The sequence below is a fragment of the Colletotrichum chrysophilum genome (genome assembly GCF_026319265.1).
Source record: "Colletotrichum chrysophilum strain AFK26 chromosome Unknown scaffold_34, whole genome shotgun sequence".
Classification (NCBI taxonomy): domain Eukaryota; kingdom Fungi; phylum Ascomycota; class Sordariomycetes; order Glomerellales; family Glomerellaceae; genus Colletotrichum; species Colletotrichum chrysophilum.
The window spans coordinates 40,673-312,381 of record NW_026517321.1 but is presented as its reverse complement, the minus strand read 5'-3'; the positions used below and the strand labels follow the sequence as shown (position 1 = coordinate 312,381).

The window sequence follows — 271,709 nt, the reverse complement described above, 5'->3', positions numbered from 1 at the left end:
GTGCATGGGCGGTGTTAGGTTTGGGACGGTTTTTGCGATGATGCCAATAGGGACGGCTAGCTAGTCCACGTCCATAGCTACATTATATCACATACCTCCTCTGTCCACAATGGCGGGCTATTTCGTTAGGAATATAGCTGCCATGATGACTTGACAGAGATAATGACAGCACAATTCCACGTCAATATCATATCATGTTTGATTTAATTCTTCAGTGCGGCTAAATCACTATGTCCGATGTTTCAGTATTTTAGATTGTCAAGCTGCATAACAAACAACCAAAACATGTTTCAACCAGTCAACGAACGACTCGCTCCCATAACCTTCCGGCCCATCCCAACTATGACGCCGCAGGGTCTCTGTCGTCCAAACTCCTGGAAATCCCTCAACCAAAAAAGCTGTTTGCGCCTCCAAGGTTCTCAATGTGAACTCCGGGACTGAGGTGCGGAGTCATCGCGTGCCCCACCCATTAGAACCTGCTGGACGGCTTTCAGTTTCTGCCAGCCTTCTAATTTCGGCGAATGAAGAAAAACAGACCTTCTAGAAGAAATGAAAGTTTCGCGTACGTTCCACCGCCGGCTTGAAAATTCCCTCACTGCGGAATAATGAGACTATCTGGAGCGGCTCTCTAAAACGGCCACTTCTCTGCCGCTGTCTAAGACTGTCTCGGACGAGTCGTTCACCCTGGTCAATCTTGAGATGCGGCCGGCCAACGGTGCGTGGGTGCCCTGTCACCCCTCCATCACCCGCCTCTTCAACTGCGGGCATACCCCCCCCACTCGCACGCACATCATGCGCTAGCTTCTTAAATCTCTTATTCGCCCACCCCTCCAATAATTAGATCCTCAGGATCATCATACGGAAGGGTGGCCGAGTTGGTTATGGCGCCAGGTTAAGGTCAGCTTAACATCTGTTTCCTGGTGGGGCAACCCGCGCGAGTTCGAGTCTCGTCCCTTTCATTTTGCATTTTTTGATCCTGAATCCGTATGTGTGAACTGTTTATGCTGTTGCAGACCGTCTCCTTTTGCTGTTTTGCTCTGAAACACTCTTTCTTCTCTGTGTAAGCATAAGTGCGCCGGTTTCCCAGGCATGTATTCTAGATGTGCTTCTCTAGAGAACAAAGAAAACATATCGTCTCCTGAGGCCACATGCGCTCACAATTTCAATGGAACGCATATACACATAGACTTCACTCTTTGCGTAAATCGCCACTTCCAGATCATGACCGTTATTGCGTTGAAACTAGTGTCAGAACTCATCATTACCCCGTTTTTGGTTTCTTAAATCTTGGAGGCTCCCTGCGGTGACGGCCACGTGTGTCACCCGCAGGGAGAAGAGATATCATCCCACCAGTCTTTCTGTTTCGCGGACTGCCCTAGGTTTTACAAAACCAATCTAACCATCCCCCGAAGATTTCCCAAACGCCGTACTATGCAAGCCGCGAAGAAGACGAGAAAAAGGCCCCTTTTTTGTGTGAAACCAAGTCTAGTTCTCCTGTCTGTTCTTCCGTTCCCGCTCGACCTCGTACATGAAGTCGAAGTAGCCCTTATCGAACTGGTGGACACGGACGTAACCGTCTTCTCCTCCACTTGCGTAGCCCTTGCCGGTAGGGTCTGCGGCGACAGTGTTCTGAGAAACAGTCAGTAGCTGTACCTTGCCTTTTGTTGCGACATCGACTTACCAGAGGACCGAAGTGACCGCGGACTCTGCCAACCTCATCCTCGAAGATCTTGTGGTAGAATCTCGCCTCGAACTTTCCTTGTCTCGCCGAGGTACGGGTGACATCCATAGCGGCCTGACCACCACCGAGGATGACAAAGTCCTTCTTGGGAGTGATAGTTGCGCTGTTCAGGGGGGTATCGGCGACGTAAGTCTTGAGAACCTCAAGGTCCTTGGCGGTAATAAGCTGACATGGGTTAGCATACAGGCTTCGCCTCGGAACAGTAGATTCGCACATACCTTGGAGGTCTTGTCCTTGCAGGCAGTAATGAAGTAGGTGCGGTCCTGCGACCACTGAAGGTCCATGATGGGAGTGTTAAGCTCATGCACGGGCTCGTTGTAGAGCAGGTCACCAGTCTGTAGGCCAGTCAGCGGCACATCCCTCTCAGTATCCATATTGCAATTCCCACCTTCGCGTCGTACTGGGATACGGAACCGTCCTCGTGACCGGCGATAATGTACTTGGTGAGGTAGCTGAAGCCAGCGACGGTGGCCTTGGACTCGTCGCAAACGATGGTAAGGACGCGCTCGTCGCTCTGCTCGGCCTCGGGATCGGGGTTGATGTCGACGACGATGATGTTGGAGAGGTAACCCATACGCTTCTCGGTGACACCAAGCAGCTTGGTTCCGTCCTCGCTGAACTCGACGCGCTTCACGGCAGTGGGGAACTCCCAGGTCTTGAGGTTCTTGCCCGACTTGATATCCCAAAGGCGCATGGTGTTGTCGGCGGAACCGGAGGCGATCATGGTGCAGGTGGGGTCGACGTCGACAGTCCAGATGGCACCAACGTGGCCGTGGTAAGTGCCGAGACGCTCGCCATTGTGCGCGTACCAAACGCAAATCTGCTGATCCTTGGAGACGGAGAAGATGAGGTCACCGTCGTTGTTGTATCTGTATTTGCGGGAAGCGCGACGTGGTTAGCAGCTGTAAATGCAGCCCCTCTTTGCCGAGAGGAATGAGGAAAAAGCCCTCCCCCCTCCTCCAAATCTGATGCCGCCGCGCAACATACCTAATCTGGGTGAGCGCACGCTCGTGGCCTGCCAAAAGAATGGGCCTCATGTTGACTGATTTCGGGAGTATGCGATTCTCGGTCTCGGGGCAGCTGTACGGGGGGCGTTTGTGCGGCAGGGGACGTCGGTCTTTAAAGGCTTGCGATGTCGTCGGGGATCGTGGAATTTTTGCCCTTCAACGACATTGTGGGTTTCGGTGCACTGTGGGGCACATTTTTCCCTCCCCGCGACGAATTCTGCCACCACTGGCAAGCATTCACCGCTTTCTCCTTCGCCTGAGGCACGGGCCATGTGCCCTGAAGCTTTCGGGCCCAACGTTTGGTCGTCCACGGGTTGACTCACTGTAAGCTTGAGGCTCTACCTGCTGGGTTTAGCGCCGCCGCCACAGGGAGCTTCTGGAGTCATCCAAGCTTCCCAAGCTCCCGTCTGTTCTGTGCCTTTTGTTGATGGTGGTGCATCATCATCTCATTCATCGCCTATCGCAGGAATACCGACAGGTCCGGTTTGACGATTCGACTCATCGTTGACTCACACTCTTCTCACAGCGTTTCAGTCCGCCACTAGGATTGCCAAACGCCAACTCGAACTTCGAGCCCGTCTGCTCTAGTCGTCGAGTCGCGATGATGTGAAATTTTCACCGAATCAGGCCACAACCTGTCAACGCCTTTTCTGTGGCTCTTGTACAACATTGTTTCTTGCCCTTAACCACAGACCTTGACAATCCTAATAACATCGCCACTTTGTACACTACTCGACTCTGTATACCAGTCAATTGCCTCTTTAGAGGCCTGTACAATATTTGAGTCTCGTTACGACGGACGGACGAGGCAGCCTGTGTCATTGGGTCGTCTAATATTTGGAGCGCGCTTATCAGGTCTCAGCGGGACTCGGATAACAGTCCGAGTTTTCGACCTGCCCAACGTGCTGATCCCGATTCCCATGTGTGCTGGGACAAAGTCTGCAGAGAGCCAGGATCAGGGAGCTGACTGCCAGGCTCGCACGACTCATCGCAGCACACGATCTAAGAGTCAGAGACTGGCTAAGGCCCTGTGGAGGAGGTCTGGCTCGAGTGAGCTTGCGGCACAGGGATACGAGGGGGCATCGGGGGCCTAAGTAGGAGTTGAGTATCGCAGCCTCGGATACAGAGCCGAGATGTCCTCACTCTTTCGGCTGAAGGGCAGGCGATGGCCGCAGTGCCCAAGTCGTCCTTATCGGCTCCTGCAGGGACGATCGTCCAATCTGAACGTCGCCAGGCTGCATGCTGGAGCTGAAGCAGCACCAGTGCCAGCATCAACGGGAGCCTTATCCGCAGCAAACTCACTTGCACAGGCTTCCGCAACACCCCGGCTGAAGCTGTCCCTCGGGGTAGATACCGGCCTCCAGGCATATCCATCAGGCCGTCGACCCTGCAGGGCGCTAAATCCCGAGCTTGGCCGCCATCCCTCGCCCCTCCTTCTCAGTGCTTCCGCTTACACTCAAACTGCCCGCTTGGCCGCGGTGAACATTTCAACTCCCACACTTTCTTCCCAACACCCCTCAGACTTTGCGTTCAGACAGTCGAGAAAACGAGCCACTACTCTGGTTTCTAGGCATTCCTTTCGCCCATCTACCGCAAGGACCCTGGGTTCCGTGGACAGAAGCTGTCGCATTCGGTCTTTCGCAACCTCCACGCCCGCAATGGTCGCTACCAAGATTGATGGCACTGCCATCGCCAAGAAGATCCGGGAGACGTTGGGGAACGACATTCTCGAGAAGCAGAAGCTGAACCCTAGATTCCAGCCTACTCTTACGATCATTCAGGGTAAGTTGGCTTCGCTGCTTGTTCCACGCGAACGTTCGTTTGGCTAATCAAGGTTCATCCGCAGTCGGCGATAGATCGGACTCTGGTATGTTGCGACATCATGTCTGCCCCACCATGAAATTTGTCGCGATGCTCACAACCCCGCAGCCACCTATGTTCGCATGAAGGACAAGGCCGCCAAGGAGGTACGCACCCATCATTGAGCCTGTTTTGGCTTGCAAAATAACTCACACTTCTAATCAGGCAAACATTGGATGTGAACTGGTTCACTTTCCCGAGTCCATCTCTGAGCCCGAGCTCCTTGACCGCATCTACCGCCTCAACGACGACCCCGCCGTCCACGGTATCTTGGTGCAATTGCCTCTTCCCAAGCACCTCGATGAGTACACTATCACTTCTGCTGTTGCAGACGAGAAGGATGTCGATGGCTTCGGCACCAGGAATATTGGCGAGCTTGCGAAGCGGGGTGGTCGTCCTCCCTTCGTTCCCTGCACTCCCAAGGGCGTTATGGTCCTGCTTCAGGAGGCTGGCGTCGACTTGAAGGGCAAGAACGCTGTTGTTCTTGGTCGCAGCGACATCGTCGGCAGCCCTGTAAGCTACCTTCTTCGCAATGCGGACGCCACTGTCACTGTATGCCACTCCAAGAGTCAGGGCCTGCAGGAGCACCTCAAGGCAGCCGATGTTGTCGTCGCTGCCATTGGCCAGCCCGGCTTCGTGAAGGGCGAGTGGCTCAAGCCCGGCGTCGTTGTCATCGACGTCGGTACCAACTACATCCCCGATTCTACCAAGAAGTCTGGTCAGCGTCTCGTTGGAGATGTCGACTACGAGTCGGCTTCCCAGGTCGCTTCTCACATTACCCCGGTTCCTGGCGGTGTCGGGCCCATGACCGTCGCAATGCTCATGCACAACGTTGTCGACTCGGCCGTGCAGGCTTTTGAGCGTGAGAAGCAGAGGAAGATTGTTCCTCTGCCTCTTCACCTCAAGGAGCCTGTCCCATCTGACATTGAGGTCTCCAGGGCCCAAAACCCCAAGCAGATCACTCGTCTGGCTAAGGAGGTTGGTATTGCTTCTCACGAGCTTGAGCCTTACGGTGCCTACAAGGCGAAGGTCGATCTTAGCGTTCTGAAGCGTCTCGACCACCGCCGCAATGGCAAGTACGTTGTCGTCACCGGCATCACCCCTACTCCTCTCGGCGAGGGCAAGTCAACAACCACCATGGGTCTCGCTCAGGCCTTGGGCGCCCACCTTGGTCGTGTCACCTTCGCAAACGTTCGTCAGCCCAGTCAAGGCCCTACCTTTGGCATCAAGGGTGGTGCTGCTGGTGGCGGCTACAGCCAGGTTATCCCCATGGACGAGTTCAACCTCCACTTGACCGGTGATATCCACGCCATTACTGCGGCAAACAACCTCCTCGCAGCGGCCATCGAGACGCGCATGTTCCACGAGGATACCCAGAAGGACGGACCTCTCTACAGACGTCTTGTTCCCGCAAAGAACGGCAAGCGGGAGTTTGCGCCCGTCATGTTCCGTCGTCTCAAGAAGCTGGGCATTGAGAAGACCAACCCCGATGAGCTCACGGAGGAGGAGGTCCGCCGCTTCGCCCGTCTGGACATTGACCCTGAGACCATTACGTGGAGACGTGTGCTGGATGTCAACGACAGGCACCTTCGCGGTATCACCGTTGGTGTTGCGCCCACGGAGAAGGGACACAAGCGTGAGACCGGCTTCGATATCTCCGTTGCCAGCGAGTGTATGGCCATCCTGGCCCTCAGCACCAGCTTGGCTGACATGCGTGAGCGTCTTGGCCGCATGGTTGTTGCCAGCTCCAGAAGCGGCGAGCCTGTTACTTGCGACGACCTCGGCGCTGGCGGTGCTCTCACCGCTCTCATGAAGGACGCCATCAAGCCCAACCTGATGCAAACTCTTGAGGGAACTCCCGTCTTCGTGCACGCTGGACCCTTCGCCAACATCAGTGTCGGCAACAGCTCCATCCTGGCTGACAAGATGGCCCTGAAGATTGTTGGCACCGAGGCTGACGAGAACCCCGCCGAGAAGGCCGGTTTCGTTGTTACTGAGGCTGGTTTCGACTTCACCATGGGCGGTGAGCGTTTCTTCAACATCAAGTGCCGTGCCTCCGGTCTTGTTCCGGATGTTGTCGTCGTTGTTGCCACTGTCCGTGCTCTGAAGGTCCACGGTGGTGGTCCTCCCATCGCCCCCGGCGCTGCCCTCGATGCCGTCTACAAGCAGGAGAATGTCGACATTCTTCGTGCTGGTTGCGTCAACCTCCGCAAGCACATCAAGAACGCCAAGGCCTACGGCATCCCCGTCGTGGTCGCCATCAACAAGTTCATCACCGACACCGACGCTGAAATTGCAGTCATCCGCGAAGAGGCCATTGCCGCCGGTGCCGAGGACGCCATCCTCTCCAACCACTGGGCTGAGGGTGGTAAGGGCGCTGTTGAGTTGGGCAAGGGCGTTATCGCCGCCAGCGAGAAGCCCAAGGACTTCAAGCTCCTCTACGATCTCGAGGGATCCGTCCAGCAGCGCATCGAGGCCATTGGCCAGAAGATGTACGGTGCTGCGGCCGTCGAGTTCAGCGAGCTGGCTCAGAAGAAGGTCGACACCTACACAAAGCAGGGCTTCGGCAACTTGCCTATTTGCGTTGCCAAGACCCAGTACTCCCTTTCCCACGACCCCAACCTGAAGGGCGCCCCGACCGGCTTCACAGTTCCTGTTAGGGACGTGAGAATGGCCGCCGGTGCTGGTTACCTGTAAGCAAACCATCCTTCTTACTCTCAGTGACATTGCTAACAACATAACAGGTATGCGCTCGCCGCCGACATCCAGACCATCCCTGGTCTGCCCACAGCTCCGGGTTACCTGAACGTCGATGTCGACACCGAGACTGGTGAGATTGACGGCCTGTTCTAACCGGAAAGTAAAGCATGGATAACCTGCAACCATCTGGTTGCTTGAGGCGCCTCGGGGTTGACTTATAGAGGGAATTGGTTTAAAACGTGGGAAAGGAAAGCAACATTCCGGTGGCATTTATTCAACAAATGGCGCTGGGGATAAGGAAAGAAGACTAGCATCTGTTCAACATATGATACCTGCTCTCGGCTTGTAGAGTACCCAACTGGAATAGAAGGGACTATTTATGATATTACTACAAAAACTTCCCGCCTTTTGGCTTGTCTCATCGTGCATTGATATGATATGGAAGATCTTCAACAAGCTTTGAGTGCGAAGACGATGAAGTCTATAGATCTGCCTTACGTCCGCATTTCTGTATTGAGTGGAGAGAACTGTGATTTTCATTCCAGACAGACCTGCGCTGTCTCATTCGGACTTCTAGACCCCGTTCTCCAACCAGGGACATCTCACAATGCCAGTTGTTGAACCGCTTCTCGGCACCGCGGCAGATGACGTTGCAACCAATGTCCAAGACACGGCATACCACGGCGCAACACCCTCCGCATCCACCTTCTGTGCTTCCATTACATTCAACCGCCAACCCGAACCCATCACTCGTCGCCAATATAATTATATTGATGCTTGGCCCGCTGATCAGGCCCCATGATGCCTGAGATGCTTGCAAACTCTTGAGTCACAACCAAGGTCTGGGTCGACACCACCATCATCTCATTTCCCCGGATTTCGGCAGCAAATACCGACGGCGATTCACAACATCCCACAAACTACCATGCCCAACCTCCCCGAATTCTATGAATGCTATATGACAGGCCTGCTTTACTCCGGAAGTTGCCGCCGGGAGAGGGGGGCGTGAGAGCTGTCAAAGACCACATGGTGCTGCGATGACTTTCTTGGCCTTGTCAGCAGTGTCGCAGAAAACGGTGAGGTGCATGCTGTGTGTCACAAGCGGTATGTGAACGGCTTCGGAATATATGAAATACTTATGTTCCAAAACCAAGCCCCCTGCTGCTGCTACTGATATAGTTTGCTGGCGACAACACGGTTACCCAGTCGGGAAAGCAGCTTCGCAAACTTTCGCATGGTTTTGGCCCCCGTTTCGTGGGTTGGGCAACGGGGTCGTTCCCGGGTGCGTGCGGCTTGGCGATGGTGCGCGGAGATCTAACGGTCATGCGATGTGCTTTGTACATAGTATGTGTATGACGGGCGAGCGGCGAACGACTGGTCATTGCGTCGATCGTCGCAGGCCGGCGAGAAGGAGGTTATCCTCAAGACTCCGTCTTTGTTTGGTCTTGTGTGGCTCGGAAACATTGTCAGCGGCGTGATTGGGCGGCCCGAAAGATACGAGGCCGGATTTTCACTTTGGGATTTTCACTTTGGGCTGGCAGATTTCACAAATGTCATGGCGAAGGCAGTGTTTACGAAGATTCATCAAAGTTGTTCTCTGTAAGCAACAAAGTACAGGCGGCCACGGGGCCAAGCTTCTGTACGGGTATGAACGTATCGCATGACCAGCTCTCTCTCCAATCGTTGAAGGCGTATCCATCCTTTCAAAGCTGCAGAAAAATGCAAGGGAAACCAAATGCCGTGCCCGTATTTACTCCAACAACGCCAGAAAAGGTTTTCAAATATGCACAAGAATGACTTTGATCGCGTAGACATTACCTGGCAATGGCCAAGTCACGTCCGCAGTTGCCGACGTCGTCCCCAACACCAGTATGTTCACCATCCAAATTGCTCGCAGTGCAGCTCTACGGCAGGACCGGAGGTGCGAATGTGGGAGGCGGTGGTGTTGCGGACCTGAGTCATCAAAGTCGCTGGGCCACAGCCCATGACGAGCACGCGCTGGTTCGCAGGGGCCTCTTCGATGGCTTTGGTGATGATCTTGGAGACGTCGGGCCGGCCGTAGTGGATGGGGATATTGTTGATATGAGAGCCGACGGTGGCTTGCTGAATCGGAGAAGTCGGTGTTGTGAGGTCCGACTCGTTGCCGGATTTCTCGGGGTCTGAAACGGTACGAGTAAGAACCTTCGATGGCTGTCGGGGAGCGTGTGCGGCCTCGTCGAACTTCTCGGTCGCAGGCGTGAAGGGTGTGGAAGCGTCAGAGGAGATAGTGCCGGACCGCGATCTGTCAGTTTGAACCATGTCCTCTTGCGACGAGCCATGGGAACCGGGGCTGCGGGTGACGTAAAGCTGGATGGAAGAGTTGAGCGCGCGGTTAATGGTGGCAAGGGACTCCGAAAACCATTCGAAACGGGCTGGATGATATTAGCTTTTTCCACTTTGAGTAAGAGATGGCGAGAGACGTACCAGGATCCTTCACCATCCAGACGAACACAATGCTCTTCTGGGCTCCATCACCGATTCTTTTGAGGAGGTTCAGAGCCATTCCGAAGGTGAAGCTCGCGCCACTGCCACCAGCAACCAAGACAATCTTGTCGTATTCGGCCGGGTTGGGGAATCTTCCATAGGAGCCTTCGACTGATGCCTTGACTGTTGCACCAGGGTTGCTCGTCGCATACCTGTGGAGATCACGAGTGAAACCATCGTAGGAGTTGATAACGAACTCGAGGGGATCCATGTTGGCGATAGTAAACGGGTGCATCTCGAACGCGCGAATCTTGGGAATCCACAGGAAGCAGTGCTCGCCGGAGTTTGCCATGATAGGTGCCTTATTCAGGACGACGCGGGTGCCGCCATGAGGCAGAGGGTAGACGGTGGCAGTGTTGTTGATGCTGTAATAAGCAACTCGGAAAAATCGCAAGATGCGGTCGCTAAGCCAGAGCGCCGAGCCAAGTGCCGTGGCGATGATGATCTTCTTTGTCATCTCGGGCTGGTGAAGGCCCACGAGCACCATCGAAATGGCGAAGAAGGAAACGTGGATGACGTAGAACAGTTCGTACGACCAGAAGCGGACAACCGCGCCAGCCACGACAAGAGTGAGGAAGGTGAAGCCGGAGGCGATACCGTAGATCTCCTCGTGGACACGGAGACGGGCAGCGTTGTTTGCTTCAATAAAGTACGAAGAATAGGTAGCGCCGTGTACGATGATGAGGGCCATCGTGACGTATCCGGCAATCTGGTGGAGGACATTGAGACGCTCGTAAGACCAGGCCGTCAGATATCCGAGAGGAGTGTTCTTGAGGCTCAGGAAAATGACGAAGACGATGTTCGCAATGGCAAGCCTGCTTGTAGTCAGTCTCTAGCAGCTGATCGGGAATTCCGTAGGAAACATACCATCCGGCGCGAGCAGCAACAACAGTGATGTAGGGAAGAAGCGAATCGTCGAGGTACGTTAGGAGAAGGACGACGTTGACCACGATGTAGAGAAGAGCGATGACAGCGTGGCCGGTGGAAGGGAGGGCAGGGAACTTGAGCACAGAGTATCTGCGGACAATTCTGGATTCCGATTAGCTCCCGTCCCAGTGCTACAGTCCGTGAGATGGAGAATATCTCGAGTCTTACCTGGACACAAAGACAAAAGGCTTTGTGGCACCTGAGAGCTTGGAGGCCAGGCCAGTCTTTTGGGCGAAGAGGCGGCTCAGATGAAAGACGATGAAGACTCCCATGAGTGAGCTCAGAATGATGGCAAACCAGGTGACAACATCCTGATTCATGCGCGTCCGCTTTGCAAAGAGCAGCGGGTAGGCTGAAGGACCGCTAACCATTATGAAGAGAGGCCGTGTGAGTCTGTAAGGTTGCTGAGATGTCGTCGGCGGCGGGTTAACAATGAGACAGATACAACACCCTGTGCTCAAGCGACAAACAGTATACACTGAAGTCTTCTGAAGAATTTGAAGCTGTTGGCGGAAGGCGTGAAGAGACGGGTCAAAGTGAAGAAACAGGCGTGGAGGGCCCTGGGATTTTAAGATTGAGAAGTAAGGACGACGTGAGTGTGGTCTGCAGAGGGAGAGGCAGGACCGGGAAAGACAGTGTGGGTGTAAGTGAAGAAGGCGTGAACATGGACAGGGTGTGTGGTTGGGCAAGTGGAGGAGGGGCGGTAGTGTAGATACCTAGAGCAGAAGCCCCCAGGAAAGGAAAGGTGCAGCATGTGGTAGCTGCTCACAATGTGAAGGAAGGTGCCTTCCTCAACTCACAGCATATAGGAAGGAAGGCATTGCAGGGTTTGGCAAGAGCAACTGGGGTCAGGGAAGGAGCCCCCAGAGCCACAGCTGGGTCCCACAAAGCGTTTCTTCCTTGGCCCAGGTAGACCAGAGACCCCAGGCTTGCCTTTTTCAGACGAACTGAGGCGTCTGCTGAAGAAGGGGTGTACACAAGGGAAAGAAAACAGGGAAAGGAAGAAGGCGTTGCTAGCCTACTGCGAAAGAGAATATCAGGAGCACAGCAAAACCCTGAAAGAGTGACATGTCTCTTTTTGCTTTTCTCCTCTGCCTTGCTAAGCTTTTACACTTTTCCCCTGCAAGCTCCCTCCTCCAACTTACACGCTCCGGGTGTGGGCATGGATGAAAGCGGTTGACTTACTGTTCGTGGCTTGCCCCTGGTGGCGCACCTTTTGTCTGGCCCTTTTTTTTCACGGCCTCCCAAACAGCAACCTCATGATAAGCGGAGGAGGGTATCACAGACATCGAGGATCCCGTCAGCTGAAGAAAAAGTTGAATGTCGCAATGGGCCCGTAATGGCGTATCCTGAGGGTCTATCTCAGACCTTCCCATCGTGGGACTGGCCACCCGCCTGGCCATGCACCACCACCACCATCTTGCTTTTTCTGAAGAAGTTCCTGCGCGCCGCTTATCACGCACTTACACAGCAATCTTCCGAAACCGCCTTTCCTGCCAGGGGCGAGTTGTCAAGTCCATGGCATGTGAGACAAGCGTCACGTTCCCCAGCTGGATGGGTTCCTGTGCCGGTGTAAGTAAACGAGGTTGCGTCCTCGACGGCATGGTCTTGCCCTGGGCAAACTGAGCCTTGGTCACCATCCATGGCTGGCCCCCTCTGGGTAGCTGCCTGGAAGAGAGTCACTTGTCGCCCCAAACGACATTCTTTGATACGTGGACATGTCTGGACGGAGGCCCAATGACAGGTTGACAGCCCAAGCCCTCGACGGGGTAGTTGGTGCAAGTAGCCGGTGTAACGTACACGCCAACAGCTCCCCACAAAAGGGAGCTAGGGCAGCGGGAAGGACGAAGCGAAAGAACCGGGGAGCATGTTTGCTTGGATGGCCACAGGAGGATCCCACGGGAGCGAAACAAAAGAAAATCTAGATTGTAGCAAAATTGTGAGATATGGTGGCTGCCCTACAGGAACCAGGAACTCCATCTCGGCCGGCTGGCTGCCTTATTTTGTCAGCTTGACAAAGCTTTTTGCTCGGTTGGCAGGAAGATATTAAAGTGAGCGCACAGCAGCAGCAGGCCGATGATGTTGATTGAGGTTGAAGTAGAGTGGTTTTGTGGCGCGGGATGCTGGGCGGGGGGGCAAGATGATAGGGTACCCCGGGCGTCGACGTCTGAGGTGTTGCGTGCCGTGAACCGTAGTCCCGTCGACAACGGGGCCGTACCAGGACTCGGACGGCCTCCCTCGCTTCGCACCCAGAAGACGGAAGCCCAGGGGGGTGTTGACATAATTTGGGTAAATTAAGCCAACCACGAAAAGAGAACAATACGCAGCCGAGAATTCCAGCACTCCGTGAGAGTCAGAGAAGAGAGACATATGCGTACACATTTACCCCACAAACCAGACACTGTCATGGTCTGTTGTTGGGCTGCGACTGTGAGTCGAAATCCCAAATACCATTCTTCGGGATCAATCTGCCTCCAGATTGTGGCATTCAAGGTGGAGCTCCCGGTATCACGGTGCCTATCTGCATCTTGCAGACAGATTTGACTTGCCTAGATTGGACAGAAGCAAGGTTGTAAACGCCGTCGTACGGCCCGAGTTTCTCGGTGCGAGCTCGAGTCCATTCCATGGATGCCTGCTATCCGTAGGCTGTGGCTGTCCCGTCAGAAGCATCGCACCCGCCGCCGCCTGGTCTGGTCTTTTAGTCTCTCCGTGGTCATAGTCACCTACTGGATGAGTGACCCTGGCTTGGCCCGGCTTTGCTCGATCGAGCCATATCCCGCCCTTTCGTGATCTCCGCCGCAGAACCAAACCGCCCGCGCCTTTTCCCCGAGAGGGTAGGTCGCGCCAAACGCTTGGCATTTGACAACACCTCGCGTGCGCCCGATGGTTTGTAGCTGCCGTGCCAGTGGGGGTTTCTCTCCCCCCTTGCGCTGCGCTGTGGTGGACGCCGGAGCCGGGAAAGGGAAGGGGATGGGGCTAGACAGGATCGGGGTGACGGGAGAGCGGGAGCGCGGGACACGGAGTGTGTTGTGGCGTGGGCCCTGTCCAGGCCAGGCCAGGCGTCATCCGTCCTTGGTTTGAGATAATGATGCGTCAGGAACGCAAAATGTGATATGATGCGATGCAGACGCGGCTGGCTAGACGCTTGGAAGCTTGGTGCCTCTGCTCACCGGTCCAAATTCGTCACCAAAAGCAAGAAAAGCACTGCCATACCGTTTCTCGTTGCCGCCCCCATCGCCGGAAGCAGCCGCTGTTGGTCAAAGGAGGAGAAGCGAACAATGTGCGTGCAGTGTAAACGGACGCGGGAAGCCAAACGACAAGGACCGGCCAATGGGATAGGGCCAGGTCAATCGATCTAATCAATCTGGAGGAGAAGGCGGCGGCGAGTGGCATGAGGTAGACTTTTCGCGGTCGGTGACACTGAAGCCGCTGCGGTTGGGTTGGTCGGGGTGGCCATGTGATTGTGAGAGAAGGGGCGGACAAATAGCTGCTCCGAGCCAGGATGCGGTTGTATTGATCCAGAGATTTGCGTAGCATCGCGTTCCAGACTTTTGTTTAACGAGCTGCCCGTTTCTCTCGCTTCTGCGTCGAAGGGTTCAGTGGCTTGGGACCTTTTGCGATGGTCAGCGGGCTGTTGAGGGTCGTCTGTCTTGGTGCAGCGGCCGCTGAGTCGTGGTCCACAATCATCATGCCCGTCTAAGAGACCTCGAGGCCGGATTCGGTGCAATAGCAATGGAAGAGATCGTCGTCTGGCAGGCTCGCAGATTAGGGCCACGCCGCATCACCAGGCGTCATCCCTGGGTAGGGTAGGCTATGTCTGTCCGGCTCCTGGCCTGTCAAGAAAGTTCTGATGGGTCCAACTTCAACGCCAACTCCTGGATCTTGAGCATGTTTCTTGCGTCCCACGTGTGTTAGGGCCATCGAGGGAAGCGACAGATTGTGAAGCACGCCAGACGCAAGTTTGTTTTCGTAAGGCGCCCGCCCCTCGACCATGCGAAAGTCAATGTAATGTGACAGAGGTGCAAGTTCGGCCTTCTGCTTTCTTCCTAGGCTGGCGTTTGGTTTGTGTTAGCTGCCGGGATGCCAGATGCCACCCACATCACATCGCATCTCGAATCACACACATACACACACCCCTTTCGCCTATCCATTCCCAGGCCCACGTTTGGCTGAGACAGTTGACGTGCGCACTGGCGACGCAGATGAGGCTCGAGGAAATGCCGCTCCCGAGACAAGGTTTAGATATTGAACCTGGCCGGGAGGCAGGTTGGGGGTGGACAAGACGAAATGGAGTCCAGGGGCCCTATCGCCAGGCACAGCAAGCGGATGAGGCGCGGGCGGCCGAGCGAATGGGGAGGTGTCATGTTGTAGATGGGCGTTGAGAAGAGTTTTAGGAATGCATTGGCGTGGTAAGCAATCAAGCTCACCCGCGCGGGTGAGTGAGTGCGCTAGGAGTCGGACGACTTGGCATGTGGTGATAGGGAGGACTTCGTCTCCCATGTCATCTGGGCGGAAGTTGATGTACCCGCTAGCAGCTTAATTCCCCGGCCCCACCACTGCTTCTCGCTATCAATTTGACTTCTCGTCCCTACCGGCTCCAACCTCCACACCAACACCTCACCCACTCACCTTCCGCCAGCCGAATCGGTCATTGGCGGATTCCACTCTCTCGTTCCAACGTCCATCCTGCACTCATCCATCAAGGAGGCCGCCTCATCAACATGCTTCGCCTTCGCCGCCCTGGTCAACGGGGAAACACATGAATCAGCTCGCCGCGCGGAAGACCGGAGACTTGAGCCAAACGCCACTGAACTCCCCGACTCCAACTTACACACGTCTGAGTGCTTTGGTATTATCACGAGCAGAGGCGAGAACGAAGGTTGGCGATAGCACCAAGCTACTATCCCGGAGATTACGAATCCTCATGAAAACAACAACAAACACTTTCTTGGCATTTACTCTCATTTGTCATATTCAAACTCCCCGAGACCTAAACCGTAACGCCGATCAACTGCATCGATCTCCCGTCCTCGAATCTATCCTTAGCTGAACCCACTGCACACCCATGTCTATCTGCCTGCCTATCCTGCAAGCCCCCAAGTCGTTACACAAGTCAGTCTAGGCGGTTCATCCGTGCCTTCTTGGATCCATCGTGTAGTTGCTTGCAGAGCGGCCGTACGGCTCCAGCGTGTTCTGCACAGATCGTGGCAACTCCATCTCGGCCTGGTCGTCAGGCGCTTGCATGAAGTCATAGTACGCCGCTGAGCCATCGCGGCTATGCTGTAGGCAAGGTCTTGTCTTGTACTTGCAGTCACACTGTTGAAGCTCCTCCACAGATCTCTGCGTCTGGATTTGCAGATACCTCCCCATGGCTTGCCATGCTCCGCCTGCGCCTGGTCGTTCTTTCAACTTGGCCACGTAAGTCTCTGCTTTCAGGAACTCACCCCGAGCAGTCGCCATCGACTCCCGCGCAATCATCGAATAGTTTTCGCCCATACTCACTTGAATCGTGGTCAATGCCACATTGACGTACGCCTGGAGATAGTGCATCGATCGAAAGGCCTCGTATTCATGTTGCTTGTCAGGCCAATAGTCCGTATAGTGCTCAATAGAACGCACCAGTTCGCCGAGCCTGTCCTTGGCTTGCTGGATCCTGCTGCTTCTGATCAACGACACAACTTCTGCCCTTCTCCTCTGGAAATCAACCATTCTCCAGAAAGCCTCGATGTTTTTCTCCGTTTCGTGGATCGAGCTGGTCGTGCTGGTCTCGTCCGCCTTCTTCTTATCCAGCTTGCGAACCGTCGACTCAAAAAACTTGGTGAATTTTGCGGACGCAGATCTGGAGCTCTTGCTCGTATTCTTCTCTGCCTCGTTCATGCCCTTTGCAATTGCTGTAACGAGGTCCCTTTGCAGCTTGTTGATATTGGCTTGTCGCCGATAGTCGGGATCGTCGTTTCCTGTGACTTCGATTTCGGTGCCGTCCCACAAAGACCACCGGTCGGTTTCGTTTCGTTCCTCCAGGTGAATCTGCAAAGCCCAGACTTTTCCCTCCAAGTCTTCGTTGAGCTCTTCGATTTCACCGTAAGCTGCCTTGAGTTTGTCAAGTTCGGCCTGCAATGTTCTCGCAGTCCCCTCGATGCGTCGGCACTCTTCCTCCCTTTCTTCGAGCTCCGCATCCTTCGCGAATAGCTGGGACGTGCTCCGCTGATCCCGGAAAACAGTAGAATCCAGGTCTGCTTGAATCCCCTTTCGCTGCTGCTGGAGATCTTCCTTGTACCTTGCAACGCGATCTTGGAGATCCGAAATCTTGCGTTCCATGTCTTGACGCACCTTATCCACAACCTTGAGGTTCTCATGTGCCTTCTTCTCCGACATCTTCCGAATTCTTCGCGTGAGTTCGTCAACCTGGCTTTTCAAAGTCGTGACCAGACCGTCTCTGGCGATCTGGTCCTGTTCATCTGGTTCAGCGGCTTGATCCAAATGAGTCGCTCGGTTGGAAACCATACGATCAAGCTGCTGACCAAAGCTTCGTTGTGTAGCCTCAGTGGTATCAGCCAGTCGCTGGACCGAGTTATGCATGTCTTCGAGCTCCTGCAGAACGGGGTTCGACGGGTCTTTGTCGCGGAGGGAGTCGACAGTGCCTTGAAACAAGTCCGCTTGCTCCTTGGTCCGACCAACTTGGGCATGCAGCAACCGGTTGAGATAGTCCATCTCCCACTCCATTTCGTCGATGACGAGGGTCCTGTAACTGCCAATGGTGTTCAACGCATCCTGAACCCTGTTGCTATAGACCTGTTCGAGGGCTTCTTTAAGCTTGTCCCTCTGATTTTCTGCGGCACTTTGTTTATAGACGCCAAGCTTCAAGAGCTTCGTCCTCTCCTTCAGCATTCTGTCCTTCTCCCGAAGCTGGTCGTCGCGTGAGCGGCATCCGCTGCATGGATGTGCCGCGGGCTCCACATGCTGGATGTCTTCTGGTTGACTGCCGTCGGTGCTCACCTGTGGGAGGGTCGGTTGTCGTGAATCGGCGGTAGCGTCGACCATCGATCTGGCTTGCACCTCACGTGCCTCGCGCTGGAAGTCGGCGATGCGCTTCAGTCTGCCCATGTCAGTGTTCAGCAACGCGACCTCTATGTGCAGCCCCCTGTGGATGTCTCGCAACTTTGCAACACTGCCGTCTATATCATCCTCTCCAATGGGCTTAATCCAGTCGATCAACATATTGGTCCTGTACTCCAGCCAGGTGCCAAAGTCCCTGCGCATGTGCTGTAGTTGGTCGTCGACGTCCTTTAGCCGGCCCAGATCCTCGACGAGGTACCCGTTTCTGCTTGCAATGAGCTCTTCGAGATGCTGGCGCTCGTCCCAAAGAGATCTGAACCGTTCGTCCAAGGCGCGCCATTCCCGAAAGCTGGCGTCGTTTCGCCGCAGTGTTTCCTCGCGGTTCCTCCACTTATGGTTGTGATCTCGGATGCAATCTTCTTCTTTGTCCATGACGCCGTCCATGCGGTCCCACATCTCCTTTATAAGTCTCAGCGTCTTCTCCCTGTCGCCGCTCGTGTCGAGGCTGACAGGCTTGGTCTTGCCACCACACCTTTTCTCGCAGTCCTCAAGCCTGCGTTTCAACAAGTCGCACTCCCGCTTTCTCCTGTCTCTGAGCCGACTCTCCTCTCGGGCGGATTGGTACATCATCTTCAAGAGCTGGTGGATGATGCGGTTGACGTAGGGTGCTTTCACGTACTCCCGCCCCTCCATGAACTCCATGAGCGAGGAAATCATGCCATCCGTGGCTGTCGTCTGGTCAAAGAGGGAGTAGTAGTCTGCGTCGGACATGGTCTCGCCCGTCTGCCGTTCGAATTCGGCCTTGCGCCGGGCAGCTTCTTCGTCGCGGCCGTAATCGGGATAGCGATGCGTACGAGAAAGAAGGGTCAAGCGGGTTTCTTGGTTGAGACTGAACGATTTCTTGTAGGTCTCTATAGTTTCCTGAGACTCGTCAACAGGCAGACGTTGCGGGCGTATCCAAACATGGGGGCGGTTTGAAGCGTCGGGATTTGGCTCAGGAGTAGGCCGGCCATGGAAGCCGGGTCCATCGCGGGGGGGTTCTGTTTTGAATGCTTTCAGTGTCGGCGAATTCGGATCTGGGAAGACCGGCCTCTGCGGTTGCTGGGTTGCGGGTGTCTTCTCGCTGTCGCCCGAGGTTTCGAACGGTCCATTGAAATCTATCAATGAGTTGGCCGACTTCTTCTGCTCAAGAGTTGGTCCACTCCATGGAATGGATGTTTTTGGGTCCACAGACGTAGTTCTGGACGCAGGCATAGGGGTTGCCTCAGATGACCGGGATGCGGTGGCAGAAGACTGCTGGCCCTCGACATTTTGCTTCCACAGACGCAGTACAGATTTACTCGAAGGCTTCTCCGATGAAGGCTTCAGAGGACTCATATTAAAGTCCAACTTCCGCTTCTGGTCAGATGCTTGGCCGGAATCTCTCGGTAAAGGGCCGGGGCTAGCAGAAATGTCAATCAGAGGGGGGGTTGCAGTTGACGACTGACGGTCCAGATTCCTGGTGGAAGAGCCATAGCCGGTAGACCTGGGGGCGATGGCAGGTCCTGGAGGATTTTCAGGAGGGGTGGAGTTGAAAATGGAGGGCGAATCATTCCTTAGAGAAGCATCCTTAATCGGTGTCTGATTTGATTCCACAGGACGAGCAGGCAATGGTTTGTTCTGTGGGTGGTGGCCGCTGCTCTCTCGTGATGAAGGACCGGGCGAACGGGCTGGCGACTCATCCGGACGAGGAGGCAACGGCTTGTTTTGCGGGTGTTGCCCATTGCTCCCCCGTCTGGAGGGAACCGAAGGCGAAGGCAGCGGTCCAACGGGCGGATGCCCCCTGCTGCTGTCCCGGCCGGATGATCCAACTTCTTTGCGGATTATAGTCTGACTACTGGTTCTTCGGAATTGAGGAGGAGGTATTTGATCGTCGACATGACTGCTCGTGACTGCTTCGGAAATGCTCCTACGAGGCTCTCCCGACTCTGCGCCGGATATGCTTCTTCGACTCTCCCTCGGCTGCCCCTGAGCTGCCTCCTGAGATTCACTAGGAGCTGTGTTTGATGGACCTGACGGATTCGCATCAGACATTGCCCGTCTGTGGGTAAAACGTCTTGGTCTAGACGATGGGCGTGGCCAGTGGAATCTGCCGGCGCCGGTGTCGTCGGGGCTGACCGTCTCAGATGCTGGCACCTCTTTCCGAGAAATCGGAGCTCTTGACGAACGAGCAACTGCGCTACTTTCCTGGACCATTTCGGACCGCGCAGCTTGGCGAGACGTTCTTCCATTGGAAGTTGCGTTCACAGCGACATCATTGGTGTTGTTGGCAGGGGCGTTGGTTCGTATGGTCAAATGATTGTCGTTAGGGAAAGCCTCCGTATTGTCTGATGCTGGCCGAACATTGCGCCCGCGGTTGTCCTCTGAGCTTCTCCGCCTCTTAGAATCGCCCATATCGGTTTTTCTACACGATACTGAAAGTAAGAATAATGAATGGAAAGCGCGGTCACGGAGAGACCTTAATGAGAAAGAGTATTTGTCTGGGGAAAGTAACTCTCCGCGTATTCCTCCCAGTCTCGGGCGTTTATGATCATTATCAACTTCAGTAGCTCCCAGACTCTCATTCATCTTAATTCAAGCTTTCCACATTATCTTGTGGTGATACTGGCCATACAGACGCTTTCGGTGGAAAACTTTCTCGAAGGGAGACCCGACCTTCAAAGAGTTCGATGCCCTTGCTGCAGATACAAAGAAGCATTACCGAGTATTGGCCTGGCAAGACCTGGGATAGCGTCAACAAAGGCTGGCGACATGAAAATGGACATAAGTGACCGTCCATGACTCTGAATGCTTGATATTTCCCACCTAAATAGAAGGCATAATGATAGCCTCTCATTCCCCATAGCGAAATACCCCACCACCTCATGGTCTGAATATGGCGTCATGTTGGTGTCGGTGATCGATGGACAGAACCTCTGCCCCGTACAGATCTAAGATCAGGCAAGCTCTCACGGCTTCCAATGACCTCGCCGCTTCCATTCAGGAGCAGGTACATCCCATCAGTACTCTCGTCGGACTGGGTTCCATCAACTTCGTCGATTCTGCTAGGAGTCCTCTCGTCCAACTCGAAGCGCACCATCCTCGCGCCTTTCCTCTCCATCATGCTCTTCTTCCTCTCGGGATCGCACTCGTCTTCTATCCTCATCATTTCAAGACACTCTCGCGTGAGGCCCTTGATGTCCGTCCCCGAGAACCCGATGCCCCTTACGCTTGCCGCGCGGATGTACGCCTGCCAGGCAGCGCGCCAACGACCCCATGCTCGCAATACATGTCCACGGTAGAGCTGGGCGCGGGGTTCAAGGTCGAAGCGTCCAAAATTTGTCGCAATCGCAAGGGCTTTGTCAGCGGCTTCAAGCGCCAGGCGCAGGGTCGCGCCCGTCAGGGGCGTCTGCAGAAGGGCGTAGGTGCGAAGGAGGAGGGTGTTGACTGTTTGTGTAACCGGGGCGATGTCTGTTTTCAAGCAAGGATTCATTGGCGGCTGGGTATGATTTGTTTGCTGAAGGGCGCCTGTTTGGCTCCAGAGGAATGCTTTTCGCTTCCGATCTTGGATGAAAACGGTCGTGGTGGTGTTGAGGTGAGTATGCACTGCCTCGAAGTTTGTGGCGTTGAGAGGGAGTGTTCTCCCTTTGGAGGAAACTTCTGGCAGGAACGTCCGATTTCAGACCCTAGGGAGTCCTGAAAACTAGCTTCTCAATGATGGAATCTGTCGTTACAAAGTCCAGGGCTTTTCGTCGCAATTCACAGCGACAAAGGGCGTTACTGTAAGAGGCAGAAACGTTGAGGTAGGAGCCCTGGTCTGAAGTCAGCTCCACGTGAACAAAGAAAGAGCTATCACGTCCTTCTTTCCTCCCCGGCCTCCCTCAGCTCACGGTTGTCATTTGGGCGCAAAACAAAACGGTTACGGAGCCAAGGCTTCAATGGAATGAGAAAAGGCTTCTATTCAGCATTCGAGAAGGTCTTACAGTTGTCGGTGGCAGATAGAGTGACGCAAGGATTTGGAATCGGAAGGGAAAGTACCGATATGGATCAACTACATCCGCATCCGTCAAGGGATATGGAATGCCAAGACCGCCGAATGAAGCTTTCTCTGTGATGAGAGAATGGAAAAGTATGTGGGATACCGGTGACTTTTGGGAGGTGGCTGAAGTATCCAAGATGTTTGGCCGCACCTAGCTGAGGCTTTTGTCTGCCGTATGGTTCGATGAGTCCAGACCGTGTGTTTTTTTCTGATGTTGCAAAGACCGTTGGATGTCAAAATAAGGTCTCGGCAAATGGCAGCTGTCAGATCAAGAACTTCCCGTCTGAATAGATTAAGAGACGAAGCTGAGGGAAACGATGAACTTATGCCGCCCCTTCAGCGCTATCTGAGGAAGCAGTTGTCGCACTTGACGTATGTAAATGCATCAATACGGATGTTTCAAAGCTTTGATCATCATACCGTCCATCGTGCCGTCGTTCGTACAGATGCAGTGACATGCATTCCTCGGTGACATCCGTTGCAAGCTTTGGGGCTGTGCTCGAAAAGCGTCAAGGCGTCTGCGTCTCGACACCGAAATTTACACCTAGACGAAAGCATCCTTTTCAATTTAGGGTCCAGGCCAAGATTTAACCGTAAGCACGAGGTTCTATCGGTTGCCAAGACGTCCGTTACTGTAAATTAGCAGGCCAGTGGCCAAAAATGCTCATGGCGCTCGGGTAAGCAGAGCTCCTGGAATGAGACATGCCGAGAGCAGCTGGTGTCGCCAACGGACTGGCGATAATAATAATACGACATAGACAAGTTGAGATCGAGGACTTGGTTCTTATTGTGGGAGGTGACTCAGTGGCGGTACCGTAGAAGTCATAGAAGCCCCAAGTGTTCGATGCATTGCCCTCAACGACAGCGACATATGCTTACGGAGACTTCACGTGGCAACTCACATCGAGGCATGTATTTCTGCATTTGGCATACCATGCCAGTAGGCACCTGTGTTCGGGGTCGGCGGTGTAAGTGGCGTTCGGCGGTTGTCGGCGAGGTATCCGGCTGGCCACCAAGGTTTTCCACGTTCTGGATCTCATCTTTCCTAGCCAAAGAGGAAAATTCCCGTCACTTTGTGCCTTACCATCCGTCGCATTCAAAGTGGCTTGGCATGTCTCTGCTCTTCAAGAAATCACAATGATCTCTTGCCGTTTCCATGCTCCACGTGATGTAAGCTGGCTGAACGTTGGTCTCTGCAGAATCTTTCAAAAACAGGCGCCCCCCGGATAACCGGCACAGGGTCTTGGTGTTGCGAGTGTTGAGTGGGTTAGATCACCTCGAAGCTGTAGACAACATGGTTCACAAGTGGGTCGAAGGAGGCCAAAACGACATGGTCATCCCCAGTGACTCCATGTTATGGCACCCTAACTCGAAAGGGCACCATATCTATAACCTGAATTTGGCCTTGATCATTTTCTCAACGGTTTTCATATCGTTGCGGTTGTATGTTCGAAAGGCTATCGTCAAGGCTTTGGGATGGGATGACTTCCTCGCGGTTCTAGCATGGGTATGTTCACAAACTCGTACGAGATATCACCGACTAATCCTCCATGTAGGCGCTCTGCGTGACTCTTTCCGCCTTGGAGATGGACACCACCCATTACGGAACCGGCGCTCAAATCGAAGATGTACCCAAAGATACATTGCTACAGTTCCAGAAGGTGGGCTGGTGATTGTTGCAGTTGGGGGTGACAGAAAGCTGACGGAGCGTGACAGAGACTCACCATCATGGAGCTAGTGTACCTTATTGCATCAGGAGTTGTTCGGCTGTCAATTCTAGCATTTTTGCCACGACTGTGCAAAGCCAGTACGCTTGCTCTACCGTTGCTTGGTCAATTCGATGCTGATCATCGTGATAGAGATTTACACCTGGAGCATATGGGGACTTAGGCTCATCGTCATCATCATCAGCTTGACGGGGTTCTTCTTCATTCTGACAGAATGCCAGCAAATACCGTGAGCACCTCCTTTCCAAAGCATTCCGATCCCGACTAAACATGAGACTGCAGCGAGGTATTCAACTATGCAAGTACATGGCGAGAATGCAAGGACAAGCGAGAAGAGCGGGATCTAATGATGGCTCATGCGATTGTTTGCATTTTTGTCGACTGCATGCTGGTTGCCCTCCCCCTTTGGGTGGTGACAAATTACTTTAAGATGGGAGTAAAGTCGGTTCAGATCCTTCTTATCTTCTCGCTAGGCATATTCGGTGTTGCCACCGGCATTGTCAGGTTTGCCATAATCACGACGACAGACTTTACCGTGAACACGTACGTATTGGCACTGCAATCAGATTGTATTGATATTCATGATGAGGGTAATCTCTGACTTCCTCCAGAACTTACAAAATGCTGTCTGTCGCTGCATGGACAGACGCTGAGCTCCATGTTGGTCTCTGGGTAGGATGCTTTCCAGCGCTGCAGCCCTTGTTGCGGCATGCATCATTCAAGCTGGGCTTGCGCAGTCAACTTGACTCGACCAAGCCCAGCGGGAAGAGTGTCACGGGGATATCTACGGATGAATCGAAGAGAACAAGTGTTTTAAATCGCTGGGCAAGGATTACAGGACACCCTCCGAAGGAAGGTGTAGAATCCGGGACGCCTGCCGTCAATGGTCAACACGAAAGCGTTGAACTGGTTGACTTGGAAAAGGGAAGTGAGACTATCACTGGACGGACAGAAGGTCCGGTTAATAAGGTGCCGGGGCAGGCTGATGGGAGAATTGAGGAAGGAGATACTGGGGCTGTTAGAGCGAGGCAGGAGCGTTGAGCCACGTATTGTACTAATTTGAAACCGAGGATCGCTGTTTCCATACTAGGAATCTGAAAGTATCAACGTGAGATGAGGGATGAAAAGGGCTGAACCCGGCGCCTTCCTTTCCACTCCATTTTTGGCTCGCGCCTTCCCTCTCGGGGTCTTTCCCAAGACCACGACTAGGCCGCCAACCGTCACTCTCGCCAGTTCTGTTTTCCGGCTGCTTGAACAAACGAGAGGTCCCGTCTTTCTCCCTCTCCCCCACACAGCCCCCTGCGAAGCCAAGTTACCACTGCCAGCATGAGTGACCGGCTCACTGCTAAGAAAGAAGGAGGCTTACGACGAGCACTTCCTCCTGAGGTTTTTATCCTCATCATGGAAGCCTTTCTCGACGAAGTCGAATCCAGTACCGCGTCACAATCATGGCTGATCGGCATGATGGACTCTCTGGGTGATCCATTCTTCTACCTCGGATACCACGAGCCGGCAGGCGATAACTCCAACGAAATTCAGCGAAGCCGCTTCCTCAAAATTCGATCCGTCTCCCAGGTCAATCAAATGACTCAAACCATGGTCCGCAACAGATTCTCGCCGCTGCCTTGTTACCCCCTTCGACCGACCTTCGCCGCACACATTCTTGTCTTTCCCAAGATCGACTCCATGGTTCCCAACTTTCAGCATCCTCTGGGGTTCATCGAATCGGTCCTGCGCAGCCAATCGCACCATACTTCGAGGTTTCTCCAATCAATCGATAGAGCCATATTGCTCGGTGGCATATGGACACTGTGCGAGGAGCCCGAGGAAATCAAATGTCAGGTTTCGATGTTTCCTAAGCTCAAGGTCATGTTGCTACCTACACATTGGGAGAACCACTTCCCTTGGGCCGATCGCAACACTGGCCACGATCATGATGAGCTTTTACTCCTCAGCTCAGATGTGTTTCTCTACCCAACTGCCCTAGAAAAGTTGGAGTTTGGACCTGTATCAACTACACTGAAGCCGCTCTGGGAGAAACAAGTCCGGCTTGTCGGCACTGCGAATAAACGGCAGACAGAAGGTGAAGAAGCAATCTCACAAGAGCAACCGATTTTAGAACTGGTCCAAACCTCCCAAGGGCTGCGCACGCGGATATTGGATCCCGAGTGTTCCCATTGCAAAGTCTAAAGACAGTCACCACGACAGCTAGACCGCTTACCTTGCCGGGATCGGTACGTACAACTAAACAAGTAACGGGCCATTACGCTGACATGACAGATAGAAAATCCGTGGAAAGGGATATTGTGTGCATGGAAACCCAATCGAAACCCGATTTCTCATGGGCACTTGTTCCTGTGCGCTATGATCTGCCACGGTTGGTGGTCAAAAGAGGGAGCCGTCGGAAAGGAGTATGCACTGAGATGGGGGAGGGTGTAACAACGAGCTGCGATATTGCAGCAGGAGGTGCTCAGTAAAATACCAGTACTTAGATCGCGCACGGACCATTATCTCTTCCTTGTCGTTCCATGCTTGCTCCGCAATACTACCCAAATCAGAACACCACCTTCATTTGGTGATCGTCCATTTTTATTCGCTTCAACATTCTCAAATCTAGCAGTAGAGGCGCTCTACAAACGCGAGCTAAACCTGCTACTAGTCCATACATTCAGCATATATCCTCTTTTCGGTTTCAAGTTAGTAGTAATCAGCCAAAAAACCTACTTCAGAGCAACTTCAACCTCTTTTTCTCGCCAACGCCCGACCAGCGCTGTTCCTTCGCCACACACCAATACGAATCTAACGACTTAGCATTCAAAGTTCGCAATGGCGGCGTTCTCAAAAAGTCACTATTTGGCGCAGGCACGTGGCTTGGGGCCTGTCTGGACGGTGGTGTTCTACGGCGTTCCCCTAACTAACATCGCCATCCACATCGCCTGGTTGCTTGCGCTTCACCCTGCACTCGCCTCGATACCCTTGCCTTTCAGTCGACAGCGCCTGAGGGACTTCCTCAACAAGAACTTTATGCTCAGGCCCAGCAGCCTTCAGTCGGTCACCCTAATCACCTCAGCTTTCAGCCACATCCAGCCCCTTCACCTCTTCGTCAACATGTCTACGTATAACACGTATGTCAAACACCTCTATACCAGAGGAACGTCGCCGCTTCGGTTTGCTATACTTGCTCTAGTAAGCGGCATCGCCGCCAGCGCGGCTTTTGTGTGGAATTCGCAGCGCCAGCGCCCAAGGAAGACCGCAGAAGAAAGCACCGCTGTCGGAGCCAGCGGGGTACTGACGGGCCTCGGAATCGCCCTGGCCGCCATGTATCCGGCTATGAGAGTCCGTCTCTCCGGGACGAACATCGTGCTATCTCTGCGCGAAGTATCACTGGCAATGTTCGCCGTGGACATCTTCTGCCTTGGCACCCAAACCGAGACCGGCGTGGGGCATGCCGGTCACATTGGGGGCGCGCTCTTCGGCCTGCTGTATGCCTTGGGGAGGAAGTGGTTAGGTTACCGGAATCTGTGAGAAAGATTCGATGGGGTCACAGCACACGAGGGTATCACATTATCATCAGCGCCTCCTTTTCGTCAAGCAGTTCAAAGGATTGTAATTACCGAAACTGAGATCAACTCTGGCCACCCGATCCAAGCACAGGAATGGAGTTTTCCGGTATATAAAGCAACAAATATCCACCAATGTCAATAAACGCCACGCTACCGCAACGAGAGGATATCCCATTTAGACATGTCAACTCCCGCTTCCAAAAGAACAAAAAGCCGCCCCTGATATCGTCTCACCACAGAGACTCGCTATTCACCATCGGATTCTGACTCGAACGATTGCTGTTTCGCTTCGGCGACGGCTGTCCCGCCTGTTGAGCCCTCTGGAATGGCGGGCTGTGTTTGGGTGACGGTTGATTCGTCTGCTGAGGCCTTTGCAAAGGTGGGCTATGGTGAGGCGTCTCCAGCTTATAATGTTCAGCAATTGGGCTCGGATACGTCACCGACCTCTCGCCAGGGCTGCTGGCAATCTTTGTATATATCGCAGACCTTTCACCAGGACTACCAGCAACCTTGCTCGCCATCGTGGAGTCTCGCAAGGGAACTGGTCCAACGCCAACCGGGGACATCTTCTTCTCCGGAAATCTCGAAGCCGTGAAGCCAGGCTGACGGGGACCCTTGTGTCTGTCCCATGGGGCGGTCGGGGAATGAAGAGGCGATGGCCCCCCTTGTCTACGACGAGATCGAAGGGACTGGCGGCGGAGCCTCGGGGATGTGAGACCCCAAGCGCGGCCGAACGCCGCTCCAGGGTGGTAGATGCACAAGGCAATACACACAAGAAACGGCAGGGCGCCGCTGATAATGAGAGATGCCACCTCTGTCCTTGTGAGAGGGCCGCCGAGGCCCTCTCCATATTCGACGAGACGGTAGATGGTATGTGCGATCAAGACCACAGCGAGTGGCGGCATGACTAGGAATCGATCAGCTTGATATTTGCTTTCTTGAGAATCTGGTTGGCTCACTCTTCACAAAGTGCCTGAACCTCGGCTGTTGGTATACTGCAATGTGCTTTGGGTCGGGGATCTTCTGGGTGAACCAGAGGTACAAACCGATAAACAGCAAGAGCGCCGCGATCTGAACGCCCAGGCCTGCGAGGAGGATGGTAGTCGACTGTCACCCCTGATTAACATGGATCGGAACTTGAGCTTCACACGATGCACTCATACCTGAACACCACCAAGGCCAAATACGGCAGCAACAACACCGGCAATCTCCAGAGCAACGACGAGAAGAAGGGCAAAGACAAGCGATAATCCGGCTACTCTGGGGCGCGTGAAGCCGATACCGAGACCATATAGGGCGACGACGTGAGGTAGGACTTGACAGAGAGCTGCCGAGATCAAAGTCGGGCCGAGTATTGAACCCAGGAGCCATAACGTGAAGGATGTCTCGCTGGCGACGTTGTTCTTCAGCCTCAGCCTTCCGGCGAATCCCAACACCTCCAACAGAATACCCGTGGCCAAAGTCGAAGCGAAGAGAGGCGTCTTGAAGCGGTAGCCTTGGAAGAAGGTCAGCGGCACCAACAGCGCAAAAGCCGCCAAGAAGATGGCGCTGCCAACTGCCGAAGGCTCATAGTCGAGGAAGCCTCCTCGGAAGGGGCAGTTTTCGTTGCAGTCGCCTGTCATTGTGTCCGTATTCTCACTTGACAGGCGACAGTGGCGGTACCTTTACCATTGTTTGGTCGGGCATGCCTGGAGGAGAGAGGAGGGAGGCGGCAAGGAGAAGCGCGCCGGGCTGTTGGGATATATACACGGCAGGCTGGCCGTCGGGATTTGCACAACTGGCGGCCGAACCACCTCCAGCAAGCAGACACAACATTCAAGAAGGCACAGAGGTCAAGCATTTCATTCCAGCAGGCTGGATCTGCGGTGGCCGCTGCGGTTGAAGGATACGGTCGATTGTGGATGGCTCCGGACACGCGATGAAGGAGGCGGTCCGACGGGCAGAAGTGGTTCACGCAGGACAGGCCAGGGTCAATCCAAAGGGGCACACCATCAGCTTCCGCGGTTGCATCCGATATGGATTACATCCACTAAGGAAGAGACGTTGTACCAACAGCAGCTTTCTTCAGTCAAACTCGTCCCAACTGATGCCGTTCAGTGACTGGCACAACGATGACCAGGGGCTGCTTAGAAGAGCACTTTGACGCCACCGTCAGACGCCAATGTGCAGAAACAGCCAGCGAAAAGGTTTCCAACTGCCGTGAAGGAATTGAAACCACAAAACTTGGACGCCAGAGCAGCAAGCAAGCAGGCACGCATTCAAGCAAACAATGTGTGCGGGTGCGGTGGGCGAGGAGGGAGGCCAGGCGGCCGTCCCAGCGGAACGGTTCGACGGTGCAACGGTTGGAAATGTTTGCAGATCAAGACCCTCTCCAGAGCCAGGTCACGGGCCAATGGCCAGCGGACGGCTGGCGGTTGCGGGCTGTTTATCCAACGGGCAACGCTGGCGGGGAGGTTACATTGGCTGGTCATTCTGCGAGGCCCATGTTGGTCCATGTCGGCCGGTGAGGGTGAGCCAGGGGGCCTGAGGGAAACTCTCGTCCAATAGCGACGGCAACCGTCACTTTCTCACCTGGCCCTACCGACCAGCTCAGGGAGGTCCCAACGTTGTTGGCTCTCAGCCAGTGCTTGCTGTCGAAAGCTTTGCTACGCCGCACAATCTGGGTTGGGAAGGTGTAGGTTGGGGGCTGGAAAACAAGCAGCAGACCACGACGTGTCTCTGAAGCGGGGAAATTGGCCAACGGTGGACTTGATTTGCGAACGCAGAGCATCTTGCGGGCGGGGGTGGTGGTGTTGCGGTTGGGGAAGCCTGAATTTGTTTTTCCCTTTCCCTTCTCTTTCCCAGGTGCCCTTGCTGGTCTTGTGTAGCCTGGGGCGCGGACATTACCAGCCCATTACAATGAGATGAAGAGATGAAGAGATGAAGAGAGCACAAGATGGAGGGGGAGAAACAAGGAGATCAGGGACGCAAGAGGGATGACCCGAGATTTGCTCTCCCCCTCCAAGTCCGGTCATGGCAGGTGCAGTGCTACAGACTGTGTGCGCACGCACTGCAGGATGCATGATGCACCTATCCATCCATCCATCCATCCCTCCTCCAACAGCAATCTTATTACCTTTTACTCTTTTGAAGAGATGAACCGGGACACTGACCAGATGCTGCCCTGGGTGGCCTTGAAGGATGAGGCCCAACCAACAAGTGCCATGCAGTTGCTAATCATCCTTGGCCAGTTTTCCTGTCTAGGGAAGAAGCTCTGGCCTCTAGGTGGATAGTGCGGGAAGCCCATCCACTGAGCACCCTAGCGTCCGCTGTAGTCGGTGGGTCGTCGGCCGAGAGAACCAGAGACTCCCGCGATCGCGCTAAGCCTCTCTGGCCGCGGTCTGCATGACGTCAAATCCCGGGCGCTTAAACTCCTTGGCGAGAAACACTCCTCCTATCAACGCTGTTAGGACCTTCCAGTCGCATTCACTACCACCACGGATTTGTTCCTTCGTTTCCGCCGCCCGTCGCACCCAGCCCGCCCGCAATTCTTTCCTCCAGGAACGCACACAGTATTCATACACTGGTACTTTGCGCGGCACCTTACGTCTAGTCCAGCCTTCACACCCACTTGCCCGCTTAAAGCCCTGCCCCGCGAGCCGAGACTGAATCACATCTTGCCGACAACCAGTCACCCGCAACCTACACTCAGCACTGTACACCTCGTCCCATCGACTCGTCATCCTCCATGCCATGAGCGCATGTCTGGCGAGGGGCCTCTGCCGCCGCCGCCGCCCTCCTCGCGCGCTGCCCGCTCTTGTCCCCACCCGTGCGCCAGCCGCGTCTCTTCGCCCTCTAGCATGCCGGGGAACTCGGAACCTGTCCACCACCCCGGTCCTCACCAAAGACGACAGCGATCCAAGGTTGAGAGACCTGGGCAAACAGATATCGGACGAGTTTGCCGTCGTGAGAGAACACTATGGTACCACACCCCTCCGATCACTTTCCATTTTCTCTCTCTCCTCTGTCTTCCCCGTCTTCCTCCTGCCCCATTTCTGCCCCCAACGCACACACGCGCACTTACATGGCTCTCCACCCACCCATAACTAACACATTCTCCAGACACACCAAAGAACCCAATCGTCCTCGCACACGGACTGATGGGCTTCGCCGAGCTGCGCCTAGGCTCGTACGTCCCACCAATCCACTACTGGCACGGCATCTCAGACGCCCTCCGCGCCCTCGCCGGCAACCCGGCCGTCATCACAGCCGCCGTACCGCCCTCGGGCTCCATTGAGGAACGCGCCGCGAAGCTGGGCGCCGACATCGCCGCCAAAGCCCGCGGCCGCTCCGTCAATATCATTGCCCACTCCATGGGCGGGCTCGACGCGCGCTACATGATTTCTCATCTCAAGCCCGCCGACGTGGACGTGAAGAGCCTCGTGACCGTCGCCACGCCGCACCGCGGGAGCGCGTTTGCCGACTTCCTCATCAATGGCCAGGGCCCTATCAAGCTCGCCAACCTCTACGGCCTGATTGAGCGCGCCGGGCTGGGCACCAAGGCGTTTGGCCAGTTGACGCGGGAGTACATGGAGGGCGAGTTCAACCCCAAGACTCCGGACAGCGACAAGGTGAGGTACTTTAGCTACGGTGCATGCACGAGCACGCCCCCGCTCCTCAGTCCGTTCCGGCAGAGCCATCGCATCCTGGAAGAGGTCGAGGGCGCCAACGACGGGTTGGTTAGCGTTGCGAGCAGCCAGTGGGGCGACTACAAGGGCACGCTGGTCGACGTTAGCCATCTCGACCTGATCAATTGGTCCAACCGGGTGCGGTGGACGGTGAGGAAGGTCTTGATGGGACAGACGCGGACCTTTAACGCTGTTGCATTCTACCTAGATATTGCAGACATGTTGGCCAAGGAGGGGCTGTGAGGTGTCAAAAGTGTCACTAGGTGCAAGAAGAGGAATGCTTATTTTGTGATATTTATGCGATTTTTAGTTGAATATATGTAACTAAGAGAGCGCCAATAGCATCGAGCGTGGGTAGGTCATCCATCTGAATGATTAGCCATTGCCAAAATCCAAGCCCAGCGAAATGAGCTTTGCACCATTGGAACATCCCCGGATAGAATGCACCAATACAGGTGGATGTTGACCGAGAACCTCGCAAATTTATCACAGCCGAAGAACAACACCAACACCGCCATTCATTACCATTCACATTACCAGTCATTCCAGTCCGGTCGTAAAATCCAGACCAACCAAGGTAGGCTAACACACGCGCAACCCTGCCTGCATTCAACCCCGGTAGAAAAAAACATACGTCCAGGCAAGATTCCAACTCCAGCACAAAGCACAGCACACAGTGGGCTTCGAACCAACAACATACTGACCACCAACACGCCCGCCCAGCCTCCACTCTCGCTCAAACAATAATATGTTCGTTTGTCGAGCCCTGATTGGCCGCGCTGTGCCTCATTCACACACGACGGCCGGCGTCTATGCCGACGGGAAGCTTGATTGAGTCACCTTTTTCTCGTCCCTTGTGAATCTTCCCTCCGTGGGCAATATCCGTATACGGAATGCGTAAGACAGAGCATATGTGATCACATCTCAACATCTGTTGGTAGCAGGGGTGGCTTGCTTGTTTTCGTTGTCGTTGTCGTCGGTGTGGCCATGTAGGTGCGGTGCGTGCCTGGAAGATCTCGTAGATCTTTGGACCGGACAACGGGCGATCGCATCGCGAGCCCTGCCCTCCGCCTCTGATTTGATATCTCCTCTTGTATTGAATCACATCTCGGACTGGGCGGGCGAGGGTTGCCGTATTCAGACGGGGAGGGTCATCCTCCCGAGGCGGTCCGCTACGCCACCTGCGGCGGACTTTTGCGTGTTCCTGAAGCCCGTTGGGCGTGTGCGTGTTCTCACCGACGTGGACGGGAAGGAACCAAGTCTGCATGGCGCACATGAGCTGGTGTCGGTGCATGTTGGTCAGTTGGCATCACGGCACTCTCTTGGCGGGCTTGCAATGGTTGACCAGGGGTTTGCCCGCCTCGGCATGCTGTTAAGCTGACACCTCCAAGTTGTCTTGTCTCCATCATGGACTGTCAACTGCTGTTTAACTGCCCTATGCCAGACGTTCGACTTCATACTGGCTTCTTCAGGATGAAGAAAATTCAATCTATTCATGGACTAGGCGAGCCCACGGACTCATCTCAAGGTATAGTAAGGCTTAAACAACACAAAACCCCCTTCTGAACTCTTTCTGTGGTGGCGTCGCTGTCTTGTCTCGTCCATCCGGCACCGCTCTCCGGTCATTAATCATTAAACCCAACCCTCTGTCTAAACCTTCCCGCGCCCAATCTCTCAAGTCTCAATGCAACAAGCGTGGGCTAACTCTTCTCGGGGATCTGACTCGGCGCATTCTCGTTCGTAACGCCGCTGTACGCAGGTCTCTCCTCCGGTCCTGTTGCTCCTGCCGCCAGTGCCTCGTCGTAACTCGGCGGTGCGTCGTCGAACGCCGCAGCACCCGGTGTTCCCATCTGGGGAGGGTATAATGGGTCATACTGCGGTGCTGCCGCGGCCGGTGGGTGCGGTTGCTGAGGCGCTTGAGGCCTTTGCTGCTGGCCACGGCCCATGGTATGGGTGATGGGTGCAGACTGTGAAGTACGAGGCGGTAATCTCGGAGGCAGGCTCATTGTTGCTGCGGACGGCCGGTTGGCTTGTGCTGCTAGAGCCTCGAGCAACTGCGGCGGCGGCGCAATGCCAGAGTATACCTGAACCTTGGAGAAGTGCAACGGGAGGAAAATGGACTGCGCGGCGGGGTTTTCCTTGTTCGAGCCCAAGAACGTTCGCGTGGATGGCGGTTTGCCCCAGCAGAGACCCAGCTGGATGTCGAGTTCATAGTGTCGCTGGAGATTGCAGGCGACAAAGCTAGGTGCAACGGTGTTGGGTAGCGGGATGTTGCGCCAGAGGTCGTCTGGGATGATGGACTCGTGGGTGAGGTCGTCCGAGGTCGGGTCGTCCAGGAGGCGCACGCTGAGGCCTGTCTGGGTCACGACGACCCATCTGCTTACTTCCGTGTTAAAGAGGTCGTGGCACCGGACATGAGTCTTGCCGATCAGCTCGATTTGGATTGAGGTGAGAAAGACTTGTTCGTGTGAGGGTATGAGCTTCTTGGCGATGAGACGTAGCGGGAGAGGTTGGTTGCAGGTCAGAATCGAGGGATGGGGTAAACGCGCAGAGAGCTCAATGGACGGGGGAACAGCGTCACCGTTGCTAGGTGCGCTGTCGTCCCTGCCGGAGCCAAAAAGGGAGCTCTTCTTCTTCTGCAGACCCTGAGGTCGCGGCTTGAAGGTGAAAGGCCGACGTGCGTAGGCTTCTTGAGACGTCTTCGGAGGCCGGGGCGGCTCTATGGGCATGAACTTGAAGCCAATCTGGTACCGCCAGTTTTCCTTGAGAAAGCCTGGCCGTTGGATAGTGACCTTGAGGTAGTAGCGCACCTCTGCCTGCCGGGGGAAGCCGGTGAACGACGGAGGCAGGGTCTTCGTGACATGCTGGAGGAACAGCTGCTTACTGCCGTCCATAACCCTGGCACCTCCGAGTCCGAACGGACCGATGCCCGCACCGAAGCCCCCCATGCCGCCGATACCACCGATTTTGGACATGGCGACGGGGTCGCTGCAGGCATTGTTGATGGGGAGCTTGAATTTGAAGGGGAATTCATGCTGGCCGCCCTGGATGACGTAGCTCCCGCTCATAGAGGAGCTTCCGCCGCCGAGATCTTCCTCGTAGGTTGGAAAGACTTGCGCTACCCGGTAGAGAATCTTGTGGTTCTCGCTAGCGATACTTCCGGGGCCGCCTCCGGGCGGCAGGCGCGGGTGAGTGCGGTCATCGTAATTCTGAGGCAATCCGAGGGCCGTCTTGGACTCGCCCTCGAGCTTGACAATGATGCCACCAATCTGCTCGGGGCGGCTGAGATGCAACACAACGCGGCCAGCGAGGTTGTCGAGATTGGTGTAGAACTCGGGCTGGTTGTCGAGCGCTATGCGGATCGACATGGTGTCCGCTCAGTCCACTTTTTGAGTGGTCTGCGGTCGCCTAATTTCTATTCCGTCGCAGAATGATGTGGCTGGTGATCCCCCAAACGTCAATAGTATCAATGACGAACGACGGTGAGTGAAAATGGCCTCAAACAGGTCCTTTCACCTGGAATGAGCGCACCGCACCCGAGCGATAGCTTTTTGTTTGCGAGTCGGCAAGTAAGGTACCTAAGGTAAGGAGGGGCAGAGTGGGGTGGACCTTTTTTTAGGTATTTTTTTCGCGGTCGTTGAAGCGTGTCGAAAGTGAGGTCAGATAGCCAAGGCGCATAGAGTTAATTGTGTGGTGAGGGGAAGGGAGAAAAAAAAAAGTTGGGTTCGATTCAAAACGACGTCCCTGAAATTGGAATGAGGGTCGTCGGAACGGCAAACAAAGCCAAGATTTTTGACACCCTGCGTGAGGGCTTGAGAGGCGACGTAGACGCGTGGCTGAGCCTCTCTCACCAAGCCTCGTTGCCGGAGCTGATGGAAGGGCGTGAAACCCGTCGCAGTTGTATGGTTGCTTTGGCTGACCTGCCTCGGGGCCAGAGACTTCAGGGACTTAGGATGGGACGCTGTGAGGCGCAAGCTTCAAGCTGCTCGTCTGAAGCAGTGAAGCTAATGGATGTTTGGATGTTACGAGAGCAGGCACCCTAGATGTCAAACGTGCCTGGTATGTACGGGCCTCGGCAAAGTTGGGCAGTCGCAGCGCAGAGGAACGGACGACGCAACACTGTGACAATTGGCTCGATGAGTTGACAATTACAGATACTGCGTAGTTGTAGGCATGTATTCAATCCGAGGAAACATGGCAAGTGAAGTCTGGCAGGGCTGATGTCATGGGGATTTAGCCCAATCACTACCGTTTCTTGGATTGGAGCACTGCTGCACTGTCTGCCCGACCCGACCTAACTTAAGGGAGTCCCGGTCCTGCTCTTGCCGACGCTGCCGACCTCAGTCGCACCTTAAATAGACGCCGCTGCCAAATCTTGGGCGTTCCGTTGGTCATGAGACGTGCACCCAACCCAAACTAGTTTGCCTGGCTATCCCGAGCTTCCGGCTGATAACTTTCACAAAATGAAGAACATTCAAATACCGTCCACTTCGGATATGGCGCTGATCGGTCTATTCCTACTGTCGCTGTGATAACTGCCCATGTCCCCTCCGCTTCTGTCCCGAAGGAACATCGTCTGTGTCCCTCTAGAACGACCATCCCGGTGCACAGGGCGCCAAAACTAGTAACATGAATCTTTCAATCCTCATCGAGGCTCAATCACCTCTGCGTATTCCTACAACGCCCAGATGTTGTAGGTGGTATCATTTCGGCACCCCCGATGCCATAGCAAAAAGCAAACTCCATCCCGAGTGCCTCGTCTGAGGATGGGATTCATAAACGCCGTATCCCGTATGCCGCTAGTAATCCCGCGCCAAAATGGCCTCAAACTTATGCATATCCTCAATCCAGCTCAATGATCTCAATCGGCGGTGCCTCGGCGGGCGACGGCCCAGTCCTCGCGCGCTTTGCTGGCGGCCTTCCAGGTACACCCTCTGCATCGTCGCCCTCGTCATCTCCGGCCTCTTCCACTTTTGGCCTCCACGTCCCATCCGCTGCCACAAATATCGTTTTCGTATGGAGCTTCCCGTCAGCCTCTAGCTTTTTCCGCACCTCCGCCATGAAACTATCCATCATCAAGCTGTAAGGCCGAGCATCCCCGTCGCAAACAGGGCACTTCCATCTGTCCACCAGCGATGGCTCGGGGCCAAGTTCATTACCGCCACAGGGCCGGTTGCAGCTGTTACCGTGGGATGTGCACATGGGCTTGGACGGCCTGCTGTTCAGCCAATTGCCCAAATCGAAGCACTCCAAATGCGTGCATGCGGCGCCGCGCACTGGAATCTCATATATGGTAGAGCTGAATGGATCAGCTAGATCGATACTGAGGTCGCTGCCCACAACAGCCAGCTCATCATCCCCGTCGTTCTGTGGAGGCTTCAGACGGTCCTGAATGAGCTTTCTGGTTGAGTCAACAGGTATGACGCCTCTAAGCGTCACCATATTGAAGATGCTCTGGTGGTTGAGGGTTTCGACGACTTCGACAGCCATAAAGTAGGTCGTGTCTGCCGCCTTCCGCGCACAAGCTTGGGGGGCTATGCTGACAGATATAGCGTTGCTCCCTCTACAAAGATGTCTTGTCAATTCCACAGGCTGGTCTTGGCCGTTGTGCTGCTTGCGACGAATCTTCATGACCCTTTTGTTGACCACGACGGAGATGTGATCGGGCCAATACGTGGGGGCCACGGCCCAAGCGGCCTCTGGTACTGTTTCCTGGCCTTGCTTCAGACGTATGGCGCAGAGACGGAGACGATATCGAAGAGAGCCATTGAAGTATTGCGAAACAGGAATCTGCTGGCCGATCGGGAAACGATCTGTGCAGAGCCTGTCAAAGACACCATCTGGAACCATAAAATCAAATTTGTGCAACTCCCAGCGAGGGGTTGTTGCTACGGGGCCCAATGCCAGACTTTTGACAGATTGATAGTGTCTTTGCGGGGGCATCGGGTCATCTTTCATGGGGAGTTCTCGTGGCACTCGTCTAGGGCTTCGGACGTCGACCTGGTGTAGAGAATTGGCCAAAGCCTTCGGTTCGTGCGGAGTATGTGGTATCTGATCCAGAGGAACATGTTGTTGAGGCGGTCGAAAGATGGCGCCTTTGGGCCGCGGCGCTGGTGCCCTCCCCCGAATACTTGAAGGTATTGGACTCGGCAGACCTGTAGATTCACTGTGTACCGGCCTTGGTGTTATTTGATGAGTAGCACCCTGAAGCGGCCTTGGTGGAAGTTGTTGAGTAGCACCTTGAGGGGGCCATGGCTGTGGTATCTGATGAAACTGAGGCGTGGCCATGTTCATTGGCGATGCTGACCCCATGACTTGGCTGGGGAGTTGATAGTTGAAACGATTCGCCTGCCGCATCTGCTGTGCTTGCATCTGCTGGGCTTGCATTTGCTGAACTTGCATCTGCTGGGCTTGCATCTGCTGGGCTTGCAACTGTTGTGCTTGCATCTGCTGTTGCATCGTTTGTTGATATGGCACCCGCGGCCCTTGATAGCCATTGGGAGGTAAGAACCCAGAATGTGTGTTCACTGCTGGGCTATGGGGACCAGATGTCATCTGCGTGGGAGAAGACACAGTCGGCATCGACACAGAAAGCCCGCTAGGAGGTGCTTGCAGAACTGGCGACGTCTGTCCTCGGGTCTGCACTACCCTCCCCGTGTTCGGCAATTGCGTATTGGCATGAAGAGGAGAGCCTGCCGGAGTCAGGGGCTGGCTGAGCTGAGACCCTGTTGATGGCGCTCGCGCAATGTTTTGTGGCATGGGCATCTGCAATCCACGAACCTGGGCCACTCGACCTTGGTTGTGAAGGGTGTATTGCGGCGGAATAGGAGAGAAGTTACCCGGGGCTGCAGGAGATGGGTACATATCGAACCCTTCAGGAGCATTCAGATTTGGGGCAGTGAGCTGGGTGCCGGGATAACCAGCTGAAAGACGTCTTGCGTTGTTCATCATCTGCTGTTGTCTGACCATGGCCGGCGTCATTGCCACATTAGAAGGCATCGGGGTCGGCGCCGTTAGTGCTGGCATCGACTGTGCTGAAGACATGAAGGATGGTGCTTGGGGAGAAGATTGAGACTGCCGGTACTCGCGCACAAGTTGTTTGTAGCGCTTGATCAACGTGTCTCTCAGGTTGCTCTGATCCGATTCTGACATCCTAGAATAGTCGGTCTTCAGGTCCGTTTGGAACAGCTGTTGCATCTTGTCTGCAACAGGACCATCCGCAATACCCATGTGCCTCCGTGTGACGGTGAAGATCACAGGCTCGAGCACAGGAGACCGAAGCCTCAGTTGATAGTGCAGCTCAGTCGCGAGAATAGGATAGCCTCTGCCGTTGTCAGGTTTCATAGTCGGGATCAAGACCCGATTCCACTGGCTGTGAAGACAGCGGAGAAACACACCAACGTTGTCGATGTGCTGTCGATAGAAGGGCAGATTCCACAAGCCTGACCTGGGTGACTCCGGGAAGTTGGCGAACAAGAAGACAAATTCCTTTGCCATGTTGTCGTTTCTTCTGAGAGTGTTCTGCACAACCTTCATGCCGCCATCTGCCACTAAGGGGTCTATCTGAAGAGTGTGAATTACCCATTCCCTGCTGGAAGACCAAGAACAAAGAAGCTGATGCAACGCAATGTAGAAGTAATCGCCCACTTCAATAGCGTCTTTGAGGAGCTTGAGTCTAGGCCCCGTTGTGTTATCAGGAGTTGAATTCGCTTGACCAACACATGTTTGGACAATCTTCTCGAGCTGAAGAGACATTACATCAGGGCGTAAACAGTTTGCGATTCCTGCTTGGTTGATGTTCTGCGCTGCGGGCGGAAGCGGAGGGGCGGCCTGCTGAGAGACAGCATGCTGAGAAACAACTTGCTGTGGAACTGGTTGTTGAGTAACACTTGAAGCCGGGGAACTATTCTGCACGGCGGGATTCGAAGGTTGGCCTGGATAAGTTTGCGGTTCTGGCATTGATGCCGCGCTTGGCCTTCTTTCTTGTATTCCAGGGCTCTGGAGAGCGGGTATTTGGGTTGCAGATCGGTTTTGCAGCGATGGTGAAGCACCGCTAAGAGCAACCTCGACATCTCTGACATCACTCTCATTGAGTGCGAACATCGATCCTGAATAGTCGTCCGTATTCGACGCCTCTTGCCCAGAGGGCGCTCCTCCTCCGCCTAGGATCTCTGGGGGACGATTGGCAGCAGCTTGTTGCGCAAAGAATTCGGCAACGCCAGCCGCGATGTTGCTTGGCCTAAGAACAAAACCGGGGCTTTGACGGTCCTGATCTCGAGTCTGCTGCTGAAGCTGGTTCGACGCTGGAGTCGGCGGACTCGGTTGATCAGTCGGGGCTGGAGAGGGGAGAGCGGCCGCACTATCACTGCAAATGAACAGTCAGAAAAGAAAATCGTCTGTAGACAGAGGGGTGGTAGCGTACAGTGTCTGTTTGCCGAGCTCGGAGGTAGGCAAGAACTCAGGATCGGGTTGTGTGGTATTAGGGGGTCTAGCGGTTTGCGGCGAGACGTTGTCGTGAGTCGAGGGGGTCGGGTTCGTGGTATCTTGTGGTGGAGGATGCTGGGACCGAGAGGGTGGTCTTCCCAAGCGACCGGACTTTTCATGCTGGCAGGTCGAGGTTGACGGTGAAGCGCCCGGTTGTGAAGTCATCCACGATTTTTGTCGACGGCCCATCCAGGCGTTGAGGGTTGAGTTCGAGGCAGCGACGCGCGCGCCTGACATAAAACCGCCGACCGAATCTTGCTGGCCACCTTGCGGCGTCATTTCCCAAGTGTTGGCTCGTTCAGGAGGTTTGCGGCGACGACGCAGCGGGGTCGGATGAGAACCTTCGACGAGACTGGAGGGTCTTGGTCAACAGCTGCGATGAGATGAGGGGGGGTTGAATGCCCACCATGAGGACTAGGTCCCGATGCGTCGAAGAAACTTGAGCCTTTTAAGAGGCAATAGTGACGCGGGTTTCCTTAGATGTTGTCTGGAAGTAGCGAGGAGCAGAGCCAGTCCCTAGGTATGGATTCGGGGGAAGGCGAGGCTGGCGTCGTTGCCGTCACGGGTCGCACTGTGACAAAAATCGGTCCAGAGCGACTGCCTTTTCTGTCCCTTTTTTTCGTCCAGATTTGGATACCTCTGCAGACCGTGGGTGTATTTGCCAGGAGGGCAGGAGCAACGGGTGGTTGTACGTCTCGGAAAGGTGCTTCTCGAACGGGTTGTTTGATGGGTTTCGCGATCTGGAGCTCGGATTTGTCGCGTTCTGAGGTTTTCCAGGAGGCTACGACTGGCCGTGTCGCCTGCCCCCTGGTGATCGTGAAGTTTGAGGCGCCAAGGGAATTCGCAAATCACTCAACCGTCGATCTAGACGAAACGTGCACTCGGGGTCGATGGCAGGTGTTAGGGCGATGCGGCGTCGGATGACGGTCGTCGGTGAGGAGAGATGGTCGTCGGAAGGTATTCTGAACGCGGGTAAGGTAATGTCAGACAGCCGTACCTTATTGTCCAAATGTGAAGCGGTGGTGGTGGTGGCCGAAGGGTACGTGCACGGTGCACCCAAACGATGAGAGCCCAGCTTTCACACGGCGCTGAGAAAGCCACAGTCAAACAGCGTAAGATTTAGAGTGGGATGGAAGGTGAGGTGGTGTTTGCTGAGGTGGTAGGCTAAGGCTGCCCGCGACTGGGGGACCTTGGCAGGTGGTGGAGGTCCTCTAGTCCTATTGCGCACTAGCCGCACGCGGGCAGGACGGGTCGGGCTCTGATTGGGGCACAGCGCTGTCCCTTTTCAACATGGGATCACGAATTTCTGTCACTGACCTGCGCTGCCGCATTCGAATTCAAAGTCAATCTCATAGGGAAAATAAAAAGTAGTTTTTCTAGCTTTCCCACTGTGACCTGCACCAGCCTCTGTATCCATTCGGATATACGGCAAGCTTCCCCAACTCCGAGGGAGGGAGGCAGAGCTGGTAATGGAAGATTGCAGTATGGCTGTTTGCTGTGGTGTTCAGCAACTTGGCCTTCGGGCGACCACATGTTCCCACCTGCTGCAGCCCGTTAGCATGTTGCACGCAATAGGCCAATTTTGGGGGTTCTGACGAAGCGCGACGAGACACTTTCCTGATTGCGGACAAGACTAGGTAGGGAAAAAGAAAGCATCATGCTTAGGACGTCTCAATGGACATGTAAATATGGAGTCATGATAACGTCGAACCACCAGTCACAAACGCAGCCGCTTCATTACCTCCTTCCATCGTTGTAATCAGCACGTATGATGTGATTGACTTTCTGCATGTACGCATGTACAGATAGCCAGAATTCGACGGGATTCTCGCACCTTGAATCATGGCTTGCAGCTGGAAGCATATCGAGCACAATACAATGTTCCCTCTGCGCCCCAGATTCCCGCAACACAATCCGATTTCCGAGTTGTTTTCTCTCTCAAGGTATGGTCATCCCCTGATATCCCCCAATCACCTTACCCCCCTTGCGTCCACATCCCAGCTCTCGAGGCTTGGCTCATCATTGACAATGTGCAGTCATACATTTGTGAGGGATAAAGACGGTGCAAGTGTCAGGTGGCGACAAGAACGTTTCTTTGTGTGTCCTTTGTTTCGCTGGCCCTCGACTTGTCAAGGTGTTTGTTTCTATTGATGCCGCACCTTTAGCTTGACACCGCACACCACCAGTTCGGCGTTCGCGTGTCTATCATTAGTACCATACAGCTCTATTATAGGTCCATCAGGTAGTGCACGCCATTTTTGCACTTTCGCATACCCATCTCGGAGGGTGGTTGTTGTTGGGGTCGCGGATCATAGGGCCCTTATTATCTCATACGGATCACGGTGAAAGCTGGCCAGTTGGAGAAACGCCCCCGATGGTCCCCTTTTACTAGCCCCGATTGAGGTGCTTGCTTGGTTGCTTGACCTGGGGGTTTGGATGCATCTGGGCTCCAAGCGTCAAGAGTAGAGTCGAATCTCTGTTCAAGCTGCTCATTAGGTAAGCCAGCCACCCCATCCCCGTACCTAACCTTTACCTTTTACGAGTGAGTACGTGATGTGGCTGCATTATCAGACAGCTTGTGGACTGGAGGCTTTGCTCGGCCGCCGGCTTGTGGAACTTGAAGACTGGTCAACACGTGAGTTTGAACACCTTCCAGCGTGCCCTGGCTTGTCAATTTCGCGGGTCTGCCGTGATTACGGCGGGACGCGCTCATGACAGAAAAAATAAGTAGATGAAATGCAGCGACGAGGCCAGCATCACCTTGCAGACGAGGTGTTAACCGATGTGCTTGGGCGGAATGATTGGTTCATCTGGCAGAGGGCCCGGCTTTCGTGCTCTAGGTCACCCTTGCAGAGCCGGGGAACCAGCCCGCGGGAGATGCAATCCTTCGCAGTGCACCCGCGAGGAAAGTCCTGGTAGACCTGGGTCTTGTGGTGCGTGTTCGGTCTTGTCTTTGGCCATGGCGAAACCGGTGACGGCTCGAGGACGCCGATGGCTCGGAGCAAGGCGGGGGATCGTGGGCGGACATGAACACCAGTGTGCGTTCGGTCATCTACCTTACCTTACGCAAGGGATGGGCCGGGACATGCGTGTACCAGCAACGGCAGAAACGCAGGAGACGTAAGCACCGAGAGCGTCGAAATGAAGTGGTTCACGGGTATTGAAGTTGGCGGACGGACGACGACGCGGATTCATCATGGACAGGGAAACAAATGAAAGACGAAACAAAACCCAGAGGAGTCGGAATAGTGCCAGGCCGTGGTGAAGACCTGCCTGCCATCTGCAAATCTGCAAAGTCATTCGCCATCTGCGGCTTGCAGCAACGAACTCTATTTGTGATTCCCCAGCAGTTCCGGACGGCAAGAACAACATCCAAACACATTCATTGCACACTCCATCTCACCTCTCCCCATCATTATCACGGGTTTTAAGGGACCTGCCCAGGCGGGATAACACGAGAAACGGACAAGACCGAATTGCTTTAGTGACCCAGGTAGGACCAGGGCATCTACCGGTAGCTCACTGTCTACCTATCCTCCCCCACCCGGCGCCCGTTGACTTTAGCTTGAGGCGCCTCTGGCAGCCACATCCTCAACCAAAGGCTGTTCTTTATCCTCGCGTTCTCGTCCCCTTTACAGCCTCAAACTGGCTAATTAGTGGCATCTCCTTGCCTCGACCTCGCCTCCTGAATAAATAAGAAGAATAGCGCCTACACGTCTCCCCTCTCCGGGATCTCATCCGTCTACTCCAGGTCGCAAACCTCTAGGTCCGCATAACGTGCAGCAGATTATCGCCCTGACGACCTACAAGTCCGCTCGGCGTGCGGCACCAGTTCCTCTGCGCAGCTCTGAGCCCGGTCTGACCGCTCGGTATCCGTACGTCCAGCCAGCCAGTTAGGCAGGTTACCTACAGGGCCAGTCCACAGACGCACCCGTCCCCGTCGTCGTCCTCCGTCCTCCGTCCTCCCCGCCGTGCCTCGCGCACATTGCATCGCATCGCATAGCATCGTCAGCTTTCGTTACACGGGCCACCACCGACAACGACCCCTTCCTTCTTTGGGGGTCCTTCCATTCCTTCCTTCTGGGGCCCAATACCAAGACATTTCAGGTTGTCTCTGGTTTCCAAGGCCACGACACCGCATTGAAGCACAGGACTTCGAGCTTCTTACCTAGGTACACTTAGACCAACAGCCTGGCCAACGCCTGGTACGGTACCTGCAGACCTTCATCTGCTCCTGTGATTCAGTGCATTAAGATCTCGCACTCGCAGTCGCTGTCCATTCGGCCGACAGCTGCAATTAGACTTCTGTCTGGCAGTTCGTTCGCCAGGCGCAAGACACAGGAACTCCCAAAGTCCAAACCACACACGCAGCTCCACGACAGTCAATTCGACATCCAAGACATTGTCCAAGACATCCGCCTCGGAGAACGGGATTGTGACCACCTAATTACGAGGTGGCCCTGAGCCTGAGGAACCCCTGGACAAAAGACACTAAGGTGCGGCGGTACCCCCAGTCAACGGGACGGCCTCGGTGCACCTCTCAGCCAACAGCAGAATCTGCAGGACACTTGTGCAGGTTGCAGGCAGCGCGCAGCACCAGGACGGGACAGCGGCTCCTGGACCCAGACGTGGACCGTCACCCTTCGTCTGTCCTCCACCACATCCCCAGCACCGTCTATGCGCCTTACACTTGCGTTGCAATGATCCAATAGCGTCACTCCACGCCAAATCCAGTGTCCCCCAATCACATCTCACAGCGCCCGTCTTGAGCAACTCCAACCTCCAACTTCTTCTACCTCCCCGTCTGGTCTGGTCTGGTCTCGTCTGCCGTCAAGACCGGGACTTGATCTTACAGCGTGCCTTGCCGACCGACGACCCTTTTCTATTTGCATTCGTCGCCACTTTCTTGCCAGCTGCGTGTCCAATCTGTCAGCCCACCTTTCGGCTTCTTCAACCTCACTCACAAGCGAAAGGGAAAGAGCGCCGAGCCAAGGAAGGAAGGGAACGAAGAAAAAAACACACAAGGGCACCAGCGATTGAAGGAAGGGGGAAAAAGTGAAGACAGTGAAATTACCCCCCCCCCTCATCAGCATCCCAGAAAATAACAACAACAACAACACACACGCACACCTTTTGGGGGCCCATCGTCGCGGCATCGAATTCCTCTCCTTACACACCTCTCTGTCTCCCTCCTTCCCTTTCCTCCCTACCACCCTGGTCGCCATCAATCTCACCAGACCCTCATCGACTCCTCACCTTATCCGCTCTTGCGCGGTCACTACTGCGCACACTTACCATACCTGGTCCCAGCTGCCGAACAACTGACAATCCCTGGCTTCTGCCGCTTTTTTTTCGCTTCGCCAGCATTTCTCCGCCCCCCGGTCGTCGCACCCAAGTCATCTCGAGCCCAGGCCAGGCTGCCCAGCCAGCACTTCGTCTCCTATGTATTAATCCCGTCACAAACCATTCTCTTCAGCAAACGCCACCCGCATCTGTCGCGGCGCCTGGCATCGTCGGCAACATGGCTGCTCCAAGGCCTGAAGTTGGCGATATCCTTCTCGTCATACGTACGTCCATCCTCTCTATCCGCCCATACTGACTTGCTCCTCCTGAGCCCACCTGCCGCCCTCGTCCCGCCCGCCGCTGCATTCGCGTCATGCAGCTTCATCTTCTCCCCGCCTTCAGCACAACTCACCCCCCTGACCCGCGTTCTCTGAGCTGATGTGTTCTTGTCGCAGACGACTTCATTGCTCGTAGCTCCGACGAATTGAGCTTGGCCAAGGGCGACCGAGTCGAACTCATTGAGAGAGACGATGAATTTGGCGATGGATGGTTTCTTGGCAAGCATTTGGTGAACGGCAACAGCGGCCTGTTTCCCGAAGGTAGGCTCGACTGGCCCCCGCCGCAAACGACGCGCAACTGATTTGCCCTTCCTAGTCTACACCAGACCAGCCCCGAAGACGTCTCCTACGAATAATTTCTCGAAGCCGCTGGCCACGCTCCCTGAAGGAGCAAACGAACCCAAGCACCCATCCGTTGCATCCCCGATTGATAACCAGGCTGACACGCCCACCCCTCCGCCGGCTCCCGTGTCCCCTGCCGAATCGATCGCTCCAGTCACCCTTCCCTTGAACAGCATCAAGCAGGATGTCCCTCCGAGTGAGAGTGCGCCACCTGTGGCCCATCCGCCGTCAGCCTCCCTCGGCCGTTTGAATACGAACCAAGACCATGTTTTGAACGAGACGCTTAATGTCATCGAGGAGCACATCACCGATCTACGCTCCAAGCCCAGCAACGGTGGAATGCGCGCCCCTCCAACTGATTCTGGAAGCGAATACAGTGCCACTATCGACCACCGTTTATCATACATCCATGGTGAGGAGACCGACGAGGAGGAGGAGGGCATGCACAGCCGGTCGGAAGTTGAGGCTTGGTCGGCTGACGAGGTCGCCGAATACCTATTCACGGTCGGTGTCGAGAAGTCGCATTGCGAGGTGTTCCGAGACCAGGAGATCTCCGGCGAAGTCCTTTTGGGCATGGACCAGAGCTCCCTGTTCATCAAGGCCTTCGAGCTGGGTTCCGTCGGAAGGAGACTCAAGACGTGGCAGAAGATTAAGAGTCTTCAAGACGAGTGCAACAATATCGGGGTCGCGACTAGACGCACGACGCAGACTTACGGTAGCGAGATCGGTTCGGAAGATGCCAAGCGTTCGCGGAGTCGGGCGGATACCCTGACGAACTCCATGCCCAGGATGACACCGGTTGACGACAGGTCCATGTCACTGAGTAGCAAACGGTTGTCCTTCTCCCAAACGCCCAAGTTGGACACCTCTCTGGTATCACCGGTATCACCCATTGCTGATAGCCCTACGCGGCCTTCGCACATGAAACGACCTTCGGCTGCCTCCGTCAGGGATTTGCATCACTCCCGCCGACACTCATCATCGACCGACTTCCGTTTGACAGGAACGACAATGGGCAATGCCGTAACACCCAAGTTAGCCACGAGCGGGACGTTTCCTCAGGCAGCAGATGGGGCCCATAAGAAGCAGCCTTCATTCGACAGGAACTGGACCCTCGGCAGTGCTTCCCAGAGACCGCTTTCCTCCACTGGTTTCCAAGACGTTATGCAGCAGTCTGGTCTCCATGCCCCGTATTCTAATCTCGACACCGATCGCGGATACTTCAGCGGCACTGATGTTGACGGCCGACGCCGAAACGTACTTAAGAAGCGTGACAGCACGGCCAGCTACGCCGACGAGCAACGAGTCCGCAGCGCAACTGCCATCTCGAGACACTCTAGATTCGGCAGCATCGACTCAACCCGCGACTCCGTCGCTTCGCCAGCCGCCCAGAAGTATTACGGTTTGCAGTCCAACAGCCACAGGAGGACTGCCTCGACCAGCACCACTCAATCAGCCCGTCCTGCACCTCCGGTTAAGGACACAGGAGCCCCTAGCGTCACCAAGCTCGACGGCGCCACCTCGAAGACCCGCGAATCGCCAGCGCCAATGTCTCCAGCAGCACGCCAAGGCATTCATGCGGAATGGTTGTCTGCTGTGGTCAAGCCTTCCGTGAAGGTCACTGGCCTCCGTGCCATCTCCGATTCGGTTTCTGGAGACCGCAACAAAATGTCCTCCCCTTCACCTGTCATCACATCCTCTGTCGACTCTCCTCTGAAGGCGGACTCGCCTATGCACTCGCCCGCTAGAACCGGATCGAGTACTCCTTCAGCTGGGCCAAGCTTCGAGCTGGATTCGCCGGATGCTGCGAAGAGCCCGAGCACCGCTACCACCATCGCAAGCAAGGGCAGCAGGAAGAAGGGCAAGAAGGAGACCAGTGCCTACCAACGTGGTCTGCAAAAGGTCAGCCCTGCAGAGGCTGTGAAAGAAGCAGATTACAGTGGTTGGATGCGCAAGAAGAGTTCTAACCTCATGACGACCTGGAAACCCAGACTGTTCGTCCTCAAGGGACGTCGCCTGGCCTACTACTACTCAGAGAACGATGACCAGGAGAAGGGCCTCATCGACATCTCCTTCCACCGTGTACTCCCGGCTGACAACGAGCGACTGACTGGACTCCATGCCACACTCACTGGTGCTGGCGCTGCGGCACACAACGATTCCTCAGTGGAGAAGGGCGACGACGCCATGTTCATCTTCAAGCTTGTCCCACCGCGCGCAGGCCTCTCCCGTGCTGTCAACTTCACTAAGCCAACCGTCCACTACTTTGCTGTCCCCAACCTCAAGCAAGGCAGGCTGTGGATGGCTGCCCTCATGAAGGCCACGATCGACCGAGATGATACCCAGGCGATAACAACGACGTATCAACAAAAGACGATTTCCTTGGCCAAGGCTCAGCAACAGCGCCACCGTCCACCCGCACTGATGAATCTCAACGATGCGGAAGAGGAGAGGAAGCGACTGGAGGCGAAGAAGAATCCAGATGTCCTGGGCATCACATTTGGTGAGACTGATAGTGGAGTTTCAGGTCTGGAGAAGCCGACCTTCAAGGTTGAGCCGGCAAGTGCAAGGAAGTTGGCCTTTGACCAGGAGAATAACGGCGTGGCTGGAGCACCACCACAAAGTGCTTGAGGATGTTGATTGTGGTGAGGTCGTTCACAGCGCTTAATTGGGTTCCCTTTTCCTTCGTTTCTTGTACCATGCAACTTTCTATATATACCTTTGTCATGTATGAGGGACACGAATCCGCATAGGGGCGGCGTATTTGGGACTGCTTGAAGAGAGTCGAGAGAGATCCAGCAACGAGGGCCGTGGACACTGGACATACAAGCGGATAATTTTCACACACACAGGCTATTCCCTTTGTTTTTAGCTTTTCCTTGCCTTCCGGTCACTGAGTTCAGACCCCATCAGAGGTGGCGGGCTCAAGTGGCAGCACAGGATGGGGCTGTACATACGCAGGAGTAGGTAGGGATGGAGGGGGCTTTTTGGAAGTTTAGGAAGAGGAGTCTTGATGTGCCCTGAGGCAAAAAAGCCGACGACTGGAGTCGGCAAAAGGAGCCTCCTATACCCCAAGACGGCGGGTACGCATGCCATGAATAGTGGATGATAATCAACCAATTTCCTAAGCCTTGGCTGTCTGAATAAGTGATTCATTGTGTGCGCTGCAAGCTTGGTGCTGGGGGCACTCGTGGCCAGACCAGCCACAACTGAACTCTGAGCCCGCGAGGTGTATGGTACACTGTGCAAACCAGCTCACGGATGACAGATATGCCCTATTGATGCCCATGTTTATCTTCCGGGTGCGACATTATGTGAGTGCTGCACGGTCTTGCCGCACTCACTGATGGCTCACAAACCGCTCAGGGGCGAAGACGCATCACCATGTCGCTAAACCACAACACCGCATTGTAGAGTAGAGTATAGAGCTGTTGCTGCCTTTTTTACCGAACTACCTATTGCTTTTCCATAATCGTCCTCGCGTTACAAGCGCAAGCATATCAAAAAATGCCTGCCCAAACGAAAGGTCAATCCACAAAAGACCAATTATTTCGGTAACCCAACAACAAATGCAAGAGAAAAATTCCAAGGCCTTCCTTCCTATCGTTTCCTTTCCATCCCTGATCCATTCCAGGTGCAATTACTCGAAGGCTTCCATACCAAGTAGACTCGCGATCCTTATCGTCGTATAAGATTGCCATTCCAATCGGCCAAGACGAGGTGTGAGGGCCCAGACTAGGGTGCCTGCTGCTAAGACTGCAAAAGAGCAAGATGAGCGAGAATGCAGGGGGCATAGTCGAGTGATTTATCGAGTGATCTAGAACCAGTCGTCGTCGTAGCCGGGAGCAGGGCTCTTGGGAGCGGAGGTAGGAGCAGTCGCGGCACGCTGGAAGCGACGAGGGGCTCGACGGAGGCTCTGGACCTGCTCGGCGCTTCCTCTCTGGCGTCCTTGACCAGTGCCTCCACCGGTGCCAGTGCCAGTGCCAGGAGCAGGGACGGAAGGAGGGGGGCGGGTCGGGCAGGGAGGCGTGTTCTCGCCATCGGCAGGGCCAGCCGGAGTAGGGTAGCCGGCGGGAGGGACGGGGTAGTCGGCCTCGGCGATGCTGTTGGCGGCCAGGACCTGGCGGCGCTGATCACGGGTCAGAGGGACGGGCTCGAAGTTGTCGGGCAGAGGGGTGTGGTTGTTCTGCATGTAGGCGTAGCCGTACCGCAGAGCCTCCTCGTTGTAGGCAGGATCGTCCCAGGGCTCCTGCTGCTTAGAAGAGCCAGCGGTGGAAGTCGAGGCGCGGCCGGGCTTCTCGTACAGGTGATCGTTCTCCTCAGCGAAGAAGTCATCAAGCTCGCCCATCATCTCGTCCGTGGTCTTGGCGGCGGCAACGCGGGGCCGGTAGGCAGAAGCGGGGGTGGGCGGGAGCGCTGGTCCACCACCATGGTGACGAGCTCCGGCGAGCTGCTGAGTCTGGGGGTACTGGCCGTTGAAGTCGACGGTCTGAGAGACGACACGAGAGGTATCTCCCTGCGTGTGAGTAGCCTGCTTCTTCTCAGGAGACTCTCGGATCAGGTCATTGTAGTCATCCTGGATCAGGTCCTGGTAGTCGCCAGCAGTAAAGCTCTGGCGATCTGAGTTCTGAGCGACATGAGAAGTATGAGTAGTAGGCCGGGATACTTGAGCGGGTTGAGAAGCCTGCGAAGCCTTCGCAGCTTGCGCAGCCTTGGCGGCCGCGACAGCGGCCTCAACCTCCTTGCGCTTCTGACGATATGCAGCCTCCTTGAGCCAGGCATCAACCGGGCCAGGCTGGTTCTTCGTGCCGAAGAAGCTGTTGAGCTCATCTCTGGAAGGTACCTGGTAACCGCCGGGCTGTGTCTCCTTCTCTGAAGCGCTGGAGGCCGATTTCTTCCCGCGCTTGTCGCGGGCAGAAGCTTTGTTCTTCTTACCACCGGCAGGGGAAGAGGACTTGTTGGAAGGAGCGTCCGACTGCTTGTGGTTTTGACCATTCTTGTTCTGGGGCCGGCTGAAGTTGATGGAGCCAGTCTTCTGACGGGTGGAAGACGCAATTTGGTTGCGATTGTTCTGAATACCAGTCTCGCTAACATCAATTCCAGGAGCCTCAGAAAGCACATTTCCCACGCGATGCTTGCCCTTGTTTACCTTGAGCTCGCCGGGGAGCTGAGCAGCCGGCGTCCGAGGAGTGACCCTTTCCTTCTTCTCGGAGCCTTCGACGGAAGGCTGCTTCGTGCGCGACGGAATCCGAAGGGGAGCCGGCTTCAAGGTGTGGCAGGCAATGGAGTCAGCGCTGTAAGCCATTTCGTCAAAAGCAGGAGCAGGCTGAGCCTTATTTCCAAAGCCGGGCTTGATGTCGGACTTCTTCACATTAGTCGAGATCTGGTCGCGGATTGACTTGATATTCTCGAGATGAACAATGCGACCCGCGGCATGAGCAGCGTTGACGGCTTCATGAGCTTGGCGATCAGCGTCTCTCTTCTCCTTCTGCTTCGCGACGGCCTTTGTGACCTTCGCAGATTCACCGTCAGAGAGCTCGTCATCTGAGATGTGGAGGTAGTTGCGCACGCCGCCCTAGAACGCAGCAACTTCCTCCGGGTTTCTCTGGATGAACGGGAATGCCTCTCCACCTTTGCCGGCTTCGCTGTCTTTCTTCACCACGGCGCCGACCTTCTGAGTGAAGTGCTGGCTCATCGGCTTATTAGCACCCTGGGAAGACGGAATGGCTGCTTCATCGGACTCATTGATAGTCTGGGAGGTGTTGTCCTGATCGTAGTCGGTGCTATCGCTGTCGGACGAGTGACTGTCAGCAGGCGTGACCGAGATCGACTGGTTCTGCGAAGGGACCAAGGTGGCGGAGGATGAGGCAGAGCTGGCGAGGCTATCGTCGTGAGAAGCCGCGTGAGAAACTGCGCCGTAGCGAGGGGCCCGATCCTTGCTAGAGATAGACTGATTGACCAGGCCGGGCGTCTGGGTAGCAGAAGATGACTGCGGCGCATCGGGATCAGGTAGAGACCGCCAATAGTCGATCTTGGCGAACGTCTCGGGATACTGGCCTCGCAGCGTCCATTCTTTTTGGGGAGGCTGCGTGGTAGTCGAAGACGAAGGCTTCGGGTCGATGGGATCGATGCCCTCGCGCTTTGCCACCTTCTCTGCCTTCTTCTGGGCCTTCTGCAGAGCCTTCTTTTTGGCGCGACGAGAGGACTTGGTGCTAGCCTCAGATGGTGTGCTGCTCGAGACATTGTTCTTGGACGGCTCTCCCTTCTTGAATGCCTCAGCTGCCTCACGCTGTAGACGTTCCTCCTTGGCGGATGGGTGGCGCTCCTCGTAGGCCTCGTGAGACTTGGCGAGCGTGTTGTGCAGCTCGAGCTTAGCCGCCTTCAGCATCGAAGCACTTTCATCCTCCTCAATAAAAAGAACCTTCACCTTCTCCTTGTTTCGCTTGGGAGGAACATAGTTATCCAAGCAACGAGCGAGGGGCTCGGTTTTGTAGAACTCCTGCATCTTGAGCAGCTCCAATTCACCCTCTTCGATGGTCTGGGTCTTGGGAACGCCTGCGCGAGAGGTTGAGCTAGGAGCAAGCGTAGAGCTGACCGTATTGATTGAATCATCGACAGGTGCCTTTGTCTTGATGCTGTCAATGGGCGAGGATGGCGCGTCGTTCATCAAATCTGCCATTGTGTCGAATTTGTCAGGAGCGTCGTCGCAGCCACCGCCCTCAAACTTCGCTACCATGGCCTTGACTGAGGAGGCGGTAGAAACTTGTCGATTGCGTGAGGTGGGCAGAGGAGTTGTAGGAAGCGGAGGTGCTATGCCAGCGACAACGTCTCGCTTGCGATTGACGACACTCTGGCTCTCTGGGAGAGGAGAGGGAAGGGTGCGATGAGTTGCAGATGCAGATATTTCCTGGGGAGAGGAGGGCGAGGAAACATTGCGGCCCAGATTTGCAGAAAAGCTATCAGGAAATCGAGGAACTGGGCGCTTCCTATCGAGGACGCTGGTCTCTGCTTCAGCATCAGCTTCAGCCGGAAGCTTCTGCAGGGACGCTTCGTGGGGAGTCATCCAGTTCATCGCCACGGTGATAAGTATGCGGGTGCCAGGCGCGCTTATGGAATGAGTAACTGAGATGAGGCGCGTTAGTGAGATAACAAGATGAGTTCAGGGAGGATACTCACAGCAACGAGAGACTGTGTGAGTGATGCTGCAAAAATAGGAGCACGCTTGGTAATTGTAATAGCAATGATGAGGATGGGGAGAAGAGAGAAATGTGCGGAAAAGCAAGGGGCGTGAGGGGATCTTCACAACCCTTGGGAGAGATGGGTTTGTGAAAATCGAGAGTGGCTTTTTTTGTTGTGGTTTCTCTAAGGTGGGCGTGAGAAAATGTGAAAGCCAGAAGGAGTAGGCGCAAGAAGGAGCACCCTCCCATGCACCTTTCAACTTTGAAAGATTCTGCACTAGACCACTCAGCAGACGGATACTAAGGGGGCTCATGATTGGCAACCACTGGATCTATCTATGAAAACCAACAGGAGGGTAGGGAGGCATGCTATGATCTCAGCAAGGCAACCCTGATAGAAATCCTGGTTATGTGGACAACTGAAGATCAAGCCAAAGATCTTTTCAAATGGGTTTTTCCAAGTTGTAATGAGCTATTCAGCTTGGAAGACTGATCAGTAGGGATTATAAAACCCAGCCTTCAAGCTTCCTTCTACCAGGTGGTGAAAACTCCGTCCATAATGGCCCAAACCACAAGCATCAAATGTTGTTAATTGCGCCGTGGGTTTTCATAAAAAAAACAGATTTGATATGAGCAACAAATATTCATGGTCTTCAACATTAGGCCACTTGACCGAGTGACATTGCAAGCCCGAGATAGGAGGAGCATCAAATGGTAATGAGAGCGCAAGCATCACGAATCGCAATCTGGTGCTTGATTTGGGGGCACTGGATGAGATTCCAGCGTTGAGTTCCGGGAAAGGTCATGAACGGGAGTGTCATGCTGAAAGGCTGCAGAAAGATCGTGGGTCGAGGTGGTGTTTGAATCAATGGTGTTGCTGGCATCGCTCTTTCCTACCTAAGCTCAGCATTGCGGTGCACGGACCATACCAAAGACCCACCATCCCGGCAGCGGCATCCTCCGTGCCTTCTCAGGGTTCCACGTTGCTCGAAAGTCCCCCACATCAGTGAGCCAAGGGGAACACATCGCAGCTGTCTAGCATTTGGCGTTCGACATCAACGACGAGCATCCGACCTCAACACAACCGCCAACATGGACCCCTACTCTGCCGAAGGCGAATTGATCAACATCCACAACCACTTCCATCAGGGTCAATACCAAGAGGTCATCGATTACGACACCTCCGCCCTTTCTCCCGAGAATGAGCTTCCTGCCCGAGTCCTAGTCCTCCGCGCCCGCGTTGCTCTGGGCCAAGCCGAAGATGTCATCGCCGACGTCCAGGGAGAGAAGGAGCCCGAGCTGGTTGCAATTGGTGCTCTGGCCGAGAGTGCGTTGGGAAAGACGGAGTCTGCAGTGAAGACGATCGAGAAGCTCGCCGCGTCCGAGGGAGAGAATGTCACAGTCCAGATTGTTGGAGGTACCGTCTTGCAGGCGGCAGGAAAGTCAGAGGAGGCTCTTGCGCTGTTGTCGCAGCACCAGGGCAGCCGTAAGTTATGAATGCGTGGCTTAGATTGACTCCGGCTAACCTATGTTATGCAGTTGACGCCGTTGCTTTGATTGTCCAGATCCAACTCCAGCAGAACCGAAACGACCTCGCCCTGAAGGAGGTCACCGCCGCCAGGAGATGGGCCCAGGATAGCTTGCTGGTTAACCTGGCTGAGTCGTGGGTTGGTCTGCGACAGGTACGATATCCATACCTCCAACGGAGATACTGTGCTAAAATGTGATAGGGCGGAGACAAATACCAACAGGCTTTCTACGTGTTTGAGGAGCTTGCGCAGGCGCCAGCAACATCTTCGATCGCGACGCTGGTGTCCCAGGCTGTTGCTGAGCTGCACCTCGGACGTGCAGAGGAGGCACAGTCTGCCCTGGACCAGGCTGTCTCGAAGAACCCCAACTACGCCGAGGCCATTGCCAACCTGCTTGTGTTGACAGTGATCTCTGGCAAAGATCCCAAGGAGTTCACGGAGTAAGTGTCGCCCCTGTCCGAGGCAATGAGGCCGAGTTGCTAACCACTTGAACACAGGAAGCTCAAGGCAGCGGATCCCCAGCACCAGTTCCTTGTGGATTTGGAGGAAAAGAGCGCGTTGTTCGACAAGGCGGCAACCAAGTACAGCGCCAAGGTGTCAGCATAGGCTGTGGTGTGATGTACTGCTGATGAGGCATAATGTTAGGCGTACGGTTTAGAGGAACTCAAATGGATACATCGGCTCGGAAAAGCGCAACGAGACCACCCGAATTACTACTTTCCGCTTGAAGATACCCATCCCGTTCTACTCGGTATTCCAAAATTCGCTCTCGGCTAGAGGCGCGCGACCCGCCAGTGATCGGCAGGCCTCGAAGGGGCCGATGTTTGTCGTTCTGGTCTGGACAACTGTTGGCCACGGAGAGTGCATGGTCTGGCCCCGGGCATGGTAGCGCGGCCGGCTTGTGAAGGTCGGGTCTACCGAAGCCGCCCGAAGTGACGGCCCGGCGTCTTGTAGGAGGATGATTGACATCATGGCCTTCCATTTCCTCACTAGTACCAAGCGCTCTCTGCATGGCCTCTTCCTCCTGAGTCAGGGCAAGCAGGGCTTAGGCTTCTGGCAACCGTCAAGAGTTGTGAGAGTGGTTGGCTAAGTCTTACCTGCAGTGCTCTCAGACGGGGCTTTGTGGTCTAATGTTTTCCCCCGCGGAGTGGAATTTCCGGTGGGTGCGAGCTAGGGCGACAAAGGGAACTGTGAATTCGCCACTATCTTTTTGCATCGCACAATACGATATTCCGTCTGACTGGCTGGTTGTTAGTGCTGTGGAGAGACGTCCGAAGACACTCGGTGCCCGGTATCTCTTCTCGATGCCAAGAGCATAGTGAACGCAAGTCCAGCGATGAGTGATGATGCTCCGTCACATCGTGAGGAGATTGGATGATTTTCGGAACACTGTCGAGCACATGCTGATTTCGAAGAGGTTCAAGCAGCCTCTGTCGTCATCGCCCAGTGCAAGTTGCCATTGATAACCTAGACTGAACATGAAGCCAAATGAGGAGTGGACGCAGGTGAAGGTAACGATAAGGACCCCTCACGAGGGTGAGCGGAGGTGGCCAAGGCACCACGACACGACAGGCATGTTGTGCCTCACCGCCATGGCGGCACGGAATCTAACAGTTGGAGGGTGCTGCGCATGGAGTTGCAGTTGCAGTTGCATTTTCGAGACGGGCTCTCTGCAGAGCCGTAGGCAGGCCGGGTGAATTGGAAGCGCGGCCCACTGCAGATGGGATGGAGTCTAGGATTCGACGATTCGACAGAAGTTCTCCCTGCCGCCCCAGCATCCCCGACCTCGCTTGTTTCGATCTGGGCCTCAAGCCCCTTTGACAATGCATATGCAGGACTCCACGGACTATGTCTAGACAGGCTGGAGTGCAGAACGAAGATGCCGACAATGCAGTCTAGCCTGCAGAAGCGGAGCAACCTGGCTAGTGTTCTGCTTCGCGGAGGAGGAGGAGGTCGAGTACAGGCGAACTGCAGCACGATGCAGGCAAAGGTAGGAGTCAAAAAGCCCCACTAAAGACAGAATGACATCATAGCTTCGAGTCTTTGATTTCTGCGATTCCCCGCTGTCCAACAAATGGCACATGCTCAAAGCACCTTTCCGATGTGGGAAATCATGGGTAAATTTTCAAAGTGTTAGTGTCTTGACTGTTGTGCGCATCATGGACGACCAGGCTCCCGAGGGCTACACTGCATGCACATTGCTACCGGCATCAATGTTCGTTTGACTTTTGCAATCCAATCCTCCCTCTTGCTTTTTACTCACTCAGCCAACTCAAGCAGGGGGCTGGGAATACCTACCGCCCTTGGCAACATTGTGTCGTCAGCCCCATGTCGATGGTTCAGCGCAGTTTGGATGCGGCCGGGGCTTGGCTGTTCGCCGGGGCTGGAATGTTCTGTTCGCTCGACTTTCGGACGGATGTATCACCTCGCCTCCCGATCCCCTGTAGAGAGAGACGGAGGGGCCGCTGTCCGAAGCATCGAAATTCTGCACCAGCGAGTAGCTGCGTACCGGATCGGAAACAGTTTTGTCTTTTCGCTTGTCTCTGATGCTTATCTGTAGGAAAACAGGAGTTGGTCGAGAACACGTCCATTCCTGTTCCCGGGCGCGACATTGGAGGGAACGGCATGCCGATCAGCAGCGGCTCTGCGAAACTCGGCGAGTGGAAAGAGAGGCTGAGAAGGCTGGAGGCTCTCGTCCGAGTGGCAGTCTGCCACTTCATCAACCCGGCCGATTTGTCAGGAACACTGCCGGCCGCTTCCCGTGATGGTGGGAGCGTGGCTGCGCTCCCGTTCATCCACCGACAAAAGACCAGAGTCTTCCAGTCATCCCAGTCAGCCATCGCCGCGCTAGAGCCCCCGATTGGGCATGGTTTGGAAAAATCAAAAAGAAAGCCAGATGCTATGGGCCCTGTAAGACGCCGTCATCGTAGTAGCATGCCCAGTCTGCGGTACGCCCGTTACGCCGCCGTCCGCGACGGCGTGCCATTTCTCTTTAGCATCCCGGAAGCGGCTTCTGGCCTGGCTTTCTCTTCGCCAGGCCGCCCATGCTCATTGTCCTCATGCAGCATGGCGCGCCGTGACGTGCCCACCGTGTCCGCGGGGGAACACGATGGTGGAATCTACTCTTAGCCCGTCATCGTGGAGGATGGATGGGCTGTGCGCGCTTTATCGCCGCTACCGCTCGCGGATCGGTCGAGAGTTCGGCGACATCGTGTGGGCATTGACTTCTATAAAGTCGGACACCATCCCGTTGAAACCTGTTCGTGACAACTTTATTCGTTAGCATTCGACTTTTCTGAAAACACGAGACTATAAAGCCTGAAGACGAAAAATCACTGCCGACCTACACGCATCAAACCTGTCATACACAGATATACACCACCGCCAACATGCCTATCGCACTCACTCCCCCCGAAGCCATGGTCGTTGCCAACGGCGGTCTTCCTCTTACTGAGAACAAGAAGCGCAAGATCATCTGTTTCTCAGGTACGAACGATCGACAACCCCAACGTGGGTCTTCGCCACGCCGCTAACAGCGACCTAGACTTTGATGGAACCATCTTCATGCAGGACACTGGCCACATCCTCTTCGACAACCATGGCTGCGGCTCCAAGCAGCGCGAGGTCCTTGACGAGCAGATCAAGACCGGCGAACGGTCGTTTCGCGATGTCTCCGAAGAAATGTGGGGTTCTCTCAACGTCCCCTTCGACGATGGCTTCGAGGTGATGGAGAAGACCCTCGAGATCGACCCTGCCTTCCAAGAGTTCCACAAGTTCTGCATCAGCAACTCCATCCCCTTCAACGTCATCTCCGCCGGACTCAAGCCCATCCTGAGAAGGGTTCTTGATACATTCCTGGGCGAGGAGGAGTCCGCTCACATCGATATCGTCGCCAACGAGGCCGAGATTACTGAGGACGGTACCGCCTGGAAGCCAATTTGGCTTCACGACAACGAGCTCGGCCACGACAAGGCTCTCTCTATGGGAGTTGCCCGCAAGGAGGCCGAGATGGAGTGTGAAGACGGCAGCATCCCCCTCATCGTCTTCATCGGCGACGGTGTCTCAGACTTGCCCGCCGCGCGCCAGGCTGACGTCCTTTTCGCCCGCAAGGGTCTGAGATTGGAGGAGTACTGCGTCGAGAACGACATCTCCTACATTCCCTTTGACACCTTCGCCGACATCCAGAAAGAGATTGAGCGAATCAGGGAGGAGGACGAGAAGAAGACCGGCGGCAAGGGTATGCCTGCGGCCTTCAACCCCCGTGCCAACATGTGGCGCCGCATGTCCAGCAAGTCCGCCATCCCTCGCATGGTCGCCATGTCGCCTGCGGAGGAGAAGATGTTCCTGTGGCCCAACGTCTTCAGCGTCATGTCTCCCAGCATCGAGAAGACCATGGTCGCTCCCGTCTTGGCCTAGAATGGCAGTCTTCTTTCGGCTTTGGGAATTTAATAGGTGTTCATGTATACGAGGGAATGCATAGCGAGCGATTTGATGGGATTCGGTTGGGCTGGCGCTTGGTCGGGACAGGTTGGACATTAAATCAGAAGATATTACACCAGAAGATGGTTAAACAGATCTAGGTTAGAGGAAAGAAAAAATTGCTTACTGTTACACCTTACTTCAATACCACTGTGAATTGTGACTAGCAGGTGTATGAAATATCTAAGTTTTTACCCAGCCCCTGGGTTGCATGATTTCTACTCATGTCTTTACACTTTGCTATTTTCCAGGGAACCCCGTTCCTAAGGGCTGGCCGCAATGGCATCCGCGGAAGGAGAAAAGTCTTTGCCGCTCATCTACCTAGGCGCCGGTCTCGGGTTCGTATTCTGCCAGCCAAGAATCGGTTTACCTCACACAGATTAGATCGCGACCCGGGTACGCCGCCCGTACGGGCTCCCACGCTGCCCCTTTGTTTCAGCTCAATCTTGGGTGGGGAAATGTGGGAATGATCATCGTACCGCTCCACACCGAACAAGGTGTCGATGAGTTCGTCCCGTCTCTGACGTCTCTGACGTCTCTTCAAAAACGGAAAAAAAACCGCAGTTATGTTGGATGGCAATGCAGAGTCCCAGGTTTCAGGGGAAACAATATAAAAACGCAGGATCAGGACCAGGGACGGGGGTGTTGTAAAACTTCTTGGGATCTGGGCAGAGATCTAATCGGGAGCCACTCCCGAATTCCAAGATCCAATATCCCCGAATAGGTTTCCCAATGCGGTCGACTTGCATGGGCACTCTGCCCTCTCTTGTCCACCTCGGGGTTTACGCTTATGTGAAGAAGGCAGCTGCTGCCGGTGTTCTCAGCCTCAAGGGGGGCTCTGTCAAATCTAAAGGCGACAGAGGGCATCTGATGTACATTGAAACGTGGGGAATGACAGCGGTTAACAACGATATGCTTCAAACAACGCCAAGACCACCTGAATGCCTTCCCTTCTCCATTGGGGAAGCGCCCTGCTGGGAACGCCCTAACTAACCTACCTGTCAAGACAGGGATATACAGATCATCAACCTCCTACGAGATGTCAAAGTCAGATAGACTCACATTTAAAGCCACACGTATCGTTCATCCTGTCAGGCCTGTTTCGTCGTTAACTTTCTTTCACCATCCCATTCAAATTTAGCAACCTACGTCCGCTGGAGAGGAACGTAGTAGCTCTTTTCTACTTCTTCTTCTTCGCGGTCTTCACCTTCGTTGCTTGAACAAGACCCGTCACTCGTTACAACTTACCAAAGTCAAAGATGTACCACTCATCGACCCTCCTCCTCGCCGCCGCCGGCCTGGCGAGCGCCTTTACGAACACAAAGGTCGACTTCTTCATGCGCAAGAACATCGATCCCATCGTCATCCCGGGCCAGTACAAGAGCCACATGCACAGCTTCTTCGGTAGCGATGCCGTGAACGTCAACCTGAGCACCACGGCGGAACTCCAACAGGGCTGCGCCACTGCCCAGAACCCAAACGACCTGTCCGTTTACTGTAAGTGCCCCCTCCCCGTGGAATATGTTCAACGAGTTCGACATGAGAAGTTGGTCACTTACACCAGAAACAGGGATCCCGACTCTCTACCACGTCGAGGGCGACAAGCGCACCCCCATCGAGCCCGTCGCCTTCACGGCCTACTACAACTTCGACAAGGATCCGGCCGAGGTCGCGATCCCGCCCAACTTCAACGTCGTTGCCGGCAACGCCCAGGCCAAGACCGTGGACGACCTCGTCGAAGGCTCCGACGTCGCCTGGCTCTGCCAGAACCAGGACTTCGACGCCGGCGGCAAGAAGAACTCGGACTTCCCGCAGAGCACCTGCTCCACCTCGCTCCAGTCGGTCCTCTGGTTCCCGGACTGCGTCGACACGACCACGCTCAAGAGCGCGTACTCGAACAAGGGCACCTGCGCCGACGGCATGAAGCGCATGCCGCAGCTGCGCTTCAGCATCCGCTACGACACCAAGAAGGCCATCCCCGACGGCTGGAAGGGCGCGCCGCCCCTGGAGCTCGCGTGCGGGCCGAGCCACTGCTTCCACGGCGACTTCATCAACGGCTGGCTGGAGGAGGCGGCCCAGACGATGGTCACCGCGCTGACGGAGAAGAGGAAGTGGCAGGCCGTCGACGGGCCGAACGGCAAGGCTAAGGCGGGCTCCAAGTGCAAGGACAAGGCTACCGATGCGGACCCCAACAACGGCACGAACGATTATGCGGAGAGCGTCAAGCAGATGGCCAAGAGAAGGGTTGATATGAAGAACAGGATGGCCATGTAAGAGGGGATAAGAACCAAGTGGTGAAAGTTGAGGATTTTTCATGCGTATCTTGGAGACGCTTCTTGTACAAAGTTTTAGACAGTTGTCAGTATCTATGTTGTGTTGAACACATCAGTCGCGAGAATATTGAAGTGACTTTGACGGTCGATATTGTGAGGGTAGGTGCTTGCCAACGGACTTTTGAGCTGCGCTTGCCGGTGTCTCTTTCCTGTTGTTGGGCCTTGTGGTAGCCTCAGATGGCAGCCTATACAAGTATGCTCCTGCTCCTTTGCTCTCAACCGACGAGAAGAACAAAATGGCCCAGTAGTCAGGTCAGCGCAATCGCAGCGCCCTGGTGATCCATTATCTGATCGTTGGAGTTTAAGGGTTCAAGTGGATTCTCTTGACACTTGAACCCTTTTTGTTTTTTTGTGTAGCCTTTCCCTTTTCATTTATGTACTTTTTTGGGAAAGGTGTTTTTTTCTAATCATGATCTGAACCTCAGTGCAAAGATTCCTGGATTAATCGTTAGGATCACAGACCTTACGCTTTCCCCATAAGTATTCGTTCTTCTTTATTAGAAGTCTCGCTTAGTGATTTGAATGTCGACATTTTAGTGACGCCGACTTGCCAACTATATTGATCCAATGTCTGCGGACAAATCGTAGTCGCTGATAACTCCAAGAGAACACTCAAGGCAGAAGCAGTAAATGAGGATGGTCAAGACAACAATGGCGGCAGTGATGATAAAGGAGTCTAAAGCAGATATTATTGTTACGGTATGGTAAGCGTAGGTTATCTGCAACTGACGACCCAGGCAAAGCCAGGAAGCGAGGTGCTGGTCGAGAGCATTTCCGAAAAGGAGAACCATATCGAAAAAAGGGCTGTCCGAGCTCTACCTCCCCAGAACTCTAGATCCATGTATTTACCTGGGAAGCTGGAGCTGAAAGGCCCAGTGCCAGCAACTTTGCTATCGTGTTCACATGCTGATACAAATGCCAAGGGGCTGTCGTCGGGTCTCCAGTACCTACGTGCGACATATCTACCGCAGCTCCTCATCGGTGATATCTACTGCGATACTTGGTTAAGTTATGACTTATTCAATGCGGAGACAAATAGAAATAAAAACTGCATAGCGTATGGATTTCTACAAAACCTCCACTTCAATACTAGCTCCATCATCATCTGTGACTGGGTGTGATAGGCCCACGACACCCGGAAGTTGAGACGCGTGACGGTCCTAGCCATGCCACAAGAGAAGCCTCCAGAGCTCGACCTCGGCTGCGGCCATCTTTACGACGGTACTGGGCGAAGGGACGTTGGAAGACAGATCCAGGGAGTTGTTCAATTTACAACAGGATGATCGCGCAGACGGCACTGTGTACTCCGCGAGCTTTCGTTCGCTTGCCAATCAAAGAAGCCAGTGCGTTTTGACGTTTGTAACCAGCTAACTTTACGCAACAATCAGAACCGCCTTGGCATGACCCGAGGGGAGAGACATCAGTTGACACGGAAAAGTTCTGGCAAGTTCTGGTAGATACAAAAAGGCGATGGGAATAGAGTCAAGACGGAAGAAGGATGAAGTGCTTGGCATCTCAAGTCTGGGGAGACTTAAAGACGAGATCGGGTAAACTCACTCGAAAGAGAAACCCTACATCTCTTTTCCCTTGGACTCGCGCCTAACGGGGCGTCGATTTCGAATTTGGTCACTCAATGGTTGGGTGCACACGGTTATGCCTACATCCCTACAACCTCACTCCCAGCTAGACACACTTAGTGCCAGATTAGACGGCCGTGGGGTATCACGACTCGATCGTTGACTGTGTCGTGACGAGAGACAGTGTGTAGGGCACACAACTGTACTTAAAGAACACCTTGGTTGTCTCGTGTCAAGCTGTACACATGGCTGACCGAGTCTCCAGGTTGTTTCATCATGTATTCGCAGATATCATCCCAAAGAGTTGGAAATAGCCATATCAAAACCGGGACGAGCCGACGCGGCCGTTGTTTGACCCGTGGTATTGACAATGTTTCCCGCTGGTTTGACCGTTGGAGCGGGCGCCAGCAGGATAGTCATCGTATCAAGGAGCGTTTGGTACCGAGAACAGCACAGCCAAGACCGTCCACGAGACGTCATGTTTCGTGACCGGTTGCCAACACTGGTAGCCCTAGTATGAGTTCTGCGACTTAGATTAAGCGGCAAACTAGAGAAGTTTGACCTCATCAAAGCCATGCCAACGTGGGAGCGCTGAGCCAGAGGTGGTACAAGGGGCCTCGACCCACGCCAAGCGCGAAAGTTAGCAAAGCATCATACTTCAGACGAAATGGGATGGAGCAAGGCAATGAACCAATGCACGATGAGACTGTCGCAGCCCAGATAGTTCGGAGTCGGGGTGCTCGGGAGCGTCCATAGCTCCACGGGGCGGATATCCGGCCGAAGCTTGGAGGCTTGGCCCTTGCCCGTCGCAGCTGTGTGGTCTCGACAGCCGTGGTCCCCATCAAGTTTGGTGAGGTTTTGCGTCATAAATGGAGCCCTGGGCTGAACCGGCGACAGCCACAAGGACCACCAGACGGGGCCTGGGATGACTCTGGATCTGGTTGTCGCTGCCGCTGGCTGACACACCCCGTGGTGGTGGACGGGCAGGTATGTGCATTGGATAACAGGGCTCATGGTCTTGGATTACACGCAGAGTAGGAATGAATGACGGGTCTCGCTTTGCCTTGTAGGAGGCCTCGTGGAATGCTTGGCTTGATTAAGTTGGGGGTCTCGATTGTCTCGAAATGGCTGGCAATTCGGTAGCATGGAGCGGAGGCGGGTCGACCGTGGCTGTTTGGCGCCGTCGCGTACCGCGTACGGGAGGATGGATCGAAGTGAGCGCCAGACTCCAGAGCGGTAGGTCGACGGTGAGCGGCATTGCAGAATGCAGAAACAAGGCCGATCCTTCGTGATTCGGATGGACGTCGAGTTTGATGGTTTGTTTCATTTCGCTGCTCATCGGCATCAGCACCAGCCCGTCCGCCACGCCGTATTGGGCTGCGTTGGGTCCAATTGAATTGGATGATTTCGGGAGTGATTGTCGGATGGATTTGATTTGGGTTGGAATGGGAACAGTACCGCGAGGCAGCAGTCAGCAATCAGCATTTTAGCCATCAGGGAATGGATGCATCGAGGTAAGGTAGGCGCCAATAGTCGTAGCGGCGAAGCTTGGATCGCCGGGGCATCGCCGGCGGCCCGTGCCCCTTGGGAAGGTGACGGGAAGGTACCTGCTGTACGCGGTTCAACTTGCGCCTTCCCAAGGTTTCGTGTCCGATACGTCGAATTACCTCAGCTTTCTTTTGGATACCTACCTAAGGTAGACAGTGTTTGTGTGCAACCCCCACCAGTCTGTCTCAACTCTCAAAAGGATGCTGCTGATTGACCACCGCCGCGCCACGTCGTTTACATTCGCCCTGCGCTGCCCCGGGCAAACTTTGGGGCAACACCCGCAGATCAGAGGGAACGCGCACAAAGAACGTCAGGGAGCAGCAGGATGAGTCCACAAAGCTGCTCACGGGTCTGTACCGGGCGAGTTAGCAGAGAGCTGAGCCAGGATGGGGGTGTTTTGATGACGAGGCCCGCCCGTGCCAAGAAGGGAACCAATTGGCAGGACCAGACGTCGCATTTTATTCTCGACTGTCTGACTGGTCCCTGATGTGCCTGAAGGTGAGGTGAGGTGAGGTTCAGATGGCACGAGCCGCCTCTCTCGGCCCTTGCTGTTGTGAGATACCAGCTGTCCGCCTAGAGATCGACCAAGACTCTTGGGAGAAGGTTTGGAAGCATCCAAAGCCATCCGCGAGGGCTTGGCGAAAGGAGCCTCCAGTCGCAGTCCACCACCACATCCAGACCTCAGGATGTGGGATGTGGACGCTCCCTTGCTCAGTGGTACGGATAGGGCAGAGACGGATGCACGGCAAGCAGATGGGGAAGGCGTCTGTGGGATAAATATGTTGTGCGGCGCTGCAGGTGCAGTTGCAGCCGACGAGGGGCGTCGCCGGGGGACTGGATTCGTGGAGATGGAGGGGAGGAGAGGGGGGGAAGCCAAGTCCTCATCCGGGCCATGCCTCTTTTGAAATTGAGGGACTAAAGCCACAAGTAGGACGAAATTTTAACATGGAGAGAGAGAGGCCGAGGAAGGCGGGACTTTTGCAAGAGAACCCGTTACCGAGAGGCGGAGGGAGAGAGAGGGGGACGAATGAATATCGCCGGGTGGTTGAGTGATTTGATGAACGCATGTGAGGTTTGGATGCTGACCGTCCGGCCATGTTGGCAAGATGCAAGGGAGAATCGGGTGACAGCCGTTGATGGGGCAGGAACTCAGGGGATGGACGGCAATATGAGCGATCCATGTGAAGAGCAGGCGAAGATGAGGGGGAGCTGGGCTCTCAACCAGGTCTGCGACATCTGGACATGGGCTCTGACCTGGTCCTTGATCGAGGCCATTGACCTGTCTTGGTGCCGCCTGAAGACATGTGGATCAAGAAGTCGAGGACCCCCATCGAGATTCGGACAGTATTGACGCGGGATTCGGGGTTTAGTAAATGGTTGAAGCGATGCCAGGCCCAGGCCACGAGTGGTCAAGAACTATCTTTGTTGGGGGCACCGGGCCGACTAACTCGACTAAGGAGGTATTTTGTACAGAGTATTTCGAGATGCGCGATAACACGTCGAGAGATGAGCCACCAACCGGGAAGAGCCAACCAACAGAGGGGGCTGGCACGCGACCGAGAAGCGGGACGGCTACGGATACAGGGAAGAGCCCAAGAGGAAGGTCGACGAACGCGAGGGAAGAGTTGAAAAGGCAGAGAGACACGAGGAAATAGCGAAGGATTTCGGAAGGGGAATGGAAGCGTCGATGGGGCGTGATGGGGGCACAGGATGGGGCTGAACAGGGAGCAGCATCTAGTTAAGGACACGGTTTAATAGGACGGACAAATAAGCAGCTGGTCGATGGTCAGGACGGGCAGCCGAGGGCGGGCAGGGAGGTGCGGGTTGCGGTACTTTGATGCGCGTTTGAACAAGCAGCGGCGACAGACTTTGATCGGGCTTTTGCACGAGTCCGAGCAGCCATCTTCGCTCGATCTTAGGTGCTCATAGACATACAAGGACATGCTGGTAGACAGAGAGAACAGAATGGCGGTGGGAAAGACACTGATACTGATGCGCGTATAGACAGAAGACACCGACAGCAACACCACCCACCCACTGGCCAGGCCACCGATGCTGATGCAGTGAGTGAGTGAGTGAGTGGGTGGTGGTGCAAGTGTGAGAGACAGATTGAGGGTGCCTGGTCGAGGGACTCAAAGCAGCATTCTGCCGCAGTTTCTGGTTTCTGTTTCCAGCCGTTTCCAGCTTTCCTCGGGCTTCAGCTTCAGCTTCAGCTCCAGCTGCCTTCCCTGCTGCCCACTGCTCCCAAAACCTGGCGAATCCACCGCACGGCACCGTTGGGGATCGCAATCCGAAGCACCCGCGCGCAACCGCGACACTAACGGCCACCCGACCGGCAGACCATACGCATCTGGGACGAATACGCAGTAGGTCTGCCCGAATACTTCAGACGACCAGCTGCTATCCGTGAGGTACCTCGCTTTGCCGCCATAAGCACACCAAACCACAAGTTCCCATGTACAGCTACCACCTCAAGTTAGAAACAGAATACCCGCGGTGGTGGCTTCAACACACGCATCAGATATGTCCATTACTGTGTAAATCCAGACACCACAACACGCTATTTGCAGGTGTCTGAACAAAGTACCTTACTCTCCTTTGGCTGGCGGGATTTTCTGTCCATTGCTTGCCTGCCTGCCTGCTTGCTGTGCTTGCTTGCTGTCTGTGCCGGGGCGAGGCGGTCTGCGACACTGACGGCGTGCCATCTCTTATCCCACCCGCTGCTACTGCTGCTCCTGCTGCCACTGCTACTGCTGCAGCCATTCCCATTCCCCTCCGCTGCAAGCTCCATTCTCAGTATTCCTTGCCATCTCTCTCACCCGAGTCCCGACCTTTCCCTGGGCTGTCTGTCTCACGCGTCTTCCTCTCCTTTTTGCTTCTTGTTCACATTATCCGTACTACTCTTAGTTTGCTCCTACATTCCACCCGAGCATGGCGGTGGTGCCAAGTTGACGTGCATCCAAGCCACATAATTAATCCGTACACCTGCTCACCTCTTGTTGTCGTCCTCGGCCCTCTTATTACTCGGACAGCATCTCCCAGGGGCCTCTCGGAGCTTTGCCACCTCTCTCTGTTTCTTCAATTCATCCCCTTTTCCCTATCGAACATCCCTTTTGACTGCCTGGACTCTGTAACTGCCACTACGACTTCCCAGAGACGTTGGTGTTGCAGCATTCGAGATCCAATCCTATCCCGTACTCCCTACGGATACCCTTCTCCAACCGAGTCGAGTCGAGTCGAGTCGCCGTAATTTGCACGAGTACTTGTTCGTTCCATCCGCTAGACCCCCCGGACATCTTACACCCGCCGTCACGACCGTTTCGCGTTCCTGTCGTTCGCCGTCGCCAATCCGCCCAGAAGACCAACGGGCTATTCGATCTTGACTGGAAAACAGTGTTGCATTGGTGGAAGAGGACGAATCGTGTTGAGACGGAGCATCGCAGTCGCGGAGGCATATCCTGATCAGCAACCAACAACGAGACAGTACTTCAGAAACCCTGTCTTGTGCAGCTGGCTAGCAACCTTCTGGCTGTCTGCTCTGCATTGTCCCTTGCGGAATACGGCCACGTTCCATCGCCTCAGCTCCAACGCGCGCGCGCCTGTTTGCTGGTGATTTGCCGTACACCACCACACCATCACCGACGTACAGCTAGCTACAGCCTCCAGGTTACAGCTGCCCTGCCCTGCCCTGCCCTGCTCTGCCTAGGCGAAAAGGAGGCATTCAGGCAGACGTCAACAACAGCTGCTAGAGACCCACGTCGGAGGGTTGTCCTGTCGGATTGTGACAATTGGATGCTAGGCGCTGGAGCCAAAATACGCAAGGTACCGCAAGTACCTCTTTTTGGCTTCCCAATTGCGTACCTAGGCTTCCCAGCTTCGGTTCCCAGCGCGCTCCGCATTGTATCTCCTACGTCACCCCGCCCTCCAAACTGGCCGCCGCCCTGCCTGTGAGTGGTGTCTGGACCGTCACCGTCACACGTCGTGCGCTGCGCCCTCAAACGCTCTGCTTGGCAACCGCAACTCTTTTTAGGGGCCGCTCCCCGACCCGTCGCCCGCCATGGTCCGCATCATCCCTGGACGACTCAAGTCCAGCTCTTCCCTCCGCCATAGCCGCAGTAGTAGCCCAACTCGTAACAACAGCAATAGCAGCACCAGCAGTAACGGCAAGATGGGAGAGTTGAGCCCAAAAGACAATGGCTTGACCTTGAAGGTCGTCATTATGAAGGTAGGCAGTCCACCACTGCTGCCCCACCATCCCATCGCCTTCAGCCCGCTTGCGCACCCGGTGCCGCGGTCCTGTCAAACTAAGCAGCGCCCAAATGCTAACGATTGATCGCATTCCAGGCCCGAAATCTCGCTGCCAAGGACAGAAGCGGCACATCCGATCCGGTACGATCCCTCAATTGCCGTCCTGTGCCTTCTGAAGCAACTCCTCTGACATGTCTGCCTGCAGTTTCTCGTTGTCACCCTCGGTGACGCCAAAGTCACGACGCACGAAGTTCCCAAGACCCTGAACCCCGAGTGGAACGTCATCGAAGAGCTGCCCGTAAACACGACCCAGAGCCTCATTCTCGACGTAATATGCTGGGACAAGGATCGCTTCGGCAAGGACTACCTGGGCGAATTCGACCTCGCTCTGGAGGAGATCTTTGCCGATGAGCAGAACGAGCAGCCCCCGAGATGGTATCCTCTGAAGAGCAAGAAGCCCGGCAAAAAGACGAGCGTTGTGTCTGGTGAGGTCATGCTGCAGTTTACCCTTTTCGACCAGTCCAACACCGCCGCAACCCGCGAGCAAGTCTTCGAGAAGTTTTACTCCCTCGTCAGCCAAGTGCCTGCTGGTTCTAGACAAATCACGCCCACCATGACGCCACTGATTCAGCCGATCAAGAACATGCGCGTGCGCAGCGGCACCACACCCTCGCCCCCGTTATCGCGAAATGCCACCGACGACCAGGAAGAGGATGACGACGATGATCTCGACATCGAAGATGATACCCCCGAAGACGAAGATTCGAGCAAGCCTGAGGCCGCTGAGAAGCGCAAGCGCCGCCTCAGGATCAAGGGACTGAAGAAGAAGAGAAGAGACCACGCGTACGAATTCAATAACAGTGGAAGTGACGTAGTGGGCATAATCTACCTCGAAGTCCTGAACATCACCGATCTCCCTCCCGAGCCCAACTCCACGCGAACCACATTCGATATGGACCCGTTCGTTGTCGCGTCTCTCGGCAAGAAGACATATCGAACAAAACGAGTGCGACACAACCTGAACCCCGTCTTCAACGAAAAGATGATTTTCCAAGTCCAAGGCCACGAGCAGCAATACTCATTCGCCTTCACTGTTATGGACCACGACAAGTACTCCGGAAATGACTTCATCGCCGACTGCAACCTGGCCGTCAGAGAGCTGATCGACAAGGCCCCGAAAGCTGACCCGGAGACTGGCCTCTATGACGTACCCGAGCCTGCCGAATTCGTTGCCCCGCAGCAGCGTCGCTTCAAAAAGCTCGCAATGTCGCGCACATCTTCGTCTCAGAGCTTGAGCAAAGTGGTACGGCCGTCCCTGTCCAAGAACCCTAGTAGCACTTCCGGCGTGCCTGGAGGAAGCCAGTCTGGAACTGCGACGCCTACGCCTGCCGCTCAGCCTGGAGGTCTGAACCCCGAGTTCCTGTCGCCCGAACAAGCTCTCGCTGGCGCTGGAGCTCAGACTGCGGAAGCGCAGCAGTCTGAAGAAGTAGACTTCCATGACTTCAGCATTCCCTTGAAGATGAAGGACGCCAAGAAGTGGGAAGACAAGCATAACCCAGTCCTATACATCCGCGCGAAGTACGTTCCCTACCCTGCTCTTCGTCAGCAGTTCTGGCGATCCATGCTCAAGCAGTACGACACGGACGAGAGTGGTCGTATCAGCAAGATTGAGCTGACGACAATGCTCGACACTCTGGGTTCCACGCTGCATGAGTCGACAATCGATGGCTTCTTCAAGCGCTTTCCCCACAGGGAAGAAGGCGACGAGGTCGGAGATCTGACGATGGACGAGGCCGTGCTATGCTTGGAGGACCAATTGGAGGCCAAGAGCAAGCCCGTCACTGTGACGCAGAAGATGAAGGGCATGCTGCCAGATGCCGACAAGGTCAAAAATCTTCTTTCAGGGCCAGGGCACACCCAGCCTGGTCTTTCGACAGAGGCTTCAAGTTCCTCCGATGGTACTCTCAACGTGCCGGAACTGAGCACTCCGGGCGAGGAGGGCGACCTCCTTGACAAGGACGATCTGGCTGAGGATCGTTCTGGCGAAGAGCATGTGGTCGAGATCAGAGAATGTCCAATTTGCCACCAGCCGCGCTTGAACAAGCGCAAGGATACCGACATCATCACGCACATTGCCACATGCGCCAGCCAGGATTGGCGACAGGTGAACAACCTCGTCATGGGCGGTTTCGTCACCGCCAGCCAGGCCCAACGCAAGTGGTACTCCAAGGTTATCACCAAGATCTCTTACGGCGGATACAAGCTTGGAGCCAACTCGGCAAACATCTTGGTCCAGGACCGCATCACGGGCCAGATCAACGAGGAGAAGATGAGCGTTTACGTGAGACTTGGAATCCGTCTCCTGTACAAAGGACTCAAGTCTAGTAACATGGAAACCAAGAGGAGTAAGCAGGGCCCCATCGCCCTAACCGGATATTCTGCTAACGTCATCGTAGTTCGTAAGATGCTCAAGAGCATGAGTATCAAGCAAGGCAAGAAGTTTGACGATCCGGCCTCCAAGGCTGAGATTCCCAAGTTCATCGAATTCCACCGTCTCGACATGTCGGAGGTTCTTCTGCCGCTGGAAGAGTTCAAGAACTTTAACGAGTTCTTTTACCGAGCTCTGAAGCCCGATGCTCGCCCATGCTCTGGTGCCGAGCGTCCGGATGTCACCGTTTCTCCCGCCGATTGTCGCAGCGTCGTGTTTAATAGTGTGAACCAGGCCACCAACGTTTGGATCAAGGGTCGTGAGTTCTCGATCAAACGCCTTCTCGGCGACGCCTACCCTGAGGATGTCAAGCGCTTCGAGAACGGTGCGCTCGGCATTTTCCGACTGGCGCCGCAAGATTACCACCGTTTCCACATTCCTGTTGACGGTATCTTGGACAAGCCGAAGACCATTGCCGGAGAATACTACACCGTCAACCCGATGGCTATTCGCTCAGCCCTTGACGTGTACGGAGAGAATGTCAGAGTTCTTTGCCCGATCGACAGTCCTGTGCACGGCCGTGTGATGGTCATTTGTGTGGGCGCCATGATGGTTGGCAGCACCGTCATTACACGCAAGGAGGGCGAGCAGGTGAAGCGAGCTGAGGAGCTTGGCTACTTCAAGTTTGGCGGTAGCACTATCGTATTGTTGTTCGAGCCTGGCAAGATGGTCTTCGATGATGACCTGGTGGACAACTCGAACACTGCCCTTGAGACTTTGGTAAGTTGGCGGGATGGTATCTACCTGTGAAAATTTGACTGACAGCATTTCTAGGTTCGCGCTGGCATGTCTGTGGGACACGCGCCTGGCACACCGCAATGGGCGCCGGACATGCGCAAAGACGAGAAGGACATCACCGAGGCGGACAAGAAGGACGCCAAACGACGCATCGGTGGCAGCCTTACCGGAGAGGAGTCTTCAAGCGGCGACGAAACTCCTGGCAACGGCACCGACATCAACACGCATGCTGCGTCCGCCATGTAACGCGTCCGTTTCCTCGACCGTGCCGAACTTGCATAGGCCCCATTGGGCAGGATAGACGGATGCAACAACAGCTAGATAACAAAAACTCGGTGTTTGGGGGTTTGATGGTTTCTCAGCCATCGCGTTACCCGCGATGGGTCTTTATTTCTTTCATCTTCACGACGCCGGTGGCCTTCAACAGACACGCACATCATCGACAAAATACGACAGAAGCATAGCGACAGTATGGACCATTGTATAGGGCACGGGACGTGGGAGGTGTTTGTTGGGCCCCGAGAAATCAGGGGCGAGAGCTCGAAGCGTACAGAAAACAGGGGAGACGGAGAGTGGTGCGGGGAGGGCCTTGCTTGGCGAGGTGGGGGATCAGCAATGTAGCTCGCTCGCTTGGAATGAATGCAGCAACATATTAGTTTTCTGGTAAAGAAAAGGGCCCTAGTCGCTCTTGAGTCTTGGTGTGATGGTGACTTGTGTGTGCCCAATGGTTTGACGCGACCTGATTCAAAGAGGAAGGACAGCTGCAGCGAGGCTCTAAATGGGCTCATGTTCCCACTCGGTTAGGTGGGAAGATGTGATTGTGACAAGTGGGTGCATTTGAGAGGTTGGCCAAGTCGAGCCATGTGTCGTTATATCCGATTTGTGAATTCTCAGCTGAGATGCATAACGCGAAAGCGTTCTCACATTGAATTACTGGCAATTCATCGCGAATTGAGGGTCTCGGTGATTAGGGAGGGCTCAGAGATCAATCAACCCGCAAAAGGAGCACCAAAAGGACAGAACTATGCGGTATTCTATTCTTAGGGCCACTTCAGCGAGCAGCGAAGAATGAACCGATTAGGTCTAGAGACGCCCAAGGAGGATGATGCTGGTTTGGGGTGCATGGTGAGGTTGCCGCGAGCCGACATGGGGATGCTTGGCTTGGGCGGAGACGCGAGATCAGAGTCTGGTGAGTCTGGCATGCGCAGGTTGGACGGAGACGGACGAATTTGGGTGTGGACGGCGTGGACGGTGATGGCGAGGGTGGTGCAGGTGGAGGGGTCGGAGGGAATGGGGCCGGCGGGATGCACTTTCTCTCGTCTCGTTCTCCTGCGTGCCGCGAAGTTTTTGCTCTTACCTTTTGAGAATTCTAAAGGGGTTACTTTGAGAAAAAGGCAGAAAAAATCCGAACGCGTCACTTTTATGTTCAACCAGCTCCTCATTCATCGCTACATTGAACCCTAAAAAATTCTAGAAAAATCCCCCCTTTCGTCCTTTCGGGATCCCGTGTCAGGGGGTTTAATGGCATTTTCCGTCGTGAGCTGGGATACTCCCTCCCCACGTCTTCCGGACTTGGACGGCGGGGCGGGGACCTAAAGGGGGTGGATGAAGGGATCCATCGGAGGACGGCGGCGGTGACGGAGAGGGCGACGGCGACGGCGACCGGGGAGGTGGATGTCTCTGCGGCTGTGTGCATGCAGCATTTCGCCAGCCTGCTCAGGAAGCCTTGCTTCAAGGGTGGACGGTATCGGACCTGTTGCGCCTGTGTGGTGTTCAATCTGGGAGGAAGTTGCTCTTCATATGTGACGATCTTGCGTCACGGGTGGAGCTGATGGACAGCTTCCTGGATGTTTGGCTACACTAGGAGTCGAGAAGAAGAGTCGGTGGACTTGATGGAGAAACTTGGCACTTGTGGACCATTTACCGGACAGCATTCACGGCAGAGGAAACGGTAAATGGAGATTTGCTTTTTGAACATGAAAAAATCGTGTTGGGTATCCTATTCGTAGAGCGCCCTTGCTTAAATCTGCCAAAGGGGAAAATTGGAAAAAAAAAAACAATAAAAGTAGGTTCAACAAGCAAAAAGGATGATTCGATGGGCAGCAGTGGCTTCAGACGATGTCGTAGCCCTGCATGCCTCTCGAACGATTCACCCCCGCCAATGATACAATGGGAGGGGCAACCAGCAGCATCCCCTGCGTAAGGTTGGTTGTAAGTGAGAAGGAAAAGTGGACTCGATGCGATGATCATGCTTCGACCCTCATGGCGTGCTAAGGCCGCTCGCTGCCGTTCGATCCCCAAAAAGATTCCTCCCGTTTGCTTCCCGGAAAACCGATGATGATTTTTTTGATCTGAGTTGTGAATTTGTTGCGCCGCGACTCCGGTGACGTTCATTTCCTGTGTGCTCCTCCCTCCAATGCGGCTCGGGTCGTTGGGTGATTTTGTGGTTGTGTAACGTCGTTGCTGATCACGAGCGGGATGTGACTGAAACGGCGCGTGGCGGCTGGTCGCGTGACGGGTTGTGAAGTGTGTCGGGGTCAAGATGGTATCTCCATGCGCCGTGCCCGGTCCGATGCGTAAAGCCGTAAATGCGTATTGGTAATTCGAAGTGCCCATTGCTGGATTCCGTTGTTGTACGACGCTGGTTGCAATGTCACCGACGTGTGTTGTGGTAGTTTATATGTGTGTAGTTGATGAGGGTGACCTTGGCATGTCGCCTGTGACGAGGCGGAGCTCCCCTCGGCGCTGAAGAGCCTCACAGCTCATCTACTTGGGGCCGCGCCACGAGGAGTTCGAGGGAGATCTTGACATGGGCACGCCAGCGTCGCTGCGGTCGCTGTCCATGGAGCGCTTCTCCGGGGACGGGCTGCGGGGGAAGTAGGAGGTCATGTTGGGAGCCTGAACGCCGGGAGAGGGCATGTTGGAAGGCGAAGGACGGGTTTCGCGCCAGGAGGCGTAGATCTGCTTGCACAGGTGTGCGGACATGGTGTAGGTGGGCGACATTGTGAAGGTGTAGTTTGTAGTAGATTTGTCGGGGTGTTTGGTGGTTGTAGAGCAGGCTCTCAGAGATGGACGAGAGACGCCAGTCAGTCGTGGCTTTGTATAAGAGAGTCGAGTGAGGCTGAGCTTCAGAAGCAAGGTGGGATGAGCTTGGTTGTGGAGTATCAAACACGCGTCTTTGGGAGCAGTCGTGTTAATGGGCTGTTTATCTTTGAGACGTGAGTGATATTATTAGAATCCTTGGAGGTTCGAATGGGAAACAGAACGATGGCAGTCGAGTTATGAGGGGGGCAGACGTGCTGGTTATATTTGGGGGAGAAGACAATAAGGCCAGGCAACCAGACGAACAATACCAGGGGTATTTTTCTGCTGGTTCCCCCCCTTCGAGCACCCCCGGCCAGATCTACAGATACATTAGTACAACAGTGGCTGCACAGCTGTCAAATCGACCCAAATCAATGGTCGGGGGACCACGAAACATGCGAAAATGGCGTCAAAAGAGCTGGAAAACGGACGAGGTGCGGCATGGGGGAGATTGGGGCGGGCGTGCGTGTGTGACTCGCTCACTGTGCAGGCGTGTGAGCACCTCACGCCGTTCGGCTGGCCGCACCTCCGCCCCATCACACCTCCGCAGCCGGGAGGAGCCACGCCACAGGCCAGATACGCCAATGAGAAGGCCCAGAGAGCAAGATTGATGGCTGCTGGCGAATAGGGGCTCCCCCAAAGTAAGCAACGCAAAGGGAGGAAGGTGGGAGTGAAAACGTGCGATTTGAGGCCTGTGGCTGTGCTGAATGGCACCACGGACGGGTGGGCGTGGTGGTCCGGAAGGGTCTTCTCTGGGCTGACACTGTGAACACCATTTTCCATCAGATTGACGCTCACCTTTTTTTGGCGCGCGCGGGCGCCCACCCTCCACTTGCCCAGGCCCGGTGGACGCAGTTTGACAGCCAAGGTGGTGTTGTGCCCCAATCTAGGCCCGTTCGTTTACGGCGGGGAGTTCGCGTTGGGGGTGGGCATGGAATGTTTGTTAGCTGTTCCGGAGACGACGATGCCGTCGTATCTCACCAGATTGAGGGCCTGTTCAACTGCTCATGGCGGGTTTGCTCTCTCGCGATTATACGCAATACCTTGCATGGCTGCAAGCAGAGCAATATCATGGTCCCCCCAAATCTGCACACAGCGCGGCTGAGTTGACTGAGACGAGAGGGGCTGGCTGAACGAGATACGTCACTGCTTGCGTGCTTTGGACAGAGAATGAGGAAGCTGGACTGGGCTGTTGGGGTGCATCCACCAGCCACAACGTGTGATCTTCAGGGCCTTGTCGGCTCGTGGGCCAGGGTCGGAATCAAGACCAAGGCAACTTCTCCCAGATTCCCAACTCGTTCAAGGCCAAGTTCCTCTTGGGCAGGCTCCGCTTCGGGTCGGAGCCCCATCCGAAGCTGGCCCGACATCGACTCCCGAACGATTCTGAGGGAGAGGAGGAGCTGCCAACGACACCATATCTGTACGCATGTCTCTGTTGCTGCTGCACATGAGCTCCGACATGGGCCGGTGACTACCGTTCGGCACAGCTCAGAGGAGGACAAAATCGCCGTGGAGCTCCACATTCCGAGCCGTGAGGAACCGATGATGCGGATGGTGGTTCGACAAGACGACGCTGGCCATCCAAACTTGCTTGTCTTCACGTCTGCATTGTGCTCGCATGCTGCCGGTGCCGTTTGGAGCTGCCGACGGTCCCCTCATTCCCTCGTAAACCCCCCGAGACTGGGCACGCGGGGTCGCAACGATGCCAGATTTACGACAGATTGTCAAGTGGCCGCTGCATCTGCCTGTCTCTCGGTCTTCGGCTCTTGCGGAAGGCTTAACCGCGTGATTGAGCTGTCTGGGGTACTGATGCAGTAAGGCTTCTGCGGTGGACTCTATGTGGATTTCTTGTCGTTGTTGGTTCGTACCGAGAGTTCCAGGCCTGTCGTGTGCCCAAGGCTGATGATAAATGATGACTGTTGGCCGGGGGCTCGATCGTAAACTCCGCTGGCTGACGATGCTGCCTGGAAGAAGGATGAGTCTTGGAAATGTCAGCAGGGGCTTTGCCATCCAAGTTCGGCTGGACGGAAGTAGCCGCAATAAGCTGGTCTTTCCCTCGAAACTATGTTCACAGCAACTGCCCTTTCACGACATCATCAATCTAACATTTGACCCCGAGTTAAGGTATGAATCGAGGTGCGGTTGGCGGGGAGGAGCTCCTCCTGCCGAAAGGAGCCCCGCTGGTGTGGCGCAGTAGGGCTCCAAGCTTTGCTGCAGCCTTTGTAAATGCAAATTTTGAAATACCTTGCAACCCACTCCGATATGGTGTAGTGGCCAACATGATGCCCTCTCATGAACTTGAGAGGTTAGGCATAGCCCCGAGTTCGATTCTCGGTTTCGGAACACTGTTTTTTGCGCGGTGCTTCATTTTTTGTCTCTTTTGCTGTCTTCTATCGCTGCTTGGTATCCTGATGGCATTGGATCATGTCTTTTGCTTGATAGTGTGCCTCTTGGACTCTTGTCACGAATTTGATTCACTGCTGTATTTATTCATTACCTTCATAAGTTCACTGCCTTTTGACATTTAGATCGCGAAACTTGCACAATAATGAATAACTACGGTGGGGGGGCCCTATGAGCTCATTGAGCAGCCAATTTCAGGTAAGCCAAGCCCGTCACCAGCTGAAGGTGAAGGCCATCAACTATTATGACAGGGCTCATCTTAAATGAACCCGCGTTGCGCCGTTGGCGGTTCCGTCGTTTCAAAAGGCGGCCGCTAGTTCTCCAAGGCTTAGGCGACGGCAGCAGGCGGAAACATTTTGGATCTTGGCGGCGTTAATAGGGTCGTCTTCAGGAGCTGCTGCAACTGTGAGTCGTCGTCAGCTTTTCTGACGTCTTGACAGCCAAGTATAGCCACATCACGACGCGTGCTGTGTCTCTGGCGAAATCCCCAACATGCGAGGAGCGAAGGCCGAACGAGGTGCCCGAGATCCGGCGGCGGAGCTGCCCCGACGTTCCATCAAAAGGGGCCCTGAAGGTTAGGTTTTTAGTTTTTAGTTGCACTCTCCAAAACCCCCCGAGTCAACGATGCTGTGGATTTATGGCGGCAGCGGCGGAGACCAGAAGAGATTTGAGGGTTCGAAGGGAAGCCGTCCGACTCTATGCGATTACGACATGGCGCGAAAAGCGCGGGTTGCGGTATTGGCGTTCGCGACGCTCTTTAATTGAATTGGAGCTCTTGACGGGTCCAGCTCCGGATCTGCTGGAGTTGGAAGGGAACCCCCGATGTTGAGTTTAATGACCGTTCCCGCCCTCGACTCAATGCGTAGTTCAGCTGTGGGCATCCGGCCGAAAAGAGAAGCCTTTCAGAACAGTTCTGGCCGGGATGGGTGAGGCAGCAATCACATATAAGTGCCCAACATATGGTTCGACGGGTATTTTTCCTAATCTTCACAGCCTTTCGACCCCTGGCGGAGGTCGTGAAACAGGCAAACCCCGATCTCCTGGGATGGCGGTGCCGGCGCATGAAAGTGTGAGTGGTGCTCGCTCGCCTTCACATCCCCGGTTGAAGACCACGAGGTTGAAAGGGGGCGGGGTCGAGAGGGATGGACAGTAGGGATGACCGAATGGCTGAGGGCAGGGCTTCTGGTGATTCTAGGTCTTCGCATGAACGGTCGATGAGGTTTGCTTCGCAGTGCCAAGAGTGGTGGTGGTCATGCTTCAGGGCGGGCAAGGAGGCTTGAATCCGAGGGAAGGGGGCAGGGGAAGGAGCACCATCCCCGTCCCCCTTGTGTGTGTTGGTTGGCGTGCTTGATCGTCGTCTCGTCAGCAGTGGTCGATTGGCTTGGGGGCATTGCATGTTTGTGGGCGGATTCTAGGCAACAGAGATCATCATGAATGACATGGAGCTGCAAGGCTAGATGGACTGCAGAGGCATGTTGGATTCCGGAGGTGCAGGTTCCTGTAAGACGCCTCAGAGGTAGGTAGGCAAGGTTGGTGAGGTAAGTCTTGGGCTCGACTTCTAAAGATGGAAAATGCATAGTGGCATGGCCGCCTCTCATTGGCCCTGGCTGTAACAGGCTAGCCACCCACTGCAATTCGCCCTGGACAGTTGGGTGGACCCGGGCAGGCTCTTTAAACCCCTGTTCGACACTGGAGTGCGTTCCACCTGCAACTCCCACGTCCCATGTCGTTTTCACCCCTCCTCCCCCAGGACAGGACAGGACATGCCGGCACTCGAATCGTTCTATTCCTTTATGGAACACAAATCGCGAGTGTGATCTCACCTAGGCCCCCCGTCTGAAACTGCAGCACTGCAAGAAGAAAGCCGGCCTCGAGCCTCCCCATCGACGCTCACCAAGCCGCCAGCGCTGCAGTAGCTCCCGGATCGTCCCCTCTGCCACGCCACGGCTGGGTAACTACCATTCACCCATTGCCCGACCTGCTCTAGCCCTCATCTGGCAGATTGCGTCTCCGGAGAAGCAACGTCCAAGCGGACCGTCACCGAATTGTCATGGTCGGTGACAGAAGCCTCCTTCTCAACAACCGATCTTCGGATTCTGTTCTTCATGCGTTGGGCACTTGAGGCCATACGGATGGAATCCCTAAACGGAAGAACATGGACAGACATGTCAAAGATCTCAATGCCTTCCTCCTCCCATCATCCATGGCCCGTCCCTCCTCGTCCCCCAGTTATCTGATATTTGACTCGCCCTCGACTCAGAGGCTAGAAACTCTGACAAGAGCTCATCAAAGCTAAGCCACCCCTATGTTCCTGCACGGTCAACGATCGGGCACCGGCCCTCTTGTCATCCAATCCAACCGGCCGGAAAGGAAGCCTTTGGCTCGAGTCGTTCGCCGCGACCAGAATGCCATCTCATCTTGCATCTCCAAGCGTCTGCCGCCAACATCCTTGATTCCTCGTCATGTCCCGAACGTCGTCAGCCCCCTTCCTAATCCCCCTTGCTCACCCCTCCATCATCGTTCGCCTTGAAGCGGTCATCCTCGATGGCGCTGCGGCTCACCACCACCACCACACTCGGGCCCCTCTTGTCTGCACATCCGCTTGACCTTGCGAGTCTCAAGTCCCCCCAGTGACAAGGACCATTCCCTGTTCATGATCTGCCATGGGCTTTAGTCCAATAATCGGTGGCTCCCCATCCACCTGCGTTGTGCCCTTGTCAGGGCCGCCTCTCCCGCAATCGCACCAAGGCCCGCCGTATGAGAAAAGGTCGGACGGACGAGCCCTCCGACATATACAAGACGATCGCAAACCCTGGCGCTCGGCCATGGGTGCCTTTTTCTCCCTCTTCCGTCTCCTTCACCAAACGTGTCAGCTGCACGTCACTCTAAAACTCTATTCTGTTTTGTCTCTTTTCTAGACGAGACGAAAGCTGCAAGTGCCTTCACTCCTTCGGCTCTTGCTTCTGTCGTCTTGTACCGACCGCACTGATCGACCTGATCAGACAGTTTCCCCCCTCTTTACCCATATTCATATCCACCCTCAATTTTTCTTCTTTTTAATCCCTTCATGTCGAACTGCCGCGCACAACTATCTGCGCTGCGCTCCTCCGCGAGGTCATGGAGGTTGTAATTCCACCACGAGATCATGGGCCGTCCTACAGATATACTTGGGACGAGGAAGGGCAAGTCGAGAGAGTAGAAAGGTACAGTCTACTACTGACAGATGCGGCCTAAAACCTTGAATGCGGACTTACATGCAGCATAGAGTCCCACACCAAGAGATCAGAGAACTCACCGAACAGGAGCAACGGCAGAGCACAGTCAGCAGACAAACGGTGCAATGGCCTTTTCTCCGCCATCAGAGTTCCGCGTCCGACGTCGCCTCATCAAGGCCGTTCACCGGCTTCACAGGAAGCTTTCCAGGGCCGAGTCTAGGGCCAAGTTTTCCGTTGGAGCGGGAGCGGGAGCCACCGAGGAGGGCAACATGGGCTCCGGGCAAGCGTAGTTCCACAGCAACAATTCTCGAAAATATCGTTCCTGACTATATCGTCAACTACATCAGAGGAGAAACACCAGAGACCATGGCAAGGAAAAGGGAGGAGAAAAAGAGACAGACGGAAGGGGGCGAACTGGCAGCACAAGCGGCGGAACGCTATCAAGGAGAAGGATTCTACGATGAGGCGACAACACACAGCATGTCGACAGCGTCAGCGAGCGAAGATCTGGAGCGGATGATGCCTCCAGGAGGGAAGCGCGGCGGCCAGGGTACTTTCAGCAGAATGAAGTCGGGGTGGAGGGCCGGCATCGCAGTGAACATCGTCATTGGCTTCATCATCCTCATTGTCGCCATCGTCTGCCTGGTCCTGGCGCTGGTAGTTGTCGGAATGGTCCGGGGAGAGAGCAGAGTGTACGAAGGATCCTGCTCCAAGGCAGATGAGATCAAGATCGGACTCTCCGTGGCCATCAACGTCATCGTCATCATCCTTCTCGCGACAGCCAACTACGTCTTTCAAGTACTTAGCAGCCCGACATGCACCGAGGTCGAAATGGCTCACGAGGAGCATCGTTGGCTCCACATTGGCGTTCCTTCCTTTAGGAACCTGCGTTTCATTTCCAAACCCAGGGTTGTCATGGCGGTCATCATTATGATGGCGGCCGTCAGCACCCAAGTAATGTCCGTCATAACTATGGTTTACTTTCAAGTACGTGTGCTGACCGTCATTAGATATAATGCTGTAATCTTTACAACAATGCCGGGATTCGCCCACCAAATCCTTTTCGTCACCCCGAGCTTCCTTTCCTCCGGCCAGTTCAGCAATGCATCTGCGACGAACGCCGGCGGACTCTTGAGATCCGACATCCTGACCCTGCAGACCCAGGCATCCCAGAACAACCTGACGAATCTCACCATTGCCGACTGTCTGAACGAATTCGGAGGTGTGTACCAGGGCGACTTCAGCGCCGTATTGCTGGTCACGGATTCTGCCTCAACCAGCAACTCCCTCGTCCAGACGGCGAAATCAGGCTCCTCGCTCTCTCAATTCGTTGACCCGACGAACCCTTCCTCCATCAAGATCAACGACACAACCGCCGAGTACTGCCTCGCCCGGCCCGAGTCACGCGAATCTTGCTCAGTAATCCTCAACGGCTCCCTGCTTGGCGTCATTGCAATCCTCAACCTCGTCTCCGTCTCTGCCATTGGCGCGGTGTACTTCTTCACCGGCTTCGAGCCTCTCGTGACGCTCGGCGATGCCCTCGCATCCTTCATCACCCACCCAGACCACACCACCAAAGCCTCCTGTCTCCTCGACAAGAAGGACGTCACCCAAGGCCGCTGGGGCTACAATGAAGCCAAGTACTGGACTTCCAAGGAACATTTCTGGTTCCAGACCCCCAGCCTCTCCCTCTGGGCTGCCTGGTTCCTCACCTGGGCCGCGCCTACAGGCCTTGCCGCCGCGGCGCTGGCGATTTCATTGAGCCAAGATACATCAGCCAGTCTCAGCGCCTTCGGCCACGCTCCGGAACATCAGTTGTACATTCTCCCAAATGGAGCCGCCCGCGCAGGCTTCGCCCTCGTCGCGGCTCTTCCTCACCTCCTCCTCGCCGTCCTCTACCTCACCACCAACATCCTCCTGTCCTCCTACTTCCTCTCGCACGAGCTGAGCCAGTACGCCCTCCCCGGCCTGACCCTCCCCCTCCGCGTCAGCTCCGGCCGACCCCTCGGCGCGCAAACAACAAGCCTCTACCTCACCCTACCGCGCCCCTTCTCCTGGCTCCTCCTCGTCCTCTTCGCCGCCGCAGGCTTCGTCCTCAGCCAGTCGGTAGTGATGATCTCCGTCGACTCCCTCCCCGCCGCCAAGGACGCAGACTTCCCCGCCCCCATCAACGGCGTCGGTTTCAGCGGCGTCGGGCTCCTGGCCCTCCTCGCGCTCCTCGTCATCATCGCGGGCCTCGTCCTCGGTCTCGGTCTCCGCCGCGCGGATCCCACGCCCACGCGGGTCGACGGCGACCCGTCCGGCAACCCACTCGTCCTCAAGGGAGGGAGCTGCTCCGCCGTCATCAGCGCCAGGTGCCACCGCTCCCCCGGCGACGTTGGCGCCGCCTGCCGCGAGGTTGCCTGGGGTGTCGTCGCTGAGGGCGAGGGAACGAACGTCGGGCACGCGACGTTTTCGAGTTTGCCCGTCACTGTTCTCAATCCTGTCAGGAGCTATGCTTAACAGGACACACACACACGCTTGTTCATGATTTATTTCTCGTTTGCTTTTTTTCTGTTCTCCTTCCCCCTTTTTGGGGAGGCCGGCATCTATCATCATACATCATTGTCTATTGTTGTTTCTATTCGGCTGTACATATTTTTTCGGTTCCAGTGGGTTCATCTATTAGGATGACTGGACCACTCCTCTTTCTGCATCGCAAACCAAAAACACGGAGTGGCGAGTCGGTTTTTCAGGTGGGAAAAGTATGCATGCATTTTAATGGTGTTAATCGGGGATGGGGTTTCACGCATGAACGCGACGGTACGGCGACAACCACTTAAGAGAAGGAGTAGTTTGGTCGGAAATAGAGATGGGAAAAAAAGGAGATGTTTGTTACGTGCGGATTTGGGATGGGTCGGATCATTGTAGTAGCTTATACCCTAGTGTTTTGGTTTGGGAAACGGGAAACGACCAACGAAGGACGGGAAGGACAAACACGTACAGATGCCGCCGCTGGATGTGGCGATGAGAGTTTCAATCGGAGCTTCAATGTCAAAATGTGATTTCTACACCTTTTAAGCATCAAACCTATGTATGCATCTGATGCGTGCCGGCGGAGTGAATGCGGGAACGAGCGTTTCCTGGTTACACACTATAGCCGCCAAAAATGTGGCTGTATCTTGTGCGAAGACAAGAAGCCCAATTACTGCGACCTTCCTGGACGTTGTTCTTCAACCCCGTCTCTCAAACTTGAGAAGAAAATCCTGAGCACCCGTGTCAACGAGATGCAGGCAAGAGAAAAAACATCGAGAGAGAGAATACACGTCATATCACACAATCAGAACGATTTCGGCGCGTCATAACCCGGCGGCCTCCTCGCCCTCAAGAGGGCGAAAATGTGCGATGATTTCGCTAGGGAGGTACTAGTGTACAATACAGGAGTTCCAGTAGCGACTGTGTCCCGTCTCGTCATTTGTTTCCCTCGTCTGCCTAGATGCAACTTTTGTCACGGGGGGTTGGCAGATCTATCCACTGGTTCCCGAGCTATTGGTATCAGAAAAATGGACGTGTTGTGTCCGCAAAGTCTTCCGCGGGAAGAAGGGGAAAATGGTAGAAGGAAAAAAGAAAAAGTTCTGTGCGATGAAGTCCCTTCTCGCGGTACGCCTATGCTTGCTTCTTGCTGTTTCGAAAGTCCCCCATCCAACAATTCATGTAAAGCAAATTATTCGTACAAAATGCGTGAAATACCGCTCATAGTGTTGGGCGACGACGTCGCTTCAAGCTCAGTCCTCAACAGCAACCTCGTCGGCCGGCTTGACTGCATTCGATATGCTCGACTTGACGTTCCCCCTTGCTTTCTCCTGACTCTCGACGAAGCGATCCCAATGCAAAGGATCCAATGCCCGCAGTCCTTCACGGACTTGATCGCGGTCCTCGTGGAAAACGCGCATGATACCCTTCTGCTCAACCTTCTCAGTCAAATCCGCGTCATCAATCTCTTCGATCATCTGGTGAAGCATGGCGGTATGCTTGGGATCGAGGCCGACCTCAAGTACGCCGCTGAGCAAGCCATAGTATTCAGGCTTGATGATGCCGGAGCGAATCTTGTGACCAGTTCTGTGAATTCTGCCTTCTTCCTCAATGAGCGCCTTGGACGTATGCGACAACGTAGAGTTCGTGCGCGGCAGACCAGGTCGGACTTGCAAGCCAGTCTCATCTTCGGGATCTGAAGGAATAGTTCCTTGGTCAGGGTCTTCGGTAGAGGACAATGATGTGCCCAGCCGATCGCTTTGGCTGGGCATTGTGCTTTCCGAGGCTTCGTCGGTCGACACTCGAGTGTCGGGGAACTCATCCTCGAATCGCTTGATAATATTGGCCAGTGTGGTGTCGAGGAACATCAACTTGCGCAAGTTGTGTTCATCTTCTTCAGGGTTGACCCTAGCCTTTGACAAGGCAGGCTGCAATCGCTGGCGAATCTTGCGAGCGCTTGCAAGGAGATGCTTCGACATGTCTTTGGCCTTTCCAGGAGGAAGCTTCGGTCGAGGGCTTGCCGGCACTGGCACGCCATCTTCAAAGTCTCGGATGAACTCGCCAGACTGTCTTCTCGACTCATCTCCTCTGTTCTTCAGGCAGCACGTAAGGGCCTTGACAACTCCCGTTCCACCGATGACGTAGTCATCATCCGGGGCCGACTCGTTGTCTGAGGAATCGTCTCTCAGCACGTCGTGGCCAACCAAGTGTGCAAGCACATCGGGGTAAGGAGGAATTGGGCCACCAGGTTGAGGCCCTTGAGTCTCGGCCAGAACCGTGGATATAACATTGCTGATGTCTCCCATGGGGAAGCGATCCATGTTCCGCAAGCAATATGCCACAACCTGTTTGGCCAAAGCCTTGACAATCTCGCCAGAGTTGTCGCTAGGAGGATCAATGTCGACACACACGATCGACTTGGAGACTCGTGTGGCAGCCAAGAAGGATGCATACAAGGCGCATGCTTCTTCCTGAGTCTCCTCAGTCTTGGCATCCGTAAGCTTGACCAACTCTGGATTCTCAAGGAAACTAATGTGTGCTAGTAGCTTCGCCTCGGGAAGGATCTCTGTGAGAGCGATTGCCTGCTCAGAAGTCATGGCAACATCGGCTAGGTGGATGCGACGCAAGCCATTGAGCTTCGGTATGTATCTGGAGATTGTTAGTAATTATCAGCCATGGTTGAGTGGACACGACTTACTTGCGCAAGAGACCAATAGCACTGGGATCAGATTTGCACAGATCCCGATTGTGAGAAAGGTCGATAAAGCGAAAGTCCTTGAGCTGCGCAAGCGCGGGGAAGATTTTGCAAAGTGAACCGGGCTTCAGATTGCATTCAGCCAGACTGAGTGCCCACAAAGAATCCTTTTCTGAGATCGCGTTCGCAATCACGTCCATGTGACCTCGGAGATCATTGCCGCCAAGATCCAGGCCCTCGCAAAAGCTCTGGGAGAGGTATCTGGCAACGTGTTGCAGGCCCTTATCATCAATATTGTTGTGAGCAAGGCCCAGACGTTTGACGCCACACTGGTTGATACCATCGATTATCACTCCAAGGTCATCCGAATTCAGGTTGGTCTCTCCTAAATTGACGAGCTCAAGTGTGGACCCAGCCAATCTTTCACCAATAGCCTTGGAGAAGAGTGTTGCTGCGATGTTCTGGGGTCGCTCATCATTGGAATGCCGCAGCAAGTGATGACTGTGACCATTTCCGTTTTGAGTTGATGCCGGGGGTCGAGGAAAGGGGATGGTGGATACATCGAGAGATTTGAGCGTTCGGCAGAGGTAGATGAAGAGGCAAATATGCTTCCAGCCTTCGGGTCCGATCTTATTGTTCTTGAGAACAAGGCGTTCGACGAATCCTCCCTGGATTGTGAGGCCATCAGGTTGGGTGTGCTTCCGCCGCCTAGATTCGGGCTTCTTTGTAGCCAGCAGGCCGGCGAGGATGACTCTCAATCCCTCGTCTGAAAGGCCACAGTTCTCCAAAATGAGCTCCTTGACCGGGACGACGGCTAGATAGTCTCCCAAAGTGACGAGGTCTGGCAGCTGGAGCCAGTAGCCTGTGAGATCCAGCTTTTGCACCATGCCGATGTCGGATGAGCAATTTGAAGGGCTGCTCAGCTGCTCAGTGATCTTCTTAAGGATGGGCGTTTCTCTCAACTGGCAACAGCGCCGGTATATCCTAACCGGGTTTGTCGTGGGAGATGCTGTTGTCTTTGGTGTTGCAGCTGGCGTGCCTTCGCTGGAAGAGTCGCTGTCGTCGACATGAATCTCCATTGGGATCGTGCCATTGGCCTCGGCTTGTTTCCTCTTCTTCTCTTTCCTAGCTTTCCTCTCCTCTTCGCTCTTCTTTTTCTTCTCCTTCTTCTTGGTATCCTTCTCCTTGTTTTCCGTGGGTGGGTTTGCAGTGGTAACTTCGCCGCCCTTCTTTTCCTGGGCCGAGTCGGTTCCTTCCCTTTCTGGCTCCTTGGGTACGGGCTCGCCTGTTTCGTGGATGACTCCATCGCGCTCCTTTTGTTCCTCGAGCGACTTTGGGTTCTTGAGCGCCTCACCCTCACCCTTTTCTGTCACTTTCCGGGTCTTCGACCTCTCAAGGGGCTTCTTCGCCGGCGTATCCGTATCGACATACTTTGGCATTGGCGCAATTTCAACATCGACGCTGAATGCGACCCTTCGAAGTTTCGCCTGATGCAAGTCCGAAATCTGACAGCGCTCGCGATTGCGGTCAACATTCAGTACCTTTCGCTCGACCAAACCGTGGGTGCCCTTCGCGCCTGGTCCCAAAACACCGCCCGAGGAAGACAATCGGCGAAAGACTCCGAGGAAGCCAGCCTGGCCGCGGCCGGGAGGCGCTGGTGTGTATGGCTGGTCCCCATCGTACTTGGCAGCGTGCGGGAGCACTGCATTCTTCGCAGGAGTCACCTTCGGAGGCACCGGACCGGAGTCCTTTGGGGGAGTGTTCTGGGGCTGTTGGTTCGCTTGCGCGTTATTGTTGTTCGGAGAAGAGGAAAACTTGGAAGAAATGTTGGAAAACCACGAGTTGCGGCGGGTGGGCGGAGTGCCGTTGGGACCCGACTTCTCGTTCGACGGGCTTCTGCCTATGGGAGGACGTCCCACAGGAATAGGCTTCGCGCCTTCTGTTGAACCTTTTGTGGCGTCTGTCGTCGTGCCATTGGTGTTTCCGTCGCCGTTGACGGGAGGCTGGCCGGCGGTCGGAGAGGCAGGGGTTGGTATCTCTCGAGGGGTGGATGTCGAGGATCGCCGTGCTGTAGAAGGCTTCAGCGCCTTGTCTGTGAGTCGCATTGTGGATTAGTAACCGGAGGTTTGTATGTTTGGTTCAAAGACAAGATGAGCGAGAATGAGGAGCAGAAGTCGCGGGAAGTGACGGGTTCTTGGATATAAGCAGCGGGCGCCAGACCCAGAGATGCGGCATCCAGTGGCAAGCGGTCGTAGGCCGGGTGCTGCTTATCTGGGCCGACTGGGCTGCTGGGTGGGATGCGGATGCGGGCGCGGTAGGCTCTGGGCGGCTGGCCTGGCATAGGCGAGCAGCGAGCGACGAGTGTGACTGGGTGACTGGGCGGGCGATTTGCGACTGGGGGCAAGCACCAACTGCCCTGGAAAATGAGGTCAGATGGGACATGATTGCGTACCTTTTGGAGAGCCGTGGGTCATCCAGCTAACATCTACTCCATGAACCTGCTCCATATTGTATGTCGCAAAGATATCAAGACTAGGCGTAGAGGTGAACGGAGGGCCGCAACGGGCCAAGAAGACGAGGTCGTCCGGCTGGAGGCGAGGAGGATGTTCGCCGGAGGGAGGAAGCAGTGGAGGTTGACTTTCGGGGAGACAGAGGAAGGTGATGGAAGAGACGAGGTGCGTTCAGCCCCGGCGGGCGGGTGACTTTTTGCTGAATGCGAAAGAGGGCGGGAGGTGGAGGGTACTTCGTTATTCACTTGATCCCCGGACCCTGGGAACCGTGGGACGGGATGGGTGTGGTGGCTCTCTCCTCTCGGTACGTAGATGCGGGACGGCAGGAGTGCCAGCAGCAGCAGCAGCAAGAGGAGGAGGAGGAGTAGGTAGGATGAGGAGGGAAGCAAGGAAGGAAGGAGGCACTGGGATGGAGGAGGGAAGCACCACCGCGAGACGTGTTGTTGTCTGTGTCTGCGTCTGCGTATCGTTTCCCTTCAGCTCGTCTTCCCTGGCGTGGATTGATGGATTCCTTGCGGCGTCCGTCAGGTACTGCACTCCAACAAGGTACGAATAGGTACGCACCTCAGCAGTATTCCGGGCACTTCACTTCTTCTAATGCGTGGAAGGAAAGGCCGGACGTGGCAGCTTTAGCGGGGTTCATTAACCTTTTTAGAGGAGAGGCATCTCGTCATTGGCAGGAGATGGGCAGCGCCATGGCCCAGATTGGAGACAGCACGCCTTGGCTTTCACTCGTCCTGCGAGCCTTATTCTCGCACAATCACGGACGGCACTGAGACTTGCGAATAAGCTCTCGTCGGCACCGGGCATGCTCGCTCGCAAAACATAACATTTCACCGGATGCCTTGGGCTCCTTTAATTACTTATTACTCCGATTATGGTAATCAAAATCCTCATGTCAATCCGGCTGACAGATGCTGGTCCTGGCCCGGTGGGAAGTCCCGCGGCAACACCACCATCGGACGGACTTGATCATGCCATAACATCGGCCACTTTTTCTCCCTTCTTTTCTTCTTCTGCTTCTTCGCCCGTCCGGCACTCTCCATCCTTTCCCTGTCTACTTTGGGTACGCTCCTGAAGCTACTGGACGGGATTGACACAAAGCCGTCTTCACTCCCAGCTTTAGGAGCAACTGACGTGAGCCGCCCTCCGGCTGAGGCGACAAGCCAGATCGCCTCCCGCTTACAGTAGCAACGCATTGGATGTCTAATAGACCTAGATCGAGCTGGGCGCGATCCGGAGGTTGCAGCTAGCGCTCGCAGCACCGCCAACGCTACTGCCCCCCAAAGTCTCTAGCACACGGCGAGAAAACACCGGCGACAGCGAGAGCGACGGTTGGATGGCAGGCATTGGCTGGTGGTCCTTAGGTACTCCGGGCTCCTCCAGGTCCTAGCCTGTACCTACCTACCTACCTACCTGTAGGTGACCCGTGGACCCTCCGCTGAGCTGCCGTCAACAGGTGGCCAGTGGATTGCTTCCACCGTCTTCTGGTTGGACGACACTGCCGTTCGCCCCCACTGCCCAGCGGGGTTTGGCAACGTCAGAAAAGCCGTGGACCGTGGGTATGACCGCTCACCTGCTGCCGCCGCCAGTGCCAGTGCCAGTGCCAGTGCCAGTGCCAATGCTCAGTCAGTGGAGGGCAATCATTTCCAAGAAGCGGACGAACCCCTCCTCCAACTTGTGCTGTCTTGACGACTCGCATCCTCGCATCCTCGAGTCGAAGACAGCGACGCTGTGCTTCGTCTCACACTCACCAGAGGCACCGAATCGTACCCAAGGTCTGGGCTCATCCGCATCGGTCCCCGTCTCCGGCCGTCTTGCAGAATGCAACCTATCACTAGAACCGCACGCTACTGCACTGTCACCTTACAACACCTCAGGTCGCGAGACGTGGATGATCTCAAAGAAGCAAGGCTCTTATTAATCTATCCTCCTCGTCCAACCTACACTCGCCCTACATGTCTTAGCTTCCTCTGCCTTACAGCCCGCTACGCCTCTCCCAGCCTTGATCTCGTCTCACGCCGTCCTCGAGGCTCGCCTCTGGGTTCCAGTCCTGAGGCACGACACGCCGCCACGCTGCCAACAAGCATGCAACAAGCCTCCAACGAATTTCTGCTGTACAAACAGAGTTCGCACTTGCCCATTGCAGCTGTAGCTGAGCCCTCCGCTGGCCATGGCGGCGCCTTGCGGGCGAGGGCGATTCAGGGTCCAGATGCCTCTCCACGTTTGCATTAACTGACAAAGAACCGGTCCCTGGATAACGACTTGCTGTCTGCGACTAAGGTAACTCAATCCCGTACAAATGCACATGGGCCACTTTACATTCGACTCGGAGTCTCTGGTCGACTGACTGACCGCCCCCTGAGCATCGCGAGATCACGGGGGCCGCCTCGCTTCCTGAGAAGCGGACATCGCGGTTGGCCCTTGAGGGTCTCCCCTGCTCCCATCCAGCGGTGTCCCCCTCCCTTCTAAAAGAAGACGGCCGGACACCGCCAGAAAAAAAACAATTGGATCATCCACCATCAACCCTGCAAGTCGCCCGGGAAGGGTAGGGGACGGTGGGCTCTCTTCTCTCGGTGGGCTCTCTTCTCTCGTTCTGCAGCAATGCCAATGGCTCTTCGCACAATTGCCCCGAAGACAACCCAACAGACACAGACGCCTTTCCTCTTTTCGCTCCATGAGATGATGTGCTTCGGGGCTTGGTGGGAAAACCGTTTCCTGGGTCCCTCCACCCCGCCGCCGCCGTACCCTCCGTCCATCCCGTAATTCCCGCGCGCGAACTGACGAGATGTGCCTTGTTGTGCAACCATTTGGCCTCTCAATCCCTCAAATCGAGCAACTCACATGCCGCGGACCCTCTCTTTTACCTCATGTCGCCATCAACGCTTTTCGGACACTTTGTGGGCCTGGCCCTCTCAACCCCTTCGCATCACTCCTCTGCCTTGCAGTAGCAGCATCGCGTCCAAGGGGGTTAGGCGAGACACAAGCCTGAAGGCACTCGGTTTCAATCGTCCTTTAACTGGCCATTCCGACATCATCGACCGCCAGCCCCCGCCAGATCCATAAGGCTAAAAGCACGATATTGAACCATTGCCGCTGGTGCCATTCCGGTGCCCTCCGACCCCGGAAGTTGTGAGGCAGGGAACAGAGAGAAAAAAAAAAACCCCGCAGATGCCATCTCTTGATTCTCGACCTAGATCGTCATTTTTCACCATTTCCCTGGCGTGATCTGATATCATTGGTGCTCCTATGCGGGGTCTCGTGCCCTGGTCTTGGCCTCAGCACACGCCTAAACCTCGTCTCGGTGCAACCTCCTCGAAGCCCAGCCAGGTCCGATCAGACCAAGCTAGGCCGCCGGTCAACCACCATGCCTTGGGATGCCTTAGCGAGGATTCAAGCATTCGCCGTCGCACCGTCGTTGTGGCCGGCACACACACCACTACGGTAGCCAAGTCGGTTAGCCACGGTTCATGTCTCACGCTGTTGTTCGTTTTTATATCGACTTCAATGGTTGACGTATGGCATTTGGGATATTCTCATTGAATTGTGTTAGAGTTCCTTTCCCTTGACCCATCATAATCCCCTTCCGGATTTTGTTTGCCTCATAACTCCGAGAGACTTGAGAAAAAAGTCATGCCAAAACGTCAAAATGCCCTGATGTCCCCACGCGTGAATGGATTTTTAACCGCTAGATACAACAAGCTTACTCCTCACGGAGCTCGGCGATGCGCTGCTTGACGCGCTCCTCCTTCTCCTGCTTGGTCAGGCGCTGGACCTTGAACTTCTTGGACTCAGCCTTCCACTCCTCCTTGGTCTTCTTGGAGCCCTCGGGCTTCTTCCAGGGGTCGGCGCGGATGGCGGCGTGGGCCTCGGTGTAGAGGTCCTCAAGGCCGTCAGCCTCGACGTCGTCGTCAATGTACTGCTGGAACTGGGACTTGAAGCGCTCCTCGTCGTCGTCGGCGAGGGTCTCCATGTACTCGGCAACGTGGCCACCGAAGATGTAGTTCTTCAGGGTCTCGGCGTCGAGCTCCTTGGTCTCGATGTCGTAACCAGGGAAACGCTTCTCGGAGTGGGGGACGAAGATGCCACCGTCAGAGGCACCCTTCATGGCGCCGAAGACACGGGCACCGGTGGAGGTGCGGTGAAGACCGACGTCAAGGAAGGCCTTGAAGGGGCGGCGCTCACCATCGTCGGTCTCGACCGCCTCGGTGAGGGTGTACTCACCATCGGCCTCCTCGACACCAGTGAAGTCCTTGTCGATGCCGAGCTTGGAGAGGGCACGGCGGGCGATCAGGAGACCGGTGGCGTAGGCGGCAGCCCAGTTGGTAAGACCGTGGGTGATGCCGTAGGCGGGAAGCTCGTGGGCGTAGGCGGCGACGAAGACCTTGTCACCAGAGATCTCGGAGGTGACGATTTGCATGATGATGTCGCGGTTGGTGAAGCGGACCACAAGACGGTACTTGGGGGCACCGTACTTGTTCTTGGCCTGGGTGATCAGACGCTTACGGGCATAGTAGTCGGTCTTGCCCTGCTGTCTGCGCTTGTACTTGGTCTGGAAGCGGCTGTTGCGAGGTTCGGGTCAGTACATTGTGCGCACAATTTGTCGCGAATGCCAATTGAGAACTAACCTGTAGTACGCGCTGTTCTTCACCAACTTGTGGAAGGCCTGTCACGATTGAAAATCCCGAGTCAGCAATTTGCGCTTCAGATTTGGCCCTCGATCCGAAGCATCTTGCTTTGACTCCTTTCCCCAAGAGACATTTCTGCCTGCAGCTAGGGCCATGCCAAATTCATTTGATTTTCATCAAAATACATTGTGGCAAAGTGTAGTCGTAGTCGTCTTCGCTTCGATATCGAAGAAATGGTGTGAGTTGTCTCAACTTACCATCTTGACGGTATTGGCTGGCGGGCGGTTGGCTCAGCTAATTGTCGATTTTTGGTGTTGTCGTGGGTTGTCGATCGAAGGGAAACTTTCTAGACCTTCCTTCCGTGATAAATTTGTGTGGGCGATTTTTGGCAGCCCTAGCCAGTGCCCCACTACCAATCGCGCCTGCCGGTCGTCTGCGAAGCTGGTCGGGGACGAGTCACGGGACCGGCGGACTTTGGTCAGTCACGAGTCACGTGGAGAGACCCGCTAGCAGGGAGTCCGTAGTGGATTGTCAATTTGGTGCTACTGCCGAGGTCCACGGGAATTGTCACCGAGGTGGGGGTCGAGCTTCCCCCAGGTTTCGGCCCCGATCAACCGTCTCCGCCTCCAGAGCGACGCGCTGAGTCGTGGTACAAGTAGATAGTGCACATCTCGCTTTCTCAATAACATGGAGTCCTTCGAGGGATCAGGCACCTTCTTTGTTGATCATGTGCTTGAAGCCGTAGACAGCATGACTGGATCCAAGCAGCCCAAGGTCCTCCTCTTCGACATTGGCGGGGTGTGTGTAAGTGACCCTCTCATCTCTTCAGTCGTCGCACTCATCGGCGGTCTTGGAATTGCGACTGCATGGCGATGAGGTCAATTGGTTTACCTGACACTCACTAGGTGGTCTCGCCCTTCCAATCCATTCTCGACTACGAGCTCAGTCTCGGCATCCCGCCAGGATGGGTCAACTACTCCATCTCCAAGACGAGCCCGACCGGTTTCTGGCACCGTCTGGAAACGGGCTCAATCCCTATGGATAAGGCCTTCTTTGAAGGTTTCACCAAAGATCTTCACGATCAAGGTCGTTGGGTGGCATTTTACACTGCACAGCAAGTCAAGAACCCATCATTATCAAAGGAGGTCCCGACTGTGCCAGACATTGATGGAGAGTATTTATTCAACACCATGATGACCAACTCGATCCCCCCGGATCCATGGATGTACCCAGCGTTGAAGAATCTGAAAGCCAGCGGTAAATACATTCTTGCCGCTCTAAGCAACACCGTCGTCTTCCCGGAAGGGCACAAATTATGGACGAAGGACTTTCTCGATCACCCTGTCCGCAGTCTCTTTGACGTCTTCATTTCGTCAGCGCATGTCGGCCTTCGAAAACCTGACCCGAGGATATATCAACTTGCTGTGAAGACTGTCAATGAGTATGCGATCAAGAACGCAGACTCCGAGAGAGGCCGGGCCTTGGGCTGGGCCGATGGGGTCAAGCCAGACGATATTCTCTTCCTCGATGACATAGGCGAGAACCTCAAGGAGGCTAAGAAGCAGGGGTTTGGAACCATCAAGGTCCACCTTGGCAGGACATATGAGGCTGTTGAAGAGCTTGAGAAGGCTACGGGTCTGGCGTTAGAAGGAGATCACCCAAAGGTCCCTGTTAAACCAAACCTGAAAGGAAGCGGCAAGGCTAAGTTGTAAACATGTATTACATTACATCTCCATGTTTCGCATTAGACTAACAGAGCCTTACGACCTACATATTCCGGGCTACATAGACATACAGGGCATCGACGTTCTCAATTTTGCCATCGACAGCATCCTTTTCCCATTCTTCCCGAAACAGTGCTCTGGCTTTGTTCTTGAATTCGTCCCTCGCCATATTGATTGTCAACGGCGTGCTGATAATCCCGTCAAATTGCTCGTCAATTTGGTCCATGCCGTAGAACGTGCTACCCTGACCAGTTAGTTTGTCCATCAACTCGATCTTTTCCACCGTATAGCCGGCCTTCTCCAGGATCTTCTTGAATGAGTTCCTATCCTTTATCCACGTCCTGTTACTAGGGAATCTGGTTCCCAGTCTATTCGCCGCGCGCTCTAGCAAAAGCCCGATCTTGAGGTTGTTCTCGTGGGTGATGTCAACCTGCACCCGCCCACCAGGCTTCAGGTATTTCCTCCACGAAGCGACAACCTGCTCTTGATTGTCGAGCAGAACAAATGCGTTGGAGCACATGATGACGTCGAACTTCTTGTCCTTGAGTTCTATCAACCCGTCCAGGTCCGTTATGTCGTGGTTGAACAAGTGTATGTCCGCTTTTGGCTTGAGACGCTCTTTCTTCTCTTTTGCCTTGGCCAACATTGCGTCTGTGATATCAACGCCGACAATCTCGCCCTCTTCTCCCACTTGCTCCGCAGCAATGAATATTTCAAGCCCGGTACCGCAAGCCAGTATCAGAACTCGCTCGCCCGGCTGGACGTCGGCGAGCGCCATGAAGCGCTTGGTGTAGTCGGGATGAAATGAGTTTTCATAGTTGTCGGCCCGCGCAGTGTACATGCGCTTTGAAGAAGCGGCCTGTGTTTCGGATCCGAAGTCCATGCTGTGCGATAACACAAGGCATAAGTTTTCCTTGAATATTGTGGATTCCAAGTCGATGGCCAGTCCGAGAGTCGACTGTTTTGTAAATTCTCGAAACTGTTGAGCCGGTGCGGAGCAGTGATGTCAGTGGCCACTAGATCGATTTTATCTCCTTAAAGTCCGGATTACTGTTCAAACGCGCCTTACACCGGCGCACGATCTAACGATCTGCACACTTGCATCTGTGTGTACGCGTTCTTACTTCACCAGTTTACTCTCTCTCACCGGATGTGACATAAGTCAATCGGTACTCGGCCGGGATTTCCATCGCCTAGATTTTATCGATTTGGAGAAGAAGTTCATAGCCTGACATGAATGGTCGCACTGATCTGGCTGGGTCGCATCATTGATTGTATGAGTGTCAGTAATGAGTGCTGCTGCTTTTCAGTGTTGACTATTCGCGAGAACATTGAGCTAAGCAAGAAGAAATAGGGCCATTGAAACGCACGACAACATCGTCTACTGAAGGTTGAGGGATATCGGAGCACGCGAAAAGCACAATTATTACAATGCAAGACTTTGATTTGCCCACTTGAGTCTGCGCCATCCGTATCGATGCTCGCCACTTATCCGACACCAACGCTACCCAAGTTCGCATCACGCCAACAAGGCATTCCTGTTCTCTCTCGTGAAATTTGTGATCGACTCTTTCTTTCCAGATATGGATTGAGTTTCTGCGAAGGTTGACTGCTTTTTTATAGCTCAAGACCATTCATAATCTCGAGCGGATCGCTATCTGTCTATTAAAGGAGATGACATGATCAATCACCATTGCTGGCGGGAAGGCGCTACTTTTGGAAAACGATTTTCCATTTCTACTTGTCGGCAGCAGACTTTTGAGGGCGTAGAGTTTGAGTTATGGCGATGAATGAGTCCACAGCACAGCCTGGGCGGTGGCCGTTTCGTTGACCGGCTGGCAGACAGTACCAGAACCACATCCATGGATGTGCCAAGTCCAGCGCACACCTTCTCATTCGCTCCGCAACCGCCGACGACAAGTCTTCCGCACGCCATCACCCGCAAGACTTTTTCCACTTTCCTCCGTGGTTCTTCGCTTCATGCTTGCTGATATATACTGCTGCGCCATTTTCAGACCCGAGAGACTGGATCCGAGGGTTTCATCGTCGGCGTTGAGTCCTCTTTTCGGTGTTCATGCCGTCAACGGCCAACATGGCGAACAGGCCTGAACGTCCAACGACGTTAGCTGGGTCATTATCACCAGCACTTCAGTTCTTTCTCGGAATACATTCACACAGAAGTAAACGCTGTAAATCGAGGTCTCGCAGCATGTGCGGCGATGGACTTCTCGAACCTCGAAGTACCGTCACGGTATGAAGTCCGCTGTTCCGGCGAGTATTACTCACTACTTGAGCGATGAGAACAGATCAGACGACACCTAAGACTGTAGGAACAGGACGACGTAGATCACGACAGATACGGTTAAAAGGACCAGTTAATACATAAGTTGTTGGACATGAGAGTACGGAAGTATTGTCCAGGATTCCACCCAGTTGGCTGTCAATTTGCAGCGCACGACTTCTGCCATGACCTCTGCCATGTTGGAGTGTGGCGTGGCTATGGCCCAGGCCTGTAAGCCTTACCGAGGCCTCCTCAGAGGCTTTCCCGTCACTCAAACTCCTATAAATGACCTAGAATGCCTGATATTGGCCATGATAGCAATGCTGCGACATCAAGGAGCCTGCGACAAGAGCTAGTTCTCAACATCAAGCCTTGAATATTATTTGCAATGGAGGCCCTCATTCAGACATCATGGGTGAGGAATACCAACGAGCTCTATCGCTGTCTCGACACCCAATTCAATGCTTGTACCACCTGTCGAGGGTATTCAAAGAACAAGCCGACTTGTGGTAACCCAATAAGCAAAGTCTCCCGCTCTCAGATTACATCCGTCCTGCTCAATATCGTCGAAAGCGGAAGCATAACCTGCGCGATCAATCATTTAGAGACTCTCGCTTCTCTTGTTCTCTGCAGAAGATATCACCAGAACCAGATTGCCGAGAAAGTGACACAATGGAGAAGCCGTCTGGTCTCGTTCCTGACCCACGGTGCTGCGGTAACTCAAGAAGCGGATACTAGAAATCACCCGAAATCGACTAAAGCTTCAACTCAACTCAGCGGAACTCGAGTCAACATTTTCAAAACACCAGCTGCAGTTCAGCCATCAACGTTTTCTCATGCCGAAGCGAAACCAGGAATGTCGTTGATGAATACCGTGGTTAAAGAAGAACAACACGAACAACACGTCAAGACTGAAGATGTGCCTCTCGCTTTGGACCCGCTTGAAGACACAGTCAAGTGCAATGACACCATACACACCTTCGAGCCCTACTATCAACCCAAACATCTCAGTATGATCAATAAGGACATTGCCAATAAGCTCAACACGCCTTTCATGAAGAGAGAAAAAGAGGGCTTCGCCAAAGGCGAAGGATACATCTATGGCTATCAACTGCCTCAAGATCATAAAACGACAAGCCTTAAGGCCTGCCAGGTGGTTAAGATTGGCTATACGAACGATTACAAAAGACGTATGAAAGAGTGGCAGGAACAGTGCCATTACGAGCCACAGCTTGTCTTCGCATATAAAGTCACGCATCACGTCAAGATGGAAAAGATCATCCACCTACTTCTGCGCAATTATCAGAGAAAAGAGAAATGCCCGGGTTGTCCTGCGCAGCACCACGAATTCTTCGAAGTCGACGCGTCAACAGCTGAGGCAGTAGTGAGGATGTGGGCGGTATGGGCTCGACTTCGACCATTTGATGACGGAGGCAGTCTGTCGTCATATTGGTCTCAAAAGATCAAAGAAATGAACACGGAGGACCCTGATTGCTGGGAAAAGCTGATCTTTGACAAGGTCAAGTAGATCTGTGTACGGCCTTCAATGATGACTTTGGCGCATCGAATTTTCTTTTTCGTCATGAAAGTTTTGAGGAGTGCGGCCTTTGTATTCCTTATCATTTTAAGCTTTAGCTGAAACGCTTTAAAGGTTCGTTCTCGAATACCAATGGAACTCTCGAATACCAATGAAATTCACAATGTATTACTACGACTCTCAATCATGTTCTCAGAGACCATTCCTTTTACCCCTTGTTGTCAAGCACATATACCATGTCTTATTAAGGCAGACTTCTACAATATGTTGTGAACTAAGCACAAATTGATATTCGAACAAAATTCTAAGGAAAACACCCGCCTCGCTTTGTAGACTTTACAGCTGAAATATCGTCGTGAAATCTGTCATCATTTCCAAAACACTCTTTCCCTTCTCTTTAGTAACGTCGACTGGGAAGCTCAACAGGAGGCGCAGGCGCACTTGGCATTTCAACGGGAGCGGTCGGGTTCCTCCATGCCTCTGAGCCGTACACTTCCGCTGGCCCCCATCCGGCGTAGGTCTTGTTATTATCCGCGGTGTACTGCAAATTTTGATCAACTTGAGTAGCTTCGCTTTGATCATAGGTGGGAGGTTTCTGAGATGATTTTCTCCACGAAAAGAAGCGACTGCTCCTCCCTTCGTTGTTCTCCTTCCTGTTGCGACGGAGAAGGTAGACGGCCGTGACGACAGTAACGCACACTATGGCAATGCCGCCGATGACACCGCCGATAATGATGCCTGTGGTATTGGGTGTACTGGAAGAATCTCCATCACTGTTATCTCGTCCTGCTGGAGTGGCTGTCTCGCTGGCTGCAGCATTAGATTCCGTGGATGATTGTAGCGCACCCGTAGCCGTCGCTCCTGTCGAGGTTGATGACGTCGAGGCTTGCGAGGATTTCGCATCTGTTGATATGCTTGTGGTTTCGGTTTCAGAGGCTGTCGATGAATCGGGAGTTATAGTACCGCTGGGAACTGCCGCAACTGTTGGGGATTGGAAGAGGGTTTCTACGACAGCTTGAGCGCCGCACGCAATGTAGGAAAAGCCGCCTTCATAATCTCCCTTGAGAATGACAGTTGAGCAGTACTGATTTGTGCTTGAACTGATGATAATTAGGCTGTGCTTATCATACTTAGTCAGAGCTACTCACCAAGTAAACGTGGTGAGACCCTCGATGCCGGTCTTTCCACAGCCGTTTGTACACGCATGTTTATCTTCGCAAGCTCCCGCCAGCCCACAATCTTTTGGAGATATCACTGTAGTGGGACAAAATCCCCAGAGACCGTTGTTGATATCAAGGCGGCAGCCGTATCCGCCGTCAGCAGTCCGGAACTTTGTCGGGTCGCCGTCATAGTACCCGCAGGTTTTAGATCCGATGGAAGTGACCTGTCGCCGCCGGAGCTCTTCATCTGTACCTCGTGTGCTGTTCTTGGCTGGAGGTTGCGTAGGCTTTGGCGGCTGAACAGCGGCGTACTTGAGGTTAATGGCCCGCGGAGATGCCGCGATGGTGAATTGCCGTTCGAGGGCGAAGAGGAGGAGAAACAGGATGTTTACCCGAAGCATCCCGAAGTGGAGGGTCTTTGAACGCCGAAGAAGAGATAGACCAGACTTCTCGGGAGGATCTGCGTGTTTGTCGATTCCGCAAGTGTGCAAACAACTTGATAAACAGGGGCTTGGTATTCTCGATGGTCGTGTATTTTAGACATAGTGATGAAAAACCGGTTTCGAATATTAGTAATTATGGACTGGACGATCAAATCCAAAGCACTCTCAGTGAAACGAGAGATATCGTGAAGTCGTACAATGACAAGCGACGAGGGAAAGATGGACTCGGAACACGAGGAGACTCGGACGAGGACGGGTGGAATACGCAACTAAGTATGTAGCATCCCGTCAACCCGATCACCCAGACCTCTGGGCGAGAGGTCACATAACAGGAGGAGTCGGCCAACCTCGGAGGCCCGACGGCCAGCCGTGACAAAGGGCCTGACTTTGCTGCCTCTCAAGTTATCGCCATCTGCCTGTTTTCGTTTGCCTGCGACCCGACAGAGTGGTTGACCCCGGGTAGCTCATTTCCCTCGACGAATCATACTCAAAGCAGTCGAGTCTTGAGCGCCTCTAGCTGCGACATCCATGCAGCAAGAGGGGGCAAATTTCAGGGCACGTCGCAGCCTGCTCACAGCGTAGAGAGGAAAGGCGTTGGCATCGGGCAAAACCTGTGAGGCTGGAGGTAAACCAACAAGTTAAGCAAAGGGAACCAACACCAAAAGAAGATAATGCTGGTAGGAGAGTGGATGCACCAAGGCCTTGATTGCGGACCCAGAGGGATCATGGCCCAACCACGGCCGCCATTTTGATCGCGCGGTAAACGCCCTGAGCCTGCACCAACAAAAGACAACCGGGGCGGGATGTGAGCCTTTCTCGGGACCCCGGTCAACTCGACGGACAACGGCACCAACAGTTGTGTCTGAGTGGTCGGCGATGTCTTGGACGAACAGGGGCCTTTCGCTTCCAACATCCACCTGAGCTGTTGTTGGACCCCTCGAGAAATGGCCCCCGGCCTTCTTGTCCCCAGATGGGGGAGACGCGCTCTTCTCTCTCGGCCATATGTAATTTAATCGAACTTAACCTCTCTTCCCCCTTCTACTTCGCAGCTCATCATTGTCGCCTTTCACGGTGCGTGATGGTAGTTTGCGGCCCTTCATAACTGCCATGGCGAGACGGAAGCTCGTCCTCTTTGCGCAGGCCTGCTCCGTCGGCTTGCTGCTATTCAGCCTGTTGGTCGCATATGATCTCTTTTCCGGTCGCGAGTACTTCGACGTCGCGTACAAACCGTTCCGTGAGTACCAACTTTCTTTCGGGCGCTCATGATATCTGATTAGAGCCTGGAATCATTGTTACTTACAATTGAACCAGGGAAGCCTCAACCCGCCGAGCAAACGCACGGAGCGTCTCCACACCACGGAGACGATGGATCAAAACCCACGGTAGCATCGCCGGCCCACGTCCCGACGCACACGCCGGCGCCCACGGAAACGCCGATACAAGTGCCGACACCATCGCCGACTGCTGACGCCGTCAGCCCATCATTGCCGGACGGCAACCCGGATCACATCAAGAGCGCTCCCAAATACATCAATGCCATCCTCGACCCCGAGGACAAGAACTTTCCCAGGCTAGACTGCCCCCGGCCCAACATCGACCGCTATGAGTACCTCAAGCCCGCCTCGAAGCTGAAGAAGCCAAAATTCTTCCTTGCTCTCAATATCCGTCATAAGGCCGATCTGCTGCCGCGGCTCATGGGCTCCATCGTCGAAGCCCTTCGTTTCTTCGGTCCTGAGAACTGCGTTCTCTCGGTGGTGGAGGGAAACTCCAACGACGGCACGTACGAGATTCTCAAAGAAATCACCAGCGAGATCGAGAAGCTCGGCACCGAGTATCACTTCGCCCGCAGCGACCTCGATCCGGGCGCAGGCGACCGCATTAGAAAGCTTGCGGAGCTGCGAAACATGGCCATCGCGCCGCTGGTAAACAACCCGCTCAAATACGCCTCGGACACGACGGTTCTCTTCCTCAACGACGTCTCCATCTGTCTCGAGGACATCCTCGAGCTCGCCCACCAGCGGCTCTATCTCGGCGCCGACATGACCTGCGGTTTTGACTGGACGTACGTGGGCGCAGACCCGACCTTCTACGACGTCTGGATCAGCCGCACCATTGCCGGCGATTCCTTCTTTGAGATCCCGCCCGATGGCAACTGGAACTCGGCCTGGAACATCTTTTGGAACGAGGCGACGTCGAAGCGACGGTTCTTTGACCACAAGCCCATCCAAGTCTTTTCCTGCTGGAACGGCGCAGTGGCCATGACGGCGCGGCCCCTGCTGGACCAGCTCATCAGGTTCCGGGCGCCAGGCCAGGGGGAGTGCTTCCAGGGAGAGCCCCAGCTGTTTTGCAAGGACATGTGGAATATCGGGTTCGGGAAGATTGCGGTCGTCCCAAGCGTCAACTTGGAATACAGTGACGACGCAGGCAGGAAGATCAAGGCGGCCAAGGGCTACACCAGCCAGTGGGTTGGGGACGAAGACAAGAAGGAAGATTTCAAGCTGGATTGGAAAGCTGATCCTCCCGAGAAGGTGAAGTGCATGGGTAGTTATGACAAATAAACTTGGGAGCCCTGGAACCAGGGGCTGGAATAATGAAATGTTTTGTTAAGAATGAACCGTGTCTCAAAATCGAGTGTCCAAATTACTCAACTATGTACTGTGTTTTGGGCACATCCCCCATAAAAAGCATGTTATCTCAGTCGTAACAATTTCTGTGGCAACCAGTCACTCTGGCATAATGCGCAGTTTATAAGACAACATGAGTGTCCGCAATGAGCAGAGACTCGTAAAAGGCTTCGCTCATCGACGTATCTTCTCCGTTCCACAATCGATTCAGATGAAACCTGAATCACATGGCTGTCCTTAATTAGCACATGACCAGTTTTCTAGCAAGTTGAAGCTCTAGAATTACTCAAAACGGCTGCGTTGGGGTGTTCGTGGACGCATGGGCGTCAAAAACATCAGGTGTACTGGTTTCTCCCATAACCAACAGGGTAGCTATGCTGATCATGACCAGACTTAGATCTCTTGGCCGTGAAACGCGGCTCCAATTCTTCTTTCTTCAAGGTGGCGGCAAATCCATGGTATGTTTTGTTATGCGCCGAAAGCTCATCGGGCTTCTCGCACCCTCGCGTCAAGTCGGTCTTCCCCAGCCAATCTTACCGCTCAACCAACACGTTTGGCAGCCGGGCAGCGGGCCCGGAACGGCGAAAGAAGAGCCTCCAGAGCCAACGGTTGGTACTACAACCTATGGACTGACTACACGAGCGGGCGTGAAAGTGCTTCGGAAGACACGTCACTAATGGTCCCAGAGCCTGGCCACATCCCACAAAGCCCAAACCAGAAACCCTCAGTCCACGTTGAGAAAGTTTCGAGCCCACTCAGTAGGGAAAACCCTCAGTCCATACAGAGGAAGAAGAGGCTGCCTCGGATGTCTGGTGAGCCACACAGTATGTACGACTGAGTTAGACTATCAAATTTCAAAAGCCACAGCGGTTAGAGATGCAAGCCCCAGGGCGGCACAGTTGCTTAGGCGAGGCCATACGTGATAACATCCTGGGCCCCAATCCTAACCCCTTGTCATGGCCCCGTCAATCAGAGCCATCAGTTGGACAAACATCCGATGCCAGACTTGGACAGTGCTTCACCGCATCAAGCGAAGATGCTCGCGTAGACGCACGGCATTATGTCCAATTCTCAGTGAACTCACAACTTCCATAGTAGTAGAACATGTTGTAAAAACGATTCAAGATATTTTGTGCTAAACCCCAATCAACAATACCTAGCTACGCTATGAGTAGTCGTATTTCGCTATTTCATGATCATTCGCTTCCAGGAACAACGCAAAGGGCCCCCGGGCTGCCTAGGTGACCTTGCTGCGAAATCCTCTGTCCCCCTCTCTCGTGCTAGATTGATACTTATGTTCCATGCAACTTCTGATTTAGACCTAGCAGTAACTGCTTCACCGAGTTAATTAGGTGTGATTCGATCCCATCCAAGCCTGCAGCCGGCGAGCCAGACGCTGTAGCTTCCGCGGTTGGGGGCACGATACTTGCATCGGCTAGGCCGAGCACTCGGTCAATAGCGGACAGGGTGACTGCCTCAGCCTTGGCTTCTCCTATTCTAACCTTGAGGGCGTTGGACGAGACATTCTTAAACCCAAGCAAGGACTGGAAGACTTTGGGCTCGAAGACGCTGTTGGACCCACTTGGCTGTGGTGTGCCACCAGAGCCAGGCGTGCTGCTGCCTGGAGCTAAGAAGCCGTCGACAATTTTTTGCATGCCCTTCATGCAAATGTCCTCCATGGCTTGATTCTCTGTGGCAGCACTCTTGAGCCCCAGGACCCGATTGAGGGCAGACATGACGATTGTTTCGGCCTTCGGATTCTTCGCTTTCTTCAAATTGTCAATCAAACCGTTTTTGAGGCCATTGACTGCAGACAATAGGCGAGGTTGGATGACTGCACGAGGTTCGGCTGGTGCTGGTGGCGTTGGTGTGGGTCGGGTTTGCTGCGGTGTAGCAGCGGGTATCGGTGGTGGGTGAGCTCCAGGGGGGACGGCCGGAGCAGGCTGTGTGACTGGCGGTGCTGATGGTGTGGTGCCGTTTTCTGCTTTGACAGCAGTATGTGTCGGAGGAGGTCGCGAAGCATATGGTGAGCTGTAAGTCGGTTGCTTACCGGCGACGCCCTGAGGCCGGGCAATCGCGGCGGCAGCTCCATAACCGGGAAGCGTTGCAGGCGCAACAGGTTGAGATGCCGGGGGTTGCGCTGGTTGGCCAGGGGCTGGAGTCGTTGCTGGAGGCGAGTATTGAGGTGTCCGCGCAGCAGAAGCGGCAGCAGCAGCAGCAGCTTGAGCTTGTTGACCCGCATATGCCTGCGTATGGTAAGCATGAGGAAGATGTTGATACGCTGGGGGCATATGCGCCTGTTGCTGCTGCGGTTGAGGTTGTGGTTGCTGCGGTTGCGGCTGCTGAGGCTGCTGCTGCTGCTGATATTGCTGTTGCTGCTGCTGGGCGTATTGAGCGTACGTTGGGTGGTGGTTGTAATGACCATAACCGGCACTCATCGAGCGATCCGGCGATGAGGCCTTTCGCTTCTTGCCGGCATCAAGCTCCACACCAGGCACACGCGACCAGAGTCCGGTGGTGTCGTCCTTTTTGAATGCCTCGTTCCCGATGAGATTGTGCCGTACACTGGATTCCCAACCTTTTGTCTCTGTGTGGAAGTAGAACCAGGGGTATCTTTGCGTGATTCGCTTATAGATCTGCTTCAGTGTAAGACCGTCGGGTCCCGCCGCAGTCAGAGTTTCGTCAATGAGAACTCCGTAGTTTTTGTTGGGCTTCTGAAGCTGTTCCTCTGTGTAGTCTTCAATCTTGAGTTCCAAGGGAGGCGACTTCGGCCGGACCTTCTTCTCCTTCTTCTCTTTGGCCCGTCGCTCTGCGTCTGATCCCTCTGCGCCGTCTTCTCCCTTCGGCTTCCGGGGCTTGTATTTGCGCTTCTCTGGTCGGTGTCCCCCTTCTTCAGGGAGCGGATGCTTTCTTGGACGTCCGACCTTCCTCTTGATTGGAGGCTCGCCGGGAGGTGGTTGTGGTAGCGTCTTCTTGGCCATCTCTTGCTGTTGCTTCTTAAGCAACCGCTGCTCGCGCTTGGACATGAAACCGTTCTTTGGCGGTCTGCCAGGGCCCCTTTTCTTTGGAATAAGCAGTGGTAATGGCTGCTGTAATGAGTGGCCCAATTCGGGCTCCTCTGCCTTAACTTCTGTGCTAGGCTCAGCATCTTCCACTTCCTCCTCTTCCTCGTCAGCCTGAGCATCTGCTTCTGCGAGGGGTTCGTCTTCGGCCTCGGCCTCGGCTTCTGCATCTGCATCTGCTTCGGCTTCTGCATCGGCTTCAGCTTCTGCATCGACGTCCGCATCCTCTGCCTCGGCGTCGGCATCTGATTCTTCATCTTCGGACGGCGCTGGGGGACTGAGCGACGAGTCGCTAGAGTCATTCAGCTCGCCATTTCCATGTGAGGCTTCAAACTCGAAGCTCATCTCTTTGCCACCTTGGGCTCTGCCGCTCTTCTTCAGATTGTCCTTATCCTCTGCGAAGTCTTCCGCGCCAGTGCGGCCTTCAGGGACACCATTGATGACGAAGCGAAAGTCGACATCCTTGATCTGCAAGTGGGCGCCGCTCCGAAGCACGACTACTCCGTCTTTGTGGTGAACATCTTCGCAAAAGAAGCCATTCTTGTGTAATGGAATAGCCTCAAACACGCACTCAGCACGATTGAACTGGATCTTGAGATGTTCTCTTGAGATGGCCTTGGTCTTGGTCGCGATGTCGGGTCCGGGTGAATGGATGCCGACCAGCGGAACGTGGTGAGGAGAGGGCCGCAGAGATGCGAGGTCGACAGCAGCGGCGCCCGGTGTATGCGATACGTACTGTCTGTTGGATATGAGGTTCTCCTGTGCTTCTTCCTCTTCGGGTCTTTGCGACGATCCAGTACTAGTGGTCTTACGTCGCTTCGCTGGCCGTCCGGATTCCTCACTGTCGGACTCGGGTCCCAACATGCCTCCTTCTTCACTGACGTACGATTTGCTGAACTTGATGCGGTCATTCCTGACGGGAGAGGGGGGCGGCAGTCCCAGAGCCTCGTACTCCTCAACTCTTCTCCGATGTTCGGCATTGCGCTTCTCGTCCCGTCGCGCCTGGATCATGGCCTTCTGATCACGGCCGATGATGACGGCGTAAGTGGTCATCTGGAAGACACTGTCGGCGAATTCTATTCGCGCAAAGGACTCCAGGCCTTGTGTGGCGGCCGCGAGGTTCTGAGTGCTTGCGACGAGCGGGTCGTTGCCATTGCTCATGGTCGGGAGCGTGACCTGGGCTGGCGTGACAGTCGGAGGTGGCGACATCTGGTTGGGTATCTGGTTGTTTGCCATATGCGCGAGAGCCATCATCATGTAGGCGTGGTCCATGTTGGGCATTGGGGTATGGGGGAAGGAGGAGTTGAAGGGATCGGCATCCATCGGGGCGGCTGGAGCGGGCTGCGATGCTGCGGGGAGGGCGGTCGTGATCGCGGTGGTCGCGGCGTCGGCATCGGTCATGACGGTATCGACGGCGACGGGAGTGGTGTGACGGTTGGTAGACGTGTCGTTCTTGGTGTTCCCAGCGGTGGTGGATGCATCGGCGCGCGGCTGGTCGGGCTGGGTCGCGTTGTTGTCGTCGGAATTGTGTCGAGCGGAGGCTGGCGACGTCTTGTTCTTTGGGGGCGGCGTGGTCGGCACGGGCGCCTGGCCGTTCTGGCCGGCGTTGGACGAAGTCATCGCTGCTCTGCAAGCGGACAGACCAGCTCCTTCGTCTTCGGCAAGCCTCTGAAGGCGATTTGGTCTGTTGCGACAAGGTTGGACCTGAGGAGACTGCGGACAATGCGAGATCCCAAAAAAATCGGGCTGCGAGACTCCTTCCTGCCGATTGACAGGGTCGGTGGAGAAAGGGTACCTTTTTGATTGGCTGACTTCGGTGAATCTCCTGGCCTATTGGTCAACCCCGCGCTGGGAAAGCACGGGCCCACGCTCATTCCCTTGAAAGAGACAAGGCCAGACGCCAGTCACCGGTGCAGTCCCCCGTCGCTGCCTGCCTTCTCAGGACCAAACAATGACCGGAGGAAAGCGCAAAGGTGCTTGCGACTTCCCAAACGAAGCCATCCTCCCGAGGCAATTACCTAAAAACGATTGGGCAGTTCACTTTGGGACGATACAGGAAGGAACCTATCCATGGCCCAAATTGTTCATCTTTCCTGGCCCTTTCTTATTATTGAAGCTTGGCTGAGTCATCTTTTCAATGTTGCGGTGAAGGGACTGAATCTCACGATGCAATTCGGTCAAGGTCCGAATTGCCTCTCAGTACCTATCAGCAATGTCCACGCTCCCAAGAGACTGCTCACAGACAGACCTCGTGGCCATCACCCTGCGTAGATCCAACGTCGGTTTCCACTTCCCGGTCAGCGTCCAATGATAATCTACCCAACCGGCGAATACTTCCTCACCTTTGTGGACTCCCTGCTCTGGGTACTACATATGCAAACCGCTGCTTTGAGCAACAAATCTGCAGGCAAACATTCTTTGGGTATGGTATCTTGGTACTCTATGTGATGCATTTTGGATGGCTTTTTTTTCTTGAAGTGCATCAGTCTTGGTCTCTGCATGAGCCCGAAACCTGCGGCTTTCAGTACTCTCTCGTCCTCAGAAGTTTTGCTACCAGTGGAGGCAGTGATGGACATATCCATGGTTTGGTTATCAACCTGAATAGTAGCTTATCGCTGTTTAGAAGGTTTCCCAACAAGGTCCATTTTGAATCAAGTCTAGTGAATCTCAACAACCTGGAAGCGTGTGGCTGAAGTTAAATCCACGTTGGCAAGTTCGAGGATACCAGAAAACATGCCAAACCCGCAGTTGAGACGCACTTGCAAATGAGATGAACCGGATGGATTGATGGATGGCCCCTCTCCAGTCTCTGGTCAGGGATTCTTGCAATGATTCTAGGTCATAAATACATATACTTTGGTTTTCCAGGAACCAATACTCTAACCCGTCGAAGCAAAACGTACCAATATGGCCGTCTTAACGCAGAAGCGGCTCTCGCTCCCCGAAAATGGGTCGCTTAGACTGCCACCAGCGCGCAGTTCTCTCCGAAGCCCTGTAGGCCCAGAAACACAACATACCCGCGATGAATCCAATAGCATCATTCCTGAAGGCAAGAAGTCCTGCAGTGGTCATCAGCATGACGGTCCATCTTTCAGCCCTCTCATCGTCAGACAGCGAGCGGTGTTGTCTTAGAAGACCACCGTCGTTGTTGCCTGCAGAACTCTCCCACAGGTCAGAGGCACCGTGGTTCAAGCTATGGCCGACCTTGGCAAGCTCGAGACCGGCGGCGATGACCATGACACCAAGCAAGCTCTTGGGGTAATGCGACAGCAAGTCGAGAAGAGTTCCGCCAAAGACGACGCCTAAGATAATCTTGAACAGGCCCAGGATGATGACGCTGGCACCGCTGCGCGCGCCGAATCGGTACTGAGCGGCCAGGCCTCCGGCGCCGTGGCAGACTGGCATAGCACCAAACCAAGTACCCACCAAGTTCATGATTCCAACGCTGATGCCCATGCCGGTGACAGTCGGGGTAGGCATATCAGGGAGCAAGTCGGCAGCGAGGGCGCTGACAGCAATGACAGAGTTGAGTGTAGTAAGAGGCAGCTGGCCGATGGCCATCGTGATGGGCTTATACTTGAACCAGCTGAGGTTCCAGTGCAGCAACTGCGGAACCCAGACGTGGAACCACGGCAGGTTGTGCGGCTCGTGATGATCGGCGTTCAGGATGGAAATGAACGCAAAGACAAGCGACAAGAGGAAGATGTATAAGGCGTAGGGGAAGCGGGGAAGTCCCTGCGTGAAGATGAGCACCAAGAAAGCAGCCAGGGCCCAGAGCCTATTGTCCAGAACGGGATGAGTCCAGTGCAAGTCTCGAAGCAAGCCTGAACCGGCGGCCATTACGAGAGAGAGGCCAGCACCAAGCTGAATACCCTTGACAACCGGGACGGGAACATTTCGTGTAACCCAGCGAAGAAGACCAGTGAGACTCATGATCAAAACCGCCAGACTGACCCACTGACCAGCAGCCATGACGGTTCTGATGCCGCTGTCTTCGCTTCTAGAAATCGCAGCAGCTGCAATGGCCTGGGACATTAAGTTAGTTGTCGACGTTGAATCAGTTACGGGGTGTCAGACCTTCATCGGTTGTACAGGCAGCGGGATGCCAAAAGCAGCACCGGTCACGACATTGAAAATGCCAGTAAACACCAAGGTGCTGTCAAGATAGATAGATCGTTGCACGGCGAGTGCAATCATCAAGGGAAGCAAAGTTCCTAGGTCGCCCAGAGCGCCAGAAACTTCGGCGGCGGGTTGGCGGCGCAGAGTCGCAACATTGTGTTGATGGACTCGTTTCAAATGACTGAGGACCGTCATGATGCGGGGAAGTTGAACCGAAGTTCTGGACTTTGATGAAAATGAGTCGGCTCAGATCGCAGGCCCAGCCAAGACAGATGCTACGAGCGCAACAGGAGCAGTTACTCTGTGAATACCATGTATTGAGGAGTGAGAAGCGACTCCTCTAACAAGCTTCTTGTGATGACGAGGCCCCAGTGATGTCTTTGGTCGCCTGAGTGTGTCAGCACCCAGGCGCGTGAGCTCTGAAGCTCAGGCGGCCGCGTCCAACAATCCACTTGGATCGGAGCAAGCAACTCCTCGGCCGACACAGGCGCGAGGTGGTGATTGGTTCGTCTCAACCCATGCTGCGATTCCCCAACTTGGTGTTCCGCAGCGGTGATAAGGAGATAAGAATGGCCAGCGGTTACCTGAGCATGTCGTCATAGGCCTTCATCGGTGGATCCTTCCCGCCAGACAACGATGAATGATCTGATTCTCCGGCGTCTTATTAGCTTGAGATTACATAAGTCATAACGAGCAGGAGGAGGTCAAACCGTCAAAAGTTTGGAGTAATTGTGGTGGCTGGCCGCCGAAGAAGACGCCGAGACGGCACCGTTTTTTGTTTGTGCTAGGAACGGGCAAAGACCGGACATGAGAGCTACCTTAGCGTGCAGTCCCGGGTGCTCTAATAACGAAGCCGGGCTGAATCCGCAATGGCAACGACAAGGACTCAGAAGAAAAAAGAAGAAAAAACTTCAAACTGGGCCATCGGAACGGGCGGAGGGATTCGGTCTGCCACCCGCCCCAGTGTACCCGGCCTTACCTCACCTCACTTGGGGCTTACCATGCGGAAAGGGCCCCGGGGCGTGAAGCGGTGTATGGGGCTCCGAGCTGGACTCTGGTATGAGGTTTTTGTTATCAAATCAGCGCTTGGCTGTGGGACACAAGAGAGCGACGCTGTGACCCTGCGAGGCAACGGCGCGCGTTTGAAGAAAGAAAAGATGGACGGTCATCAGGTCAGGCCAGACGGTTGACCTTGACAGAGACAGGCCAACCATCGGTCCTGGGTGGGCGCGAACCCCGATCCGATGTGACGGGCTACGATGCGATGGAGACAGCAAGAAGCTGCGGGACCTCCACTCCCGGTGTGTTTGCTGTTGGTGGCCCCTACTTTGTTTTTGTGTTAAGTTATTGAATTTTTATTTTATTTTATTTTGTATTATTATTATCCAGTTATTCACAGCTGGATTTGCGCTCCCATTGCCCGGCTAGTATGACCCCGCTGGCTAACAGCTCTTGATGCTTGGCCGAGGTCTGGGCAATTGACTGAATCAAGCGATTCTTGGCAATGAGAGCGCATCTCAGCTACTCAGGTCTGCCAACGTTTTGCCAATCCATCCGCAGCAGCTTGGCCGGGCGCAGTTATTAAGAACCAAGGCCGACCAACCAGAATCGACATGATGCGGCATTTGCAGAGTTCCAGAGAGCTTCACATCAAGCTACTTGCCTCGTACAGGTGGCTGATGATTAGCCAAGCAAAGTCAGGGAATCGCCAAGCGTGTGGAAGGCCAGCTCGAGTCGGTGACGCTCTGGCCTGGCCTGGCCCGGCCTTGTAGGTACAGAGAAATAAACAACGCAAGGCGATGAGCGGGTGTGAAGAGGATAAGACGGGACTGTAGTTACTAAGGTAAGTGGGAGGTGTCGGCAGCGGGAGCAGGGCGTCCTACGAGCGGCAAATCGGTCGGTTAGGTACTTGTAAAGATATTGTCATCAGAAATGTCGCTTACAGAGGCAGACCAGGGCCGTCACAAAGAGCACAGAAAGATGGTGAGGAGACTGGGAGGTACGGTCACAAAGAAGCCGGGGCGTGTTGGAGGTGTCCCCGAGAAATCTCCCCTGCGGCATCGGGCAAAGCGAGGGATAATGGAACCAGCACCCTTCCAAGGTTCTTTTCTTTCCTCCCGTCGGGGCCATCCCGTTGCCAATCCCATTGGAGCCTATTCCGCCCTGTGTCGGCCAGGACTTGCAGAACATTTGTTGTTCCGGTGTAAGATGATCACTAACAGCAGACAAGCTAGCAAATAACGAGAGCGACTAACGACTAACACGGGCCTTGGGCGACAAGAGCCAGGACGGTCTGACAAGGAGTCGACAAGGACGCTAGCAGGCCACCGGTATCTATCGCCCTTAGCACCCGGGATTGTGATACTTGTCGAATGCAGCCGAATTCCCTACAACCACGAGGTAGAGCGGCGCTTTTCCCTTGCCTCCCCCAGGGCAAGACCCGGCGAGTTGAGTGTGAACCACAGTCCACTGACCTGCGAACCCACTGGAAAACTGAGGTCGGGTGTGCTGGGGCCCCATCGCGGTGCCGGCCCCATCAGAGGTGCCCATGTCATGCAATCGCCCAATCTCTGCAGTCTGCACCACCACACCAGGCAGGACCTGTTGGGCTCAAGCTGATCCCTCCACGACTCACGAGAGCAGCACCGGCGCGGTGGAAATTCGCGCGAGCGGGAAGAAGGAAAAGGTTGCTGCTACCTGTAATAAAATGTGCCTAGGAAGGAGGCACGGAGAGTTGGAGGTGCCGTTTGGTAGGTAGGTAGGCAAGGTAGACAGGTAAGGTAGATACCTAGGTAAGGTACGGATAGGAAGGCAGGAGGTACCTTGCCTGAGCAGGTAGGTACCTACCTACCCTGCCAGTGTGTTCTGTGCGCCTTGCCGTCCCTGGCGATGCCCCCACAGCGGTTGCCTTTCGCGACGACTGACCCTGCCGTCTTCCCGGCATCCTTGGAGACAAGCTTTCTGCTGCCCTTGGCGCCGCTTCCTGTGACATGACGCTACCACCGGATCCTACCTGCCTGCCTGATGGTCTAACCCTTTCACACTTACCGTAGGTGTACTGCGTAGTAACGAGTACCTCTTGTCCTCTGTCGTTCTCGCCATTGCGCCGCGGGAAAAGTATGTTGTCGCTGTATCCGGCCAGGTCGAATCACCGTTCGCGCCTGCCCATCCGGCCACTATTTGAGCAGCTATTTACTACCTCACCCGCCCTCAATTGACCTCTCCTTCTGCTCCCGTTCTTCTTTCCCTCCTCCAACTCACTCGACGATCAACCCCATCAATTGACACCGACTCTCTCGTGCGACGGTCAATTCCGGTTCCCCTCCTCGTCGCGTGTTGTTCGCCCAACGTGAGCATCGGATGCCAAGATTCACCCCAGTTTTTGTTTCCTTACCTTGCTGACAAAGTGCGCGCCCTGCGACGCATAGCTAGCCTCCCCCCAGTGACTGCGATCGAACCACCCCGCAGAACTCTCTGAATCAAAGGTAAAATTCCCCTTTTCGCGTCCCAATTAGCACGCCAAACACTTCTCCGGACCCCTCATCCAGAATCGGCGCCGCTCCTTGCCCGTCAAGGCTTGCTCCCGTGCTTTGCGCCCGGCGCGCTGGGCCAGATCATAGGAAACAAGACCGGACATTTGTCGGCCAGCCGAACGCCGGATACCCCGGTAATGACGATGGACACCGAGCTTCCAGGGTCCGCATTCTAAGACCTCGGACGGTCGTCTCCATAAAATACCTCAATGGGACAAGCTTTGCCGTCCCAATTGATGTGTTTTTTCGGCCTGATGCTACTCTAGCAGCTTGTAGTTGCATTCACCACGAGCAAGCTCACTCATACATATTTCACACGCTCAGCACCATTCGCCCTCTTTGTTTTGGTTGCCGTTGTTTCTCCTCTCCTCACTCTCCCGCTGACAAGTTTTCTCCTCTCCAGCCGACTCTACGCTCAAATTCAGTCACAATGCCCGCCATCAACTCCATTGTCGCCCGCGATGCTGTTCACCAGCTCGCCAAGCGCGAGAACTGGGCCTCTCAGGAGGCCGGTGTCATCGTCGTCTTCTGCATCGTCTTCATCGTCGCTTGCGGTATTGCCGGCCTCATGATCTCCCGCTGCATCTCCAGGCGCAAGGCCGCAAAGGCTGCCGCTTAAACGCCGTCACTACTACACCAAGGCAGGGAGCATGAGGTGCGGTGGAGGAAGTAATGGACGGCTTCAGCATGAACTATCGAAGTCGCGATGGGCGGCCCTCTAATGACAACAACCACGACTTACACATGAGGGCTGCTGCTGGAACGGGCGCGAAGGTCCCAGCACCATTCATCACTACACTCGCGGATCATCCACCATCCCATCTATCGACTTTGATTCTCGACCCGGTCAACGACGACAGGATTGGAGTCTCACGAGAGACGTGGTTACGAGGAAATGTCCAGAGGCCGTATATACCGGCATGAAGGGACGACTGGCCGGATAATACGTGGGAGCGGCCACATGTCAAATCAAGACGCCGCAAAGGATATTATGAGCCCTTTTTTGTTTTCTTAATGATACCTATTTCATCGTTGCGCAATCAAATTTGCTGCATTCCAAACCGCAATCGGGAAGCTGATGAGCAACGTGTGCCACTTCGCCGTCCGAGAACATGTGCGTTCCTGAGACAATGTCTCGCATTGAGAACCTTGCGCTTTTTCCTCCTTATCTCTTATCCACAGGGAAAAAAAAAAAAAACCGGACACAAAAGTGGCCCCATTTGTTTTGTTTTGCCAGCGCAAGCTGCAATCAAACTCGGACATCAGATGGCACGACTTTGGCATGAGCGAACCGGTTTGGCCCTGGCGAACAGACCCGTCCTCGGATTTCAGACTGAAAAATTTGGCACTGGCCACTGGATGTCTGTTGCATGAACTGCTCGTCTGAAAAGAACCCTCGACGTTCTGCGGCCACGACTTTGTTGCAGTTTGGGACTTTTGTACACATCCCCGGACTGGGGGCGCTTTTTTGGCCCGTCTCTCCCAAGCCACTCGGCCAAGAAAGACTGCTTACATCCCAGGTCGCCGGGATTGTAAAAGATAGTGCACCAGCGTGCCCGTCATGGAAATACTATCTCGCTTTATCCCTGGACACTTTGAGTTATCCCGCGCCATCCTGTTAACCCGTAATTCGTCCGACGAGAACCTCAACACAGCCAGGCTGACGCCGACAGAGTGTTCTCTTACGCGTTATGTTGTCGACGGGCTATTCCTATTAAATGCGGTTTAGGGACGTTCTCTCGCGCATAAGTTTGCTCGTCGACTTCTCACCTGTGATCCTCATCTTGCACTATTAACGAGGTGGGAAACCCGCAGCCCACACGATCACCACCCATCTTTCTCGAGGACATTCACCACAGTACTGAGAAACATTAAAATCAAAACACACGAGACAGAAAGTCAACAGACTGCTAGAACGGCTCCGTATTTCTTAATCAAAAGCAGCCCCGTCCGCCTCCATGGATCAACCCCCGAGACCCGGGAGTCCGCCCCGCCGGCTGCGGGCCTGCGTGCCGTGTACAAGGGCCAAGGCCCGCTGCAACTTCCGCGAGGAGAATGCCGGGAAGCACCTCTGTGACCGGTACGTCTTGTTGTAATCAGGCTCGCTGAGCAGGCCAGGCTAACTTGGAGCCATCGAAGATGTGATCGTCTCAAGATTGATTGTGCGGCAAAGACGACGCGGGGTGTGAGGCGGCCGAGACAGCTTAAGCCGTTGGTGAAGTGAGTTTTCTTCTCCAGGGATGACCTGTTGGTGAACATGGGCTTACTGATAACGCCTCAGTCGTGTCGCCTCTCTCGAGCAACAAATAGCTCCTCTCAGAACAACAGACAAGCCAGACAGCATATCGGCATCGTCTTCGGGCAGCTCAACATCCAACTCAAGCTCACCGCAAAGCAGCCTAAAAGGCCAAGGAGACCCTGATGCCACCGGCAGACAACACACCTCGGATGCCGGCTATCTCTACCCAGCCGCTCAAGACGGCCTCAAAGACCCGAACACGCCTCCGTTTGGCTTCACATGGGCCCAAGCAAGCTTCATCCTCAACGACTTCCGCGACAAGTTCACGCCAAACTTCCCGTTCGTCATCATAGACCGCCATACGAGCCCGCAAGACCTCCTCCGCGAGAAGCCATTTCTCTTCCGCGCCGTCATGCTGGCGGCCGCGCCGCTCCCGCGTCCCCGCATCGCCAACATACGGAGCGAGGTGCTAGCGTACCTCGGCCATCGCATGCTGCTCGAGAACGAAGAGAAGCTGGACCTTTTGCAGGGGATTCTAGTCATTGTGATGTGGTGAGTGAACCCCCTTCCTCCCCTCTTGTACATTCCAAGAGACCAACAAACAACAAAAAGGGCCGACATCAAATACTTCTACGACAAGCAAATCACCCGCCTGGTCTACCTGGCCCTCGGCTACGCCCACAGCATCGGCATCACCCGCATCCCCCTCTCCGTCCTGTCATCCACGGGGACCGCCGCCACCACGGCGCAGCCGGACGACTGCTTCGCGTCCCGGATGGCCGCCTCCATGATCCAGCACCACACCCCCGAGGAGCAGCGCGCCTTCCTCGGGCTCTTCTACGTCGTGACGGTCAACTCCAACCAGTTCGCCCGCCGCAACCCGCTGCTGCAGCAGAACGGCGGGGGCGGCGGCGGCGGCCTGTACGTGGACATCTGCTGCGAGCAGCTAGCGAGGTCGGGCTCGCCCGAGGACGCGCTGGGCGTGAGGATGGTGCGCTTCATGCAGATCTCCGGGCGCATCGCCGAGGTGTTTGGGTCGTTTGCGAACCGCGCCACGGGGGAGTCGTACGCGACGCTGTTCGAGGCGCAGGCCGTCGCCATCAGGAGGGAGGTGGACCGCATCGCGGACGAGATTGACCCCCGAGACCCCTACTTCGGTAAGTTCTTGATCTTTCTTTTGTGCTGCTGCGCAATGCTGACAAGTTTCCTTCGCTAGCATACCTGTGGATGCAGTACAACTGCGTTCTCGTGCAGCTGTACGAGCCGGCAATCAACGCCGCGACGTCGACCCCGCTGCACCGCACCACCTGCCTCCTGGACTGTCTGGCGGCCGCGAGGGCGTACTACGAGGCCCTCACGACGCTGCCCCCGGAGCAGTTCCTCTACCGCACATCGGCCAGCATCAGCCACGCGCAGACGGTGGTGACGGTCACGACGAGACTGCTGGTTCTCGAGGTCGAAGGGTGGGATCTGGAATCTGCCAGGGCATCACTCGACTTTCTCGACGTGACGGAGCGGATGGCCGTCTTGTTCAGGAGAACAGTGGACGCAGGTCGGGAGAGGATGGAGCAATTCTCTGTGGAGACTGGCGCGGCTTACCCATGGATAGAAGATGAGAACACGGAGAGCAGAGGAGGGATGTGCGAGGAGCTGGTTGAGAAGATGGGATGGATCAGTGACTGGTACAGGTCCAAGCTTGAGGTTGAGGAGGGAAAGATGGCATCAGACAAAGTCAACAGGGAGTTGCTGGAAGAGATTGCACGAATATGGCAATGGTCTCCGAATGCTCAGAGCTTGCCGTTTTTCGGCGGCTTGTTGAATCCTCTCGATGTTAGTTATGAGGGTATTTGAGAGGCCCCGTCTGGTCTAAGTAGTAAAAGTACAATAGGCAAATGTTGACCCATATATGTATGTCCCTTCTCGCTCAAACCGAACGCCCAAGAAAACGATCCTCTTCGCCAGGTCTCATTCTGTCGTAGCAAGCCTTCATTCCCGGTCCTGTCTCTTCGGTGCTGAGTCTACATCATCTCCATCCATGATGCTCGTATTACATACCACTGGATCAGTACCGACACTCCGATGTGGTGCCTCCATCAAACCACATCCCACGCGATCATTAGCGGTAATATGGCAAGCAAGAAGATGCAGGCCACTAGTGCAGGTACCACCGGTGGCACGGACTCTGCTACGTCTTCAGCTAGCACGAGCAGGTCCGCGAGAGGCACGATGATGATCCTTCGAATCAGAGCGAGAGGACTCCGGCCAGTCCGGCAGCAACGGCAGCGGGTCCAGAAGCTGTGCTGATACGTAACGTCATCGTGCTTTGGAGCTGAGAGGGCAGCGCGGACGTCGGCGCTGAGGTCTGGAAGTGAGCGCGATGAAAGGCGGCCATCTGAGCAGTGGGTTAGTTAAATCCATCTGTGATGAAGGGCAACCGGATGAAAAGATGAGAATGAGATGGCACGGAGAACGTGGAGAGGGTGGAGAAGAATGGATGACCGGGTCCGAGATGGGGGCGTTGAGTGGGTAAGCTAGGTAGATGAGATAGAGCTGACTTACTAACGGGTGTCCGAGGCGGAAGCGGTGACCGGGCGCCGGAGACCGGGAGGGGTGACCGGCTGCCGTCGGGTGGGATCTCTTGAGTCCGGCCCTTGGTCCTTGCGTAATAAGCTGGAGGAGTCAGTCAGAACAAGTGTCGGGATCCCTGGGGATGTCTTGTCGGGAAGGAAGAGCAGTGTTGGTGAGGATGAGTATGAACGTACGCATTGTGAATGTGAAGTGTTTGTCGTGACACACCTCGACGTGAGTCTGTACGTCTATGGCGGGTTTCCGTAGTAACTTGGACCGTTCGTGCTCGTACTGGGCAAATCACCTGTGGGGTGTTCTCAAATTCGAGGGCCAGCCGAGAGTGGGCGCATGTGGTGATTTGATAGCCGATATTCTTTGCATTCCTTAATTATGTGGTCGAAGGGAGGATTTGCCGAGAAGCGATGCGTGTGTTTTCCCCTCTTTCTCTCTCTGCCGTTTAACGGAAGGGAGCCAGCAATGGAATGCGGCTTGCGCGGGTGTTTGTATGACAGAGCAGGTGACAAAAATCGAACAAACCCCGTCTCCGGCCTCCCGTGATCAAGCTGGGCTGGCGGTTTGGGGGGCCTATTGATTGGAGGGTAGCGAGATTGGATGCCAATGCCAATGCCGACCGCCGATGCGAAGTGCCAAGACACGCAAGGCACAATTGTTGACAGATTCGAGTGTGGAGATGTTGGAGCGGAAGTGTTGGAAGTGAAGGGCGAGCGGTGCAACAAGAACCAGATGAGGGTGATCGACAGTCAGAGCCACCCTCTCGTCTCGTCAGTCGTCTTGGGTAATGTACCTCGCTCTGTGTCGGTAAGGTGGGTAGAATAGACGTAGCTGGGCGATGAGGCGGGAGCGAGGCTTGATGCCAAGAAATCAAAAAAAGAAGAAGTTTTGGCAAGAAGTGACCTCAGTGCGGACGAGACTGCAAAAGGTTGTTGCTGAAAACGTGAAGGGGGGATGGGTCGGCCGTGTTGAGTGACTTGTTCTTGGGAAGTCGAGTCGCAGTATGTGCTTCCCGCAATTTTGAGTTTGACCCCAAGGATCCAGTTAGCTTGGCGGGGAGATGAATTGCGGGATGCTGTGGCTTGTTCCCCAGGCGCTGCACTACGCCAATGCAAGCCTAGAGTGAGACAAAAATGCAGAGGTATGCAGCGCAGCAGCAGTAGTGTGTAAGTACTTTGATGGGCTAGGCGCGAGGTTGACGATGATGATCTAAGCCTACCAAAAAGGGGGGGTCATCTGGAGACATGGCAGTTGACCTACTAATACACCACGGTATGTATCGAGGCCAGCACATCTCGGGAACGGGGCGGAAGGGTGGGTGGGTGGATGCGGCTTTCGAGCCAGTTGGCCACATGGCCGGCCAGGTTGGGTGAATGATCGAGTTGGAGATTGCACTGCCTCACTCGTCGAACAGCTTTTCTCCTAGGTATCACCTTGTTGGAGAGCGGCGATTCATGCCGCCCTCGTTGTCTTCATGCACAACCTCGACTGCACAGGCCCGGCCAACGGTCGACGTCCCAAGAATAAATAACAAACGCCAAGAAAAGGAGGCGACGGTTGAATTACTGAGACTATGAGCACATATCATCTTCCCCTTCAAGCAATGCTGGTGGTGTGGGTGCTGCCGCACTGCGTGAACCAACTGGTATCTTTTGAAACTCCAAACAACAATACCAACGTCCGAGCCGCGCTGTCTATGTCTTATCAAAACACCACATCTCTCCTAGCCTTCTATGCGAAAAGGGCAGATAGCCATCAAAACCACGTGCGGCTTGTGCTGAGCCTCTTGTAACTGCTCCGCTCCCTAGCGCGCTGGTACTCCATGTCGGCCGAGGCGTCTTGCTTCTTACGCCGAGTCTGCCCGTTGGCTTCCTCGAAGAAGTAGTGGTTTGGGCCTTTGGCGTAAGCCACTTTCCAGGGTACCACGAAGTCGGCCTTGATGGGACCGCCGCCGCAGCTGCCCTTGAGCTGCTCGCTCGGCGGCGAGTTGACAGCCAGCGCGAAGAGATTCTGTGGTTCTGTGTAGTCGGTGACCAGACCCGAGCGTGAGAGAAAGTAGCCCAGACAGAAGATGTTGATGAGCAAAACAAGGACCAGAGCCAGGTAGAAGACGTTCTGCCATTCGTACTCGTGCGATGAGGTGTACTCCTGCGTGCGGATCGTGGCGTTAAACGTAGCGAGAGCACCTGGTTCTCCCAGCTGCATCGTTTCATAGTCCCAGTAATGGATGAAGGGCGTCCCTATACTGCCGATGACCAAGGTTGACGAGGCGAAGACGGCGAGCGCTTCGGCCATGGAGGGAAGCAGCGGGTTGAGCTTGCCCTGTTCTAGAATGAATTGCGTGAGTGTCCGGGCGTTGGAGGCGTTATTGTTCACCGTTCCGCCGTTGATATCCATCGAGAGTCGCCATTGATCTGCGATATTCTGGTAAAGTGAGTAATCAACCCAGAGAACCGCCATGTTGAGCATTACATACCTTCCAATCGCCATCAGGCTTTTCAGGTGTGACCTCAGGCACGGAACGGTCGTATCTGTCTGGGTCATCGGGATCTTCGCAGTGAGCCTGCATATGTGAACCAGCGGTGCCAGAGATGTTGAAATGAGTCGAGCAGTTGGGCGTGACCCAGGAACGCATCTCACAAAGCGTGTAATTAGTGATGGAAGCCGATTTGGCCAGGAGGTAAATGGCATCTCCTTGATACACCTAGTGCAAGTCAGCAAACGCTCTTACTCCCATTGGCAGCTCATCCATACTGTAGTGTTGGTAATCATGTTGAAATCTGCAGGATACTGTTCGACCTGTCAGCATTAAACTTTCGGATCAACAGCATAGACACGTACAAGCTGGAACACGGGCGGCCGACGCTCGTATGTTGGCCCCCAGCGGAAAATGTCATCGACTCTTGTTCGGTTGAGCCACTCATCTTCCTCGGGATGAGGCACCTCTCCCTCCCAACCAGCCCAACCGGTAGTCTGGTTGCCAACCCCGGTTGCATTTGTTTGGCTATTCTCCCACTTCGTATAGATGAGAGGTGCCAGTTCCTCCTCGTTCATATTGACGCACATCACATTGATGACAGGGGAGACAACGCTCGCTCTAATAGCATACTCTCCAACACCTGAAAGATCGTTCGGTTGGAGGATCTTATTCACGGGGTTTGTTGCGGCATCATACACACCTGAACGAGTTTTCTTAGCAAAGCCTTGAATACCTCAGACTTTTGCAGTACTTACCGGGATGGGGCATTGCAAGGGTTACATTGTGAATGATCCTCCCCTTCTCCTCGTACTGGCGAGTTACATTGCTGTATTCCGTTTTGACCCAGGTTGTAGTCAAGGTCGTATTGTCGTACAACAGCGTGGTTCCCACAGGCCGGTGAGACATGTCCAAAGAGGCGCCCGTACCATTATGGTTAATTTCGTCCCACACTGTCAAGAAAGATACCAAGTTCCGATAGGCTGCCTGTGGGTTAGCATCGAGTCTTCCTCCGGAAGGGACAAGCTCACATTGCCCGGCATACTGAATGTCCAAGCACGATCTGGCAGCAAACTCCGGTCCATTTGGATCTTCCTTGCGCAGGGGTGTCGGGCAGCTATCCTGCGTAGCAAAAGTGTTTGCGTAAGAAGACAGAACATAACCATTCAACGCCTTGCTCTCCCAGCCGCCGTATTTCAGCTTGGGTGAAACCATGACGTCAGAAGCGGTGGTGTAGAACGTCGACGCGATGGTCGCGATAAGGGAGATTGCTCCGAGGAATGTGACTGCGGCGTAGGGAAGGGTTTCCCAATGCGTCAACATGAACCCAGGTTGCTACGTCACGTTAGATGTGGCAGGAGAATACATATGGCTGAGGTACTCACAATGACCCAGTTTCTCATCGTCATCTCGGCCAAGGTCATCCCCTTGGACGACTTGACGAATGACCGACGTGTCAAAACCTGACCAATGAAGGCCACGAAGACCGTCACGAAAGATATTTCAATCGTCTTCGCGAACATTGCGCAGACCATGGTGGCCGTCGAAGGGGCGATGCCGCCGCTCGATGAGATTGTCGGTCCCCATCGTGGTTGCACCACGGCAACGACAAACCATAGACAGCTGAGGCCTGTTGAGTAAATTGAAAGCGCTATAATCGAGATGGAGAGCCAATTCGCTCTTCTTCTGTGAACGTCCTTCCGTGAGTCGCAATAATGTGGCACATGGCCTGCGTATCGTGTTAGTGGCTGTGAAAGTTGAGTTTAGGAGCCCATATTAGCCTTACTGTATCTCTTGTAAAAGGTCTCATCGTCGTCATGAGAATCGTTATTTTCTGCGTCGTGGTCGTTGCGCATTTGCGCGCTGTTGCCCCTGTCTGATCCCACCGATGTCGCATCTTGTCGATGACCGTCTTTGCTGGGGTTTACCCGCCCTAAATCAATTTCGTCCCGAGATGAGGGATCCCACGAACCGTCATCTCTCGGCGGATCGTCCCAAGGCATCGTCAACTTTCCCATGCGTGTAGCTGTTCTCAAAGAGTTTGGCGACGTGACTGGCGTTTCCTCCAGAGGCGAGACGAGGTCCTGATCTGGGTTCTGAGCAAGTGAAGCAGGTCCAGACTCTGCTCGAGGCGATGTAATTCCAGACTCTGGCGAGCCGGGAAATCCGTTGTTGAAACGAGGCGTAGCGGGTGAGCTGCTTTTAGAGCCAACAGGGACGCGTGTAAAAGACACACGTTTTGCGATCCCCTGTACTGAAATACCGAGAGGGTCGCTTTCTTGACTGTAGGAGGTGTCGGGTCGAGCCACGTGCTGGTTTTCAGTAACACCATCTAAAGGTGAAAGGTCAATGGAGCCAGAGGGCATTGGCCGATAGCTATCTCGGCGGAAGATGGTAGACGAAAGGAGACCTCCAGGTGGCGAGGGTCTGTCGTCGCGACTTGTTTGTGAGTTGAAAAGATGGCTTTCCTCGACCTCAGGGACTGGGTGCAGGGAGTAAGGGATGCGCCTGTGATCACTTTCGGCCATGGTGGGCTTGAATGAAACTCCGGTTTGTGTGCTGGGCCAAACTGATTATCTAACAAGACATTACTTTAGGCGTAAAAGGATAGCTGCAGGGCCGGCCGGATGTCAGAATCCTGCTTGGACCTTTTGGCGAGGGATGAACTCCTGGGCTGTTGTGCTTGCGAGCTGGCAAACGAGGGGACACAGGTGGCGCCAAACGGACGGGTTGGAATGTTCGTGGAGGCAAGGGGTGACGATCGTCGGGGAGCGCGCGGACACTAGTCTGCGATGAAGCCGTAGTGAGTGTCTCGCGTTGCGTGATCTCGGCGCCGGTGGTACAGATGCGACGGGAAGGGACAAAGCAGTAGCTCTATATGATACTCGGGAGGGCGCATACGTCTGAGATTCAACCAGGTTTTCGTCTGTTTGTCGTCGTCTGGTTGGCCCTTTGCGGTTTACGGGTTCGGAAACAAGGCACAGTTTCGTCCCAGGGAAGAAAGACAATCAGAGTATTAGGGAGAAAACTTGGCACGAGGAGTGAAACGGCTGGGAGGACATGCTGCCATGATAGAGGGTTCGTGGGACCAAGGTTGTAGAAAGAAGGGGAGTGGTATAAGAGGAAGCGAGAAACAGCCATGACAAGAGCATCGGCTAGCAGGGGCACGACGGAGGTTCTTCAGAGTTGATCCTTCGGGGCGGAGAACTGGTCAAACTGATCTAGTCGCCGGCGTCAACGCCGCAGCTGCGGGCTCGGCTGCCCATCGGCGACGGAAGACTTCTTTCGTCGCATGCGGCTGGCCCCCCACCCATCATGTTGGGGATCACTTCCTCATCCTGCCTAGAAACCTGCAGATGAGCAACCCTTCAAAGTGACTTAATCTGCGTGGGATTGATGGGGATCCTGGCCTCGTGCCTATAATCTTAGAGATCGGTGCTGTGGTGCTGGTGCTGGTGCTGATGTTGGTGCAAAGTAGGGATCTAGCAACAGGGCGCTGCGGGCGGCGTAGCTGAGAGCGAGAAGGGGTTGGTTTCCTGAAGCAATCATTGATCCTTGTCAGCGACGACGCAGGGAGAGGAGGCAGTGGAGTGATATCTGAAGACGGGTTTCCATTGCTGTTGGTTGCTAAAGCACACAGCCACAGAGCCATGTGCGTCTTGGAGCAACAAAACGCACAATACTACCAAGCAAGACCCGAGAGTCTGGCACCTGAACTTGACCGGGGTACGCTTCATGTACGCGAGCCTTGGTTCTGATCAATTCAAACGTGCCCTGGGCTGCATGCCCGCTCACCGCGACATGTTTGGCAGTTGCTGTATGCGTGTTGGGAGGTCATGCAGCCAACTCTCGCAAAGAAAGGAATTGCTAGGCGAATTGAGGCTGTGTACGTAGCTGGTCAACGAAATCGACACATCAAGTCACCAGCAGCGCAGGCAGCTCTTTAAACGTTTCTAAGTTTGTCCGTGCTAGCCTTCCATGCGGGACTAATCAATCCTCATCATCATCCCCACGTTAAGCTTACCTTAGCTTCCGCATAGAACCCTCCGTTTCGAGGCTGTTCGTCCGATCCTGTCATCAGACTCGGACTGCCGCTGTCATCGGATTTCGTCCAACGTTTGTCCATCATCATGCGCTTCCTTTGGCCAGCCCCTGGCGCAAGCAATTGTGACAAGAAAATCAGCCATTTTCACATTACCTAATGTCATCTATCAAACCTTGCCCGCCCCAGGCATGTGCTCTTCGCCTCTTCGCCAGTCGCCGCCAGCCTGATTTGCTGGGCATCTGAAAAGTTCCGCCCATCGCATCATAAATAAAGAATCATAACCCCAAAATAGTTCGCCTCCTCGTTCTTATGCTCGTACTGTGCCTGCTCTCCTTGATCCTTGGCTGGCAATTCCCGACTTCTTTTGCGAGTTTCCACCAGGTCTTGCCAAGGTGTACTTGGCGAAAGCCCGAGCCAGGGCCTTCTTGCAGCTAATCTTTTGACTGCCAACAAAACTATCCACCGTCACAGCGATTGCCCTGTCAATGTCCTGCGCTGAGCAGTACTCTGACAGTCTCATCCTGCAAAAAGCTTCGCTGATGCGGATGATGGCTTCGAGATGGCGCACCTGATCAACAATTAGCAGAGATTCTGGTCGCCCATCGTGGGATACTTACTGTAATTGGGTACGCGCCAGTAGCAAGAGACTCTCTTCTCATGTCGGCAAACAAACGTGCGACCTTGTCCTCGTCCATGTGGTACAACTTGGGACTGACACGCTCGCGTGCGTACAAGATGTACTTGCGGAGAAGTTCCTGAGGGATTTCGCCTTCCTTCTTCTGCGTCTCAGCTTGCGTGTCCTGCTTCTCGGATTCCTGCTCAACATCCATCGAGTCCGCAGCGGGCTGCGAGGATGCAGGGTGGCTGCGGCTGTGAGATCCGACAATGAAACGAGCGAGACGTTCGTCCTCCGCAGGCTCCACAGTGTCCCGAACCACACACAGAATGTCAAAACGAGAAAGAATTGGCTCAGTGAGCTCGACGTTGGCCGAGAAAGGGATGGTTGAGTTGTATCGCCCACCAATGGGGTTGGCTGCGGCAATGATGCCACATCGAGCTTGCAGAGTTGTGACAATACCGGCCTTTGAGATGGAGATGGTCTGTTGCTCCATGGCCTCGTGGATTGACGTACGGTCTTGGTCGTTCATCTTGTCAAACTCATCAATCAAGCAGGTGCCCTTGTCTGCCAATACAAGAGCACCGCCCTCGAGAGTCCACTCTGAAGTGATGGGATCCCGACGAACACTGGCTGTCAGACCGACGGCACTGGCTCCTTGGCCAGTCGCGAAAACTGCGCGATGTGCCGTCTTCTCAACATACTTGAGAACCTGGGACTTTGCGGTACCAGGGTCACCAAGAAGCAGAACGTTGATGTCGCCACGGACTTGATGGGCACCCTTTCCAACCTTAGCAACACCGCCAAACAGGGACAAGGCTACCGCTGTCTTGATATCCGTGTGACCGTAGATGCTAGGGGCGATAGAGTTGATGATCTTATCGATGATAGCGGGGTCGCGAGAAAGCTTGCGAATTTCCTGCTCGTCTTCTTCCGTCATGCGGAACCCAGCCAGCTGATCGTGAGATTTGACGACGTTATTTGCTTCCAAAATGGTGGCAAAAACAGGGAATCCGTTGCGGTTGTTCAGCTGGGCATCGTAGTTGTTTTGGTAAATTCCGGTGACCTCAATCTCCTCGCCAGGCTTGGCCTTGTCAATGAGATCCCACAGTAGGATGACCTCTCTATGACGAGGCAGACGGCCAGCTGGAACGGTGCCAGGAGACTCTTGGAGAGTGAGCTTCTGGTAGTTGCGGTAGACCGTCTTCTCCGAGTTGAGCGTGAAAGGACCGCGGGATTGGCAAGATTGGCAGTAGGAGATCTTGACCTCAACATTCGACTCCTGCTGGAATGGCCCAAGAGTAATACCGCACTTGGTGCAATCGAACTTGACATGCTTGAGCTGGGGGAAGACACCAGTTCGCTTGGTGACAACACCGCTGACCCTCACCAGGCAGTTCAAGTGCGATTGACGGAGCTGTCTCAGAGTGTAGTGAACAGGCAGGTCGAAGATGCGCACATGAATTTCGGAGTGGATGCGCTCGTAGTCGGGGTAATGCAGAAGAACGACATCCATGGCGACCTCGTCGAAGAGCTTCAGGACTTCTGCCGGAGCATTGGCCAAGTAGTAGGCGAGAAGTGCTTGAGAGGAGGAGAGATGGTCGTAAGAGACCTCAAGAGACTCGGCGTTGACCTCACCGAGGGTGCGAATGCGGTTTCCGTAGACCGAAGAGCCGTGTTCGTCGGTATATTCCGTCAAGAAAGCCTTGAATTCTCTCTTGATGGTCCTTTGGACGTTCGGTTGTGAAACCCATTCGGTCAGACTAGCAGCCTTCGCATCTTGCAAAGCCTCGAGAGAAAGCTCCTCCTCCAGAATGTCGGCGTCCATATCCTCATCAGGGTCTTCGTCGTAGTGGTGACGGCGACGGCGGGGCTGGGCCGAGAGATCTATGTCACCTTCATCGTCTTCACCGGGAAGGAACGCGGCGGGGATGCGTTGGCGGCGGGCAACTTCTCTGTCTCTGCGGTTGAGCTGAGATTCGAGTCGTCTCCTTGCACCCAAATCCATGTCATCAAAGTCGCCGTCGTCGTCGATGTCGAGACCCTCGTAACGATCGTCTTCTTTGGCCCTATAATCAAGCTCGAAACCCTCGCGGAACAGGTCTACGTCGTCTTCGGCCATCTCGTCCATGTCGTCGAGGTCATCGAGGATCTCGGGGTCGTCCTCGATGTCCTCGTCATCGTCACCGCCATGAGCAACGAAGGGGGCAGGAGGAGATGAGGCCAAGGGGCTGGAGGGCGCTGCGATTGAGGACGTGCCATCGTCACCATTTCCACGACCACGCTTGCGACTCGCCCGCTCTGGGACTCCTCTGTTGGCGGAGCTGTAGTTGCTTCGGAGGGGGGAACTGGATGTTGTGAGCCATGATTTTCTTCTTCCCCATGGCAACAGTGGAGCAACCACTCCCGGGGAGGCAACGGTGTCATAAAAAGCTCACCTCATATTTGCGATGTCACAGAACGCATTCGAATGTGCTGTTCTTCGCTGTAAAATGCGCAAAAAAGCGTTGCGACAAGAGGAAACTGGACAACGGTGAAGGAGAGGGGGGATTGCAGAGATGGGGAAGAGGGGGCAGGAGCACTTGGAGTGCGAAATTAGTTTGGACCCAGTCGCGCCCCTGGAAGAAACGCGATCAGGGGCGAGCGCGTAAAGTGGCACCTTTCCTCATTTGGACGACGCGTAAATGGGTTGACAGTGTGGGCAGCTGCAAGGGCTTGTCGCAGCGGACACCAGAAGCTGAGCTCAGGTCCCGGGGTACGTATCTGACGTACATAGTGCCTATCTTACAGTTACAGGTTACCTCAGACCAACGCGACTTGCCTTACTTTCGTCTTGACAACACCACACTCCGAACTATATCTCCCATCTTCAATCCGAAGGGAAAAGTCTGCCCACCATCCGTCAGTTTGATTCATTACACTTGATTCGGTTTCAAATTGGCCGACATGTCAATGGATCCGCCCCAGCCGCCAACCGCAGCATCATCCAGCGATGCTGCGGCCGTCGCTGATGCGCCTGCACATGCGCCCAAGGCTGCGCGCAGTGAGAGCTTCTCTTCGCAAAAGTCTAGCGACTCCCAGACCGCTGCTGAGTGCGTTCCTACCATCTAACTCGCGTATCAAAACATTGAAAACTGATCATAATTCATAGGTTCATCCGAGACCAAATGCAGCTGGAGGCTGATGCGCGCGAAGCGCTCCCATACGTATGTCACGTCACTCAACCCGTAGCCGGGAAGCAGCATGCCTAACTATATTTGCCTACAGAGCATCGAGAACTGCACCAAGATTTTGGGCTCGCTTCGACAGAGCGTTTTCGCCTGCCTTACTTGCAATCCTCCTCCGGCCAACCCGAAAGATCCCTATAATCCTGCTGGCGTCTGTTACGCCTGCTCTGTCCAATGCCACGGCGAACATACTCTCGTTGAAATCTTCACAAAGAGGGACTTCACTTGCGATTGCGGTACGACGCGATACCCTGCGACCAGCCCGTGTAGCCTGCGAGTCAACCCTACGACAAATACCAAAGGTGGAGTGCACTCTGAAGAGCCGGCCTCAAACAACAAGTACAACCAGAACTTTAGGAACAGATTCTGTGCATGCGAGTGCGACTACGATCCCTTTCAGCAGAAAGGCACCATGTTTCAGTGCCTAGGCCTGGGCACGGCTGAGACTGGTGGCTGTGGTGAAGACTGGTACCATCCCGGATGTCTAGTCGGTATGGGACCCGAATGGTTTGAGGGCATGAAGAAAGACACAAAGACCAAACTCGACGGAGGCGATCGTGAGAAGCCAGCATTGCCCACAATCTCCGAAGACGCGGAGCCTCAGCCAGCGACACAGGCAGCAGCAGCACCTGGTACTGGGGAGGAAGAAGAGGAAGACGACGACGACGATGTGCCGATGCCGCCCGGTTTCCCTGGAGAGGATGATTTCGAAGCTTTCCTCTGCTACAAATGCGTCAACGCCAACCCATGGATCAAGAAGTACGCTGGGGCCAAGGGCTTCCTGCCTGCCGTCTTCTCGCGCCAGAAGGCTCAAGAGAAGGTTCAAGAGGAGAAGGTTGAAGACGACAAAGTTCATGACGACAAGGCTCCAGATGCGGTAACGCAAGAGGCATCCAAGAAACGCAAGGCTGATGATGACGGCTCCGAATCTGATGCTAAGCGACTGAAGAGCGACCCTGAGGACACAGACGGCCAGCCCGACAATGTTAAGCCTGAAGTTAAGGAAGAGGCCAGCAAAACAACCACTGCTTGCAAGTGGGAAGCGTTGCCCTCGCCACCTGCAGAGGAGTTCTCACTCTTCCTGAAGGAGGATTTCCGTGACCATCTCTGCAAGTGTTCGTCGTGCTACCCCAAGCTGGACCCGCATCCTCAGCTTCTTGAGGAGGAAGAGACGTACGAGCCACCCCTCTCCGATGGTGGCAATTCAGATCACGGCGGTTCTACCAATGGCAGTGGAAGTCTTCTCGAGCGTGGCGAGAGCGCCCTGCGTAATGTAGATCGGGTTCGGGCCATTGAGGGCGTCATGGCCTACAACCACCTCAAGGATCAACTTAAGCCGTTCTTCCAGAAGTTTGCTGAGAGCGGTCAGGCCATCGGCGCGGAAGACATCAAGTCCTACTTCGCTAAACTCAGGGGCGATGAGCAGGCCATCAAAGACGCAGGGGAGGCCGCCAATGGATCGAAGGATGATGATGATGGCCACCGGCGTGAGCAAAGCGGTTACTGAACCGACAACTTCCTTCCTGGTAACAACACTATTGCATAGTCTTGAGCCCAGGCTTGTATAATGTGGAATTCAGGGGGGCATTTATCTGAACGAGAAGTTACTGCGAGGCATGACGCACATTAATTTGACGGTAGCTCTGGCGCGGGCTTTAGTTGAGGCTTGGGATCCTTCCGGCTCCTGGTACACAAGACAATGAACTGGAGATGTACTCAGATGACCAAGCGCGCCGCATCACCAGTCGTGGGACTCTGTGAACCTTGAACGTCTTGATGCTCGCGGCACTCCTTGACCACATGAATCACCAAATCACTCAGCTATCGACACCTGTATTTCACGGGCAACAATGTCTCATCAGGCCATGCTGGCTATCATACGAACAATGACGTGTTGACCAGAAGGTATCTATCCATTGAGTACATTGAACGTCTCATCCACAACTGCGCCATGCGCGCAAGCAGAAGTAAGGACCTTAAATTGAGTTCAGTCAAACTCATCCAGGTATTTGAAGGACCATGAACGCACAACCCAAATGAGCAAATGCTGATCACAAGACACTCTTGTTATCGCAAAGCCCCCAAGCTCAAGCCTATAAACCTTCGCAAGCCATGCGCCCCAAGATACCGAATGGAAGCTGCGACAGGATGATATGACGTTCATCATGACTTATGTATTATAATAAGAGGCAGATGAGTATTTGTCCTTTATCTCAGGGCACAAGAAATATAAAGGCAGCAAGCGTAGGATAGGCTTGCGTCTCTGGCTGCATATCGGTCAATAACATCAAGTGGCCACAACATGGTTGACGAAGCTGTGACTGGTAGTGGCCATCACGGTCTCGCTCCTTCCATATATTGTCTAGATAAGCCGTCCGCCTATCTTGACCAATACTGGGAAGAGGTTCTTTGAGGCCAGACCTGCCTTGCCGGAACCTTATGTGGCCCGCGTGAGTCCTCGACAAGTGCTGCCTTATCTGTGATTCGTTGGGCAAGGTAATCTACGACGCGATGAATGATCACGCGCACCTTCCTCTATCGGGATGCCCGCAGTTCCCCCAGATGTTCCCCTCAAAAGCCACGATGTTTGTAGCATTCAGGTCGTGTTTATAAACTCGGCCGACGTCCTTGTTGAACCTCTGTTCCCTTTATCTCTCTTTCACGTTTTCGATCGTTCATATCTCCGTTCTGGGCCCAACGATCATTCTTGAACCTCACAACAAAACGTCATTGTTTTATCCCACCGAGTCGCCGGGTTTCCTCCCATCGCTCGTCTCATCCACCATATCATCAGAAGAGCCATGTCCTTCAATGACCCAGTATCGCCCTTGAAAAAGACGGCCAGCAACCTCGATAATGTCACCCACGCCACTCGTACGCCAAGTGGAGATGCCACCAATGCGCCCATTACCGCGGAGGGCGAGAAGTTGGAACGAAACATCACCATTCGGCAGATGGTCTTCATAGCTCTTGGCGGCTCAATTGGAGCTGGTCTATTCGTGGGTTCCGGTGCTGCTCTAAGCTCTGGCGGTCCTCTGAACTTGGTTCTCAATTTTGCTCTTGTCGGCCTCGGCGTTGGCTGTACAATGGGCTGTCTCGGCGAGCTTGCAGGTGAGTTGAACGCTTCCCATTCTCCATCCTCTATACTGACGAGAAGCCACAGCTTCCTATCCTGTAGCTGGCGCATTCTACGACTACTCAAGGCGCATGATATCAGAGCCGTGGGGCTTTGCCATGGGGTGGAACTTCGTCTTCAACTGGCTCATTGTTTTCCCTTTTGAGCTCACTACGATCGCGGCTCAGATCAAGTACTGGGTTCCAGACTTGCAACCAGCCTATGTGATCACGCCGATTCTCTTTGCCCTGACGGGCTCGTCTTTTCTCGGATCTCGTTGGTTTGGCGAACTCGAGCATGCTTTCGGCATCGGTAAGGCACTCGCTATTGCCGTCTTTATCTTTGCAGCTATCTTCATCATTGCCGGCGCGGTGCCAACGGATCCTCGGTAGGCAGAAGTTTCCACGAGTTCAGGCCAACGGATGTTAACAAATTCTAGACACGGAACCGGAGCCGAGTATTGGGTCAACCCTGGTGCCGTGAAGAATGGCGTGGCTGGATTCTTCTTGGTCTTCCGCACTGCTGGCATGTCGTACGGAGGTACCGAACTTCTTGGACTGACGGCAGCCGAGTGCAAAAACCCGCAAAAGGCCTTACCTCTGGCGACCAAGATTGTGTTTGCAAGGATCTTCTTCTTCTATATTGTTGCTCTTCTTCTCCTTGGTTTCGTGGTCCCTTCCAACGACCCAAATTTAGCCTCCACCGGCCATGGTGCCAAGTACAGCTCGTTCACGTTGGCTGCCCAGCTCGCCAACATCAAGCATCTGCCCGACTTTTTCAATGTTCTCATCGTAGTTGCATTGATATCAATGGCGAATGCTAGCATATTCGCCGCCAGTCGAGCCTTCCAAGCTCTCTGCGAGAAGGGAATGGGCCCCAAATGGGGTGCCAAAGTCAAGTGGGGTGTGCCGGTGTATGCCTTCTTGGTAACATTCTTAGTCGGCCTGCTCGCCTTCGTCAACCTGGCCGAGGGCGGTGAAGCTATCTTCGACTGGCTGCTTAGTCTGTCGGGAGCCAGCAACTACTACACTTGGGCCTCAATTTGCTTCAGCCACATTCGCTTCCGCAGAGCATGGGCGGCCCAGGGCCACGACAAGGCCACCCTCTTGTGGCGAACACCTTTCGGTACCTGGGGGGCTTGGGTTGGCCTGCTTGTTTGCATCCTTGGTCTTCTGGCGAACGTCATTACCGCTGCGATGCCCGTCGGCGGCAAATACTCAGCCCAAGCCATTGTCCGCGACAACATTGGCACCGTCATTCCTCCGTTCCTTTACTTTGGATACCGCTTCTACCAGCGCTTTATCCAGAAGGCCAAGAAGCCATTGCTCATTCCTCTGGAGGAGGTAGATTTGCGATACGGCCTTCGCCTTACTGCTGATAGGTCTGGCGCGGATCTAGAGCAGCCGACGCGTGTCCAAGTAGTCGAGAAGTGACATTGTTTGCGAGTAGGATTTAGAAGACCATTTAGTTGTTCGCGATTGGGGTACCGGAGTTTGACAGTCTTAAGTGTTCCCGCAGGGAAATCAAACGGAGTTTTCGTTTTGTGTAGCAGTACTGGTATAAACAGACTTTGGTGCATAATTATCACAAAGACAGTTCATTCATTCCATAGTATTCGTGACAATGACCGCCAGGTGCATCGTAATGCATGACAAACGTGACTTGAGGTATAATGCGACCGCTCACCCTTGAGCGTTCCAGCTTCCCAGACCCAATCCCCAACGCCGTTTACTTTTTATTTGGAATAATTCATTGGCCCTGGTGTCGATAAAGCATTTCGAATAATTCACCAAACCTCCTCAGTCTCATTGACCAGAAGAGCCTGTGCTTGAAGTCGCACTCGAGGGCCGCGGCGGGGGCACTGGCATGCCCATGGGAATACCCAGATCTCTCTGCATCGGTACACCGCCAATCATGCTTGACTCGGGGGACTGGGGTCGTGAGTACTCGTCACCCATCTGCTGGCTTCCGGCGAGCTGTTCTTGGGCAGCCCTCTGCTCCAACTCCTTTAGACGCTCCTTCTCGGCGGAGTCAATGAGATCGTCGTCGTCACTCCAGCAAGGATCCTCATCGCCGACCTCAGGCATGGCCATCCGTTTCCAAAATCGTAGCTCCTGGCGCGCGGCAACATCCTCAACGCGCCGATCCCACCTAGTCTCGTCCTCATCGTACTTGCGGCGGAACGTGCGCAGCAGCTCGTTGGCCTTGCCGGCGCGCTCTTGCATCTCCCAGATCTGCTCCCGCAACCTGCTGTTTTCAGCGCGTGCTTCGGCGAGCTGGGAGCGGTAGGATCGGTGCCACGCGGCAACGTCGGTGACGTGCTTCGCCTTGTATTCGTGGAATTGCTTGAGCATCGCGGCGAGTACAGTGGCGTATTGTGCGAGGAGGGCGGCATTGGCGTCTCGGCTGTACTTGGCCTTTTCGAGTGATTCGGACAGGATAGATATCAGCGTATCGAGGTTCTGTTCTTGAGCTGCGAGCGTTCAAGTCAGCATCTTTGGGGAGCCCGTGGCCTGGGGAGAGCAAGCCCCTGGGTGTTCGTGCGTACCGTTGATGTCGTCGGCGGCATTGTGAATCAGATCATCGTTGTTTATGCCTTGAGTCCTTGCGCGGCTGCGTACCCTGCCGAGACCAGAGACAATATCCTCAGTCACGCGACGGTTCTCCGCGAGCTGCCGACTCAGCTCCTCGACCATGCCGTAGATGTAGTTCAGCTCGGCCTGCTGACCTGCCGGGGTGGGCACGCCGCCCATGCCGGCGGGCATGTTGCCGCCGTTCATTCCGTTCATGAGGACGAGCTGCTGGTATTGTGCGTGGGCGAGGGCTTGCTGGGCGGGTGTGAGGGGGCTCGGTGCGGCGTAAGATGGATTTGGCGGCGCCGGGTGGTACTGTGGTTGGGGCTGCTGTTGCTGTTGCTGGCGCGAGATAGCGATTTGGAGCTGCTGTTGCTGATGTTGCTGTTGCTGCTGGGTTTGGTACTGCTGCTGACTGAAATGTTGGGCAGCTGGACTAGACGCGTTGGAGATCGGGTTGAGGGGGAGATCGCCAGTGGTTGATGGAGGAGCGGGAAAGTTCATGGCCTTCAGTCTGGTGGTCGCAACTGGCAGGCAGCTGTGAGGTGTTCCGGACGTGAGCCGGGGACAAGAAGCGATGGACTGGCCTTTGGAGGTGGAGCTTGTCTGAGGTGGGTGAAGCGCTCGTTCGTGGAAGGTACCTTAATTACTCTACTGCGTAGAGATCCGTGCCGTTTTGGGTTTGGAGGTGTGGAGGGCGAAGGGGGTGTGTTGCTGCAGGACACGCTTTTTGGATGTGATATCGCTGTATCCGTGCGGGCGCTTAGGGAGGAGCGGCTAAACCAATGTGCAGCCGCATCTGTGCATAAATCCTGCTTTCGAGCTTGCATAAATTGGTTGATGCAACAACGACTGCACCTGTCGGCCAACAATAATACGGCATCTGGAAACAGTGGTGGACAAAGATAAAACCGGGAAGGAATCGATAACACAAACGAGATGATACTATAACAAGAGTTCGGCTTCTCCAATTCCCAGTCCTCATAGTCTTCCCTCCTTCACTCCATCTCTCCAATCTAACCGTAGCCAAGCTTCTGCCCGCCTTATTCACTTCTTCTGCAGGTGTCTGTTGAGGATTGACGCCTTGGGCGTTTCCTCGCCCATTTCGACATCTTCGTCCTCATCCTCGTCGTGGTTCTCTCCCAGGGCAGTCGCGACGGCATGCTGCGAAAGAATCTCCCGCTCACGAGCAACATCTCTTCCGTAGAGGGAGTTAGTTCTGTCAAACTCTCCTCGGCCTCTCTTGGTAGGCGTTTGAGGAAGCTCGGCGCCGTGTGCAAAGACGAAAGTGTCCATAGGGCGAACCCCAGCCTGCTCGGGTGGGCGCTGGGCGACTCTGAGGTTTCCCATTTGGCGACGGAGAGGGCGGAGGGAAGGCGAATCATCCTCCATTTCCATGGGATCATGAACGAACAGCTGATTTCCGGGGGCTGACATGGCAGGAGGAGCGGTCTTGACTGATTGGGGTCGGTCGGGAACACGCATCTCAAAACCACCTTCGATGGACTTTCCTGCCTTGCGCGGAGTGACGACCGGGGTGTCGGTTTGGCGCCATTCGGGGTTTGAGGGCATCTTGTTCTTCATGCCGAGAGCAAGATAGTGCTTCGGGCTCGGCTCGAAGTCGAGAATAAGACCAGCGCCTGGACTTCCTTCGTCGCCTTCCAAACCAGATCGAGTCATCTCAGGGTTGTGGAGTCGAAGGGCTTTCGAAGTCCGAGGGGTTTCGCTGCCCGGCTGAGTACGCGTAGCCTTGGGAGTCGACTGGTCACCAAAAGCACCACGCGTGGTAGGAGTGCCGAAGACGTCGGCGTCTTCATGAACGAATCTCTTAGGGACCCAGGTGTTGTTGTGGCTGCCTCGATGGAAAACTTCAGGGTTATTGTTGTTGGTGTTGCCGGCGCGGCCCTTGCGGGAGACAGGCTTGAGGATGCGGCGGCCAGTGACGGGGCAATTAGTGCTGCTCTGCGAATTGAAGTCTGCGGCAGAGTCGCTGTCCGAGAATGGCGACGAGACATACTGCTGACGAGTCTCTGCAGCAATTATATCCTCTACGTTGTCATCTTCCGCCGTCTTCGCCATCTGAGCGCCGGCGGGCCACAGATTCCGACGGACTCCATCGCCACCATCGGTGCCTTCGGTGCTCATCTTGGCAGAAATTTTTGCGAGCATCTGGGAAGCTCAACTGGGATTTAATTAGCATAGAGGGACCTCTCATCTTGAAGGTAGCTTACCTCTGGGGAAAAGGGGTTCCAAGGAGACGAAGGGCTTTGACACAAGTACAAGGCTCAACTTCAGGGGTTTCAAAAGCTGGCTGTGTGCTGGTGGCTTTTCTTGGCCAGATTGTGAACAAGAGGCAGAGAGATTGGTGAGATGAAGCACGCAGAGATTGTTCTTCAGCTATGTTTCGGAGGAGCTCCTGCTGTCCAAGATATTCTGATGCCATCTTGAGGTTGCGGGCGCTTCCCGGTCCAAGCTCACTGGCACCAAGACTTGATTATGTCGTCGGGTGAGTGCCTTCACGATCCATGGACATCGAGAAGGGTGGTGCTTGGTTCAGCACGGAACATTCTCTACTAAAGGCAGTGACTGGATTCTCAGTGAGACCCCATAGCGTCAAGTGAGTCTGGGGATCTAAGAAGCCCTCAACTCCAGCTAGATAGCTTCAAAAGGTGGTTACCTTGTGACGAGAATCATCAAGTGTTGCTGTCCAAGTCCTCATTTAAGGCTGCGAGTAACCTACCAAATCTACAATGAGGAGTGACCATAGGTTCAGAGAGCAACTACTACCACAGCGCTTTCATTGATGACTAGCATGTTGGAGTCAAAGTACTCTTTGACTTGGGAGGCACTTTCATTGGGCTTCTCGAATCATGGAATAGAATGGAATAGAGACAAGATGCTTCCAAAGGTTTCAGTAAACTATTTTTAACAATGGTATTCGTCTCGAAGGACTCAAAGCGAGCGTGAATCGAAGGTCATGAACTGCTATCTTGTCTCAGCAACTACCCAGCCGAGCACCCTCGGTGATGTCAATATGAATGTCTCTAGTAATTAACCAGGCTGGTCAGTCATTGACAGGCGCCAGATCCGTCTGCAGCTGGGTTTTCCATCCACTCTAACCCTTCTGAGCATCAACCAAATGTGGATGCAGATGATCCTCCCGACAATTTGGCCGGCGCGAACCCTCACTCGGCCGGTCACCGCATGGATGGTTGTCCGGGGTGTAGCTAGGACATGACCACAGTCACTAACACGTCTACGATCCAGAACTTTTGGAGGCCAAAATATAAGCTTGCGGAGTCTCCGCCCTCTGAGCCGGGGCGATTTGAGGGTCACCGGCTCTGTTGCGGATGCGGGGTGATGCGGGGCAGTCGAGCTGTTGTCGTCGTCTCAGTGGTGTCCCCCGCCATCCGGTCAAGCCACCAGTCGGGCCGTTGGCTGCACCCGAACCGGGCCCAGGATCCAGGCCCCCCGGGAAAGAAATAAACGAAACGAAACACTGCTTTTTCTCCGCTTGACATCACCAATGGCAGCTCATCTTGCCCCCTCCACCTCCCCCCTGCTGCATGGAACCACACTCAGTCTTCCCCGCCCCCAGCTATCCATCCCATCGGCCATTGCCATCTCCAACTTCTCCCGGTTTACGCATGCTACTTACGCGATGCACACTGCAGCTCATCGTCACGCTTGCTGATTTCTCCTAGGCTCGGAATTCGAGTGCGGGGAAAGATGCGAAAGCTGGCGGCCGGTCTTAAAATCTGACGGCACACGGCCCTACCTCGCTCCATTACTCGCTCACACCACTTGTCAATTAGACATTTTCACCAATTAACCTTAGTCCCCTGAATGCTAGCCCAACCTCCAGGGAGTCCTGGCCACCACAGATGAAGGTCCGGATGACGTTTTATGCGCCTGCCCCATGCTGCCGCAAGCTAATTGCGGCTTTCATTAGCGGGCATGTCCGTACGATGGTAAAGTGGTGAGGTAGCTTTGCGTCTACCCTGCAGTACGAGCTCTCGGGATGAACGGTTGGAAAGAGCTTTCTACCTCCCCAGCGGGGTTCACTTACCTTCCCTGCCGATGTAACTTCACCTAGAGCGATCTGCAAGCAACCACGAGTATAAAAGTTACCTTCCAGCCGGGTTCGCGTGTCCTCTCACTTCTCGAGCCAAGCTCGCCAGCACCTTCGGAGCCCGAGATTCACCATGGCGAGACACCTCTCCATCTTTGCGCTGCTGACGACGGCAGTCTCAGCGGCTGTGATCCGACGAGACTACCCGAGCGACGATGCACTTACGAAATGTCCCGGCTACCAGGCTTCGAATGTCCAGACATCTTCCAACGGCCTGACCGCCCAGCTTTCCCTCGCTGGAGAGCCGTGCGACGCCTACGGAACCGACCTGAAGGATCTGACACTGACTGTCGAATACCAGACTAGTAAGATAAAAGACAGCTCGTAACAGCCCCAGCCTTTGTCCGAGAGTGCCTAACAGACTTTCCAGATACCCGCCTGCACGTCAAGATTCAGGATGCCAACAACACGGTGTATCAGGTGCCCGAGTCGGTGTTTCCCCGTCCCAGTGGCCCTGGGGTTGATGCGGCGCAGTCCCAGCTGCACTTCAACTACACGGAGAACCCCTTCGCCTTTTCGGTCAGCAGAACCGACACTGGCGAGGTCCTGTTCGACACTTCTGGCGCCAACATCGTTTTCGAGAGTCAATACCTTCGTCTGAGAACAAAGCTGCCCGACAATCCCAACCTATATGGCCTGGGCGAGCACTCAGACCCTTTCCGGTTGAACACGACAGATTATATCCGCACTCTCTGGTCTCAAGACTCCTACGGCATTCCATCAGGCGCAAACCTGTACGGAAACCATCCCGTCTACTATGAGCATCGCAAGACTGGCACACACGGAGTCTTCTTCCTCAACTCCGATGGCATGGATGTCTTCATCAACAAGACGGAAGAGTCCGGACAATACCTTCAGTACAACACTCTCGGTGGAGTCCTCGACTTCTACTTCGTTGCCGGACCCTCTCCTGTCGAAGTGACACAGCAATACGCCCAAGTTGCTGGGCTCCCTGCTATGATGCCATACTGGGGTTTCGGATTCCACCAATGTCGTTATGGCTACCGGGATGTTTTTGATGTCGCCGAGGTTGTTCACAACTACAGTGTCGCCGAGATCCCCTTGGAGACAATGTGGACTGACATTGATTACATGGATCGACGCAGGTAAGTCACGCTTGAAAAGAGATTACCTCGGTGTTGCTGACTTTCGAACCAGGGTCTTCTCTCTGGACCCCGACCGTTACCCTCTCGAAAAGATGCGACAGCTTGTCGACAAGCTGCACGAGAATGATCAACACTATATTGTTATGGTAGATCCTGCCGTGGCCTACCAACAATATGAGCCGATGCTCCGAGGTATCGAGGACAACATCTGGCTGTTGCGCAGCAATGGTTCAGTCTGGATCGGCGTCGTCTGGCCCGGTGTATCTGTTTTCCCCGATTGGTTCTCCGAGAACATTACCAAGTACTGGAACAACGAGTTCGCCACATTCTTCTCAGTCGAGAGCGGCGTCGATATCGATGCTCTCTGGATCGACATGAATGAGCCGTCCAACTTCCCATGCTACTTCCCCTGCGACGACCCGTACGCATCTGCCGTTGGCTTCCCACCAGACCCGCCACCCGTCAGAGAAAACCCCCGTCCCTTGCCTGGCTGGCCGTGCGACTTCCAGCCCCCGGGAACCACCAACTGCTCGAGTCAATCCAAGCGCTCAGATTTGGCCCAGAATGTATCACCAAGAACCTCGCCCTTCAGCGAGAAGTTCGAAAACCTCATTCTTGCCGAGCGACAAGAATCAGGTGACCAGAAAGGTCTGCCAGGAAGAAATCTCTTGTTCCCCAAGTATGCCATTCACAACAAGGCGGCATGGGATACAGAGTCAAACGCGGCTGCCGGCGGCATTTCGAACAAGACGGTCAATACAGACGTGATTCACCAGAACGGTCTGACAATGTATGACACTCACAACCTTTATGGGTCTATGATGTCGTCAGCCTCTCGCGTCGCCATGGAGGCTCGTCGCCCCGGCCTCCGTCCCCTCATTATCACTCGTTCTACCTTTGCCGGTGCCGGTGCTCATGTTGGGCATTGGCTAGGCGACAACCTGTCCAATTGGTCTCTTTACCGCATCTCCATCTCCCAGCTCCTTCAGTTCGCCTCTGTTTACCAGGTACCCATGGTAGGCTCCGATGCTTGCGGATTCGGTGACAACACCAACGAGCAGCTATGCGCTCGTTGGGCTGCTCTGGCCGCTTTCTCAACCTTCTACCGCAACCACAATTCTCTTGACAGCATCTCTCAAGAATTCTACCTCTGGGACAGTGTCGCTGAGAGCGCCAGGAGAGCAATCTCTATCCGTTACCGCCTGCTCGACTACATCTACACGGCCGTTTACCAGCAGACAATCGATGGCACCCCGGTCATCAATCCTGTCTTTTATCTGTACCCTCAGGATGAGAAGTCGTTTGGACTGGATCTTCAGTACTTCTACGGCGATTCGATCCTGGTAGCACCCGTCACGGAGGAAAATTCCACGTCTGTTGATGTCTACTTCCCCGACGACGCATTCTACGACTGGTACACTCATGAGACCATCCAGGGCAAGGGCGAAGTCGTCTCTTTGACTGAGCAGAACTACACCACAATCCCGCTCTTCATCCGCGGCGGCTCCGTGCTGCCCCTGCGCGCCAATAGTGCCATGACGACCACTAAGCTCAGGGAAGAGAATTTCGAGCTTCTCATTGCCGTAAACAGGAATGGAACTGCCAAGGGCCAGCTGTATCTCGACGATGGCGTCAGCTTGGAGCAGTCTGGTATCACCCACGTCACATTCGATTACAAGGACGGCAAAGTTGCGGTTGATGGCGAGTTCGGCTACAGCACGCCGCTCAAGGTTTCCAAGATCACCTTCTTGGGTGGCGGACAGCAGAATGGAAAGAGGCGGGAGTCCATCATGACAATCGCAGTTGATAAGCCCTTGACCGGGCCGTTCGTGATTGAGATCAACTAGACCGATGTTCGGGTCTTAAATGGTGTACATCACCCTTTCCTAATGCATATACATAATTACGAAGAGGAGTTCTTTCGCCTTGTAACTTCCCACTGCTACCTGTGACAAAGACTAGTTGACTGGTACAAAGATTCGGTCAATGTCTGCAACCCAAGATGAGTCGGTGCTAGCGATGGTGATGGTGTTGCTCGATCCCGAGTTGAGATTGCAGAACAAGGAGCTGCTTCCAGGAGTGTTGCCATCAGCAGTCGGCAGAAACGCAATGGTCTGTGAGACGCCGTTGCAGGTCACCGTCGCCCATCGCTGACTAGAGTCGCCGTTGAGATGCTTGATCCTCACCGTGGTGCGACCGTTCGCCTGGGCGCTGACGCTCGAGAGCTGAACCGTACCGCCGGCCGACCCGCCAACGTATCCGGCCGCGGCGCTGCCGCTGCATCCCGTGCAGGAAATGCTCTTCGCGCCGCCCGATAGCGTGGCCGACTCGCCCTCATAGGAGGTCTCGGAAGGTCCGACTGCCCAGGTTCCCGCGGCGACGTTGGGCGTCCAGTTGACGCGGTCCGCGAGAGTGATGGTTGTGCCGGAGATGGTGAGCGGCAGCCAGATGTAGGTGCTGCGCATCAGGTTCGTGCTGACCCAGCGGTCGCCCATGTAGATGACCATGTCGCCGACGGACAAGATGTAGGACGTCTGGCTGGTGAAGGTGTTGGAGCCTACAGGGGCGAAAGTTGCCCACGAGGACCAGGGGCCCGAGAGGGACGTGGCGTAACTGTAGACCTGCAAAGAGTGAGACGAAGGACGATGTGTCAACGGAAAGGGGGAGAACAAACATTGTCGTTGGGGTTCCAGCCGGTGAGCTTGCTTCCGAACATGAAGTAGTAGCCATTACGCTTGAGAATGGCGGGGGACTCGATGTTGGTGGTCCAGAGGTAGACGTTGCTTGTGACATTGAGGTAGTCGGAGGTGAGGGCGTCGATGCGCAGACCATTGGGCCGCTGTACAGCTCGTCAGATTTTATTTAGAAAAGAACAAGCATAGGGAGCCAAAATCTTACATCCTCAGTCAACAGATACGCGGATCCGTTGTCGTCCTGGAACAAGCCAATGTCGCGGCTCTCGAACCCGAGAGGCCGCCAACTGCTGATGTACGTGTACTTGCCGCACACGGTGTCCGAGGTAGCCACGCCGACCTTGGCCTCGCCGTAGTTGCTGCTGTCAATGTGCAGGTACATGACGTACTTGCGCGTCGACGAGTTGTAGATGACCTTGGGCCGCTCGACGACGCGGTTGGGGCCCAGGTCGCCGCTGGCGGTGCGCGAGAGCAGGGCCCCGACGTAGGTCCATTCGACGAGATTGGTCGAGGAGTAGCAGTTTACGTTCTGGAACGCCGAGCCTTCGGTCTTGTCCTCGCCAATCATGTAGTAAGTCGAGCCGACCTTGGTGATGCCAGCGCCGTGGGCTTGAATGTGCCGGCCGGTGTTTGTCTAGTTTCCAACCACAGTCAGTTTATCATTGTGACCAAGGGTCCCGAATCAAGCTGGGCATCATTACCGCAGTCCAAGTGCCGCCGGGAATGATCTGGAGCGTGGCCTTTGCAAGACCAGCTCCCGCAAGGAGAGAGGTGAGGCTGTGGAGCAGACGCATGGTGTGGCCGTGTAAGTCGGTTTAGATCAATGCTCTCTCTCTCTCGCTGCAATGCTGTATCGATCGTGGACGAGGTAGCAGAATCGCAAACCCTAGCCAGAGAGGTTCCAATCGCCCAAACATCGCGCTACCTTGGGTTGTAGTTATAGTTTCCCATGCCTGGCAACACACAATTGATCAGTTCTGCGCCATCGTCAGCTGCGGCCCTCGGCTCCGGCATCCCCACCTCACAATCCAATTCGCAACGCTCCCAAAAACCTTTCGTTCGTGCGCTTTCAGCCTGTAGACTAGACGGACAACCGGCTCCCTCGGCCGGAGAATTAGTGGTTCCTTCAATTGGAAGCTTGCGTCCTGGTCTTCGCCCCGAACGGTGTGAGTGGCCCGCCAATATCCAGGTGGAGGTTGTGGGTGTAGTGCTCATGTGTTCACCATCAACAGCCTTTCTGGGATACCAAAGCCGCTCCGAGGTTGCAGCCATTGAAGCACTGTGTCATTAGCAAAAGGGTGGGCGAGTCGAGAGGCAGGCGCAGGCACACATGCGCTAACCACACTTCCCCGCAACCCGGTGCGACGCTGGCGTGTCGATGCTATGTTTGTCCAATGATTCTTCGGCCCTGGCGGGCGTCGGCTGATCTACCGGCGGAGCATCACCGGGGTGCAGTACCGAATCCGGACCGGGTCTCAAAAGCTTGGTTCACGCGCGACCCCACAGCGTGCACGATGATATTGCAGTGTTCCATGGCAACTTGTTTGATTCTTTCTTGACTTCCCTATTGTTTTTCTTTTAGTTATTTTCCTTATCCCTGTCCCTGAAGAGGGGTCTTTTTATTCCCTGCCATATTCCACTTGGTTTCCAAGTTGCTGCTCATGGCGAATCGAACCAGCTGTCTGGGGACCGACCAAGCGAGCCCCCAGCCAAGCAAGAAGCGAACAATTTTCGAGCAGAGTGTCGTTCATATCTCGTATCAGTCGTTCCCGGATAACTCCCGCCAATCGATGAAAATACGCCGTATAGTATAGGTCGACAAAAAGCCTTAGCGCCGCGCCAGCTTTCGTTCGCTCGTTCAGAAGAACCGCATCGTATGCTTCCCCGTTGTATGTTCTACGTGTCCACCTCCATTTTGTCATCGGCGTCTCCTGCGTCGGCTGCCTCCTCGACTTCCTGTTTCGGCTCTGGGAATGCTACCGAGATGGAATCCTTTGAGTCTCCCCCACTGACTGTGCCGCCGCCGCCGCCAACAGCTCCGTTGCCAGCGCAAAGACGATACTCGCCGTCTTCTTTACGCTCTATGATGCCCTCGTCAAGAGCCCACTTGGCCAATAACCGGTCAACCCCAAGCCGCTGGCCCTCGCCCTTCTCCATGTGTCTGCCAACATGCTCTGTCCACTCATCCCATGAACCAGGACCTTCGAAGACGCTTTGACAGTCAGGTTTGGGACATGCTGACTTTTGAGGCGGCGATCGACGTGTCACAAGACATGTTGTTTGCATCTCTTTGACATGGCCCTCCCACTCAACTTGAAGCTTACTGTCGCCTTTGGCGATCGCCTTTTTGATGGCAAAAGGTGCGTGCATGCGGCGGAGATGTTGGGTAAATAAATCCTTTCGGTTGAACTCGTTGCCCTTGCCCTCGATTGTGCTCTGCGGGCAGGATGAACAGCGGTAGTATTGGAGACACAGATGCTGGGAGGCAATATGTCGCTTCCACTCATTCTTCGATCCAAAAGTACTAGTGCAGCCTGCGAACGAGAAGGCGCAAGGGAATGGTCTGGTATGCGCTGCAGCGATGTGTTTGCGAAGTGATGAGGAGTCCTTGAAGGGTGCGTGGCTGCAAAGTGTGCACCTCGTCTCTTGCTTCGGTGTCGCTTTTTGGAGGGATCTCCTCTGCTTGGGCTTCGAGTTGGGAGTGTTCATGTCTATCGAATGCATCGTGTCGTCGGCGCCAGACTCGTGGGATGAACTGTCTTCATGATTTGCAGTCGTCACCCCATCAGGCAGGGTAGTCCGTTGTTGCCTCTCTACCGCAGGCGGTGCCTCGTCACTAAGATGGCGAACGTGGCTCAATGCCTTCAGTTGTTCTGCGGCCTCCTGCATCTCGGCCGAATCTTCGACATCATCTTTGCCATCAATGGCTGCAGCCGCCGCTGCAGTGGCGTATGAGATCCCTGACGGCGTGGTATCTAGACGACTGAGTGCCTCGTGATAGGCGGCGTCTTTACTGTCTAAAGAGCGTCGGTGCATGGCTGGTGTGCTTACTGCCATCTCCCTCGCTTCCAACAATATGCGGCCGTCCTCAACTTCTTTTGCAGTCGCTTTGATGCCTGATGATCCCTTCAATTTCTGATACAGGTGAATCATGTTATGCGATGTGATGTATCCTAAGAAACAGCAAACTTTGTCGTGCTGTACAACGTTCCAAATGGAGTGTGGCATTGATATCAGGAGCATCGTGGGCGGTCCAAGGAACATGCCCTCTACTTCGATCTTGGCAGCCAGAGAAGGAGTGTTGTGTAGCCAGCCGTTGAAAAAGGACATGTCTGGACTGGCGTCTCCTACGAAGGTGGTGCACACAAGCACTCTTGCCTCGTCGAACCGCAGATCGGTGACGGACGCAGGGTCGATCAGCTGATCCTCTTTTGACTTTGTATGGGATTCAGCGTCGCCGTTATGCGGCGATTGCTGTACAGCCCGTGGAGGCAAGGGGGCCAGGCTGAGGCTTTGGCCCTTCCCAGGGGTGAGAGTAAACAGAATGGGAAGTTGGGGTGGCGGGGATGGACTTTTGCTTGCGCCATTTGTGAGCTTAGCAGATTGAGCATGTTCTTGTTGCCGCAACAGCACAATCTCTTCATGCAATCGCGGCACGCTGAACGGCCTCCCAACTGTGCTGAGTTTGTGTAATGCTTCAATCAAGTGATATGTGAAGGATTTCCCCGTCGTTTCCCGGGCGGTCTGTTCGGAGCCGCACGCGGCAATGGCTTGCTTGAGTCCATGGCTGCCACTCATGGGTATGTCGCGAACTGTGCAGGTATCGAGCAGAAGCAAAATATCAGACTGCGCATCCTCGAACAGGCATCGAACGCCGTCCCATTTGAGCTTCGCGGCGTCTTCTCGGTTATTGCTAGGGAGAAGCGGTCAGAAGAAAGCGAAGAGATGATGGCGGCGGATGCCCGACTCACCAAGCCCAATAGAGCTGATTGTCCGCAACATAGCCGTAGCCAGCATAGTAGATGATCAACAAGTGGTTGTTGCGACCATGCTCGAGGAACGAGGCCATCTGCACGCCGAGCTTGATGCTGGGATTGGGCACCGTTGGGATGGTCCATCGATCGGTTCGATAGTTGTAGCGGTCTCTGAGGATGTTTTCCAGGGCTGTGAGATCAGCTTCGGCCGAAGTGTCTTCTTCCCATCGCAGGAGCAGGACCGAGACGCTATCATACGGGGGGCGCTCGGTCTGACGCTGGATCAGCATGGCAGCATCCTGAAGATGCCTCGCAAAGGACTCGAAATCATGGCGCTCGGCTGGAGGGGCCTCGGGGACCTGCTGTTGCTGAAGCTGTAAGAGATTATATTAGCGCCTTGGTCTAGAAAGTTCACGGGCAGCATGGGCGACAATGACGGGCAGGGCCAGGACATAGAGTCTCGTGAGGATGGATTGGGAGAATCGCGCGAGCTCACCGATTCGGGGAAAGGCGCAGGCTGGGCAGACTCTTTGGGCGCGGGCAAGAGTCGTCTTTTCTTGGCCGGTTGCTCCATCTACAGATCGAATCAATGGACGACAATTGGGTAGTCAGGGTGATGATTCGATGCGGTGCGTATAGATCATGAGAGGCGACAATGGTTGAGATTTTGGAAGGCAGGGCAGGGCAGGGTCGGCGATGAAGGAAGACCAGGTCCAGCCAGCCTAGGCTCGAGGCTTCGGCGAGGCTGTGTGCCTCAATCATGACCCACCCCATGTGCTTGTCTGATTGGCCACAGTACACCATGGATGCACCCGAATGTCGCCCGGCCGTTCTCCATTCAGTCCTTCCACGTCCTCACCACCAACCCCTCCACAAAGATTACCACCAAGGTACCTACCTACTAGTCTTCTTTTCCTTGCCCTGGAGACCTTACCGACCGGCCACCGCACCGCATCATCTTCCTCTCTCTCTCCCTCCACCCTCCCACCGACGCACATCATAGACTTGCTGGCTGTTTTCCTCACCTCTCACCTTTCTGGGATATCTTCCCCTCACCATTCAATTCCTTCGGGGCTAGGCTGGGCTGGCGTTGGCTAGCTACCCCTCCGCCTTGCCCCCCCTCTTGGGGTATCCGAAGCCCGATAAGTGGCCGTGTCCACTGCAGCCACGACCTGACTGCGGCCCTCGAATGGAGCCACATGTCTCTCGGTCATGCTGCAAGGCAGCTTAGCTTGCTAGCTTCATCGGACACGCCTTAGGAGTCGAGGCACGTTGCCCGTTGTCTGCCAGCCATGGTAGGTAAGAAGAAGAAGGAAGCAGTCGATCAGAGACAGGCGCACGGCATTAGCCTTGCTCGCTCACTGCCGTTGAATTCATCCAAGGTACGGTTCAATTGTACCGAGCCGTCCTGATCTGACCTGGCCTGGCCTGGCATGGCCTGACCGACACTTTTCCGTCTCCGTCTCTCTCTGTCTCTCTCGCAACAGCCCAGGTAGGTAGCTCACCGACATCCGACCTTTGGTTGTTGCAGTATTATGCCGTGCCATGCAGTACAGAGAGAGATACAGACGACACACCACGCCAGCCAGCCAGTCAATCTCACCGCAGACACGTCCAAGAAGGCAGACGGCGGACCACGGCACAAGACCCAATTCTGGTCTGACAATCAACCCGGGAGAAGTCGTCGCCGTCGCCGCCGAGGGAGAGATGCTCCTCATCCTCCTGCAAGGCCGATGACTTACACTTTCACAAGGCATGGCTGCAGGTGTCCAGCCCCACCCCTCCAACACTTCATCACTCCATTCCCTCGCTGCCGCCGGCCAATGGGCGTGCGTCCCTCCCCGTCTCGTCAGGTTCCAGTGCATCCGTGTTCCTGTTCTTCTTTGGCCCCGTTGCAGCCTTCCATCGGAGGGGCACCACGACGCGTTGCGCAAAGCTGGGCGGGACCTTCGCTTCGCAGATGGATGCACACCATCACTCGCGCTCTGTTGAGGTCCAGCCTAGCGCCCTACCACGTATGTATGTCTTTGTCAATCTTTGGGGGGGTGTAGGCCATTCGCACCACCAAATGTCTGTTCATGCCCTACCTGACATTACCTGTCCTACTTTGCGACAGGCTTGTTGTGGTTGTAATTAAGCTATCGCACACTTCGGCTGAGTTCCCCATCACCACTACGTAAAATAACAGAGCTCCAGTGCTTTGACCCAGACCCCTACAGAGCTTACTGAGCGCGCACTGCAGCCTTTCGTCTCTGCCCTCCAGCAGAGCAGTTTGGCTGCCACGGCTGGGGCACTGACGACCAAGACGATGAAGGGTCTTTCCTGGAAGCAGGGGACATAGCTCTGGGAGCTTGGGGATAAATAAGCTGCATCATCGCTGGATGGTGTGCCATGCACAGCCAGGTCTGGAATCATGCAACTCTTGCTTACTCGAGAACGTTCATCGTCTCAGGCAGTTCCATGGTCGACATGCAATTCCGTTGAAATGGCACTTTTGGATCCGACTTTATGCCCCTTTGCACTTGAACATTCATAGGTCGTGGCATTTTCCGCGCACTAGGTAAGCGGATGAGGCGCCATTGCTGCAGAGTCCCAATCACCAATCCAGCTGGAGCCATCAGGAGCATGCTGCGGCATTGAGACCACCAGCAGGCAAACTGCCGCCTTAGGTTGCTGTCGTGTTCCTCAGGGCGTTTTGCCAAATTCATCGCAGTACCAGGCAGAGGGGTTGGTCACGGAGACAATGTGAGAACCACTCTGGGCACAGCGGCTTCTGACTCCGAGTCGGGGAGTGGGTCTCCGGGTAGGGAGGCGCCCGGAGTCCGACCGTCCCGCCCGTCGCTCCCGGAGACTCGTCAGCGGTCGGGCTTCCACGGAAGCATGACCTCTCACTCGTTGGTCCGGTACCGAAAGCGATGGGACCAATACGAGAGTCCGCTAAGGCCAGAGACGCAGCTCGTGTGGATTCTATTACGCCTCCTCGGCCTGACTGCTCGGCTTTCGGCGATATGATGGAGCTGCAGGCGAAAAAGGGCCTCAACAATCGAGGATTTCAATATATCTGCCGTCCTAGTTAATTCGCAGAAACTTGCTTGACCGCCAAGTCGCTTGCTCGGCCAAGCTCATGGACCCAAAAATGCGAAAGAACCATCTTCTAGAAAACCGCTTGCCGAACGAGCCCAAGCGACAAGGAGATTCCATGGTGGCGGACACTGGTAGAGTAAAAACCTGTCTTGATGTGGCGGGGCCTCTGGGTCGGCCCCAAAGCCCCGTTGGGCACGATCGGGGGCCATTAACCATCTTCTAGTTCAGAGGCAGGTGACTTGAGCGGATTGAGACTGTATCGCCAAGAGAGACCATGAAAGACAATGCGAGCAATCAAGAGGAGCCAAGCGAACGTGCTCCTGTCACAAGAGCGCGTATGAGTGGCGATTTCGATAGCTGTAGCCATGCAGAGAGACGCGTGCGAATGACTGACTGGCTGTTGGGTGACCTGACACTCTTGACTCTGGGGTGAGTTCCTCGGAGGCGTCCATGCCAACAAGCCCAAGCCTTGCACAGCCACGCGGGCCACTGGTTTCGAACTTCTTGTTCGGTACGCAGCACGCTCCGTGACCAATCAAGGCGTCGGACTCGCGGCTCTTCTCAACGCAGAGGGTGGGAGCTAGCGCGGCCAGGCGGCACATGTTGAGCGGAAGAACAATTGTGTTGCTGACGTGCGGGCAGGGTCACGGGAAAGGGTCCCTTGCTTGCAGCTGTCAGGTTATGCGTTACCTTACCTTGGGAGAGAATGGCAGGATATCTGCTCAGCAGTGCAGCGCAGCGCAGCGCAAGCTCAGGAAACAGCTGCTTCTTTCGGGGGAGGCCGCAGAAGCGGTGGGTGTCAGCCAGCATCATCAGCTAGACATCGCAAAGACGCCAATTGAGGGAAATCTCTTGAAAATTGAATTGGCATAATGCTGATGCCAAGTAATGCGACGCCTTTGCTGTCCGTGAATTCGAGGCAGGCGGGGGAACTTGCTGAGCAGCTGAGGTCAGAAACAGGCCATGCCATCATGGTCATCACGGGCCTCGATGCCCTGGCCGAGGATCTGGTGGGGTATCCTTGCTGGTCCTGACGGTTCGCTTGTTCAGTATTCGGTACGGCTCTGATACTGTATTTCAGGCTACCTTATGTGAGTGTCCGGCGTTAAGTAGGAGACGCAGCTTGTTTCTCGGCCTCCGGAATCGACGAACGGGACGAGACTTGTTTGACTGACAATTGCGTGGCTGGTGAGTTAAACTCGGACTCGTTTATCAGACGTCAGTGTCGGGAACGAGATCCAGCGCCATCATCGGTGAAGGACTGAGGACCCCCGACACGCGGTGGGGCATTTGGCGATACCCCTGCTCCTAGAGATGGAAGAAGACGCAGCTTTGTCGAATGGCTGAATTGCGACCGGCGGCCTTGAGAGAGGAGTGGTTTCCAAAGAACAGGACGGTTCTAGTGCAGGTTCCCGGGATCCTACCTACAGCAAGAAACCACCTTATTTAGCCGTCCAGTCCAAGGGCCAGTCTCCCGCGCTGCAGGGAAACATGTTGAGGGGTTCGGCGCCATCTGGTCTCCAGTAGAGTAGTAGTAAGCGACCTTACTTTGAAGGAGCTTCGGGTAAGTCGCAGCCAGATTCCCGTGCGGTACCTTAGGCTGTTTGCTGCACTTGGATTTGCAGAACGTAAGCGGGTATCGTCTGTTCGTTCTGCCTTGCAGCGTGCCTTATGTCCGCTCGCGACATCTGAGCATTCTGAATGGATCGAAGACGACAGAGCGCGCGGGATGACCCAGTGTGTTGACCATAACATGCAGCATGATAACTCGTACAACCAACCACAAGTCTGTTTGTTTTTCGCGGGGCCTTGAACTGAGGCCTGGTCGATTGGATATAAGTGACAGGATAGCCGATGTGATGCAGTGTGCGTCGAATAAGGAAGCCTCTGGAGAGAGGCATCGTGGTCTTGGCAGCGTACGGCAGATAGAGTGCGTGAGAAGCTGAGCTGACCTCGCTTCATTCCATTACCTACCTACCTCAGGTAAGGTACTCAGCCGAGGGCCGTCGAACAAGGTAGACCGCTGAAGCCCGTGAGAGAAGAGCGGCCCGGCAGGTGCTGCGCGGCGGGCTGTCGGCAAGGATGGAAAGGACGTGCAATTTTTGAGTTCTTCCATCTGGCTCAAGTTGAGCCGTGTCAAAGGCGAGGCCGCGAGGTCGAGGTATTCCATTGTAGAAAGCCGGTATCCGTAGTAAGGTCCATTAAAGCAAGTAGGCAAGTAGCCAGTGTCTTGGCGGTGGTTGCTGACGTTTGGCTGAGCCCAAGGCCGCATCCCTCCGTGGGGAAGGGAAAAAAGGAAGTTCGCTTCCTCCGAGAAGGCGCATCCACTACGCAATCAAGTCAACACCGGGGACACATCCAACCAAGCCTCCCCCATCCCACTGCCTGCCCGACCCGATGCTGCCGGCCTCCGTTGCTTGTCATAAACCTCCGTCGGCGCCCTCTTTCATACCTTGCGAATACTCTGCCGTCTGCTTGCTCCTGAAGCGAATAAAGATCATCGTCGCCTTCGTCGTGCGCTAGACCTCTCTCTGCCGGAGCTTCGCTGCCACGCTACCCCCTCAACGCCTTCTAGTGGGGGGACGACCTGAAGATCCTCGCCGTGTTGGAAGCCGTTCCCGCCTCCCACTCGCTCCAGCAACACCAAAGAGGGAGCCAAGACGCCGGGTCTCGTGCAAAACACGACCTGCGATTCGCGCATTCTTTCATCGCCTAAAACCACCCCGGCCATTTCTAAATTAGCACAGTCGCTGCTGGCGTCACTGCCTGCCATTCACCTGCATTTCCACCTCTAGGCTCTGGCACTTGCTGTGGCCGTCGCTGTGTGTCACTGCTGCCGTCGCTGCCACTTCTTGCCGCCTCTTTTATTTTATTTTTTATTTTTCTTGTATCCTCGGCCTGGACTGGACAGTCTAGTCCGCAAGGGCCGCCACGACGACAGCCCTGATCACGATAGGAATCACACACTTCCACGCGCTGGGTGCTCACCGAGATTGGGGAACACTGCACTGGAAACAAAACGAAACAAAAAAAAAGGTGAGTCCTTCTTCACCAAGTGGGCAAGTGACAGGGCCAAGAGGACCCATCCTGTGAGTGGACAGGGTCCCTCCATCCAGGGCGCAAACCGTTCCTTGCGTCACTTGATCAACCTGTGTTGCCGCCTGCCGCACCCTTCCCTGACCCTGCCTTGCCTTGCCTTGCCTCCTCTTCCTCATTGCCTACCGTACTTACACACTTGCACCTGCTAGTCTCAATCTCTCCCAGCTGGCCAAATTTTCCATTTTGCAAAAACATCACTGCCTACTGCGACACGAACGTTTGGGACCGCCAGACGAACAAACTCGAGTGCAAAACCAAAGTAATACTTCCAACAGAGACCCCTGTCGATCATAATCAAGCTGGCGTTCTCACGGGAACCCGCGCAAGTCATGGACCTCAATGGGGTCAAGAGGAGGGACACCACCAAAGGACCTCCTCTTCGCATTCTATCTCTAGGTACGTTCACCTTCAGCCACAAAGCCATGCTTCGCCCGCCACGCGATCAGCAGCAGTGCGCGAAATACACCGGGAGGTTCACGTACTGACATGCTTTGCGACAGATGGTGGAGGGGTTCGCGGCTATTCCATGCTCATTATCATCCAAGAGCTTATGCACCGCACATACGTCGAGATTGAAGGAAGAGCACCACACCGAAACGAGATCCCTAAGCCATGCGACCACTTCGACCTTATCGTCGGAACAGGAACTGGCGGCCTCATCGCCCTGATGCTCGGCCGACTGCGCCTTGACTTGGAGACATGCAAGCAGTTGTACGTGAGGCTTACACGCATGGTGTTTGAGACGGACAAAACCATCGCCGGAATACCCTATCGATCAACACTTTTCAAGGCGTCGAAGCTGGAGGAAGCCATCAGGGAGGCTGTCAGAGAGCACACCGTCTACGAGAAGGAGGGTAACGATGGGACTGAGAGCGATATGATTAGCCCCCTCAACTCGGCTTACTCCAACTCATCTGGTCCTCGAAGACACACCAGCAACGCGAGCACTGTCAGTTTCAGCGCTCGCAGCCCCCAGGCTCAGATGGCCCGCCCCGCCTTCAACTCCCGTTACGGCAATCCCAATGCCAGGCTCTACGATGCTAGAGAAACTAGAACAAAAACGTGAGCCATACCCTTGGTAACAAAATATCCGGTCAAGCGTGCAATGACTGACACACAAGTAGGGCTGTATTAGCGATGTATAGAGGCTCGCGCAAGGGCAGCCCCCCAGCCATTCTGCGATCCTACGATTCGAGAAGAGAGCCCCCGCCCGAGTTCGACTGCAAGATTTGGCAAGCTGGCCGCGCAACGTGCGCCATCGGTCTCGCCTTCAAGCCTATCCGAATCGGTCAATCTGTTTTCCACGACGACGGCGCCGGCACCTTTAACCCCGCCCCGGAAGCCCTGGACGAAGCAGTACTGAATGAGTGGCCTGGCCGCGAGGTAGGCGTATTCGTCAGTGTCGGAACAGGTAGACGACCAAAGGGCAGCGACGCCAATCAGCATGTCTGGTACGAAGGTTTTATGGGAGACTTCGCCGAGGCACGCCGGAAGCTCATTTCTAAGATCGAGGGCTGTGAGGCGATTCACGAGCAAATGAGGAAAGAGCACCTTGCAAAGAGAAACGTCAGCGTCGACAACTACTATCGTCTGAACGTGGAGGTCGGTGTTGGCGAGTTTGGCATGAACGAGTGGCACCGCCTGGCCGACATCAGTACTGGCACACGCCAGTATCTCAGGCGGGAAGTTGAGCAGAGGATGGTGCAGGGCGCGTCTGCGAAGCTGGCCAAGATTCACAAGGCGAACATCCGCTTTAATCGCGCCTTGCCGGATGTGCCCGAGCTGGTCAAGTCCACGTCGGAGGCTAGTGAGCCATTTGCGGTAGAGCTGCCAGCCGATATTCCTTCGTCATGGCCGCCACACAATACACCGCCTAGCCGTCAGTCGTATGAATCTGGAATGGAAAACTTGCATGTCCCTTCGCCCATGAGCCCTTCCCCAAGAAGCTCTGGCGAGAGATTACAAGCACCACAATCTCTCAAGGTTGGGACACCACCTGTTGGGCAGCGGCCATACCCGCCGCCGCCAAGTGCGCACTCGGCGGATGATGACGACGAAGTCGATCGCTTAGTTGTCACGGCGCCTACACCAGCTCAGTACAGATACGCCGCCGGCGCCGACAAGATTGCTATCATGAGCCCAGATGAGCACCCTAGATGGCAGAGCCCGCCGCCTAACGGACATGTGCAGCAGTCGCAACTGCCACGTATCCCTCCGCCGCTACCCCCGAAAACACCACTCCCGGAACATCAAATGGCTGGAGGCCGTCGCCCCAATACCGCCAATCCTCTTCCTTATCCCGTTGACGACGAACCCCCACCAGTGAATATGGCAAGGAAGCCAGACTACCGTGGAAGATAGTCAAAATTGCTGGTTTCATATACGTCCGAGGCTCTTTCCCCGATCCTTCATGGAACAGCTTTCGATGTCTCCAAATATGAGACAACACAGAAATGGCACGTCAGTGGATACCTCCTCCCGGTGGCTTCAGATTTGATTGGAAAGCGACATGACATGAGGCGTTTTGGGAAGTTGATATCAAGGTCCTGGGATTTTAGTAAAGATACCATTCTAAGCACATGTGATTAGCTCGGGTGCTCAGCCGCGGCACTGAAGCTGGTCACCATAATGAGATAATGCTCTTTTTCCCTGCCATCCAAGTTCCGTGTCTTGAATTAGCCCTAGTCTGTGACTCCATCATCCGAAGGTCTCCCGCATGCCCGCCTCCCGGCCGGGTGGCAAATTTCCGATTATTCGGGTTCTAGTGGGGCACTACGTCACGGCACCGTGAACCTCTCTCTATCCGTACCTAAGGTAGCTTGTTGATCGAACCGGCCATAAGCTTAAACCGCGTATCCCCCGCTGTCCCGGAACTCTCTTCGTGCCCATCATATTTCCGGCCATCTCGTTTATGCACTCATATTTTTGTCCCTCGCCCGCCAATCATGCACCAAATCTTGCTATTTCTTTAAGTTTTATCCGCTTGGCTACCCCCAACTCGCTGCGCGCACGATGCCCTTCATGTGGGAACGATGTGATGTTCAAGACATTCAGCTGGCTATCGTGGCATATCATAGCGTCCCACCCCCTGACGCCACGAGACAGATTCGAAAGAAAAAAGAGTGTCCTCCCTCACCAGACAAAGTCTCAGAAGGGCTTTCTAGTTCTGTTCATGTCTTCGAGTCCTAAATAACGAGGGCAACGGGAATCTACCTCACGAAATTGGCCAACTGGAATGTGCTCTTCTACTAGCGCTGCGAGACAGTATGTGGTCGAACGACATTCTCATGGCACAATTTACGAACTCATTCTCAGGCCTTTCTTATTCTGGCGCCACGACAAGGGCTGACGAACTTGTAGGAAATGAAGGTGCCCACGTTTGAGTCCTGACGTGCCTTGCGATGGAAGGGCCTCGGCCATCTTGGCCCTGCTGGTTGTTGGAGATGTCGATCAATCTGCGAGCATCTCAAACGCAATGTCGAAAGACTACCATTTTTGCCAGCCTCATTTCTTTTTCGTCTAACTCCGCTTTTCTTTTCGTCGGCACTTCAAAATGAGCAAGAGTGCGGCTATCTGCCATCGCAAGTCACTGACAATCTACGGGAACATTTCCGGTGGAGTAGAGCCAAGCGGCTTGAACGGTGCCTTGTGGTTCATCGTTGTTCATTTTCCAACGGGCATTCATATTGTTTTTTGACATTTGCTCTCAAACAACATACGACGCGATGTCAGACGGCACTCACCGATTAGGGCACGTCAGCAGCTCTTGCCTACCTAGCCTGCTTGAGACACGCGTTGTTACCCCCGGATTGTGTGGCACGACGCCAGATCAAGAGATCGACCCGTCAGACCCGATATAGCTCTGTTAAGGAGTGAGAAGCTCGATATGAGCGTTCCCGTTCTGTCTTGAATAGGCATCGGTCATCTAACGTCGAGAAGCGGTGAGCTTCAGCTGCCATGATCAACAATGCTTTGTGGCTAGCCCCAGCCTGATGGCGTCGCCTCCTGAAAGAACTCTCATAAGCCGGAGGAGAACCAAGTGGTGGAGCGCCGCTTATGGCTGAATCCAAATGCAGCAAAGACGTTGCCTCGAAAAATGAAGCGCTTTCTCGAGACGTGATTTCAACGTGACCCCAACAACCGGTCTTCCAGCCCCTCCACCTCATGGAATCACCAAGATGGGACATGAACAGCAAATTCGGCCATAAGCTCCCTTTCTCCGTCACAATAGATGATGCGACTGGCTCTTATACGTTTCAACAACCTGCCATTAGTCCATTCAGGTGCCCCAGCACTAGCGAGCCAGGCTAATGCAGATCGATCAAACCACCGCGGAAGATGCCACTTGTGGCTTTTTCTCAGCCCGGCAAATACGACGCTAAGCCAAACGTGTCAAAATCCGACAAGCTGCATCCAAGCCTCCTTTTCTCACTCGGTGATCATATAGGTGCTGCTTACCTGGGGTGGTTCGCCATGACCCCCTTCGGCATCCCTATAAGTCAGCCTTACGGTCGAAAGACCCTCCCAACGTCATGGAAGCGGTTCCTCAAGGTGGAACAGGAACAGATCCCACATGGTTAGGGGGAAATCGCCGCATTCAGATCATGTCCGAAGGGCTGCAGCGTCGGCACTTACGGGCATCGCGTAACATGCGAGCCGAGAGGACTACAACGTCTTGCGGCGAGTGTAGGAGGCGAAAGCAGAAGGCATGTACACCGCTTAAGCCTCTACTCGTTGTCTGATAGGCCCCCTTCGTCTGTTGAGGCCATCAGCACAACTGGTTGTTACGGGATAAGACCGCCCGTCCCCCAATTTCATCCTATCCAGAAATAAGACGAATCGTAAGACTAACCGTCGACCCAGTGCGATCAACAACAACCGTGTGGCAACTGTCAACGTCGTTTCCCCCAGCCAGTATGCGAATATCGCTTGGGAAAGTAAGTAACACATCCCCTTATCAACTGTTTGTTGTTGTCTTGGATGTGGTTTGACACGGCTCGCTCCCAGCCGGATACCTGGAACCTCGACCTTCCCGACCCCAACAAGAGTCGGCGGGCGAGGGGCTACTCGCGATCTTCCTGGCGTTGAGAGTCCCTTGTCGTACGAGCCCTCATCATCTGGGACGCCGGCACATTTCCAAAGCAGATGGCCTGCAGCTGCCATTCCGGCTGCTCTCAGCGGCTCTGACACAACACCCACGTCAAGCAGTTTCTCACCTGGAAGTATACGACGACCAGAAATAAAATCAGAACCGCAAGAATATGCTAGACCATCCCTATCCACACGGCTTCAGCTAGTCATCGGTGACTCGGATTACACGCTTGACGTGGACCCCTCACAGGCATCGCAGCAAGTCTTGACGTTTCGTCGCGCGTTTCCCGACTATGTGCTGGGAGCCGAAAACGACTGCAGGAAGGACGAGTGGACTGCCGAAGACGAGGTAATACCTGTCGTATGGGCCCGTTCAGCACAAACAAAGATCCAGAGGTCTATAGGCGACATGGAGGACCAGTTCGGGCATCTCCCTGTTGCCCAGACGCCGCTGAATAAGAAGCTACTCAGAATATGTGAGCTCTGCCTCTCCGGAGCATGTGGTCTGTCATCATGAACCTAACATCAGTGGCAATCAACAGACTTTGACGTGCTTTCCCGCTTCAAGGCTTCCCTCACAGGCGATCCGGACCCCAGCAATCCGTTCATTAAGCACTACGCTCCGTTCTGTATCCAAGAACCTTTGGTCGTGCAAACAATCATGTACGCTTCGGCCTGCTACATCCACGAGACTGGGCACCTGCCCAGGACTGCTCTTATGGCCAGCAAAGGGCGTGCCATCCATATGCTCAACCAACGCATTAGTTCCGGGCGGAACTCCGCTGCGGCGAGCAATACCGGCCACGTCGGGGAAACAAGCGGCACGAACGACGCCGCCATCGCGAGCGTAATCCAGCTCGCCGCTGCCGAGTGGTACTGGGGCGATAACAACGAAGACGTCCAGCACCACTTCAAAGGTCTCCGGGACATGATCAGGTTGCGCGGCGGTTTCGACCGTCTCGGGATGAACGGGATCTTGGCGAAAAACGCGATATGGTACGTTGGTTGGGTTTATGACTCTGCTTTGCAGCATATTTGGGGGCTACCTTTCCCATTCTCCTGGGTATCCCGCCGTTCGGTTTATTGTTCGTCTCTATATTTTGCTCTTTCCCGGTCTCTCTTTCGCTCTGATATTTTTATCCGTTCGTCCGTCTGACCCTCTCTCGCTTTTTTTTCGTTTCCTTGACTCGTAAATGGGTCTCGATCCCAAGACACGATATGCCGGCGGACTTTTTCGCTGTCTTGGAGCCGCTTTGACTGACTCATTCGTAGTCACGATGTCTCCATAGCCCTCGCGCACGAAAACAGCCCACTGTTGCTGCTCCATCCCCAGGAAGACTGCAGCAATGGCAGCGGCGGCGGCGACCCAAGGACCCCGTGGACGGCCGACTACACCTTCGCCGACCCTATAAAAGACGTGCCCCTTCGCATGACACACTCCGCGCCCTTTGTCTGCAGCCTGTCATCTGTGGGAACGCTGCCGAGCTACGCGGAGTGCTCGCAGTCTCTCGGCATCCACCGGGCGACGGCTTCAATACTCGACAATGTGAGGTTCCTGTTTAAGGCGGTGGAGGCGGCGTACGTGGCGACGAACGAGACGACCGATCCATCGACCGAAACAGCGACAACGACATCGACGACAACGACGAGGGCACCGACGAAGGCGGCATCCAGAAAGGTACAGCTCATGGGGAGGTACATTCACGAACACATTCAGAGCCTGCATCCTACGATACCAGGACATCGGCAATCATCGCCGGGAGTTTCGACGAGGGGGAATTCTCCGGGTCTCGATTATTACGCCGGCGCGGATGGAGGATCGACACGGAGCGGGAGCATTTCGAGTATAGGCACAGCAGCCGGACCTAGCTCCGGGGGCCCGGGCCGCTCGCCACCGGAGCCGGGGTACGACCCCACCTCGACGCCGGAATGGGCTTCTGCGCCGGACGCTAGCGATCCTCCGACAAGCCCCAAGTCGACGGCAACAGCGCCTCATCACCACCATCATCATCGCCAGCAGCAGCAACAGCATAACTCGGACTACATGTACCAGGCTATCAGAGCGACGGCCATCGTGTACAGCCGGGCCATCATGAACCGAACCCCGCTGAGCGTGGCCTGCACGCAGCCCGAATTCCTGCAGATATGGGCAACGGTGTGGCGTGTACCCCTGTCGGCGTGGAATAGCTCAGTGGGCACCTTTCACTGGATCATGCTGGCCATTGCGCCAGCGTGCCACACGACACCGCATGGGCGTTTTGTCAAGAACATGCTCATGGTCAGCACTCTTGCGCTCGGGGTGGACAACTGGGCGGTGGCTATAGGCGCTGCGAAGGCCGGTCTCAAGCTGCAGCACTGGCTGAAAGGCCAAGACGCGGAAACGGAGAGCGAGGAGGGTGCGGAGGAGGACGATGGAGAGGGGCAGGGAGACGGCGGCGGACGAGGAGGAGGGAGGTGGCGCTCCGGGCGCGAAGAGCGGTGAATGGGAGGCGTGTACACGGCCAAGATCTCTTCCTCCTTCTTGTGCTTGTGTGTGTGTGTCTTTCTTCCACGTCCTGTAGGGACACGTCTCTGGGTGTATGCGGATGCGTGTTCGACGGCAGCGAATCATGGATATGGCTGAACGAAACGGACAACGGCCGCAACATGCAGGACAACGAAACTAAACCGACAACGAGACAGACAGAGATTTGCGAGGTGGAACAGTCCGCATCCACTCGCGAGCGGGTTACTCTCTACAGCATGACGTTTTCCGGCATAAGAGCCCTGGACATTCGTCTGCAGCCTATTTGCATTTGGAGGCACCTCTCTGGGATTCCCAGGCATTGCGACTTGCCACGAGGTGTTGAAGAAAAAAACCTACTTGATCTACTTTGCCGGCGGCAAAGCAAAGAGATGCGGTTTGTCCAGGGGCCCGCAAGCTGGCCAATGCAAATGAGGGGAATTCATTGCTGCATGAAGAGTGACATGAGCAAGAACAGCGAAGAATGAACAGGGCAGGGCAGCGGCAAGGTTCAGGGAAGTTTTATTTTATTTTTGTTCTTCTGTATTTCGGGAGGAGGGGGGCGTCACGATGCTATGGTTGCGTTGGAAGGCTGCTCACAACGTCGTCATTACTCCCCGTTGACCATCCCTACGATCCGACTTCCGAAATTACTCCTGGGGAAGCGCTTGCACCTTCCGCGGGCATAGCGACAGCATGATAGACGAGGATGGCTGGACTGCAACTGCTGAAGACGTTGCGAAAGAGACGGTGGTTGGAGGAAGACAGCACCAGCAGGGAGGGGAAGGGGTGAGGAGCCGGGGAGGAGGCTGCGTCTGGTCTGTTGTGTTGCTGCGGCTCTGAACTCTAAAGAGTGGGAAATGGTACAAGGCCTCATCCCCCCTCCCCTTTCTCTCTGCTCTGCGTTTTCGTACCACCCCTGTTGTGGGAGCTCCTCAAAGTTCCAGCGTGCGAGGAAAACCCAGGAGCGGGCGCCAACGGACGAGTTCTCTCCTGACAGTTCAGGCCGATACGACACTGTCCACGTTTTTGACGGCAACATGTAACTCGCCACGGCCGGGATGAGCAACGTTCGGGGCCCCGTGAAACGGGCGAGGAGGCCTGGCTCAGGACAGAACGAAGGGAGGTGTGCACCGCGGGCGTCGTCCGTTCGCCCTGCGGGAGCCACGTGGATGTGCCAGAAGCTGCACTGAAGAACCTAAACTGTTTGACACCGTTTCTGGCTAACAGGTACCGCTCCCACGGGGAGGGTAATGCCGCAGAGGAGCTTGTCGTCCGGTCCGGTTGTGGTCCGGTTGTGGCCATGTGTGTTCAGGTTTGTTTGTGGTGGCACTGGTGGATGCATCAACGGTCGTCGGTACGGTGGCTGTTGAGACGGCGGATGAGGGGCTGAGCAAGCAAGTGTCTCCATCTTCGTGTCTGACAATCGTTATGGCCTCACGTCGGAACGGTTGCAAGTGGAGGCGTACCCGTACCCGGATGCCTGCCCGCACGCCCGTCGTCTGCGCCGGTAGCGCACTGCACCTCCCTTCCGGCCGGCCGTTCTACTGGAGGCTCAGCGACGTGCGCATACTCCGCCGGTCCGGCCACTGGCGTCTCTCATCTCTCAACCGCCCGCAGCAACATGAAAGCTTGATGTCAAAGTTGCAAGGCTTTAAGGTATGGCGGCGTCGATCCCGAATGTCCGCTAGAAAACCTAGCCAGGGAGAACCCGTTCAACTGTACAGAGATCCGACGGGATCGGTCTTCCGGCAACGGTTTGGAGGGGTTGAAATGGAAGAAACAGAGATGATAGCAGCATGCAGCTATGCGGTATGGAAGTGCGGTGCCGCAAAGTGGTGTGATGGGCGAGAGTGAGTGTCAAGCACGCAGTGTAGCGTATCGTAGAGCAGGGAATAGCAACACAAGGAAGGACATTTGTGTTCCATGGTATAGGATGGCAGGGATGGCAGAGCGGTTGTACTCTACATAGCGACATTTTGCCCGACTCAAATAGCGATGATGAAATGGGTGGTGTTCGTCGAGGCCCAGTCCCGGGCAGTCGAGGATCCCCAGATATGCATTAGAGTTTAGAACCACGTTCCACAGCATGTTTCGAACGAATTCCTTTCCAATCAAAGAACCGAGCTACTACCACGCAGGGCGTCTGCAGCCTCTCACATCCTACCTCTGCAAAGATGTCAATAGACTTCAGTCAGCTTTGGTTTGTACCTTGCGTGAAAGGCAAGGAATCTACCTTGCGTTGCTACTATGCGGGCTGTGATGGGCGATCAGAATGGCATCTTTCTTGTCGCTCATCCACTGGGCAGGCGTTGAAGAGCGGGCAGGGTCCGTTCGCTTTGAATTTTGGCTTCTGCACTGCAGCTCTGGTTAGCTACCATACCCGCAAAACTCGACAATATGAGATCTGAATGACGATTCCATGCATGCCATGCCAGTGGTATGCTTTTTTTGCTTGCAGCAACTGGGCTTGCATTTTACCCGACTCGAGTCTCCAGTTGCCATGAAAGCCATCCATATTATGCCGCAGGTCAAAGGCAAACTGAGTTGAACTCAACTCAAGTAGCCTCGTGTCGCATTGGACTGAGCCGTTGTTCCTGGCATCTCCTCGCGAGTCACCCCGACTCATGAAAGACACAAAAGGGCACCTTTCGTTAGTCGTGTCGTCTCTATCTATTGGCCATCACCAAGTCGTTCAACATGTGTTGGATGCCACATCTAACCGGTGCCAGGACTAGTCGGGCTGTTTTCGAGAAGTTTCCGCAGCGAAACCTTCCATATCTTGGTTTAGCGAACTACTCGGCTCTCATGACTGGAGATGGCCATATTGGGTGTCCGTGGTCGCAGGCAAGTGGTGTGCCGCCGCAAGTGCAAATGTTGCCCTGCGTGTGCTTCCTGTAGATCTCACTTACTTCGAGAACCCGCCCCTCGCCGTTGCGCTTTGACACCCCGACCATGGCCTCTTTTTTGTCCTCTTTCGGTCAAGGTTCTTCTAGACTGGCTTCCAAGACGATTCCATTCGTTCTATTCGTTCCACCACGACTCTCGCGTCGATGCAAGCTGGAGACTTGTTTTCTTTCATGTGTCTGTCGTGGTCTTGCGTTTTTTTCTCGGTGATCGTCTTCAGATGAGCTCAGTGTGGGACCGGTACTTGAGCGCCGGGACCTGAACAAGTCTCTCAGTGGCGGACGGTACACGTCTCTGGAGTGCGGCTGCGATGCAGTACGTCTTGAAGAATTCAGAGCAATGCCACTGGCCGATAAGACGACACCCCCTCTCGTCTCGTCTCTCGCTCTCCACTCGGCCGGTGGGTTTGGCTCCAACACCGGTGTCGGCCATCGACCGCATGGTCACCGACCGCCTTGGCCGCCGGTGCCGCTGCTGAGGTTCGGTGCCAGGTGGGTGGTCCTGCTGCTGCCGCTGAAGTCTTGGCCCGTGGAAGAGATAACAGAACATCGGGTGAGATAAGAATTCTGCACCGAATGTCTGTTCTCTCCTTGTCTTGGTCTAGCGTAGCGAACCCCATAGCCCATAGATCCGAGATTGGCATTTCTGGGGCAAGCACTGCGGCTCTCTGACGCAACCGTTCTTCAATGTTAAATGTCGCCGCATTGCAATGAAAATTCGAAGCCAAAGGAAGCAGAGTCGCAGCAACTGCGCAGCGTGCCGACCGCCTGCTCGTTCAAGGCATCCAACTTCATGTATTGCGTCAGTTCGGATGGGCCGTTTGCCGTGCGCCACATGAAGCAGCCACTCAGAGCCATCGATCCGTTGTCTATCGTCTTTTCGCACGTGTAGACCCTCGCAAGCGTGGAAATAAAAACGTGTCGGCCGAAATGCACACTTATCACTGCCCAATCTCGAGCCGTCGTTTGAGGGGATCTCCCCGCGCAGAACCGGCCGGGCTTGCCTCGCCAGAGGCGTTGAAAGTCAATTCTTGGCCATTGAGCGGTCAAGTTGCTGCGTCGCAAGTGCCAATTGGCTCATGTCAGCTATCTCATACTTCACCTCAGGATTTGAGACGAGCTTGTGATGGAGGGGAACCCTTAGATGGAGTTTGGGGAAATGCCGTATACAATGCTAGGGCTTTTCTCGCCGTTTTTCCTCGTCGATATCTTGACCGTCTGAACCTTCGTTCCCTCCTATTCTTCTCAGAAACTCACGAGATTCGCCAGCTACTCATTGGTGCTGAGATAAACACATGCTTCGGTCTGTCTCATCCGTTTCGTGCGACGCTTCACTTGACTCGTGCTCTCGGCCGGTTTGGCGTGTTTCTGGAAAGGCTCGGTTTCTTGGGTATCTGGACAATTGCGAATCAACCTTCGGCTCCGGGGCCTCGACGAATACGACAATAGCCCACAGTCAGTGAGTGTCGATCAAATGCCGGACTCGTCGTCCTCCGAGACAATGGCAACAACACCGCCGCTCCCCTCCGAAACCACAGCTCTCCTCCGGAAGCCACCGGGCTCTGCCTCCGATGAACCTTCCCAAATCCGGCAATGGGTGGCCGAGATCTTGCTGCTGGCCAAGGCCGCAGTTCCGGTCATCTTGGCTTATACGCTGCAGAACAGTCTGCAGACTATCAGTGTGCTCATCGTGGGTAGATTAAGTCCAGAGGCTCTCGCGACCGCGGCCTTCAGCTACATGTTCGCTATGGCCACCGCATGGCTCATTGCCCTTGGTGGAACGACGGCGCTCGACACGCTTGCATCTAGTAGTTTTACCGGATCGACCAATAAGCACGATCTGGGCATTCTGCTGCAAAGGGGCATCATTGTCCTGTCGGCATTTTATGCAGTTGTAGCAGTGCTATGGTGGTTTTCCGAGCCAGTCTTCCGGGCGTTGGGTCAAGAAGAGTTCATTTGCGTGCAGAGCTCAAGATTCCTGCGGTGCCTGATCCCTGGCGGACTGGGGTATGTCTGGTTTGAGGCTATGAAGAAGTACTTGCAGGCGCAAGGTGAGTCGTTACCTCATCTCATGGAGAAAAGCGACGGTTGCTGATGTCTGAGTAATAAGAAATCTATCGGCCGGGAACATATGTGCTGTTCATCACGTCGCCGATGAATGCCGGGCTCAACTATCTCTTCATCCACACGCTAGGCCTTGGTTTGTACGGCGCGCCTCTCGCCACGGGCATCTCGTACTGGATCTCTTTCCTGCTTCTCGTGGCGTATGCGGCGTTCGTGCGTGGCAAAGAGTGCTGGGGCGGGTTGCAAGTGCGAAAGGCGCTGAAGAACGTAGGACCTTTTGCGAAGCTGGCAATCCTGGGGGTGGTGCACGTGGGAACGGAATGGTGGGCGTTTGAGATCGTGGCGTTGGCAGCGGGAAGGCTGGGTACGATTCCGCTGGCGGCGCAGTCAGTCATCATGACGGCGGACCAAATCATCAACACGATCCCGTTCGGGCTCGGGGTTGCGGCGTCGGCTCGACTCGGCAACCTGCTGGGGGCGCAGAAAGCTCGGGATGCAGCGCGGGCAGCACACGCTGCAGCAGTGTTGTCGGTGATACTTGGGACGTTGGTGCTAGTGGTGCTGATGGCGACGAAGGATGTTTTCGGGCGTATTTTCAACGACGACGAGAGAGTGATCCGGCTGGTGGGCGAGGTGATGCCGTTTGTGGCTCTGTTCCAAATCGCCGACGGGCTTAACGGGTCGTGTGGTGGTGCGCTTCGCGGGATGGGACGGCAGTGGGTTGGGGCTGTGGTGAACCTCGTCAGCTACTATGGCGGGGCACTACCGGCCGGGATTTACCTCGCGTTCCACGGCTGGGGACTCGCCGGTCTGTGGATTGGACAGTGCGTTGCCCTGTATCTCGTCGGCGCCCTCGAATGGGTTATTGTTGGATTCAGCAAGTGGGACAAGGAGTGCCAGCGAGCGTTGGATCGCCTTGATGATAGCAGTGACGGAGAAGGCGATGCTCCCGACGACGAGGCCGTCTAGGCAGAAGGTGTTGGTCAGGCATGGATGCGAATTGGATGTACATAGGGACAAATCGATTTGTCTGGGTGGCATTGGTGTTGTTGGTGTTGAACTGCTGGCAAGGTGTTTTTTCCACCGTCTCGAGTAAATAGTTGATTTTGGAATGACCCATGACAAAAGAAGCAATCCCCAAGGATTGGCTGAGAAGTAGAGTAAAAAGCACGAACAAACTAGATGATTACTGTGCAATTCGGCGAACTGATGGCGAATATTCACATCGTTTGCTAAAGAGTGAGGTATTGCTATCCAGCCAAGCAACCAACATACTGAGGTGGGTAGGTAGATGCCTGCGTGCCCGCGTGCCTTCCTCTCAGTCTGGGCATCCCAACTGCTAAACCTTCCTAGAGCAGTCTAGACTCCTCCGAGCTCCTGCGGGGCAGTTGTGTCACTGAACACCAGTTGCGCCTGGACCCCGCCATCAACCCCACTATCAACGCAGTGCTCTCCAGGCATTGGAGGGGACTGACGATGATGGCATTTGTCCGACAGTTCGAGCCACGGTAATGGAGACGAAGAGAGGCCCTTTCCATCCTTTTGCATCAGCCTAAATAAATAGGAAGCACATCGCGAATAAGACAAGTCCAATTTCTCCTCTTTTCACGCATTGCCCAAACATTTCCGTCTCGTCCACCACCAACTTCAAGCAAGGCAGACGTCTTCCCCTCCGAATACCTGCACCATCGCGTCAAACTCGTCATCATGGCACCCATCGGAATTGCGATTGTTGGGGGTGGGATTTTCGCCAAGGAACAGCATTTGGTGAGTCGTCCAAAGAGACTCTGGGCCTATCTTGCACGAAGAACCTTGCTCACTGACCTTACCAACAGCCCGCTGTGGAGGCGAGCGACCAACTGGAACTCAAGGCCATCTATTCGAGGTCTCTCAAGTCGGCCAAGGACACAGCAAGCCTGGCCAACAAGTCTGGAGCTGCGCCCGACCTGTACTCAGACGACTCGGGTGCTGGCAAGTCCTTCAAGGACCTCCTTGCCCGCGACGACATCAAGGCTGTCATCTTGGCCTTGCCCATCCCGAACCAGCCTGAGTACATTGAGCAGGCCTTGGCCGCTGGGAAGCATGTTCTTGCTGAAAAGCCCATCGCCGCCGACGTCGCTCGTGCCCAGAAGCTAATCGAGTACTACAAGAAAGTGTCTGCCGAGAACGGCGTTACCTTCGCCATCGCCGAAAACTATCGTTTCCAGCCGCGCTTCACCACTGCACGGGACGAGGTGCAGAAACTAGGCAAAGTTACTGGCTTCAATGCCAGAGTCTTCTTCTTCGTCAAGCTAGGTGGCAAGTACATTGAGACGGCATGGCGCAAGAAGCCTGATTACCAGGGTGGTTTCCTTCTGGACGGTGGCGTCCACTTCGCTGCTACCGTGCGTCTACTTCTCGGTACTGAGGCCGCCCCGGAGTCGGTCGCCGCATTCTCGGACTTGACCCGGCCGCACCTTCCGCCCATTGACACCATCAACGCCGTCATCAAGACTCGCTCAGGCGCCACCGGGTCTTTCGCCGTCAGTGTCGGCTCTTCACTCAGCGCCTTTGACTTCGAAGTGGCGTGTGAGAATGGCAGTGTCACAGTCTCTGGCCACGAGCTTATTGTCAAGCCCTTGGATGGCGAAGCACGGACAACCCAGTTTGAGCAAACGACAGGTGTGAAGGAGGAGGTCAAGGCATGGGCCGAGGTCCTGGTCTCGGGCAAGCCGAACCCGCTGCAGTCGACTGACGAGGCGCTGGCGGACCTGGAGTTCCTGGAGAAGATATTTAAGAGTGGTGAACAGGACGGAACGCGTTTGAAGTTGGAGTTGCAACTGTGAGAGGGGCCTAGCTAAGGCAGGTGGTGTGCGGGTGAGATAAGCTCTGTACGTTTGTGGGTGGGTGACAGAGTTCAATTTAGAGCTTGTTTTCCTTGGTTTCCACCACGAGAATTCGCTCCAAGCCTCTCCGCATTTCATCACTCATTCCAGATGCGGTTGGCCGGCCGGTAGATCTCTGGACAAAGACGTGAACAAATTCTCCGACGGCTCTCACCTCATCCAGGCCTTTCTCAAATACGGCGATTTCATAAGTCACGCTTGATTTACCCAGCTTGTTGACCCGAAGAGCTACTTCCGCAACCGCGGGGAAAGAGATGGACGCAAAGTAATCACTGTGTGAGTGTACCACGAGGCCGTGCTGCTCGGAGCCTGAGGGCGACAGGCCGCAATGCTCAATCAGGTATGTGTTGACGACGGAATCGTATCTGCAGCCTTTAGCTAGAGCGCCTCAAGGACACAAGTGTGTTGGGTTCGGAGCCATACAAGAAGTTGTAAATGCTGTTGTTCATGTGTTGATACATGTCATTATCGGCCCTAGGAAACCTTGTTATTGACTGCCCAGGCAGTGAGAATGATACTATTGCATTGTGTGAGAGATGAGATGTGACGATGGAAGGATGACGGGCGCACAAACACAGCCGTCGGCTTGAGGCAGACGCTTTGGTCCGGAGATATGGCGACGCGGCAAAGCGATGGTTCGTCGCAGTGGCGCCGGCGCCGGGGAACCTTTGCAAGGGACAGGCTCCCTCCATCCATGCCCACCAACTGGCTTGATGTCGGCAGAGAGGAGGGCGAATGATGTGGAGAGAAGCAGCAGCGCCAGGCATGAAAATCACTGCAAGGAAGCAACAAGCTCACCATCGTGTTCGATAGTCCAAAATATAGCGGTAATCCTCCCTTCGACGCCCCTTTAGCTTCTCGAAGCTGGCCATGTTTCGCTGCCTGATGGAACGGAAACGAGGAGATGGGTGCCCGGAGCTTGAGCTTTACGCAGTAAGGCAAGGCAGGTAGATGGGCGGGTATTGCTTGCCCGAGAGATGTGAGATAGAGGTCTTCAGGGCTGACGACGAAAGATGTGCCGGCCGTGAAGTAAGCGATGAAGTCTGCACCGGCTTAAATTGTGTAGCTTTGGTGATCATTGAGTTAAGATCATTGAGTTAAGGCCAAACGTGTTCGTTTTTAAGCCTTGAAGGAGGGGGAGCTCTTGTGGCTCTAAACTAATGTGTGCGGAGAAGCTGTCCGAGGATCTAGAATCGATCTCACTTCATACCGAGGCAGGCATGCAATGGCCGGTTGAATGCCACACTGCCCACACGAGGGCTAATTAGCACTGTTGGTTACATTGGCGGGCGGGCGGCGGCGGCGGCGACCTCGTAAGCCCATCTACATTGATTACATAAACAGACACGTCTCAAGCTTGACCTTGAGTCTGGCCAATCACGCTGTTGCCGATCCTCAAAGTCCAGAGGAGGATGAGAAAAAAAAAAGTACAGCAAAGTTCTGCCACGTCTGACCGCCAGCAATTTTGTGACTCTTAGATACATCTGGTCAACGTACACAGAGCGAAGTATACCTTCGGGATTCCGCGAGCTGTGCGGGGAGAACTAACAACAAGTTCTTTCTTCTCAAAGCTCGACATTCCTCGCCAACCAGTCGCCGACAGTTTCGAGGAAAAAAGACACACACCCTTCTCGCTCATACGCCCGCCACTCCGCCCCCTGCTGCATCTCCTCCTGGCAGTTGACCTCCCCCGGCCTATCAACACTGGCTACCATCAGGCAGTCTGTCCTTGTGCCCTTGGCGAGGCTATCTTCTCGACTGGGCTTCTTCTCTTCTTCTATGGCTTCCCAGCAGACGCAGGAGGAAGCGGCGGCGGCGGCGCCATCTGCAGCTCCCGTCGCTGTCCCTGCTGCCACCACCACTGCTATTGTCGTCCAGCCTCCAAAACCCAAGCCGGCTAAAGCTCCAGAGGCAGACGAGTTGCCTGATGTGATCACAACTCCTGTTGGCGACATGTGGCCGCGGCCTTACTTCTTTGAAGGCGGCTTTCGCCGAGTTGCTCCTTATCACTTCACCTACCGCACCAACGCCAAGCAACGTTGGCGTGGCCGGAAGCTAATCGACATTTACGAAGATGAATTCAGAGACCGCACGGTAGAGTACTATCGTTGGGCAATGGAGACCGGGCGAATTGTCGTCAATGGAAAAGCTGTCGGCCCGGATCACTTGGTTAAGAACGGCGACGTGGTGAACCACACCATTCATCGTCATGAACCCCCTGTCACAGCTGAGCCAATCCGTGTTATTCACGAAGATGATGACATGATTGTTGTCAACAAACCCTCTGGCGTGCCGGTGCACCCTGCTGGAAGATACATGTACAACTCGCTCATCGAGATCATGAAGTCTGAGAGAGGCGAGCACTTTGTGCCTTACCCGTGCCATCGCCTAGACCGCCTCACCAGTGGCCTCATGTTCATCGGGAAAAACCAGCCCGCTGCCGTCCGACTATCCGACCAGATTGTAGCCCGCACGGTACGCAAGGAATACCTGGCACGTGTAATTGGAAAGTTTCCCGATGGCGACGTTGTCTGCGACCAGCCTGTCCTTCAGATATCCCCGAGACTTGGACTCAACAGAGTTCGTGCCAATGGCAAGTCGGCACGGACCGTCTTCAAGCGTCTCGCATACTACTCGCCCGAAAACCCAAGTGCTACGACGACCACCGAGGATCGACCAAAAACGCCGGAAGAGCTCGAGGCAGAAAGGCATCGACCTTGGCTCAACAAGGAGGGCTATTCAATCGTTCGTTGTCTGCCACTGACAGGCAGGACACACCAGATCCGTGTGCACCTCCAACATCTGGGGCATCCAATCCAGAATGACCCTCTATACGCCAATCAGCGCGTCTGGGGCATCAATCTTGGACAGAACGACAGTGAAGCACTCGAGAACACTGACGAGGACATCATGGCGCGGCTGGAGAGGATGGGAAAGCAAGACGTAGCGGACGCAGTGGCCTATCACGATGAAATGGTGGACCTGTACCAAAAGCGAAGGGCGGAAAAGCTGTCGGGCAAGCTCTGCGAGATCTGTGACACTCCTCTGTACACCGACCCGGGCCAGCATGAGCTGTCCTTGTGGCTTCACAGTCTCCGGTACGAGGACGCCGGAGGAGCATGGAGCTATGTCAGCCCGATGCCGGACTGGGCCCTTCCTCCGGAGGGCACCAGCGGGCCTACGGAGGTCGGAGGAGTGGAGGAATTGGTGGAGGTGGTCAAAGATGAGCCTGAAATATGCTGAGCAGTATGCTGCGATGTGCGATTTGCGGTTGCAGCTTTCCATGGCACGAACGAACTCACTGCGGGACCGGACGGACCGATTGACCCCACCGAAATCTTGCATATGATTGACTTTGGACGGTGTGATCATGGAATTGATGGAAATACCCTGTGACTTTGAGTGGGATAGTCATTGAGAAATTGCGACATTCTTTGGTTCTTGCTGTACGATTGCGCGACTACCTACATGAGTTTATGCGCCGCTGGCTGGACATAAAGAGGTGGTCGTAGATACTTGTCTGATAGACTTACGTGCGTCTCGATAGAAATCGATGTTGTACAGGCATTCCGCAACTAAGGTACGGAAGTTCCGCACCATGGAATGGCCGCCTGGTGCCCCCAGTCTGCAGCGCCGAAGGATTCGTCTGGCAAGGGTGATTGGACTGCCCGTAAATGGGATCTGCCGCGGCGCCGACATCTCCGCTGACCGTAGGCTCGGAGATGCCAAGAAGCGGACCCTGTTAACCTTTATCTTTTCTTTTTTCACTGTTTGTTTTTTGACCCCTTCCTTTTCCCTCCCCCCATCTTCTCGGAGCGAGATCCGCAATGGCTGAGCAGACTGTTCATTGGTTAGTTGGTGAGAGAAAAGCGGCCATCGTTGGGCTGCTAGCGCCTTTCCTGAAGATGGAGACCCGAACCAGAAAAAAGACAAGGAAGTATTTTGCAGGCAACGGTACCTTGGAGAGGTACTTTTGCTCGTCGGCAGACTGCCGTCTCCCACAATCCATCCACTGGCCTGAGGGACCCGACCCGACCTGAGCTGAGCTGACCGCTCCCCGTTCTCCTCCTCCGTTCTCAGCTGCACCTGGCCTGGCACCCCCCACCATCTGTCCGTCCCCCCATCCTCCCCCCATCACTAAAACTCGAGATGCCCGGCAGAGACCTGGCATTGCGCCGGACCATGCAGCAGGCCCTGCTGGTGCCCCGAAGGTATGGGGCCTTGCCGTCCAGTCCCTCTTGGAGTCCCTGAACTTGAGGGGAACAATAGAGGAGGAAACGAAACATACAAAGACCAGCTTTCTGAGTCAGAAATGACAAAACAGAAATCCAAATGGGATAATGCGCCGAAGGCACGGCATCCAACGGGGGGGTACATAACCCCGGACCGGCAGTGCTCAGCCCTCCCCGAAATAACTAAAATGCTCGCTGATTCCGGATGCCCTCTTTGTCGACGCCTTTCGCAGCTCATCGCCGTGGCCGAAACCCTCGTCCTCCATCCAGAATGAACGCCTTATGACATAGCTCGAACCGATCGCCATCCCTGACAATATGTGTGCATCCACGGGGACCCGGGACGATGCGCATCGTACGACCAGAGCGTCGGTACGGATATTCACGATTACGATTACCTTCTGGATCATCCGCCGTGCCGTGGGGGAGACGACCAACAAGCGAACGAGGGACGGGAGCGACAAACAAATCGAGACAAGATTGGATTGGGCCGACCAGCCGAGCGAGCTGGCACAGGCACAGGATGGGATGCTTTATCCCCGCGTAATTGGAGACGGCGACACCCACTGACAGCTGGGAACACTCGCCGGGCAACGTGGTGCCTGGATACTAACACGAAGGAAGCGCAGATCGGAAATGCAAAAAACCTCGACGCAGCCCAAATATTCTTGACGTTGGACAAATTTACCGTGCCGCAGAGAGGGCGAAAGGGAGAGCGAGACACGAGCAGGGAGAAGGAGGGCGGCCCCGAACGCCACAATCCCGCCAGTTTGGAAGCGCAGTGAATCACTCTCAGCTCGGCCAAATGCCTGCCTCCTTTTCGCCTCGCCGCCGCTGCCTTCGTCGTCGCCTTATTGCCTCCTACACGCGGCTTCGAACATCACCGAAGAGAACTTGACCCAAAGCCGTGACACCCCCAAGACGATGACAGGCCGAATATGCAGGCGCCCGATGCAATGCAGAACGCACGGAAGCCATGGAACTTCGAGAAGCCCGCCACGTTGTCAGAGAACTGCCGGCGCACTGTCATCCATCACCTGTGCACGCCTCACCTCAGCCCCAAACGCCCAATCTCGAGGGAAACAGATGCCAAAAAAAAAAAAAAAAAACCGCCAGGAGGAGGGTAAAAAACAAGGGACGGAGGCGACATGGCACACGTGTGAAATTCGGCTCACTGCTAGTGTTGACAGCGGCGATCTCACTCTTCCCGCACTGCGCTTCGTTGCCGGGACAGGCATTCGAACACCATCTTGCTTGCATGCTCACCAAACAGGCACCTGCTTCCTTCAACCGAGCGAATGTTTCTGCGAGCGGCAGACCGCCCTCAAGAAATGACAGCTCGGGCAGAAGGACCTCCCGTGAAGCTGAAGTGAGACACGCCGCGGCCTGTGAATACTGCGACAGCATTAGACTCTCGGTCGGCGATCAAGGAGCCAACAGCTAATTACAACCCGCCTACCTGTCGACCGCAGATTTTGCCAAGTGTACGTTTACTGACAGCGGAAGAAGAGGGTGGGAGGCGGCACCAGACAGATAGGGCTAAGGGCGATGCATACCACCCGCCATGAACAAGCATTCAGACGGGCGGAAAAAGCAATCGGAGGGGGGAGAGAGAAAATGACATCGGCAGTTCACCGGGCGGCTTCACATAGGATTGGATAACCGGAACCAGGTCCGACCATTGGCACGAACTTGACGCCATTCGGCCACACTGACGGCACTATACTCTGGGCCTCATGCTCATCGCCATTCAAGACAGCTCGTTGAATGTCTTGGGAGGCTTTGAAATTTTTGCACGCTTTACGTACAACGGATTCCGAGGCTGCCGTTGAGTAGCCCGATTCGCAATGGATTGAAGCAGCGATTACTGAACGATGATGGGCTGGGGAGGTTGGAGGCCGGTCGCGAACTCTAGGCCAGACGTGGTTTGGAATGATAGCTCGGGCGTTCTAGGTGCGAAGACGGAGGCTCGGCCGTTGATGATGAATTGTCATCGCGGCGATGGAGGGAGCGGTAAGTTGTTCCTGGCAATGGCTCCGGTACTGGGCTCGTCGATTGGCATTTCCAATGTTTCTGGCGAGCGGCTAGAAGGCGTCTTGGTGGTTAGCCCGGCCGAGCATGCCATGGCATTGAAACCGCCGCGGCCGCCGTCTATTTCTCCAAGTGTCCCCCGTTGAGATGCTAGAAGGCCTCAGAAGGAAACGACGCACGGAGAGGCTTCCTACTACTCGATAGCCCCCCCAGCCATTCCTTCTTGTTGTCCTTGCATGCCTCGTTATGTCGACCGATGTGGTTGATGAGCTAAGGGCCCTTTGGGTAGGGTTCCCGAGAAGTCTAGTCAGCGGCGTACCGGCGGCGGCAGCGGAAATGTTCCACGTTGGCTTGCGACCGGTCTGACTATGGTTTAATCGGTGCATTTTATTCCATGACACCACCTTCCTTTGAGGCGGCGACGAGGGGGCTTTGCATTCTCACACCACATGGCCAGAAGAACAATCATCCAGCTAATCTCGAGGATGCGGAAAAAACGAATTGAGTCGGAGGAGGGCAGTTGAAGCGTGCCCTGCGTGTCTCTCACCCACCACCCCATCCGACACAGCAGGACGAGGTGGTGGTGGTGGTGGGTGTACTGAGGTGCACAGTAAGGTAAGGTAAGGTGAGGGAGGGTAGAGCGTTCGTAAGGTGGACTGAGGGAGAGTGAGGCCAGGCACGCTAAGTTCCAGTTCCATAGCACCAGTCGGGCTGGCCGCCGCCGGAGCAGCAGGTGGGAGCAGGTTTCCGTACAGGGGGGGCTAGGAAGATAGTTCACGGCAGTCGGGTACGTACCGCAGGGGAAAGATCCCAGAAGAGCTTACCTCCACTACCTACCTAGCTTTGCGCGCCTCCATCACCTCACCTCACCTCACCTCACCTCACCTCACCTCACTTCACAGGCTTACAATATCGAGCGGCCCAGTGGTTCAGCGACGGCGGACAGTGTGCTGCCGCTGCTGTGTGTGTACCGCGTATGTGTGTGTGTGGTGTGCCCAGTGTCCCCTGGCCGATACACGACCACTTTTTTTGCTGCTGGGCCGCGTATCGGCACCCACGACACTATGCCTCATTCGGCACTAGCGTAAAGTTTATTTTGCAACGGAAAGACGTACTGCCATGGGCTTCTCCACCTTTCCCCACCTCTCCCAAGGGAAGGGCCCAATCGTCTTCACCTCACTTGCGCTCCCCTCAACCAAATTTCTCCTCCAAGTCCTTCAACTTGGTGTGTGTGGGTGTGTGTATGTGCGCGCGAGCGTTCGTGTCTCTGAGCATCTCTTGCGAGAAATTGAGTGCGCAAGAAAGAGAGAGGGGAAGAGAGAGAGGGGAGAGAGAGAGACGACCACCTGGAAACCCCGAAAGTCTCTCTTGTTCCTGCACCGCGCATTCATCCCGCACGCCCGCCCGCACATGCGCATGCGCTGATGCCGATGCGTGTTTACAGCGGAAAGCCGCCCTCCTCGTGGCGTCCCGCCTGCGCTTGAATGGCTCAATCAATCGACAAGGGCGACACAATGGCCATTTCGTCATATCCCTGACGTCCCCGGTCATCGGAGGGTGTCCGAACATGCAGCTGCGAATGCAGTGCAGCAGGAAGCGCAGCTCAGCGCGGTGCCGTGCCGCGCTGAGAGCCAGAGCCAGAACCAGAACCAGAACCAGAAGCTGGAGCTGGAGCTGGACTGGAGCTCTGCCGATGAGCCATCCAGATTGAGGCTTTGCTGGGGGGGAGGAGCTACGCCTCATACACCAGCACAGCACTGCATCGCATGCCGCTCGCTACCAGACCATCTTCAGAGGTCCACGTAGAACAACAGACCGGCCCTCCGGCACCTTCATAACCACACCACAACTTGGACATGGTCTTTTTCCGCTCCGCAATCCGCATCCCGCAACCCTCGATGCAATACGGAGAGCATTTCACGGGGCATCGCCCTACCACCTCGTCTGGTCTGGGCGTTCCATGGGCGCGCAACGAGCCAGGAGCCCATGGGACTTTGGCACACAGGCCACTGTCATGGGTGTGGCTATTCCGAGCAAAAACCGGACCGCGCGCCCCCTGGTCTGGTCCAAGTCTCTCTGCTCTGTGCTCCGTTCCCAATTGCATTCCGTCAGATATGGTGGACGGAGGTGGGCTTTGGCCAATGTCCCAGCGATGGACGGTGGTGGGTATTCGCAGCCCTGACTCCTGGCCGGGAGGTTTTAGAGCTGGTGCTGGCTGGTGCTGGCTGGTGCTGTCTTGTCTGTTCATCCATCTCTTCTTCTTCAACGACTGCTCGTCCGTCCTCATCTCTCGTACACGCCCATGGATAAGGCGGGCATGGCATGGGAAGGCAAGGCAGGGTAATGCGAGGCCAGACCAGGCCACTCCAGGTCAAGCGCGGGAGCAGAGGAGTCGACGTTTGATTTGGTGGTGCGGTGCTGTTAGTTACACCGTACTTTTCAACGGACCACCACCAGACACGGCAAGGCGAGGCAGGCTACCCAGAGAGGCAAGGCCAGGCAAGGCAAAGCAGGCCAGAGCAGCTGGGTACCTTTTCCTGTGGAACAAACCTTGCTTTGCCTTGCCTTTTTGCCTTACGGTTTACGATACAGAGTACCTTACCAACCAGGAGCCGGTTTCCCTTGTCTTCACCATGCTCTTTTGCAACTCTGTTCCAACCCTCTTCGCATTCTCCTCGTCACTTTTCCTAGCCCATCCACTCTGGATTTGGGGTGAAGAGCGGGCATCTCGCGGATAAGCCACCCCACCGGTCGCTCATCTTCCAACTCGGACTCGAACAAGCACAAGGCCACATTCATGGGATAGGCCAGGCCGCGCCCACCCACCTACAGTACCACTGAGCTGTACGATAGCATCATCGAGCTCACTTATACGTGACAACAACGGCAAAAACGCCCGCAGCCTTCTTGTTTTGCTGTTGCGTGTTGCAGGCCTCAGTCCCATCTGAGCTTAAGCTCAGGGTCAGTCGGGTTCAGGTTCAGTCTCACAATATCCGTCTCTCTCCCTCTCTCTCTCGCGAATCGAACCGAACTCGATGTCCAGACTGATAGCTTACGCGCTACGATGCAATGCGATGGCAGAACGTGGTGTCCCATCTCGTTGTCGTTACATAATACCATTTTCATAATTTTCTTACACCCTCCATCTCTCACTTGTTCTTGCGCTTTCTCTCTCTCTCTTTCTTCCGATTCCCATGCCTTCCTTACCTTGGGTTTGCCTTAGTGGACGCAATACCTCACTCTCGCATCTCTTGCATTCTCACGCCCTATCTCGCGCCACGCCCCCCTACCCCCCTCTCTCCCCGAGTCCACTTCCAGACCTCACACCCATCACTAAGTTTCTCGGGTACGTACTGAGTACGTATCATCTGCGCTATTGTACCCCTGGCTTCGACGTCTTTGCCTGTCCTGGGAGTGCAGGGGACATGGCCCCCCTGACCGTCTTGTCCCCTTCTGTACAGACCCCTGTGCCCCCATCAAACCCCAGCTCATCCTAGATAGATCTGTAGGGTGTTCTCGAAGTGGGTTAGCAATTTGCGCCATGTCTGTGCCTAACATCAACTGTCATGTGCCAAGTTGCGTCTCTTCACCGATACTTGCCCCATCTCGCAGCCAAAAGTACTCGAGTACCGGTGTACTTGCTCTTATTTTCTCTGGCGGTACCGTGCCTAGCTGCCCTACCCTGCCTTACCTTAGGACTGGGCTGCTTTAGCCCGGATGCAGCAATCCCCTCGAACCCCTGCTGCAGACCAACCTACCTTGCCTAGCACACCTCTCTCTCTCTCTCACTCTCTGCTTCTCCGTCTCTATCTCTTTCTGTGGCCCTCACGCGGTATGTACACACTCTACCTGAGTACCTGGTCCCTAGTAGACACTCCTCCTCAGCACCAGCAGCCCTTCCCACCCCCCCATGTCCCTTCTCCCATGTACGTACCCCTCGTACTCTACTTACCCATCGCTCCCAGCTGCCCTGAAACCTTTGCCGGCGGCACTGGGGGCCCTGTTGTTGCGTCTGCTCTCTGTCGTCAACAGATCTTATAACTCAGATGCTGCTGCCATTTGATCCTCTGCGTTTGATCCCTGCCTCGTAACTCGAACAACTCACAACACTTCAACGCTCTCTCCTCTTCATATCTTCCAGAGTATGGCCCATACTGCCGTCGCCAACACTCGAGCAACACCTGTCACCACCACCGTTGTTACACAACACGACGACAAATCCCCCGCCGACATGACGCGATCAGCTTCCGCAGAGCCTTCGAAGCCGGCCAAGCGCAAGGGTACGCAATATCAACCGTCACCAACATCGCCGGCGACCTCGACATAGACGCACTTGTCTTGTGCTTCTGTTCATGACAATGCGCATCTACCGTCGTGGTTGCCGCCGCCGCCCTCCTCCCTCTCTCTCACTCTCCCGCACTTGCACCATTCTTCCTCCCTTCCCTCGGCGGGCCTCGCTTTCCTTCAATATCAAGAACCAACATGTTGACTTGACGTTCCTTACCCACAGGCACCAGAAGCGTCTCTACCTTGACGCCGTCTCAGCTGGCGCGAAAGCGTGCCAACGACAGAGAAGCTCAGCGGGCCATTAGAGCTAGGACAAAGGAGCACATCGAGAGACTCGAGCGAGAGCTTGAGGAACTCAAGAGCGAACGCAACCGCGACCAGAGCCAGACCGTTCAGGAGCTCTTGCGCAAGAACAAGGCCCTTGAAGAGGAACTGTTCAAGCTCCGTGAGAGCGTGGGCATTCCTAATGGGCAGTCTTACCCAAACTCAGGTACGGCTGCCGCAGCTGCCTCGTCCTCTGCGTGGGTGTCTCTTGTTCGTGCTGACTCGGCTCCAGTATACGACGACAACCTCAGTTCTATCAGCGGGGCTGTCCCGAGTCCCAGATCTTCACCATTCCCATCAAACGGTGATTACAACGTGATGCAAGAACTCGGCCCCTCGTATGTGCCCATGCCGGATGCGTCAGAGTCATGGGGCCCAGGCATTCCCGTTTCCGTTCCCTCGACCGTTTCTAGTCCGTCATCATCGGCCAACACGGACGAGTACGGCGCAGGCTACATCCCCACGAGCGTCCCCGCGCCGATGATGGACGCCCGTAGCATCCCGTCCAAGATGGAGTACGACGACGTCGACTCTGGTGGGTGTTCTTCCCGCATGCGGTGGTTGGGTCAACGCAATTCTGAGACGCTAACCACTCAGTTTCTAGACGCTGGCTACCCGCACAACCATCATCCCATGGGCCACCAACACGTTCCCATGGCTCATCATCATCAGTCATACCTCCCTCACCAGCAGTCGTGGAATTCGTATCCAACCCCGGTGTACTACCAACAACCGTCGGCCCATTGATCCGCCAGCCAGGCACCACACTCTGGGAGATTCCGACACTCATCGTCCCGCCCACTTGTCGAATCGACCAGCTGTTGGTTGGCTTCATCCAGGATTGCCGCCGACTGTCCCAGCTCAAACCCCTTGACTCGCTCCTCCGGCCTGCCAGGGTCAACATGAAGAATTTCCTCGAATACCATCCTGCTTCACCTACCAACTCACCCCCACGATGCCAGCTAGCCGACCTCGACCGTGCCGCTTCCAACTCTGCCGCGGCTTCCGGTGCCAACCATCCCATGGCCGAGCTCATTACCGCCCTCGTCAATAAGGCCGGCGTGACCAACGTCATTGAACGCCTCGCCGTCTTTGCGGTCATCCAGCGGGCTGTTGCTTGGCTGGTGCATCCGACGCGTGAGGCATACATGGCCATGCTGCAAGAGCTCACGCCCAAGCCGATCCAGACGGCCATCCCGCACCCGCAGTGGGTTGACCTGATCCTCTGGGCCCCCCTACGCACTGCCATCATCGAGCGGCAGGATGCATACGCAAACGAAGAATTTCAGGCCGTTTACTCGTCTAGTCTGAGGCTCATCAACTGGCCGTGCCGACCAATCGATGCCCTTGTCGTCGACCCGCAGTCTGGAGAGATGTGGCTGAGCGACACCTTCACAGCCCACGCCATGCGCGTCGAAAACTGGCGTCTCAATGAGAACTTCGTCAGACGCTACCCTGAACTCCGTGGCTGCGTTGCCGTCGAAGGGTCATAGACAAGGGCGGCCTTGGCGTTGCTCTGGTCATGGCACTACTACATCTACCTGTTCATACTTCCTCTTCCACCCCCCGTCAAACTTCTTGCTTCGTTTCTTGGCTCTCTTCGTTCTGATATCCACCTTGTTGCGGAGTCTCATTTTCAGCTGGAATGGGATGGGACACACTTTTTGCCGGAATGGTCTTTGTAGTAGATAAAAAAACAAAACGGGTTGGTTCATTGTCGAGGCATTTAAGGCGGCTGGGGAGCACGTCTGATTGGCTGGTTCTGTTTCCTCTCTTCACACTTTTACACAAAAAATACCGGTGTCACGGGGCTCAGGTTGGAGGACTCTTGCGACCGCAAGTTCTTGTTTCTTTTCTTGTTTCGAACTTTGACGACTTTGCTTGTTCGTTGGTTTTTTTACCCCCGGGAAATTAGGAGAAAGACGGCGCTTTACAGGATTTGGGAGGTCTGGTTTTTTTTTTTTCTTGACATTGTCGTCATCGCAACGGGATATATATCACAACCATTGGGCGGAACTAGACTTTGGGGAGGGGGCGAAAGTTTTACACACATTCTGGGCAGGGATTATAAGAATGTGATCACTGATTTTATTTTATTTTTTCTGATGTTTAACCATAGTCAGTGGATTAGGAAAACTCACCTTGCCACGAGATACGTATAAAAAACCACACAATGAGCAAAGACAAAAGTTGTTTTTTTCGCATCTGCCTATCCGTCCTTCAGTTGGCTCAAGGTTCAAAATTCAATCTGGTCCCGCTACAGTGGATGTGGTAATGATGACTACATGAGTTGACGGGTGCAGTCGAGAGAGAGTATGTAACACTAGAGGGTGGGTGGGCAAAGGTGAGAGAGAGCGAAGAATATGACAACATGGGACCGCCGATCAGTCAAGACATGCTGTCACGCACCCAGGAAGGGGGGTAATTGAGAGAGGACTTGGGAGAGACCAAGGCAACTTTGGCTCGATGATTTTCCTGTTACCAACCAACCTCAGACAAACACCCACCCACACATCCATCATCGTACATTGAGTTTTTATGAAGTCGGGTTTAGTTGACGAACCGATCCAGCCGAGAAATGTGCCCCGGTCCCTTCACTTTGGGGACCCTCCATGACATAGGTTACAAGATCCAAGATCCAAGACTTTCACAAGACCCCTTCTTACATGGGTACAGACACACATAGAGGGAGGCAAGAGACGGACGGGAAGCGCCTTTTCTGGGCCTGGGACCAATCAGAAGAGCTAGATTTGGTTTACTTTATCGTCCGTAGGCAGAGGGGAAGAGAGAGAGAGAGATAGAGCCGGGGGGGGGGGGAGGGAATGTGAGAGTGTGAGAGAAAGGTGAAAGAACCTGGCACACTCGGGTCGCACACAGCCTTGGCTTGGCGAACAGCAACACCAGACGAGAGAAGGGACCAGCATAGCATCGGCACAGCAGAAAGACAAGACCAGACGGGAAGGGAGCTGCCCGGCGGATCGCATTGATTTACCGCGAGGTATTGGATAGGGTAAAAAATAACGAAATGGCAGCACAGAGACGAGGACGCTCGCACACAACGAGAACGACAGGGACCAAGACAAACCGGGGGCCGGGATGAAGAGGCAGCGAGCCAGGCCAGGGGTGAGGCGCCCTTGCCGCATGGTAGACGCACATACCGCGCGCAGCAACAACATCCAAGCCGCCCGCCGCCGCCGCCGCCCAACTGTCCCGTTGCAATGAACATCCGCCTGCCTTGGCCATCAAACATCAATCTCTCTCCGTCTCCTCGCCCCTCTCTTCTCCCCTCCCCAAAGTCTCCCCATCCAGAAACGGGTAGAGATGAGGGCGTATCCACCCACACTCTGACATGCCTCTCACGCCTTTCTCCCCTCTCGCCAGTACGGAGTAGTTCACCCTCAACCGGGCGCTGCCCCTGCCTTGCCTGCCCGCTGACCTGTTCCCCCCCCCCCCCTCACTGTGATACTGGGAGCAGAAGGTGACAGCATCGTCGGTTTTCGCCCTTGTGCGGTGGTGTTGCTTTGACCTCTTCTCCTCAATCTCACCCAGAAGGGAGGTAGGTAGGTACACTACGGGGCCCAGGGTGCGAGAGAGTTGCCTGTCTGTCGTCCCACGCATTGCTGTGGAGAGGCACATTTCCCTCTGCTGCCCACAACAAGCACGCGCGCACACACAAAGGGTGATGTTCCTGGGAGAGGTACCCTCTTTTCCCGTTCGGTCAATCAACCACTCAATCAATTCTTCAATTCGGTAATCAATTCATCGGGTCCCGAGGACTGAGCAAATCCCGGAAACCCCCAGGGCTGCGGCCATCGCATGCCGTGTACTGTACTTGTTCCCTTTTTTTTTTTTTTTTTTTGCTTTGAGCCTTTAAACATGGTCGTAGTTGCGGGGGGCCCAAGTCTGTCTCTCTCAAAAACGGCGCCAAAAAGTCCCCAGCAGCTGGGTAGACCACCACATATACCTTGCCCCTCCAAAGAGCCTCAAATAGCGCGGGCGCGCGAGGCTGCCTGTCATTGTTGATTATGATGACATCTCGCTGTCGGAAATCCCTTAAGCGCATGCTGCTATCTTAAGCGATGGATTAGCCGATGGCAAAAGCAAGCAAGCGAGAAGGAATCCCTCCGACTTGGCAGCTGATTTGATGAGAGTATAAATAAAAATAAAAACAGGGCCCAACCAGCTTGTTGCCGTTCGCCGATGAATGGATTGGGAGGAGGAGGAGGGGAGGGGGGGGATCTGATTGATGGGGAGGGGATGAGGGGGAGCCACAGCTGCTGGAGACTGGGGTGGGTGTGGTTCTTTCTGCTACACTAGAGGTATTCTTATTGTAATTTGAGAGCGATTAAAACATGGGACCGTCAATAGCTGAAGAAAAAGAACGGATCGGACGGCGCGGCGGGTGGTCAGATTGATGGCCCTGCCTCTCTGCTTTGACGATGTTTGGGAACGAGATACCTATCGCACAAGGAGGGCCTCGTCGACGCCGATCTGAATATGGGTCATCCCACTGATGCCCCGTCTGTCTGCGCCCTGACTGCCTGCCTGTCACCCCTTGACCGTTGGAGGTGAGGGCGTTTTGGGCTTGGATGTTGAAGGAGGAGAGATGGGAAGGGGATTAAAAAAGAAAACGACATGGGATATGCCGTGACGTTGAGTGGGTTCTCTCTCCTCTGCCTTTCAAATGGAACGGCATCCACTTGGGTGGTAAGGACCCGAAGACTTGTTGGACGACTTAAGCCTCTTTCTCAACCCTCTCTCGAACCACATCTGGGCCCTTCCGTATCTGGGCCGGGCGTGTGCTCCTGGGCGCTCCAGTTCTTTTGCCTGTCTGTCTCCAATGCAGAATGTGGGTTTGTCCCAAGTAACAGGCCCGTCACCTGTGAAAGATGCAGCGGAGCCCTGGAGAGTGGGAGACAGACACATACAGTACATACACGCTCGGGGAAGAGAGAGAGAGAGAGAGAGAGGAGGATAGAGAAGGGCCAAGGTAACTTGGATTGAGTCCAATGTACAGAGCACTCAGTAAGGTGGTAACAGCGACAAATTGACCGCCATTTCTGGACTGGCGTGTTTCCGGCCGGGTCCTGTCTACGACCGTTCTGGACATCTGGGGCTGTCGAGGGAGCCACAGCTCTTCTCGTTTGACCTGGGAAAGGTATCATGTATCCTGGGACAGGATAATTGCAATGGTACGGGGAGAATGGGCGTGCGCGCGTGCAGGGGCGGGCGAGTGCGAGCGCTCGTCGTCGTGGGTCGCAGTGGAAGTGAAGGAAATGTAGAGTGGGAGACGAAGAGAGTGCGCGCCCGGAAAATGGGGTCACTGGCAATCAATACAAATTGCTTCAAAGGCCAGCCGTAAGGGGAGGGGAAATTGGGGGGGAATGGGTCCAGTTCGTTGGAGGTCTCGGTTTACCGACCTCTCTCTGCCCCATCCTCTAGGTCTGGGTCTCGTTGGTCTTTTCAAATGTGAAGAGCAGCCAGGTCGGGACTTCGAAAAAAACAGTCAAGCGTGAGTGCAAGTCACGACGCGTTCGAGTGTTTTGCTGGACTGGCCGCAGGTGTGGTGTGTGTATATGCGTCTTGTACCAGTTCCAGTTTGCGATCCACCTCTCTCCACAGGTTCTTCTGTCTTGGAGCGATCGTTTGGCCGTCCGACGCCTTGGCCGATCTCGAGCGGCGGACGGAGACGGATGTAGCGTAGCGCATCGGGCCAAGTGGACGGGATGCGATCTGGTGTCTTGGAAGGTCTCAAATTCCTTCGAGACAGGCGCTGGGCCTGGGCTAGACGGGCGGCTAGACGGTTTCTCAAGCGCATCGACACTGATCAGTGATTCGAGACCAGTGAGCCGAGTTCAAGCCGATGGTGTTGCGATCGCTAGCTATCGGAGGACGTCGCAACGCGCAAATGCGTGCAATATGCTTTCACCCCCTGCCTCCCTTAATCAGACTGTCGCGTTCGAAGATGCGTCAGAGCATGAGTACAAGCCCGATGGACTGTGTGATGGTATAGAGTTTGGAGCGTTCCAAGGCAAGAGTGTTTGAATACGTAAGTGATGTTCACAACGGCGCTAAACATGGATTAGAGGCACACAGTCTTAGGTCAAATGTAAAGTGGGTAGACGAATAGACGAGGAACCTTACTGCGCGCGTTGAGATACGTCTGAGACGACAATACGTACCGTCTCTACCCCAAGGGGCGTCGGCACTGCGCATGCGCTTCGAGGCTCGGCTGGCGGCTTTCCTCGATCGTCCACTCGGGGCCGGGAAAGCTAAGGCCGTCAGGAAGCAAGAGCCCCAAGCCAACGACAACACATGTAGATACTCGCCACAGGGCGAAGAACAGCATAGTCAGAGAGACATAGCAAGTGACGGGACAGGCCCGACAAGGACAGACAAGGCCAGGTTGGAACCGGGGACGCACCGATGCACTGAGTGAACGGCACCAGGACGCCCCGTGGGCTCGGGAAGAGTGGACGCGGACGGACCATTTGCCCGCCTGCTCTTCCCTACGAGGACGACAGGGTTGGCAGGGTCGACGATGACAGGGTGTGCAGGGTTTCGAGGCGTTTGGCGGTTCTTGTGTTGACAGGTGATTTATTTGGGTTTTCTCGTTTGGGTCTCTCCTCGTCGTCAGGGCGTTCTGGGCGTCTGGGCGTGACGAAGGTAGGTACGCGGGCTAACTAATCCAGGTGAGGATAGGATGGGATGGGATGGGATGGGATGCAGGAGGAGAGACAAACTTGAGGATATTGCCGGAGGGTTGATGCGTCGCCCACTTTGTCCCGCAGGAGACGGAGGGAAAATGCAACGTCGAGAACCGGGGGAAAGGTTGAGCTGACCCGACGATGGTGGAAGGTGGATGGTTGTGGTGGCTCTCTTCTGCGGTGGTTGGAAGTTGGAATGAGCTTTGCCCCGTTTTGGAGCTGCTGCTGGATATGGAGAATGGAGCTTGATTGATCCTGACCCCTGGTGCTGGGACCGACTAGCAGTCTGACCCTGGAAAGATGGACGAGAGAAGTGGACATGAGTGGGTGAGCACCGGAGGCTTTCAGGATCCGGACGTTTTTTCGATGATGTAAAACCACGGCGGACAATCCCCGAATGGCAAGACGCCGGACAAGGCCGGAAAGTGCCGAGCAACTGCCAGCACGGAGCACCTAGGCTGGCGATCCCGCCAGTTGTTTGGGTCAAGTCAACTGATGCGCAGTCAATGGAGATTCTTCAAGAAGGGGCAGAGCTCGAAGCTGGGGGAGAGACAGAGTCGCAGCTGGGGCTGGAGCAGCAGCAGCAGCAGCAGCAGCAGCAGCCGAAGACGGGATGATGGGCCTTCAGAGATGATTGATTGCCCGCCCATTTATCTCCACCAAATTGCAGGAGAAAGCCCACACACACGCACACTATACCTTCCACTTGCTCTTTCACACACACTCTCGGACTGGAGAGGCTAGACAGAGTGAAGGTAAGATTCAAGACGGCGGCGGTAAGTGACGATTGACAACAACGGACGGGGGTGGTGGAGGAAGGTTTGAGTGAATCTTGACCGGTCCGGCTATGCTTCTTACCCGAACGTTACCCGCACCCAACTTCCCGTGCCAAGCGTTTCTCTGCCATATTAGACGGGAATTTGAGTTTGAGGATGCCTCTGGGCCCTGCGACGGTGGCAGGGCCATCTTTTGTCTTATGTCCAACAGGCAGGGTTCTGCGCTTGCAGGCGTCTGTGACGCGTCCCAGGATGACGAGGACCTTTGGCGGTCGCCTATTAGGTAAGGCGCTCTTTCTTTAGACGCTACCCAAGGCGCAGGGTAGCTCAATGTTTTGGAGGAGACCAAGTGCGAGGAACAACCAGCGGTTTGCCTTGTTGTGGGCAGTGTAGGCGAAAAGCGAGATTGGTCGTGAGGTCGAGGTCCGTCCGGGGAGCGGGAGAGAGGAGAGAGTAGGCAGTAGGTACGAGGGTGTGGAGGGTGGCAGATGCGCGCGGGAGCAGGAGGCCAAGAAGACATGGTAGGTATCCGTAGCCAAAAGAGGGCAAACGGTATCCATAGTCGAGAGTGAGAGTCGATGGATGTCGGGTCCGTGTCTTGGAGAATCGGACTCGGGAGAACACTGGAGGCAGAGCAGCCGCACAGGCCACTCGGCATCCCGAGAGGTCGTTGCGTTGCGGCAGGTGCGGTGCGGTGGGTGGTGACCAGGTTTAGCAGAGCGAGCAGCAGTGTGAAATGAACATGGGAGCTGGTTCTGGTGCCGACGGCGTTGGCGATGATGATGGGTGATTGAGCCGATGAAGAACCGGCGGCCGACGCAGGGATCGCAGGTTTGATGCGGTAAGGTAGGTAAGGAAGGTAAGGTCCAAAGTATGGAGGAGTCCGGCCGGAGGATATCCATACGGAGGATGCAGTCTCCTGGGTAGGGCACTTGGCGTGCCTACCTTACCTTAGGTACCTTAGGTAGGTATGGTAGTAGGCCTGGACGTTGCAGCGCCGGTGCAGCACCGATGCAGGAGAAATGTTCTAGCGCCGAAGATGGAATTTTCTGTAAGGTGAGGCGTAAACTAAGCGTACGGCACAGCAGCAGGTGCGGTGTTGGAGGCTGGAGGCTGGACGACGGCCGATGCAATGGATGACGGGACGTGCAGAAGGGAAAGCTGGCTGGCTGGCTGGCTGGCTGGGATAGGTGGGCAGGGGTGGGGGTGGAGGCAGGCGGAGGCAGGCAGGCAGGCAGGCAGGCAGGCCATGGAAGCCCCAGGCAGGCACACACGAACCACCTCAGACAGGGCAGGACCAAAGTACCTCTTGCTTCAGGTACATCTGGGCGGCAGATGGGCAGGGGCGCCCAAAGTACCTGCCTTTCGGCGAGTACCTGACCCAAGCCAATGCCTGTTCTCTCCCACCTTACCTACCTTACCCAAATAAAGGAATTCCCAGGAATTGCCTGCCCAGGGTAAGAACCTCCATCCATTGTGCCTGCCTACCTCACCTACCGTTTGCTCCGAACCCAGCCGACCCGACCTCCCATGCCCCTGCCTTTCTTCTTCTTCATCCTCTTACCTTGAGGTACCTTACCTACCTAACCCTACCCTATCCTATCCTTCCCGTCGTCGGTCATCGTCTCCGTCTCTGGGTGGTCTACGTTCCCGTTCCCATTCACCTATTCCCATTCTACCCTTCTTCCCCGTCCCCAGGAGCACATCATTGCGTTACTCCGACAAGCCAGCGGTCAGTCTGCTACCCAGCGGACGCAGTGCATCATCATACCTGGCCAAGCCATCTACTGCATAGTACGTGCAGGGCAAGCTAAGATACCTTGCTGGTCAGCCCTCGACTGTCCCCATCATCCGTCATCCGCCTCTCCATCCGCTCTTGCGCTGCAGAATCACCGTGGGGGAGTCGGGGCAGTCGGGGCAGTCGGAGGGGCTTCGGATCTGCATCTGGTTAAGTCTGGCTCCAGAGTCAAAGATAGCAACGGAGTATCCGTAGGCTAGCAGAGATAGAACTTCCAAGTTAGCTGCTGCCAGTCAACCATGCAACAAATTGATTACAATCCTGCACACTGATACCCGTGTGCACCAACTGCTGCAAATGTCGACCTACTTTACAGGCTTACACACTACAGTATCTTATGCCTCACCGAGCTCATGTTGTCTGTCATTGGTCCTTACAACTACATACTGTCCTTGGCAGTGTGGTAGCTCGCTCACGCCATTTTCGACTTCTCTTTCTCTCCATCTCTGTCTCGTTTTCGCCTCAGCTTGCAGTGCCGTCCCCGCCGCCTCCTATCATAGTTGCAATGCGCACTTTGGAACGAGGCACACCCACCACATGCCATGGTCGCAAGGAACAACGGTCGTTTAATCACCTCACCACCTTCCACCTGAATCTTTCTGCTCAAGTCTTTGAGCCGACTCTCGCCCGAACGATCCCGGCACGGGGAGCCCGTCGTTCAACGATTTAGCCTTCGCCGCAGACTAACTTTTGCCCGTCTTGGATGAGGATGAGCTTGGTTTGTGGCAAGACGTTGCGAAGCCTGAGAGAAGCCCCGAGGAATCATGTCAAGAATGGGTGATGGAAAGCTTGTGCCAACAACCTACCCCCAGTACCACTTACTACTGGTGGTGGTGGAGGCTACCTTAAGGAAAGGTGCTCTGATTAACTGCCCGCTCGTTGGCTCGGCGTGTCAACATCCCGTCGTCATCCAAACGCTCACCGCGCTCGGAATTAACCCAAGTTGAGCTTAGTTTTGGGAGAAACGTGTGCTTGCGCCTGTAGTCGTGTAAAAGGGATGAAGCGCATGGAGATTCCATGGGGAGGGGCGGATGCAACACGTGTAAGGGCAACGTTCAGACTGGCAGACGAGAACCAACCGAGAGAGAAGGGATCTTCATGCCTTACGCCATAATAGGGTGAGGCATGCATCGGATGGTAAGTGCGAGGAGTCGGTATGGTGTTGAGTATGGAAATTCTCGCTGTTATTCAATGGAAGCATGTGTGTGCACCTCAGTAAGGTAAGGTAGGTAGGCAAGGAACAGTACCATAGCATGTATGCCTGGCATGCCTGACGAGGTGGTGCGTGCTCCGGTGCCTGGTGTCTGGTGTCTGGTGTCTGGTGTCTGTCTGATGGGAACAATATGCCTTGTAGAAAATGAGTTCTGAGGCGGGATCCAATCGCGAGGCGCGCGACGCCAAAACGGGGGGGAGGGGCACACGAGCGGGCAAACGGACAGGGGTCTCTGTCTCCATCCTGCCGTTTTCTGGGTGCCCTCATGCCTTTTCAAGAAGAGGATGTGAAGGGGTCGGGTGAAGGGGGGGTGGGTGCCCCTGTCCTTGGTGTCCCTGCACGGTCGATCACCACATGCTTGCAGGGATCCCGCCCCTCAGGGTCTTGGCTGACGGTTTGACCTAGGGCCAGCGGTATCCATACCTCAGCAGCAGCTAAGGCACTTGAAGGTCAGCCTACTGCGTAAGGTGCTCTGCCCACGATACCTCTGTTGTCTACCTTAGGTGGTGCCTTACCTCTTGGAGGGGTGGCCATAGGCAGGGCAGTCCCGAGACGACATACCTAGCTACGGATACTATGCAGCGCCATAAGGTAATACACTTGCCCTAAGGTACAGTGTACCCTGCCTGAGCAAGGTGGGGTAAGGTGCCTTGCCCAGGTACCTTCGTTCCGCCTCCACGTCCTGATCCCCTCCTCCCCTCTTCCCCCCTGTCGCACGTCCCAGGACTGAGGTACCTTTGGCTGACGGCTGCACCTGTTGCCAGGCGAAAGCCGGGGGATCCACCGACGCCAGCGTGAGCCGGCAGCGGAAAAGCGGGCCAATGCATTCGGGCGGGGTTTCTCGCTTCGCTGAGGGTCCCCGTTCCTGTCACCGTCTCCGTCATTGGTGAATCGCGCTCTGGCAGCAACGTGCAATACCGCAGTACACCTGGACCGTATCTAAGGCAGTCTGAGTGCTTTGCAGCACTCACAGGAAGACCTAGCATGCGCTGCAGCAGCGACAAGTTGTTGATATGCCTCATACGAATCATGCGCCGTTGGATGGTGGTTGTGGTAGGTACCTTGGCATCCATTCATCTTCTTCTTCTTCCATGAGGTAAAGTAAGTTGGGTAGGTGGTAGGAATGCAGGTAGACTTGAGTCGCCCGCATCGGGAGATCGAAACGCGGGTGCACTTGCTTGCGTCTTGGAGACGGTTGCCCCCCCCCCCCCCCCCTTGCCCCTTGGCACAATCTGCTAGTAGCGAGACTTCATCTCTTGAGCTCGAGAGGACCGCTTTGCGATATGCAAGAGATTGGAGCTCCCAGGAGAAGGAGGGGCATGCCGCTGACAGTTGGCGGTATCATCGTCTGTCTCTGCACGCACATCCATCTCCTGTTTGATCTCTCATGGTTATGAGGTAAATTCTGCATGCGCACCTCTCTGGCCCATCAGGATTTGCAATACGCCATCTGCAATTGCAAGGTACATCGCATTCAACTCAACACCGCCTCTGCAGGTGGAAAAGACGTTCCGCGCCCGCTCCAGTCTCCTCCTCCGTGCCTTACCAGCCCAGAGGTTCTCGGAAAACCTCTGTTGTGGACTATTGTGGATTGTCCCACTCTCTCCCACCTTCCACTGGCCGGCTACCTTACCTACTGGGTGGAGGTGTCGTCCGCACACGAGAGTCCAAGGTATCCAGTACCATTTCGTTCCGCTTCTGCTGTTGCAATGTACTTACAACGAATGCCTTGCCCTTCGTGTGAAGATGCCTCTTGCATCGCAGTGACCTTGGGGCGCCAGCAAGGAAACGCTTGTCCGGAAAGCGTGGGACGCGAGGAAGGTCCAGCCCACATTTCCCGTCCTGAGCCCGGCTCTCACCCCCGCCCAATCATCATTCCCCTTGAGCACATTCGACTTCCATTACCTACCTTTCCTTAGGCATCTTACCTTACTGTGTACCTACTGCATAGTACTCACCTAGCCAGACAGCGAATAGCATACCCAACCGTCCATTGATTGTTCTCTTTGCATCATTCTTTCTCTCTCACTCTCATTCTCTTGGCCCCAGTCCTGGCAGTGCACCATCGCATCGCGCCCGTACAAACCGAACCAGGATGACACCAGCGCCCTCCTCGTCTTTGGCCCCTGTCCCTGAATCTTGACCGCGCCCTGCGATGCTTCGTCCTGGGCCCAGCCTTGTATGATGGGCTGTGTTGGTTGCCCTATCCTTCGAGCCTGGTCCTTTCCTTTGGGGCAAAGTACTTTGTACTTCTGCCTGTTGAAGAAGTCTTCCCATCACGCTTGGATATTCCCTGTCCACAGCTTGCCCCCTCAGCTCACCTTACCTCATCTCACCTCACTTTTGGCCTCTAGCTGAGCTTGCACTGCAACTCCAAGGGACGGACGGAAGCTTCTTCTTCCACATGATGCCCCCTGGTTACTCCTCGCTGCCCTATTCCGCATCTCCCGTCCCGTCTGCCACTAAGGCATCCATCCGTTCCTTAGCAAAAAGACAACCGAGTCTTGGCACCCGTTCCGTCTTAACACGCCCATCTATTGCGGATAAACTTCTTCTTCTACGCGTCTCCCATCACTTAGTACCTCACTTTACTTTGCTTCGACGCACTTATTACATGTAATATTACGCAGTAGCCCATCTCCATAAACCAGTCGGTCGCCTTCGGCATCTCCTCCTCTCGACCCCTGGACGTTGCCACAAACGTTTTGTCAGAGCGTCAACCCCCAACCATCATCAATGTTTGATGAATTGCCAGCCGCGAGACCCAGACACGTGCCTTGAACGTTCGTTCATGCACCGAGACCCTGCCACTCCCAACAGGGTCCGTTTTAGCCTCTCTTTCCCAGCCTCCGTTGCAGTCCTGCAGTCGTACCTCTAACGCCTGGGCTTACCATAGGAAGCTACGCTAAGAAAGTCTTCAACTAGCTCCAGAACAACTCAACCTCGCACGCCTCGCGATGCATCTTGCTAGCGGCCGCTCGAACGACGTTCTTCTCAGCTACTCTAGCGCTAGACTGGCTGTCTCGAGTACTCCGTTTTAGAGTGCCTCAATTTCGCAACATCCTTTCAGCCCAAACCCCGCCGCCCAGCGCCTGCTCAAGGCACGATGCGCCTTCTTCAAGCCGCCACTCCACCCCGTGTTCGAGCAGGACCCTGTGACGGTTGACCAAAGCGCTGTCCGTCCAATGACAGTCGTAAAGGACAGCCATCATGCCTCTTCATCACGACGGACAGCCTTTGGGAAGCCTCGGTTTCCTTTCCTGCCGCTCCGCCCCCATCAATTCATCTACTCCCCCCAGCCACAGGGCAAATCTCAAATCACGAGCGTCTATGAAGGAGAGTCGCAGATGTCGATCACCGGAGAACATGATTGAGACTGTCTACTGCATGACAGCTTTGCGCGTTCATCCTCGAGTCCACGTGCTGACTATTGTAGTGTGCAGTAGGGGTGTTGCAGCACTACTTGCTTGCTTGATGCCTGCTTCGACCAACGCCAGAACTATGAACAGCCAAGGTACGGATAGTGTGAAGCATGGTTGCATGAGCACAATTTCCCACCGCCAATCTGCCTGCCACTGCTCTTCCTTGATGAAGATAGTCTAGATATCGGGGTTTGCGGGATATGCGCCCGCCTAGCTGTCGGCTGGTTCATGCTGCAAGTGTGTGTACTGTGTAGTACATGAAATTCTAAGACGCAGAAGGGGCCTATCGGATGTGTGGCATGCAAAGACGGTTGCACCCTTCCCTGCGAGTCAGCCTCCCGCAGAATCTGACGCATGGAAACTTCTGAGACAGGCGGCTCGGGTTCGTGTGATGGCCTCAATAGAGTTTTGACAGTTATCGCTGCCCGCAACACGTGGCTATGATGCACGTCTCATGTCATGGCGAAAGCGTATCTGAAGCCCTACAACGCTGCCACGCGCTGGGCCGCCTCTTTGCCCGCCTCGCCGGCTTCGTTTGGGGAACTAGAGAAGCACCAAGTAGGGTATCTTTGGGGGCGTTATAGTCTTTGCAAACAGCCCCTGTGTCTCTTGTTTGGCTAAAGCTGTACTTGTTGTTTCTGCGAACGCCGTTTGACGCCACGGACTCGCCATGTTAGCCATGCAACATTGTGCACATGGCACACACGTACACCACACACACACCGAAGCCAACCCGATTCATGACCGGACGTGCTCGCCTCCATCGTGTCGAGGTTTGGCTAGGCGTTGACTCTTCTGCTGCTACACCACGTACGCACATCATGCTCTACACACCGTCCACGTCTAGTACATACTTCGCCATGGCGTCTTGCTGTGAGATCCGATGCGAGGCGCTTCATCAACACCTGCGCACCCCTCCGACGCTATAAGGTGGTGGGTGTGAAGGCGCAGAGAAACGTGGCAATCCCGGCGCTTCCAACTGCTTTTCGCGGGTTCTGTATGCGACATAGCGGTGTGTTTCCTTTTCTGTGCATCCGAACTGCGCCATCGAAGCAATGGAAGCTTCATGGAAGGAATTACACTTTGCGCCGTTCGCTGCAAAGTCGGGTCTGTTCTGAGAGGGAAAGCGTCGACGACAAGACCCTCTCCCGTTTGTCAAGCAAGTTCAATTGTTGACCGCTCTGTTCCTCTTTCGCCCCTTTCCTTCCCCTACCCCCCGAGCGTCCGTGGGCTTTTCCGTCCCGATCGCGGACGTGCGGAACGTGGTGCAGCCAGATTAGTTCCTGCAAGTGCACGCTCGACCGCCAGCGTCCCCGATGGGAAAGCGCCCAATTCCCTAGCCTGCGAACGCTTTAGCATTGTTTCTAGTGCCCATTGGTTTCTGGCGGAAATCGCGATCGAAGTGAGGGACGAGTCCAATCGGGACTTTGGCGGTCGAGTCCGGGCCTAGTCGCACGTAGCTGGACTAACCCGTCCTTTCTAGAAGAATGAGGAACAAAGAATGGCAGCATCGGTGTGTATCTGTACTTTGTATATGCGGTACATTTGATCTGCAATGCATCCTTCCATCGCTTTGGCTAATTAGCCCAACCAGTGTCGTTTGTGTTTCCATGTACTCCTGCGTAGCACACGCCGGACTGACACCGCCGCTTCTGCCGCGCTCCATCGGGATGCCGTGTATCCCACACCGCGCTCGGCATTCTCCCCTTCCGTCCATCTCCTTTCGCTCGGTCATCTCCCCGGCCGAAACCTGCAACCCCCGCCCCTCCTTCCGGAACCCCTGGCACTGGCCTTCAGCCCTCAGGCCTTGGCTAAGCACTTCCATGGCAGAGAATGGTGCTTGCAACGGTCCTAGACCTGATTTGTCTCTTCGTCTTGGGGTCGGGGGATCAGATTTTCCCGCCTGGCGGGATTTGGGCGAAAGAGCGTCGTCGGCCGGTTTTCCTCGTTCGGGTAGCCCGACGTTATACCCAAATAGAGGCCCCCGCGTCCTTACCTGCTGTAGGGAGATGACATGGCGGAGAGCATGGTCAACGATTGAGCGATGCCAAACTTGTTTGGTATCCTAGCCACCGAGGAATGAAGTAATGCCCAATTACATAATGCTTCGGACGCCTGGCTTGCGCTCACCTGCGCCGGCCCTGATGACTTCAACGACGGTGTTGTTGGCGCTTCCGCCGCAGCATGGCTTGATAACGTAAGGAATATTCAGGGGCGGAGCGGAACGGCGGTGTGGAAGTGAGACGTCGCGCAACTCTTCCTCCATGAGCGCCATTGCGTGTTGTACATTGCATACGCCCCCCAAGCGGGCGATATCTACGTCTCCGTGAAGCCCTCAGGAGCTCTAAGAGCTTCAACGATGGCGCGCGAAAGCCTCTAGAGCCCCTGCAATGCTATCTAAGACTGGGAGTGAAGTTGTAAGCTGTGCATCCCTAGAAAGCCACCCCTGGTTCAGCATCATGAAGGCGCCCAAACCTGAGTCCGAGCAGGTGGCCCGTGAAATCCGGCATCTCAAATGCCTCAGAGGTTGCTCTGTTGCTCACGGATCAGCGTGGCGCCGGCTGAAAAATGAGCCGTCTGTACGTGGGTGGCACAGGCTTGTTAGAGAGGAAGAATCCCGCTTGTCCCTCTGTGCCTCATCACGCGAGAGACATCATCTACGCACTCTGAGGCAGCGAAGGAAATTGAGGGCATTTATGTGGCCGCCACCAGGACCAAGTGCGGTCTGATGAAGCTCGAGGTCGGTGATTTGCTTCGTCGATCCACCGCTTTTGTATAATAGCCCGATGCGAGCAGCAGAACCCTGTTGAGGATCAGTGCTGATCACCAGACGGTCGGTACTGCAGCACTCGCCCGAGCCACAGCCACGGTGTTCTCCAGCAGTAAGCTTGTATGACCTCTCAACCGGTCGTCTCAATCACCTCAAGTCACCATAGAAGTGGGTGGTGATGGTCAGCAAATGGGCATTTTGCCGAACACCATAGGTAGCCACACGCATGAGGCCGTCCAGAAACCTGTTACAATGCATGTGGTGAAAGGGGCTCCCCGCCATTGTAGCCAAGGAATGCGGCTTGCTGCTAATTGTTCATCGTCCCATATTGGCTATGTTCTCCCGGTCGAGATGCCCCTGAATGGAGGTCATGCCCGGTAAGACAATGGCAACGTCACAGCTGTGAAAGGGGCCTCGGCTTGTTGGGCCAGCACGTCGCCACTGCTGACCAAGATGGCTTCTATGGGTCCCGCGGGGTCTGGGGATTCTGGGGATGGCGGAGACTTCCGGCGAAATGTTGAAGGGATCGTCCGTGAATGGTCGGCGGTAGGGTTATGACAGTGCTGCCGTGTAGACAATCCGGGCCGCTCTCATGCCGCCCCGTGTCGGCATCCCATGTGGGTCAGTCGCAGTGTGGAACAGCCGTTGAGAGATTCTCCGTTTCATGGCGATGCCGTGGTCGACATGCTCTTCCGACGGTCACGATCCGCTACTCCCCGCGGTGCCTACTTGCTGCCGGGAAGTGGATGACGGGTATCGGACCGGATGCCGAAGATGGTACGGCGCTCAACACAACACACCCGTCAGCCATGTCTGTCACTGGAGGATGTTTTATTTTGAGGACCCAGAAAGACTCACTTCAATGCAATGGCTCGCATTGGCATCAGCGATAGTATCGTCGGTACCCGGATAGCCCTGGGGTGAGAAGCCTCATCCATAAGGTATGGATGTGAATGCTCCTCACCGAGGGAGGCAAGTGGGGCTTCCCGGGTGAACCTCGCGTCAATATCGCGCAAACTGCGGGTTGCGGAGGCAGGTGAGACGCAATCGGAGACGCTAGTGAGGGGCTATCCGAACTTCAGCCGGCCAAAACCCTGTCTGCGGAATCTCGGGACGGCGTCCAGCTCCATGATCCAGTTGAATTGGCCAATGCGGAGCCGACAGATGGGTCTCAAGACCGGAGTCTGACGCCAGAGGAGGCACAAAGCTCCAGCCGGGGTGAGGGGCAGCACCTCACTCAACGTGGGGTAGCTGGGAGATGCGCTGGACTGATGGACCGCCTGACCGCGTCTTGGAAACCGTAGTTATCCCGTCTGTCCCATCTGTCTTCCCCTCGAGGCCTTTCTCGACGCCTCGGCTGTGTGGTGGGAGAGAGGAGGGTCCGGCGACAGGAATCACCTTACGCTCGCTCCCTCTCTGCGCCTCGGCATACCTTGTCTGCCAGTCTTTCCCCGGGAACGAACAATACGTGGTTCTGTTTGCCCAACACAGATATTGGAAAACCACCTCCCACACCATGAGACTAGAGACTGGGGCTGCTGGCTGCTTGAACCGATACTCCGCCGCGGCGTCCGGAGATGGCCCGCTTTCGAGCTCGTAATAAATCTATTTAACACCTCTCAGCCTTCGAGAAACCGACTGATCCTGCCATTTCCAAATCATCCATCCAGCTTCTCCTAGCCACTGCCTATTGTTACGTCGCCTGCTTCCAATTTCAAGCGGCATCTTTTCTGTTCCAACGTAGAGATACCCAGCCAACTAAGGGTTTTATTTTCCGATTTGCCGGTTCAAAGCCCACGATGGCCGATTTCAATGTGGATGACCTGCTAAAGAAGCTCACCGTCTCCGAGAAGGTCGACCTTCTTGCGGGTAAGCCACCTCGTCCCAACTGGCGCTCTCTCCCCGCGATCGACGTCATCGACAGATGGGATCTTTGTGGGCTAACGCAATTGCTTCAGGTATCGACTTCTGGCACACCAAGGCTCTTCCCAAGCACAACGTCCCTTCCGTGCGACTATCTGATGGTCCCAATGGCGTTCGCGGCACCAAGTTCTTCAATGGCGTTAAGGCCGCCTGCTTCCCTTGCGGAACGGCCCTTGGCGCCACTTTCAACACCACCCTCCTAGAGGAGGCTGGAAAGAAGATGGGTGAAGAAGCCAAGCTCAAGGGAGCTCACTGCATTCTCGGCCCCACCATCAATATGCAAAGATCCCCCCTCGGTGGCAGGGGCTTCGAGTCTCTGGGTGAAGACCCTGTCTTGGCCGGCCTGGGCTCTGCCGCCATCGTGAACGGCATTCAGAGCACCGGCATCCAGGCGACGCCGAAGCACTTTGTTTGCAACGACCAGGAGCACAGGCGCAACGCTGTTCACAGCATCGTAACTGAGCGAGCCCTGCGCGAGATCTATGCCCTCCCTTTCCAGCTGACTTTCCGCGACTCGCAGCCCGGCGCTCTGATGACGGCCTACAACGGTGTCAACGGCAAGTTCTGCAGTGAGAACCAAGAGCTGCTTGAGGGACTTGTTCGCAAAGAGTGGGGTTGGGACGGCATGATCATGAGCGATTGGTACGGCACGTACAGCACAACGGAGGCGGCCAACGCCGGTCTCGATCTTGAGATGCCCGGTCCTCCGCGCTTCCGTGGAGAGCCCCTGAAGTTCAACGTTTCAACCGACAAGGTCCGCCAACACATTCTGGATGAGAGAGCTCGTGCTATGCTCAAGTTCATCAAGAAATGTGTGGCAACTGGCATCCCTGAAGGCGCCCCGGAGAAGACTGGCGACACTCCTGAGACCGCTGAGCTGCTGAGACGCATTGGCGGCGAGAGTCTCGTTCTTCTCAAGAATGAGAATAGCGTTCTTCCCCTCAAGAAGGACAAGAAGGTATGATCAAGAGCTTTCTCTCTTATACGACAACAGCAGCTGACTGGAACCGCAGACCGTCGTCATCGGCCCCAATGCCAAAATTTGCACCTACCACGGAGGCGGCTCCGCTTCTCTGGCTGCTTACTACTCCGTCACCCCCTTTGACGGAATCAGCAAGAAGCTGAGCTCTCCACCCGAGTACACCGAGGGTGCCTACTCCCACAAGCTTCTGCCTCTCCTTGGCAATGTTGTCAAGTCAAATGGCCAACCCGGCATGACCATGAAGGCTTACAACGAGCCGCCCACCGACCACAGCCGCGAGTGCCTCGACGAGCTTATCCTGACCAAGACCGAGCTCCTGCTTGTTGACTACTACAACCCCAAGTTCAAGTCCAACCTCTGGTACGCCGACTTTGAGGGCAGCTTTGTCGCCGAGGAGGATTGCACCTACGAGCTCGGCCTAATCGTCTGCGGCACCGCCAACCTGTTCGTCAACGACAAGCTTGTCATCGACAACACCACCAAGCAGCGCCAGGGAGACGCTTTCTTTGGCGCCGCAACCGTCGAGGAGAAGGGCCATGTCGAGCTCAAGAAGGGCGAGACTTATATCTTTAAGGTCGAGTTCGCCTCGGCCCCTTCGTCAAAGCTCCAGGGTGACAATGTCGTCTTCGGTGGTGGTGCCCTCCGCATCGGTGGTTGCAAGGTTATTGATGACAAGGCCGAGATCGCAAAGGCTGCTGCCCTCGCGAAGGACGCCGACCAGGTCATCATCTGCTCTGGCCTTAACGCTGACTGGGAGACTGAGGGCAATGACCGCGCCGACATGGAGCTTCCTGGCTACCTCAACGATCTCATCTCTGCCGTCGGCAAGGCCAACCCCAACACCGTTGTCGTTAACCAGTCAGGAACGCCTGTGCGCATGCCGTGGATCAATGACGTTGCCGCCCTTGTGCAGGCCTGGTATGGAGGCAACGAGACGGGTAACGCCATCGCCGATGTCCTGTTCGGCGATGTCAACCCTTCAGGAAAGCTGTCTCTCAGCTTCCCCGAACGCGTCCAAGACAACCCGGCTTACCTCAACTACCGCGCTGAAGCCAGCCGCACTCTGTACGGCGAAGATATCTACATTGGCTACCGCTACTACGAGTACATCGACCGCCCCGTCCTCTTCCCCTTTGGTCACGGTCTGTCTTACACGAGCTTCGCCTTTAGCGATCTCGTCGTCAACGACAAGGACGGCAAGCTTACCGTCGACGTCACAGTCAAGAACACAGGCTCTCTACAGGGTGCCGAGGTCGTCCAAGTTTACGTGGCGCCTAAGCAGAAGGCCAAGATCAACCGCCCACTCAAGGAACTCAAGGGCTTCGCCAAGGTGGCGCTGAAAGCGGGCGAGAGCAAGAAGGTGACGGTCAGCATCGAGACCAAGTACGCTGCCAGCTACTTCGACGAGGAACGCCATCAGTGGTGCGCAGAGAAGGGCGAATACGATGTTGTCGTCAGCGACAGCAGTGTTGTCGCCGACAAGGCCCTCAAGGGATCCTTCAGCGTTGGTGAGACGTTCTGGTGGTCGGGATTGTAGACTAATGGTTGATGTCCATGTGGATGGCAGGAAAAAAGGAGTAAAATATCTTTTCATAGCTGTCTTGGGTATGCAACGAATGAATGATGAATGCGCACATAAAATATAAATGTTCTCATTTGCTTCGTGGGCCACATCAGTAGAATCTTGAATACACGAACTTCCGCCCAAACATCTCAAATAGTCACGTCTATCATAACATGCATTCATAGGTCGTAGGAGTGCAGAAGACAGACTTCCAGAGCCGTACTGCCAAAGGTCCGTTACCCGAACGAAAGCTGCTGTTAAGGCGAGCTCACGCGCTTTTCTCTCATATCGCCATCAGAGCTTGGTGTGCTGTTATCTTCGATCCTTCGAAGTTCGTTCGGCGGTATCCACGGCTCCGCGTCGCCCAGTCGCTGTGCTGTCAAGCCAGCGCTGCCGGCATTCTTCATCCCCGCCTCGAGCTGGCGTTGGTACGATATGCGACGAAGGCGTTCCGCTTCTGCCGGGGTCAAGTGAAGCTTCAGAGTCTCGTCAGCATAGGTCTTAAAAATGCAGCTGCGCACACCTGGGGCGGTACATACGTAGAGTTCAACAAGAATGGCATGGATGGCTAGAGCCAGCCACGAGCCCGCACCGAATACGGCTGCAAATCCCGCCGCAATCTCGGCAGGCTGGTGGGCGTCCACGTTGGCGTGAACAAGAACGTTCAAGCCAGGATACTCGCCAGAGTAAAAGCCTCCACAGTCAGGGTAGAAGCCGAGGACCTTGGTCTGGTTGTGGCGGAAGATGAAGTCCAAGACCGCGCACTGCTTCACCTCGTAGTAGGTTGGGTCGGTATTGGCCACGACTCTAGCAGCCAAGAAACTGATGATGCGCATGGTGATGATGAAACCAGCCTGGGGCACCATGATCGTTAGTTTTGAGCCTTTGGAGACCTGGGATGTGTCCTTACATATACCCAAGCCCTGAGCATCCAGGCACGATGCTGTTCGATCTGGAGTTTCTTGACGTTGTAAATAGCAAGCCCCAACGCTCCAAGGAACATGACGCTGCCTCCGCCCACGGCCGTCTGCATACTGACACCACCACCAAAGGTACGCCGCGCTATCATGAAGACGCCAATGATGCCGACGATACTGAGGAGAAGGACGAGGTATCCGTTGAGGCGGTGGAACAGGATAGCCTTGTGGCGGATGACGGGAACGAACTGGAGGCAGGCCAAGAAACCACCGGGCAACACACCAGCTAGATGCATGATGATGCCAATCCTCCCCGTGCCGGATTGGTAGTAGTAGCACTCTCCCGGGAGGGCCCCTGATCTGTAATCTGGATTACAGAATATACCTTTGAAGTCGAAAAACATTAGGCGGGCGAGGATGAAGCCCACCATGGCACCGGCCGTGATAAAGAAGAGAGCAAAGTTATAACCCTTTTTGAAGCCGAGTGGGTTATAGATCTTACGCACAAAGGTAACAAAACCGTTGGCGGGAGGCCTTGGGGGAGGAGACATAGTGGCAGGCGGGCAGACTCAGCTAAACAAAAACCCATCGGCGTGCAACAATGGGCAAGCTGGAGTGAGACAAGCAGCCGCTCCTTGATACGTGCTTCTCGCTGAAGAATGGAGAGGAAGAAGAGTCGTACAATCACGGACAAGATTGCAAGATACAGCCAGTGGAAGAGACGAACGGCCTCTCATATACGTTGACAGAGACATCGTCAGACAATAGAAGCACCCGAGACCTCGGACATCGATCCTAAAGTGGTGTTCAGCCTTGGTAGAGGATGAGGAGGGGGATGAGCGATGAACATCGCTTGACAGGGTAAGGGCTGGGCTGGGCCAGGCTGGCTCCCATCCGGATCCCCCGCCAAAGATGCGTCGCTGCAGCTGGGCATACAGGATTAGCCGTTTGACAGCGCACCGGAGTCGTGTCTCACCAGATGCATGGCACCATGACATACAAGATAGAGGAGCTTGGCATCCTTGCTCCAACGATACAGGGCCAAGCTCGGCCGAGAGGGTGGGAATGGCACATCTGGACTCGAGCCGGGGGACAGCAGGTGTTTTCCGACCAGGCGGCTACCACGTCGTAGGCTTTCTCTCTCTCTGCAGTTTCCAAGCAGGTATCCGTCAGGAGAGGACGCTTAGGCAGGAGAAAGAGCAAGTGGTGACACTGGGAGGCGTTGCGGGACGGATCATGCATGCTCACCGGTCCTGTCACCGGCCGGCGTGGCGGCAAAGAAAGGAAAGAGGGCATAGCTAGCCAGTAAGAGGGCGAAGAGATGGGTGCCGGCCTCGCGAGGCTTCCTGCAAGTGGTTCACGAGAAAGAGGCTTCCCAGGTCGGTCCACTTAAGGCGAGGGAATTACCTGACGTGCAGATGGCGTGGGCGCCGAGGGCCACGAGATGCGGCCGTACGGGAGGGATCGAATACAAGCGGGCTGCATTAGTGTCGATTTGGGAGGCGGGGCGAGCAAGGAAGAGCGAAAGATGAGATGGTTGAGAAAGGCCATGAGGCAGGAGCCAGCCGATGGCGGTGTGCTTGTGTGTTTCTGCAGGTATGTGATGTGCGGTGTGCCTCCACCTTGCTCATGACATTGCACCGGTTATCGTCCAACGTCTGCCTCGAATTTGTCCGCTCCTCTGATGAGGCTCATTCTGATGTACTACGTCGCCTTTCGCAACCGTCTTATCCCATCAAGGCACCCACGCTCCGGTAAAGAGGTTGGAATTGTGCGGGGCGGGCGACGAGCCAAGACCGAGGTATTGCAGCACATCTGCCGCATACGTTGATGCCGGGCTAGTACCTTGGGCTAAGCCGCCTACGACGAGTCCGAATCATAGGGTCCTTTTGAGCAGACGGATGGGAAGTAGAGAGCAGGAAAGGAGGAAGAGGAGAAGGAGGCTAGGCGTGAGACACGAGAGCCCTGGTGGCTTCTTTAGCTTGGATTAACTGTGTTTATCATACACAGCCGCCGGCAACGTTGGAAGCCTGGACAAGTAGGAGGAGTTCTAGATGCTGCCGGTGATCTTTTTTTTTTTTTTTTTTTTTTTTTTTTTGACGTGGTGGTTGGAGGATGCTGACTGCAATGCAAGGGACCCGCGAGCTTCGCCATGGGAGCGAGCACATGGCTCGAGTAACAAATTGGGAAACGCGTGGTATCGATCGGTGGAGCAATCATTGGGTTAAGCTCCTATGTATCCGTATCCGTATGCAGGACACCGTTGATGGAACGTTGGAGGTGAATGTGGTGGACGCGAGCTTTGACCCCCTTTCGTCGTTGGCGTGGGCAGTTGCGAGTCGAAAAATCCCATCAAGACCTAGAAAAAAGAAATATCAATATGCCCATGGCCGAGGCTGGCCCCCATCGTCGTCACATGATTCGTCCGGCACGTATCCCGCGTAAAGAGGGCACCACAACAACACGCTCCACCTTCCCAAACCACCTCGGTGCACCTTTACCTCACTACTAGGTAAGGTACCTTCCGGTCGACACGGACCCCACACCAGTACCTTTTCTACCTTACGTCTACCTAAGGCAGGTCCTCCCGTCCCGCTACAATCGCCGTGCCGTGTCCGGCCGCGTTCCCGCCCCCTCCTCACCGTGTTCCTCTACCTACTCGATCACTCTTGCGCCTCGCCATGTCGTCAACCCAAGCAGCTCCGCCAACCGTGATAGCGCAGAAGCAATCCTTCCTCGCTACCCAAATCCGCCTACTTTCGCAGCCTATCCAACCGTCCCGCACATGGCTTGCCGCCAACGACTCCTCCGAATCACCACTAAGTGATGCCTTGATCGAGCACGTGGTTACTCGTCTGAACCACAACATCGCCCAGCACTCTCGGCGCGCCTACCCTCACCAGGCCAGCCGACACGTCGCCGAGCAGATTGACTCTCTTTACCTATCACATCCCACAACTGTACAAGAAGATGAGCCATCTGACGGTCTCTCGCTCTCTCTTGACCTGAGTAGCCCCCCCCCCCCCCCCAAATTGTTTATGCACCGCTCCATATACCTGCAGGTACGTAGGCTGACCGAACCGGAACAAAGCCGATGACGCTGCCGTCAAGTCACTGCCCGCAACATGGCCATCTGATGGCGATGTGACTACGTATCCCATGGAAGCCAGGCGCTATCACGACCAGTTTGAACGTCTTAAATCGCTTGCACAGCAGAGGCAGCAAGTGAGAGATCGTGTCGAGCGACTTGGGCGTATGAAAGCTGTATTGAATCCTTTCCACTCGGACGGGTCCGGCGTCGGGGTTCAGGAGAATCTTGTCACACGCGACGGCGAGGTCGAGAAAGAAATGGAACGCATGCGGGTTCTGCTAGCTCGTGTCGGCGGCCGTGTTAGCCTCCTACCCGACTCAACCGAGTCTGGGTCTCTTCTCAGGGAGGACGACTCTCTCGTCGTGGAGCCTGTGGCTACGGGCGAGAAACGGAAGCTTGATGACCTTTTGGGCAGTTTTTGAGAAGACGCTGTCAAGCCAGCCCAATGTACGCACAAAGGTGAAGGACTGTGTAATTCTTTCATGATTCGTGTTTCATTATTGGGCACGAAGAGTGTTACTAGGTTCTAGGTTTCAAAAAGGATACCCCGACGCAGTACAAGATACAAGATGTTACTTCGCTTTCCCACCGCAAGCACACTGCAATGCATGGCTGCGCAAGCCCTCTACTTGGAGTAAAAAAACCAGGCCTTCATGTTCTGCTCGGACCGGGCCGAAGTGGCAAGGATGCATCTCAAAGATCATCGCCGCTGGGTGCAATGCTCTTTTTCCTCTGCTGTATTTCACCCTCCAGCGTAGCATCCTTGGCACTGTCGTCAACGTCTAGCCCCTTTGGTTTCTTCTTGCTGGAGTCGGCATCCTTGGCTATCACCTCCTCTTCTGCAAATGGATTAGGTGGCACAACGCGTAACTTGACAATGACCTCGTTTTCATCGTCTTCAAGTACCTTGTGATACACTCGGAGTCCTACCACGGCAACGGCGTTCCACGGGTCTCTCTCAAATTCATCCTGGTCATCTAGGAGATTCGAAGGGTTCGATGGCGGCGGCAGGCGTCCAGGGCTGTTCTCCCGCGACTTGAAGTCTTCGATCCTGATGTCGAGCTCTCGCTCGGATAAGTCGGAAAGGGAGGAGATGCTCGACAAGTCGTCATCGGATTCACAAAGCATCACACCGAACGCGTCGGAATTTTCCGACGGGGCTGATGGATCGCTTTGGGTGTCTTCGCTTCTCTGGGGCGTGGCTTGCCGGCTTTCATTCGTTGTATTGGCGGCTTCTCGGCGGATGTCCACGATTGGAGTTTCCCTAGCTTTCGCGGGATGCAGCCCAGCCAGACCGCGGTTGTCCGAAGATCCCCCCAAGATCCCACTTGGAGTCGCCTCAAATGGTCGCGTAACATCTCCGACAGGTCCAGAGTCCGACAACGTCTTCGGTGAGGCTGCATGCTTATTGCTAGCACCGCTGCTTGCAGTTTGTTTGTCTCGTTCAGAGATGTTTAAGTCTTTGGTCTGAACTTCCAGTTCCTGAATCTGGACGTGCTTTTTGGGAGACGATTTGAATTTCTCGGGGGTCTGCGCTGATTTCTCGGGTCCAGGGCGATCGTTTGTGTCGTATCGGGTCTTTGCTTGTGTGGCCTTTCTCTTTTCTGCCCTGGCTTTATGTCTCGCGTGCCGCTTCGCCATCTGTTTCTTGTCCCGCTTTGCGGCCTTGACGCGCAGGTAATGCTCCTGCTCGCGCTCTTCTTGGATTTTGCTCCTGATCTCGGCGCGCTTCTTCTCCCGCTGCTTGTTCTCGTGGGCTTCTCGTGCTACCTTTAGCTCAGCTGACTCGACAACTCTCCCCTTGCTATGGGCAAGGTCGTAAGCCAGCCCAATGCGAGTCAACTTCTCGCGGCGACTTTTGGCATTGTTTCTGATGACCTGCTCAATCGACAAAATACTGTCATTCCGTACTGCGTCAATTCTGACGTAAACTTCGTAACTACCGGCTTCGAGGTCTAGCTCCACGTTGACGGATCGATTCATGCGGTAAGATGCTGGGCTCCGTACGACATAGTCCTCCTGGCCGGCTATGTGCAGACGGAATTGCAGGTCAAACCTATACTGGCCTTCCAGGCCTTTGAAGTATCGTTCGTCGAGATTTGCCAGAACCAGAACCACAGAAGTAGGCTTGGAAAGCTCAAAGGCGAAATGAGTATCGTGGTAGTCAAGGGTCCACGGTACTGAGAACGTCGTCCAAATGGACGTTACCTTCCACTCGGGTCCAAACAAACGTGTCACGTCGAAAATGTTGTACTTCTTGAGCAGGTCTTGGTACGAAATCCAGAAAGCTCCATCATCCCCAAACTTGTGATTGAGCTTCTGGAGCCACTCAGGCGTCCACTGTGAAGAGCCATCGCCTGATGATGTTAGCACATATAAGAGCACATGCTCATGGAAATAGGCCGCACTTACTCCAAGCACCCTTCCATTCCCCCTTTCCCCAAGGGTTCTTGAGTAGAACAAGTCGTTGGTTGTCCATCTCGACAGCTTTCATGACGCTATAAGCATGCATTTCAATGATGCCCTTGCGTTCGCCCCATCCTTTGGAAGCGAATCCAGTAGAGCATCCAAGCAACCAGGATTCGTTGACTCTGAGGAGTTTCTCTTTCCAGAAGTACTCCTTGTCTAGGATATCGGTGGTATAGATCTCTGAAGTTACACCGCCGGTAAGGTCCTCAATAGCCTCGCCGGTGAAACCCCCTTCGATGCAGGCATAATCTCCGTGTGCTTTAGCATATGCTTTCTCGAGAAGTGGCAGCCAAGTTTCGTTTGGGTTCTCGCACTGAGCAAAGTAAAGAGCCCCGCTGTTTGACTGGTAGATCCGTCGATAGGCCTCTTCTGAGTTGACACGTTCTCGATCCTCCCAGAGAATACGTTCAAGATAGCCTTCGTCGTAGTCGGGTTTTGTGAGATACAACTAATGCGAGCGGTGTCAGCCAAGGTCGATAACAGCGGGGCAAGGAGTCTCTCGGTACGCATTGCTCGCTGACACCGGAATCGTTCACACTCTTTCGTCGACTTACGTACCTTATCGTCAATGATTTCGCTGAACCACTCACCGTCCCTATGGAACACAAAGCCATAGACGCCGACGTCTTGGTCATGGGCAACACAAACTTTCTCGATCAGGCCAGATTTATTGCTAAGATTGCACAGCGCAGCCATTAGCCAGCAGTCTCCATCTCTACCTTGGCGCACGTCGTTAGCGGTAGGGCCATCGATGTAGAATTGAGGGCTGTCGAAGATGTCAACAACGCGCTTCACAGCCTTCGGTGCGAACGATGACGGGGAGGGCTCCTTGTTCTTGGTATTCCAGAGGGACTCCAGGCAATCCCGTCTGCCAAACTTAAGATCGAACTCGAGGTCGAAATGAGGATCCCGGTACTTCTGATTTACTCTCCGACACTCTTGGACGATCTTGTCAACCTTGGTTTTGCACACTGCCGCAGCCTCGTCATATGATGTCTGGGTGCATACTCCGGTAGCTGCAGCCGATCGTCGGGCGACTTTCTCGGCGTATTCGTTCTGAGGGATGACAGTGGTCGCTTTTCAAAGTTAGAACCAGCAGCAACACACCCTGGGTCATACAAGGACGAGAGAACATGGGGTTAAACACCACGAACCTTTACCAGGGGTCTTGGTGGTGAATTTCGTCCAAAACTCATCAATAATGTCTTGGGGAGGCTGTTGCTTCGCTTTTCGGGGTTTGCTGACGGTGACGGGCATCCTGGCTAAGTATGTTCGGCGTCGCGGGTGATCGAGGGCGGGCGGGCCGACGCAAGATGCGATTACTGAGTCTGAGCTGGAATCGGAGCTGTAATCCATGTTGATTGATGTTGCCCAGAAGTCGCGTTGATGGGGAAGGGGCCAATGGTCTTTACCGCCGATGCACTTGCCAACACATGCGGACGTTGGACACTTGCATGTGCGCCTGGACAAGGCAGGTGTGCAGTGGCAGGTATCTAGAAGTGGCAGGCATGAAATAGAAGCAAGCGAAAGAAGTCTGCCGAGCAGTAGGCAGGAACCCAAGTGAAGAAAAAAGAAAGAAGGAGCAATTTCATACGATGATGGTCACAGTGAACGGCAGAACACATCAAGGCTCCGGCTTGGGCTTCTGCTGTGGCATTCGCTGTGGCTGCGGCTGCGGTCCTGGGTATGTCGCGTTGGGGGCGGCGCCATTTATACCAGCTCATTCGGCGGCTGAAGTCCCATGATGATCAACGGCGGCTTTGTATTACCGCTAAGGCACGCCTGCTGACGCGACCGCTACACTGACATGCATAGCAGCCGCATGAAGACTCGGACGAGTGTGACTACCAAGTTGACTAGGCTGGCGCTTGTAGTTGGGCGGGTACGACACCCTTGGGACCGCAACGAATCCGCCTACATTTCTGACTTGGCCAGGCAGGTGAACAGGTAAATAGGCAAGCAGGCAGCAAGCGGACAAATGAATTGAAAAGGATCCCCATCCTGTTTGCTGTATTGATCTGGTATATTGACGCGTGTGTACGCACGCAGAGAGTGCTTTTGTTCACCTCATGTGTCCTGCATGCGAGAGCACTCACTTCCTACCTACATGACGTTACACACATCAGCCCCCAAAATCTTTAATTGTCTCGTTCAACTATCCCGCTTCAGGTGTTTGGCCGGCCGCCTGCAAAGTCATTTAAGTGTTCATGATCATCTCACTCACAAAATTGGCTGGTATCCCGCCATAAGAGGGAGTAAAGTGAAATCTTCCTGCTAGGGCAATGCTTGCAAGTTACAGTATGCCCGCGGGTATGGCCGGTGCTCTTAGCAAGAGACCCACTTAGGCCGTGCCGTTGCGGCTCCGTCCCGCTCCCGGGTGAGAGCTGGCCAAAGCTTCCAGTGTCCCGTTGATCGCCTTACGGACACTGAGCGACGCCGGAGTAGGTGGGCGAGACAAGACGGCCTACACTATTGTATGGTCTTCATCAGCCCTGGTCTATTTGGGCTGATTCAGACGCACGCGAGAAGAACGCGAACCATTCGTTTAAGCAAAAGCTTGGGTCCTTCTAGTGGAATCACATCACCTCATGCAGTACGCCTAGCCCATTCGAGGCCTAGCGACTCGATGCCCTTCTGCCGCATAACTCCCTGCAATCTCCTCGTGATTTCTCGCCCATGCAGGCGACTGATGATTCGGCACACCGTACGCAATCGTGTGCCATCGCCATGCCGACGCAGTGGCTGATTTAGCGCATCGCCGTACCACAATCCGATCTAACAAGCCCAACGTATTGTGGCGCGTCCTACCAGCCATGCCATCGACCGGTGCAAATCATCTCGGGGCGCCCATCACAACATCATCTTTCCTCCTCCAAGGACACTCAAACGACTCAATCAACTGCTTCTTTTTTTTGTGCGTCACGCCACAACAGCTTTGCCATGGTGTCCACCATGTCTCCCTTCGAAAGGGTCTTCTACTCAACAACCACTTCCACCGCCCCAAAACTCTTTTTCTTCATAAAAGACTCGGATCTCTCACCCCCCCCTCAGCCATATCTTTCATTCCAATGAAATCTCCTAGCCTGGCCTGCTCGGTAAGCGAAGGTCTACAGACAGTTTTGAACTGCCCGTGCAGACCGCAGCGTCCCATCGCCTGTCAGTGTTCAATTCCCTAGCCGCCAGCCGCCTTGACACCATATTGTCCTGTGGAACAATTTTGCCGCCGCCGTAGTTCAGATCCAATCTGGGGCTGCGCGCCGACTATGAACCATTCTGGATCACGCAATGGTGCGCGTAAACAGGGAGCTAAGTCGAACCAGAAGGAACCGTAGATAGCCATGAGGTCACGAACTTTCCTTTTCCAAATGCAGGAATGAAGATGCATATAAATACGTTGAGACCGTCCGTCGTGAGAGTCGTTGCAAGAACCAAGGGTAGTATGAAGAGAGGAAACCTTTCCCGTTTTGTTCCAGAAAATGAATCGTGTTGACGAAGGGGAATCCCAGTAGACGCCGTGTAAAGCAAAGGATGTCGATTGGCGACAAGCCGTTTTTATGCAGGAAGTAAAAGTAATAACCAGAATGAAATGGGCAAGGTGCAGGTGTTATGGTAGGTAGGTACGAGAGGCGTAAAGGGTCGTGCTGAAAACATAAGGAAACCAACAACGATGCGCTGGCGTGTGTAGAACTAGCGGAGCGGCTGCTTTTCACGCAGCCAACTTCTTCCCAGTCCGGAACCGTCTCATGGAGAGGACGACGCGGCCACGGATCATTGCTTAAGCAACGGGGGCGATGGGTGCAACAGCGGGCGCGGCGATGCCAGCGGCGGCATTCATGTCAACGTCGTTGGGAATCTCGCCATTCGCGTTCTTCTGGGGGCAATCGCGCGAGATGTGGCCAGCCTCGCCGCACTGGTAGCAAGTCTTGCCAGCAGTGTTCAAAGGACCGCCGTTGGGCGCGGTGCAGTCACGAGAGATGTGGCCGAGCTTGCCACAAGCGTAGCACTTCATGGCCTGAGCCTGGCAATCCCTCGCGAAGTGGTTAGGGCCTCCGCACTTGTAGCAGGTGGCGGGGCGGGGACCACCAGCGAAACCGCCACGTCCGTAGCCGCCGAAAGCACCACGAGGAACGGGGGCGCCACGTCCGATGCCGACGCCGGCAGGGTTGGGGCAGGCACGCTTTTTTAATTTTTATGTCAGCTTCTCATCGACGGCGATTACGCAAGATTGCTTACAGCGAGGTGACCGGGCTGGCCGCAGTTATAGCAGCGGCCACTGGTGCCAGCGCCGCTCAATCGCAGGGTAGGGCAGTCGGCCTGGACGTGACCGAGGCCCTGGCAATGGTAGCACTGCTTGGCCTCGGTGGTGCGCGGCAGCGGGCAGCCGTTGGACTCATGGCCGGGTTGCTTGCCTGACATTGAGAGTCAGAAATTCTTCCAATATTGACCGATCTTTGGGGATAGAACTCACAGTTGTAGCAAAGACGCTCAGCTGACGAGCAAACCTCGGCGTAGTGGCCAACATTGCCGCACTTGTAGCACGCGCGACGGGAGAGGGAAGACATCTTGCAGTCTGATGTAAAGCTATCAGAGAAGGAAGGTTAGTCGATTTACTCTTGGCTAGATTTGTGCTCGTTGTAGCGGTTTATTGAGGAAATCCAGCTTGTCGGATGGTGTTGCAGCGGAAGTATTCGTCTCCGAGGTCCCTGATGTGCAATCCTCTTCGGACGGAATATCCGGCAATAGGGTACACAGTTGCGCTGGGAGCTCAGATCTTGGGCAGTGATGACACGCGTTTCTGATGCCTCGGTCCGTCCATTTTCTTTCTAGATTTGCTTAAGTAGACCCATGCCAATCACCCGGGACTTGATTTGTGGTCGAAGCGCGCAAAGAGAGGGATCTTTGCCAATGCGAAGGATGCCGTTGGGAATGAACCTGCGAACGCAAGGGCGCAAATGACGCAGGCTTCGGTCTCATCGTGGTCTGGCGCTGTTTGTTGCCGGCTTGCGATTGAGGGATTATCGCAAGTGATCCACCGAGGGCTTTTCGGGAGGAGGCGCATCGGGGCGAGATCGAGTGTGGGGGACTGAGGTGGCGCGCAGGAGTAACGCAACAGTCGCAGCGCAACGATATGAATAGCCAATTGAGTCCGGTGGACTATCGGATCAATGTAGCATCAGGTAGGCTCCAGAGACCGCGATCTGTGAAGTTGGGATCGCAGCTTGACGTGCGAACCCGACAGAACGGGTGTCTTGGCAAGAAGACGAGGATTGCGGTCGTTAAAAGTAGTGGTGGGCCAGAGAGCAAAGCAACAGGCGGGGTTGGCGCATTTCCGCGGGTCGCATAGCGAGATGCGCAATGCGTGCGGGACCAAGGAAGAAGCGATCGCATCTTCAGTGTGGCAGTCTCCCAAGTTTCTTCGTGGGGGGGCAGAGAGATGGGATGCGGCAGGACTATCGTGATCGTTCCCGTTGCGTTGGGTGGGCGCATTCTGGTGAGGCTGATGGCGAATGCTGCTGTGGCAGGCTGGCCCTCGTCGACCGTGTCGCATTGGGTTGGCAGAAAGAGACGTTTGCGACGGCACGCTGGGCTGGCTGGGCAGGGAAGGCAAGATGAGGGGTAGATTGAGGGAAAAGGCACAGAGAGAGAGACAGAGAGAGACAAGGACAGAGAGGTGCTGGGGGCAATGCTGATGCGATGGATGCAGGTACAATCGAGGGCGAAACTCACCTTTTCGCGAAAAATTGCCTTTGGGAAAATTCGGGAACAGTTCGTTTCCACGAAGGTTGCTGTTGTTTAATGGGCAAAAAAAATAATAATGTGTGAGGAAAGAGGGGTCTGGTCCTTTCTAGTAGCGAAGAAAAAAGGACGGGACACGGCTGGGCTGGCTGGACCTGACCTGTGACTGCGGCTGTGACCCAACGGGGGACTAGACCAGACTGGACTGCTTAGGTAGGTAAGTAGGTAAGTAGCGAAGGCAGGTAGTATGGATGCAGGTAGGTTGTCCGCTGGTTTGATGGCGGATGACGGAATGTTGCTTCCGGGGTAGGAGGCCGAGGGACTAGGGACTCCCAGGACCGCTGGGCAGGACTGACTGACTGACTGACTGACTGGGGACTTGGACGGGGCTACCTCAGTGAGGGGGGGGGACCTAAAGTGGCTACGGATGCCTCGAGATAAAACTAAGGGTAAAAGGTATTTGTCTCAAGTCCTGCTGAAGGGGTGAGATGTTGCAGAGAATAAGCAAGCGCACTCGGTCAGTGCCTTACTTACCTACCTTAGGTACTTGCCTACGTGCCTGCCTAATTACCAACTACCTACGCCGTAGGCAAGCTGGACAACACGGAGGATGACGGGCGGGCTGGGAGGGCGAAGCGCGAGCTTTCTGTTTCTCTTCCTTCCCTTCTCGTCTCGCGGGTAAGGTGTCCAACAATCCCCAATACCAAGAGCAGTCATCACCCGGTTCTAAAGTCATCCAAAGTCACCACCAACCCCTCCATCGCCTCGCCCGCCATCGGTCAGTCAGTGACTGCAGTAGCGTGCGTTGGAGGGGGAAGCCTGGTCATGGATGTCGACCGGAAAGGAAAGGCGAGGCCAGGACAGGGCCAGGATGTGTACAGTTTGGGGTGAGAGCTGAACAGGCCGGGCTGGCTGGCTACCTGAGCCATCGGGATGGATGGCAGCGTTTGTAGCAGGGGGTTCGAGGCAAGGAAAAACTTCCTCGTCAGAGACCTGAAGACTTGTGAAGCAAGCTCCCACTGGCTTCTATTCGCCTCTGCTCTCCTCCTCTCCCCTCTCCTGCCCTTCTTCCAAGTTCTGCGAAGGCAAGGCATGCACCTGCGTCTGGTCTGCGCCTGCGCCTGCACCTGCACCTCACCTGCATCTGCACCTCTTGCACCTGCAGCAGCACATTACTGAGGTATGTCATCACTTTTTCCTACGAATACCCGCTCGGCCTCATGTCCCCCATGTCATGTGTGTGGCCGTGTCGTGTTGGAACTTTGACCCTCCTGCGTGTCTGTCTCAGTTCCCTCCTCCTAGTTTCTCTACTGTCAATGGCAGTACCGGGGCCCTTGAGTGCTTGTCGTGCCCTGGATACATGGAAGCGACCTTCGAGGAACGGATCGACTAGGTCGTTGACGACGTCAAAAGGTGGGAAGGCGGGGAAACATGGCGCCAGGGGCGGCGGGGCCAAGTATCGCAACGGTACCCCCGACTCTCCCGCTTTCCGCTTCCCGCTCACGCCCGGCCTCGGTCTTCAACCTACCTTACGGATACCTTACCTCTTTACTATGTACATTACTTACATATTCACAATTCACTACCAGCTCAGCTGTCACTCTTCTTTCAACACACTGCAGCCGCGATCCATCATCCCACCAAGTCCTCCAAACACCCCACGCGCTTACGCCCCTCTAAGCGAGCTAAATTAGTCCCTACCTTACGTAATATATACTCAAGGCACCTTCCATACCTGGTACTTGACATACGCTCCCGCTGTATGTTCGGCTCAGCAAACCTCACATCGCTTAGCCGCAATTCCTGAGCGCAGACAGATACTCATTCCCGCATCTCGCAGCACAAAACCTGAGCCGTTGAAAGTATTTATCCATGTAGCATGGCGTGCCGTGGCTCAGCGTGCCTGACCCAAACGCATGTCTGTGTGACTGGCGCTGCACCGTCGGGTGTCTCTCTTTTCTGGCCCCCAGGTTGCCTGCCCGTCTCTTTTCCCCGCGCCATTGGATGTTCATCATTTTCTGCTCCACTCCGCTCCCAAGCACGCGGCAGCTGGAGAGCAAAATGGGTGTCCAATAGGCCAGCCTATTCCTGTACATCCAACGCTAGCAATTAATAGATCTCTATCTACCTAGGGTGGACTGGTGGCCGTCTTGCTTATTTTTGCATACACACACACAGCTGTATTTACCCGTACAGCGGAGAACGAACACCTACTAGCAGTAGAACTACCTACGAATCGTTGGTGTAGCTCCTCATGCCTTTCTTCGACCGTAGCTCTGTTGTAATCACACGCTTTATCGCGGCAAAGCAGGGAGAGCCTCTTTTGTGCCAATGGTGCACATTCCGACGGTCCGGACACCCGCCAGCCCAACTAATGCTGTGGAACCAGCCATGCAAAGCGTGACCTTCCCTCATGGCCCCTCTCGTGACGCCTTCAGCTTGTGAAACACCCGCTTGTATTGGAAATGAGCTGCATCCCCTCGCTCGATTATTCTTGAAATGCCATGCGGAAGTACTACTAGTGCAGTCCCAGTCGACTCGCTCTGTCTCCCTGAGCAGCATATAATGACCGCAAGACACTTATGATGGCATGCTTCAGGTCCTCCCGTTCAGTGGCGTTTTCACGCACTGCCGAGACGTGCCTCTAACGAAACTCCCTTGACGCCGCTAGCCGCGCTCTCATTGTACAATAATATCACACGCAAGGTTTCTTATGTCTTTTCTGACCACGTAAATGGGATCACCATGGGCCTCGTCGTTCATTCATCCGCCCAACCTCAGAGGGGTGTGGTGGGAGTACTTCGGTCATTCCTGGCGCCATTGACCGGGGCCGAGCATCTACAACGTAGCTGACACCGTCTTCCGATGCATACGATGGTGGTCGTGGCCCGCTGCCAACCTCCCTAGAGTTCGACGGGCTGCCATTTGATGTCGCATTAGGATTGCGTTGCCAGTATATCCTATTGGGATCCACCCGCTGTATCCTCTTGTTAGTTGAAAATAATTAGAAGCATCCATGCTGCTGGCACGTACCACACTCTCTCTCCAGAGCCCGTAGGCTGGCGGCTTCGCTTTGGCTGCATCGCTTATTTCGCCCTCCTCCTCTTCGTCACGGGCCAACACCACTCTGATCGGTTCCCGTGGGACAGCGTACCCTCCTGGAGCAACAAGCTGCGGCATTGGCGGCCTAGCCTCGTCGTCTGATCGCGGTCGAATGACGAGCATGCATAGGCGAATCAAGCCGTGGCAGAAAAAAATCGTTGTAAAGAGAATGATGAGTATGAGAAGTACCGTGAACTCGCTACTGCGGATGTTCTGTGTGAGAGACAGGGCAAGGTCTACGGGGTCAGTTAGGCTTTCCCGACAGCAGCACTAGGCATCACTCACAAACGGCCAATAACAGGGCGAGAAATGTGCCTGAAATAAAGCACCGAAGGATTTGCGATCGCATGCGTCGCGACTTCACCCATGGCAGGCAAAGCAGGAACCTTTTCGGGTGTCCCTCGTTGTTGTCTTCTTGGTTTCGCTGCCTCCGTCGTCTGCGCCGCCTTCCCTCCTGTGCCATCTGTGCCAGATGCAATTCTGCAGGATCTGGCCCAGTAAACCTTCTTGTCAGTCTGTGGGAATGTGATCGAGCATGCTGGGCAACGGGAGATGGCATCGCTACAGGAATCTGCGTAGCTCCCGCCCTGCTCACATACGGTCCGGTAAGCGGATCGGTCGCCGCTCGACTTGGCAGTGGTTGTCCTGAGCTAGGCCGCGAGTTCGGGCCGTTGGAACCACTCGTCCATGTCCTCGCAAGATGCGGAAGATTCAGTCGAGTGCTTGGGAGTGTTGGGAGGCCTATATTGAAGCGCGGAGTCTTGGGACTGTCATCCTCGCCATCGTCAAGGCGCTGCATTCTGCCGCCGGGATGTCTTCTTGAGGACAGAGCAGGCCGTGTTCCAGGGAGTCGCCTCGGTCGAGGTCGCGAATCCTCCTGCATTTCAGGCTGTGTTGATGGTCCAGCCAAGGCCTGTTGCTCAATATCTGGTCCATTCGAGGGCCGTCCGCGTCGCAGAAAGTCCATACTGGAGGGTCGAAGCTGATATGCACCTCCCGATTGAACGTTGAGAGTTAACTTCGCAGTTATCGCCGTTCAAGGTTCGTCATGCTTCGGCGGGGAGGATAGCGAGAAGCGCGAGTCGGCGCTGTGTGTTTCGCACTTCTCGTGTGGAGGCTGTCGACGCTGCCACAGATAATACTGCGACGAGGGGGATCCTTTATTGTAGACGGAGCAAATTGCGAGTCAGCGTCTCTCAGAGGTACGATATTGATGGCCGTCTCGTTGAAGAATCTTTGTAGGTGCGGTCACGGCCGGCTTAAACAATGCCCAATAGTTAGGAGAAGAAAGTTGTGAAGGAAACAACGGATTGAGAGGGTGCTGTTGTGTCGGAAGTTCCAAGGGAGGACTGCCGGCGACTCAACGGCCTCGATCAAGGAATTCGACGGCTGAAGGGAGGGACATTCGCAACCGAGAAAGATGGGAAGCAGAGAAAGTGTCCAGGAGGACAACGCTGGCGGCGCAGTTTAGCTTCCAGAGCCTGCACAGTGATGGCCAGTTGAAATAAAAGATGGATTGGGAGGTAGATGAGAGAACGTAAACAAATGGTCAATGAAAAGAAAAGGATGAAAAGGAAGCCTGATGGGCGCCTGGCGCCGCCAACATGACGCTGAGTGAGGCAATTGATGAAGAGAAGACGGAAGAGCTGGAAAAGAAAGGGAGATTGAGACGAGGAATAAGGTGAGGTGAACAAGGGACTGCCAGTCAGGCGTTATTTCTCGGTGCGTCCGCAGCTGCCTGACTTTGTGTAAGTGGAGGTATGTAGGTACGCCAGCCGGACGGACAGCCAACAGTTCGGTTCGCTAGGGGAGTTCGAGGCAAGGCACAAGCCGGCAAGTATTGGTAGGGTCTTGTCGACTATTGGAACGGAGGAGAAGGTCGGCCAAGATCGCGAGTGTTACTGGACAGACCAGAAAAAGAAACTGCGGCGCAGACTCGGGGCACACAGACAGCTGTGACCAGTCTCATGGCAGGGCACCTGGGATTCTGCGACGTGGAAGGGCAGAAAAAAGAGGAAGAAGCGACCCTGGGTGACGAGGAGGTGCAAATACGGACGAAAAACAGGAGGAAACGTGCAGCTTCTGCGGCGTGGAGGACGGGAACATGTTGCAGCGCAATTGGACCCTTGCGCTGGCGAGGCTCAATTTCATCCGTGCCTCTCGCAGTGTCCCGGGCTCCCACTGGGCTCCTGCACAGCTCCTGCACAGAAGAAGAGATGGATTCGCCGTCACTTGTCGACTTCTGTGACAGCTCGAGTGTTGCATAATCGCCCAGGGGTAACCACCACAGGGGTCTTATTGGAGATGGAGAACACCAGATGTTTCGGATTGCACGGGTGCGAGGCGCTAAGCCGTTTCTGGTCTGCCACCGTCCACCACCTAACCCAATAGTCACACCCGACAATCGGTCCCGGGTTTAGGTAAAAGCGCAGGGTAACTTCCATTCATATTTTCGCAGGGTACTGGCCTGGGGACAGAGATTAGCCAACCAAAGGCCTTTAATTCGCTCGCGGGCCCCTTCTTACGGCGCTTACCTCAGTTATACAGGCAAGCGCAAGGCGTACAAGTTAGGCGCAACAGGCAAGCGCGAAAAAGCAGGCGCGAGTAAAAAGCAGACGCGAGTACTTATAGGCAGGCGCGAGCAGGCAGGCGTAGAGGGCAAGTGCAGCGTAGAGGGCAAGTGTAAGGTAGAGGGCAGTAATAGGAAGGGAGCGACTACGATTACAGGGCTCTGATTGGTTAGAAAAGCCGCGCCCTGCGCTTCTACCTGATCCCCCGCCATTTTGCCCACAAACTTTTTCGACTGATCGACCTACGTACTTTACCCCCACTAGATTTTTCAACCTCAGTAACCCCCGCCCTTCCAACCCATTGATTTCATCGGCCTTGAAAACGCAACGAACGCAACGAACGCCACTCACGATCATTTCCAACATGGCCGAGAAAAAGGCGGAAGCTGCGGCAGCTGGCATGCTCTGGGGGGGCAGGTTCACAGGTTCGAATGTTTCGGGAAACAAGCTTCGGATGCTGTATACTGACCTCACGGTGCCGCAGGTGCGATTGATCCTCTCATGCATAAGTACAATGCCTCCATCCATTACGACAAGGCTCTTTACAAAGAAGATATCCTTGGGTCGATTGCTTTTGCCAGAGCCAACTCAAAGGCCGGCATCATCAGCGACGACGAATTTCAGGCGATTGAGCGTGGTTTGCTTCAAGTGATGGAAGAATGGAAGCAGGGAACTTTCGCTATCATGCCGAATGACGAAGATGTAAGAGGACGCTCAATTCTACTCAACTTCTCGAGGCTAACACAAAGAACCAGATTCACACGGCAAACGAACGTCGCTTAGGAGAGGTCATCGGCAAGGACATCGCGGGTAAGCTGCACACAGGTCGCAGCCGCAACGAGCAAGTTGTCTGTGATATGCGCATGTGGTTACGCGATCGGATCCGCGAAATCGACAGCCAACTCGTTGCATTCCTCAAGGTCATTATCACACGTGCCGAGTCTGAAATGTAAGCCTAGCCCCATCTCTGGCCAAAAGCGGCTCCCTGCTGACTGACAACCTCAGCGACTACATCATGCCTGGATACACCCATCTCCAGCGTGCTCAGCCAGTTCGATTCTCTCAATGGATGATGTCATACGCCGCTGCGTTTAAGCAGGATCTCGAGCGGTTGCGCCAAGTTTTCGAAAGGGTCAATCTTAGTCCCCTTGGTTGTGGTGCTTTGGCCGGCAACCCATTTCGAATTGATCGAAACAAAATCGCTGAGGAGCTTGGTTTTAGCGGAATAACCTTGAACTCCATGAACACTTCGGCCGATCGCGATTTCCTAATCGACTTCCTGGTCTGGAACTCGATCTTCACCAACCACATTAGCAGGTGGGCTGAGGACCTCATCATATATTCGACATCTGAGTTCGGTTTCGTGCGGCTGGCCGACGCCTATTCTACGGGTAGCTCTTTGATGCCCAACAAATTCAACGCGGACTCGTTAGAGCTTCTGCGCGGCAAGTCAGGGCGTGCTTTCGGTCAAATGGCTGGGTTAATGATGGTGAGTCCTCATTTTGACATCTCAGCCAGTTGCCCTGGCTTTTGAGACGCGCATCGGGAGTAGCTACTGACTGTTCATTTAAAAGAGTGTGAAAGGCTTGCCATCTTGCTACAATAAAGATCTTCAGGAAGGGTGGGGGCCTATGCTGGATTCGGTTCAGACTGTGTCAGATAGTCTTGGCATAGCCAACGGGGTTATTTCTACCCTAAAGGTGCGGCCAGACCGGATGGAGGCTGCTCTGGACAAAACGATGCTAGCCACTGATGTTGCAGAGTGGCTGGTGAGGAAGGGATGTCCGTTCAGAGAGGCTCACCACATCTCTGGACGCGTTGTTGCAGAGTCTGAAAAGCTGGAAGTTGCGATGGATAAGTTAACCCTTGAGCAACTGCAAGCCATTGACTCTCGGTTCACAGCAGAAATTGCGGAGGCATTCGAATATGAGACGAGTGTCGAGGCGAAAACGGCTAAAGGCGGCACCAGTCGATCAAGCGTGCTGGAGCAGATCCAGGTTATCAGGGCTATGTTGGATTAGGGGTTTGATAGCATGGGAGGACTACTTAAGTAGTTTCTGTATGGGGCCAGGAACGTACGGCCCAATATCGACGAACCCGGGCGCCTGGGGGTGGTGGAAGCGTTGTGGCAGTTTGGCGTTGGCGTTGGCGTTGGCGTCCAGGGCCTGAAAAAGGTCAACCATGAATACCTGACCACCTTACCTAGGTACCGTTCAAGACAGAGTCACCTTGACAACATCCAAATTAGCAGACACGCGCGCTTCACTCGACGCCAAAGAATTCGGACCTGACCCAACTTGTCTCCTGCCACCCTCTCTGCTGCGCATCTAGCAAAGATACAGAAGGTACGATATGTTTTCAGGGAATCAAGCATGCCCATTGACGAAGCCCGGTTGCATACTGATCCTCGAGGCGGCCAACGTACGCTTACATAAGACAGGCGATTGCGAAAGCGTCGTGTTCCGTCATCAGGTAGACTTCGGGGTCTGTGTACGAACACCTCAGATTCGTTGATAGTCAGCAAGTGCGCTGCCATTTGTCTCATCGCCCAAAGCTGCGTCTGAACTACTTTTCTCTCACCCTACACAACTGTCGTCGTCACGCCCTGTTCCTGTCCATAAATAGCCCGGGTCGTCTTTTGTCCAGTTCGTGACTTCCGACAGCGTCCAAAAACCATTGCTGAATAGAGTTTTTTAAGATTTGCCTCTCCGAACACCAAGACCGGAAAGGGCAACCTGTAAGTTGAGTGGTTGACACCTTAGCGTACCCTTAGAGCAGGAACTCGGTAAAGTCGTGGGCCCGCAGACAATGGGTTAACGAATGACAGTAAACGACGTACACATACGATAAAACGGTCAGTGAGTCTCTGCTCTCCCGTTTCGTTGGCAAGTACTTCAGAAATTCGGGAACCCCAGAATCTGGGTTTCGTACCGCGGCAGCAGTCGTCAGATGCTAAAGGTTAGTCGGCGGGCCTCGCTTGTGCAAGCTGAAGTAACTGACGCACGCAATGAACCTTGCAATGTCTCAGGGTTGTTCCTGCAAGAATACCTGGACGGATACAGCGGACGATTCTCGAGGCCGTGACACTGGCCGAGAAATTTGCTTTTTCACGACTTCGTATGACAGCTCCGGCAATAGCGAGTTTAAATTGCCGAAATCGGCTCTTCCAAGGGTATCAAAGTAATCTCTCCCTGAGACGACCTGTGGTGTACAACCATGGATCGGTCTAGTTGCCGCCCGCTAACCTCCACGTCGACCTGCGGCTCATCTCCGCCGTATCATGTCCGAATCCGTGTTACAACGAATGATCAGGTTATCACTCATCGCAGAAAAGCCCACCCATCTTGTCCCGCCACCTCCGAATTTGTTGTCACTATTACAACTACATACTCCGAGATGCAAGGCATGTGGACATATAATTCCTTCAAATTTGGCGCTTCCACAATGAATTCATCTCTGCGCTGCATCTACCTTGGCATGTTGTAATGTTTGCTTAACGTTCGGCGTCTTGTTCACCGCAGTTCTCCGAGAAGCATGTTCCGATCAGATGATGCGGACAGTACTAGGAAAGGAAGTCAGCATTCGTCTCGTAACGCCAGAAAAAAAGAAGGCTGGAACGCATACTGATTGGCTCTGTGCCAGGCGCGAACTCAACACAATTGACTGTTCCCTTGTGACCTGGCAGCTTGTACATCAATTTGCCAGTCTCGCTAGACCATATCGTCGCAGTTCCATCTCCAGAACCAACGGCCACTTTCTTGCCCTCTGAATCCCAGCTGGCACGGATGAGGTTCTTTTCGAGACCCACAGACGCACCGTCAAACGTCCTGATGTGTCTCTCGGTTGGTGCGAAGGGCCGAATGTCCCACGTCCTTACAGTCGAGTCCATAGCAAACGAGAGGAGTGATTGAGAGTCTGGCGAAACCCTCAGAGAGGTTACCGTATCCTGGTGCCCAAGCATGGAGTAGATCACCGACTTCTTGCGCAAATCCCAGACCTTGATGTCGTTATCAATGCCTCCTGAATAGACTTCATTGCCGGCTTCTGACATGGCAATAGCTGTGATCGGAAACTCAGTCTGAATGTGATCAACCGCAGTCTTTGTCCTCGGGTCCCATAAGCCTATGGACCCGTCATCACTGCCGCTGACCAAGAGTTCTTCGCCTCTCTTGCTGATGTCCATAGCATTGACAATCTCTTCGTGACCAACGTATCTTCGTATTCTGGAGCCGTTCTCCAGGTCCCAGCTGGCCAGATGCGTATCCGCCGATGCTGAGTAGACAATCTTCGAATCCCGCGACCATTGAAGGTCCAGGATGGCGCCGCGGTGGCCGTTGAGGATTCCGTAATTTTCACAATCGCCATATGTGCGCCACAGGACTTATCAGTCAGCACCAAAACTTGGCTTTCCTTGCGGCAAGATGAACTCACGAATGCTTCTATCCATAGATCCTGAGGCGATAAAGTTGCCTGTAGGATCGAACTTGGCTGAAAAAATCTCCCCAGAGTGCCCAGTGAGCTCCATGACAGGGGCTTGTAGATTGCTCGTTCGTGGCGCCTGTTACGACAACGTTAGCCATGATCGAACGGTACACGAGTCGCATATCTTACGGTCTGCACCAAGGCGTTGCTCTTCCCGGAACCATTGAGCCTCGCCAGTGCTCCCGTGGATGATCCCACGTTTTGACGCTTCACGATCATCTGGCCCGAGCCTGGCTCGTCAGATGCCGGTCTTTTTTCGGACATGTTGAGGATGTGTGATATCTCTTCGATCTAAAGGAGGTGCCGTTATTTTCAGGTCGATTTCGCGTGGGCTAATGCGCGCGTTGAGTGTTGCGATAGTTGTTCAGTTGAATGAGCAGGAAAAGACAAAATACGCAACAACTGTGATCATTGGCCCGTGCAACAACCTACCTAAGTGCAGACGGACCTGATATCTGGACGCGACGCGGAACGGAGCTTGCTTCTGCCGATCACCGAGCTACCTATCTACGTAAGTCCTGCTGGAGTGTGGGTGTGCCGGGCTCAGTTCAGTGGAGCTCCCGTCCAATCCGATGGACCCGACCTGACCTGCGCAAGTCTACGGGTACAGTGCACCTCAAGGCTTAAGGTAGGTGGATGGCTGTTGTAGGTACGCGCTAAGGTACCTAATCAACTCTCCAAGCTTCTGATTGGCGCTTTCCTCATTTGACCCTGGTGTATCCATCTAAAATATCCACAGACGCCAGACGTAGACCATCTACCACCCACACTGTGAACATCAACCACCCCGATACCATTGACAGCAACGTCAGGGCGCCCCAACACTTGCGCCTCACGACCACGCGAACTCTACGACAAGGCGATCCGGTGACGAGGATACTAGACCGGGTAGAACCCAGCCCCCAATCAGACAGAGAGGCGTTGAAACGGCCAGATCATTGCCGACTTCCTTGATTGTCTGCCGCCCTCACGAGGCTCGCATCGCTAAGCAACCTTGAGCCGTCGCACACTGACTGCGCAGCATGGCAGCAAGCAAGGCAACTCGCCTAGGTGAAGAGTGAGTATTCGGCTACGTATGCGGTTGACAGAGGCTAACACGCTTTCTCACCAGGATCTGGAAGTACGTGAAGTCACGACGACGCCATTCGAACCAGAATTGACCCTTTTCTTACAGAACACGCATCGACAAGGTGAACGCTGAGCTGGTGACTTTGACATATGGAACAATCGTCGCCCAGCTATGCAAGGACTATGACAGCGACTATGTGGAGGTCAACAAGCAGCTGGATAAGATGGGATACAACATCGGCCTCCGTCTGATTGAAGACTACTTGGCCAAGTCAAATACAATGAAGCGGTGCTCGAATTTTCGCGAAACGGCAGATATGATTGCACGAGTATGTTCATTCCCATCAAGAAGAAGACTGTCTAAATGTTAATCACTGATGAACGCTAGGTTGGCTTCAAGATTTTCTTGAACGTTACGCCCCAAGTCACCAACTGGACGACAGATAACAAACAGTTCTCGTTGGTATTTGACGAGAACCCATTGGCAGACTTTGTGGAGCTGCCCGATGATGGGCGCGCGCAGGACGAGCTGTGGTACTCCAACATCTTCTGCGGTGTGTTGCGCGGAGCTTTGGAGATGGTGCAGATGCAGGTGGAGGCACACTTTATCAGCGATGTCCTGAGAGGCCATGACACAACAGAGATGAGGGTATCGTTGATACGATACATTGACGACGAATTGCCACCAGAAGACGACTGAGCGGTGCAAACCTTTCACATGACAACACCAACTGTCCGCAACTCCGGCTGCGATCACTGGGTCATGGCCTTCGCAGTCGTGGTCTCGCGGTATCTCTCAGCTGAATTACCTGTCTGGGACGAGGAAGAGCCTCAGAGGAGCAGTCGAGATGATCAACCTCAGTATCAACGTAATCCGACTGTGCATACGGTGGAATTTCCAATGACAACTCTGTCGGCTCTATTGAGACAGGCACCCTAGCATCTCAGGCTTTTGAGATAAATGTAGCAAATGCAATGGTGCTCTCGCAGCACTAGGAAGAGACAGTGGCTCGGCTCTCAACGACACAAAGTGTGCATTTACCGGGAACATATCTGAAGAGCGATGCGGGAGACATGTGACTGCAGGCAGGGAGTGATAATTGTGAGAATGGAAACAATCTTGGCGCTCACTTCAAGGCCGCACTTTGTATCCGTACCAACGCCGGGTTTGCGGTGGCCCTGGGCCTGTATCCACGTTGGCGGAATACAACGGGAGTTAATTTTGACGACATGGAGCAACGTCCAGCTACTGCTTTCAACAATCCCATTGCTACGACTTGGCGTTGACACGACACACTAATCAGGCAAATGGACAGACCGACGGCAGCTAAACTAGCGGGTGCATTGCTACTGAATCAATTCCAGGGAGGGCATATTGCGGAGTTAGGCGACGGACTTCGATAAGTGTATCGGCCGGTGTCGGCCGAAGTGGGGAGAGGTGCCCAGAGGTTCGGGATGCCGCCGTAGTTGGGTCTAGACAGCCTGAGGGAAACTTTGAAGGAGATGGATGATCGGGACGATGCGACAAGGCGACGAGAAAGTCACGGGCGGGATGGCGACATTGAGCGAAGAGGATCGGTCTGCCTCGCCTGCTCCGAGGAAGTCATTTCGCATAGTTGGCGACATCTCGAGGCTCCGACCAGTCACAGTGTCGCGTTGGCTCGGAGCTGGCTAATGCAATAAAGTGGAGGCCCGTGCTTTGCGCAACGACAATTTCAAGTAAAAAGCATCCAAGGCATCAAGGGAATCATAGGTTGAGAACGACAATTGTGCGCTGGGGTAAAGTCTTTTCATGAGTTTTCAAGTGCGCCCTGTGGTTGGGCCATCGCAGCGTGCACACGATTTTTCCGGTATTGAAATGTCCTCACAAATAGGTGTCTTATGGCCCTGAAGAGTCGCGGACGATGCAGGGTACGTAGGTTTTTCTCGAGACCGGTTGGCGTGTATGGGAGTGGCTGCAATGCGACGGCATGGAGCCCAAGATATGTAAGGTGATATAGCTGATCTTTAGTTTCTCGCAATTCAGTGGGAGGTCATCTTGGGTCGGGTGAAACCCTGCACTGCGGGTTTATTCCCAGCAGCCTGGCGCGTCGTCGCGTCTCGCTTCACTGAGACGGATAATGAAGCGGCTGGAGCTTCAACCGCGATGCGACGTCAAACAGTCAGTACGTGGGTCGATGAGGAGCCTGCGTGCTTTAGCGAGGTACCCTGTCATAAGCTTCCGTCAGTGTCGACATCTGGGACGTTACCTATCCGTACATCCAATGCCTTTAAGAACGAATACCGTCTGTGTAAGACGATGGGTAAAGTAGGTATTAGACAGTTACAGCTGCAGTGCAGTCGGCGGGCTTATCGACTAGGTAAATACACCGTGTATCTTGATATATCTCTAAATGTCCCCCCTTCTTTGAGGTCTTTGAAGCCTTTTTTTTGCCTATGACACAACGTGCTTTGTGCCTCAGGCCAGAACGTGCTCAGAAGTTCGCGCCTCATTCTCAGGTGTACCCGCGTCCTCCCGCCCCCGAACTGCTCTGACGACCACCCAGCTCCCAGTTCCAGGTCTCCAGACTCCCCCCAAATCTGCCCAAGCGTCCTGGGCGAAAATTAGGAAAATCCCAACCCCATCCTTTCCACCCGTCGCTCGTCCTGCGTCTCTCCCCTTCCATTGCCTTGCCTTGTCCATCTCGCGCCCCTCTCTTCCACCTTCCTCTACCCTCCTGTCCTCTCCCCTTCCTTCATCAACTGAATCCCCCCCTGGTGGCCTCGCATGCCGAACACTTGCAACTTGGCTTTAAACACGCGTCACTTGCTCAGTTGATGGTTTCGCCCTTTGCCCCGAACCATTTGTCAATTTCGCAGTTTTGATCTCGCCTTATCGGTCTAGCGCAGCGCTGCAGGAGAGGGACGACTGCGACTGCTTGTAGAGCAGCAAGCTGGTCTGGCAGGATCGACGACGCCAGAACAACCCCCCGGGGCCCAAACCAAGAGCCAAATCCCAAGACCCAGAGAAGACACTCAGCACCCCAAAGAAAGCCCCCGACAGAGCTTCTCTTCCGACATCCGTTCTCCTGTCTTTCCACTTCCCTTTACTTGCATCCCTCAACCTAATCCCACTCAATCCACACTTGCTCTTCTCCTGCAACTGACATCTCTCGCTCTCGCCCTCTCGCTCACTCTTCTACACAAATCCTCGACTTCCTATCGCCATACCGCATCGCCATCGACGGAGCCAGCAACGACCGCGCCTCTTCTCCTTTCCGACTGCTCTGCTCTTCTCTTCACTTCCTTTTGTATCTCCGATCGCGAGCCCTCGCCCTGCGTCGCGACCATTCAATCCGTTCACTCTCTCCATTAGAGGCCCCCCCCAAGTGGCCTACCGCTGAACCCGACACGTTCCTGCCGGTCGGCTTTTAGCGCACCGCGTGCCACGCATCCAGCGCCTCTGAGGTGGCTGACCGAAAGTTTTTCGACGACCGCGATTTCTCTGTCCACCGACCACCACCCCCGTCCTTCAACCAACCTTTCCTTTCATCATCTACCGCATCGACTTCTTCTCTTCCAGCCGGGCAGACAACTGTCTGCAGCCCGGCCCACCCTCGTCACCATGAACGTCAACGTTAACCCCAACATGGCCAACATGAACGCCATGGGCGGCCCTGTCGGTGCTCCCGTACCCATGATGAATAATGGCGCAGTCGCACCTCAGGTCGCTGGCCCCCGACAAATGCCCGTTCCCACCGAGAGCCAAAGAACATTGCTCAACACTTACATTTACGAATACTTTCTCCGCCATCAAATGTTTGACTGTGCGCGATCGCTCGTCAACGGAGACCATCAAATAAACGTCACTAAGGATGGTGCAAACCGACGGAGGGATGAAAATGGCAATCTGCTTGGGAATGGCTTGGGTGACGATCCTATGGATACCGACTCAAAGGATGACATTGACGCGAAGCTCCCTGATGATCTTCCCGCTCCCAAACTGCCCATGCCTGCTTCCGAATCCTCATTCTTGTACGAGTGGTTCTGCCTGTTCTGGGATATTTTCAACGCGCAACGTACCAAGGGCGGCAACGGCCCTGTAAATCAATACGTCAGCCACACCCAGGTACGTGTTTTCGAGCTCATGCGACCTCCAGTTTCCATGCCATCTATTTCCTGGCTTATGCTAACTTGGTTTGCAGCAACAATCCCGCATGCGCCAAAACCAGCAGCAGGAGCTTCTCCGTCAGATGCGCCCCGAGGGCCTGGCCGCTCAGCAGCAATATCACAACCAGATGATGCGCAACATGCAGAATGGTGGCATGGCCATGAACATGAAGCAGGGAAACCTCGCGCGCACAGCTATGGCAAACAATCAGAACAAGTGAGTATTCAGTTTGCAACGGCCCGTGATTCAACTCCGAAGATGTCGCTGACAGGTTGCCGTAATAGCCCCCAAGCCATGCAAATGCTTCAGCATAAGCAGACTCAAATGCAACGCGACCCGTCTGACATGGAGGGAAACCGACAGCGCCCCTCCTCGCCTGGTTCTGGCGAAAATGCTCCTTCACCCTCAAAGCGACCTCGCCTGGACGGAACGCCTTACAACCCGAGTCAGCCTGGGATGATGCCGAATGGGAGACCACAGCAGGGCATGCCAGGCCAGCAGGTGGGGACCGCCCCAAACGTAGCTCAAGCCCAGCAAATGCTCATCACCAACGGCATTAACCCGGCACAGCTGACCCAGCAGCAGTTCACGACATTCTCAAATCAACCACCTGCTGTACAAGCGAAGTCCATTGCCACATACGCTGCGAATCTGCAGCAACACCAGGCCAGCCAGATGCCGAACAAGCCTATGCCTAACGCGGCCGGTCCTCAGGGTCAAGGATCCCCTATGATGGCACAGGGCCCTGATCAAGCTGGGCTGGCCGCATACTATAACGCCGGCGAGATGCCTGCCGGCATTCGACCTGGCCCTGGCGGTGCCCAGGCCGGCGGTGGAAGTAACCACGCTCTGCAAGATTATCAAATGCAGCTAATGCTTCTGGAGCAGCAGAACAAAAAGAGACTTATGATGGCTCGACAGGAACAGGACAGCATGGGCGGTGCTATGCCAAGAGGAGACGGCCCTGCCGGTCCTGGCGGTCCCGGTGCTCCTCCAGGCCCCAACGGCCAGCCATTCCCTGAGACTTCCCCTCAAGGTGCTAGGACAGGAGCCTCGCCCAACCCGACAGAGCAGATGAAGCGTGGTACGCCCCAGATGAACAACGCGGGCATACCTTCACCCTTGCCGGAGGGCGCCCAGTCTCGGGGCTCCCCCAATCCCATGAACTTCATGGGCAACCAGATGGATCCCAACATGGCACCCCACTTCTTCAAGGGCATGGCGAATATGGACGGGAACATGGTGCCAAACCCTCAGATCAATGGCATGCGCCCGCCTAGCTCGCATCCAGGCCAGACCTTCAACGGCCAGATGAACCCTCAACAGATGATGGCTGCGAGACAGCAGCAACAACAGCAACAAGCGGCTCAGCAGCAGCAGCAGCAAGGCCAGCCTCCGCAACAACAGCAACAGCAGCCTCAACAAGGTGGTCAAGGCAATCAACCTGTGCAATGGCAAGGAGGTCCGAACGGCAACCAGATGGTACCTCAGGGCCCTCAGGGTCAAGTCCAGGGCACCCCTCAGCAGCGATCAATGCCACCACCGTCTGCGCCTGCCGCCGCGAACGCAAACCGTACAAACACCTCGTCCCCTCAGCAAGCAACTGCAGCGCCACCCACTCCTTCGCAAGCCAATAAGGCAGCGCCCAAGAAGAAGGATAACAAGAACGCAAAGGCCAAGGTAAGCACAACAAAAGCCTATGAGAACCATCTAACAAATTCACAGGCTGCCACACAAAAGAAGTCAAACCCCAATCTCAACAGCGGAGCCACGCCGGCGGCTGATGGCACTCAAGACCAGGAGCCGCCAACCCCGGCGACGCCCATCACTCCTGTCAACCCCGCAAGCTTCAAAGCTGGCCAGAACGCGCCGGTCTCTGCCGTTCCCAATGGACAGCCTCCAGCTCCCGCAGCCGCACCTGCGCCCCAGGTCGCTCCTCAAGCTCACTCGGATGCCAACCAGAACGGATCGTTTGGCATGGACAGCACGAATGGCATGGTCGATTTCGGAGCCATGGCATTTGCGGACCCTCTCGTCTCCGATAACGTCCTAAACGACTTCGATTTCGACTCGTTCTTGCACGAAGATGGTGACAATCAAGCCTTTGACTTCAATACCGGCTCTTTCGGCATGGAGGGTGCCAACGAGATCGGCGCAGACTAGGTGTCCAATTGAAACTGTCATTGCGCGCGTTTGTAGCCAAGGGTAGTTCGACGATACGGTGACGGTGCAGGCTGTCGCTTCGCGCCTCGCAATATCCGCCATTCATTCCTTGGATCCAGCTACGACTTCGACCGTTTTGTTTGTTCCAGCTGGGCAACATTTCGGTCGGAATACCAGCAATCAAGCCCCCTGGCTATGTGAACATTGAGTGGCATATACGCCAGTTGATTCATCCCCAAGGGCAGTCTATGGACCCCCTGCCCAACCCAAAAAGAAAAAAAAACCATTCCCAACACATGTGGTCTCTAGACCATTTACATCGTCGTCACTCAGCCTGACAGTTTTCCTTATTTGCTACTGTTCCTCCACCTACCACCTGTCGACAACATAGGCAGAAATGGTTCTGGTGTTTGTTATCTGGTGGAAGTGTGGTGGATGGACACATTCACCGTCCTCTAACGCCCTTCAAAACAAAGGCGGTCTTAATTCACGCGTGCATCTGCCTGGTGTGGCACGCATTCAACCTCAACAGGGGCCTTCGAGCTAGCTGTCACCACACGAGCTTCTCCTTGGCTGTCCTTGGATCATTGGTTCTGGAGTTCTACGGGCCGGTTTCGCTAGTTTTTTTCAGGTGCCTACTTCCTACCTCGAACAGTTGGGCGAAATCATTGATTACATGCGGCATACGAATTGAGATTGCGGAGCCCGGGTTTTACTTGGAGTGGGAAAGTTCGCTGGACCATGAGTTTCAACTTGTGCAAAAGAGGAGAGGAAGTCGAAAGGGGGCAGAGTTGCTGTCCGGGGTTGAGTATGAGAAGAGCATTGTATTTATTAGAAGGTTCAGGACAACATCATACCGTGTCCAGCCGTCGTCGTTTATCCTAGGTCTTGTCAGATTACTGTGGCGTGTGGAATGGTATTGGCTTACGAGGTTCAATCCATATTTTTTCAGTTGTTCGAATACTGCTATCAGGCTCAGCAGAGGCATCTTGTCAACGGTGAATAATGCTTGTCAAGCAATCCGGAGAACACGGGTGTACGCGAGGCACCATGCGAGTTGTATGTTCAAGGTAGGTGTGTCATTTTGAGTGTATTTCAAGCCATTGACCACCATGGACTGGTCGTCGATGAGGGGGAATCCTGTTCGCGGACCGCTTCGGGTGCTCAATTGACAGTGCCCGGTGTTGATGTATTTTGGAAGGGACAGCATTTTTTCCTGCTGCTTTTCCTATGGTGACATAATCCACCTCACTGTCGTTGTTACTGCTGTCGTCGTCGTCGTCGTCGTCGTCGTCGTCGCCGCCGCCGCCGCTATTATTACCATCATCATTACTTCTACTACCGTCTTTGATAGCGATGCCACAATAGACTCCCAACTACCAGTCCCCGCCTCCTGGTCATTACTATATACTAGCTCACATAGTCTATGACCAAGAGCAGATTCCATCCATATGTGCTTGAGGCAGCAACGACAGAAAGGGAACTTCGCGCGTCGGGCGTATCGATCCCGTGTTCCTTGAGCCAAAGCAGAGTTAGAATCAAGTCGCATCATAGTTTACTTTCCACAAGTTGGGTACTCGGCGCATTCTGAAGAGAATGCCATTTGATTTTATCATTCTGGTCACATATCTGCCATCACTCTGCGATAGCATCTAGACCACCGGTGTTTCGCCCTTGAAATAACAGTCTTGTGTCAGTCACATACTAAAACACTGGGCTCTTTCAATCTACGGGAGGGAAGGGTGGACTAAGGTTGGCCACTGCAAGAAAAATCGCTGTTGAATGGGGGGTATCTACTATGAACAGAAGCGCCATCGCGCGTACTTGAGTGAAGCTGCGGGCAAGCGTCACTGGTATGGCGTTGTTATCTCGAGGCTCTCGTCAAGATTTGGTCGGATCGCAGAGAGCCCGCAACGCTCATCCAGTGTACACAAGCAAGCGTGATTGAAAGCGGTCGAGAGAAGTCCAGCATGCGGCAAGTCCTTGACGTGAGGACACGCGGGGGCGAATTTCATTGAGGGAAGCTCATGCCGTCTCGTAAACGGCGAGATATCCAACCTCCATCATGCTACCATAGCCATCCTGAGTAGCGTCGGTAGGATTACCCGGAAGTGTACCACCTATGCTATGTTAGTTGGGCGGCTCAAATATGGCCGAAAATGATTCAGACTTACCAACAGCGACGTTCATGAGCACGTAGTAAGGGGCATGGGCGAGCGTGGCCCAGATCGACTCGTTCCCAATATCAGCACCGGTCAGCGTGTTGAAAACAACGCCATCGCGCATCCAGGTAATAGTCTCGGTGAGCCAGTTGTTAGAAGTACGGTCCCACTGAAGACTCCACGTGTGCCAGTCGTTATCCGGGATCGAGGTAGCAACTCCACGGCCGCTGGGTTCGTTGCAGATACCGCCAGACTCTTGTTGGCAGTGGACGGTGCCCGTGGCAGAAAGCTGACCATTGACCTGTTCAAAGATATCGAGCTCGCCGCAGAGAGGCCACTGCGTACCGTGACGGACGGCATCGCCCAGCATCCAGAAGGCCGGCCAGATTCCCTGCTTATTCGCGTTGGCGCCCATTCTGAACATGGACTGGACACGCATCAGTTTGCCGGGTTGAGGGGTCCACGAGGCTTTGGTCTCTATGCGGCCTGAGGTCCAGACGCCATTGGAAGATTTGCGGGGGATGAATTGGATCGTCTCGCCGCCGGAAATTTGAAGGTTCCAAGATGAGTCGGTGTAAGTCTGTACCTCGTTGTTGGTGTCAATGGCTAGAGTGATGCCCCAAGTGTCGCTTCGGGGAGGCGCGCCAGCGTTTCCTTGGAAGGTCTCTGACCAGATGTTGTTCATGCCGTCCAGGGCCGGGGGGGCGAGAGCCTTGGCAAAGGGCACAAGTGCCAGAAGAAGAGTAGAGCTAAGCATCTCTGATGTTATGAAGTGACGTTTCAGACTTGAGGACGATATCGAGGGAGAAATTGATGATTATCGATTGTGTGGTGTTCTCGTCGTACTGGCTTATAATGCTGGCAAGCTGCAAATATCCAAAAGAAGGAATGACTGGGACGATATACGTCGTGTGAATGAATGTAAGTGAAGTGATCACCAAGAAAGGAATGTAAGCGGCGCTGTAGGCCAGGTCAGGGAGTGTGGAATTGAAGGCGAGAAGGCAACGAAAGGCATTCTGATGATCGGAGGCCAGAGGCTGGACTGAGTATATATAATAGATAGGAGTGTGCTGTTTGCACAAAATCCTTGCCGGTGGACAAGAAAGTGGGCGGCAGCAACAAGGGAGGTCTCCTCGGTGCTGAGAACCAGAGAGAGCAAGCGGGCCACAGAGACAGGGAAAAGAGCTCGCTCACCACCCATGGGCCATGGCAATCCTCCGAAGCAGTATCCATAGCCCGAGGCTGTATGCCGTAAGGCAGAAGAAAGAAATTGGACGTGGGGAGTAAGGATGAAACGCCCAGAATCGGACAGCAACACCCTTCAGTGGCGGTGATGGTGGTCCGCTTGGCTCGCTGGGGCTCGACTAATCACAAGTTCTCGTTGCAGCCGAAGTCCCAACAATGGTAGCTTCGCGGCGCAAGTGGGTTGCGTGTAGGTAGTCAGATGTGGGTAGTACCAGGGCCGATGAACAGGGCCAAGTCAAAGGCAGGGACAGCGAAGACCATACCAAACATATGCAGATAGTCGAGTTGGTTAGTTGGTAATTGGCCACCACTATCGCAGTGACTCTGCATTGTACCTGCGCAGCTGCGTGGCACCAAGAAGCTCCCATCTTCCCTCCCTGACGTGGTAAAGTAGAGGACCGTCTAGATACCTTGCACAACAGGGGCAGCTCTTGACGGGAGGTGGCTGATGAATGGAAGGGAGTGGTGATCTGCGCCATGAGAGGGGACCCCAGCGGCCGATGAAGGTCGGGACCAAGGACCAAGAGGGAATTGCGGAAGTGTCGGTGCAATGAGAGGGCACAAAACGGGCAGAATGGAGATTCAAGCCTGGAAAACCACCCAGGTTGAGGTAGCAGGGGGCGCAGAGGACTGAATGATCATGGATTTGCATGATATTGGCATAGACGGGGGAAAGAGACGGGACGACTTAGGATGTTGATAAGGGGGCCTCCGAGCCAAGGATCGACTCCCGCTGCTGCATTGGTCACTGATAGATCCCGCTTCATAAGGAGAAAATAAAAGCGCATAAGCTCAATCCCCACCGCTAGCTGGGGATTGGGGTGTGATCCGTCCACTTAGAGCAGAAAAATTCTGAAGGGGGAGGAAAAAAAAATAGGAGATGGGCAGAGTCAGTCAGACTCGTTCGTCCCGAAGCTCCACGAAGGAGAAAAGGGGTAGGCTCGGCGATTGCGCATTGGATATGATATCTCTTGATGATGTGCTGCAGCCAACATTGTGTGCCGTGTATGCTGTATGCTGAGAGGAGGTAGGGGGAGCTTGATAGAGCGTGCTGAGCATACACTGACAATGCCACGGGTGTCTCGTTTCCTCCCACTCTAGAGGCACATCGGCAACGCATCTAGCCCCTGGGATCCCATGGAGGAGGTGGTGGATGTGACAGAATGGTAGCGTGGGGGGGCTGCCTGATGTGGATGGCCAGTGTGCAGACGGGACACGCCGCCGCGAATTTCTCAGTGCGAAAGATCGGATCGCTCAAGTGCAATGCCCCTGCCGCTATATGACTCTGTACGAATAGTGGCGTAGCCTGCCAGCTACCCAGCCTTACTTGGGCCGGCAATGCATGTTCTGAGACAGGACTGACAGGGTTTCTCCGACAGGGGCTGGCTGGTCCGCGGCGACACTGGACGAACCAGAGGAGGCCAAAGATATCGGGTAAAGGTGCCGCAGCACACCGCAATGCGCCGCAAAAGGACGCGGCACTGCCCAATTCCGCACCAGAGACCCGGACCGACTCCGTTCAGGTGCCGCGTTGGAGATGGGCCGCTCAGTCTGTAAGAGCGGAAATACCCACTGCCTCCCAAACGCTTTGTTACCCCTGCACGTAGTATACATACGTGATGGCCACATAGAGTACATACATCAGCATGTCAGCCAAACTGACCACACAATCACGGACGCAGAGCGTGGAAACCAGGTAGTCGAACTTCCGCGTAAATCCAGGAGATAAGCGAGTCGCCTCCACTGAGATACACCACGTTAAACCGAGGGCATGGTACCGTGGATACAAGGACGATGGCGAAGCGGGAGGTCCACCACTGAGACAATGCCCCCGTCGCTGAAGGTCGCTGGCTTTGTGAGGCTCAGAATGGCGGAAACGAACTGTCATGCTCATTTTCGGACGACCCCAAGCCTCTTCCTTCCAGTGTACATTATAACATCGCCAAGCGCGTTCTGTGCGCTTTAGCCCGTGATAAGATATCTGGCTCTCTTCCAAGGCATGTAGGTCAGCATCCTTATTTGTTTATGCACAACAGGCTCAGCCGCCTACTGTTTCTGTACACGACTCTAAATTCTAGACAAGTTCTGAGCAAAATGTCTGTTCAGGCTAGACACTCGGGGTATATTATCCCTACATTACTAATAATGAGGTATCCGGGACCTGGTGGTGGAGTGTCTTGTTCAGCATTGGCCGCCATCTAGTATCTGGTCTGGCTGAGGAATTGCGCCGAGGACATCCCCGAGCTTTTTGCCAAGTTGGACGATTGTGTGCTCGTACACTCGCGCGACGTCCATATATAGTCTGTCGTCATCCTCATCCCAAACCAATCTGGCGCGATCGTCGCTTTCTGCTTCAGTGTCGAAGTCTTCTTCCTCTTCGCCGTCGTTGTCTAGCTCTCTGCCAAGAACTTCGACAATCACTAGTCGAGTATGCTCTACGGAGCTTCGACAGCGGACCATGTCGGTGGTGGTCATTCCTGCCCTGAGGCCGTTCTCAAAACCGGGCAAAGAGTCGCCAGTGTCGATGTCTCGGCCAGTCAGAAGACTTGCAAAACAATGGTCGAGCTTGGTGAGAACAGAAAACGTAGCTCTCGGAGAGGGCGGGAAGGCGACGGTCCATTGAGTGAAATCGCCAGCGATATTCAAGAGGAAGGGGATTTGCAGGCTCGCTACGAGGGGATGTGTCAGTCATAGGAGAACAAGAAGCGTGCGGGAACACGTGGGCGTTCACTAACGTGTTGCGGATAGCCAGAGAACATCGATGACGCCGTGCAGGTCTTTGCACAGCTCTGCGAAGGTCTTATAGCCAACAACATCGTCGCCCGGCTCAGGATTGCCGTGTTTCTTAACAAAGCGACGGTTGACTACTGCCAGTCGTTCCCCAACGTATCGGCGGACTGTGTCTTCTTTACTCGATCCTGGCCGCAGGGATTTGGCACGAGGATGGGGGAGGCCCGCACTAGAACGGATAGATGAGCTGCTGGGAGCTGGTGAAGGGAGGGTCTGCGAGGGGAAGAACCCCCCCGGGCCGGGTTGCGAGGTGTCAGCCATGTTTGAAAGGTATAGGCACTGGCTGGGTCAGGGTCGACAAAGTTCGGCGCATCGTCAGGACTGGAGCATGGCTTTATAGGCGTTAATCTGAGCTTGAAGGTATGGGTAGCACTCGAGCAGTGAGAAGCACCGGGTAGGTAGGTTGGTAGAGGATAAGTTATCTCCGCTCCATCACGTACCAAAGGTTTAGGACTCACTATCCGTACCGGCCATGACCTATGTATGTACCTTACCTACAACTGTCTCTTAGTAAGCATTGCTGGACCGTGCATCACGCCACACCTTGACCACTCAGCAGTGGCTTTTGCCGGCGAGATAGCGCTAACGTGAGGTGGCTCGTGTGGTGACGTTGGATCAAAAATTTCCGCTGCGACAGAGCTCCGTCGCGCAAGCACCAGTCTGATATCGACCTCCAACTTCACAAAGCCACTGAGTGTGGAAAGACAAAATACTTCTCCCCCGCCAACGAGAAATTTTCCCCAGTCGTCAAATATCGTTGCTGTCAACATGCCTCCTAAGAGAATCGTCGTTGAGAGAGCTGGTGGCCCCCGAACTCGCCAGCCCAAGGGTTACTTCAGATCGACCTATGATGCCCTGACTTCGTCAGAGAATGCACCTATCGTGCGTAGCATCGCCATCTTCGGCGTAAGTTCTACGCCCACCCATTTTTCCCAGGCACGCAACAAACTGACCATGTCCGCAGGCTGCCGTAACTTTCCTCTCGAGCTCCTGGGGCGAGTTCCTCCTTCCTCCGTGAGCAGTCCCCTGATCACCTACCTGGTATTGTCTAGCCATTCTTACTCTCTCTAGTCAATGAAAACCTCAATCTCTCGATTGCCGAATGACGATCCATGTATAATCACACATTCCTGTTGCCGCAAATGCTGGCTGTACAATAGTTCGAAGACGGGTAGCCTCGATGCTACTTCACGAGGAACGGCATACGAGGGTCGGCTTAGTACTCGAACCCACGACTTGCGCCCCCTGGGCTAATGAATCTCACTCTGATGCACCACCTTCGCTTCATCTTCCAGAGCCTGTCTCGATGTGATATTGTGTGCGGGCACGGTATGGCAACTCCGAATAGGCCAAACCGTCTAGGCGTCGTTGTCGTTCTCTTGCCTATCACAGCACAGCTCGCCAGGAGAATCAGCACGGCATCAGCTACACTCGGCAAGGGTTTCAATGGGGAAACAAAGGCAAGTTTACAAGCTTGGTCTGCAGATGGCCGTATGCGGCATTACAATTGATTAGGTAGGCTTAATCGCGCAAAATATTTCCCTAAAATTGGGGCTAGGACCTGCCCGCCTCTTACATCAACGCCGCATTCTGGCAAGTGCCATTGCACTTTTGGTAAAGTGACAGCGCTGCATATCCACCACACACGTCGGCCGTGCTGCCGGGACACGGCATCTCGCAACTGCCGAGGAGGCCCTTTTTGGGCATCCGATCTGCTGCCACTGAATTGCCACACCAACACTCCTTGGCGTACTCCAGCCCAGCATACTGGTATCCCTGATCGTTACAGTATTTGACGCAAAAGTCGACGGTCATGGTGTCTGACGTCTTCCTAGCGGGAAGCGTACGACCTTGGCCTGAAGGATCACGAGCGCAGCCAAGATATTTGAATTTGAGTGTGCTCGTAACATCCTTAAAGCCCCATTGAGGCTGCGAGATCTGTGTTGTTGCGCCGCAATTTGACTGCGGTTGTGCGTTCGACGGGCCTGCTTGTACCGGGTTGCAACCAGGGAGGGCATCCAGTTGGCCGGAGACTTGCTCATTCACTTTTACGGGCACTCGACACCCCTTCCTCGTCTCGTCATCGAAGAATTGAAAGACGCTGCATTTTTCAAGTGAGCCACTGTTATCAGTGCATTGCTTGATTGCAGACTGGAGTACGTTGATATCCCATCCATTAAGGAAGTCACCGTGGAGACCGTATCCGGTTGGGTCACTGGGCAGCGTCAGCTTGCACGGTCTCCACGCGGGACGACGAGTAGTGCATACCCATTAGACAAAACGAACGGTTGCTTGTCCCCATACCATTGGTCTTTGAAGTCGGTAACCTGGAAGATAACCTCATAGAATAGACTAAATCGTTAGCTCCTATGACAAAAGGGAATTCTCATTGAGTGGGGGGGACCGTACGTTACAAGTCTCTTGGGGTGGGATGTCGGGCATTTCCCAGTGCTAACACCACTTGGATATGCCATGTGGCTTTTGTGGTCTTGTGAATCGACGTTGAGACCGTCCCAGCAGGATGGGAACACAATTTGGACACGTAGCCCATCGGGACAGTTGCGGTTGGGGAACTCATTCGTCTGAGGGCCACCATTGCCTAAACAGACATATGAGATGGCCTTCTGCTCCAGGCTGCTCTCATTGAAGCTGCGCAACCTTGGGTCACCTGCCAGCATCCGAAAGCCCTTTGGGAAAGCGAGAAGTCCGTTGCTGTACTCTGGATCCTTTGGGTCCGACCTTAGTCTTAATGAGAAGAAAGGTTAGTCTTGCCACACATAGTTCTTTCCCCATTGGAGAGATTCCCGCTTACAGATAATAAACCAGCATTCCTCCAGCCTGTCCGACGCTCGTGAACTTCCCGTTTTGTCCCCGATAGTACAGACTTGGTGTCCAATAGTTGCTCAAGTCGGCAGTGACTGCACAGGTCGAGCAAGAGGACGCGCGAGCCTGTTCATAGGTCATGCTGAAGTCAAAGCCGTTGCCACCCATGACAGTATGTACATGCCCAGATAACGTTCCAGGATTGACAATGGGATCGGCTCGTTCTACGACCACCGGCCTTGAGCAGGGGATCTTGAAGAAGGCGGTAACATGACTGACCATCCACGCGCCGCTGAGGAGCCACCTCGCAGTCTTCATGATCGGAAACTGTAGGGGCCAGGCAGTGAATTGGCAGTATGTGGGATTCGAATTATGTAAGAGTGCGGGCCAAGGCGTTGGGAAATCAAATCGGCCAAATATTAAGTGAGTGTCAATGGACTGAACAGCTGCAGGTGTCGGCGTATGCGAACAACGAAGTAACGATGTGGATGTTAACTCTTATCAAGGCAGCGTGGACACGACCTGGTCTTTTTATCTTTTTCTCCCTCCAAGCAGATCTACGGTTCGCGACCACAGCCTCCGACGTGGATGGCAGGCTAGGCAAGACTCCAACGATAGGGCTCTTCCCATGACAGCCATGGCTTCACAGCTCCATCAGCCACCCGGCCCATTGTTTTCACCTTAAGCTATCGAGGAACAAGGCAAGTTGGACGCATGACGATTCGCCTCAACTTAGTCTGCAAGCGTTCCTAGGCCGAGGACTTGGTGGTGTCCACAGATTGCGAGCTGGACTTGTCGGCGGCGCTTGTCGGCGGCGCTCGTCGGAGGCGGGTCCGGGATGCCATGCAGGCAGAAGGGCAGTCGCGATTTTAGCTCCCCATCGTCACGGACAGCGCATGCCATTTCAGCCTCAAACCGGGCGTACTAATTGCCTGTCCTTCAGCTACATGTCTCTCTTATCACCACCAGGGTAGCGCAGATGTACCCGACGGACGGGGGTTTGGGGGCGTCGCAAGATCTGACGCACGTCAAGATTCTATGCGGTGGAAGATTCAGGCAATATCCGTACTTGGCCGGACCGGAACTCGAGACCATGGAACCAAGCTTCGGAGTTTGAATACTCGATGTCTTAGACAGCAGTGTCATCTGGGAATATTGTGGGGGTTCTGTTTGACTCAGCTTCGTCCGCACTTGCAAGCATCCGTCATCCGTCGGGGTCTCAGTCGGAATACACATTGCGTTTGAGGGCTTTCATTGGAAAATTGACGGATTGGTACTAGGGGGACAGTTTGATGAACAAACGAAGAGCTCCCGAAAAGTTCCTTATGCCAAGGTGCTCATACTAACCCAACTGGTCGGGCGATTGGACACCCAGCAGCCGGTTACAAGGCCAATGGACGGGCGTGTGCTCAGCTGTCGAGACTTTTGGGAATCAATGAGAGACAGGTGGCGGGCCAGAACAGGCTCTTTGGCCCCTAATTGGGAAATTGCTGCTACGGTCTCGGTAAGTTGTCTCCTTGTCTTACTTGGCAAATTGCCCGACCTGTCATCTGTTCCCGGAAAAAAAAGGCGAGGGCTGAGAATGCTTTCATGTCCCCTTCGTCCTTACCCCCGAGAAAATTCTAAAGAAGCAAGGCCGGTAGACCCATGCCTGGAAGAAAACACACGATCTGCGTGACCCAGCAGCGAAGGATGATGGTCCACTTGCCGACACAAACAGACACTAACATGGTGCTGCGTTTGACAGCAGCAAACTCTCGGGTATCGGAGACCTACAAACACACTCTGGCAGAAACCCCCAACCCCGTGCCGTAGACGGAAGGTTTCGGTCATGGCGGGAGTGACGGCATTTGGGAAAATCATGGTGGGGCCGCAACGGATACCGTACCGCCGATACGGGCGTGTCAGTGGTGTCTCTGCGCAACTGATCAGGGTCTTCTACAACGTTGATTGGGGTTTGAGGAGTAAGACAAGATACCTCATCGTCTTCTGGGCAATGAGGCTCAGTGAAACTTATCTTTATCAATCGTTGTCTTGACGCCTCGTCCGTCATCATGATCTAATTTACTTTGCCCGTTTCAACTGAATATCGCCGCTCGGTGGGCGAAGTAATTGTCGTGGGTTATGGCGGGAATACTCTCTTGAGTATTTACTGATGAGTTCCCGGTTTTCTGAAAAAAGCCGTTCTCTTCCGCGCCTCCCGGTCATTTTCTGCATATGGCCTACCTGGCAGCCGGTAGCGGCCAGGGTACATATCATATCGTCACCAGAAAGGTACCATGTTCTTCGTGGCTCAGATAAAGCTCTGATCCGGCGCCGAATCTTGATCTTGGCTGCAATCCTAGTACGATAGGAGATCACGTAACGACATCGTGCATCTCTTGAGTGCGGTCGGTCAACTGTATCTCTGGAACCCAGGCGCGTCCATGGTTATTGGGTCAGTCAAGGTACTGTCACAGCTTAATATCACAGGCCCCTAACATCAAGATTGAGCAATCAAAGCCAATCCTCGGTCTATCAAGTCTCGCTTTGGAGCAGTCATTGTGATCAATCTTGCAACATCACCCGCGAGACATCCGTGCGGTCGTGGTCCATGTTGTTGCATCGACAACCGGAGGCCAGATCAGATCTCCTGGTGAGATGGCGGCAGTTCGTTTGAGGTTTTCTCGGGATTGGGTCCGGCAGAGATTGAAAGCTCTAAGATGTTATTACGCCCGCCTCCTGAAGCGCCCCGGCTCACTTCCTATTATTGTTTTAGAAACAGTTGCGATTCATCCACTCACCTCGTCTATAACTTGTGTGTGTTCCGTTTCCCCCAATTCCAAAAGCCTAAGTTGTCTTCTTGCCAGCGGCTTCTTCTCTCAGCGTTCATCCTGGAACGTACCAACCGTTGCCACACATCGCCATTTCCGTTCAGGGCGAGGTCAATATCAGATCACCTCGAGGCTTCCGTTCCCTTCGTAGTGGCCATCGAGACCTTGAGAGGGTTAACACTCACACCATTTGCAAATCCATCAGAGTGAGGTACGCTCTTTTCTTTCGACCTACAGTGAGTGCCCTTCGGTTCAATTCACTGATTTGACACGGCCAGAAACATGTCTCATTTCGACCCGTTTCGGCAGACGTTCGAACTCGTCAAGGCAGATGGCAATATCATAAAGGTCGATGTCGCCGTTCTTGATTCCGCCAATCAGGAGAATCTCGGAATCTGCACAAATTACGGTTCCCAAATCGGCGCGAGTTTCATGATGCTTCTGACTATCGTTGCTATGACACCATCGATCAAGCTCATCAAAGTTTCCCTTTGGATCCACATCCTTGCCCTCGTTGCAAGCACCATTCGTATGACGCTACTCGCTGTTTATTTCACCTCAAACTGGACCAACTTCTACGCTTACTGGGCCCAAGATTACTCTCGGATCACGGCTGGGGACTTCCACCGAAGCGTCGCAACGGAGACCATGTCCCTGATCCTACTGATTCTAGTCCAGGTATCGCTCGGTATCCAGGCCTGGGCTCTCGTCAACCTGCTGCCAAGATACTGGAAGTGGTTCTTCACGGGGCTTTCCTGTTTTGTGTCCACCGCCGCCATCGCTTGGCGTATAGCATTCAGTGTCATACAAGTCGAGGCCATCCTGCTCATTACGTTGCCCAACCCGGACTGGATCCGCTACCAAAGCACCATTATCGGCGCAGTTTCCGTATTCTATTATTGCGCTCTGTTCAACATCAAGCTTCTGATGCACTTGATCAAAAACCGTGGAATTCTTCCCACGAGGCACGGACTGAACGCAATGGAGGTGTTGGTGATAACGAATGGTCTACTCATGATGATCCCAGGTAAGCTAGCTCCGAGGGTCGCCACTTCAAGTAACCCGTCGTATCCCACAACTACCCAGAGAACCTGCTGACATACCGAGACAGCAGTCTTTGCCGCACTAGAATGGGGTCATTGGACTAATTTTGAGTCGGCTTCTGTCACGTACACGTCTGTGGTTGTGTTTCTGCCACTGGGAACCCTGGTTGCTTCTCGTATCTCAAGCAACACATCGCAAGCCGAAGGCCAGAGAAGCTGTTGCACATGTTCCAATACACCCTTGAGGCTGTGCTCTACGAGCGGCCTTTTCAACAACCATGGATGCGCACAAGGGGGAGTTGTCACCTCACATATAGAATCGTCACGCCCAGGTTACCGGGGTGACTCGGTCGATCCGATTGATGCCGAGTTGCAGCGCATCGAAGACTGCGAGAAGGGAATTATTCGCGTCAACCGAATCGTTGAACTCCACGAGGAACGAGTGTGATTACAGACAAACCTGGATATGGCCAGGCCTGGAGGAGGCAGCGGGCACTTTCAACACGCTTGACGAACAAATGTTTGCGATTTTCCATCACAGGAAGTCGTTGGGTATCTACTACTTTATTTAATTGAGCATTGAGAAGGATGCCGTTTACTTTATTACCTACGCAACCCAGCTAGCGTTCAGCAACAGCAAGATCTGTCCTTCCATTTATCAATAAGTGAGAACATTTGCTCTTGCCTCACTGAGCGCCCAGCCACAACTGGAAGGTCCGATAGAGGGTTAAGATCTGTCGCGGAAGGAGGAGATGGCGAGTCGCCGATGCGGCCGACACGCGACACCTCCTTGGATTATGCTTTCTGAACTCCGGCATACTATCCAGTCCAATGGACTTGTGAAGCCCCCAAAACTACCTGCCGCATCTTTGACTGCCTGACTTGCCCCAGAGCCTTCGCTACAATGAATGGAGAACCTAAGGTCCCGTTCGTTCAGACAAGGAACCAGGAAACCGAAGAGGTTGGCTATGATCTGAGGCCCGCACCCCTTCGACTGTCTCCCAGGAGCAGGGACACGCATGCACCTCGACTATCAAACGAACATCATAGCCAACTATACATGGCGCCTGCGGAGTATGGCGGCGAAGTAAAGTCATCCAAGATCTCGCCAGCTTGTGGTCTTGCTGCTATTGTGTCCAAGTTCGAGATTCTGGAGGCTATGACCAACCTGGAGAAGCCTGAGATATCGACTACTGTAAAGGCAGGTCCCAGAACGCCTCGCAAGATACCTCGACATCATTCGAAGCACATGATGGGCGAGAACATGGATCCAAGTCTGGAGTCTAGCCAATTCTCGTCTGGCGATATATCCGCCCCTGAATGGCATAATCATTATCGGGAGAGACAGTGGATGCCAGATACTTCCACATCTACAATGGTCAACACAAGATCCAGGGACAAAGGGCCAAGCACCGCGGTAGGGATTGCGACGGGGAGTATGCACAACATTGTAGCAGAGAGGCGGCAGATTTTTGAGTCTCGGACGGGTAAGATAATCCATTTTTCATGCTTTGGAAGACGATATCATTTACTGACACGGGCGTAGGGTGTCATACTCTGCCTAGCAAGTCTGCAAGCATGCCTTTCAACCTGTATGGCACTAGCCTCTCGGGGTCAAGCCCGCCGTTGACAATGAAACTACGGCGATCCAAGACATATTGGACCACAGCAATGGAGTCAGACAGCCTCTCGGAAGCCTCGAAATCCCAGATTGGGATTCAAAATGGACTTCAAAATACAAACAATCAAGCCTCGACAAATTCAAGGGAACAAATCGCAGCTACAGTAGATGTACAAGCCGGCGGCCACGATCCGCTTCTTATGCACAGCAGTGAGGCTCCAAGAAGCAGATCGAAGGCAACCACAGCAATCAAGCCAAGGAGCAAGCTGTTTGGTGCTATCGATGCACTGTTTTCGCGCGAGGCCAGCCTGCATTCGTCGAATGAACAGCTAGAGCTGCCTCCCAGTCCGAATATTCGATCAAATCAGGAGTCAGGGGAGGGATGGGAAAACGACGGTGTATTACAGTGTCCAGGATCAGTAGAGCAATCCTTCCCAGCCCAGATCCACGCCCCTCACCAAGCCCGCAGAGAAGCGGAATTCAACACCATAGGCAACGCCACCGCGGTCACGTATCCCAACGTCAGGGGAACGGTGATGAAGACTGTCCAGAGCCGGGTCACTAATCTACGGAATCTCTTGAACATGACTGCCAAGGAAGATGACGAGCTGCAACTCAACTTGCGTCTGAAGCGCCGCCACACTGGACCACAGAGAAACCAGTCCATTCATCGTTCTCATGCGCCAAATCATTCATTCGACTACGATCGCGAATTCAGGCTGGGTTTCATGGTTGATTCGCCTGACCCACCGCGATATTTGCGAGAATATCAGAGTGCCCGGGTCTCCAGAGATTCGACGCGATCCTCGCTGAAAGATCATATCAGCGCCTTCGAGTCGCTCTCTCGCTCCAGGTTCGAAATATCGGAACCGAAACGGGGAACACCGAGGAAATTACCGTTGACTCCTGCGCGCAATGACGAAAGAGAAGAGCACCCAGAGAGACGTCCTGTTAGTCGGCGATTCGAATTCGAAAGCCTAGGTTTCAAGCAAGGTCGGGAGGTTTGGAGGAAACTATCAGCATCTTGGGACAAAAGAAAGCCAGCTGATGATAGCCTCGACAAGCATGAAGACAGGCATGGCTCGATCGCCGCTTCTCCAGGCCTGCCGACGACTTCTCGACCACAGAAAGGGGAAAATACTACGGGTCGCAGGCTCGGCTCTTGGCTCCCAAAAATGGCCAAAAGTGCCCAAGATAAGACGTTGATCTCTGCTGCAAGCCTGAATTCGACGAGAGCATGGCAGCCAGACCTTCCTGCGCGCAAGAGCATGCCCGCAATAGCCACAGAACAAGACGGCGAGGTAGAGATTTCGAACCTCAAAAGCATTCCATGCAAGGAGCAGTTGGGAAATCTCCCAGCATGCACAACGGGACCGATCATCGAGACAACCTGCATCTCGGCTGAGATACCCGCTCGCACTGTTTGCGGTTCAAGATAGGACGTGAGGTTCACGTGCAATGAAACACCAATGAGGGAGGATGACCAGCGGAGCCCATGGAGAAACTCGTCGTAGCCAAGACTGAATGGGGTCTTCCTAAGCAGATGATCCCCATCAGTGGATGAGATGCAGAACGCGATCAATCTTGATGAGGAGACGGGCAGCATCGACAGAGCTGGAGCGACACAACGCATGCATACTCAGGCATTTCTAAATTGGGCAGGAGATAGCCTATGGTTGTATTACAAGTTGGACTGGCAGTAACGCGCCTCCAAGTGAGATGGGTCTGTAGGAACTACCAAGAGGATTTTGTGGTGTTTGCGCTCTTGGAAGTCGATGTGCGGCATCATTACTGCTTGAATGGGGGAGGCACCAAACGAGTCGGAGGCGGGGGGGTGAGTGTCTTTGGTGCGTTTCGTGACGACAGGCGTCAAAATTATATTTGATGCAGGAACAGAAGCACTATAGTCTAGCTATGCTGCTAGTCCCATCCCTTTTCCTATCTTGCGCACCAGTGCTTTCTTCAAATACCACTCTCTTGCTAAAGAGCGAGTTGTCTTGGCAAAAACTGCAGGTGATATACGACCACGCTCAACAGCACGGCCTAACACAAATATGGTATCACCTAAAGCCTTTTCTTCAGCCACAAGATTGTACAGCTGATTGGCTACAATGGTGGGAGCTACTAGCAATTCATCAATATCCGGGGCCGTTTGACGAGCGGAGCCTTCAATAACGGTGTCGGCCTTCCGTAGAGCATCAACGAGGATATTTGCGTTAGACTGAAGCAGGGCTGATGTCTGGCTGATAGTGCCCATCTCGGACTGGAGTGTTGAGAAGGCGTTCAGCATGGCTGTGCGTTGCGCTTGAAGGCCTGCCATGCTGTTCTCGTTCTGCTGGCGACTCCGTTGGCGAAGAGAATGGAGCGTTTGAGCCAGCTGATGCAAGAGTGCGTCCTTTTCCGGGTTTGGAGGAATTGGTGGCGCGGATACAGAGGATGGAGACGGAATGCTGAGGGTGAGAGGTTCATCGAGCAGATCGGGAGGGGGTGCCGCCTTGAGCGCTTGCTGCTGCAGTGGCGGGTGCTGTTGTGGGTGCTGTTGCGGCAGCGGTTGGTATTGTCCGGGAGCCGGTTGCCAGCCCGGGGGAGGCCCACCATACTGCTGGGCGGGCTGCGAAGGAGGCGGGACGGGTGCAGAATACCGATTATCCGAAAGGGATGACTGGCTTTGGGTCACGTCAGGGCGTGTCTGCTGCGACGGCCGAGGTGGGAGCTCGCCCGTTGATCGCGGAGACGGCGCCACAGCATGGTGCGGGTGTTGAGGGATGGCGGCTGGCGGTAGAGGTGGTGCAGAATCATAGCGAGAATAGCCTTGGCTCTGGGGCTGCTCCGGCTGCTTTCCGTGGAGGGCTGTGCGGTCAACACCCGGTGGTAGAGGTGGAAGAGGAGGGCCACTTCTAGCATCCAAAGGAGGCGGAGGGCTGCGATAAGGTGGCCCAGTGCCAGACGGTTTGGGCGGTGGTGGAGGAGGATGTGAATTGCTCACGGGCGTCTGCGTCGTCGGACGATGGGTTGCATGAGAAGGTAGGTCTGGCGGCAGTGGGGGCACGGGCGGTGGTGTTTGGCCGTGAGACTGCGAAGGAGAGGCAGAAACGGGAGGCGGCTGCCTTCCTTGGGGACGAGCAATGACGGGGGGCTCCTTGGCAAATATATCTCGGAGGATTGCTAGGAAGTCAAGAATGGTAGATTTCTGGAGGGGAAAGTGTCAGAAAGGCTGGGAGGGTAGGTGAGCAGGAAGGATGGATACACATACATCCCAGAACGCGGACCAGCCCACCAGGTAAGGGTGATAGACCTGGCCTTGAGGATCTACGTGTTGGCCAGGACGAACCATCATGGACTCGGTGGGGGTCACGTAGACCAAAGGGGCCTCTCGGGGATATGCGTGAGGAACCCATACTGAGATGGGGAATCGATATGTCGTGCCTCTGAAGATGACCGGTACTGTGCCTGTGAGGTGGAGGAGAAGGGCGGAGATGCCGGTATCGAAAGCTGGATGCGGTGTCAGAATCGATTGTGTGAGGCCGACGAGGCGACAAAGGAGGAGTAGAGGGGTCATACTGTGAACATCGGTTCGCGGTGACAGCGATGGGTACTGCGACAGAGCTTGGGCGACATCGTTGTATGTGCGGTTTACGTCATGGTACTCCTGTGATGGAACGGGTTAGCAAAGACATGACGGGGAACGAGAGGGGACAAGGCGTCATGTACGCTTGTGAGAACACTATAGAGCCAGTTCAGAACATGCTGTTGAACAGGCATGGTGATGTTCTGAAGGAGAGATCTGGCAGCAGAAACGAAAGTGTTCAGGCAGCGCGAAGAGCGGGGGCGGCGGGGGAATGCGAACGGTGACAATGCATGTCGGTAGCACGGGGTCGGATGCAGCGGTGCGAGTGCACCGCGAGGCGTGAGACGGCCGGAACAGACGGTCGACGGTCGGCGGTCGGGGATGGGGGCGGCGGACAGGTAGGGCGGAGGGGGGCGGAAGGAAGCAGTGGCAGGTGGTCGTTGGGAGATTCCGATATTGACCTTGCCCGGGATCGGGGGAGAGATGACGCAGTTCAGCTCCGTAAGGTAAGGTAAGGTACCGAGTGTTCGCAGGTCCTCTACGGTAACCTGGAAGTGGACAAGCGTAGGGGGAGGGGGCACCTTAGGCGCCTTACCTAATACTACCCAGCTCTGTTGCAGAGATCCTTGCTGCCTTTCACAGTGTTGGGACCTTGATGGACCGGGACGTATCGGATGTGGACCCGACTCAGTGGAATAACTTCGCTCTTATTCCCTGTGTCTAAGTGCTATCAAGATTGAAGTCTATGTTTAGTCTTCTGAAATTAACTTATGACGATAATTGCCTGTAATGCCTCCTTCATAGAAAAACCAACAGCAGCAAATCTAACTTGGAACGGGGCGTTGTTCTAATGACGTTAACACCGGTGGAAGATAGGTACTTGATGGACTATGGAACACCCGCTGGACCGGCCGGCCTCGGAGGCACCAAGGTAAAGCTGGATAGTGGTCGGGTCATGCAAGCATCGGACGATGCGGATGGATGCACAACTTCGATGAGTTGGAATTCTTCCACTTTCGATTGTCCGGTGATCCCGGTTGCGACTGCTTTCTCATATGTTCCTGCTCTTTACCCTTGACCAATCCTTCCGCCCCTTTGAATGCTCTAGTTGCTAAGGCAGGTCCAGTGCGCTACGGTAAATCCCGAATAATGTCCCTTCTTGGTTTGTAAGCTAAGAGAAGCCCGGGCAGAATGGGATCTGGTTGACAGGAGTCGTAGCCATCATTTCATCTGCTAACTGCGCTCCAAAGTCGACATGTAACCCACTTATGCTTGCTTTGCTGCATTGCCAACTTGCCGCAATCCCACGTCTGCGATCAGACGTTGCCGAATGTACCCCGCTAATCCGCAAAATGTACACAATGTACCGCCTACGTTTCACCTCGAGCGCCAGCCCCTCCCAAGGTAACAAAAATGTCATGTGTAAATCACTCAGCCTAAGCTAATGACTTACTTCTCCAAGACAGTGTTTTAGTGTACGTACCATGGATGCTGCCAGCCAGTTGTAGTCTCGAGGGAAGACCCTGGCCCCTTTTTTTTTTTTTTTTTTCTTCCACCATCCTTCCCTCCTTCCTCCGTCCAATCCCACTCAACAGAACGGGGACTGTTGCGCGCATTAATAAACGTCTTCTCTCGCAACTCTTCTTTCCTTTCTTACATTCCCACTCCCCAAGTTCGATCTCTCTGCTACTTCCCAGAAGTCTTTGTAATCCCACTCCGTTGCCCGATTGAATGCTCGCAACACCAAGGATCTTTCGCACGGCTGAGGAGTATTCCAGAGCCATTATCTGGATACTCCTTGCGTCAGGACCTTGTTAAAATACTGTCTCGAAAACACGCCACCATCAACTTTACATTGTGCCTCCACATAAGCCGCGCAGCTTTCTCAACACTCAATTTGTTGACTCTGAGCCTACGACGTTAACTCAGTCAGCTTCTATCACACTTCAATCTCTCCTACACTTGAGAGCTAAGCGCCGGCATTCATTATGCTTCCACCCATCCCCGTCTTGTCCGATTACGGAATCTCGCCAAAACATGGATTCCTTCCAGACGTTCTGCCGTTGACCCGACTGCCGGATCCCTACTATAATAAGTGGGAGGCAGTTGTTGCCAACCTTCAAGCTCTGGTTCTAAGCCGTCGCCTTCGCCCGGTTGTCGACCGCTTGCCAGTCCTCTCCACCATCGGTCTGGAACATGACGCAGAATGGCGGAGAGCCTACTCCCTGCTGTGCTTCATGGCACACGCGTATGTTTGGGGTGGCGATGAACCATGCGACCAGCTGCCCCCGGCCATTACCATCCCGCTCCTTGAGATTTCCAATCATCTGGAGCTACCTCCCGTAGCCACCTACGCTGCCCTCTGTCTGTGGAACTTCAAGCCTCTTTTCGTCGACGAAGACATCGATAATCTCGAGAACCTAGCCACCCTGAACACCTTCACCGGTTCGCTCGATGAATCCTGGTTCTACCTTGTCTCCGTGGCTATTGAAGCTCGCGGGGCTCCAATCATCCCGCTCATGCTGGATGCTGTTGCTGCCGCTCGCCAAGAAGATGCTGCCACCGTCACTCATAGCCTGCGTGCTTTTGCGGAACGCATGACAGATTTGACCAATATCTTGCAGCGCATGCATGAAAGCTGCGATCCCAACATTTTCTACAATCGCATCCGAATCTTTCTCGCAGGCAGCAAAAACATGGCTGAGGCTGGGCTTCCAGACGGTGTCAACTACGCCGACGGCTCCGGCAAGGAGGATTATCGCCAGTACAGCGGCGGTAGCAATGCACAGAGCAGTCTCATTCAGTTCTTTGACGTCATCCTTGGAGTTGACCATCGTCCGACCGGCGAGAAGCGTGATCCCTTCTCCGAGTCGGAGCGTGAGTCTCGAGCTCCTGTTCCGCAGCACAATTTCATCATGGAAATGCGTCGCTATATGCCAGGCCCGCATGCACGCTTTCTCAAGGATGTCGCCGGTGTCGCCAATATCCGCGAATTTGTCGAAAGCCACAAACAGGATCGTCAGCTTTGTCTGGCGTATGATGCTTGCCTGGCAATGCTGAGTGCGTTCCGTGATAAGCACATTGCCATCGTTACTCGCTATATCATTCTACCCTCGCGAGAGGTGCGCGCCCGAAGCAGGTCGAGAAGCCCTGAGGCCGCACGCCATCGAATGAACTTGGCCGTCGCTTCGCGGCAGCGCCAATCTAATGCTCAGGGAAACAACCTGGAAGCTACCGGGAAGAATAAGAAATTGACAGGCACTGGCGGGACCGCACTCATCCCGTTCTTGAAACAGGCGCGAGATGAGACTGGTGAGCCGGCCATCGAGGAATGGACTCGCCGCTTTATGAAGAGAACGAACAAGCCGGAAGGCAAGGGAGACTTCTTCCTGGGCAAGTCAGACTTGCCTGGTCCCGGCGTCGAAGTTGAGGTCAGCGGTCTGGCCGGTACCTGGACTGTGGATGATGATATTGGCGGCATTTGTCACTACTAACATGACTGACTGCCTCGCCGAGGACAACAGTTGGCGTGAAACCCAACGCGCTGCCATGGCTAGGTTTACGTAGTACCTCTTGAGGACTTTAATTCATGTTATACTTGTCGCATTATCCTCCACCGCCGAGACTGTGAAGTGTATCGTGGTGACCTGGTCTTTCCGTGCTCGTTACACTTGCCCATGAAGTCTGTGCGATGCCAGGCATCCTTTTTGCTAACAATAGTGCCGGATGACGTTGCGAGTAAAGAGTGCGGAGAGAAGCATATATGTTTCTGTTGGCGGACACTGTCAAATTTCTGGAGACTCTTGTATGGCTTTGGGCTAAGCAGGCCCCCACAGATCTTGTTGCGACGGAAACAAACACCTTGTTGTGGCCGGCCAATCAGGCCAGATATGGGACAAAAGCATCGAAGCTTGTGACGTTCGAATACTCATTTCGACCACTGACGGAGCCCTTGTATTGCCAAAAAGGATAACGCAGAATTCTACCTACATATTGTGCTGAGTGCACTAGGAATAACATACAAACTTTGAATACCTGCCATACTTATCCGGAATGGGCAGCAGCTTCTCTCACAGTCCGTAACATCGAAAAGCTCGAAACTGCCTAGATTCGCTTATGCATCTATGTGGCCGGTCCTATCCCACATCCAGGCACCACAACAGCGCGGAACGATCTTGATGCCATTACTTTGTAACAGCGTCACATGTACGCGGGGAGAGAGTGAGGTGAAAGTATGACTTTTTGGTCGACTGACACTGGTAAGAACCTGCTTGAAATGGCTTTGACATAACGACCAAGGGATGATCTGACCAACACTCGTTCAAATTCATGCGGTCATTGATAGATCATTGAAAGCCCCGATTCTTCATTAGGCAGTACAGTTGCGGGTAGCCATTTCGCTCTCATAGTCACTCTCGAGTTGGAAGTCTGGCATCTCGGATGGCGGCGGTCAAGACCTGTTGTTCACGCAGGTATCTGAGTCAGGTAAGCCACGTGACTGAGGAGCTCTTGTGGACCCCTACATAAGGTGGGTAGTGTAGCTCACTGGGTGGCGACAGTGCCTGCCTCAGTAGCAGTAAAGTCGGCTACCTAGTCCTGAAAGAGACTAGCGCGCCCCCTACCGCGTTCTGAGGACTTTGAGGCTACCCATCAACATCTTCTGCCTGCGACGAGACTGAAAAAAAAACACCACCCAGCGAGGCTGCTCTTGCTCTGTCTCGACCAACAACGAAATAACAACGACCACAACCCGCCTGCGTCGCGATCCATCGTACTCACACGCCCTTGAAGCACTTGATTCGCGAACGTTCGGACTTGTCTTTCGTCCCCCGGCTTGCGAATGCTCCTGCTGTGCGAGGGAGGCAAATCCGCCTGGGCTCTGTGTCGTGATTCTTAATCACCGTCGACTCCCTTTCGCTCCTCTTTTCGGATCGATCGCAACCCCGGCACCAAGCAAGCCTCGAGTCGCTTCCTTCAAATATCGCCCGGTTGGACCTCGTCCTTTGCCTCACCACCAACGTTCCTGCCGCCTCCGTACACCCAACCGTCGCGCATCCGTCACCAAATCACTTCAGCATCGGAGTGCTACATACGGCCTGCCCCCTAACCTACGAAAGCAATCTCAAAAGATCATACCCCGAAATACCTTCACACTCCGCCAACATGGCTGACGCATACGACGAATACGACTACGATGGCTACGTCGAGGAAGATGAAAGCATCACTCCCGAGGATTGTTGGACGGTGATCTCATCATTCTTCGAGTCCAAGGGTTTGGTTTCGCAGCAGGTGGACTCCTTCGACGAATTTACATCTTCCACTGTTCAAGAACTCATCGATGAGTATTCACAAATCACCCTCGACCAACCGAATCCTATGTCGGACAGCGACAAGGTTATTGCCCTTCGCCGATATGAGGTCAAGTTTGGGACCGTCATGGTCTCGCGGCCGTCCATCACCGAAGCTGATGGCAAGGTCACGACCCTTCTGCCGTACGAATGTCGCGACCGAAACCTCACTTATGCCAGCCCTCTGTACGTCAAAATTACGAAGAAGGTATCTATTGCGGTTGAGAAGCCCATACCGCTGAACGAGCTCGACGAAGAACAACAAGAAGAGCTTGCCAACACTGGTGAGCATCCCACCAAGCTCGAATGGGAGGAAGAGGAGAGTGGAGAGGACTACGGTGCAGACAAGAACAAGTCCGACGATATGAAGGACATGATCTTCATCGGGCGTATGCCCATTATGGTGAAGTCAAAGATTTGTCACTTGAGTAGTGAGCAGGAGGACGATCTCTTCATGCTGAACGAATGTCCGTACGACCAAGGTGGCTATTTCATCATCAACGGCAGTGAGAAGGTTCTCATTGCCCAAGAGCGATCTGCGGCAAATATCGTCCAAGTTTTCAAGAAAGCCCAGCCAAGTCCCTATTCGTACACTGCCGAGATTCGCAGTGCACTTGAGAAGGGTTCACGCCTCATTTCGAGCATGATGTTGAAGCTTTACAGCAAGGGAGACGCTGCGAAGGGCGGATATGGTCAGACCATTCACTGCAGTCTCCCTTACGTCAAGTCCGATCTGCCAATCGCTATTGTCTTTCGAGCGCTGGGAGTGGTGTCCGATGAGGATATTCTAAATCATATTTGCTATGATCGAAATGACAGCCAGATGCTCGAGATGCTGCGACCCTGCATTGAGGAGGCCTTTTGCATTCAGGACAGGGAGGTTGCTCTCGACTTCATCGGTAAGCGAGGAAGTAACCATAACATTCCGCGCGAGAAGCGTGTGAGGACGGCGAAGGACATTTTGCAAAAGGAGACTCTGCCGCACATCTCCCAAAGCGAGGGTAGCGAAACCCGCAAGGCTTTCTTTTTGGGCTATATGGTTCACAAATTGCTTCAATGCGCTCTTGGACGACGCGACACTGACGACCGCGATCATTTTGGCAAGAAGCGTCTCGATCTTGCTGGTCCTCTGCTTGCCAAATTGTTCCGCAATATCGTTCGCCGCATGAACCAGGAGCTTTCCGGCCACCTCAAGCGTTGTGTTGAATCCAACCGACAGTTCAGCCTGACGCTCGGTGTCAAACCCCAAACTCTGTCCAATGGATTGAAGTATTCTTTGGCCACGGGTAACTGGGGAGACCAGAAGAAGGCTGCAAGCTCAACGGCCGGTGTGTCTCAGGTGTTGAATCGCTACACTTTCGCATCTACCCTCTCTCATTTGCGTCGTACGAACACCCCCATCGGCCGTGATGGCAAGCTGGCAAAGCCACGACAACTCCACAATACTCACTGGGGTCTGGTTTGTCCCGCCGAAACGCCCGAAGGACAAGCTTGTGGTCTCGTGAAGAATCTTTCGCTCATGTGCTATGTCAGTGTCGGCACACCCGCCGAGCCCATCATTGACTACATGATTCAACGAGGCATGGAAGTGCTTGAAGAGTATGAGCCACTGAGATACCCCAACGCCACCAAGGTTTTCCTCAACGGAGTGTGGGTGGGAGTTCACCAGGACCCTAGAATTCTCGTACCGGATGTCCAGGGAACTCGTCGACGAAACGTCATTTCCCATGAGGTCTCTCTGGTACGTGACATTCGAGACCGCGAGTTCAAAATTTTTTCGGATGCTGGTCGAGTGATGAGACCGGTGTTCGTCGTGGAACAAAGTCCGACAGGTATCGTCCCTCAGGGCTCCCTGGTTTTGCAGAAAGGAACAGTCAACGAGATGCGTGATCAACAAGAAAACCCGCCCGATAATCCAAACGACAAGATCACCTGGGAAACGTTGGCTCATAGCGGAGTCATTGAATATCTCGACGCGGAAGAAGAAGAGACGGCCATGATCTGTATGACGCCCGAGGACTTGGAGATATACCGACTGCAGAAACAGGGACAAGTCATTGAAGAAGATAACGCGGACGACCGAAACCGGCGACTGAAGACAAAGATCAACCCAACGACGCACATGTACACGCATTGCGAAATTCACCCCAGTATGCTGCTGGGTATCTGTGCCAGCATCATTCCCTTCCCTGATCACAACCAGGTACGTTACAGGTCTAAGCAGCTGCATGTGGGCGCACTAACAATTTCCTAGTCTCCTCGTAATACTTATCAATCGGCCATGGGAAAGCAAGCCATGGGCTTTTTCCTGACAAACTATTCTCGCAGGATGGACACGATGGCAAACATCCTGTACTATCCTCAGAAGCCGCTCGCCACGACCCGCTCTATGGAATTCTTGAAGTTCCGAGAGCTTCCTGCCGGTCAAAATGCCATCGTCGCCATTGCTTGCTACTCGGGCTACAACCAGGAAGATTCCGTGATTATGAATCAGAGCAGCATCGACCGTGGCCTGTTCAGGAGTCTCTTCTTCAGGTCCTACACGGACTGCGAAAAGCGCGTTGGTATCAACTTGGTCGAGCAATTTGAGAAGCCGTTCAGGAGCGACACCCTCCGTTTGAAGCACGGTACCTACGATAAGCTCGACGACGATGGTATTGTTGCACCGGGTGTCCGTGTTTCTGGAGAGGACATCATCATCGGCAAGACGTCCCCAATCAACCCTGACAACCAGGAGTTAGGCCAGAAAACAACACAGCATGTCAAGCGTGACGCATCGACGCCTCTTCGCAGTACAGAGAACGGCATTGTGGACTCGGTCATTATTACGACCAACCAGGATGGTCTCCGCTACGTCAAGGTCCGTGTCAGGACTACCAAGATTCCTCAGATTGGTGACAAGTTTGCGTCCCGCCATGGTCAGAAGGGTACGATCGGTGTCACATATCGCCAAGAGGACATGCCCTTCACCGCTGAGGGCATCACCCCCGACATCATCATCAACCCCCACGCTATCCCCTCCCGTATGACTATTGCTCATTTGATCGAGTGTCTGCTAAGCAAGGTGTCAACCCTGAAAGGCATGGAGGGCGACGCCACACCATTTACGGACGTGACCGTCGACTCGGTTTCACAACTTCTTCGTGACCAAGGCTACCAATCAAGAGGCTTTGAGATCATGTACCAGGGCCATACGGGCAGAAAGTTGCGTGCTCAAGTCTTCTTTGGCCCGACCTACTATCAGCGCTTGCGTCACATGGTCGACGACAAAATTCACGCTCGTGCGCGTGGTCCAGTCCAGATTATGACTAGACAGCCAGTCGAAGGTCGTGCTCGTGATGGTGGTCTGCGGTTCGGCGAGATGGAGCGTGATTGCATGATTGCACACGGTGCTGCGTCTTTCCTTAAGGAAAGATTATTCGAAGTTTCCGATGCTTTCCGAGTCCACGTATGCGAGATTTGCGGATTGATGACACCCATTGCGTAAGTTGCTCCCTCACGAAAGCTTAAGATGTCATGCTTACTTGAAATAGAAACCTCTCGAAGCAGTCATTCGAGTGCCGACCCTGCAAGAATAAGACCAAGATTGCACAAATCCATATTCCCTACGCGGCCAAGCTGCTCTTCCAGGAACTGCAATCCATGAACATTGCAGCGCGCATGTTCACCAACAGATCGGGCGTGTCCATTCGGTAAAACAAAGGGCTTTCTATGGTGGTGTGGCATGTTGATGAACGTGAGAAGACTTCTCAGGTTGGGAAGCGCAGTGGTTGGTTGCGTTCGGCGTCTTGATGGGTTGGTGTCATTGGAGGGCCCCGTTCCGAATTCTTGGCGGACGACAGACTGGCAATTCAGCCCTCATATGGTTTTGTACTAACGATTTGTACTACAAACGGGACATTAAAAAAACAAGATATAGGCAGTTGAAAATATCATTGCTGCCTGGACCCTGAGCATTTTTGGTGCAAATGGGAAGGTGAAGAGATATAGTACATAATGTGATACCAAACAAACTCACTTTGCAACTAGGTGGTGTCGACGGTCGTTCGAGGAACACCTGAACCTACAAAAGCCGATGGCAGGACCTCTAGGTACGCAAGAATGCGCCAAACCTCCGGGTATCTCTCTATGCGCTCCCGTATTCCCGCCACCAAATAGCTTGGCTTTTCCATCGGTCCTTTGCCATATGTAGCTTCAGCAATTAGGTGTGGACGGAATGTTTCGTTGCACGGCTGCATGGCGACTTTATTCTTGACAAATCCTTTTAACTGCAAGTTCCATCATCAGGAGCCATTGCCACCACCACCGGCACCGACGATAGGTGGTATTGTGGCGTCTCGAACTGTTTGCTCTCGCTTGTATTCTTCCTCGAGAGCACGCTGGATGTCGAAATCAAGCTGTCGCTCTTTCTTGACGCGCTGTAATTCTATGTCGCGCACAACGCCTTGGTGCATAGCCTACAGCATGGAACGTTTAGTCTTCATAACCTTCGATTCACTAGGGGTGTTTTGGGAATCATCGGGACGGGCAGCCTACCTCCTTCTCGAACTTTTGCTGGAAATGTACGACGATGATGGTACTGGCGGCAAACAACGAAGTCGCCGCAAGAGTGAGCTTAGAGGCCCGAGACATGATCCGCAGAGTAGCGATTGCGAATTCCCGTGATATCCAGATCTAGAATTAAATTCCTGCGCGAGTGAAAGCACTGCGAGTTGCAAACCCCAGGAGAAAGTGGCCTTATGTCGGGATTTGACCGTCGTCCGCAAACCTGGCGAAAGTGATGTCGGTTGGTTGCGGCCTCTGATAAGATAAGACTTTTCGATCGAAGCCAGGCACCTCACCGTGGACAAGCACAGGCCGCGGCAGAGCTATGGAGGCAGGTACCTACCTACCTACCTAGGAACTCATGTGGGGCAACATCCAGATGCCTGCAACGCCGTGTGAGTACCTTTACATGGCGCGCTTCAGGCTGTGGCGGTGCAGTACAACCTTAGCTACGTACCTTCCTGCTCCTCTGACCTACCGGACCTGCACTCAGCGTCGACAACGTCGTCCTCAGCAACACAACTATCACGATCTGTTTCATCCGACATCTCTACTCCGCCCAATCACCTACACGTACCTCAGATTCACTTACCCTTCGACATATCCTGGTTGCAGCTGAACGTTGCAGCTGATAACAGCCAAACACGATGGTGAGCGCGACAGCCGCCGCGGACGTCATTCCTTTGGAGGACAGCGTGCTAATGTACTCACAGTCGGCCCAGAATTCGGCGGGTATCCAGACCCTCCTCGACGTAGGCGCATCTCTCTATGGCCTTCTACACGAATACGCCACTGATCACAAGAACATAGGCCGAGCGGGAGGCTTCCAAGATTGTCCAGAAAGGTACGTCAGATTCAAACCCCTCCCTCCCACACCCCCAATGCCTCTGCTAACATGTCACTTCCAGCCCGCGAGTGTATGTACATAACCAACTGATGCGCTGAATGCCCGCTTGCTCACCCTGAGATGCTATAGTCCGAACCAAGCGAGTGAAGGAAGCCCGCGACGAAGCCAAGAAGGAGATTGAAGCTTATCGCAACTCCAAGGAGGACGAGTTCAAGAAGTTCGAGTCTGAGGTACGACTTTGCAAGCCTCGTCAAAGGGCATGTGAGTATACTAACGATTTGAAGCATACCCAGGGCAACAAGCAGGCCGAGGACGAGGCGAACAAGGAGGCCGAGGGCAAGATCAAGGAGATCAAGGATGCTGGAAAGAAGAGCCAGGATAAGGTCGTTGCCGATCTCTTGAAAGCCGTTTTTGAGGTCAAACCAGTCCCTCCAAGCGCCGCATGAGGCAATACCAATACGCCACGCGGCTTATAGACACATCAACATGACGGGAGTGCAATGGAAAACGCATCGGGCTCGAAATCGACGACTGTCGTGAAGGGGTTGTAGAAACAGGTAGAGAATGGCACTGTTAAGAAAAATCAACCGATGTCATGCAACTGGTCGGAGAGAGATGTTTCCAGACTTCCAGAGAAACACACCGCATCACTCCATAGCTGTATAATTACACCTAGTTCATTTGCTTCACTGTAAAAAGTCCATCAATGTCGTGAGCATCTCCGCCAAGTCCTTGTGTTGGGGCTTTTCCAGATCCAAGTCTTCCCGATACTCCTGCAATGTAGCTCTCACAGCCGCCAGGTCTTGACCATCCTTACCCAGCAGCTTTTGTATCCGCCTCTTGGCACCGGCATCCTCCGCGGCGAGCCATGCGAGGATGACATCGATAGCCCACACACTGTAAAGGCCTTCGTCGATCCTTTTCAGGAACCATTCTCCTTCGGAGAGTTCTGCATCGTCCGCGCTCATTCTGCTTCGTTCTTTTTGAATTTCCTGGTCGGCTACGTCGAGCATCGACTTGTATGTCCTCCTGCAGTCGTAGAGTCGGTCCAACTTCTCGTACTCCCTCTCGACAAACTTCGCCAGCGTCCGGATCCTCTCGGCCGAGTTGGCGGGAAGAAACCGCAAGAGAGATCTGAAGATGTCAAATAAGCTCTCCATAATCATGCGCTGCTGTGTAGTCTTCTTGAACAAGGTGAAGAGAATCTTCAGGCCACCGGCTTCAACAATCTTCCGGCAAACCTCGCCGCTCATATCTCCGCTGACACTATGCACAAGAAGTCGCATCGACGGTTGCTTGCTCATCTTACCTTCCTTGAGCATGATCAAGCACAGTTCGATGCCTTCTGCTTCGAGGAATTTGAATTTGCCTTCCGGCTCATCAACAATGCAGACTAATGCGTTGAAGAGATTCTCCATGTACTCTTCCTCCTCGCCGCCTTTCTCTGGGTCGCGTTTGCGATAAGCCGATACCAGTTGCAGCAATACATCGACGGCGTCCAGCTCTGCCAGCCGACGGCGCGTTATTGTCGATGTGTGCGCGATGATATCCAACAGCTCTGTAGCGTACTGTTTGTTCTGGGATACGGGGGACTCCTTACGCTGGGCCCTCTCCAACAGCCACTTGATCAACGTCTCGTCCCTACCAACTGTTTCCGCGTTCGTCTTCTTAGACAGGAGGTTCTCTAGGACGCCAAGTGCATGGTACACCCCGCTGCGGTCGGACTCATCATCTTCATTCAGGCGAGAGAAGTTTGACACGAGAAGGCTAACCAGGTCTGCCTTCAACAGCGCATCCACCAGCATATCCCAGTCGTCGTCAGACGCATAAACGTCTTCGTCAGTGAGCTCACCGATAATTTCGACAGCGTCAATGGCGATGTCGGTGTTTTCATGTGTCAGTAGCCCGGCAAGACTATCAACACAGCCCAACTTGACGAATTGAGGGTACAGGTCGGGATGCTCTGCTAAGATGGAGAGATCCTTGATGGCGGCATCGAGATCTGCCTCGCTCTCGATGAACTTTTGGGGTTCGTTGGCAAACTTGGCGCGCAACTCGGCGTTCTTCGTGATTCGCTTTTCGAAATTCAGGGCAGCTTTTCTGACCCAAGCAGCGTCGATCTTCTCAGAAGTGGCCGAGTTCTCGCCGCGGCCGTCCACGTAGTCCAGTATTTCGGATTCTTGTTTTGTGATCCCTCCGCCGAAGAATCGGCCTTCATCATCCTCGTCCGGGGGCATTTCGGGCCCGTAGTCGTCCGCGTCGTCGTCGGGTGGGGGAGCAGGTCCGGCGATATCATCATCATCGGCTTCTTCTTCCACTTGCGCATGCCGACTTATAGACTCGCTGGCGCTCAATTTGGCCGACTTGTATATTTCATCTGTCGTGTGTCAGTCCTGACCACAGGAAGATCACTATCTGGTAGGGCGGTTGCTTACTTGGGTCTCGTACAGCATCAAGCTTCCTTTTGCCAACGCCGCCGGAGCTCTGTTTCCGTCAGTTGAGAAGTGAAAACCAGGCGCAGTCCGAGCGACAGTCTTACTTTGAATAGGTTATCAACATCGGTCATCTTTGCCAGGCAGCGATAGGCTCTTCAAAGGCGCTCGAAATGAAACCGCACAGGAAACTAACAGCCGCGCGTCAACGTGAGCGCAACTTCGAAGGAGCCTCGTGAAAGATTGGAGAGTCGTGTAACGATCGAACCAGGTGACGGTGCAGGTAATTGCTGGAGCTCCAAGGCGCGCCGGCCTACCGTACCTTACCTAGGTCGCAGACCTGCAGCCCAGTGGGGCATGACAGGGGCCCCCATGAGTAACGGGTACGGATAAGTACGTACCTGGGCACTGAATACTCTATAAGCCTGAGGACCTTAGGTGCCTAAGTTATCATTTTCCGGAGCAGCACCGGTCCGCTACCGGAATACTGGACCACTTCTGACCCGGTTCCAATTCCAGTATCACCGTAGAATTGACCTTGCAAACTGACGAGACCAACTGTACACGGGGAAGTTGTTGCGCGTGCCATGCACTTCTTTGTTTGACATAATTTGGCTAGTATGGCGCCCACAGTCGTGCTCATTCGTCATGCCCAGGCACTGCACAACGTTGATGATGAGTAGTCCTCTTGATAAGCTCCTCTTACTTTGTACTAACACATGGGCACAGAACTACTCGATCCATGACCCTGAGCTCTCATCACTGGGTGTAGAACAATGCAAGGAGCTACGTCAGAATCTTTCCCAAAATTTTGCCGACGAGACGGATGCCATCATCATTGTCAGTCCAATGAGGCGGACTATCCAGACAGCCCTCCTCTCGCTCGATTGGTTGATCAAGAATGGGGTGCCAATTCAAGCTGATGCTCGATGGCAAGGTAGGTGTAATCGCACTTGAATTTAAAGCCTGCTCAGTAAGGTCTTGCAGGTAATATATCTAATCATCACTAGAAAACTCGGCAAAGCCGTGTGATACAGGAAGCTCAATCGCCGAGTTGAGTGTGGAATTCCCTGGCGTTGACTTCTCTTCTGTCGACCCCGTCTACCCAGACAAGACTTCTCCTGCTGGAGCCCAGTATTCCTACACCAAGGAGGCTATTCTCGGAAGAGCTCGATCATCCATCAACAGCATCTATGAGCGAAAGGAGAAGCTGGTTTTTGTGGTTTCACACTCGGGTTTCTTGCGACTCGGGGTGACGGGGCACTGGTTCTTCAATGGCGACTACCGAGCATTCGAGCTTTATAAAGGCGATGAAGCTGATAGCAACCCTGAGCTCCGACAGCTTCAGTCAACTGTCGGTGGCGGTCTAGGTAAATCCTGGACAGACCCTGTTGTCATTGGCTCTGACTTGCCGGTCCTGGAGAACTCTATTGCAGGCATTCAGAGCAGCTGAGACTCGCTGTGTCAAAATCGGGGTTGCTTCAGATTGTGCCTCAGCAACTACGATGGCGTGAGTCCGAGGCAAAACTGCTATCGAAAGGCCGTATCGCAACCGATAATCCCCATGCGAAGATCAGGCCATTAGATGGATGCATGGTTTGTTGGTGAATTCGGGTGTTCTTTTATAAATTACATATTCGTACATCAGTAGCGCAATTGATCCGCGGCGATTGTCCTCGGGTGCCACAGAGAGAACGCCAAGGCCTGTAGAGACGCAAGACTAAATCATCTGGCAAGAAAACTCTGGAAAGCAGACTGGTCAATGATGACATTGCCAACTGCGCGAAGGCGCTTGCGTCCCGCCTTCTGCTTCTCTAACAGTTTCTTCCGACGAGTGATATCGCTGGCGTGTAGTTTCGCAAGCACGTCCTTCCGGAATGGCTTGATGGTCTCGCGAGCGACAATCCGCCTACCGGCAACAGCTTGAATGACGACCTCTTTGAAAGTCACAGGTCAGTCTATTTCACCCACCGCTATGGTGGACCGATTGGACTTACCAAACATTTGGCGGTCGACGTGTTCTTTGAACTTGGTGACCCACTGCCGACCAAGACGCTCAGCCTGAGAGGTATGAATCACCCGGCAGATAGCATCCACGGGCTGTTTGTTGACCAGAAGCTGCAATTTGGTGAGCTGACTCGCCCTCCATCCAGCCTCTTCATAGTCCAAGCTCGCATAGCCTTTCCTATTCCAGTTGTCAGCTTGTAACCTCCATCATTAGGGTATTCGAGACAACGTACGTGACGCCCTTAAGCTTGCCAAACAAGTCGTCGACAAGCTGGGCTGCAGGGATGTCATACTTGAGGATAACCTGCGTTGTGTGAAAAAACTCAAGGCTTTTTTGCTCGCCACGCTGACTTTCACACAATTCTATGACACGACCGAGGTACTCCTCGGGAAGAGTAATCGTGGCAGTCACAAACCTAGGTAGCTTTGTCAGAGGGATATAGGCGGGCAGGCAGTAAAGTCAATGAGAATGCTTACGGTTCGTATGCTGTTGCGCCGCGCATTCGGTGCTCGTCTTGACTGGGGAACTCAGCCGGATTCTGATATATCGTCTCAGACCCGTCGGCCCACCCGACTTTGGTTGGTACAGTCGGGTCTGTAATGATGATGCTAGCGCCATGCTCCTGCTTCAAACGATCCTGGAAGACAGAGCAATGCAAGCTACCAAGGAACCCCAAGCGCCAGCCCGCGCCAAGAGCCTCAGAATAGTCTTTCTGCAATGTTACACTCCTGTCATTGAGCACTAACTGACTGATGCTGTCAGCGAGACGAGTATAGTCGCTCTGGTCAGTGGGAAACGCAGCCACGAAGACCATTGGTTTCGGCTCTTCAAAGCCAGGGTATGGCTCGACAACAGCCTCTGACCCGGTTGTGGTGAAAGTATCACCCAACTTGGCGTCCTGGATACGCTTCATACCTGGGTTGAAGTGTATGTAGCCAACTTGGCCGGCGCGGAGAACACTTTGCGGGACGGCGTTTGGATACTGAATACCGACTTCGCCAACAGTGTACTTTTGCCCGGTGGCAAAGGAGATGAGGTTGTCGCCAGCTTTAACCTGGCCATCGAATACACGAACCAAAAGTATGACGCCCCTAAAATTGTCGTACCAAGAATCCACAAGCAACATGCGGAGTGGTTTTGAAATATCGCCCACTGGATGCGGTATTTGTTCCACAACGGCAGGTAAAATATTTGGCACATTCTTGCCAGTCTTCGCCGACACCAGAACCGCCGAAGAAGGGTCTAATTCGAATGAAGTATGCATCTGATCGAGAACTCTAGAAACGTCGGCGGACGGCATATCGATTTTGTTGACAACGGGAATTAAGGCGAGATCCTGCGCGAAAGCCAGATGGAAATTGGATACTGTTTGTGCCTGGATGCCCTGGCTTGCATCAACAAGCAGCAGAGCACCACCACAACTGGCGTAGGATCGCGTCACCTCGGCGCGAAAGTCCACATGCCCAGGTGTATCAACGAGATGTAGCAGATAATCCTCTTCTTTATAGTTGTATATCATGGTACAAGTCTGGGCCTTGACGGTGATCCCTCGCTCACGTTCCACATCGAGTTTATCCTAGCCAGTGAAAAGAAATTCGGTCAGCAATACTCTTTTAAGCTGGAAGAGCAGCGCAGCTGCACTGTCGGCCTCACCAATATCTGCTTATTAGCATCACTGGCAGAGATGGTACCTGTGATTTCGAGCAAACGGTCACTAAGGGTACTCTTCCCGTGGTCGATGTGGGCCACAATGCAGAAGTTGCGGTACCGCTCGATTGGTATAGAGAGAATTCGTTCTTCTAGAGCCTGTGCGGCACGAGATGGCGGCGCAGGCTTGGCGAGGTGGGCGGTGGCACAATGAAAAGGCTGGCTGCGCACCGGGTTCCATGATGAAGCGAGACTACGCGACCATGGAGCTTGCGTTGTCGTCAGCGTCGTCTGGGCCAGAGTGCAGCTGCGAGACTGAAGCGGCGGGGTCAAGCTGAACGTCGAGATTGAAGACCAAGGCTGTCGCAGCTGGCGTGGAAAACTGACCAAACGGTCCCGCATAGCGCGCACGCTTGTCGCCCGGGATCCGCGCATCAAGTTGTTCTTGTCGGCATTGAGTAGATTCAGACTGGAGGCTCAAATTGTGCGATTCCAGTTATGTCGTGTAGGTTCTGTGAAGCAACCGAATGCGATGCCGAGCCTGTTTCCCATGCCCGTCCTGGCGCAGAAATCAAAACCCCGACTAGCTAGGTACCTTAGTAGTGTACAGTGTGCTTGAAGCTTGAGTGGGTCTCGGTGTGGAACTGGCCCCCGATTGGTCTTTCGGCAGAGGCTCGCCGAAACCAACTGACTCCCGAGTTCTGTATACTAGTATGGAGGTGGGTTTGTATGGAGTACACTGCCCGACGACGTACATACGCTGCTAGATTTTCTTCATACATGATTACATATCTTTACCGTTAGAGTACATGCAGTGTTGGTCAAGCATGAAACTATTCGTAGTTGCCTTGGACGGTATCTCTGCGCACGCCACGGCATCTTTAGACATTCGTTAAGCCTAGGTGTTCATCACCATCATTTCAAGTATCGCTCGGTTGAGAGAGGAAATACCGCTCCCAGTGCCCACGCTTACCTCCTCTTGTTATTGACGTCGCCTTACAAATTGCAGTGTGACATTGGTCACCATAAGGTATCTCTTACAAACGCTCCAGCAAACGCTCAAATCATGCCGCCCTTACTTTCCCTTGATAATTCAGATTGCGACTCACATTTCAACGCCTCATGCGAGGACCCATTCGCTCCCTCTTTTGATAAACTTATCCAGCAACATGCTGAGGTCCGACAGTACGAACCGGCATATGAAAAACCCGAAAAATTCCGCGGCGTGTCGGGTACAAAGCTCCAGGCCAACTTGTGTCTTGTCCGCGTGTCGGAGTCCCGGATCCTCGACTTGACGAGCGATTTGGTCTAAGTCTGTTAGTTGACCCGTAACAACACATATCTGCGATTGAGCAGGCACGCATTTGAGAGGCCTTACCAATCGTCTGGGCGGCATCGAAGAGCCGTGCGAGTGATCCCATGTAGTTGGAATTTGGCCCAGTAAACTGGGCACTGGTTGGATCTCTTTTCGTCGGACGGCTAGTTGGATTCTCTGTCATTGGCAGGGTTTCCAGTACAGGTGACTCCTTGCCGCTATCGGGTCCGGTACCCTTTGCGTTGTAGGAGCTATTCAATCCAGCCGCAGACCCCTTGGACCTTAATCTGCGCCACGAGAATGAGGACGATTTGCCCGACACGCTCGCTGAACGCGGTACGTTGATTGCCGCTTCAATTTCGACAGAGTTCGATGCATCCCTGAAGATCACGTTGGAGCTTTGCACCCCGACTTCTGTCCCCAGCTTTCTGGTCAAGCTGGCCTGAACCTGTTCCAGAATGACCTCTAGAGCCTGCATCTCCTCAAGCACGGCATCAGCATCGCAAGTGTCTACTCTGGCTAGCTTGAGAAGAGCGGCCGTGAGATAGTCGCATGTCGCTACTTTATCCTCCACGTTGCGGATTTTTACACCCTTCACCTTCCACACATCCCGCGGAACAAATAGCTTGTTGCTTAAATAACCTCCTCGGGGATGGGCGAGCGTTTGATACAAGCAGCGCATTAGCCAGAAGGGCCGCAACATGTAATCTGTAGGGCACGGTTCCAATGGTGCTGGTGCATCTACCTGAAGCGAATTTGGCGAGCCTGGACTTTGCGGGGAGTGCAAAGTATCGTCGAATAGGTACAAGCCACCAGCAGAGCCTGAGGTAAACTTGTCTCTGAAGGCTGCTGCCAAGGGGGTCGGCAGGGCAGGCATAGCCGGATGCCTCCCACTGATGCCAAAGGCATTGCTCATTGGCGTACCCGGTGACATGTCCGAAGCGTCCTCCAAATTCGACAGTGACATGTTTCGATTCTTCATGCTCCTCAAGCTTGAGGAAGAGAAGTTCTTTCTTAGTGTAGGCCGGAAGGATGGTGAGCCCGAATGACTATTGAAGTCTGCACTGTCTCGACTCCGATGCCCGGGTGGAGGAGTTGGGGGTACCGGTTGTGTTGGGCTGATCCCCTCAGGAGGGGAGTATGGTCTGCGCATGCCTCCATTAAAGTCGTTGGAAATAATGGAGTCTCGAGGATCGAAGTCAACTTCTTGATCATTGTCGATTGATTGGGCAACGCTGTAACGTCTCCCGGGGTCTCCGTATTTCGCAAGTTTGCTAGTCTCAATCTTGAGCTGCTTCGGGTTTTGCCCTGACATTCGCCTACTCCTCACGGTCTGGCCGGGCCCAGGCACTGGTCCTGAGAAAGATGTTTTGGAGGGTAACTCGGGTAGAGACTGCACCGGAGGCGGTGCAGCTGGGCTTCCGGCCCTTGGGAAGTTCGAAGAGGGAAAGGCATCCGTCGGTGACGAGGAGACATCATCACCGTTTGTGCCGTGTGTCCCAGGCACCTGCCACGTTTGCTGGGCATCACTGGAGCCGGAGTGCCTGGCTGCGGATGATCGAGATGCTTGGTTGAAGGAAAAGTCGTCAATAGAAAATCCTCGAGTCATTTCCTCCAAAATGCGTTCCTCCTCGTCCGATGATCCGTCGTCGTAGAAATCTTCATGTATCAAATCCCCGTCAGGCTTTTGCTGCCCTTGCACTCTTCGCTCTCTTTCGCTTTCTTGCTCGTAGACTTCTCTTTCCGTCTGACGAACGCGTTCTTTGGCCAACTCAACCTTACGCAGTGCCTTCGCTACGACCTGATCATCTGACGCATATGCTTCGTTGTCAGATAGATCCATCGGCTCATAACCGTCGTCGTACGCTGCTTCGACCGCCGCATCTAATGCTGCATCGAATTCAGCCTCGGTAGCGCCACTAGGAGCGCGTATGTGCTTTCGCCGCACATTCATAGAGGATGATCGGGAGTGGACAGACGAAGTTGATCCGCCGGACTCGTCAATCGGATCCAACCAGGAATTGGATTCGCGGCTCGAATCTCGCACATGTTTCGGGGCTTGTCCAATTCGCGTTGCGGAAAGGGAGAAATCCGACCTGACGGGTCCGTCAGGAGAACCCCGCCCATCTAGCTCCGGAGAAGCTGGTCGGCGAGGTGAGAGTGGCGGTGGCATGGTAGCATCTTCCGTGGGTATTTGGAAGATAAGATGTTCGTCCGAGTTTCGTTCTCGAAGCGGCGAGCGAGAGAAGGAAGACTGCAGCGTATATTGCTCTGGTGTCCTCGATAAGCCGCTCCTTGCTGGTTCAGCCAAGCCCTGCATTCGTGATATAGGCAGCCCAGGCCCCGCATAGCTAGGTGAATTTCGACCTCCATCTTTGAGTATCCTGGCAAGAGCCGCTGTTTCGAGACCGCCTGGTTCCTCCAGGTAGTCCACATCGTCGTCGTCGTTAAACTGGAGGGTCGGGTTGAGTCGCAGACCTAAGCTCTCGGGTCTAGCAGGAAGAGCCTTCCCATCCAGTACCTGGATAGGAGCCATCTGATCCAGCTCCTCGATTCGACTTGTATACGTGCGGCGCTGACCTAGTTTAGCTCCGGACTGTCACGCCATTCCAAGTCAAGATACTCACAATCGCCTCGAGCTTTCTCTTGTCTTCCTCCGTGGAGGTTCTCGCCAATACTTGGTGCAGTAGTTCGCATGCTTCGGCATAAGCTTGGCGTGCACCTTCGAAATTCTGCGCATTGTCTAACTGAACTGCAGTGTTTGCTTTTTGTAGGGCTCGGGAAAGCATAGCTTTTTGAGAGGGCGGTTTGTTGCCTCTTTCTCGACCTTTTGACGATGCAGTGGTGTCCGTACTCCCCTTAGCCGCTTGGGAACGGTTACGGGAATGGCCCCTTGTATCGTAGGCCCCTCCATTGCGATCGGCTGGCATCATTGCACGAAGCGGCTGCTGTGAACCTGGTTCCGCTGATCCTCTCCGGTCTGGGCTTGAGAATGCATCCCAGGGTCGATTTTGTTCCGCAATATGGCCGCTTCTGGGCGCTCTGGATGCGCCCAACGGTACACTTGGGCCGTTCGCTGCACCTGCCGGATCAGTTGATAGGGATGAATCTAATGGGTAAGGCGCGAACACAGTAGACAGGCCTTCAACTCGAGTTGATCCAGGAGGTGAGTAGCCACGCAACTTGCTGGCACTGCCGACCGGTTGGGAAGCTTCACTAGAATTCGACCGCCGTCTAGTTCTAAGGGGTCTTTGAGGCGACGAATTTGCAACAAATGCAGCCGCATCCACACTCATGCGGCGCGCATAGAAATTAGAAGCGCGATGGTTCAGGCCAGATGCTCGACTCGATGACGTTGAGGTAGACCAGCGATTCAAATTTTTGAACCCCTCGGTTGACAAGCCGGCGCTGCTTGATCGCGAATGTGAGGTCGTCGGTCGTAGGAACAAGGAGTCGGAGTCGGCGGCAGCGTTGTCATTCAAGGCATCGAACTGAGCCGTCAGGGGCTGTGATGGGGCAAGGTGCGGGGGCGGAAGAAGCGACGAGGTCCTGGGAAGAGGTGAGGGAGTTCTTCGCGGAAAGGACGTGCCAGTGTCGAGACGAGAACCAAGCGAAGATGAGACCGGACTTTGCTGTCGGTCGGAGCGTGTGCCGGTCGGGGTCGGGTAGCGAGGGGCCAGGTGACTCGTTGACGTTGGAAAAGACCTGGAAAGTCTGTGCTGTTTCTGGTACAGATGCGACTGCTGCTGCTGCTGCTGCTGCGGCTGCCTCGACGGCCCTGCGCTCGAGAAGGAGGTTGTGCTTCCAGTGTGAGGTGAGGGCATCCTGTGCGCCTTCACTTGATTGCTAAGGTCTAGCTAGAGACGTCAACCTAATCACCTGAATCAGTCCGCTGCCAGATCCGCCGCATTAGAAAGGTCGCAGGTGCTATGCTTTAGAAGTCTACTTAGGGGGTAGGACTAGTAGGTTTCACTTATTATCTATCTAGTGTTTTACTTACGCTATATAGCGTTAAAATATATAATAAGCTAATAGTATAATATAATAAAATAAGAGAGAAAACTTATCAATTATACTAAATACTCTTCTCTAAGTGAAAAACCTCTTAAAAATACCTAAATACTATAAGAGGCTAGCCTTTAATTTATTTAACTTAGGGGTGCTTTAATTATAGTAATCTAAGCTAAAAAAGGGAGGTTTCTCAAATATTCTTTATATAGAGGAAAAATAAGTATAAAGTACTTATTAAGTAAGTATAGTTATTAAAAGTATAATTCTTATAAGTCTATAGTATTACTCAGATATAATAAGTTAGTATAGTTTATAATATGTACCCTCCCTTCTAGTTTTTATATAAATATAAGTTTAGTATAAGCTAAAAATAAACTTAAAACTTTATTAATTTAGACTACTAATTATACTATACTTTATAAATAAATAATACAATAATATAATTCTTTATTTTTAATTTATTTTTAGTTTTTCTTTTTCTTATTAACTTATATAGTAATAAATTACTTAATTTTTATAATATTATTTAACTAACTTATTACTATCATAGCTATATTTTTAGTATACTTTTAGTTTATTTATTTTATAAGTTAATTATATCTAAATCTTTATTAATTATTAGCTTACATAGATTTGGTTACTATTTATTTAACTTCTATAAATAGTACTTTTTATATATTATTACTTACTTTTTCCCTCTTATTTTATTATAATTAACTTTATATAGTTTACTTTTTAACTCTAATAAAGATATAAAATCTTCTCTTTGAGTTAATAATAAAAACTTACTTTTTAATTATACTAAGTTTATTAATTTCTCTAATACTAAAAAACGTATTTTTAAAGATTTTAATTTTAAAAATAACTTTCTTTATAACTTTATTTAATCCCTTTTTATTTACTTTATTATATAGAAGCTTGTATTTTTTTTTAGTTATTTATTTATTACTTTTTTAATATTATACTAAAGTTTTTATAAATATTAGTTTATATTTAGTAATATTTCTCTAAATAAAGCCTAAGAACTTATTTATAAAGTGTCTTATTTAAAATATATATTTATTATAGCTAAACTTAAAAAACTTAGTAATATTATAGTTTATTATAATATCTTTCAATAAAAGATATTATATTACTTTTTTTTAGTTATTATAGAAGCTAATTATTTTTAAAGTAATGTTATTTATTATATCTGTTATTCTGATAAGTTTATTAAGTTTATTTATATTAATATAATTATTACACTTTTATTATTTTATTCCTATAAAGCTAATAATTTACTAAAGTAATAAAAATATAGTTTATTATTATAAAGAGTTTATTTCTCTTAGCTATAGTTAACTATTTTGCTTATTATAATCTTAATAAATAAGTTTTAATAATT

General features: G+C 54.4%; 62 protein-coding genes and 2 non-coding genes across 64 annotated transcripts; 33 read left to right on the top strand and 31 right to left on the bottom strand.

Annotated features, from left to right (window-relative positions):
- The first annotated feature begins 860 nt into the window (after nucleotides 1-860).
- COL26b_005214 lies at nucleotides 861-959 on the top strand. Its single transcript has one exon. It is a non-coding gene; the product is annotated as a tRNA-Leu (tRNA).
- Nucleotides 960-1,485: 526 nt separating this feature from the next.
- Nucleotides 1,486-2,778, bottom strand: TIF34 (translation initiation factor eIF3 subunit; the record flags this gene model as incomplete). Its single annotated transcript, XM_053178068.1, has 5 exons — nucleotides 1,486-1,629; nucleotides 1,682-1,906; nucleotides 1,960-2,076; nucleotides 2,130-2,610; nucleotides 2,729-2,778. The coding sequence occupies 5 exons, from the start codon at nucleotides 2,776-2,778 to the stop codon at nucleotides 1,486-1,488; spliced, it is 1,017 nt and encodes a 338-aa protein (XP_053038027.1).
- Nucleotides 2,779-4,406: 1,628 nt separating this feature from the next.
- COL26b_005212 (uncharacterized protein) lies at nucleotides 4,407-7,461 on the top strand (the record flags this gene model as incomplete). Its single annotated transcript, XM_053178067.1, has 4 exons — nucleotides 4,407-4,530; nucleotides 4,678-4,715; nucleotides 4,774-7,301; nucleotides 7,353-7,461. 4 exons carry the CDS (start codon nucleotides 4,407-4,409, stop codon nucleotides 7,459-7,461), a joined length of 2,799 nt encoding a protein of 932 aa, XP_053038026.1.
- A 1,722-nt stretch (nucleotides 7,462-9,183) lies between these two features.
- COL26b_005211 (uncharacterized protein) lies at nucleotides 9,184-11,129 on the bottom strand (the record flags this gene model as incomplete). The annotated part of the gene is made up of 4 exons (XM_053178066.1): nucleotides 9,184-9,719; nucleotides 9,772-10,646; nucleotides 10,699-10,860; nucleotides 10,927-11,129. The coding sequence occupies 4 exons, from the start codon at nucleotides 11,127-11,129 to the stop codon at nucleotides 9,184-9,186; spliced, it is 1,776 nt and encodes a 591-aa protein (XP_053038025.1).
- A 4,756-nt stretch (nucleotides 11,130-15,885) lies between these two features.
- Nucleotides 15,886-19,191, bottom strand: COL26b_005210 (uncharacterized protein; the record flags this gene model as incomplete). The annotated part of the gene is made up of 1 exon (XM_053178065.1): nucleotides 15,886-19,191. The coding sequence occupies one exon, from the start codon at nucleotides 19,189-19,191 to the stop codon at nucleotides 15,886-15,888; it is 3,306 nt and encodes a 1,101-aa protein (XP_053038024.1).
- A 1,543-nt stretch (nucleotides 19,192-20,734) lies between these two features.
- Nucleotides 20,735-21,325, bottom strand: COL26b_005209 (uncharacterized protein; the record flags this gene model as incomplete). Its single annotated transcript, XM_053178064.1, has 1 exon — nucleotides 20,735-21,325. The coding sequence occupies one exon, from the start codon at nucleotides 21,323-21,325 to the stop codon at nucleotides 20,735-20,737; it is 591 nt and encodes a 196-aa protein (XP_053038023.1).
- Nucleotides 21,326-26,979: 5,654 nt separating this feature from the next.
- Nucleotides 26,980-28,783, bottom strand: COL26b_005208 (uncharacterized protein; the record flags this gene model as incomplete). Its single annotated transcript, XM_053178063.1, has 4 exons — nucleotides 26,980-27,078; nucleotides 27,671-28,068; nucleotides 28,121-28,268; nucleotides 28,325-28,783. 4 exons carry the CDS (start codon nucleotides 28,781-28,783, stop codon nucleotides 26,980-26,982), a joined length of 1,104 nt encoding a protein of 367 aa, XP_053038022.1.
- A 2,517-nt stretch (nucleotides 28,784-31,300) lies between these two features.
- COL26b_005207 (uncharacterized protein) lies at nucleotides 31,301-32,071 on the top strand (the record flags this gene model as incomplete). The annotated part of the gene is made up of 1 exon (XM_053178062.1): nucleotides 31,301-32,071. One exon carries the CDS (start codon nucleotides 31,301-31,303, stop codon nucleotides 32,069-32,071), a length of 771 nt encoding a protein of 256 aa, XP_053038021.1.
- Nucleotides 32,072-33,528: 1,457 nt separating this feature from the next.
- On the bottom strand, nucleotides 33,529-35,196 carry COL26b_005206 (uncharacterized protein; the record flags this gene model as incomplete). Its single annotated transcript, XM_053178061.1, has 1 exon — nucleotides 33,529-35,196. One exon carries the CDS (start codon nucleotides 35,194-35,196, stop codon nucleotides 33,529-33,531), a length of 1,668 nt encoding a protein of 555 aa, XP_053038020.1.
- A 2,817-nt stretch (nucleotides 35,197-38,013) lies between these two features.
- Nucleotides 38,014-38,287, bottom strand: COL26b_005205 (uncharacterized protein; the record flags this gene model as incomplete). The annotated part of the gene is made up of 2 exons (XM_053178060.1): nucleotides 38,014-38,083; nucleotides 38,136-38,287. The coding sequence occupies 2 exons, from the start codon at nucleotides 38,285-38,287 to the stop codon at nucleotides 38,014-38,016; spliced, it is 222 nt and encodes a 73-aa protein (XP_053038019.1).
- A 242-nt stretch (nucleotides 38,288-38,529) lies between these two features.
- On the bottom strand, nucleotides 38,530-39,325 carry COL26b_005204 (uncharacterized protein; the record flags this gene model as incomplete). Its single annotated transcript, XM_053178059.1, has 2 exons — nucleotides 38,530-38,553; nucleotides 38,609-39,325. The coding sequence occupies 2 exons, from the start codon at nucleotides 39,323-39,325 to the stop codon at nucleotides 38,530-38,532; spliced, it is 741 nt and encodes a 246-aa protein (XP_053038018.1).
- Nucleotides 39,326-45,833: 6,508 nt separating this feature from the next.
- Nucleotides 45,834-48,906, top strand: COL26b_005203 (uncharacterized protein; the record flags this gene model as incomplete). Its single annotated transcript, XM_053178058.1, has 3 exons — nucleotides 45,834-45,879; nucleotides 46,051-46,194; nucleotides 46,250-48,906. The coding sequence occupies 3 exons, from the start codon at nucleotides 45,834-45,836 to the stop codon at nucleotides 48,904-48,906; spliced, it is 2,847 nt and encodes a 948-aa protein (XP_053038017.1).
- A 1,186-nt stretch (nucleotides 48,907-50,092) lies between these two features.
- Nucleotides 50,093-52,954, bottom strand: COL26b_005202 (uncharacterized protein; the record flags this gene model as incomplete). Its single annotated transcript, XM_053178057.1, is given in 2 exon segments — nucleotides 50,093-51,850; nucleotides 51,866-52,954. 2 exon segments carry the CDS (start codon nucleotides 52,952-52,954, stop codon nucleotides 50,093-50,095), a joined length of 2,847 nt encoding a protein of 948 aa, XP_053038016.1.
- Nucleotides 52,955-54,545: 1,591 nt separating this feature from the next.
- Nucleotides 54,546-55,588, top strand: COL26b_005201 (uncharacterized protein; the record flags this gene model as incomplete). Its single annotated transcript, XM_053178056.1, has 4 exons — nucleotides 54,546-54,939; nucleotides 54,993-55,135; nucleotides 55,184-55,422; nucleotides 55,480-55,588. The coding sequence occupies 4 exons, from the start codon at nucleotides 54,546-54,548 to the stop codon at nucleotides 55,586-55,588; spliced, it is 885 nt and encodes a 294-aa protein (XP_053038015.1).
- A 2,783-nt stretch (nucleotides 55,589-58,371) lies between these two features.
- Nucleotides 58,372-59,398, top strand: COL26b_005200 (uncharacterized protein; the record flags this gene model as incomplete). Its single annotated transcript, XM_053178055.1, has 2 exons — nucleotides 58,372-58,468; nucleotides 58,527-59,398. The coding sequence occupies 2 exons, from the start codon at nucleotides 58,372-58,374 to the stop codon at nucleotides 59,396-59,398; spliced, it is 969 nt and encodes a 322-aa protein (XP_053038014.1).
- A 1,322-nt stretch (nucleotides 59,399-60,720) lies between these two features.
- On the top strand, nucleotides 60,721-61,735 carry COL26b_005199 (uncharacterized protein; the record flags this gene model as incomplete). Its single annotated transcript, XM_053178054.1, has 2 exons — nucleotides 60,721-60,958; nucleotides 61,032-61,735. The coding sequence occupies 2 exons, from the start codon at nucleotides 60,721-60,723 to the stop codon at nucleotides 61,733-61,735; spliced, it is 942 nt and encodes a 313-aa protein (XP_053038013.1).
- Nucleotides 61,736-68,976: 7,241 nt separating this feature from the next.
- COL26b_005198 (uncharacterized protein) lies at nucleotides 68,977-72,639 on the top strand (the record flags this gene model as incomplete). Its single annotated transcript, XM_053178053.1, has 5 exons — nucleotides 68,977-69,144; nucleotides 69,264-69,308; nucleotides 69,373-71,572; nucleotides 71,624-72,375; nucleotides 72,430-72,639. 5 exons carry the CDS (start codon nucleotides 68,977-68,979, stop codon nucleotides 72,637-72,639), a joined length of 3,375 nt encoding a protein of 1,124 aa, XP_053038012.1.
- A 2,520-nt stretch (nucleotides 72,640-75,159) lies between these two features.
- COL26b_005197 (uncharacterized protein) lies at nucleotides 75,160-75,396 on the bottom strand (the record flags this gene model as incomplete). Its single annotated transcript, XM_053178052.1, has 1 exon — nucleotides 75,160-75,396. One exon carries the CDS (start codon nucleotides 75,394-75,396, stop codon nucleotides 75,160-75,162), a length of 237 nt encoding a protein of 78 aa, XP_053038011.1.
- Nucleotides 75,397-77,733: 2,337 nt separating this feature from the next.
- Nucleotides 77,734-77,820, top strand: COL26b_005196. Its single transcript has one exon. It is a non-coding gene; the product is annotated as a tRNA-Glu (tRNA).
- Nucleotides 77,821-81,575: 3,755 nt separating this feature from the next.
- COL26b_005195 (uncharacterized protein) lies at nucleotides 81,576-83,597 on the top strand (the record flags this gene model as incomplete). Its single annotated transcript, XM_053178051.1, has 1 exon — nucleotides 81,576-83,597. The coding sequence occupies one exon, from the start codon at nucleotides 81,576-81,578 to the stop codon at nucleotides 83,595-83,597; it is 2,022 nt and encodes a 673-aa protein (XP_053038010.1).
- A 1,262-nt stretch (nucleotides 83,598-84,859) lies between these two features.
- Nucleotides 84,860-88,406, bottom strand: COL26b_005194 (uncharacterized protein; the record flags this gene model as incomplete). Its single annotated transcript, XM_053178050.1, has 2 exons — nucleotides 84,860-86,255; nucleotides 86,305-88,406. The coding sequence occupies 2 exons, from the start codon at nucleotides 88,404-88,406 to the stop codon at nucleotides 84,860-84,862; spliced, it is 3,498 nt and encodes a 1,165-aa protein (XP_053038009.1).
- A 4,108-nt stretch (nucleotides 88,407-92,514) lies between these two features.
- On the bottom strand, nucleotides 92,515-93,699 carry RPL5 (60S ribosomal protein L5; the record flags this gene model as incomplete). The annotated part of the gene is made up of 3 exons (XM_053178049.1): nucleotides 92,515-93,373; nucleotides 93,440-93,477; nucleotides 93,697-93,699. 3 exons carry the CDS (start codon nucleotides 93,697-93,699, stop codon nucleotides 92,515-92,517), a joined length of 900 nt encoding a protein of 299 aa, XP_053038008.1.
- A 427-nt stretch (nucleotides 93,700-94,126) lies between these two features.
- Nucleotides 94,127-95,151, top strand: COL26b_005192 (uncharacterized protein; the record flags this gene model as incomplete). The annotated part of the gene is made up of 2 exons (XM_053178048.1): nucleotides 94,127-94,237; nucleotides 94,345-95,151. The coding sequence occupies 2 exons, from the start codon at nucleotides 94,127-94,129 to the stop codon at nucleotides 95,149-95,151; spliced, it is 918 nt and encodes a 305-aa protein (XP_053038007.1).
- Nucleotides 95,152-95,206: 55 nt separating this feature from the next.
- COL26b_005191 (uncharacterized protein) lies at nucleotides 95,207-96,046 on the bottom strand (the record flags this gene model as incomplete). Its single annotated transcript, XM_053178047.1, has 1 exon — nucleotides 95,207-96,046. One exon carries the CDS (start codon nucleotides 96,044-96,046, stop codon nucleotides 95,207-95,209), a length of 840 nt encoding a protein of 279 aa, XP_053038006.1.
- A 5,645-nt stretch (nucleotides 96,047-101,691) lies between these two features.
- COL26b_005190 (uncharacterized protein) lies at nucleotides 101,692-103,142 on the top strand (the record flags this gene model as incomplete). Its single annotated transcript, XM_053178046.1, has 2 exons — nucleotides 101,692-101,818; nucleotides 101,896-103,142. The coding sequence occupies 2 exons, from the start codon at nucleotides 101,692-101,694 to the stop codon at nucleotides 103,140-103,142; spliced, it is 1,374 nt and encodes a 457-aa protein (XP_053038005.1).
- Nucleotides 103,143-104,500: 1,358 nt separating this feature from the next.
- Nucleotides 104,501-107,890, bottom strand: COL26b_005189 (uncharacterized protein; the record flags this gene model as incomplete). Its single annotated transcript, XM_053178045.1, has 3 exons — nucleotides 104,501-105,151; nucleotides 105,259-105,586; nucleotides 105,609-107,890. The coding sequence occupies 3 exons, from the start codon at nucleotides 107,888-107,890 to the stop codon at nucleotides 104,501-104,503; spliced, it is 3,261 nt and encodes a 1,086-aa protein (XP_053038004.1).
- A 1,296-nt stretch (nucleotides 107,891-109,186) lies between these two features.
- Nucleotides 109,187-110,305, bottom strand: COL26b_005188 (uncharacterized protein; the record flags this gene model as incomplete). Its single annotated transcript, XM_053178044.1, has 1 exon — nucleotides 109,187-110,305. One exon carries the CDS (start codon nucleotides 110,303-110,305, stop codon nucleotides 109,187-109,189), a length of 1,119 nt encoding a protein of 372 aa, XP_053038003.1.
- A 4,047-nt stretch (nucleotides 110,306-114,352) lies between these two features.
- COL26b_005187 (uncharacterized protein) lies at nucleotides 114,353-114,541 on the top strand (the record flags this gene model as incomplete). The annotated part of the gene is made up of 1 exon (XM_053178043.1): nucleotides 114,353-114,541. One exon carries the CDS (start codon nucleotides 114,353-114,355, stop codon nucleotides 114,539-114,541), a length of 189 nt encoding a protein of 62 aa, XP_053038002.1.
- A 1,339-nt stretch (nucleotides 114,542-115,880) lies between these two features.
- Nucleotides 115,881-118,012, top strand: COL26b_005186 (uncharacterized protein; the record flags this gene model as incomplete). Its single annotated transcript, XM_053178042.1, has 4 exons — nucleotides 115,881-116,002; nucleotides 116,321-116,713; nucleotides 116,774-117,318; nucleotides 117,378-118,012. 4 exons carry the CDS (start codon nucleotides 115,881-115,883, stop codon nucleotides 118,010-118,012), a joined length of 1,695 nt encoding a protein of 564 aa, XP_053038001.1.
- A 2,484-nt stretch (nucleotides 118,013-120,496) lies between these two features.
- COL26b_005185 (uncharacterized protein) lies at nucleotides 120,497-122,752 on the bottom strand (the record flags this gene model as incomplete). The annotated part of the gene is made up of 6 exons (XM_053178041.1): nucleotides 120,497-121,165; nucleotides 121,218-121,445; nucleotides 121,583-121,920; nucleotides 121,976-122,200; nucleotides 122,249-122,552; nucleotides 122,603-122,752. The coding sequence occupies 6 exons, from the start codon at nucleotides 122,750-122,752 to the stop codon at nucleotides 120,497-120,499; spliced, it is 1,914 nt and encodes a 637-aa protein (XP_053038000.1).
- Nucleotides 122,753-125,569: 2,817 nt separating this feature from the next.
- Nucleotides 125,570-128,321, bottom strand: MCM2 (MCM DNA helicase complex subunit; the record flags this gene model as incomplete). The annotated part of the gene is made up of 3 exons (XM_053178040.1): nucleotides 125,570-125,830; nucleotides 125,880-128,226; nucleotides 128,317-128,321. The coding sequence occupies 3 exons, from the start codon at nucleotides 128,319-128,321 to the stop codon at nucleotides 125,570-125,572; spliced, it is 2,613 nt and encodes an 870-aa protein (XP_053037999.1).
- Nucleotides 128,322-128,824: 503 nt separating this feature from the next.
- COL26b_005183 (uncharacterized protein) lies at nucleotides 128,825-130,612 on the top strand (the record flags this gene model as incomplete). Its single annotated transcript, XM_053178039.1, has 3 exons — nucleotides 128,825-128,970; nucleotides 129,030-129,084; nucleotides 129,146-130,612. 3 exons carry the CDS (start codon nucleotides 128,825-128,827, stop codon nucleotides 130,610-130,612), a joined length of 1,668 nt encoding a protein of 555 aa, XP_053037998.1.
- A 1,294-nt stretch (nucleotides 130,613-131,906) lies between these two features.
- Nucleotides 131,907-133,653, top strand: COL26b_005182 (uncharacterized protein; the record flags this gene model as incomplete). Its single annotated transcript, XM_053178038.1, has 3 exons — nucleotides 131,907-132,216; nucleotides 132,284-132,608; nucleotides 132,660-133,653. 3 exons carry the CDS (start codon nucleotides 131,907-131,909, stop codon nucleotides 133,651-133,653), a joined length of 1,629 nt encoding a protein of 542 aa, XP_053037997.1.
- Nucleotides 133,654-134,025: 372 nt separating this feature from the next.
- COL26b_005181 (uncharacterized protein) lies at nucleotides 134,026-135,297 on the bottom strand (the record flags this gene model as incomplete). Its single annotated transcript, XM_053178037.1, has 2 exons — nucleotides 134,026-134,693; nucleotides 134,769-135,297. 2 exons carry the CDS (start codon nucleotides 135,295-135,297, stop codon nucleotides 134,026-134,028), a joined length of 1,197 nt encoding a protein of 398 aa, XP_053037996.1.
- A 543-nt stretch (nucleotides 135,298-135,840) lies between these two features.
- Nucleotides 135,841-136,938, bottom strand: COL26b_005180 (uncharacterized protein; the record flags this gene model as incomplete). The annotated part of the gene is made up of 1 exon (XM_053178036.1): nucleotides 135,841-136,938. One exon carries the CDS (start codon nucleotides 136,936-136,938, stop codon nucleotides 135,841-135,843), a length of 1,098 nt encoding a protein of 365 aa, XP_053037995.1.
- Nucleotides 136,939-138,998: 2,060 nt separating this feature from the next.
- Nucleotides 138,999-141,878, top strand: COL26b_005179 (uncharacterized protein; the record flags this gene model as incomplete). The annotated part of the gene is made up of 3 exons (XM_053178035.1): nucleotides 138,999-139,230; nucleotides 139,296-140,031; nucleotides 140,084-141,878. 3 exons carry the CDS (start codon nucleotides 138,999-139,001, stop codon nucleotides 141,876-141,878), a joined length of 2,763 nt encoding a protein of 920 aa, XP_053037994.1.
- A 111-nt stretch (nucleotides 141,879-141,989) lies between these two features.
- Nucleotides 141,990-143,518, bottom strand: COL26b_005178 (uncharacterized protein; the record flags this gene model as incomplete). Its single annotated transcript, XM_053178034.1, has 4 exons — nucleotides 141,990-142,652; nucleotides 142,706-142,870; nucleotides 142,930-143,358; nucleotides 143,426-143,518. The coding sequence occupies 4 exons, from the start codon at nucleotides 143,516-143,518 to the stop codon at nucleotides 141,990-141,992; spliced, it is 1,350 nt and encodes a 449-aa protein (XP_053037993.1).
- A 1,102-nt stretch (nucleotides 143,519-144,620) lies between these two features.
- COL26b_005177 (uncharacterized protein) lies at nucleotides 144,621-147,272 on the bottom strand (the record flags this gene model as incomplete). The annotated part of the gene is made up of 3 exons (XM_053178033.1): nucleotides 144,621-146,637; nucleotides 146,696-147,072; nucleotides 147,195-147,272. 3 exons carry the CDS (start codon nucleotides 147,270-147,272, stop codon nucleotides 144,621-144,623), a joined length of 2,472 nt encoding a protein of 823 aa, XP_053037992.1.
- Nucleotides 147,273-153,210: 5,938 nt separating this feature from the next.
- COL26b_005176 (uncharacterized protein) lies at nucleotides 153,211-155,242 on the top strand (the record flags this gene model as incomplete). The annotated part of the gene is made up of 3 exons (XM_053178032.1): nucleotides 153,211-153,277; nucleotides 153,382-153,943; nucleotides 154,027-155,242. 3 exons carry the CDS (start codon nucleotides 153,211-153,213, stop codon nucleotides 155,240-155,242), a joined length of 1,845 nt encoding a protein of 614 aa, XP_053037991.1.
- A 3,139-nt stretch (nucleotides 155,243-158,381) lies between these two features.
- COL26b_005175 (uncharacterized protein) lies at nucleotides 158,382-160,454 on the top strand (the record flags this gene model as incomplete). Its single annotated transcript, XM_053178031.1, has 3 exons — nucleotides 158,382-158,448; nucleotides 158,515-158,968; nucleotides 159,245-160,454. 3 exons carry the CDS (start codon nucleotides 158,382-158,384, stop codon nucleotides 160,452-160,454), a joined length of 1,731 nt encoding a protein of 576 aa, XP_053037990.1.
- Nucleotides 160,455-164,882: 4,428 nt separating this feature from the next.
- Nucleotides 164,883-166,414, top strand: COL26b_005174 (uncharacterized protein; the record flags this gene model as incomplete). The annotated part of the gene is made up of 2 exons (XM_053178030.1): nucleotides 164,883-165,432; nucleotides 165,492-166,414. 2 exons carry the CDS (start codon nucleotides 164,883-164,885, stop codon nucleotides 166,412-166,414), a joined length of 1,473 nt encoding a protein of 490 aa, XP_053037989.1.
- Nucleotides 166,415-167,152: 738 nt separating this feature from the next.
- COL26b_005173 (uncharacterized protein) lies at nucleotides 167,153-168,270 on the top strand (the record flags this gene model as incomplete). The annotated part of the gene is made up of 2 exons (XM_053178029.1): nucleotides 167,153-167,212; nucleotides 167,281-168,270. 2 exons carry the CDS (start codon nucleotides 167,153-167,155, stop codon nucleotides 168,268-168,270), a joined length of 1,050 nt encoding a protein of 349 aa, XP_053037988.1.
- A 1,839-nt stretch (nucleotides 168,271-170,109) lies between these two features.
- Nucleotides 170,110-171,573, top strand: COL26b_005172 (uncharacterized protein; the record flags this gene model as incomplete). The annotated part of the gene is made up of 1 exon (XM_053178028.1): nucleotides 170,110-171,573. One exon carries the CDS (start codon nucleotides 170,110-170,112, stop codon nucleotides 171,571-171,573), a length of 1,464 nt encoding a protein of 487 aa, XP_053037987.1.
- Nucleotides 171,574-178,824: 7,251 nt separating this feature from the next.
- Nucleotides 178,825-180,697, top strand: COL26b_005171 (uncharacterized protein; the record flags this gene model as incomplete). Its single annotated transcript, XM_053178027.1, has 3 exons — nucleotides 178,825-178,873; nucleotides 179,104-179,739; nucleotides 179,895-180,697. The coding sequence occupies 3 exons, from the start codon at nucleotides 178,825-178,827 to the stop codon at nucleotides 180,695-180,697; spliced, it is 1,488 nt and encodes a 495-aa protein (XP_053037986.1).
- A 16,992-nt stretch (nucleotides 180,698-197,689) lies between these two features.
- COL26b_005170 (uncharacterized protein) lies at nucleotides 197,690-200,332 on the top strand (the record flags this gene model as incomplete). The annotated part of the gene is made up of 3 exons (XM_053178026.1): nucleotides 197,690-197,759; nucleotides 197,849-198,771; nucleotides 198,827-200,332. The coding sequence occupies 3 exons, from the start codon at nucleotides 197,690-197,692 to the stop codon at nucleotides 200,330-200,332; spliced, it is 2,499 nt and encodes an 832-aa protein (XP_053037985.1).
- Nucleotides 200,333-200,616: 284 nt separating this feature from the next.
- Nucleotides 200,617-201,827, bottom strand: COL26b_005169 (uncharacterized protein; the record flags this gene model as incomplete). The annotated part of the gene is given in 3 exon segments (XM_053178025.1): nucleotides 200,617-201,252; nucleotides 201,270-201,643; nucleotides 201,662-201,827. 3 exon segments carry the CDS (start codon nucleotides 201,825-201,827, stop codon nucleotides 200,617-200,619), a joined length of 1,176 nt encoding a protein of 391 aa, XP_053037984.1.
- Nucleotides 201,828-203,957: 2,130 nt separating this feature from the next.
- Nucleotides 203,958-204,789, top strand: COL26b_005168 (uncharacterized protein; the record flags this gene model as incomplete). Its single annotated transcript, XM_053178024.1, has 2 exons — nucleotides 203,958-204,285; nucleotides 204,368-204,789. The coding sequence occupies 2 exons, from the start codon at nucleotides 203,958-203,960 to the stop codon at nucleotides 204,787-204,789; spliced, it is 750 nt and encodes a 249-aa protein (XP_053037983.1).
- A 271-nt stretch (nucleotides 204,790-205,060) lies between these two features.
- Nucleotides 205,061-208,093, bottom strand: COL26b_005167 (uncharacterized protein; the record flags this gene model as incomplete). The annotated part of the gene is made up of 4 exons (XM_053178023.1): nucleotides 205,061-206,724; nucleotides 206,780-207,284; nucleotides 207,395-207,912; nucleotides 207,991-208,093. The coding sequence occupies 4 exons, from the start codon at nucleotides 208,091-208,093 to the stop codon at nucleotides 205,061-205,063; spliced, it is 2,790 nt and encodes a 929-aa protein (XP_053037982.1).
- Nucleotides 208,094-210,611: 2,518 nt separating this feature from the next.
- On the bottom strand, nucleotides 210,612-211,398 carry COL26b_005166 (uncharacterized protein; the record flags this gene model as incomplete). The annotated part of the gene is made up of 3 exons (XM_053178022.1): nucleotides 210,612-211,013; nucleotides 211,070-211,245; nucleotides 211,305-211,398. The coding sequence occupies 3 exons, from the start codon at nucleotides 211,396-211,398 to the stop codon at nucleotides 210,612-210,614; spliced, it is 672 nt and encodes a 223-aa protein (XP_053037981.1).
- Nucleotides 211,399-218,608: 7,210 nt separating this feature from the next.
- COL26b_005165 (uncharacterized protein) lies at nucleotides 218,609-220,265 on the top strand (the record flags this gene model as incomplete). Its single annotated transcript, XM_053178021.1, has 5 exons — nucleotides 218,609-218,669; nucleotides 218,729-218,946; nucleotides 219,000-219,193; nucleotides 219,250-219,733; nucleotides 219,861-220,265. 5 exons carry the CDS (start codon nucleotides 218,609-218,611, stop codon nucleotides 220,263-220,265), a joined length of 1,362 nt encoding a protein of 453 aa, XP_053037980.1.
- Nucleotides 220,266-221,756: 1,491 nt separating this feature from the next.
- On the bottom strand, nucleotides 221,757-222,990 carry COL26b_005164 (uncharacterized protein; the record flags this gene model as incomplete). Its single annotated transcript, XM_053178020.1, has 4 exons — nucleotides 221,757-221,806; nucleotides 221,869-222,624; nucleotides 222,676-222,802; nucleotides 222,856-222,990. 4 exons carry the CDS (start codon nucleotides 222,988-222,990, stop codon nucleotides 221,757-221,759), a joined length of 1,068 nt encoding a protein of 355 aa, XP_053037979.1.
- Nucleotides 222,991-223,748: 758 nt separating this feature from the next.
- On the top strand, nucleotides 223,749-224,494 carry COL26b_005163 (uncharacterized protein; the record flags this gene model as incomplete). The annotated part of the gene is made up of 3 exons (XM_053178019.1): nucleotides 223,749-223,783; nucleotides 223,901-224,123; nucleotides 224,183-224,494. The coding sequence occupies 3 exons, from the start codon at nucleotides 223,749-223,751 to the stop codon at nucleotides 224,492-224,494; spliced, it is 570 nt and encodes a 189-aa protein (XP_053037978.1).
- A 2,904-nt stretch (nucleotides 224,495-227,398) lies between these two features.
- On the top strand, nucleotides 227,399-230,107 carry COL26b_005162 (uncharacterized protein; the record flags this gene model as incomplete). The annotated part of the gene is made up of 4 exons (XM_053178018.1): nucleotides 227,399-227,902; nucleotides 227,979-228,160; nucleotides 228,229-229,624; nucleotides 229,670-230,107. The coding sequence occupies 4 exons, from the start codon at nucleotides 227,399-227,401 to the stop codon at nucleotides 230,105-230,107; spliced, it is 2,520 nt and encodes an 839-aa protein (XP_053037977.1).
- Nucleotides 230,108-232,132: 2,025 nt separating this feature from the next.
- Nucleotides 232,133-233,026, bottom strand: COL26b_005161 (uncharacterized protein; the record flags this gene model as incomplete). The annotated part of the gene is made up of 2 exons (XM_053178017.1): nucleotides 232,133-232,227; nucleotides 232,282-233,026. The coding sequence occupies 2 exons, from the start codon at nucleotides 233,024-233,026 to the stop codon at nucleotides 232,133-232,135; spliced, it is 840 nt and encodes a 279-aa protein (XP_053037976.1).
- A 2,669-nt stretch (nucleotides 233,027-235,695) lies between these two features.
- Nucleotides 235,696-236,565, bottom strand: COL26b_005160 (uncharacterized protein; the record flags this gene model as incomplete). The annotated part of the gene is made up of 2 exons (XM_053178016.1): nucleotides 235,696-236,183; nucleotides 236,250-236,565. 2 exons carry the CDS (start codon nucleotides 236,563-236,565, stop codon nucleotides 235,696-235,698), a joined length of 804 nt encoding a protein of 267 aa, XP_053037975.1.
- Nucleotides 236,566-242,222: 5,657 nt separating this feature from the next.
- Nucleotides 242,223-243,038, top strand: COL26b_005159 (uncharacterized protein; the record flags this gene model as incomplete). The annotated part of the gene is made up of 1 exon (XM_053178015.1): nucleotides 242,223-243,038. The coding sequence occupies one exon, from the start codon at nucleotides 242,223-242,225 to the stop codon at nucleotides 243,036-243,038; it is 816 nt and encodes a 271-aa protein (XP_053037974.1).
- Nucleotides 243,039-247,277: 4,239 nt separating this feature from the next.
- COL26b_005158 (uncharacterized protein) lies at nucleotides 247,278-248,366 on the bottom strand (the record flags this gene model as incomplete). Its single annotated transcript, XM_053178014.1, has 4 exons — nucleotides 247,278-247,454; nucleotides 247,858-248,096; nucleotides 248,166-248,253; nucleotides 248,316-248,366. The coding sequence occupies 4 exons, from the start codon at nucleotides 248,364-248,366 to the stop codon at nucleotides 247,278-247,280; spliced, it is 555 nt and encodes a 184-aa protein (XP_053037973.1).
- Nucleotides 248,367-250,160: 1,794 nt separating this feature from the next.
- On the top strand, nucleotides 250,161-251,666 carry COL26b_005157 (uncharacterized protein; the record flags this gene model as incomplete). The annotated part of the gene is made up of 1 exon (XM_053178013.1): nucleotides 250,161-251,666. One exon carries the CDS (start codon nucleotides 250,161-250,163, stop codon nucleotides 251,664-251,666), a length of 1,506 nt encoding a protein of 501 aa, XP_053037972.1.
- Nucleotides 251,667-253,335: 1,669 nt separating this feature from the next.
- Nucleotides 253,336-257,216, top strand: RPB2 (DNA-directed RNA polymerase II subunit RPB2; the record flags this gene model as incomplete). Its single annotated transcript, XM_053178012.1, has 3 exons — nucleotides 253,336-255,723; nucleotides 255,775-257,003; nucleotides 257,054-257,216. 3 exons carry the CDS (start codon nucleotides 253,336-253,338, stop codon nucleotides 257,214-257,216), a joined length of 3,780 nt encoding a protein of 1,259 aa, XP_053037971.1.
- Nucleotides 257,217-257,803: 587 nt separating this feature from the next.
- COL26b_005155 (uncharacterized protein) lies at nucleotides 257,804-258,152 on the bottom strand (the record flags this gene model as incomplete). The annotated part of the gene is made up of 2 exons (XM_053178011.1): nucleotides 257,804-257,977; nucleotides 258,057-258,152. 2 exons carry the CDS (start codon nucleotides 258,150-258,152, stop codon nucleotides 257,804-257,806), a joined length of 270 nt encoding a protein of 89 aa, XP_053037970.1.
- Nucleotides 258,153-258,712: 560 nt separating this feature from the next.
- Nucleotides 258,713-259,358, top strand: COL26b_005154 (uncharacterized protein; the record flags this gene model as incomplete). Its single annotated transcript, XM_053178010.1, has 3 exons — nucleotides 258,713-258,817; nucleotides 258,876-258,909; nucleotides 259,042-259,358. The coding sequence occupies 3 exons, from the start codon at nucleotides 258,713-258,715 to the stop codon at nucleotides 259,356-259,358; spliced, it is 456 nt and encodes a 151-aa protein (XP_053037969.1).
- Nucleotides 259,359-259,598: 240 nt separating this feature from the next.
- COL26b_005153 (uncharacterized protein) lies at nucleotides 259,599-261,478 on the bottom strand (the record flags this gene model as incomplete). Its single annotated transcript, XM_053178009.1, has 3 exons — nucleotides 259,599-261,289; nucleotides 261,348-261,396; nucleotides 261,452-261,478. The coding sequence occupies 3 exons, from the start codon at nucleotides 261,476-261,478 to the stop codon at nucleotides 259,599-259,601; spliced, it is 1,767 nt and encodes a 588-aa protein (XP_053037968.1).
- A 767-nt stretch (nucleotides 261,479-262,245) lies between these two features.
- On the top strand, nucleotides 262,246-262,797 carry COL26b_005152 (uncharacterized protein; the record flags this gene model as incomplete). Its single annotated transcript, XM_053178008.1, has 2 exons — nucleotides 262,246-262,281; nucleotides 262,369-262,797. The coding sequence occupies 2 exons, from the start codon at nucleotides 262,246-262,248 to the stop codon at nucleotides 262,795-262,797; spliced, it is 465 nt and encodes a 154-aa protein (XP_053037967.1).
- A 272-nt stretch (nucleotides 262,798-263,069) lies between these two features.
- GUF1 (Translation factor guf1 mitochondrial) lies at nucleotides 263,070-264,478 on the bottom strand (the record flags this gene model as incomplete). Its single annotated transcript, XM_053178007.1, has 4 exons — nucleotides 263,070-263,281; nucleotides 263,342-263,529; nucleotides 263,585-263,767; nucleotides 263,829-264,478. 4 exons carry the CDS (start codon nucleotides 264,476-264,478, stop codon nucleotides 263,070-263,072), a joined length of 1,233 nt encoding a protein of 410 aa, XP_053037966.1.
- Between the last annotated feature and the right edge of the window lie 7,231 nt (nucleotides 264,479-271,709).